General features: G+C 48.5%; 9 protein-coding genes and 1 long non-coding RNA gene across 38 annotated transcripts; 6 read left to right on the plus strand and 4 right to left on the minus strand.

Annotated features, from left to right (window-relative positions):
- Nucleotides 1-434: 434 nt before the first annotated feature.
- On the plus strand, nucleotides 435-53,229 carry ATXN2 (ataxin 2). Of its 14 annotated transcripts, none has more exons than XM_075109939.1 (25): nucleotides 435-697; nucleotides 7,450-7,486; nucleotides 9,155-9,214; nucleotides 9,944-10,015; nucleotides 10,254-10,404; nucleotides 18,840-18,964; nucleotides 20,322-20,413; nucleotides 23,158-23,355; nucleotides 23,865-24,043; nucleotides 25,536-25,745; nucleotides 27,849-28,031; nucleotides 29,557-29,745; nucleotides 30,462-30,569; nucleotides 31,386-31,456; nucleotides 32,170-32,477; nucleotides 32,954-33,017; nucleotides 33,133-33,285; nucleotides 33,943-34,009; nucleotides 36,001-36,185; nucleotides 36,800-36,932; nucleotides 41,225-41,278; nucleotides 46,790-46,935; nucleotides 47,829-48,056; nucleotides 51,538-51,706; nucleotides 52,586-53,229. In XM_075109939.1, the coding sequence occupies exons 1-25, from the start codon at nucleotides 573-575 to the stop codon at nucleotides 52,612-52,614; spliced, it is 3,336 nt and encodes a 1,111-aa protein (XP_074966040.1). In that variant the 5' UTR covers nucleotides 435-572; the 3' UTR covers nucleotides 52,615-53,229. The 14 variants fall into 14 exon arrangements, with proteins under 14 accessions (XP_074966040.1, XP_074966042.1, XP_074966046.1 ...); XM_075109941.1 differs by having other exon boundaries at nucleotides 33,943-34,003; XM_075109945.1 differs by lacking the exon at nucleotides 41,225-41,278.
- A 5,379-nt stretch (nucleotides 53,230-58,608) lies between these two features.
- SH2B3 (SH2B adaptor protein 3) lies at nucleotides 58,609-83,574 on the minus strand. Of its 7 annotated transcripts, XM_075109959.1 has the most exons (9): nucleotides 81,345-81,488; nucleotides 75,448-75,522; nucleotides 73,682-74,467; nucleotides 60,983-61,084; nucleotides 60,631-60,722; nucleotides 60,428-60,513; nucleotides 60,011-60,225; nucleotides 59,501-59,672; nucleotides 58,609-59,148 (listed from the first exon to the last, which is right to left on the minus strand). In XM_075109959.1, exons 3-9 carry the CDS (start codon nucleotides 74,438-74,440, stop codon nucleotides 58,853-58,855), a joined length of 1,722 nt encoding a protein of 573 aa, XP_074966060.1. In that variant the 5' UTR covers nucleotides 74,441-74,467; nucleotides 75,448-75,522; nucleotides 81,345-81,488; the 3' UTR covers nucleotides 58,609-58,852. The 7 variants fall into 7 exon arrangements, with proteins under 7 accessions (XP_074966060.1, XP_074966058.1, XP_074966056.1 ...); XM_075109957.1 differs by lacking the exons at nucleotides 75,448-75,522; nucleotides 81,345-81,488 and adding an exon at nucleotides 83,204-83,574; XM_075109955.1 differs by lacking the exon at nucleotides 75,448-75,522 and having other exon boundaries at nucleotides 81,345-81,728.
- On the plus strand, nucleotides 75,741-77,709 carry LOC142064686 (uncharacterized). The gene is made up of 2 exons (XR_012663184.1): nucleotides 75,741-76,587; nucleotides 77,059-77,709. It is a non-coding gene; the product is annotated as an uncharacterized LOC142064686 (long non-coding RNA).
- A 2,958-nt stretch (nucleotides 83,575-86,532) lies between the features above and the next one.
- On the plus strand, nucleotides 86,533-89,608 carry PHETA1 (PH domain containing endocytic trafficking adaptor 1). 3 transcript variants are annotated; one of them, XM_075109917.1, is made up of 3 exons: nucleotides 86,533-86,634; nucleotides 86,955-87,148; nucleotides 87,643-89,608. In XM_075109917.1, exon 3 carries the CDS (start codon nucleotides 87,685-87,687, stop codon nucleotides 88,462-88,464), a length of 780 nt encoding a protein of 259 aa, XP_074966018.1. In that variant the 5' UTR covers nucleotides 86,533-86,634; nucleotides 86,955-87,148; nucleotides 87,643-87,684; the 3' UTR covers nucleotides 88,465-89,608. The 3 variants fall into 3 exon arrangements, with proteins under 3 accessions (XP_074966018.1, XP_074966017.1, XP_074966016.1); XM_075109916.1 differs by having other exon boundaries at nucleotides 87,674-89,608; XM_075109915.1 differs by having other exon boundaries at nucleotides 86,572-87,148; nucleotides 87,674-89,608.
- Nucleotides 89,609-91,097: 1,489 nt separating this feature from the next.
- On the minus strand, nucleotides 91,098-159,632 carry CUX2 (cut like homeobox 2). Of its 7 annotated transcripts, none has more exons than XM_075109913.1 (20): nucleotides 158,680-159,631; nucleotides 109,325-109,403; nucleotides 104,498-104,635; nucleotides 104,179-104,305; nucleotides 103,242-103,318; nucleotides 103,093-103,159; nucleotides 102,792-102,840; nucleotides 101,918-102,022; nucleotides 101,127-101,321; nucleotides 100,959-101,017; nucleotides 100,780-100,828; nucleotides 100,572-100,671; nucleotides 99,692-100,327; nucleotides 98,648-98,749; nucleotides 96,932-97,707; nucleotides 96,318-96,477; nucleotides 95,552-95,821; nucleotides 95,128-95,316; nucleotides 94,747-95,020; nucleotides 91,098-93,725 (listed from the first exon to the last, which is right to left on the minus strand). In XM_075109913.1, the coding sequence occupies exons 1-20, from the start codon at nucleotides 158,743-158,745 to the stop codon at nucleotides 93,059-93,061; spliced, it is 4,185 nt and encodes a 1,394-aa protein (XP_074966014.1). In that variant the 5' UTR covers nucleotides 158,746-159,631; the 3' UTR covers nucleotides 91,098-93,058. The 7 variants fall into 7 exon arrangements, with proteins under 7 accessions (XP_074966014.1, XP_074966015.1, XP_074966013.1 ...); XM_075109914.1 differs by having other exon boundaries at nucleotides 101,127-101,318; nucleotides 158,680-159,630; XM_075109912.1 differs by lacking the exon at nucleotides 158,680-159,631 and adding an exon at nucleotides 157,831-158,321 and having other exon boundaries at nucleotides 96,932-97,710; nucleotides 101,127-101,318; nucleotides 109,029-109,403.
- A 7,424-nt stretch (nucleotides 159,633-167,056) lies between these two features.
- MYL2 (myosin light chain 2) lies at nucleotides 167,057-172,062 on the plus strand. Its single transcript, XM_075109928.1, has 7 exons — nucleotides 167,057-167,185; nucleotides 168,106-168,195; nucleotides 168,892-168,967; nucleotides 170,167-170,271; nucleotides 171,500-171,575; nucleotides 171,658-171,706; nucleotides 171,829-172,062. The coding sequence occupies exons 1-7, from the start codon at nucleotides 167,072-167,074 to the stop codon at nucleotides 171,925-171,927; spliced, it is 609 nt and encodes a 202-aa protein (XP_074966029.1). The 5' UTR covers nucleotides 167,057-167,071; the 3' UTR covers nucleotides 171,928-172,062.
- Nucleotides 172,063-172,739: 677 nt separating this feature from the next.
- CCDC63 (coiled-coil domain containing 63) lies at nucleotides 172,740-199,611 on the minus strand. The gene is given in 14 exon segments (XM_075110746.1): nucleotides 172,740-172,802; nucleotides 172,805-172,861; nucleotides 173,052-173,240; nucleotides 173,621-173,813; nucleotides 174,213-174,287; nucleotides 174,764-174,984; nucleotides 175,474-175,655; nucleotides 176,205-176,386; nucleotides 176,861-176,980; nucleotides 178,096-178,285; nucleotides 178,438-178,601; nucleotides 178,721-178,872; nucleotides 198,342-198,479; nucleotides 199,335-199,611. Coding segments are annotated over 14 exon segments (2,196 nt in total). The 3' UTR covers nucleotides 172,740-172,746.
- PPP1CC (protein phosphatase 1 catalytic subunit gamma) lies at nucleotides 199,577-216,137 on the plus strand. The gene is made up of 7 exons (XM_075110013.1): nucleotides 199,577-199,865; nucleotides 209,283-209,414; nucleotides 210,627-210,857; nucleotides 212,471-212,575; nucleotides 213,583-213,806; nucleotides 214,294-214,428; nucleotides 214,866-216,137. The coding sequence occupies exons 1-7, from the start codon at nucleotides 199,811-199,813 to the stop codon at nucleotides 214,953-214,955; spliced, it is 972 nt and encodes a 323-aa protein (XP_074966114.1). The 5' UTR covers nucleotides 199,577-199,810; the 3' UTR covers nucleotides 214,956-216,137.
- Nucleotides 216,138-221,180: 5,043 nt separating this feature from the next.
- Nucleotides 221,181-227,605, plus strand: HVCN1 (hydrogen voltage gated channel 1). Of its 2 annotated transcripts, none has more exons than XM_075109895.1 (6): nucleotides 221,181-221,273; nucleotides 222,990-223,228; nucleotides 223,780-223,884; nucleotides 224,370-224,601; nucleotides 226,782-226,894; nucleotides 227,238-227,605. In XM_075109895.1, exons 2-6 carry the CDS (start codon nucleotides 223,025-223,027, stop codon nucleotides 227,301-227,303), a joined length of 720 nt encoding a protein of 239 aa, XP_074965996.1. In that variant the 5' UTR covers nucleotides 221,181-221,273; nucleotides 222,990-223,024; the 3' UTR covers nucleotides 227,304-227,605. The 2 variants fall into 2 exon arrangements, with proteins under 2 accessions (XP_074965996.1, XP_074965997.1); XM_075109896.1 differs by having other exon boundaries at nucleotides 221,254-221,327.
- On the minus strand, nucleotides 227,540-243,344 carry TCTN1 (tectonic family member 1). Its single transcript, XM_075109894.1, has 15 exons — nucleotides 243,089-243,344; nucleotides 241,258-241,378; nucleotides 239,155-239,285; nucleotides 238,225-238,391; nucleotides 237,726-237,813; nucleotides 236,771-236,880; nucleotides 233,674-233,694; nucleotides 233,122-233,247; nucleotides 231,979-232,104; nucleotides 231,514-231,596; nucleotides 231,020-231,160; nucleotides 230,593-230,749; nucleotides 229,438-229,563; nucleotides 228,952-229,096; nucleotides 227,540-228,067 (listed from the first exon to the last, which is right to left on the minus strand). The coding sequence occupies exons 1-14, from the start codon at nucleotides 243,261-243,263 to the stop codon at nucleotides 228,953-228,955; spliced, it is 1,716 nt and encodes a 571-aa protein (XP_074965995.1). The 5' UTR covers nucleotides 243,264-243,344; the 3' UTR covers nucleotides 227,540-228,067; nucleotide 228,952.
- Nucleotides 243,345-250,673: the final 7,329 nt, after the last annotated feature.

Raw genomic sequence — 250,673 nt, forward strand, 5'->3', positions numbered from 1 at the left:
TGCAGGCGAGGAGGGAAGGCACGGGCGGGTTGTGAGAGTGGACTGCGCCCGCAGGGGCTTCACGGTAGGGCCGGGCCGGGCCGGGCCGCCCCTCAGCGGGGCCGGGGCTGCGGCGGGAGCTGCCGCCGTCCCGCGCCGCCGCCTCACGTGTCCCCCTCCCCTCCCCGCCTCCCGCCTCCGCCCCTTCACCCGCCGCAGCACCGCCGCGGCGCCCTCCGACTTCCCGTAAAGAGTCCGCGCCCGCCGCCCCGCTCCGGCCCGCACCGACTCGCCGCCACCCGCCGCCACTCTCCCGTCCTCCCGCCGCCGCCGCGGCGGTGCCCGAGAGGCGGCAGGGACAACCGCCGCTCTCCTCCGCCCTGCCGTTCCCTTCACCCGCCGGCCCCCCTCCTCCCTCAACCCCCCCCCGCGGATCCCTCCGCGCCGCGCTCCGCTCCCTCCGCCCCGCTCGCACTGTTTGGGAGCAACCGGCCAAGCCAGCGGCGCCCCGGCCCCGCCAGCGCAGCGAGGCCCCCGTGGAACGGCCCTCGCCCAGCCCCGGCGCGCACCCCCGGCCCTCTCCCCCTCTCGTCATGTCCCTCAAGCAAGCGGCGGCGGCGGCGCAGGCCGCCGGCAACAACCGCAAGCCTCCCGGTGGCGGCGGCGGCGGCCCCGGCCTCCCGTCAGCCGCGGGCGGCGGGAGGCAGAACATGGGCAGGTGGGTGCGCGGCGGCGGCGGCGGCGGGCCCGGCCTTGGCCCCGGCCCCGCGGCGGAGAGCCCGGCGCGGGCGCCGCTCCCCCTCCCGCGCTGCCACCCCCCACTCCCCCCCCCCCCGCCCCCCCCCGGCGTCCATGGGCGGCGGCGGGGCCGGGAGGGGGAGCGGGGCCTGCTGCATGGCGGGGGACGCGGCCCGGCCCGGTGCGGGGGGCTCCGCCCGGCGGGGCGGGAGCCGGCATGGCGGCGGGCGGGGCGGACGCAGGCCCGCCGATTCCGCAGTGCCGCCGGGGCGAGGCCGTGAGGCCAGGCCGCGACCGGTGCCCTTCAGGCGGGCCGGGGACGGCGGGGAGGGCACGGCGGGACCTCCATTTTCCACCATGGGGCGACGGGCGAAGACCCCCGCGGCCTGGCGGGGCCTGCGGCGGGGGCGAGGGGCGCCTCTTCCCCCGGGCCAACGTGACCCGCCTGCTGAGGAGGAGGAGGAGGCGGCGGCGGGGGGGGGGGGGGGGGGGGGCGGTGGGGGCGAGGCGCCGTAGCCGGCGGCCGCACGTGCGCGGGGCGACGGCGGCGGGAAGGTGCCGGCCGCGATGGCGGCGGCCGGGGGGCGGCGGGGCCGGCCCGGGGAGGGGGGCGGGCGGCGTTCCTGCCTTGTGGGAGCCGGCGGAGGCCCGCCCGCGGTGGGGCACCTTCGGCTCACTGGGGTTTAGTCTTACTTATTTGAAAATATATATCTATATATTTTTAATTTAAATTGCAATAAATTCTCGCGGGAAGGGAGTCTGCAGGGGCGCTTCTTGGCCTTGGCGGTGGATGGTGGTTCCAAGCACGACCTCACTTTTTCACAAATTCGGGGTTTTGCAGGAGGCTGACATTCCCCTCGTATCTCCCCCTCCCCACGCACGCTGCGGAGGCCCTGCTGTCTCATACTGCTTCTGGAAGATTGATCTTGCTCCTGCTCGTGGAGCATTAGCTCTGCAAATTCTCACATATTTGAGAGAGGAGGGGGAAAAAAAAAACTTTGTAGTGTTATGATTTTTTCCAGTGCTGTGGGGGTCATAACAAACGATCAGAGCAGGACAGTAACAATTTTGAAGGTCATAGTCACTCAGAGCAGTTTCATTTCAAGTTTTATTCATCTTGCTCTTTAACTTGACTTTTATTCTTACTCAGTTTTATGCATGGGCAATAAAACAGAATTTACAGTGGTCCCATTGTTGGACATCACTGGAAATGGGTTTTTACTTTGTTACCAGTCTGCAACTGGAAGTGGAAAAGCTTAGGTAGGGTTGAAAAGGACAAAATAAACAATAACAGTAGTAGCTCAGCACTTCATTGCGGTGATTTAATAGTTTTTACATACATATGGCTGTTTAGATGGACAGTGATGTTTACTGTGCTTTGCTAAATACTTACCTGCCAACACACAGTGGCACTGTAGAGGTTAACGTGAAGGGCGTCAAAACCTACAGCTTTTTTTTTTTTTCTTTAATTTGGTGTGATGGTGAACACTTGTCTCTGTAGATTAGGGGATGTGAGCTTCAGTTTCTCTCTCAAGTTTTAAGATTAAAGCCACTGGATTTCTACCGGTGAGTGTTGCCTTTATAGTTTTGTTAGGTAAATTCCACTTCAGAAGTCCTTAGGGATTTCCAGTGGGCCTGCCGAACAACTGACATGTTCCCTCAGAGGTGTTGACACTCTCTTTTTTGTTAATCAATTTTTCAAGTTATTTCTGAATGAAGGGTCTGTAAAATAACAGTCTTCAGGCTGGTGGAGCCCCATGGAACACCTTCAGAGCACTTCTGTTGCTGTGCTAAAGAAAAGTCTTGTCTTTTTGGGAGTACAAATTCAAAGATGGTTCATGCTGCAAACGTGTTAATGTAAATGAAGAGTGAAGTGACTTTCCTGTTTGAAAAATCAAATTGTTTTTTAGCTGGCCTGCATCTTGGTTCCAATTTGAAGATTATATAATTCAATAGAATCTTAAATATCTCCAGTGTATGCCAGACGTTCTTCCTAGCAGCTCATTTCCCTGCAGCCGTAGCATTCTCTTGCTTCTTGAGATGCAGAAGAACATTACTTTTCATGGCTAAGTTGCTCTTAAAGGCTTAGGTTTGGGTAGAAGCTCACTGATAGTTAACTGTCCTGGACCTAATTTTCTGCTGTGTGTTTATTACTGTAAGACTTAATTGGGCTGAGCACCTGGTCCCTCCACCTCTGATAGCGAGTGGAGGGTCAGCTTTGCTCGCTACGTTTGTTTCCATGGTTTCATAATGATGGATATATGTCTCATATTAGAACAGGTAAAACCTTGTGTGAACAAATAAGACACTACAATATTTATTTTCATTATATCATTAATTTCTTTTACATAGGGGGAAAATCACAAATTAAGGCAACTTTAAAGGTGTTCAAGAAAAACCAGAAAGATTCATATCTTTTTTATAAAGAGGCACTAAATCAAATGCTATGTTTGTTTAATAGCAACTGCATGTGCAATATGGCAGATGGGAAATTGGGCTGTAGGGGGGATGCCAATAGCATGTTGAACTGTAATTGGAGAAAACATAGACCTCGTACTCAAACCTGCTCCTCTGAGATAGTCAAAATACTAATATCTACTTTTTGTGTTTTAGTTCAGTTTTACCCTTATACAAGCACAGGAAGGTTAGCTGTCCTGTGATTGAAGTTGCATCTGTCCCAGCAATCCTTCAAGCACTGCATCCTTTTTTGTTACCGATTTTCCACCATTGTTGTTTTGTCTGAAGGCAAAACACCTTAGACTTGGGTTTTGTCAGGTTACAATTGTGGCAGGTCTTTTTTCTTCTTATTTGGTAACTTTCTTGCCTAACAGGACTTGGGATCCTTTAAGAATACTCTAAGTTATTGGCTTTTATAAATGGCTTTGCCCATTAAAAAGTTAAAACTGAACTGATCCCATGTTGCGTAGCTTGCTTTTGAGACTTAACGCTTCTTGCCTACTCTTATTTTCCTTTTTCCTTGACAGCCTTTATCAGCCTAGCTAAAGGCTTAAGGAAAGGGCAGAAGAGAGGTGTCCATTCTGTTCAGGCAGAAGTAGCTCGGAATATTGAGTGCTGAAGTGCTCTGATATAATGGAAGTGACTGTGTTGGAGGTTCGATCACATGTGCCATTCAGAGTTTTTCTAGTTTGTTCTAACATCTTTGTGTGTGTTGGTTTTAATGTAACTGTGCTAAACTGCTGAGCAAAATGAATGGATAACCTGCAGGTCACTTTCCTTATCGCTTTTAATGCACTTCAGTATGATGTTATATACATGCTTTTGAGTAAGTTTTAATTGAACAACTGACTCATGGCAATGTATGTGAAGAAGGTGTTTCAGTGACTTAAGTCTGTCAGTAGGTTACAGATGTGCACTGGGTGAAACTTGAGTTAGGTTACTTACATATTCAGACCCTACAGAAGGTGTTGTCTTGTAAGGAGACTGGACTTGACGTTATTAATGTCAGTATTGGGGAAAAACTACAGAAGACAGTGCTGCAGGACTTCCTGTATAATCTTAATTTGATAGCTTCAATTCATTTGTCTTAGACAAATACTGCACTTAAAAGTTTGTACTTCTGATTTCTCCCTTAGAAGAAAGTTTTACAAGTGCTCTGCACTTGTTACAGGATACTCTTTGGAGTATCCTGTAAATTTGTTTTCAAAGCTGTAGTAATGTCAGTCAGTGCTCCAGAAACATCTATTCGCTCTTAAATTCAACAGTGTTTGTAGTTGCACTTCTGCTCTAGACATTAACTGCAGTATGGTTGTGTTTGCTTCTTAGTCTCAAAGGGAAGATGCTGCTGGAGAGAAAACCTGAGATTTCCTTCTACATCCTGGAAAGACTTGTGTCCCTTGCATTAGTTGTCACTTAACTGGAAAAACATAAATGCGTGACCTTGTTTTGCTTATACAAATGCTCTACTTGGCATGTAAACATTAGGGTGGGAGGTGAGAGATGCTGGGGAATAGGGTAGTAAATGCTCATAAAAATAGAAAAAAAAAATTTGCAAGTTGCTGCTGGGGAAAAATGTTTATTATGTGGCATTTGGGATTAAGCCCTTATGGAGACTTGCACTCTTCAGGTGTAACTGCTGGCCTGCAATGACTTGGCTGCTAAGTGTAATTGCTTGGTTGTCGTGCAGCAGCATTTTTCTGACTTTGTGACTTTGCCACCCCAAAAGAAAGGCTTTACAAGTTGGATTGGCCAAGCTGCTGTGCCTTCTCCCAGGCTTACCTTTAACCATGTTTCTGCAATAAAAGGTGGTTTTAGGCAGCCAAATTGCTGCTGACCCTTCTCGTTTCCCCCACCCCCATTTCTTAGTGTTACTCACCTGCTTTAAATTGTGGTAAACTTCTGGCAGAGACAGTCTACGTTCTGCTTTTGTGAAGGTCCTAAGTTTTTTTCATATTATACATCAAAAACGTGTCAAAGGGTAGTTTGAACTTGAGTCTTCACCTGTTGGAATATAAAGCTAAAGTTGATGCCTTTGGTTTCAACTGAATTGCAGTATTGGCAGAAATGGTGAATATTTTTCTTTTTCTACAGGTTTTTTTAACAGTTGTAGTTGGAAAAGGTCAGGTCTGTAAAGAGATGTGTTAGATTGGAATAGTATGTAGAATTTGAGCAATTAGCTTAGCTCTCAGTCTGATGTAGAAGTTGGGACCTCTTGCCAAGGTGGATGCACGCAATCAGATTGTTTCTTAAAGAAATGTGGGTAGGAATAATATTTCTGGAAATGCAGTAAGATATGTAAAATCTGGAACGCTCAGGTTTATACTTAAAGGGAATACTCCAAACTTTCCGAGCAGTCTAGCAACCCAGTTATTTAAGTTCTAAGAATACTTGTCACTAAAAATGAGAGTGCTTTCTATGTATTTCAGAGACACCAAACTCCTTCACTTATGACCATTTCTGTAGCTGATGTAGGAAGGAGTATCTTCTAAAATCTTTGAGACCAACAGAAGGAACTGGTGAAATTGTTTGGCTTTGGCCATGTTCTTCAAAAGACCATGTTGTTGACACTTGGTTGTAATAAAAGGAAAAATCAGAACTGTGCTGTACCTCTCTTTTATTTGGGTGTTTCACATCTGGTGAAATTACTTTCAGAAAGAGGAGGATCATTTGTCTGAATATTATGCAAAAATTATGTTCCATGCTCACGAAGAGCTCACTTCAGCACTGTGCTATAGGTTGCCGTTTGACAAATGGCAGACTTAGTAAGTGGTGAGACTTGCTTGTCTCCAGAGCAAGCCTGAAGTTGTGACACTGCCTAATGGAAAGTTAAGACTGATAGGTAATTAAATAAAGGCTATTTGCATTAGGTTTTTTTCATGAGATTAGTACTCTGCAAGTATTCTGAAAATGTCAGCTAGACATCTGAAATCTGCAGTTATTGCCAATCAGCAAATGTCATCAATGTGCGTCAGGCTGTATGAGGCTACATTTCTGTTTCAGAAGCTTCTTCTCTTAAACGAGTCAGGTGATAGTTTAGTGCTTTTTCATTTTTTCCTCATTAAGGCCTTTCATGGTTCTCTGGTGGACTCGCTTATTTCTGCAGAATTTATTGGAGGGCTATTCATGTTCATTGGGAGAAGTCCCTTTGATTTCTTGACTACCTTATGAGCCCTATTTATAAGGGCATGTTGTTTTGAGAGCAGGGTTGTATTCAACCACAGCAGAGTATTTTGAAAAGCAATTGAATGCGGTTGACATTCAGTTGGATTTAGATTTCACTGTTGTTTGGGTATTTTGAAATGTAGACATGATTCTTTGGGACTCTTTAACTGGTTGTGTATCTGTAAGGTGAGTCTATTTAAAAAATTGATTTTTTTTTAATAGAACAGAAGACTTCATTTTGGCTAACGTTACAGTGTGCACTCCTGAAGTAGTTGTGATACAAACCTAAATCACTATGAGAAATATTTGAAACTATGACTTCTTGGTACAAGGAAGTAACTTTGAAATAAGGCACACCAGTGAAGTTGAAGAATTGTTGCTGTTGCAGACTTGCTGGCTGCAGGGAGGTGGAGGACATAGACTTACGTCTCAGTTTGCAAGATCTCAAGAGCATACAGGTTAAGTTAAAGTCTTTTTTAAGTGTCCCAAGTGCTACATGTTGACAGATTTGCATTAAAAGTAGTGAGTGTTTTTGAGGGGATGGACAGACTTCATCAGTTCCACTTGCGGGCTTATGATAGCAGCGATGAGCAAGCTCTGTAGGTAGGGCTGTAGGATCAAGGCTCCTCTGTAGCTTGCAGCACGAGTCAGTTATTCGGGTGGCCCTTAATCAGACGGACAGTGACGATGTACTGAGCCTCTAGTCTTAGAGAAGGGACTCTGTGCTAAGTAGGGGTTGGGCCTGGAAGTGTTTTTGGTTTTGTGTGCCAGTAAATTTTGGAATTCGGTTTAGTTACAGGATTCTGCTTGAGAGATAATGCTTTTGGATTTTTGTAAAGACATAGGCTTAGTATTATCTTCATTTTGCCCTTTAATTTACTGTAGGTAACCATCTTGCCTGCTAACCAATGTTACTTGCTTGTAGGTCAGTAGTTTGGAGGATAATGCTGCGGGCCTTTTATTTCTCAAGTTCTGCTCTAGGGGAATGCTGGTTTTCTCTGATCCCGTTCTCAACACTAAATTAAGATGTTTTTTTGAATTCTTACTTGTTAAGAAGTTAACCGGTTTTGGCAGTTCTTATTAATCATATCCCATGTATGTATTTAATTTCAGAGGTCGCAGCAGTGGCAAAGGACCGCCTCAGCCTACAGTAAGTATATGTTTTTTCCTAATTGTACCACTTCCTAGATATGAGGAAACAACTTCTGTACAGTGAACCCAAGTATCAGCATAAGAATAGCAGATACTGGAATACTCTCTCAATTTTTTCCTTTGGATACCTTGATGAATATTTTAGATTGAGATATGCTTTTCTAAAGACGTAGCATCTTGCATTCATTTAATGTTCCTGGGAGGGTGAAGGGGGGGGAAGGGTCTCTCAAACTTCTGACACACCATTATAAATCATCTGCATTTTCTTGCAATTATAGTTGTAGATATGGGTAACATTTACCTTAAGGCAATGCTTTTGAATTAATTCTTGTCTGAAGATTCTGACACTGGCTTCTTCCTTAAACAGATGACAGTAAGACAGTATTCAGTTAAATAAAAACAACAATTTTGTTTAGCTTTACTCTAAAATAGCTAATCCCATATTATTGGTAACCTGAATGTGTAGCTTTAGCTATTGTCGAGGCTATATATTGTTGAAGTATAGGTGTGGCTTGACGTATGGAGCATAACTTTATCAAGGCTAAAGACATGGATCTCAATTTAAAGAGTGGATCTTTGACCTGCACTGATCAAATGTTTGCTGATTTGTTATTGGCCTGCTATTCAAGGATGACTAATTTTGGGGAATGGTGTAGAAGTAGGAAGGTTTAAAAGGGCTACAGTTTACTTACATAACTGTTTATTGAAGATACCAAGACTCTTCAGTAAAAATAAAGAAGCTTTGAGGAAGAGCGGTGAACAAATGTTGTATGCAAACACTAAATATCATAAAAGTGTTTATGTCCTCTGTGCTGAGTGTTGACCACCTAAGTGTCCTTAAACATGTCTTTTCAGACCAGGAAGCGTGGCTAACATGCAGGAGTAAGTGGATTAAGTAGCTGACAGTTTAAAAGATATGTTGTCAGTTAAAAAGCTCAAAATATGGTGAGGTCCTTGCATGTTTCAGCATCTCTTGTTTCACAAGCATGAAGTCGACAGGGAGCGATAGGAGATGTTGCAACAAAACACAGACATCCTTCATGTATGCTTATGTGAGTGTGTCATCTAGCAACCTGGGTGACACTTGGTCAGCTCTTCTAGTGTAGGATCTCAGGTTCTGATGCTGCAGTGAATTACTTTTGACTAATTTTATGATAGGTTTTGTAGCTCTTTGGTGCTCCATGATTTGATTACTTTAGCTACTGTTAATGCATGTAATCAGGTCTGTTAGATGAAAAGATGTAATTCAGTGGGCCCTGAAAGCACGTTTTTACTGCTAAAGCAGTTGAAGTACCTTTTCCCATTGATGCTCTTAAACCAGAGGGGGATTGTAGCAGGGTTTTTTCAGTTAGGAGTCTGTGCATATCCGCTTCACCTAACCAGCAAAGGAATTTCCTTACTGAGTGACATTAGGGGCACTCAGTAATGTTTATCTTGTTTCAAAGGATGTTCAGGTCTTTAATTGATCAGAGGAAGGGGTAAGGGTCCTCTGGAGATCTCATGTGACCTAAGTTGTATGTGTATTGACTGAGTAAGGTTTTGGACCCATGCTTCTAGGAACAAGGATGTACTGATGAAAGCCTGTGATATTTTTGGTGTGCTGGCTTTTTGAATTGTTACAAGTGTTCCTCCTATATTCATAACAACGTCTTTTTTTATTTTTCAGATTTCTTTTGATGGCATCTATGCAAACATGAGAATGGTTCACATACTTACATCAGTTGTTGTAAGTCTTCATATTTGGAAGGAGGGTAAACAGTTTCTGTAGTGACATAGAACTGTTAACTAGTCCACTAATTGTAGTATAATAGAACAAATATTAAACTTTAACAGTAGGCATCTTTTGCTAAGATGGAACTTTAAAGAATCACAGTAATAGCTATTCTGTGGTTTTTGGCTTGGAAAGGTTCGAATACAGTTTGCAGAGGTATATCAGATCTTTCAGGTGTACTGGCTATATTCTGAATTTTCTGTCTTTAGAGAGGTTATGGATAAATAAAATGAGTCTGTGTGCAGGGAATGGGAGCTTTCCCCCCAGATTTTAAGGGAAGTCCTGACATGCCAAAATTAAGTAAGGCAGACTGTCCCGTGTCTGCCAGAGTCCAGGGTAAGCCTTCATCCTTATTTGTACTCACACGTATGCACAGATTTTGGTTTTGCACAAAACCTTGTTTTCATGCATAACTGGTCAAGAGGCTTGTGAGTACCAGATATGCTTCTGTGAGTATCTTTAAATCCCCTCAGAACAAATTTTGGTACACACCCAGCTGTTTGTATCTGCAGAACACAGCGGTGTATTTATAAACGTGTAAATGTTGAATGAGTAGATTTGACTAAAAACTGAGCTGTATTTTTATACACTGTACTTATGTAATAAATAAATGAGAAAATCAGTCAAATGTGATTTTTTTTTGAGGCTGGTAGAAAGCTGTATTTTCATTTTTTTGCATTCTAGGGATCCAAATGTGAAGTCCAGGTGAAAAATGGTGGTATATATGAAGGAGTTTTTAAAACCTACAGTCCTAAGGTAATCTCCTTATTATTTTGATTTTTCCATATTTTAAAAGATCCTGCTACTGAATAATCAATGATTGTTTAAAATTTGAGTATTTATTATTAATTATTTTGACTATTCGTGTCTAAGTTTACACAAGTAGATTAATTTTTGCAAACTATTGTAAATGTCTGGGTTTTTGTAAGTATGTGATGATATTGAGTAGCTTATTGTGCATTAAGTTAGTATACTCTTTTTATGTCTCTAATAGTGTGATTTAGTGCTTGATGCTGCTCATCGGAAAACTGCAGAATCCAGTTTGGGGCCAAAACGTGAAGACATACTAGAGAGTATCTTGTTCAAGCCTTCAGATTTTGTTATGGTGCATTTTAAGGATATGGATACCAATTATGCAAGAAGAGGTATACTTGTTTTTAAAGTTGTCTGTCTTAAGATCGTAGGTCAAGATTTTTCAAAGTAGATGTTTTAGGATCCAAAAATTAAAGTTCATGTTTAGACTCTTAATGAGTGTGGAACATTCAAATAGCCAATTAAAGCCAGTGGAAAGAGCAGATGCTCAGCACCTCCTGAAATCAGAAATTTATCAAAATTTTTAAAATGGGTTGTAGAACCTTTGTGAGGGCACTCTGAGTGGCTGTTTTTGGTGTCTGGAAAGCAAATCCTTAGTGATGTTACAAAACATTTTACAGATTTTGTGGGAGGCTGGGTTGTTTGGGGTTGGTTTGGGTTTTTTTTGTAAACATGTTTCTAAAGTAGTCTGTTAAATGTTATGAGAATCCATGAATACACAAATTCTTTTTATAAAGATTATTGTTCAGAGTTGGTGTATATATAGCCTATATTTAGTTAAGTAACTTTTGTCTCTAAACATATATTCAAATATTCTAAAAATACTACTGTAAATGGAGCTAAAAATTCTTTACGATTTGTGTTTTTAATTTCTGCTTTACTACTTGTAGTTACGGTTCTCAAAAATGCAGAAGAACCCAGTGAGGTGGCAAGCGAGTGGCCTTGATCTCAAGACATGGCTTGAAACTGTCAGAATTAAACAATTTTACAGCAGTCAGGCAGTCTTCATACTTCTTCTTCTAATGTCTGACCTCTAAGACCCTACTTATTTTCTGGAACCTAAGAGGCTTCTAAGTCAGACAGCTCTAGTTCCTTTGCAGATTTTTTTTTCTTGGGGGGGAGCACCAAATCTCAAGGGTTTTTATGCTAATGTTCCTGACTTGCTGGGCTAAGGAAAAAAAGCAAATACATATCTTCCTGTGCCATGGAGTAAAATTTCATATGTGTACATTTTCAGGTTGATCAACGACTGTCACTGGGAGCTAAGTGGTCATTTTAACATGCATCCTTTATTCCCATGTAGCAGTGACTTAGAGATCCGTAGGGACTGGTGGACGTTTGAGACCTTTCTTTTTTCACCTTGTGTTCGTACATACATATGTTCTTGCCTAGTTTAAAGCTGAAGAATAAAAGGTTTGTTGTTTCAAGGAATTTGCTTTCCCCAGAAGATGATGCATAATGTCAGAGCAAATGTAGCATTGAAATGCAGATAAGTTCCAGGTTCTGGATGGGACTTTGAATTCAAATTAAACGAGAGCTGTTTTATAATGGGTCTGCTATGAACATCACTTTAATGTAAATGCAAACGGGGCTCTCCATTACCCAATCTTTATAGATTTTAAGCAGACGGAATGAAGAATGAAAAACTACTACTGGTAGGAATAATTACTCAATGGAAGTTGTCTAGAAGAAAATTACTCCTTCAGGTTGAACAGTCGCTCAGTTCTCTTTAAGTGGAATGTCTGAATCTAAATCTTTCAACTAGCTGGAGAGGAGAGCTGAAATAAAGCTGTAGAGACTTGGAGCAAGATAAACTGGAAGGCTGCAAAACTCGATAACTTGTAGTGGGTAAATTAATTGCGTTCCATTTTGTCTCAAAAATGTATTATCTTGAAATGACACTTGAAAGTGTAAGTCAGTCTCTGATTACACCTGCAAATTAGAGCAGTGAAGGGCTTTCTACTTTTTGGGAAATTAAATAAGCAAGGATTCAAAAGAATGGAAGTGTATGAACATGCATGCGGGAACTGCTGGCCTTTTATAAGTGGACACAAATCTTCATGGTACCGAGTCAGATGAACCTGTGTGACTCACAGTAAAAACCGAGTCTGAACTCTTAGGTGAGGAGATGGTGTTCCTCGCCGCTTTTGTATTAGAAATAGTTACTGTCTGGTGCCTGGAGAAGTCTGACAGTGTTGCACTTAACCAGGAACAAATATTTTAAAATTGCCTAGCCTTCAATGTTTTTTGGCTTTCACAGACAAGTTAGTAGACAATTTGGACACATTTCGTTGGAAAGGCAGCTTGCTCTCACTACTTAAAAAATGTGGCCAAACAAAAGGGCACTTCACAAGCACTCTGTTGCCATAGGAGAGGCTTACCTTAGAGTAGGGTTTGTTGGGGTGTGTGAATGTAGTTTCTCCTACTGCTCAGGAGGCTACTAGGCTTTTGAGGAGGCATGAAGTAAACTTAATTTCTGCAGAAGATACTGTTTTGGAAATTCTAGTGCATTCTGTTTTCCTGGTTCAGTATAAGTATCTGGAGTTCCATGGATTTTTATTCTGGCATTTGTTTCTGTGCTGAGCTGGAGGAATGTGGACAAATGGTGCTCCTGACTCTGGGTCTTGATCTTCTGCTGTACCCTCAGACTTGAACAACAGAGATATTAGCTGCATTTTCTGCCTGTCTGACCGAGTCAGACAGAAGACACTGGAAGAGCGCTGGAAAAGAGCAGCAGGTGGGGAGAAAGGGAATGGATTCTCCTTTCAGAGGAGCGGAAAATAGAGTTGTCTCTGAAAGAACCATCTGAAATAGTCTGCCAGGCACCTTTCATTGCTATCGTACTTGTGCAGCTTTAGAGCAGTGAGCTGATAATTCATCCTGCAGCTACGTCAGCAGTGTGAGTGCAGGGGAGGTAACGACAGTATGGGCTTGGGGTGGGTGAAACCACCCTGTTTGGAATCAGCAGCCTTAGATTTGCTTGTGCCAAGCATGACATTACACCTTTAGACACACCAGTGGAGAAAGTGTGGCGCCTGCCCAGATTGTAGAAATCGGGAAGGTTGGGAGAAGAAATAGTAGGTCTGCATGGATGGGAATGTTCTAACGGTTTATGTTTAAAGAAATAAATTTACCCCTACTTCCTGGGCCCTTATTTACAATTCTGTCAGTCTGCATAGACCTTCGTGCTCCTGTAGGTTCCTGTTAGGCTTCAAAATGAATGGAAAGGAGTCACCTGAGGGTCTCTTACTGTGGAATTAGGGCTTTCTGTAGTACAGGCAGGCTGATGAATTAAACATGCATTGGAAAACTCAGGTGAAATCGTATTATATCCATCACCCCCCTTTCAAACTATTCTGTCTGCATTTAAAGAGGGACGGGCGCTGTCTTCTGCATGTGGCAGCAGAAATCAACTGCTAAAAATCCGCTTTAATGTGCAGGTTGAAATCCTTGGCTGTGCGTTAGCATGTAACGTCTTTCTGCTTCACCTTCTGAGGCAAAGGTGAAGTGGCTAGATCTCATAGTTGCTGGATTACTTGGGCTGTGTCGTGGAAATAGGAGGATATATTTCTCCTGTGTTCTACAGAACAGGCTCCTAGCAGTGTTTCCTGTAGTCCTAAACACTGATCAGTCAACAGTGCTGGTTTGCATATGATTCAAATTTGAGTACGGCCTCAGAGTTGCCTTCTTGGCTTCTTTTTAAAGACAAGACAATTCAACATCATAACTACTGTTAAAGTAAAAGGCTTCTACAGTGTTTTTATTGTTCTTTTGGCACTGTTACTGCACTCTGAGAAAAAGACTAGAAATCCAATGAAAACAGGCAGAAGAGAATTCGCTATTTAAGTTTTTCCTTGAATTAGCACTGGAAGTGGCATCCTTCCAGAGAATGTGTTGCAAGGGGAATAGCAGTAGGCATATTATGAACAAAGGAAGGAAGTGTTGGCTCTGCAAAGCTGGTGGTAACTGGTTTTAATGTTTCAAATCAGTAGTAAGTAGTTACAAAACAAATGAGAGTTTAGTGTTGAAACCTTTAAGATGAAACCTCAGTTTACTTTGGGCCATGCTAAACTTGATCAAAGCTTGCAGCGTGCAGCATGAACACCTTTGGCACATAATGCCGATTGGTTTAATAGCATTTGAACTGCAGAGTTGCACTTAATTGCATATTTGGGCCCTTTACCATTAGTAGCTCAAAACATGTTTGTGAAAACAAGCATGTTAAACACTGAAATTAATTAAACCTGGACTCTTAATTGCTCTATTCTGGCAATTTTTTCTTTAACTCATTTAATAGCACAGACTTGAAGAATTTGTCCAAGCTGAGTTTTTCTCAGAATGTGTGTGTTTAATTTGCCTTTACTTGGTGTGAATTTCTGTCACATAAAATTGTCCTTGGGTTTGGTTTTTTTTTTTCCAGTTAGAAGGCTTTAAAACAAGAAGCGAGGTCCTTGATACCAAATTTCTTTGCTTGGGAGATGTCCCATTAAGCAAGTACAGAGGCAGTGGGGGCTAATTGAGTGTTACAGCTCAAGCTCTTTGACCAGTTTTCATTTGATCTTTAACTTGGATTTTACCATGTAGAAAAGGAATTGATTAAAAATTTGACCATGTCAAGGTGTCATGTGAATTGCTCATTCAACAGCTCAGAGATATGAAGCACCAGATAAGGGAGAGGCTGAGCCTGCCCAGTCGTTATCTTGTCTGTTATTACTCTGCCAGTCAGCGCTTCTAGCAGCAGTTCATGTTTTAGCTTCTACTTTGCTGATAATCTTAAAGGCAGTATTTTTGTTTTTGAAACAATTATTTGTAGAATGTATCTTATGTATGTTCTCCATTTTGTTGTTCATTAATTTTGGTAAAGTCTTGTTTGACTTGCCGCATTTTTAATCTTGGTGTCCCCTGTGCCTGCCTACCTGTTTGTTCCAGGAAAATAGTGATCTGTGCCTTGAGGTACCGTTCTGATACATTTAAACTTTGGCTAGATGCTCATGAGACCATACTGTCTGGCTAGAAGTCTACCTTTGTAGCTTGGATTTATCCTAACTGGACTTTCTTTGAGTTGTAGAGGTTAAACTGATGTTGCAGTCTCACTTGTGACTTTCATTCTGAAGTGAGAGAGAAATGAAGAGCGGTATGCCCCATGATATACTGGATTCTACTGGGTAGCGTTGACTGTACACATCTTACTCAGATCTGTAGCATTTGTTAGATACTGCAGTTTTTGTTTTGACTTACGGGTTCCCCCCCCCCCCCAAGTTCATCTGTGTCATTACAATTTTAGTCTGGAGAAGAGGAGGCTGAGGGGAGACCTTATCACTCTCTACATTTACCTGAAAAGAGGTTGTAGTGAGGTGGGGGTTGGTCTCTTCTCCCAAGTAATAAGTGATAGGACAAGAGGAAATGGCCTCAAGCTGCACCAGGGGAGGTTTAGTTTGGATATTAGGAAAAATTTCTTTACTGAAAAAGTGGTCAGGCATTGGCACAGGCTGCCCAGAGAGGTGGTGGAGTCACCATCCCTGGGGGTGTTCACAGAATGTGTAGATGTGGCACTTCAGGACATGGTTAAGAGGCCTGGGGGTGTGGGGTTGGTGGTTGGACTTGATGATCTTAGAGGTCTTTTCCAACCTTAATGATTCTATGGTTCTAATTTTTAATGACACTCTGCTGAATGTTTATGTTCCTTTTTAAATAAGAAAATTGGTGGGTTGACTAGATGAGTCTTGTTAACCTAGTATTTTATTCACAGTATTCAAAATGGCATAGTTGTGTGTGGAGTTTCTCTGAAGTAATTTAACAGAAATTAAGGAAACACCCTTCTGAAATACAGATTACCTTCATCAGGTGCTGACATCAGTCCTTGTAACTCATATTTATATAATCTCATTGGAGAAGAGTTCCCTCTACTCCCAGTGAAGTAATGTAGAAGCAAATTTCACAGCTTCCTAAGTGACATAAGCAGCCTCCAACTTGCATTTGGTGTCAAATGCCCAATCTGAGAGGATCAAACCTGAAATGTTGAATTAATGGTATTTGGCACAGAAGCAGCACTGGTCTCTCTGGGTTATGGCAGTTAGCTATGGGTTATTGATAAGGTAAATGTAGAGTTTCCAGATACGAGTGCCTTACTTTTGCCTCCCTCTTAAATGTGCTCTTTGGTTACTACTTAGGTGTGGACTGAGGTGGTACCTTGTTACTATGTAGCTTCAGATGACATGTAAACATATCTTCTGTTATGGTATATTTGAAAAGCTGTTTGTGTGAAGGGAAACATGTTTTCTTTCAAGTTGGTATACCTTAGAAATCTGTAGGCTATTTTGAGGGGCTTTTTTTGTGAAGCAAAATGGGGAAATACATGGGGCTGTTAACAGGTGGGAACATTGCTGAGGTTTTACTACGGAAATGATCTTTGCAAGGTGGGAGAGGTATAATCAGTTTGAATATGTCCGTAAGAGGGACTGAAAGAGTTTAGCTTTGCCTGAATTCAGCCATATAATGTGAAAAAATCCACGTGTATTTATATCTGATGTCTTCCAATTTTTTCTCTCTCCATATCTGTTGTAGTTCCTTCAGAAACAGGTAACTTTTTTGGCAGTCACTCTATGTCTCTGCATCTTGCCTTTCATAATGCTTTTGTTACCATAATATATAACGGAAACTTAATATCTTTGCTCGCACATTTATGGCACTATAAAACATGCATGCGTGACCTCACAGAATCATTTAGAGTATCTTGCAGTTAGCTGATGACTTCTATTCTCACCCTTGATTTTTACCTATTCTGAACAGTGGAAAGTGCAATGATTGAAATTTTGCATCAGCGCATAGGTAGCACAATGATACAATGACTCCGTTTCAGAATGGTTTACAAGTAGTGCTAGAATGTGCCTGCTAAAGGCATTGCAAAGCTAAACATAATCTCACGTGAAAGTGTTAACCTCTGGCTGCGTAGGTACTGTCGCAGCTTTGGTTGGCACACTATGATGTCTCGCAAGGTGATTGATGCAGGTTTTTGCAATTTCACATGAGCCCTAACGGTGTGCCTGGTTAGGTGTCTTTCTTTCATTTGGCTTTCTTTTCTTATTTTACTGATTCTCTTGTATTTAAAATGAATGTTTAGCTAATAAACTTCTCTTATTTTTCATACATCCTCTATAACATTTTGTTTCATATATGCTTATTAACAATGCTTAATTGCTTATCCATAGTTCCTTTGGTCTTTGTGTATGAGTTGAGCAAGCATTTCATGAGATAGTGTGGAAGGTTATTAGACAGACTAAGCACAGTTAACTTTTATGACAGATCATACCAATATATGTACAGAACTTTACTGTGAAATTGAGTAAAACAGAATTAATAAGCTATGGCAGCAGTCTCTCTTTTTTTAAAAAAAATCTTCAGTGATTGTTTAAAAACTGTAACATCAATGGCCAACTTCATATGTTGGAAATTCTTTTCATGTTGGCTTTAAAGTTCATTTTTCTTAGTAAGATTTCAGATCTTGCCAAAAGTTAATTTAAGACATGTTCTTCCATATCTGGCACTGCCTGGTGGCTTGATCTCATCTTTTCTAAAAGCCTGAAATGTTTGCTCCTTATTTTATCAGTAGAATGCTAATAGGAAATTTTAGATTGAAGGCTTATTTATTTTAGATTTATTTATTTATTAATAAGCCCATAACAAGCTTATTTTTTTAAAGTTCCTTCTGTTTAAGTAATTTAAGAATGTGCAGGCAGCTCTGAGATTTAGTTGCTTACAAATATAAAAGCTTGGCTTCCTTGATGAATGGCTCTGTACTTTTTTGTTTTTCTACAGCACTTTAATATTCTAGTATTATTCCTTCATAAGTCTGGTTTGAATGAAACATGAACAAGTGAAAATAAAAGCTCATTATATCTACCATTTTATATATGTTTTTATAATTTATATAAACAGTAGCAGACCCTTACTGAGTAGGGCACCTAATGGTATATTTATTTTCATATGTCGTTGAGAACGAGAGCTAGAGGGTTTCTGAATCCTGCTGTGTGATTCGGGTAAGCTGTTCCTTGAAAAAGCTTTTTGAAAAAGTAGGAAACAGGACGTCTCCGTTCATGTCACAGTGAACGGGTGCACCAAGCTAACGGATAATTGAGTTACACTCCAAGGGAGTAAAATTGTCTGCGTGCATGCTGGTGTGTTGAGGAGTTGAGGAAATAGCAGAAACTCAAATATTTGAAGGGAAACTTGTATTCTGCCCATTTATTTAGGCAATGGGTTTGGGTTGCATTCCTGCTTTTTTGGCATTTGCATAATATGTTAGTGGGCAGTTGTGCGGGATGTTTGGGAAAGCATATTATACAAGTGGTGGGTTTTCTAGAGGAATGGAGATCCTCAGGTAGTCTTTTTTCTGTTTGGTTTGTTGTTTTTTCGTTCTTTTGTGGATTTTTTTTTTTTAGCAAAAATATATATGTAGTTTGTGTTAAATATTTTGAAATAACTGAAATTACTGCTATTCTTTGATGCCTTGTCTCATGCTTTAAATTGTAAAGACCCCTGTAAAGAGATCTATTAGAAGTTAGTCTGTACTTCCAGAGTTATTCTAAGTATGAAATAGGCACCTTTTTAATGTAGTTCTATCGAATGCAGCAACTACAAGAGAAGGTGAATGATGTTTAATGTGCCTGTGTTTCAGCTGTATTTGGTTGTTCCTCAGATGAACTAGTGTGTACATCTTCTGTACTTAATCAAATTGATTTCACCCTCATCCCTCCCCACTCTGTTGTAGATGCTTTTACTGATTCAGCCATCAGTGCTAAAGTAAATGGTGAACACAAGGAAAAGGATCTTGAACCGTGGGATGGAGGAGAGACCACCGCTACTGAGGAGCTTGAGGCATTAGAGACAGATGTTGTAAGTAATGCTTTTTTATCATCTATGATAGTATGCAGAAAATAAGCTGTTTCTATGGACATGCCTTGCAACAATTCCCTAATTTTAATCTAGTAGCGAACTTCAGGCTAAAATTGCTGGCCTACATTGTGTGGCTGTACGTTCAGTCTTTGCTAGCAGCTGCCACAGTACTTTTTTACAATTTGAATAAGAATGGCTGGATTTCAAATGCCACTTTTGGCAAATATTGACAAATGGCAGCTGCTGTGGTAAGGGATGTGTTTGACTCATGGACTGACTGAAAGAGGAGCTTTTATTAGAGGCTCCAAATTCAGCAATACACTGAAGTGATTTATGTTTATTCAGAGCATTCCTGTCTGACTATCATTGCATTTGGAAATTATGGCGAAATTGTGCTTAGCTAACTGTCTCTGAGCTAAGATGAAGGAAATTGATGGAAGTCTGACCCATGACTTAATAAGCACAGATACAATCTCAGTAGATCATGAGTCGTTAGATGAAGAGTATGGTCTCAAATGTCATTTCTTTATGTATCATAGCAGTCAGCTTTTACTCAACCATGCATTCTTTTTAGTAAGGTGTTCAGACTGCAATATGTTAAAGAAAGAAGATGATATTACTAATTAGAGGAGAATCCAGTCATGTTACTGTGGAGCATATTAACTTTGTCTGGGTAGAACAGTTATCCTGTCAATTTTAGTGTACATATTGTACAGCTGAGATTTATTAGAATACTTAATGCTGTCAGTGCTTTTATAAAACACTCAAAACATTTATCATTGTGCTTGAGTGCTGCAATAGCAATTTTACTAAAATGGGGAAGTTGTGCTGATCAACAGAGGTCTTTTTCCTGTGGTGTGTGTGTCTCAGATAATCGCATTAGTAGTGCGTTTGAAAAGTTTGAGCACTTGCCACAGCAAGGGACACTTCTAATGCTGAGAAGTATCAACTGGCATTTTTTGGAGAAGGCATTCATGGGTATATTTCTCATTGGCCAGTAATCTTCTAGTACAGAGTGGGCATGGTATTTAAAAAAAAAAATACAAAAAACCCCCCAAACCCAACCAAAAAAAACCAAAACAAAAACCAACAAAACAGCAACAAAACCCCAAAACCTCATGAAAACAATACAAATATACACAACAAACAAAAAACCTGGCTTTTGAAGGTAAAATCTGTGCATATGATGAACAAAGTTCCCTGAAATACATTGTGGCTTTAATAACTTTGTTATCTGGACAGTGAATTCATAGGCCCAGGAAAAAGGGCAAAAGTTTTAACTTCTGCCGTCAGCCCTTAATTTTACGGGAATGTGTTTCCAGTGTCACTTTGAAAAATGAGCATCATTTTCTTCTAGTCTAATGGATGGGATCCCAATGACATGTTTCGTTACAATGAAGAAAATTATGGTGTAGTATCAACTTATGACAGCAGTTTATCATCTTATACGTAAGTTCCAAAATATTTTGTTATTAGATTTGTATTTGATGTTCTCCCTGGTTTGTCAAACTTTATTCTGAAGATGATTTTACGTAATTTCTAAAGTTATAGACTCGAATAACTGGAAAAGCAACGAATGAATAGTGATTAAGAAATCTTGCTAGCATCCTGTGAAGTTGGATGTAGTAATCATTATATATTCCCTTAAATGGGCACAGTTCATTCCCATTGCAACATTTTCTGAATTTAGGCATGCAATAATGCTTATTTCTTAAAAAAATTTATGAATAGGATGGAAAATACCAAATTGTGAAACCGTCTTTACATAGCTGCTATGTCTATAGTTTGTGTTTAACCTAGCAGAGCAGCTTGGCTGAATCCTGATTTTATTGAGACAATTGATCTGGTAGATACTGGGATGTTGAAATATTGCTGATAACTAAGGGGGGTTGCGTGCTGTCGATGACTTGTTTAGCAGACTTGTCCAGGTCTAAACTAAAGTTTTGATTACAACAGAAAAACAACTTGAATATAGAAGTAGTATAAAGCCTGCTCTGGCTACTTCGGCAGTGTGGATATGTTCCCAATAGTGTGCAACTATAATGTTAACTGCAGCTGCAAAACAAATCAATTGCAGATGTTCAACAGCCATTGTGAAATGTCTTTAATGTTTTCCCACTCTTCTAACCCCCAAAGTGTGAACTTATTTTTGAATGTTGAGGAATTGCAGTGATTTTGTGTAGAATTGGAGCACTTGTCTACAGATCTCTGGTTCAACAACTTTAGTTTTACCGTTCTGTTAAAATAGACTTGTAACATGGTGATAATCAGTGTCTTAATCGGCTTACATTTGAATCCTGGGGAAGCTATTCTTTTGTATACTTCACTGCTCTAAGTACTTTTTGTACTTTTGAACTTTAGTCTTCCATCTTTCTGCTTTATGGATATTAATGGAAACAGATTAAAAACATGAAGGTGGCTCTAAATTGCCAGAGACAAATTCCATTGTTTCCTAGTCAAGCAGCTTGCTTTGCATATCAGTCTGCTAAACTGTGAGACCCTTTTCCTGATTCTCCAAGTATGCGATGAGCAGCAGTGTAGCTAAATGCTTATATGTGCAACTGAAGGATTGTAAAGGATTTATTGTTTGATTGTTTTCTCTTCCTAGACCTAAGCATTAGCAGGTATAGTCTGTCAAACTGCATAAAGGTACAAGTTTGTGTTCTAGCAAATGTACTGCATTAGTATGTTGATCAGCTGCTGTACATGCTTCTCTCATCACTGGCCTTCTGAACAATGTCATCTTGCCCATCCCCTTTGTTCCATCTTCAATGGCCTTTTCCTTGTTAGAAAATGTAAAATCATTCTTTTGCTTGTTTAGGTTGCCATCAATGCTACTGCATACACACCTTCATCTTTTTTTTCAGTCACTTTAAATAAGTGAGGATGTATTGGGTGTTCTCCTTTCTTGTGTATATACTTAATACAGGGTAGGCGAGGCCCCTGACTTCAGGTTTGTATGAATTGTGTTCATGCGTATCTTACTTGAGCCAAAGCTTTACGCTGAAGGGTAAGGTTTAATTTAATATTCTTGCAGTTACCATTGATAAGGCCAGTAGATGCCTTGACTGGCCAAAAATACATGTGTGTGGGAAAAACTTGTGATGTAGTAGCTGAGTGCTGGCTTGGAATTTGGCAAAGCCACTTGTTTTCCTAGTTCTGACACCAACACTTGAGTAATCTTGCCTATATTATTTCATACTTGGCTTGTATGTCTACCTACTTTCTTTGTTCTTCTTTTGTATATTACTCAAAATATGTGCATATAGTGATTATATAAGGCCCACATAGCATGGTCCAAGCCTCAACTGTGTTCTGTATTTTTATGTAGTTTATTTTAAAGTGAGGTTGGATGAAACAGCTTTTGGAACTCAGAATCAGGGACAAAACACAAAGTTGTTTTATAAAACCTGATACTTGAACAAAAATTAGAACAGGTAAAAACTAAAACCAAGGGTGGGCAGAAGGAAGTGCCAGGTATGATGTCCATCTCTAGTTAACTCTTTCAGTATTTCATTGCTCATGTATTTAATTCTTACTTGGTGGCTTTCAAAGGAATATACGTATGCTTTTTGCAATAAGCTATTACCCAAAATAGATATATGGAATTAGTGGTTTTGAGGTCCTAGGGCATGGCAAATGGGTCATGGGTTTCTGGTCCCATGCTTTAATGTATTGCATTCATCTTTTCTGCAGTTATTCGTAACAGGAAGAGCTGAAATTCTATGGCTGGAATTATCAAAGGATTAAGCATGCAACTCTAATTTCAGTAGGATTGGGGACTCTTGTGTCTGTTGGGAATGCATAAATAGCTAAAGAAATTCAGATTTGGTCTCTTATGGTAGGTTCCTATCTAAACAACAGACTAAGTAAGGCTTTTTGTTACTAATGCACTCAACCGTGTTAAAAGTTGGAGCCTTTGCATAGCTTTAGGGACTGGGGATTTTGGAAGTCGTGTGGAAAAGCTCTGCCCCCTGACATCAGCTCACTAGGTAGGTAAATGATGCTGAATTTGCACGTAATATCAAACCAGCTCAGGAATATTGACATACTAAAAAAGACAGCAAGTCTGCTGGCTTAAAAGCAAGTTTTTTTACTCTGACTTGGTTAGATTTAACACTGTGTAATTTTTGTAGCTTCTTTGTGCTTTTGAATGCATTTCAGAGGTTCTTTTCCTTTCCATTGTCTTTTAGGGTGCCATTAGAAAGAGATAATTCAGAAGAGTTTTTAAAACGGGAAGCCAGAGCAACTCAATTAGCAGAGGAAATTGAATCAAGTGCCCAATACAAAGCTCGGGTTGCCTTGGAAAATGATGAAAGAACAGAAGAAGAAAAATATACTGCTGTTCAGAGAAATGCTAATGAACGAGAAGGACATGGTGTGAACACTAGGTACTTGCATACACTATGAATAGTATTTTTATTTAGATGCTATACATATTTTGGTACAGTAGCAAGTTATTAATTGAAACTGTGCTTTTTCAGCAGGGCTGATTAGGTTAGGAGCCTTGTTTAAACAATCGTGCTGTTTTTGGCAGTCATGCTAAATGGTACACCTCTGCCTGGCCCTGTATTATCTCTGTACTGAAACAGACTTCCCCCCTCTGATATGTCACTGTGGTGAATTCATATGAAATTACAGGAAAGGGCAGCGGTTTCAGTATGTCATGGAGAATTTCAGACATTAGTACTAAATCGTTCAGTGTCTGGGCTTGTAGGAAGTGGACTGTGTTGTTAGTATCAAAAACAAATTCATGAGGTGAATGTTAGGTCAACATCTGATAGAATTTTCCTTTAGCTTGATCTGAGAAAGACAGAAATACCAGCAGAGCACTTGGTGAGGTACTTCTCACTGTCTTTCAGTTCTGTCTCAACACTGATAGAAGTTTGCTGTGTTTCAGAGAAAATAAATACATTCCACCTGGACAGAGGAATAGAGATGTCCTGTCCTGGGGAAGTGGAAGACAAAACTCACCAAGGATGGGCCAGTCTGGATCAGGCCCACCAATTTCAAGGTCTGGATCCCATACTTCAGAATTCAGTCCTAACTCTGGAGCAGATCAGAGAGTGGTTAACGGAGGCAAGTATCTGAAGTCTAAATGAATGTGCCTTATAAAATTGCAGTCAATTACCTAATTATGATGAAACTGCATATGGTGTGCTCTTAGGATATGTTAGCATTCATCATTTAACACAGAGGTGGTGATTTTGATTTGAGTTTAACTTATAATGGTACATGCATTTGACTGCACCATATGTAGCTCTGCAGAGCAGAAATGTCACTTCTTTTCCTTCTCAAACACCTTTGTCTTACTTGATGGTGCAGTATGCGGTTTTAAAGATTAAAAATTGTTTTATGTATTTCTGCTGCTAAGCTCTGTGTGGAGGAGTAGCAATGCTGACACCTAGTGAAAGGGAGGTGGCAGCCAAGGAAGCATCACTCTTCCTTTCTGGTGCGTGGATCAATTCTGTTTCCCATTAAAAAGAATAAAGCAACTCACTTTACGATGATATGGGGGAAGAAAATCATTGTTGGGGTGGTAAGAGAAGTGTCAGGGGAAAAGGAATCAAAAACCTTCTCTCCAAATGGCTATTTGAGTATTTTCTGCTATGCACATGGGTAATATTTATAAACAGACATCACTAGGCACTGTATAGCAGGAATCGGTGTTTCATAAACCAAACACCATTTTTTGAGATGGATTTCAGCAGTAGCCTACCCTTGAGGCATTAGTTTTATAAGTTAAAAATGCTATTACATGAGGTTGCTGTGAATAAATGAAAGATGGATAATACTCAAGTGCCTCTTTCTGGAGAGGAAGTCTAAGAAACATCTAAAGGTAAGTGAGACTTCCTTTTCAAATACAGAGTCAGCTGTATGAGGGATGTACACCTGAGTCTTACCCAAACAATGCTAACCTTGAAATTTGTTCATAGTATTTGTGGTTTCTGTCACCCTATTACTCTGCTGAATGAATATCATACACCTAAAATATCCAGAATGGCTGGATTAAATTTCTTTGTTTTGGAAACAATGAACCCTGTATCCTAGATTAAAATAGTACATTAATACTTCAGATAACTGATAAAGGCATAAATGTCAGGATTCAGACACTGAACACCGCTGTTTTTTGTAAAGATACAGTTCCTAGAATTGATATTGCTCATCATTTGGTTTGAAAGTAGCAGTTTGTATAGCCAATAATATATGTGAACCGCTGTTTGAGAACCTCTGGTAGCTATTTAAGGACCTCATCAAGAGTGATGCATACTGCAGAACATATATATGATAGGCTAACAGATCAAACTTTACTGTCTATTCCTTAGTAGTATTTGTAGATCCTAATTAACCCTTTGGGGAGTTTGTGACATTCAGATGTTGAATTTGACCAGAAGTGAAAGAAATAACTTTGCAGAGACTATTTTATTGGTTGCAGAAATAAACTAATCTATCCCCAAAGGGTTAAACATGAGAAATCATTTTGTCATATTTTACTTTTTTTCTGTTGACCTTTTTCCCCATAATTTTTCTTTAGTTTTTATACTTTCCTTCATATCATTTGTTCTGTCAGGTGTTCCCTGGCCATCGCCTTGCCCATCTCCTTCCTCTCGCCCACCTTCTCGCTACCAGTCAGGTCCCAACTCTCTTCCACCTCGGGCAGCCACCCCTACACGGCCGCCCTCCAGGCCCCCCTCGCGGCCCTCCAGGCCCCCGTCTCACCCCTCTGCTCATGGTTCTCCAGCTCCTGTCTCTACTATGCCTAAACGCATGTCTTCAGAAGGTACAATACCACAATTTGTTCATGTTTTTGTTTGTCTTTGTTTAACTCCTTTGTGAGTTTAATTACAAAATTGTTTTTCCTCTTCATTACTTAACCTATAATTTGTGTTTAACTTTAGTTTATCAGACTATTTCTATTAACCTTTTTATTTGAAGAACTTTACAAAAACAAAATAAAGCTGTGAAATTTCCCAAGTTGGTATGAAATAAACTCAGCTTTGTAAACGCTGCTCAGTGTCTTAACTTAACCATCAGCAACATGCAGGACCTGGTAACTTTAGAAGGCAATTTTAGGAATATAAATTTATATAACATATCAAATACTTTAATACAGTTGTTCCATAAAAAGCTGTTTCAAATTTAATTTCAAATGTAACTAAATCATTGAATTACCTTTTGTAAAAAAAGCCCCAATAATAATAATAAAAATGCTGTATTCAGAGAAGTGCACTGTGGAATGGGATAGGATAAGCTGCTTCAAAGGCGAATCTGTAGAAAACTCTAGATCTGTTTGCATTGAGGCAGAACAATAAGTCAGCTCCCTAGCAGTCAGTAATACGCAGAGAAAGGCTAACCCATGAGTCTTTGGTAATTGTATGCAGAAATATCTGAACTAAATTTTTTTTGTCCTCCTGAGTAAAGAACACATTTTAAAATTTTTATTTTATTTAAGTGCACTTTAAAACTAGCTGGCATAGCACAGTCTAGCAAGCCTGGAAAAATGCAAACTGGTTATACTAAACTCACTGGAAACTTGCAGTCTCTGCTCTAGCTGGCTCCACTGGAGCCATGGGAGAGAGAACAGTCATCCCGCTGACTGAATCAGTAACTCTGTTCTGCAGCTTGCCTGATAAATGCTCAAGATGGTCCGTAACCAGAAAGTGGATGGTAGTAGGCATGTCTGTACGGCATGCTGCTGTCAATTTATCAATGTGAGCTTTTTAATGTAGTAAGATACTGAGACTCCACGTGCAAATTCAGTTATTTTTTAGCACTTGCGATTGATTTGTCAGGCATGCAGTGAACTGCTGCTTACTGAAATATTTAATTCCTGCTACTAGAAGAGGATTGCTGGAAAGTGTGCATTCTTTAAAATACTTGCCTGTGTATGATTTGGATTGAAGTGTACTTTAGATTCATGGTTAAAATAGAGGCTGACGTTTAAAGATTTATGTAACCATAAGAGATACTTGATAATTTAGAACCTTAGCTGAAACCAGAAAGCCATTTATCTGAAATTTTCTTTTTTATTGACCTACATTAAAAATGAAGTGTAATCAGCCAGATTGTTTTCTGTCCATACACAGTTTTTCCTTTTAAAGAATCATATGAACATTTGAATCTGATCTTGTAAAGAAAGTGTTTGTTAGGATGTGGAAACTATATTGCTGCTTAGAGTTGAGCATACCTATTCTGTGGCAGCTGTGTAAGCTGTTCAGAATTACTGTGTTCACTTATGACTTTAGCTTCTGGTGTTAAACATGCATGACTTGAACCTTGGGATAACAATAACTTGTTTAGTTGCAATTTTGCTGACTTGTAAATGAATTGTGACCTGCTGCAGGCAGTTTAGCCTCAGTGCAGAATGCCCTGCTGAAATTCCCCAAGAGCATTGGTCAGCCAGTGGTGACTACTCTGTAAATAAATGTTTGGTATCACTGACCACCTGACAAAAGTGATAGAAAATTTTTCCTTTTCTGGAAAATGCTTGATAAGCTGGGGCTGTGCTTATCCAGAGGGAGCTGGGCCACTAACCTTTTTGGCTTGTCTCACAGTAAGCAATACTGCATACATGGATTCAAATGTTTTAAATCCAGGACTTGCATACCCGTTTAAATTCTGATAAAACTTTTAAATACCAATGAATGTGAGCTGTCATAGCAAGGTGATGAGTGTGTTGGTAGTCTGGCTGGACCAATGGCTTGGCCTTTTTAGTCTAGTGGGTCCCCGGTTCTAGTCAATGCAGTGCAGATTGCTTGACTGTGTTACTCCATTATTGAGAATTATTAGATTAAGAAAAGTTTTTAAAACAGCTAGTATGTTTGGGTACTCCTGGTGATGGACATTAAGTACTTATTGTGTGGGGTTGTCTTCTTTTTCTCAGGGCCTCCACGGATGTCTCCTAAGGCACAACGGCACCCTCGAGGTCACAGAGTCTCTACTGGTAGGGGTACAATTTCAAGTGGCTTAGAATTTGTATCTCATAATGCACCAGGGGAAGCATCTACTACTGCAGTGGCACGAGGCAGCCCTTCAGGTGGGACGTGGTCATCAGTTGTCAGTGGGGGTAGGTAAAGCTTGGCTTATTGCAGATGGCTTGCCAGGGGTACTTTAGAGTGTGAATGCTGAGCAGAATACTGCATTTCTAGACAATTCAGACTCTGAATAAACACTGGTCTGTTAACTTAGCTTGCGTAGATGAAGTGGGAGAAGGATTTTGCCAGATAGCTTAGTATAATAGTTGGTGAGTCGGTCCTTTAAGTGCAGTATTGTTTTTACTGCAGAGAGGTTAAGTCAGATGGTGTATGAGGAGAAAGGAAGGGAAAATGTGGGAATTAGTTGTTGAAAGAAGTAATTTTTAGGAAAGTTATTGGGGGAAAAAAAAGTTACATACGTTGCATTGAATCACTGAATTTAGTTAATGACAGTGTACCTGGGCTGTGGTTTACAGATGAAGGAGGTGTTTGGATAGAAGGTGGTTGGTGTTAAAAGAGAGGATGAAATTACATTAAGTTGGATATATTTTTCCTTTAAAAATTATGCAGGTTTTAAGTGGTCATTTTGTGTTTGTCTAAGTACTGTGGTAGCAGATAAAGTCAGTGTATCTTCTTTTTTGAACCAGTTAACATCTTTTTTTTAATATTAGACTTCAAATATAAAGCTCAGTCTTGGGACACAGGCCCTAGTCTTGAGCTTTTATAGTTGAGGCCGTGTTCTAGTGAGTTGTCAGCAGCTGGGTGCTTTCTTGAATTGAAGGGCAAGTGAGCGACAGTTTGGAGTCTGATACTTTTTAGCAGCTCTAGAATTCTAGAGGAGCGTAGTGGGAATGTATTTCTCAGAAAGAAGGTATGAATTAGACCCCCATAGACCTGTTGCCTTGTGGAAAAGATTTAAACTCTTCTGTTCTGTCTGATTCATCTTCCCTCCCCACTTTATATATTATTAACATGTGAGTAGGACTGTTAAACGACTTATCTCTCTTTCTCCTCGCTCACTTGAAGTTAATATGTGACATAAAGCAACTAACTGACCACAGTGGGATGAGCAGGAAGCAGGAGGTACAACTTACCATTTAAAGAATATACAAGTTTCCTTTCTGCTTTAACACAGGGGCAAAAATATACATCAAATAATCTTCTTTCAATAGGATATGTTGGTTTTTTTTCCAGCTGGCAAACCTCCAAGAGAGGACACTGTAAAATGGATGTATTTTCAGCCCTTTTAAAAATGTTTTACATCTGTTTGTATGGAGACCTGACCACCTTTTCTGTTCTGCCTGAAACTGTTAATGTGAGCTGTTGTAGTTGTACCAGTGGGGGGCTGGGGAGCATATTGAAGTTTCATGATGGGACTACAAGGAAGTGATACATATTAGGGGACAGTCTGCAGAAAAATCACATCACTTATCTGAAATGCTGCGTTATAAAGAGCTAGATGTACCTGAAAGGTAAACAGGTTTTCAGTTACTATATAATGTTCCACTAAGTATTTTAAAGCATGTTTTTAGTATTTTTAGTAATTTTAAAAATAAGCAAACTGCTGAGCAGATGAGGAAACTTATGCTATAACTGTTTTTTCCTGTTTGTTTCTAGTTCCGAGATTATCCCCTAAAACACACAGGCCTAGGTCTCCAAGGCAGAGCAGCACTCCCACGGGACCAGCTCTGCCTTCTCCTCAGCCTGGTACTATTCCCACTGAATCTGTTGCCATGCCTGTTCCAGCTGCCTCTCCTACACCTGCCAGCCCTGCATCCAACAGAGCAGTTACCCCTTCCAGTGAAGGTCAGTTACCCCAGCTAGCCTGCAGATGCTCCCTTTCCCTAATCCCTGACAATGAACATGCCTATACAAGAGCAAGGCTGCCTTCTAAATGATGGGAAAACTTCTGGTGCATTTAATTTCACTGTGTAGTGAGTTCCCCTTTTCTCATGATGCTAACCCTAAACTAAGTTTGGGGAGAGGCTTTTTGATAAGTCTCTGTGCTTAATTTCTTCTGCCCTTTAAGGAGTATGGGCTTATAGGTGTTGGACTTAAGTGAGGATTTTTTTCAAACTGAGTGCCTGGCTAATTTCTAATTTAAAGAATTGTAGGCCACTGGTTTCAAAGGATATTTTGAGCATAGTGAAAGGAAGGGGGCGCGGGAAACCCACATTATACAGCACAGTCAAATGTCTAAGAACTCTTAAATCTTTGTGTCGTTCTGTATGAAGAGCTTGGACTACTGAAAATAATTTACTCTAAGTTTTATAGCTTTTTCAGCTTAGTTAAGGTTCTGTGTATGATGAGAGGGATATGTTTGACTGGGACTCTTTCATTTGCCTTAAAGACAATTGGGTGGGGATGGGGGGGAGGATAATCCTCCAGGCCCTAGCTAGGTAGCAGAAAATGTGTACCTTAGCTTACAGAAGAAAAACCCTGATCTCTCACCTGTTTCTATCTTGCTGTCTCTGGTCAGTTCGAGTTGTGTATGAGAATAACTTTGGCAATTTCTTTTCTAGCTAAAGATACTAGGCTTCAGGACCAGAGGCAAAATTCTGCAACTGGAAACAAGGAGAATATAAAGCCAAGTGAGACTTCTCCTAGTTTCCCTAAACCTGAAAACAAAGGTTTGTATCAAAAGCTTTCATATGAACTTGAGTAATGTAGGGATTCCAAGCACTACACCTGCTATATTGACTGCTTTAGTTAGCATTTTAAGGAAGACTTGGAGGCATTCTGGCTTGGGTGTTCTACAGCAAAAATTTGGTCATGCAGCTGTGAAGTGGCAGGCCTACAATTTTAAATGTTGTTCTTGACTCCATTTCATCATCAAAAAGTTTAGAGATGCTCATGTGGACAGTGTGGTTTCTTTTCACTTGTGTTTTTTCTTCTTCTCTTCCCCCCCCCCGCTGTTTTTTATTTGTAACTGTACTTCTTCCTTTTACAACTTTAGTTTGGCTTTCTTTGCAGCATTGTTTGTTTATTTGGTTCTCAAAAAAATGTGTTCATGTTCTTGAACTGGGAATCATAGAATTATTTATATTGGAAAAGACCTTTAGGATCGAGTCCAGCCATAAACCTAACCTTGATCAGTGTTTCACCTTTACTTGCTATGTCTTGAAATGCTGGTGTGTTACGTTTTGAGGGTTTTGTTGCATACTTCATGTTCAGCTAAGTTCTGCAGTCTCTGCACCTCAGGGCTTCTATCTGGGTGTGATGCGTTAGAACTGTAGGTATGTCAGTTATGTAATGGTGTGGTTTCACAGAGTATTTTTGTGTGCTCGTACATGTAGTTCATGGCATTATACCAAATAACGGATTAAATGATATCACTATTTCATTTTTAGATATGCAAACATTACCTTTTTTGCAAACTTTGTAATATATAAACTGTAAAACTTGTAATAGAAATGCTTGGCCAATGTTGGTCTTCTGTTTGGCAGGTGTATCTCCAATTGTTTCAGAACACAGAAAACAGATTGATGATTTAAAGAAATTTAAGAATGACTTTAGGGTAAGTCTCCCTGTATGTTAACATAATGGTATCATAGTTCTTCTGTGCATCCAGCTTATTTTAATGAATTGAATAAACGGCATGTGTTAACAGGAAAACAGGTCCTTACTACTCATGCTTAATTTATAAAAATCTCTATAAGAATTAATGCTAGATATTATAAAATCAATGCTGACTCTTGCTAGTACAATTGCCTAATACACGTAAATGTGCATATTGACAATAGACTGAAAATAGCACTTGAAACCTGTTTGATCATTAGGTACAAATAATTATGACATTTACACTCCATATGGAAGAGTTGTTTGAAAATTAAATAAAGGATTTTGCTGAGGAAAATTGAAGATTAATTTATATTACTTATTTCCTGGCTATAATGGTTTATTAAATCCGGTTAGCTTTTCAAGTGTTGCTGTTAAATCACACAGAGGGATGAGTCCAGAGGGTTGTCTTAAGCTTTCCTGTCACTTCCTAATCAACATATAGGTCAGTTTAGTCGCTGAATAGCTTCTTTCACAGTGTAGGCTTAAAACATTGTCAATGTTCATAGATTTCTTTTCTAGTAGAAATGGAAACGTATGTTTTAAAAAGTGATTTCCAGAGGATTGAGGCCTATAGGACTGTATTCTATTCTATGTATGTGATAGCATTAGATTGTCTGTCCCCAGTTCTGTATATCAATTTACTGAATATATTCCTTGGGTTTTTTTCAGTTACAGTCGAGTTCCTCTTCAGATGCAGTGGATCAGCTGCTAAACAAAACCCGAGAAGGTGAAAAATCAAGAGATGTAGTTAAAGAAAAGACAGAATCAACCCCTAAAGAACCTATCATAGAAACTGGCAGTAATACTAACTCTAATGGTGGCAGTAGCAAACCCAATAGTCCAAGTGTTTCTCCTTCGATAAGTAATAGTTCTGAGCAAAAGCGAGGGCCTGAGGTAACTTCACAAGGTGTACAGACATCTGGGCCTGGAAGTAAACAAGATAAAGAGGATAAAGAGGAGAAGAAAGATACTTCTGAGTGAGTAATTATGCTTTTTAGAATAAGCACATCTGTTATTAGCATTTAGCCATTTGTAGAAAAAGCTGTTATAAATCTGTAATATCTTGATGTTTATATGGCTGATATAAGTTCTCTCTGTTATACAGAGAAAACAACAGGTGAAATGACTGTACTGGAAGTCATGAGTCAGTGGCAGAACTGCATATAGAGCTCTGGTCCTGCTGATGCCTAATCCATATCTAAATGCTTATTTATATGTTTTCCTGGCTCATGTGAGTTCTATCAACAGCAGGAAAACTTTCTTATGAACAAGTATAGTAAGAGTACTGTCAGTAAGACTGGCTTTTTGCATGCTGTGTGTTGAGTTCTCAAAAATCTGACTCACTGATGGAAATTAGGTGTTTCATTTGTTTAAATTTTCAATTGTTAGGCAGTACTGTGGATATGCTTGTAAAAGAATAATGCTAAACAATTTTTTTGTTCTTTATGTTTAGGCAAGTTAGAAAATCAACACTTAATCCTAATGCAAAAGAGTTCAACCCTCGATCTTTTGCTCAAGTAAGTTATTTGATACTGTTTAAGATTGCCTTTGAGTAGATCTTCATAAGCAAACCTTTTACTTGGAGGATAATCAAGCTAATCTTGCGTATGTATTGCTGAATTCTGTTTGTAGCCGAAACCGTCTACTACACCAACCTCCCCTCGTCCACAAGCTCAGCCTAGCCCCTCCATGGTGGGTCATCAGCAGCCAACCCCAGTGTACACTCAGCCTGTTTGTTTTGCACCAAATATGATGTACCCGGTTCCAGTGAGTCCAGGCGTGCAGGTAAAGTATAGCGTATGCTGCAAACTTGTTAACACTTCTCGGATGATTGTCAGCAAGTTGAAGAGACCTAAGTTAAAACAGTGAAATGGTTCAGCCTGTATTACCCTTGTAAATATTGTTACAGTTACATTGTTAAGTTTTAGATATGTAAATACTGACTTTTTCCGGTGGTCCCTCAACCTAGATGTTCTAATAGTCCCAAACACTTGTAAATTCCAGCAGCTCTTACTCACATTTATTGTTAATCTGTGCAGACTTAGGCCCCCAGTCCTTCACACATAGTCTTACTCTTTTTAAGTTTTAAGTAATTGTTCTTTCATCCTTAGCTTCCAGCTGTGTCCCACTAGTTTCTGGTCATTGTAGGGATTACTGAGATTTCAGATCTAACTCTGTTATAAAGCTGTGTGATTTAGTATGTTGCTTGAAGTAGCAGCAGTAGCATTACTTGACTGGTTGTTGGAAACCGTATGGCCTTAGCTGTTTGTACATGCAGACTTTGATCACAGTGATCCAAGAAAATATCATAGGTTAGGCAGAGTTCACTAAACCATGTAACATAACGGAGTAAAACACATCAAAGCTGAATGGGGCCCCGACCCAGACACACATTCACTTTTTAAAGGCATATCATAGCTTTAACTCCTCCTTCTGTTTCAGCCTTTGTATCCTATTCCCATGACGCCCATGCCAGTGAACCAAGCCAAGACATATAGAGCAGGTAAAGGTGAGAATAATACTGCCTGTTTGGTTCTTAGTCTGCATGCAGCATGAATAAATTCCGAACGTTTGTGTATTTTCTAATCCATGTTAATTTGTTTACGACTGATATTTTTAAATGCTGTTTTTCATAGAGGGAAGTAAGTGGAAATACTACATTTCTAGATAAACTAATTCAGCCAAAACATGTTAAGTTTGAGTAATGAGGAGTTGCTTGGTTTGGAATTTTATTTGCCAAACAGGAAAGCATCTCCATTCCTTGGAATGTTAGTGTAAGCTGACCGTCCCCTATATTTCATAAATATTATGGGTTTGTTTAAAGAGAACTTTAGGTACTGGTTTTCTGTACTGGTTTACAGCAAAGCCGTGAATGGTGCTTTAACAGAGGATTTTTGTCAACAAGCAAAATCGCTATTTCTTCAGAAAGAGTATGCCACGCTGCTCTTCTGGAAAGAACTTACTGCTGGTTCCAGTTTGTTCTTTTGCATTCCTTCTGCAACAGTAACTGAACAGCTGGACTAACAATGCCATGTTTTTAACAAGTGACACCTGTGGCTATGGAGACAAGACCACGTGTGGTGAGATGCACTCTCTTCTGTGCAGTGCAGCGAAGGAGCAGAAAAATGATGGTCTTGTTTTTATAGTCATGTTTCAGAAAATGCTCTAATTCTACACAGTGCATGCTTTCTTGCAATTTTATACAGTGGTTCATGATGATAGGTTCCAGTGCTGTAGCTCCAGTCACTGGAGGAGGAAATTGTTTAAAAGAGCAGTTCTGCTGTTCAGAAATAAACAAGTAGGCTTTATGAATGTAGAGAAGACAAAAACCTGCAATGTATTTCTATTTTAAAACACACTAACTTTCTGTGGCCTTACCCATGAAATCTTTTCATTGCTAACACTGTTTTAATCAGAAATATATTGCTGTGTACTCGCTGTGTGAAGCTGCTCTCCTCTTCTGAATTCCCTTTAAGTTTCATTATTTTCTGCAGATCGATTCTGTGTGCAGTGTAGTCCTGAAGGAGCTGCATGGGTTAAAGTTCAGTGCCTTTAAGCTGTTCAAGTTGCATCCTTTATTTACTTTATTGTTGATTTGCAGTGTAAATACAATCATCACTGAGTGAATTTACTGACATCTTCAACATTTCCCTCCTTTACTCTCTCTAAGGGGTCTGTCTACATTGCACACTGCAGTGGAGTTTACAGGTGCTTGAGTTAGCATAGTTATTGGTTGCAGTCTCACTGCAGCAAGCTGGAGCTCACCTTGAACTCTCATGCCCTGTTGCTTAGTAGGCCAAATTAGTGCCTTGCTGCTGTGGTTCAGTTGGTTGTCTTACCAGGATAGCTCAGGTAGTCTCACACTACAGTGCTCTGCTCTCTTACTCTTTCTTCCCTCTAATTATTCCTACTCCTCTTCTTATAGGTTGACTTGTCCCCTTCAGTGTTGACTGTGACCTAAAAGTTGCTTTCTGTTATCCTGAGGGGTAGCCCAGAGCTTAAAAGTTGTGCATACCTCAGATTGCTGCTTCGTGGAGACCTTTATTCTTTCTCCTCAGCCATAAGCACAAGTAATTTTAACAGACTCAGCTTTCCAGTTGATGGAACAGTTGCTGAGTAGTTCCCACAGAAGGTGAATTAAGCCTTTTGAAGGGGACAGGATCAAATTTGATTAATGTAGGTATCCTCATACAACCTTTTTCTCCCATTACTGATTCTTGTCAGTGTTTCTCTCCCTCCACCTTTCTTCCTTCCTTCACAAAAAAGCAGGCCTGGATTTGTGGCCTTGTACATGGCTCAAAGGCAGTGATGAAAATCAAATGTTTCATGGAAGAACTCATTTTCATGCTCTTCCTTTTTGATAGAGCTCTTAACGTGTGGTTAAAGGTGAGGGGTGAGGATATTCGACTTGGTCACAGTGACATTGTTATGTAAAACCTTTCAGGAAGACCGTCATTCTTTGTCCTGTGTTTCTAATATGAGGCACTCTTTGCTTTGTAGTACCAAATATGCCACAGCAACGGCAAGACCAACATCATCAGAGCACCATGATGCATCCTGCCTCAGCAGCAGGCCCTCCAATTGTAGCTACGCCACCTGCTTATTCCACACAATATGTTGCATATAGTCCCCAACAGTTTCCTAATCAGCCTCTTGTGCAGCATGTGCCACACTACCAATCTCAGGTAAGAGTCCTTTTAGCATTAGTGATAAGTCAAAACAGAAATAATTAAGTGTTTCAGTCCTAAATACCCTATTGTCCCCAGTCGTGAGAAGTCACTCTGAACAGTTTGTGTTCTGGAGCGTACTGTGATTGCTGGTGTAATGTGCTTCAAAGCCTGTAACAAATTTTAAGGTCACTTTAGAAGCTGACATTTATTAGTGATACTGCCTTTTTAGCTCTTCGAACAAATCTTTTCAGGTCATGGCCGCGACACCTCCTAGTTACGTGTTCTAAAAATAAACTATTTGGTATTCGTCTTACTACAAAGGCATTTAAATATATGTATGTAATTGGACAAAAATATAATTACATACGTAAGCTCACTACATTATTAGCATGGCAAAAATTAGATATGTCAATGGTTTTTGTCAGTGTCTAGCCCGCTGCAGAAAATGTCCTTAAATTTTTAGAAATAATTAGGATAATTGTGTTAGTATGAAATCTTTAGTTTGCTCTGCATTTTAGTAAGGCCAAGGTATTGCTGTTCTAAATACATAATTACTGTTTAGATGACACTAGTTTCTTGGTAATGGTCTTCCAATTAACTGTGTGTTTTCTTATTTCTGTTAAATGCAGCATCCTCATGTTTATAGCCCTGTAATACAGGGCAACGCTAGAATGATGGCACCACCAACACACGCACAGCCTGGTTTAGTATCTTCTTCTGCAACACAGTATGGTGCGCATGAACAGACGCATGCTATGTATGGTAGGAAACGTTTTGTGTTATATGTAACTTTTTAAATTCTTACGTTGTGCAGGGATGTGTTTAATCTCAAGCTTCAAATATGGGTATTGTTCAGATTATACCAGTAGATGTGGTTTATATTTCATAAGATGATGAGCAGAGCATTGAAAACTGAGCCACCTGGTTAAAATGAAAACTCAAGTATGCTGATTTCAGTAGGATGCCAGTGACCAAGATGAAATTTCAACCTGGGAGCTGCTAAAGAATATCTGCTGAAAGAAGTTTGTTCAAGTTCTCTTGATGCTCTTGACACAACATCCCTTGATTGTTTCTTGATTATAATTAGGACTTGTTTCGTTGCAAGGCTATGATCTCAGTTTCAAAACTTGACATTAGTTCTGACAACTAGTGAAATGCTGTCTTTATGATACTACTAGCATTTTTAACAGTATGAACACTGCTGTTTAAGCAAAATAAAACATGTGTTGCTTACCTTTCTCTTTTGGTAAGTCAAGAATAAGTATATGAAACAGCTCGTGTATTGCTCTGACTTTGACAATTAGTCTCCAGCATTATCAGATGGGCGTATTTCACTTAACAGTGAAGGCTGAAAATGTGGGTTACCTTGTTACAAAGTAAAATGTGAAAGAACTTCTAAAGCGTTATAAATGTATGATAAATCAATGCCCAATTCAGAGGAAGAAACTCACTGCAAAACATGCTATTGAAAGAGGTAGAATCAAGGTTGCTAGAAGGCTTGGAAATTGTCATAAAATGTCAAAACAGCAGATGGTCTCTTGAAAACGTGGCATTTCAATACTTGTTATAGCATCTGAGGAAGACTTTTATTGGGTCACTTATACTATTGACTTAGATTCTAATAAAAGATTTTCTGTACCTTTAGACATCTTTGTATGTTTTCCGGTGCTTAGTTTTACACTGCTACTTTATGGAAGTCCATGATGTGTCATGAAAACTTAAAAGTCTAAGAACCTGAAGTTCAGTGTGAAATTAATTATGATTTTAAAAAGTCTGTGTCTTACCCCTCTGAAAACATCCTTTCAGATCTCTGCAGTGGCATGGGGGCATAGCTAAGAAACAAAAATAATAGAAACCTTTTTTGACACTTGGAGGAAGAACATTTCAGCTTATTTGTGCTGAAGCTGAAATGGAAGTTACTTGTAGAGATTAAGTCCTTCTTGCACAGGCCCTTGCTAATTGTATTACTTTGATCTTTTCAACTCTTGTGCTTGAGGTATCCACGTAAACAGATCTTCTGTTTGCTTTTTCATTAGATTAAATAGAATTCTGATAAAGTGAATGATGAAAGGCTTTCAGACCTTTATTGGTGAAAACTCTCCTCTCAAATCCTAATTAAAATAAAACCAAACATGAGATAATCTGAGATTTGATTCAGAATGGTTGCATTTGACTTCCTGGCAATTTCCTATTGTGCACCATCATAATCTTCTGTAACCGGTGGGTGCTACAGCATTGAAGTACAAGCCTGTTCCCTTGATTGGCTTTGATCAGATGTCTGTATATTTTTTTCACTGATATTCTAACTTAAAACTGTTAGACCTCATTTTGTGTTGGTTTTACAGTGTCTGTTGTAGGTATGTAACTACCTACCAGTACAGACAGCTGAGTTGGGTTAAACTTGAGAATTCTTTGGTATTTCCTGCCATGTAATTAAATACTACTCTTCCAAGAGCCACCTAATTTGACAGAAATTGTATGGCCTCCTGTGTTCTCTCAAGTAGCTACCTGGTGACTCTTCCAAATGTTCTCCTGCTTTCCCAGTAAATGATCAAGTGCTTGAAATTCTTGTTACTGAAATCGTTCAACCCAGCTGGATCATGAACTCTGTATGAGACACCTTTTTTTAAAGAGTATGTTTTTGCCATGTGCAGACCTGTTTATTGCCTAGTGAGCATGAATTGGCTCAAATGTACCCTTAACCTACAAAGCTTACAGTTAGCTACATATGACATGACTTCTGATGTAGTGCAGCACTGTCTTAATTCAGATTTTTGCAAGTCTTCCACGTGCTGAGTACTTGAAGACCTTGCCTAGATGGATTGTGTTTCCTCAAAACATGCCCATCTGTAATGTATTCGCTGCAGCTTCCATTTATCGATATGGGAACACTTGGGAAAAATGTAGAAATGCCTGAAGTGATAAATATAAGCTTTTTATGGAGTACATTGCTGAAGAGCAACATGCTGGAATCATTCACATCTGATTGAGTGACTATAAGAAAGTATCTGTAACTTAGGTTCTGTGTTTTGGGGAATCTTAAATTTACCCATGGTATCTTTGAACTAAATATACCGATGCACTTTGATTCCGGTCCTCTCTTAAAACTAATTTGAAAGTACAGAATAACAACTTCCTGAGAAACAACAACTACTGCTGCTTTTGATTTCTGGAGCACTTGCTCAAACAAGTTCTCAGGCTTCCTTTTGGCTGTTCAAAATTGCTATCTGATTTTTTTTAAAAAAATAATTTTCCCTCCCCATGGTGTCAGGATTCAGTGGGCTATACTGCCCTTTTATGCTTCAAGGTCCTAGTGCTTTCTTTGAAACAATTCTTGCAAACTTCACCAAACTTTGCTCCCCGCCGTGTATTTGGTAGAGAGAAGATGTCTGCAAGGACAACTGCACTGAGACATGGGGGTTGGGGGGCACTGCTTATGAAGTATTCTTAAGGTGTGAAATGTTCTCTGGTGAGATCTGAAACTCCATCCTCACTAATGGTTTGGGAGAAGTTGAAAGTCTGTGGCAAGTAGTAGTAACTGGCTGCCAGCGAAGAGAGATGCCTGTTGATCCATTAAGTGAACTACCCTCAGTGCCAAAAGTTTGGGTTTTGTTTTCCTTCCTGTCTCATGAAGAGATAGCTGAGTCCAAAATACAAACAGTGACCTACATCTGTTGATAGGAGCTCTTCAATTTTAAAGGAAGTATTTTTGTCTAATGCTGTTTAATGGGATATTTCTGCACTTCTGAGATTTCCTTGCCAGTCATTACAGTGTCCTGCTTCTGTTTCACAACCTGCTGTTGACAAGAGCTCAAGAGAAGCAGAGCAGCTGAGCTGTGTGGTCACCAGTAGACCCATCTAAACATATGACGGAGGAGTGTTTAAATCATTGGGTTTTTCCCCTCAAAACACAATTGGGAAGGACAATGTTCAAGCAGCTGTCTGTCTTCCCATCTACCAGCCAGACAATAAAAATGTCAATTACACACTTCAGCTTGTAACTTCTGGAGACGTGAGCCACTTTGATGTCCCTATCAAGAAAAGTTTGAAATGCAGGCTCTGCTGCAGCAGAGCAGTACATGCACCTTTAACTGCCGCATGCACATACCTGAACGTGGAGTTGTTGCTCTTACCCTGCTGAACCTCACATTGGTTTCAGAACACACCATCTGTCTCGGAAGTGTTGGCTCTGTGTGATCTCGCTGATGCCGATATTGGGCTGGTAGAGTTTACTGGCCACGGTTTGCGGTTTGGTCTATGTTGCACAAAGGCCTAAACTTGTGCTGTTAGTAGAAAATTTGGTTACCTAAGTAGAAGGTGGATATATTCATTCCTGTGACAATGAACTTTTGTTAGTTTTACCATGTAGCTGAATTGCCTGTGTTTTCAGATAACTGGAGTCCTCTGAAAAACTTTACTTTTGTGTTTAAAAACAAACTTGTGTAAAACCAGGCCTTGGTTTTATACACATGCATTTCCTGTTTTTTGTGCTCTCATTCCTGTCCCCGTTCTCCCTTCCCTTTTCCCCTTCTGCATATGTTTTACTGGTCTGGTGTTGTCTCTAACTTTATCTGGTTTCTGTCTCAGCAGTAGAGTAAATTCTATTACCCTGATAGTACAATGGTGGATATAATATAAACTTCAGAGGATTCTCCAGGGACTAAGAGTGAACCAGTCACCAAAGGTGTCTTGGAACTGTTAAGAATGACAGTAATATAGCTGAAAAGCAAGGGGCCAATTTCTGTTTTAATGTAATTATATTTTAACCTGCTTATTACAGTGAACTGTAATAGACCATTAATTGACATCAAGTTTATTTTTGTGTTAATTAAGAACTGAAGACCTCAGTGTCAGGAAGGCTTGCCTGAGACGTGTCGTTTCATCTCCACTCATTTGTAAAACTAAATATCCAGCTCTAATAGCACCTAAGTAAATAAAAATATCTGCATGGGTCTACAATCTTTAAAAAAAAGAAAAATATGCTGACCTTTCCAGAAGACGGGAAGTATGCACGTGGCAAGAGGCTAATTTACCTTTCTATTTCCCAAATTCAGCATGTCCCAAAATACCATACAGCAAGGAGACAGGCCCTTCTTTCTACTTTGCCAGTGAGTTGGGTTTTTTGTACTAATTTTGATTGTACAGAAAAGCACTTTCTAAAGAACAGATGTTAAAGGAATGGGACGTGTTGAGGGAACAAGTTTCCTTGCACCAAACCAGTATGTGGAAAATGCAGGAAGGTTCCTTTCCGTGATGGGGGAATGAAGCTGTTGAACAGATCTATATGACCACAGGAAGCTGATTTGTCAGTCTTTTAAAATATATTTTGCATGCCGAATAATCGCTGACTTTACCACCCAGTGTTTTCATCTGCAACCAGAAGTCAGCGCTGCATGTGGATAGCCTCTGCTTTAAAACCTAGGTGAATTGCCTCACTCCCTTGTCTTTCATGACCCAAATGGGATTTTAGAACTTGGCAAATTAATCTGCTTCCTAAAAGGAGAAGTATCTTGTGCCTCATCTCTTTAAAAAGCTGTGGCTCAAGTTCTGAGCCCTTGGGAGGAAATTACTTGAGTTGCAGCTGAGGTGAAGGAAGCTTTCTGTAGAGTTACCTCAGGGTCACTGAAGGAGTGCAGTTGTCATTATAAAGGGAGTGACTAGATGAGGGCTCCTTGCTGGTGTATAGCACTGGATGCTCCCTCCTTGGGAGACAGAAGTTATCAGTTAGGTTACGTGGCTGTGGTGCTCCAGTGTGGTGTTGCCCGAGCTGGTGACCCACATCAGCGTAGGCAATGGAAGAGGGGCTGATGTCCTCCATACTCTTAGGACACAACAGCTAATAAAGACTTCAGTTACGTGTGTGTACAGGGAAGGGTGGTTAACTAAAAAATACTGCCTTGTAAGTTGGTCCTCATAGCGCTTAGAGGAAGCTGGTTTTGGGGGGAAGTGGGGTGGCTGCAGGATGAACTGTACTTGTCACCCAAGACATGGGAAAGGACGACTGCAGTTTCAGGGTATTTTCGAACATGCTCTTGTCCTGCAGTGAGACTTGTTGCTCTGTGTGTCTGCAAGTCCATGCAGCCTATGCCAGGCACTCTTCTGGGTTTTTTTTTGTTTTGTTTTTGAGTTAGCTCATGCAAGAGGGACGTGAGAAATACCAGTTGTTCTCCAAAAATCTCTTCTGAAACAGACTTCCTGTGTTTCTTGTACAGAAATGGTTCAGCGTGAACTAGTGTTGTAGGATGCTGACCTGTCCTGTTTTCATGTGTCTTGGTTTGGTGCACTGAAATAACTTTAATAAGCTCGTTCCTTTTGTGGATAATCTTTTAAGTGAAGTCCACTCTACCTGTGTAAAATGACTTCTTTAAATGTTTGTGTTATGAAAGAATCATTTGCTATTTCTTTGCTTCCTACCATTCAGGTCTTTTAAATGTAGTTATCCTCACCATCTTACTGGGTCTGGCAATAGTTTTGAAGTTTGTTCACTGGTCAGTTCTTGAAAATAGGCTCTTCAGTGCATCTTTGGATGACGACCAACGATGACCACCATTGGCAGCATTGAAATTCCTGCCAGGGAAATATGAAATTACATTACATGGTTTTTGCACATACCCTTGTAGCTGGGTGTTCTGCTTGATTTCTGCTGCTCTGACCTCTTTTGATTTCAGCTCCTTCTGTGGGTTTGGTGGCTGACTACTACTTATTTACCTCGCAGAAAAACAGATTGTGCATTTGTAGAGTTGAATTCAGTAATTCAATCCATCTGATATTTTGCTCACTTCATGACTGAATCACTTACCTTCACTATATGTCCCTGCAAGGTTAGCGCAGTTAGATATATGTTAAGAAACAACTTGATGAAAAGGACGCTGAAGTGAAGCAGGTTAGCCCAGGGAGTATTTCTTGGAGATGAACGTAAGGCATAAAGGATGAGAAAAACAGTGTACTGCTGAAATGAGCTGAGGTTACTTGCAGCAAGGAGATATGCAGAGCTGTTCTGTCCTTTCGTAGAGCTTTCTCAGCATTTTCTTGGATACTAGCTGGCCATTTGGAAAATCTCCAAAGTACTGACAGTGGGGGAAGATGTTGGATAATTGGTGATTTCTGCCCCCCAACACTTTGGTCTTATCTTGTTTGCTATTTGATACATGTAGAGCGCTGTTTTGATGAACAGGCAAAAATTCTTGAAAAAAGTCACGGTGAAAGTGCTTTAGTTTAGTTATGGCTAAGCAGGTGAATTTCTCGTGACTGTTTTGCAAGACTTCTCTCACAGGCTTGCTGATCTCATAGATTTCATTGGTTTGTCAGGAACTATTAATTGCACTAGCTAAACATGGAAAACCTTTCACATTTCTAGAGCTGAAGTTTGAACTCTGGGTCTGAACTAACAAAGATCTATGCCTGTATTTCAGACTTGCTGCCACTCATCCTGAACTGGTCTTGATTTGTATGCAGTATCTGTACAGGACTTATCTACGTGTCCACATAACATTTCTTTGAAAGACACTTTTAATATTACTATTAAAGCATACTTTGCAGCAGTATCTGAACTAGTTTTAACCAACCTTGCAGAGCGTATTAGAATAATTTATTAAAGACAAAAGGGGGAGAGGAGAAGCTAGGCAAATAAAAATTCTTCAATATAAAAAAATCTGGTACTTCAAATGCAAAGCTATGGGATAAAAGACATTAGAATGTTATGGAAGAGCTGCTACTATGACAAAAACTTGATCCTCCTCCTGCTTCTGTATCTGTTCTTTGGGGTACTATTCCTTGGTTTAACTGGTTTCTTAAGAGAGTTGTTCTTCATCGTGAAGTCTTATTGTGTAATGTATGTGCTTCAGAATAGCTTAGTTTATTTTTCTCTCGGCTATAAAGAAGTGAAAGATGAATTCCACAAATGGTTTAAGGGAGTACCGCATTATTTTAGGGGCTCTTAACAAGTAATGTGGCAGGATGTGGGAAGCCTTGAATATCTTACAACTTGGAATTAATTTTCATATACATTTTAAAACCTCTTGAATGGAGCTGAAGTTAATTTGTAGTTAGGTATGCCAGGTCTGTGGCTGAGGCAGTGGGATGAGAGCTGAGGAAGATTTCTGGTAGCATGCCCTTTGGCAAACAAGTCAATCCCTCTATACATTTATTTCTGTTACTTTGACAGAGATAATAACTTCTGGCTTTCTTCAGAGTATTGTATAATAATGAGGTTGAGAAATTTTCCTACTGTAGAAAAGTGTAAACTTCATACTGCAGAACTGACTGGTGTTTCCTTTGATAATTTTCATGTAGTCCTTGTGTGAAGGAGCAGTGGTTGAAAGTGAGATAGAAGCGTGGTTGAGATGCTGCTGCAAAATAAATTTTAGTAGTGATATATGAAAAAAAAAAAAGGACTTGCATTTGAAAGCATAACAAAATGCTATGGCAGAAGATACCTGTAGTTTTGCCAGTGTGCATAGAAAATACCGAGGTGTTTTCAAAACGCCTTTTAAACAGAAATGCTTATAGTGTACACAAGTACGCTTGGACACTTGTTCTTAAGCCCACTTACATGCTTATGCATAAGTACGTTAGGATCAACTCAGACTGCAAGAATTTAGGGTTACAAATGTGTATGAAGTTCATCTGCATTAATAGCCTGAAACTGTAGTGCACATCACTGCTGGACCATTTGCTCAGTGAAGATTTAGTAGAGCTTTCAAGACAGCAGGGCAGGATTAAGTTAAATATGGTAGGCAGTTACTTTATAAAAGAGACACCTTCATAGTGGCCTGTACAGGGAAGAAAAAGCTCACTTAGGCAAAAAAGATACTGTCTATGTGTTTTTCTAGTGAGTTCGCATATTTTAGAACTAGTATTTGTAAGCTTTATAGCAAACCAAACTGGAGGAAAACAAGTACTTGGAGAGGGTAGTGGTGTGTCAGGGCTGGTTAATGGAGCACAGTGGGGTTGCTGTCCCTTTGAGACTTGCTTTTGCTGAATAATATTGTGCTTTTAGATGCAGCTACGTTTTTCTACACCCATCTTGTCTTTCATCCTTTATATATACTTGGGTGGTTATGTATATTCATGAACCTAGAGCCCAGCACCGTGAAACTCTTCAGAAGCTGCAGCAAACGGTTACTTGCAAAAGTGAGATAGCACACCTTACTAGCTGTGGATCCACAGGGCAGGTGGTTGCAGCATAATGGTGGCACTCCAAGTTTCTACCTGTGCCCTGCTTTTCAGATTTGTTTACTAGGGCAAGAAAACACCACCAGAAAACACATCGCTTCTAAAGGTATGCTGGAGACAGGCACTTCACTGGCCATCAAGTTCTCATGTAATTCAAGCCCCATTAAAAAAAAGCTGTAACCTGATAGGTAGTAAGCAGTGATTGGCTTGTCATAATGACAAAAAGATACCAGAACAAAGAAATAACAGTTGCAGGGAGCAGATTCAGGAGCAGGTTGATAGATTGCTTTGTTTGTCTTTCAGCTCTATTGTCAGAAAAACTAGCCTCGGTCTTGACAGGCTGTAATCTTGGAGAGAGTAGTGCGCATTGTCACGTGTGGAAGCGTAGTTACAAACTGTGGACTGGTGGTTGTACAAGATCTAAAAGCAGTAGAGGGGAATAGGCAAAGCAGCTTTGTTTTCTTAGGGTCTTGCTTTCTGGGTGCATCCTTTTGTGTTTAAAGGAAGACTTGCTATCATTACACTTTTCATATTTGCATAGATTCTCGCAGAAGTAAAAAGAAAAGAAACCAAACAATTTAGTGTGGCCTGTTTTAAAGCAGAACAGGGCAGGATTTCTCAAGGACGGACTTGATATTAGTTTGCTGTTGGAAACTGGTGCGGCTGTGGCAACAGATGTGGTTTTGCTGATGTGAAAGTTTTATGTTGTTAAGTTTTTTCCATTTTTGGAATTCCGTACCTTATTTGCTACTGTTTGAAGGAATTAAGAATTTCGTGGCAATGTTGAGAAGCTCACAGAATGGTGGCAATCCAGAAAAGACTCCCTTGAGGGGAGAGGAAAGATACTCATTTTAGTACAAGATACTGGCTTCAGCAAAAAATTGATGCTCAAGCAGCCTCAGTTTTCTCAGCTGTTATGTGTATACTGTGTGTCCCTATAGCTCTTAAAGCATACATGCAATGTATGTACTTTACACTGACTGTACTGTGAGCAATTTCCAGAAGAGTAGCATGGTGAGGTTAGCCAGGTATAAGGCCAAAGAATTTTTTGGATGGTGGAAATAAAAATGGCTTGTAACACCTTTGAAAAGTATATTTCAGGAAAAACTAAATTGTATGAAAATGATAAATTTGATATTTTAAACTGGTCTGTTTGACAAAAGAAAAGATGAAATACTGCTTTTTTCTATGTAGTATCTGTTACATTGTCAAACTAGGGAAGATGAACTGTCTAATTATGGTTATTTATAGACTTCCCTGCAAAACCAAACTACACAAAAGCAAGGTAAGATACTCAGCTATTTGCAAGATAAATATTTTTTAGAAGGGGGAGGGAATATATTTACAGTATGTTTGAGATATAGCAAAATCTTCAAGTGCAGATGGTGACTTGATGAGATGCATGTTCTCTATCTGTTGTTAAGTATTCTCCTTTTTCATCCTAGTTTCCACTGGCTCACTTGCTCAGCAGTATGCCCACCCTAATGCTACCCTGCATCCGCATCCTCCGCATCCTCAGCCTTCTGCCACACCAACTGGCCAGCAGCAAAGCCAACATGCTGGAAGCCACCCTGCTCCTAGCCCCGTGCAGGTAACAGAACTCAAGGGAGTTGAATTGTAGTTAACACGCTCTACTGGAAGGTATTACATCAGTCTGATGCTTGACACAGATATATTGATCTCTTTGAGAGGAAAAACAGTAAGATGGAGGAGTTGCCAAAACAAACTGCATGTGGCAGATCTCATACAGGAGTTGTCTAGATTCCCCTCTGCTTTCTGGAAGGAAGGAAGGAAGTAGAGCTATATAACTTAATTTTTGTCCGCTTGCAGTGGCTAGGACTCAAAGGTGGTAGGCTCATGACACAGTTTGTTAGATAAGCTAGCAGAGAAACTTGTGGAAGTCCCTTTTCCTTAGTAAGGACCAGTATCAGAGTCCAACCATTCATTTCTCCCTCTTCGCAGGGGATTAAATATAGCTTGTTTCCGTGTTACAATTAAGGAAGAGTCGTCATTTTGTCAGAGCTTTAATATGAATGGAGTTACAACTGGAAGCAGCAGATTTCCGAGATGCTGAGAAGTGTTTGATTGTATTTTGTCAAAGACAAGCAGATGAAAACAAACTAGGCCTCATGGTAGCGCTGCATGCCTTAGTTACCTACTGGTAATAACCTTAGGCTGTTAAGTGCAACTGTGAAGTTTATCCAGCCCCGTGGGTGCAGGATCTCCCTGTTTTTGCCCATCAGTCTAGGTTCCATTTTCCGGGCCTCTGCTCACATGACTTAATAGTGCCAGGAGAAAATGAGCTTGGTGGAATTGAATTGAGTTTCCTCATGACCATAGGTGTGGTGATCCTTAGATTTGCCACTTAAAATTGATTCACTATCAAGAGCAGTTTTCCAAACTTCTCTTACACTAGTTTACAGAATAAATGTGTCTCACTTCTAGACCATAACCTGAATGATCTTCTTTTTTTTTTTTTTTCAGCATCATCAGCACCAGGCTGCTCAGGCACTCCACCTGGCAAACCCACAGCAGCAGTCGGCAATTTACCACGCAGGCCTAGCTCCAACCCCACCTTCCATGACGCCAGGCTCCAATACGCAGTCTCCACAAAATAGTTTTCCTACAGCACAACAAACAGTCTTCACCATTCATCCCTCCCATGTTCAACCTGCATATACCAATCCGCCACACATGGCCCATGTCCCCCAGGTAAACACAGTTTAACAACCTTCAAGACTAAATGTCTTAATGCCACAAAGTTAGGACAGTCGGGCCTGCTGAAGTGATTTCCATTCTGTCACCTCTCAGCACAGACTACCTGTTGTGTTATTTAGGTTTCTTGTCTATACATTGCCTTTATTTAGAATTTTACAAGATATTTGGACCTCAGCTGCCAACACCCAGTGCATCTACAACTATAGTTTAATGAAGACATCTTAAGGTGGCACTGCTACTGAAAGAAATTGAGCTCTCTTCCCAGTTTCCGGCCCCAATCCTTGTCCTGCCCCACCATTCCACTCACAGAACTGTTTGGCCATGCAGCAAACCAGACTGGGGACATGATTTCAGCTGAAGTGTGCCTCCCCTCCCCCATTTTAGGCTATTTCTCAGTCAAATCAGTTCACTACTCAGGTTCACTGCATGATCACAGGAAGAGCTGGCATACAGAAAGGTTGGAGGTGAGAGCTGAGTGGAGGAAGGCTGAATTACTGCTTTTGGTGGCAGTTTTAGGCTCTGCATTGTAGTCAAATTTATACAAGTACATCCAATAAAGGATTTATTACACAGGATTACTAGGGAGTAGTAAGGCACTGCAATGAGACATATGTGAGATTCAGTTCAGATGACTGCAAGAGAATCCTTGCTGAAAGAAAACTGCGTGTGTGTGTGTGTGTGTGTGTGTATATGTGTCTGTGTGTCGTTCTAAATGAACTACATATGCAGGAGATCCCTGATGGTTGTTGGGCAACTTAACAAAAGTCCTTACTTCAGGATCAGAAACCCACTTCTCTTAACTGCTCTCTTGTGGTCAACTCACTGAAAAAAAAAGGATTTTGGGAAGGGAAGCACATGATTGATTGATCAAGAACTCTGCATAAAGCAGCATTACAAAGATTTTCTGGTGTTTACTAAATCTCATGGATTTAGTGTGCTTTGTCAAGGAACGGACAATTAATCAGTAATTTGCCTGCACAATTTCTTCTGCAGACCAAGCACTTGGTGCCTGGCTTATGCCTTCTCATACAGGTTACCAGTAGTTTGGGATATCATGACTAACTGTAATTAGGGAGGTTAGTCTAATAGGTGTCCAGTCCCTTGCAGAATTCTGATAAAATCTTTTGCTTTGGTCCCTGGGACAGCCAGTTAAGCCAATGAATTAATAGTTATTTAGTAATTGTTTTACTGATACTGAGTTTTTAGCTTTTTAATTCCGTTAGGCTTTTAATTTCTCTGCTTTTCTACTGTGGGAGGATAAGGAGAGGATGTCCAAACTTGACTTCTGCTGTGGCATCTTGCCCTGTCCTCCCAGGCTCTGGTTTCTGCCAGAAACAAGTTACTTGCTCCGCTCTGGTGTGATGGCACTGGTGTGAATGCCTAGGCTGTAGAGCTTCTCAAGATGCCTTGCCTGCAACCCTTTGGAAGGGTCTTGCTGCAAGCTCCTGGGTTAGCGGCATGTTCAGTGCTGTGCCTTGAAACATGTTTGTTTCAAGGTCAGCTTAAAGGTAAAACTGTACATGAATTGTGCTGTACACGTCATGGCCAGGCCCATGCCTGCGCTGTGGGTTGTGGCCATTGCCTTCCTTTCTGTGTGCCAAGCACTTAATAAGCAAACCTTGCTAAAGCAAATCGGATGTGATTTTTAGTCAGAACTGACTGCTCAGTCAGGATTTTTTAGCAATCACAGGCAAAGCCTGCCTTACCTTCATTTTTGACTTACGCAGTCTCTTCTGCTGTAATTTTTTTAGGATGAAAACTGCAGTCTAAAATCCGTGATGTTTATATCAAACTAAATGACTTTTCAAAATGAAGTAGTCCCCTCAAAAATCTCTTAATGAAGGAATAACTAAGGTTCTGTAAGAAATCTTAAATGCATGTAATTATTCCATTGTGGGGAAACTAATCACTGGATTTAATAGTTTCTTAGCAGCCTCATTTCCAACTTCTGAACACAATTCTGAAATATCACATAGTAGGAGTTTCAGTTAGGCTAACACAGGGGATCAGCTGAATTTCCCTTTAGGTAATCAGATGAATCTTGAGCTGTTAAATATCTCACTTGAGAAACAGTACTTTAAAATTCATTATGGAGTGCTGTCAGCTGCCAATCTGCAAAGCATTTGGGCCACAGCAGAAAATTTCTATCCAACACGTATTAAATGTATTAAACATGTATTAAATACAGCTGCTATATGAATAGCTGCTTTATAATGATGGCTGCTATTATAGCATGTTTGTCAAAGTAAAAGTGGTGCTGATCCTGAAAGGTATTTCTGTTTCACAGCCTTATCTTCTAAGCCTTTTTTAGAGCAAGAGTGAGATCTGAATTGCAGTTCCTGCCTTTAAAGGCTTCTTGAGTGCTACAAATACAGTACAAGTCTGATAAAGAGTTTGAGGAATGTCTGTGATCAGTCGAGTAACTCTTTTGTCTTTAAGAAATAAAATTGTAGCCACTACCTGCTATCTGTCTTTACTGGCATGCGAAACTTATGAGGATGCAATTATTGCACCATAGTGCTCTGTTAATGGGTTATGGTAGAAGGACAAAGCAAACCTTAGATACAAATGCTTCCCTCCCTCCCCCACCCCCCACCCCAAGAGGAACTCACCGAGAGCTCTAAGAGGTCCTTAGTGTTTTGTGCTTTTAAGAAATTAGTGTTTACTAGATTTTTGAACCAAAAAATTGATGACCTCTAGAGTCATGAACTGCTCTGAACTAAAGAAGCCAACTGACAAGTTACTGAACTTGTTTGCCAGAAGGTGATCAGCCATCATAAAGATTAATCTCCTTTTTCCGCTGAGACTTAACTATGATTGCTTAGATTACACAAGGACTTTAACTGTGATGAGCTTCTGGAGACAGAACAAAGCTGACCTAACAGAATAAAGGGATGAAATCACTCATCTTAGAATGACTGCTTAGATGAACGATAATGTGGGCACAGGTCACTGGAGAGTGTGGTTTCTAGGGCAGGGAGCCATGAAAGAATGTGGAGTTGTGTAATGAGCAGCTGAGGAAGGGATGCCAGGCTCCCAGTGCATGTGAAGTTCGTATCTGTACCCGGTGCATTCCCTGCATAGGAAGTGCTTTGATCTAAGTTACTGACAGTAATGTTTTGAAGATTTGTTGCTGAGGGTTGTTTTTTTGTGGTTGGTTTTTTTTTGTTTGGTTTTTTTTGGTTTTTGTTTTTTTTAAAATATCCCACTGTTTAATGCTGGCAGTTTTTTCCCAGTGCTCACTGTCCAAATGGCTAAAATTGAGAATGTGACTCAGCCAGCAGTAAGGATTTGAGCCTTTTTTTTTGAAGTTGTTATTTTTGTGTTAAGATCTCTGACTTAATCCCTATAGCTAATCTAGTTAAAATGGAGTAAATCTCTGGATTTACTGGTACAGCTGGAGAAAATTTGATAGTCATGTGGCCAGGAGAGATGCCTCCTTGTGACCATTATACTAAAGAGCTCTTTGTTTCAGGCTCATGTACAGTCAGGAATGGTTCCTTCTCACCCAACTGCCCATGCTCCAATGATGCTAATGACGACACAGCCACCTGGTGGTCCCCAAGCCGCCATCGCTCAAAGTGCACTACAGCCCATTCCAGTCTCGACAACAACACATTTCCCCTATATGACGCACCCTTCAGGTGAGGAGTGTGTGCCCGGGAGACCTGCACCTTAACTGAGCCAGGTCATAGTAGTGAGGAGAATTGTTATGAACCAGATTTGGGGAAAAGAAAAACAAACAAAAAAAACCCTTAAGATGTCCTTGTAGAGCGGCAGGCTGCTGAAGGCAGACTGTTTCTGCATTTAGCATACATACTTGCCAGCCCAAATGCAAGCCTAGATAAGCGTACGAGATCTAGCTAATGTAGTAAAGGATTTGCTTCTCTCTAGCTGAAGTAGAGAAATGGATAACTATGCAGACACTGGCACTGTGGGACTGTGTTCTTCCAGGTTTTGCCGTGGTTTTGCCGTGGGGGATGGACTGTCTGTGTAGCCTGTTTATAATGATCTGGGGCTTTATTAAATTTAAAGTGATCGGTCTTGAGGATAGTGAAAATGTTGCTTGGGGGCAGGGCTGTTAGACTTCTAATGACTGAAGTAAAGTGACAACTGAATTCTAACCTTTAATTCAGAGTAACGTTCTGCAGCTTTACTTTTTGGGAAAAGTAGGTGCTGTATGACTTCTTTCCGCTTTAAATTTAACCTTACCAAGGTTTCTTTATTGTTACTTGTTGCCGAATAGCCTCTAAACTTTTGTAGTGAACTAGATACCTGATTTTGTTTCTTGGGGAATGTGTGAGCAGAACAGGCTGCTTTCTGAGAGTTTAGGTAGGGGAAAAAAAATCCAAGGGACATCTTTATATGCAGGGTTTTGTTTTGTTCATTAAAAAGAAAAAAAAAAAAAGAAAAGAAAGAAAAAAAAAAAAGTTCAGTTCAGTAGTTGTCCTGTGACCACTTTACTAGCAAACTGTTGTGTGGCTTGCCAATTTATTATTTACATTTGAACTTTTTTTTTACAGTACAAGCCCACCACCAACAGCAGTTGTAAGGCTCATCTGGAATAACTGAAAGGCTGGATACCTTTTGTAGGCCAAATACCCTCCTTCTACTGCTTCTGCCAACTGGAAGCACAGAAAACTAGAATTTCATTTTATTTTGTTTAAAAAAAAAAAAATCGATTTCTTGTAACATCCACTAGGAATGCTAACAGTTCATCATGCAGTGGGAGAGATTCGGACTGAGTAGAGGCATTTAGGAACTTGTGGGCTATTCCATAATTCCATGCACTGTATCTGAGTCCTGCAAGTGCCCCAACTCTGCTTGCTGAAAACTGGAAGTTATTTATTTTTTAATGACCCTTCAAAGTTATGAACTCATCAGCTAGCAAAAGAAGTAACAAGAGTGATTCTTGCTGCTATTATCACTAAAAATCAAGACTTGGAGATCCCTTTTACTTCTAACTAAACTTGAAACAGGTTCAGTAAAAACAAAAAATTCTAATCGTCAAACTGATGAATTATTATTTATAAATCACGTTTGATGAGATAATCACTATCGTGAGACAGTGATGTAACTTTTAAGTTAAGAAAACTTTTACTTTGTAGATAATATAAAATAAAAACTTAAAAAAAAATTAAAAAATAAAAAAAGTTTTAAAAACTGACCTACTTAGTGTTTGTGTCTTGTTTTAACAGTATCTTATTTTAATGTGTTCTCCAGCTTCTGATCCAAATTGAAGTGAATGTTATATTTAGCATCAGGTGAGCTTTGCTGTGTGTTTCTGTCATGTGCTGCTGCCGTATTGTGTGTGTGTGTGTGTGTGTCCCTGCCATGAAGCCAAATCAGTCGTGTTTGACTTGCAGGGCCATTGCAAAAATAAGTCAAAAGTTTCAAGGTCAGAAGGTCAGTACCGGTTTTAAACAGTTTGTGTTCAGGTCTGTTCCCTAATGCCGCAGCTGTACACTGTTCCGGCTGGTGTCACAGAAGGTGTCAGAACCGGGCCTTGAGGCTTAACGTGGTAAAACTGTACAAGACGTGCTGCTGGAGGAGGAAAGGAAGACATCGGGGTAAGCTTTCCGTAGCAAAATGACTGGTAAAAAGATGGGGAAGAGGACAGGGGAAAGCAGTGACTACCACCTCCTTCAGTAGCAGACTAGTTATCGTGGCTTAAAAGTGCTGTGACCTTCCTAACCGTCCTGCGTGGTGCAGGCGTCCTACAACGGCTAACCAAAAGCTGGTTAAACTGGATTATACTACAGCCATGCTTCAGAAGCAGGACAAGTAGGTTGTTGTGTATGTACAACCTTTCAGGGACAGCAGTTATGTTCCACTGTGGCTTGTTGGAAAACATACAGGGGAATGCAAATACTGCTGCAGCGTCTCTTAATCTTTCCAGGTCAGAAGTGCAGTAAGATGTAATGAGTTTGTGTCCAGGTGAGCAGCAGGGGGCATGAGATGGTCACAGACAGTGAGGGTGACTTGGGGCAGGGCTCCCTGAATGAGTCTTCTGAGAAGGACCAGCTTGTCCCGTAGGCTGTCGGCTTTCCTTTCATTTCGAAGGGAGGGTTTCTGTCTTCTAGCAGCCATTAATTTAGTATCTGTTAAAATAGTAGCCAGGCACCTAGAGAGAATCAGACTAAAGACTACAAGTGAGAAACAAGTTCTAAAAACAGTTTATTAAGAGCAGATTTTTTATATTATAGTAAAATTGCATTATTCAAGAATAAGTTATGTGTACAGTACATACAGAAACAATATATAGAAAAACCTACTATACAAGAACTCTTCTGTGCAGGTGAAAAGTAGAATTTTCAGATCAATATGCTTTTCATCCAACAAACTGTTGGCTTTAATCATCCTGCTAAAGGCTGAGTTAGAGAATGCACAGTCACCTCCCCCACCTCTGGTAGTTGCTGGTGAAGGTTGGGTCTGTTCGCATTGAACAAGCTTAAATTTAGAATTTGGAATACTCAAACCTGTTAGTCAAGATTTTAAGGCTTTATATCCTGTTAGAGTAAAACTGCATTGTTTGGATGACAGCAGTGCTCTGTGGTCCGGAGGCTAATGAGAAGTTTTGGCCTTGTCCCGGACCTGGACCTCTTCCTAGGAGCTTTGCCCCAAAATAGTTTCAATGCAAAAACCATCGGCAAGGCCATGGGAGTGTCAGTGTTTGGTAATCTGCTCTGGATTGCTGGTGCCGTTCTTCAGGGCTGGGATGCAGGAGGGAGGGATGAATGAAGAGATTAATGATTCATGTCATGAACTTCAGAACCTGTCACCCGTAAGGACACACAAAAGCCAGCGAGGGTCTCTTGGCAAACAGCAAGTGGCTTCCAAAATGTCAGATGGAGATGAGGGGGTAAATTCTGGCTGGACCCAAGCCTTAGGTTCTGCACTAAGCCAGGTCCCTGCTGTCCTAGAGAGTGAAGGCACTGCTTGTTTTGCATCTCTATTGCCCTAAACAGCTGTCCTGAGTAGCTGGCTGAACTGGGGCTTCCCTCCCTAACAGCCCTCTCCTCGGGGGGCTGCGCGAGTCGCCACTGGGCAAAGGCACTGAGAGTCGCTGCCAGTTGGGTCGTGGCTTTGTTAGACTGGGTCCAAACTCATGCTGCACGTGCCCACCTCCAGGGCCAAGGCGTAAGCCAAGCCTCGGCAGTCGCATCTGACTATTTCAGCTTCAGGAAACGCACCTTTTTCTCCATGGGAGCCCAGGAGGCAGCTGTACCTGCAGCATGCAGCCATGTGGGGGCTCTTCCCGTGGCTTCCCCTCCTCCCAGAGCTCAGTGCTGCTACTTCATAAAGGCTGATAAAAGCCCACATGGGCTGGGAAACTAAACCTGCTAAGTCCTAGGCTCTTCTCCCAAGTTTAGAAGAACATAAAAATTCATTCAGGTTGCTTATATTCCATATAATAGAATGGCGTAATGCTCTTTGCCCACTGCTATAATGAAGAGGAGTACCTTACAGGCTGGATTAATGTGTGCTGGCATGAGTAGAGGTAGGGCTGCATGTCAGGCTCTGACCTGTATCACAAGCCAGATGCTTTCTAGGAGAAATGGGATTTCAAACCCAGCCCTCCAGGAGCTGGGCAAGTAGCCCCCCAAAACCCCTCAGGTCACGGTGCAGCTGGGGTCAGGCCCACAGCGGGGCTGAGCTGTGGCAGAGCAGAGGACTAAGGTGAGAGATGGTAGAGCTGCGTGGCTCGACAGCCCTTGGCTACCTTGTTGGTGAGGTCTGAGATGGAAATAACTCTATTAAATAATCAGAGCGGCTTTCCCACTGCTCAGTAGTGGGGTGAACAGGAGTTTGCATCCACCAGAGTTTGTTTGCACAGGGGAAGTGGCTGACAGGGCGATAATGAACTCAACATATATTTTGCTAATCAAGCACAGCAATTTCCATTTAAACTACAGAGAAACCTCTTGCAATTAAACTGCAGGTTAAAAATACCACATGCATGTGCATGTTTAGTTGTTGGCGCTTGAACAATAAGTCTAGGCGTGCCAAAACAACCCATCCCAGCAGCATCAGCATCTGATTTATCTGGCAGGGGCTGAGCTGGCTGTGAATAGCAATCCCTTTTCCCAGCTCGTTCTTTCTTGCAGATGCTCTGAGCATAGGGTGATTTGGGTGAGACCACATCTTTTGGGGAGAGACCCCTTTGAATGTGGCTGCCTGGAGCTCAGCAGGACTAAAATCAGCTCTTTGAACCTTAGCAAGATTTAGCATATGCAAGTGTTTTCCAAGATGTGCATGTTCTGGGAACCATGCACCAAGCAAGCAAAGAGCCAGCAACTTGTGCCATGCTTCTTCCCCTTCCCTTCTTCATCCCTCTAAATGCAAGACCACGGGGAGTTATTTATTAGCAAGGAAGGGAGCTGACTTGCCTAGCACAAACCACCAGCCCTGGCTATATGCTCCTGCTGTTCGGTGCAGCCTTTGTGCTGGTCCAGGGAGGACAACGGGATGCAGATACAGCTGAGAAGCTCCAGCTGAGGACAGGGCTGCCTTTGTTTCTCCAGCAGCCTCGCTGGGTTTGGCAGCGCTTGGAGTGCAATTTGCTCTTAATGCTCCGGTTTCAAGAGTGAGTGCGCGACGGTGTGTGCTGAGCACAGAAACGCTGATCCTTGCCGAAATACAGGATTGCTCCCCATGCGTCCATTTTCAAGTCATTTTAAACAGAGGAAGGGGGAAGAAAAAGACCTTTCCTGCTCTGAATGTACAAAGACAACCCAGGAGAGGGCTGGGACAAGAGATGGAGAGGCACAAAATGCAAATCCTAAGTGGTTTCTCAGGTCAATGGTATCCGCTTTCTCCCAGCCCTCATTTGCCTTCACGGCCAGTCCCTGGCCCATGTTTGGCCCTGGCTATTTCAGCCCTGGCTGGTCCTGGCCCCTGCCCGCTCTACATCTGCCCTTTCTGGCCCAGCACAGCACAGCACAGCAGCACCATGATCTTGCCTTTCAACTCCTGACCTTGAGCAGAGCTTGGCTTCTTGGGCTTGGACTGCCAACTGGGCTCACCATGCACTGGCTTAACGGCAAAGTCCAGAGGCTGGATTTTTGCTAACTTCATCCCACCAGGCTTTTTGTTTGCTTGCTTTTAAATTCATTCCTAAATATGAAAGCTCCTGAGGGCTCCCACCTCAAGGAAAAAAAAAATAGGCTTTCCTGTGAGGCAATTTCAAGACAAGTTTTGCATCCGAAATCCCAGGGAGCGCCGCGTGGTCTGTGCTGAGAAATCTGGAAGTTGAATGCTGCGAACATCCCCTCTCGTGTGTCGCAACTGCTCCAGCCCCTTCCTTATTCTTAAAATAACGGCAGCTTCTAAGAAGTAGTTCCTCTCTCGGTGCGGCTGTGCTGGCTGCCCCAGGTAAAGCAGCACCCATGACTGCAGAACCTGAAAACAGCAGCAGAAGTTGGGGCATGGCCGCATTCCTGGCTCTGGCACTGCTCTCCTTGTGCACGTGCCTTTGCTGCCTGGGATGGGGACATCAAACCCTGGGAATCTGCTGGATGCACAGTCGTTCCCACGGGAGTTACATCTTGCTCGGTGTGCATGCAACCAGTGCTCCTAGGGCAAGATGCACGCAGGTGAACGAGCTGAAGTACCTGCGGTGTGTGTAATCACAGCTGTCAAGATGCTGACCATCTGGGCTCCTCCACCTGAGGCACATCAGGGGTTGCAGCCCCTCTGCGGGCTCGGGCTGACTGGGAGCGGCTTTTCCTCCAGGCAGGGAGGTGTACGCCGATGGCACCGCCTCGCCCGCGAGAGGCCATTGCATAGCTTTAAATACTGCCAAACTCCTGGTTACCCAGCGTTTGGGTGGGGGGAAGGCAAGTGAGAGTGGGGTGGACAGCTGCCTGCTCTGGTGACGTAGAAAAATGTTTGGGGAAAAAACTCACTTTAGATTTGTGCCTAAAATGTTTCCATCACTGGGATAAAAACGCCTCCATCACCAGGATAAAACACTTCCATCGCTGGGATAAAACACCTTCATCACCGGGAGGAGCGGTTTGCTGTCAGTCTCCATGTTAGTTCTCAGCTAGTGACATTATTAATGAGGGAGCAGTTAGTGTTCACGTCTTAATTAGCAAGGCTAATGGCATAAGTATGCCTCTGGCTGGTGCAGAGAGTGAGTGCAACTGTGCTAGATTTAAAAAAAAAGGAGCAAGAAGAGCCAGTTTTTTCCTTATCTAAAAATAAAGCCCAAACTCTGATCACAATCACCATCTTCACCTGACGTGGGAGCTCAGCTCTGGCAGGTCGGGCCCCGCTGGTGGGTTTAGCAGTGGCAGCTCGTGCTGGGGCAGGAAGACAGGGCTCATCTTCACCTGCGCACAGCCCAGAGCAGCAACTGGTCTATGAATTTATAATCTTTTTTTTTTTTTTTTCCTTTTTTTTTTTTTCCTTTCTGCAATTATATGGTGTAATGCAAGACCCCGGTTCCTTCACTGGGTGCTGTCATATCAGGGACAGGAGGGAGACTGAGCTCGACGGCGCGATGCTCAGCATGCAAGGATGCAGGCAAGAGCAGCATGTGTAAACAGTAATGAGAAAGCTTTGATAATAACAACAAAAATAAAAATAAAAGGCCCTTTAACAGGCCGAAGACAGGGAGCACACCCATACTGGAGTGAAAAATTACCCCCTTCCTTGCAAAAATATAATAATCATCCCTAACCAGAAGGAAGAAACTAGGTACATTCTTTCTCTTGATGGAAAACCCAGAAAGTCTCTAGGATTTCTCCACCCGAAAGTGCGTCCTGGTGCCGGCACGGCGTCCGTCAGAGCGGTGTGTACTGGTTGTCGATGGCACGGATGTGGCCCCGACCTGGTGCCTCCGCCTCATAGTCCGAATCGCGGTGCCGGGGGCCAGGGGCCATGGCCCCTCCGCTCGGGCGCAGGCTCTGCGCCAGCTCTGCTGGCGGTGGCAGCAGGTGGAAGATCTGCTCCAGCGGGGGACCCGGGGGGATCTCGTCAGGGTCACGGGGGCAGGAGGAGCTGGCGGAGGTGAGGCTGAATTCGGGGCTCCAGCTGGGAACAGGCAGGGGGAGAGGGACCGTGCTGCCAGAGCCGGGAGCTGCAGAGGGGAGAGACAGCTGGTGGGTGGGATGCTCCTGCCCCGTTGCCCCCACAGCGGGTATTGGGGTTGGGGTGCAGGGTGCATCCCACACCCGCCCCAGCCTCAGAGGGGAGTGGCCGGTGGTTTGGGGCAGCTTCTCCTTTCTCAAAAGAGGAAGCCGGGAGTTCGGGAGTCACCTTTTGTGCCGCTGCCCGGATGCTTCCACTTCCTCACCTCCACGTGCAGCCAAAGGGCTCAGTTCTGCCAAGCCCCAGGGCATCCACATTGATCCCGGGGACCCTCCCACCAGGACAGGACCCCCCATCCCTGCACCCCATGGGAACATCCCCATCCCTCCATGACCATGTACCTTGTGACTGGGGCAGGACAACAACGTAGCTGGACAGACGGACGTCACAGGCTGTCCCGCACTCTAGCGGGATGGGGTAGCGATGGAAGTGGTGCAGCATCTCCACAATGGAGGAGAAGCGGAGGTGTTGGACACGGCACTGGCCCCACTCCGTCAGCGCCAGCCGCAGGTGCTGTGGGGAGGAGCATGGACCTGTTACCCTTCCACTGGCTCCCTTGCTGGAGGACATGATGAGGGGACATGGGGATATTTGGGGTGGGGGTGGGGACAAACAGCATTTGCATGGTGTGCTGCATCCTCAGCCCGTGGTGCCCTGCTCACTGCAGAGTTTTGCCCTCCAGGAGCAGGGGTGGAGCCGCCGTCCCGCTACAAGCATTGGGGCAAGGACCCGGCAAGGAGGGCATCGCCCTGGGGTGGGATGCAATGGTACAGGGACCACGGGGGCACTGCCTGAGGGGTTCCTGTGATATTCCACCCCCCACCCTGCCCCAGCCCCTCTCCCACCCATACCTTTGCTCTGCCCTGGAAGTTGAAGGTGAGCACGTACTCGCCGCGGCGTGTCTCGCTCTGCCGCACCAGGAAGACGCCATGTCCCTCCAGCCCCCGCAGCTGCACCAGCTGAGCTGCCTTCACGCGGGAGATGGGCCCGTGGAACCAGGGGCAGGAGGAGAGGAACTGCTCCGTCTTCGGCCCCGACACCTCCCCTGGGACCCCTGGTGTTGCCCCTGCCAGGGCACAGGGATGAGTGCCCCAGGGAGTTGGGGACCCCCCACCCATTGCCCTTGTCCCCCTCCCCTCTGACTCTGGCCCCCTGCCATGCCATTTGGGAATGCCCGATCAGCCTGGCTGGCCGTGGCAGGATGCAGGGACCCCCCCTGGCAAGGAATGTCCTGTCCCTGGGGTCCCCTGGGTGTCCCTGCTGCTCACCTTGGCTGTCGGTGCTGGTGGTAGGGCTGGCAGACGTGGGGTCAGGGTGCCGGCATGCCAGGAGCTCAGGGTCCCCCACATCAGACCTGCCAGGGATGGGAGAAGCCAGGCTGAGCACTGGCAGTGGGGGGCCGGCACAGTGCTGGGGGACACGGAGTGTCTGTCACCGTCCCCAGGCTCAGGGACACCCGCTGGGCGCTTACCCCCTGTGCGCACACTCCCGGATCTCAGCTGTCCAGGAGCTGAGCTGCTGCTCATCCCCTGCCTCAAACACGACATCGGTGGCATTGGTGACCTGGGGGACATTGGAGAGGGACATGGGGGCTTCAGAGAGAGAGATGTGCACCCCCCACCACCCATCTGCACTCAGGGACCGACCCTGACCCCAGCCAGGGCACAGCATCCCCCAGCCCGAATGCCACATCCCCCCGTGCATCCCCTCCCTAGCTGTGAAGGGGAACTGAAATTTGGCATGGGAGCTTTTGGCAGCCATGTGAGCCCCGGAGGGTGGAAAGGCCTCAGAACTGGCTGTGGAACCCCTTGGCCAGGCCCTACCTTGAGGACGAAGGTGTGGAGGTTATCAGGCATCTCAAGGCGTGTGCACCTTCGCACCTCCTGGATGGCAGAGCAGGTGGCATGCAGTTTTGGCTTGGAGCCCTGCAGAGGGAAGCACGGCAGCTAAGCTGAGCCATGACCAAACACCTGACCCCTAAGCTGAGCCCCGACCCCAAAACACCACCCCATGTCCTACTGCCCTGCCAGGACAAGGGTCGAGCCTGCTGGGAGCCACCCAAGGCATGGCAGCCAGCAAGAAAATACCCTGCTCTGCAGGGAAATACCCCACCAGCAAGGAAATACCCCATGTGGCAAGGAAATACCCTGCACAGCACTGCCCGGCTGCTGTTGGGGCACCCCAGGGTGGGCCAAGCAGCACCCAGAGTGGGGAACACATCTTGGTGGCCCCCCAGGGACCTGGCAGCAGAGGGATGGGTGGAGGAGAGGCGGGAGAAGGGGGTTCCCAGCATGGCAGTGTGTGCTGGGGAGACTGTGTGCACTGAAGAGGAAATTGGGGTGCAGGCAGGGTGTACCCTGGTTATGGGGGGGTGGGGGGGTGTCAGTGGTGCGCTCAGCAGTGGCGTGCTGAGAGATCCCCATGGCCGCCTGGCTGTTTTGGCGCTGACACAGGCATATGACAAAACGCTGAGCAAACACTTCCAGAAAGGGTAATAATACCCCTCCCAGCAGCTTTCGGTTCCTCTGCTGCCCAGCACACCCCGTGCACTGGCAAGCGAGCCACTGACCGCTGCGAGGCTGCGGCACATGGCACCCGCCCGGCCACCGCCAGGACCGGGCTGCAGCCGGGGTGCTGGGGACCATTCTGTGTGCAAAATACCCCACAGTCAACCCCTCCCCACTGCTGCTGGGTGATGGAGCCAACCCCTCCATGCTCACCCCTGTGGCCGGAGCAAAGCGCACAACTCTGAAAGCGAGCTGCCCTGTGCAACCTGGCAAAGCCCAGCCAGCGCCGGTGTGTGCCAGGCACATTTGTCCCCCTGGGCCAGGTTTGCTGCCAGCACAGCATGACAAAATTTTGGCTGGCTGTGATTCACGCGGTGGCTTCAGCATCCCACGGGCTGAGTTGCTGCACCCTGCGCTGGCCCTGGTGCTCCCCTCAGATCCACGGCCACTGTCCCTGCGTGTGATGCCAGGCTGCAAGCGTTTTGTCAACCAAAGCGCCTGAATTTTGCTCTGAGCTTGCAATGCTCATGGCAAAGCCACCCCCTCCCTGTCCCTAAGCAGCTACACAAACCCAGGAGGGTCCCCACTAGGTGCTGGGGGTCACAGCACGCTCCACACTGTGCTGGTCACCCAACCAAACCATGTTTAGTTGCTTTTATTTTTTTTCCATGGTCCCCCTGCCACTCTCAACAGAGGACTTAGTGTACTGTGGGGCCGGAAATGCAGCATGAGAGGGATCAGCTCTTATCAACACTGAGCTGCGCTGAAAAGAAAGTTCTTAGAAATCATTTGCTGAACTGCATCGTGCAACAGGGTTGGCGCTACTGCGGCAGCTCGCGGCACCCTGGCCCCACCGGCTACAGTGATTGCAGTTGCAGTTGCAATCACTGTCGCCGGCGGGGCCGGGGGTGCCACGAGCTGCCACAGCGGCGCCAGTGCTTTATCCTAAAGGCGTTTTATTTTTCTGCTGTCCTTGGAAGATAACTGAGTCCTGTGCAAAGTCCTGCCAGGACAAAACAAAGGGGTTGAGCATCCTGGCTGCTTTACCACACGTGAGTTGTGACGCCTGGCACGTCCCTGAGCTCGCCGGCACAGCGGGCGTTATCGGCACGCATCCCCACTGCAGCATTGGAGTTGGCCTCTTGCTTTCCTAGGAAGCGGGTAATTCCAGGAAAAGGGAGTTCAACGAAGCCCCCCACATCCCTCCCCGGGGACAGTGCAGATGGGGAGCACGAAGGGAGAAGGAAATGATGCAGCAGAGAGATACGGTGCCTGAAAACCAGTCTGGCTTCGGAGAAGTGCCTACCGCAAGGACGGTGCCCCCACCCCCTGAACCGCCGCACCTGACCACAAGATGCCCTGCTCGATGGCAGCTCGTACTGAGAAAGGGATTTCTTGGTAACCAAAACTGCACACTCAACATGCCGCGTGTTCTCCCGGCACCCACAGGCTACTTCTTGGCAAGAGATGTGCCCCGACAGAACCGTGGGGCTGGGTACACCCTGCTGCTGGCTGGGCTTGGGGTGCTCTGAATGCTCAGGATGCTCAGGATAGGACGGGATGCGCGAGATGTTGCCACAGGTCAGCCCCCAGCCCAACCAGCATCAGCTCCCACCCCAGAGGCTTCACCCCACCCCTCCCCAAAGGATCGTGTGCACGTGGAGGAAACCCCAGCACAAAGTGGAGCACCTCCCAGAAATCACCTGGGCACATGCTGCCCCATAAAGCTGCAATCCCAAGCCCCCAGAACACAGCCCCCACCATGCCGTCACTGTAGTAGCCCTGGTCCTGACAACTGGCATGCAAAATCAGCTGTCCTGGGGTGCTACACAGATGATCTCTGGCTCACAGGGCTGACAGCCGCAGGATCCAGCCCAGCTCCCCCAAGCTCCTTCTCCCTGACAGGGCCACTGATGGGGACAACGGACACCCCACTGTACCCCCGTCCCATGTCCCCACACCCCCAGCCCCCGGGGGGTCCCCGTGGGGTGTCACAGGAAGCACTGGCACGGCACAGGGAGCACCAGCATGCCATGGGGAGCGCTGGCACGGCATCCGCGGCCACCGGGCACCTGGGGAGGGCAGGGCCGCCGGGAGAAAGTGGGGTTTGCCAGCATCTGGCAAACATAGGAAAGAGACCGACACCAGCTTGGCGCTGTGGTCGCGCCGGGAGTGCGAGCTGAAGGTCAGGCCAAGGTCACAGCTGCACTCGGGCGTTGCAGGCACGGAGCAGAGCTGCTGTGTTTCCGCCTTGCAAACCCCCGGTAACAGCTCTCACCACAGCACCTTCACAGCACCTTACTACCAGTGTTTACGTGAGGCCAGCGTGCGGGCGGCCGCAGTGCCAGCGGGCTGCCTGTGCTGACGAGCGCCACCGGCTCCTTTCACGGTGATCCTCCCTCCAGCAGCCTTCACAGCACACCTTTCCGCCTGCTATTCTGGCTTTCACGTGTGAGCAGTGGTGAGGAAACCACTGCCCAGGAGGGCTGGCTTGGCACGGTGGGTACCCCTGCACATCTACAACAAGGATTTTTTTGGATCTGTATTTTTTTTTTTGGAAGCAAAACTCCTCCCAGCCCACCCACATGTGCCAGGAAAGCTCTCACTGTGATGCTCTGAGCTGCTGCTGTAAGGAGCACGACCTGCATGGATGCACAGGGGACACGGCACATGCTGGGAGTGCTTCTTCCACTTGGTTGAAGAAGGCAGCCAGCTTTCCAAGAAAGAGAGCAAAATCACACTGCCATGCTGCCTGCACCCGGGAGAGCTGGTGGTGCCTCTAGGTTTGGCTGGCAATGGCACCGCCCACGGACCAGCAGGGTTCTGGTACTCAGACGCACCTGGGCTCAGCCCATTTCTGCCAGGTCCCCAAAACGCTGGCACTACCCACAATGCTGGTTTGCACGGGAGGAAGCTGGAGTCACCCACCCTTCCCAGCAGATTCGGCCACTGTCCAGTCCCCTGCTGGCAAAGGTGACAGTGGCACAGGGATGACAGTGGTGGCTCAGCAACGACGGCGGTGGCATAGCGATGACGGCAGTGGCACAGTGATGATGGCAGTGGCACGGCAATGATGGCAGCGGCACAGCCATGGTGGCCGGGCCAGCCGACCAAGACTGCGGAGCAGCAAGCAAATCCTTCGAGAGCGGCGGGCACTGCTGCCAGCCCCTCCACGCGCTGGGGATTTCCCTGCGCTGGGTCTTTCGCTTCCACTCTGAGTCACGTAGTGGGAGGCGGGGAAGCGCCGCGAGCCCTTGTGCAAGGTTCCCCCACAGATATGGGTGAGATTTGTCGCTTCTCATAAATCACAGAACCCGCCATGTACCCCTTATACATGGGACAAACCTCAGAGGAGCTGAGCCCTGCCAGGTTGCCAGTGGACAGACAGATGGATGACAGGCAAGACCACTGAGATCTGCAGCAGCGCAAGCGATGGGTTATGCCAGTGTAAAACCACATCCCCCACCCACAGCCCTGGGGAGTTTTTGTGAAGTTTCCCAGGAGCACGGAGATCCCGGCGGGTGCCGGGTGAACTGGAGGGGAAACACGTCCCACTGCCCTGGTGCAGGGCAGCAGGGTAGCAACGGGGGGGTCCTGTGGGGCGGGGAGGGGGTGGGCACCAAGGGTCGCGCTGGAGGGTGCAAGGTGTCTGCTGCACCAGCAATTATCCTCGGGGGTTTGCACCATGGGTAATCCCAGTGCTCGTTCTCGGCGACTTTGTGTCACAGATAATCCCAGTGTTTGTCCTTGGGCTTTTTCGCCATGGTTAAGTCCAACACTCATCCTCGAGGACTTTGCATGATACATAATCCCAGTGCGTGCCCCTGTGTGTTTGCCCCACAGCTAATCCTGGCATTCAACCTCAGGAATTTGCACCATGGCTAATCCCAGTGCTCAGCCTCACAGGTTTGCAGCACAGCTGATCCCAGCATCTGTCCTCCAGAAGCTAATCCCAGCACTCTGGGGGGGTCGGTAGCACAGCTAGCCCCAATGTTCTTCTTTGGGCATTTGCCCCATGGCTGATCCCAAGGGGACAGGTCCACCCCGTGTAGTCCCATGCCAGTGTTGGGGATGGGGGCTGGGATCCCACTGACTGGGGCCATTTCCCTGCACACCCCCGGCCTTTCATGTGCCTCCTGTACCCCATGTCCACTGCAGGGCCCCCCCAGCTCAGCTCACCCCCTCAAAGCTCACAGGGGAGGAGCCTAGGGTGGCACACCCTGGCCTCTCTGCCTGCATGCAGAGGCTGTTCACTCTGAAACCTACTGACAGCAGCAGTGAGCACCATCATGGAGCCCTCTGTTCTGGACTTGGGGCACTGGGCATAGGAGGTTTCCTGCCTCTGTTAAGCAGAGAAACATGAGAGGTAATCCCCACTGCAGGCTGCTCTGTGAGCTCAAGCCTTCCAGACCCCGGCCATCACCCCTCCAGACCATGGCCATCAACTCCCCAAAAACTCCTATCTGCCCACCCGAAACCCTGGCCAGTACCTCAACCCACTAACACCACAGGGACAAAAGCGTTTCCAAGACACCCCACCTCTGAGCATCCCCAAAGCTCACGGCAGGGGACAAAGCCATCCCTGAGGGAACTGGGCTCAGCGGTGACAAGAGGCACTGTTGTGCCGCCCTGAAGCGCTGGCTCGAGGGCAGCCAGGGCACAAAGCACCTTCTGTTCCCATCCTGAGCGGCTGCTGTGCACTGGCGAATGGTGACGCAAGAAAACACAGCCTGGACCCCCGCCGACCTACTGAGCCCCTACTTCTTATTAAATTAAACCCAAGGCACTGTGAAACACAACCCAAGAGCTGCCGGGTAAATCCATACCCGTGGGGATGGATTTGAGGGGTCTGGCTAGAAACCCCCACCCTGTCCTCGGGGCTGACTGCCCCTTTTGTGCATTGATAAACCTCAGTGGCTGCCAGATCCATGCAAATGAGTCAATGCTCACTCCCCAAACCCTGCAAATCACCCCAAAAACAGAGAGCCTGGCAGCTCACATTAACAGCGGGGGTTCGGGAAGATGGAGGCTATAAACAGGATCTGTAAACAGGCAGAGCTCGCCAGCCCCCTTTTTTTTTTTATTTTAAGCCAAACTAGCTTCCAGCGTGGGCTGCTTTAATGATTTCCTGGAATAAATAACAAGCGTGGAAAGTAAACAAGGTGTCTGCATGCAAGCAGGAGCCAGCTGCAGCTGGGGACTGAGTCACCCCAAAGCCTGGCCCCTGAGGGCTGGGGGATGTGGGGTGTCCAGCACAGACCCCATAAGGCCCCCACAGTCCCCAGAATGTCCCAGGATTTTGCATCAACCCAGGGTTTTGCATCGTCCATGATGATGCAAGAGTTTCAAGAGCCCAAGCAGGAGCATTTGGTTGCCCCAGATGGGTATTTTAGTCCTAAAGCAGGACCTGCTCCTTGCCCGGTGCTGTGCCATGCCTGGCTGAAGGAACTCAATCTTGCCCCAAATGCTTTGTTTTTAGCATAATCTCAAGACAACATTGAACATCGTGATACTATCATGGGCACTGATGGGAGCTGGGACTGGCTGCCTGGTGGGGGGGAGTGGGGACCAACCCAGCCGAGCCCCCACTGCCGGGATGAATCTTTCCAGACCCCACACTGCCTGTGCAGGCTCTCATAAATATTTACCTTTGAAAGAAGCAGCACTCAGCCTTGAAACAACCACATCCTGGGCCATAAAAAAAAAAAAGAGAGAAAAAAAGAAAAGAGAGACAACCACCCAAAAAACACCACCGGGCATCTCACACTGGTTGCCAGGGCTGAGTGGGACGCAGCACCCTCCTGCGCCCACCAGCACCCCGCAGCCCCTCACACCTGCAGCTGCGGGAGCCTCGGGGGGTGGGGGGCGAAGCAGTGCAGTCCTTGAGCACTTTCCCAGTCCCTTTTCCTGTGATTCATTTAGTATCTCCATTTTTTGCTCACTTCTCAGCTTGCATGTGGTGCTTTTCTGCCCAAGCAGCTCTGCAGCATCTGTATGAGGGAGACAGCCCCAACCATGAGCAGCCATGTGCTGGCAGGCAGCGAAGCATCGCTGCCATGGGCTGAGGCGTCACAGTGATGGGGCAAACCCCGGCTCCACGCACCCACCACCACCCCCGCCCAGCAACAGTAGGATGGATTTTAAAGGATGGGGTTAAAAAGAAGGAAAAGCCTCCGAGCCCCTCTCCTGCAAACCCCAGTAACCCCAACGCCCGGGGAAGCGGCTGGCTGGGGCTCCATCCTGCACCCTTCCACTAGCAACCCAATCAAGCGCCGGCGAGCTCCATCCCAGCAACACAGTTTCCAAAATAAGAAACTCTGCTCTTCAGCAATTAACGCCGGGGCTGTGGTTACACTGCTAAAAGTGTTTTTTTCCGTGCATGACCAAGGATGGAAAAAGTTGTGGTTAATAAATGACAAATAACCTTTTGTCTCATTGCCCTCCCTCCGCGCACCCTCACCCTGTGATACCAAAAAAAAAAGGGGGTGGGGGGAAGATATAGAAAAATTCACCACCAAAATCTCAAAAAGTCGAAAGGATGCCCAGCCCTGTGCGCCTTCGAAGAACAGCGAGCGGTGCGGCGCTGAAAGTGAAGCAATGAGGGGATGCACCGCCCGCCCTGCTTGGCGGTGAAAGTCTGCGGGCGGGTTTCAGTGCAGCTCCAGGTGCCTTTGGGTGCAGTTTCACCTCTCCCAAGGGAACTACAGTACACCCAAACCCCTCTGGCTCTTACCCCGCAGCAGGTTTCTCCACTTTTGCCCTGGGGATGCCAGGAAAGGGATGCAGTCCCTGGGGATCCTAGGAGAGGGAAGCCAGGAGAGGGATGTGGTCCATAGGGATGCTGGGAGAAAGATGCAACCCCAGGAGATGCCAGGAGAGGGGTGCCACTCTCTGGCCACATGCTGTCCAGCCACTAAGGGATGATGCTACAGGGTCCCCTCTTGGCTGGAGGATCAAGGCAGCAACCCCCACCAGCCTGGGATCATTTAACATTTTTTATTGCAACAAAGAAAGAAAAAAAAAGCAGCATGAGCCAGCTTGCCCCTGGGCAAACCATGGGGATGAGGGCATGAGCACACATGGTCTAGCCCACTTCAGCTCAGGTGACACCAGACAGGATCCAGGTTGACACAAAACGTGCCTTTCCATGGGCCAGGGTGATGATGGGACATTGAGATGCTTCCCATCATGGGCAAACCCCTTCTTGCAGCGCACCCGTTACCCGCAGCCAGTGGGTGCCCCGCTCACAATGGCCCTGGGAGGAAAAGTCCATTTTGCTTCATTTTGTGCAGGAATAGAGGAATGGACATGCTCATGGGGCTGCAGTGGCAACAAGGGCATGGTTTGGATTTGAAGCAAAGCACTGTGCTGCAAAAGAGGGGTTTTGCTCAAGTCTCTGCCTGGGATAGGGATGCAAATGCAGCTGCTGCTGGGGTCAAGGCTTCCCAAAATATGGCCTCTCCAACTCTGAGGGCAGGCACCAGCAGCAGTTCCCCCTCCACTACTGCCTCTCCATATATCCTCAGCTGAGTCACTTAAGGCCACGTTTGAGCAGCCCCAATTGCTCATGGAGGTACAAAGCAGCTCCAGAAGGAATCAGGATGGGGACCACAACGCCAGTATGTCTCCTACCCCATGCTTGGCCGGCTGCTGTGCAGAGCCCCAGGCACCAAAAATCAGAGCCCAGGGGCGCAGGACCTGCTTGCTCAGGAGGTGGCAGTTCTCAGAAACCAGCTTCAGGTGAAAGGAAGGGGAAAAAGAAAGAAAAAAAGGAAGTCAAAGCACTCTCACGCTGAGCAGAGATAAAAATACTGCTCCTCCTGTGGCCATGGCTGAAGATGTACGAGCCGTGACACAGGCACTGCGGGTTTTGAGCGGAAGGAGTCTTCCCAGCTTGTCTCGGCATGCCATCAATTTACGGGATGCACTGGATTTCATTAAAACACTATAAAGAAACCAGCACAAATGCAAATCCCATTTCCCTTCCTCTTCCTGTAAAAACATCTGGTCAACAGAAATGGCTCAGGACATTTCCGTTGCAAATCACAGTTTTCATGGGGTTCAGGATTTGGCCACATAAAAGGCACTTGGGGCTCAGCTGATGAACAGGGCACCCTCAAAATCCCACAGGGCTGCCCTAAAACATGCAAACCTGTTTTGCCAGCTTTGGTTTAAATTTATGAAGAGGGACAGGCCTCAGAGCTACCTGATCCTACACGTTATATGAGAATATATGTCGTGGTAGAGGAGAAAGCCCTTAGTGCCTACATGGAAGGACTGGCAAGCATTGCCCTCATACTAGCCATCAGAGAATCCACCTGGGCTGCATGCCTAGGACCATACAGGATTTCACTGGTTTTCCTGTGCACATGTATATATACATCCATATGTACAAGATTATGGATATCCTGATATCCCCCTGCTCCAGGCACTCTGCAAATCAGGATGGCCCTGCTGGTGCTGGGTCTGGCCCCAGCAGCCTCATGCCACAGAGCATCATCACCTCGCCCTGGCACCCATCGGTGGCACAGCATCCTCACTGCCCTCCTCTCCCCAGCACACTGGCACCCTCCCGCATGTCCCCAGGGTGGGGGTCTAGGTGCCCCCTGCCTTGCACTTGGTGCCCTGAGCCCACCAGTGCCCTGCAGCCTAGTGTGACCCGCTCCCGGGAGAGCTCCAGATCCAATCGTCTCCAAATCCCTCCTTTGCAACCTCACTTTTCCAGCACTCGAGGGAGGAAGGAGTAGTACCAAAACCAACCCAGCAGCAGCTGCAAGTATGGGAAGTCCCATCTCATCCAGCGGAAGCTCCTGCGAGACCGGCACATCCCTGAGGGACGGGATGCCCACACCGGGCAGCGCCGCAGGGACCGCTGGTGGCTCCGGCACAGCTCGCCAAGACTCACCCCTTCGCCCAGCCCAGCCCAGCGCGGGCTGCAGCCACCCAAGCAGTAAATGGGATTAGGCCACTTCAAAGCGCTGTGATCCCTTTGATGCCAGGCACGTTACGGGATTAGGCCGAGAGGCCCTGTTGGAGCACACCGGGGGGAAAAGTAGGGGGTAAAATAAAATAAAAGCTGCCAAAAGCAGACTGGGGGAGCAACAGCCAAGCTGCGGTGAGGCGCACATGGGCAGACCCCCCTTTCCCCACGCATCCTGCCTTTCCAAGGTCACTGCAAAGTGCTCAGTATCTGGGGGCTCGTCTTGATGCTGTAAAGCTGGGAAGCTGGGCTGAATTTCCATTTACATCATATTATTTAAAGGGTAGAAAGGGAGAAGAGAAGGGCACTTTTGGGGGCATCTCAAGGGTGACCAAGCCTAACAGTCCAGAGACCAGCCAGGATGAAAGCACCAAAAGACTGTTTTTACAGTCTTATTTAAAACCATTAAAACAGCTTATTTAAAACCATTAATCCTCCATGATGATCAGCAGCATCTTCAAATCAGTAACAGATGCACGACATGGTCTAAAGGCAGCGGCAAAATCCTGTGAGCATCCCAGGGCCAGAGGATGGAGGGGAGGGGGCTCCCTGAAGCCTTTCCTAGGGAGTTATTGGTTATTATTTAGTTACTTTAAAGGAAAATTTTAAGGGAAACCTCCAACAAGCTATTCCGCTCCCACTACTCTGTGGTTTGGCCCCTTGCTGGGTTTGGGGAGTGGGACCCACCAGCACCATGGGGGGCTTTCCACCACCCCCAGAATTCAACTGCAGTTACTGGGAGAGGGGCCGGATTGATTTTGCTGTGAAGCAGACAGGATCTGGCCTTGGCCCAAGTAATTAGAGAGGAAGGACCCGCCCTGAGAATATTTGTACAGGAAGCAATTTACCCCGGAGACTCGCAAAATCCAGCTAGGAACATCCCCCCTTCCATGGACCTGGCTGAGAAACCCCCCTGCTCGGGGCCCCTGGGGACCACAGGGTCCTGGGACTCACCAGGAAATCTCAGTAGGACAGAGATTCCCTGCAAACTGCAAGGAATAATGCTGCAGAGTGATGGGTGAACTTGCTAAATGTCTTGTTTTAAATGCTTTCCGCCCATGGGTCAAAGCTGGTCAGGGGCTGCAGGGAGAGGAAGAATGTGCTGTGCACTGGGCTTGCTTCCCAAGGAGAGGGAGAGTGAAAAAAAAAAGGAATGAGGGAAAAAGCAGCGTTTGCAAGCACCAGGGCCTGAGGGCAGCCAGGATACAGCAGGGGCCTGACCAGGAGCTCATCCTGCCGGACAAGGGTGCTGCTCCCGTGTGCAAGTGCCAGGGGAGCGATGGCTCTGTTCCCTGCATTGCACCCAAAAGCCTTTGGGGGAAAAAGCTAGGCAGAAACCGCAGCTCAGCTCTCCCCTATGGCTGTGCCAGGTCACCATGCATTTTACCTGGTGTGAAGGTGGCCAAATCCATTGCAGCCATAACATGCACAGGGGAAAAAAATTGTGCAGGGGTTTGGTGCCCGGGTGGCGGGGGCATGGGTCAGTGCCCGTGGAGGGGTGTGCTCAGCCCCAACAGCCAAAGCCCCCCACACCAGGAGCACAGCCACCCCTGGGAGGGCATCCCCTTGCTGCACTTTTATTTTTGGCTCTTGCAAAGCCTTGAGGGCAGGTCCGGGCAACAGCCACCGAGGATGAGGAGGAGCAAAGCTGGCAGCAAATTTGGCAGCAGTGCCTGAAATAGCACCAGCCCAACGCTTCCTCCCCACCAGCCAGGCTGTTCCCTGCGGCAGGGTCAGATGTGCCCAGTGCTGCTTGGATGAGCTGGGGTCCGGACCATGCCAGCACTCAGCAGTGCTGCCCAGCTGCTGGGAGCACCCTGCAAGAGCCCCAGAGTGATGCTGTTTGGAGCCAGACCTCCCCATGCCCTGGGATGGGGACACACACTCCCACAGGGACAAACAACTGCAACCCCTGACCTGACAGAAAAAAACTGGCTTTTACTTTCAGATTTCACAATTTTGGTGTTCTTTTTTTTTTTTCTTAAATATTTAATATTGGAGTCATTTGAGAGAAATAGCAGGAATTCAGCTGGCTGTTCCCTGGCCCAGCTGCCACGGTGAGCAGCAAACACAGCCCAAAGGCAGGGACAAGGCTCTGGCTCTACCCAAGGCTTCCTGCTTCCAAAGCACAAGTTAGTCAAAGTTAAATGAGCACAAAAAAAAAAAAAAAAAGAGAAAACACAGCCCATCATGCCTGCTTAAGACCTGCCATGTGGAGGAACTGTCTTTTTAAAGATTAAACACCACGGCTCTCCCTGCATTGCTCCCCGTTCACTCACATCCTGCATCATCTCCGCTCCAGCCAGCGTCTAAGCACCACAGGAGCTCCCTGGGGTAGCAGAGATCTGAATTTCTAGCCACAAAAGTACTTACAAAAATAAAAGTAAAGTCCCTTACAGGTCCCATGGGGAGCAGGGGAAGGCACAGATCCTGATTTCTATTTTCCCCTTCCTTTACCAGCTTGCCCAGGCAAGTAAATGCCCTGGCTGCTGAAGCCACAGCACAGTGGGGACAGGGTGAATTTGGGGCTCGCCAGACCTGGTGACCTTGCTGGGACGAGTCCATGGGGTTGGGGATGACTGGGATGGAGGCCACCAGCCAATATCCTCAGCTTGCAAGGCAGGCGCCCTGCTTCTACCTGGAAAACCCAGGTTTGGGGTCCTAGCCAGCAGAAATGCAATTGCATCTCAACCAATTGCAATAATTAGCACACACGTTGCCCTCAGCACATGGTCACAGCATCTTTCACCCCACAAATGTGAGCCCACAGTGGTGGCTCAGCTCTCCTTCTCAGTGGTCCTAAACCGGGTGCAGCCTTGTGTGGCTGCAGCGGCAGGAGAGCAGTGGCAGAGCAAACCGGCCTGGGTCCTGGACTTGTGCCCAGACACCACCCGTGCTGAGAAACCTTTATGATCAGGGAAATACCATGGTCCCACTTGTCCCCACAGGACATGCTGGCACCCTGGCATTGTCCCCAACCTGAGGGAATTACAGCACCACCCAGCCAAAATGGGCAAGAGCTGGCAGGTCCTTACCTTGGGCGGGTCGAAGAGCTCCAGCACATACTCCTCGCCATCAGATGTCCCTGCACGCCGCAGCACCAGGCGGCAGCGCTGCCAGCGTGTCCCACTATCCAGGGAGGTCTCGTCCAGCAGCCCGTACTTGAGCAGCCCCTCCTTGCGCACCTCGGGGGGCTGCTCCCGCAACAGCCCCCACGGCAGGATGCGCTTGCCCAGTCCTGGCTTGAGAGCCACCTCTGCCACCGCCTCCCCGTCCCCATCCCCGGGGAGGGTGTCCGAGGAACGGCGTCGGAAGAGGCTGCGCCAGCTCCTGCGCAGCTGGCTGAGTGAGAAGGGCCGCCGCGCTGGTCCCACCAGCTCCTCCGAGCTCCAGGACTTGCGCAGCCCCGTCGGGGTGGCCTCAGGAGCTTGGCCAGGCTGCTCAGGGCGGGTGACTGGCTCCACCTCAGCTTTGGCAGCCACGGTGCCCAGGGAGGCATCTGTGTGCCGCCGGTGTGCCTCCCGGTAATCCCGCGCTGGGCCAGCGGGCAGGATGTGGAGCTGGTTCATGGCAAAGCCCTCCTTCACCTCATGGCAGAAGTACTGTTGGAAGAGGTCGGTGAACTGCACCGAGAAGTTCTCAGCAGCCAGGAGGTCATGGTGCGGGTGCTCGGTGGCAAAGCGCAGGTAGTGCCGCGCCAGCTCCTTGGCGGTGCTGATGGCGTGCAGCTCGCAGAACTCATGCCAGCCCCGGGGATGTGCTGGCGTGCTGGCTGGCAGAGCGTGCCCATTCATTGCCGTGGCTCCAGCGAGGCGGCCGCGCTGCAAGACAGAGCACATCAGTCGCGTCAGGGTGGCCCCGACACCCCAACAGCTTCCCCCGCCTGACCCCGGCCGGCATGGCTGCATGCTGCTCCAGATGGACGAGTGGCCCAGAGCACACCATCGTTAGCTTGGCCCCTGGTCAAAGCTGCTTCATTCACTTGGACAGAGCACAGGGACAGGCGCTGCAGCCAGCCTGGGGGAAGCCAGCTCCCTGGTGAGTGGCACAGCCCTGCGAACAACCAGGAGGGCTCACCACCCTCCACCTGGCACAGGCGGTGGCCATGCAAGATGCCGAGCATCCAGCCCCGCCACAGCGCCTTGCATTCCCATCCCCATCTGGCAGGGCCGTGCCTCAGTTTCCCCACCTGCAAGGTGGGGTGCAGGCAGGTCCCGGAGCAGGGCGTCTGCGTGGCTTCCTGCCAGCACAGCTGCCTGCAGCTGCCCGCCGCCCCGCAGGGACACCCGGCCGGGCCACATCCGCTCTCCTGCTGCCAAGGCTTCACAACGCCGATGGGTTTCCCTCCAGGGACCTATTTCAATGGAGCTGATAAAACTGGAGTCAGGGCGGGATGAGAGGAAACAACATGAAAAGCTGCAGAAATCCAGGGATGGAGCTGCCTCGCCTGCCAGATCTACTTGGCCCCACCGGCCCGTGGAGACACAGCTGTGCCACCAGCACAGCCAGGGATGAGCATGTGTCCCCAGGGGGATGCTCCGCTGCCTAAGGAACTGAGGGGCTGTCAGGCTCCGGCAAACCACACCATATCTCTGCCCTGAGCAGATTTTGCTGCAAGGCCAATCTGACAGCACCCACGGCTGGCGTGCAGTCACCCTGGCGTGCCCAGCTGAGCCCAGCAGTGGCGTTCCCTACGGCTGGCCTGGCTGCAAGACACTGCTTACCGCCGAACCTCGTGCTCACCCACGGCACTTATCGGGGCCATGCACTCCGCTCAGGCAGGAAACATCGGCCAACCCACCCGGATCCTGCCGCGCCGGCACAGGCACCGCTGTCTCCCCGAAACTCCGGCCACCCAGCGGCAGTGCCCTGGCTTCTGGGAGGGGAGGAAAAATGATTGCATTTGTCGGAGGGAGGAAAAATTTTTTTAAAAAAAAAACCAAAAAACAAATGAGGGGCTGGGAGGAAGCGAGCGGGGCGATGTGGAGTGCGGCGGATCTTGTTTGCAGCCGGGGAGGCGATAACGCCGGGAAGCGGACCTCTATCTCTGCCCACCCGCCGCCCTTCCTAGTACGTCCTACAAAGTTTCTAGGCGAGGGGAGATGTTATCTGTCCCCCACCAGCCCCACCGGGGCCCAGCTTCTCAGAAGAGCTGCCCAAGGCTGAGGGCCGGCTGGTGTTGCAGCAGTGCCGGGCGTGCGCCCGCCCGCAGCCCAGCCGAAACCCCCAGCGGGGCCCCCGCGCACGGCCGTCTATCAGTGCCGCCAGCCTGCCGATGACTCAGCATCCTCCGGCTGTGCTCCCGCTTCCTCCCGGCGCCCGGGAATTGCCGCCACGGTCACCAGCACCTCCAGCACGCTCAGCAGGATGCTCCCCCAAAATGCAGAGGGAAGTGGGGCACCCGTGCGGATGGCTCCTCAGGTGGGTGGGAGATTCCTAGGACAAGGAATTTGCCTTCCAAGTTCTCAGGCTTGCTCCGTGCTGGCTTCGGGAGAGGTTTGCAGCGCGGGAAAAGCTGGGCTTTGCCTGTGCCACGCGACGGAAAGCGGCCGAAGGCTGTGTCCAGCAGCAACATGCTTTTCCCAACCGGCGCAACGATGGGAAATACGACCCCGGTGCTTCATCCTGCCAGCACCAGCACAAACCGTGACACCATCCTCCCTGCTCCTGCCTCGCGCGCTTCCCATGTGGAAATGGCTATCCCGGATGAATCCATGCTGGAGCTACTGCAGCAGCATCCTGCTCCTCCACCTGGCCCTGGGTTTCAGCAGGGACATGGCACAGGGATGTGAGTGCCCACTGCCAGGTGGGCTTCCCCCTGCTCCAGCCCATCGTGCTCCATGATGCTGGAACTGGGCAGCCAGTGGCTTTAAGGCAGACTTTACATCCACGTCCCTTATACTTCATACATTCCTACGAGGGGCTCCCGGCCATCCTGCAGGTCAGCACCAAGCTGAAGGACTTGTCACAATGGCTAATTGCTTTCATTTGAGCTGAATGGAGAATCCAGCTCACCCTCAGGCATACCACGGGCTGGTTGGGATGGGGGGCTAATGTCCCCCCCCACTGCTGGAAGAGCTGTATGCCACCCAGCCCGCCCCATCACAGGGTTGTTTTGGGGTGCTGGGCCAGGAGCTCAAGGAAGAGCGGGACGGGATGGATCAGCCGCAGGCTGGCTTTGATGTGGGCTGGGGTGGCGAGCCCCGGCTTGCGCAGGATCCAGCCCTGCAGCCAAGCCACCCCCGGGAGATTTCATCAAACTCTTGCCCAACCTGGCAAGTGTTGCTGCAGCAGCGGGTGCTGGCACCAGCCAGGACGGTAACCCGAGGCCATAGCTTGGATCTGACATCAGGTTATTTGTTCCTTCGTGGTAGCAAAAATCCTAGTAAATGCATTTGTTGTTTAATTACAGCCAGAGGAGCTGGCAGCACCAAGCGGCGCCAGGGCAATGCCAGGAGCCAGTGCTGCCGCTCTGCCACCCGATCCCGGAGGACGAGAGGTTAGGAGGCAGTCGGCCAGCCTTGCCATGGAGGGGCTGCAGGATCCGGCCCACCATGTTCCCACCGCAAAACAGCCACACCGGAGCCTGCACCTGCGCAGGGAGGGCACCCTCCAGCACCCAGCACTGCAAATCCAGCCTCAAAAGCAAATCTTATGGAGCAGAGACCGTGTGGCCGTGCCCAGTGCCGAGCAAGGTGTGCTCATACATGCATGCGTACACAGGCGTCCCCGAAGCATGTGCAGCGCAGCCAGCGCGCCACGATCTGAAAATGAAACCGGCCCCGACTCTACCGCTACTCTCCATGCCAGGAAAATGCACGCCAGCAACATAAATAGGAAATCTGATTTATGTGCCGGCTCTCCCAGAAACAACTGTTCCCCAACCAGAGAAAAAGCGGACGGCAGCATTTTCGGCTCCCTTTTATAAGCACAACACTATTCAAAATTCACCCTGAGGACTATTTTCAGGAGGGAGCAAAGCGAGGGGCTGGGAGACGCCCTCACCAGACCCACAGCTCCCGGCATCCCGAGTGGCAGAAATACAAAGTTCCCACAATCCCAAGAGCGGGAACATTGTTCCTTCCCAGGATGTCCTCCATGAAAAGAGCTATTCTGAGCCGGCAGCAGCCTTTCTTGGCACAGCCCCGCAGCCCACTTGCGAGGCAGCTATAAAAGGCTGGGTTACAATGAACAGCACTTTTCAATGGGAGAGCATCCGGTGCAGGGGGCTCAGGGGGATGAGGGTCCCTGGGGAGGGTTGGGGGGATGCGGGCCACCAGGGGGGACAGCCCACTAGGGGTGGGCTCGTAACAGCTGGGTGGTGTGGAATATCCGCTGGGATGGTGCTGATGCAGCCCCACAGCCCCTCTCTGCATCCCGATCCCCCAGGGACTGGGGCAGCGGGCACCAGGGGACCGGCTGAATGCAACCCTGGGTTGAGAGCGCAAAGGGGGACAAGCAGGGCGGGGCGGCCATTTGGGGATGGGCAGTGAGATGCAGCTGCTCAGCGAGGTGGGAGGGTCTGGTGCAGAGGGAGAGGTAGGAAAGGGTCTGGCTGCAGCCTCCTGATGTGGGATAACGCAGGGAATGGAGGAGAGAACTGTGATTTCACCCTCCTCCAGGCTGGGTCACAACACGACATGCTCATGGCACATCCCCTGCCCTGGGCGAACTCGCTGCAGAGCAAGCACAGCGATGGAAAGCAGCCCTGACTCCACGCTCATGGAAAGCCCCATGAAGTTTTATTGCTGCCCTCAGCAGAGCCTCTTCTCCCTTCCAACAGCCCGCTTTTACCAGCGGGGTAAATATTGCTGATTTACCCCTGACCAGAAGAGAAAGCCCAAGGCCGTGTGCGCAGGACAGCACAGCCCTGGGGGGGTGGGGGGGCAGTGGCTCCATGGAATACAAGGAGGGCGATAGGGTCCCTATCACCCCCCCAAACCAGCTCCCACATACTTACAGCATCACTATAAAACAGCAGAGGCCACTTCTGCACCAGACCAGCACAACCCGCAGTAGAAACTTTCCAGTCCTGTCCTGCTCTTCCCCCTGGGAGCAGTCCCCTGCAGTGGTGTGGATTCTCTGGGGTCTTATAGAGTGTGATGGCACAGCACTGTACCTCTGAGTGCCATCACTCCCTGCGACCTGCCAGCTGTTTCCACAAATGCTGGAGGACCCCAGGGGGTCTCAGGACCTTCCCTCCCTCTCATTCAGCTGAACCAAACTGACAAACTCAAAAGTGACAGAGGAGCAGGTCAGAGAGGCCCTACCACACACTTGCATAGGCTGTGTTTTCTTAGGAAATCAGGTCAAAAGCTGGGAGACTGGGGGACACACACGCTCATTTTGGTCTCCTATCTCCACTTTCTCGCAGAACATCATACACACCCCTTATCTGACCCACCACCACTACACAGCTTGTTATATTAAAGGCCAGAGCTAGCATTAATCTGTGGCTCTGCGTGGGTTGAGCAGCGCTGCAGACCTCTGGGGATGTAGCCAATGTTACAGCACTTTAAATCCAGGGGAAATCCACCCGTTTGGCTTCTCCTGATCACTCCACTAGGACACATGGGATGGAGACAGCCCATCCTGAACCTGCCTTGGGCCAAATGCAAGCTCCAGGCTCACTTGCCCCACAGGAGCTGACAGGGACAAGCCGCTGCAGCCAGCCCAGCTCCCCCAAAGACCCTCTGCCTGCTCCGATTCACCCGAGTGCCTATCACCATGGTGTCTGGCACCCTGCAACCCAGTTTACATCATCATGCTCTCCTACACCCACTGCCTGTGCGGAAAAGCCCAGCAGTGGGGTGGCCTCTTTCAACAGGACTTGTTTTGTTGCATGAAATGAATCGCTGCGGTGTAGGCGTGGGAGAAGCCGGGTGCAGGGAGCGCTCCTGGGGGAGCAGCCAGCTGGGGGTCCCCCGCTTCACCCACAGGGATGAGGAAGCAGCTAGTAGCTCAGCTCCCCGCCAATCTGGCTCTCCCTCACCCCCACAGCAGTCACCTCAGGGCTGGATTTGGCTCTCACTGAGCCATGGCAGCGCTGGCAGTACCACAAACCCCACGAGCGCCAAGCTCTTGCACTTTTGCTTCATCTCGCCCACTGGGATTTCTCCCAATGTCACTATCAGGGTCAGTCCCAGCAGCCCCATGGATATGCAGGTGTGTGGGGAGGACATAGACCCCTCAAAAGCCACCAGTACTTGCACCTAAATCTCTCGTGCAATACACAGTACTGGCAGACCCACTGCCCTGTGGGCTCTGGTGAAACCAAAACGGATTTTTTTAGAGGCAATAAATACATAAAAGCAAATGAGAAAATAAAAGCAGCACTGGGGGCGGCGGGAATGCACAGGGACAAGGCTCTCCTGCACCAAAAGCAAGTAAAAAAGAAATCTGAGGCGTTGATCTAGTCCCAAACAAGTCAAAGCGAAACCTGACAGTAATTTCACGGGCCTTTAAACTCCAATCCCATAACCTGCCAGCAAAGCCCGACGGCAGACGGGGACATGCGAGAGCAGGCAGTGCCAGGTCTCTGCGCAGGCCACCTCTTCCTCCGCCTGGTTTTCCTACCTAAATGCAGCAACGCGAAAAGTCCCTGGGCCGCCAGCCCACAACTCCAGCAACTCTTGAATCAGTTTGCAACAACAATATCAAAATCGCTGCTCGACAACTCATCCCTGTTTCCTTGACAGTAAATCCCAGCCCAGGCAGCAATGACTGTTGGAGCCAGCGGGTCCGGGCTCTCTGCGGGTGACCCTGCTGGGGCTTGGCACAAGCAGGACGGGGCACGCCTGCAGGGCACGGGGAGGCCGCTGGGACACTGCCCGCCGGTGCATCAGCCTTGTGTTCCGAGCCCCTGTGCCTGCCAAGCCAGGCAGTGCCTGCAAGCCAACAAAGTCTACAGGGAGCAGAAAGCCAGAGGAGCTGCTTGGCAGGCTCTGGCTGGCACCTCTGCTTGGTGCTTGCAGTGGGCACGGGGGCAGAGGAGAAGGGGGCAGCAGGGCAGGCAGGCGGGGCACGGCCCCCACAGGCAGGGCAGCACCCCACAATGGTGGCTGGGGCAAGTGGGCATCACCGCAGGGGGTCCTGCGTCTTCCAAGAGGGGCCACCCACGTGCCAGGGGCTGCAGCAGTCTGGGAACAGGGAGAGGAGAGGGGCAGGGCTGGCTCCGTGCCTGCCACACCCCTGGATCAGGGGTCCCCAGGATGGGGGTGCCGGGAAAAGGGGGACCTTGAGGTGGACAGGGAGCCCAGAAGAGGTGGTTCTCTGGGGTAAAGGGGTGTTGGAAAGATGGGGTTCCCCAGTATTGGGAGCACCCACAGGGGAACAGGGCTCCTGGGACAGGGAGCGGCCACGGGGGAAAATGGGAGCTGGGAGGACGGGGGTCCCCGCGGGTGACGGTGGCTCCCGGACAGAGGGAACCAGAAGAGGCCCGGGATAAGAGTGTCCCGCAGAAAAGGGGTGCGGGGGGGTGGGGAGAGGTCGGAGGGCTCGGGGGTGGGGAGAGGTCCGAGGGCTCGGGGGTGGCAGGGGAGGGGGATCATTCACCCGGAGAAGCGGCCGCGGCGCTACCTCCCCCCGCCCGGCCGGACCCCGCCGCTGCCGCCGCCACTTTCGCTTTGCAGCTGCCGCTTCCCGGGGACGCCCGGCACGGCCCGGCCCGGCCCGGCCCCGCTGCCCGCCCGCGGTTACCTGCAGGAGAAGGCGTCCGGCTGCCGCTCGCCCATGGTGGAGCGCGGCGGAGCGCCCGGGGACGGGACCGGACGGGACGGGACGGAGGGGGCGGGACGGGACGGGGCGCACGGCACGGCACGGCACGGCACGGCACGGCACGGCTTAGGCAGGAAACCGGGGCAGGCGGCTCCACATTTCCGCCGAGCCGAGCCGAGCCGAGCCGAGCCGCGGGGCGCGGGGCGCGGACCCCGGCACGTTATGTAAAGCGGAGCGGCGCGGCGGAGGGCGGAGGCTGCGCGGGGGCGGAGCGGGGGGGGCCGCGCCGTCTGTCTGTCCGTTCGGCCGGCTGTCCGTCCGCCCGGACCGCGCCGGCAACTCCGCGGGTGCGCACCGCTCCGCGCCGCCCCTCCCCGCCGGTGCCTTTATCTTATCTCATCCGCGCCCGCGGAGGCAGCGGCATAAACAGCCCGGCTGCGCTCGTGGGGGTTGGTTTTTGGTTTATTTATTAGGTTTTTATGACTTTAATTTTTTTTTTTCTGTGGGGATTAGGGGGTGTCCGGGCACCGCAGCTGCTCCCGGCCCCAGCCTGGCTCCTGCTCCTCGGGGGTCAGGAGGGAGCCCGAGCGCAGAGTTGTGTGGGCGCTCGGGAGGGGTGTGTGCAGGAAAACACCCCGCTTTCCTGTTCCTGCCCGGCCGTGTCCTCCCACGTCTCTGTGGACTGGGACCCAAGGGACCTCTGCGGTGGCAGCAGTGGGCGACACGCTGTCTCAAACCCCGTTTCTCATCATATTCCTCTGCCTTTCGGTCGAGGAGATTACCTTACTGTGAAAGGCACCACGGGGCACTGCCCACACCTGGCGGGAATGGGTCAGGCCACAGGGCCCGCAGTTGGCCCGCACCGTGGGCGAGGGCTTCAGCCGTGATGAGCAGGGCAGTTGCCGTGTCCCTCCAGTGCCGAGCAGCGTGGGGGGCTGGGGTGGGACCACATGTGCCAGGCTTGGCTGTACTGGTGCCATCCATCCCAGGGGAACAGGGGTGGCATGGCAGATCTGTGCCCACCCACCCTGTGAGCCATGGGAAATAGGAGGACAATAAACTTTTCACTGCACCTTTTTCCAGGAAAGGGTTGGTTTGTAGCCTGTACTGTCACGTCCGGCCCAGCGACATCTCCCACCCGTGTCACCAGCAGTCCCGAGAGCTCCTGTGGGGCCTCGTCCTCCCCAAGCAGCAGCAGTGCCAGGGATGGAGGGACTCTCCTTGCTCTGCAGACCACCACGCAGGTGCAGCTCATAGTGGGCATGCAAGAGCCATGGCAGAGCAGCCCTGCCCAGGGGCTGGCACTAGCCCAGCATGCCAAGCTGGGGAAACCCAGGGAAGTGGCACCTGGGATTTTACAGGCACCACGCAATCAATTTGTGGGTGTTGGGAAGGAGGAAGCAGCAGGATTTTGCCCTTGGAGAGCAGGATAAGGCATGCCAAGCCATCTGTGAGTGGGCTTCTGTGTGCCACCACCAGTGGGCTCCATCCTCGGTGATGGCTTAAAACACACCCCAGTCACTCACCCCATCTATTCCCGATCCTTACCCTTCCAACGGGAAAAAGAATGAAATGGGAGCCCCCGGCTGGCGCTGTGCCCCAAGGCTGGCCACCCCCAGACAACGGCCCTGGGCTGCTGCCTATGTGGACACAGCCCTGCTGCCCCCCTCCAGACCCACTGACCCACCCCAGACCAGAGCAAGGCTTTCTTACAGGACTATAACCCCACGCTCCCCTTGGACATCACCTGCTTCAGGGGACTAGGCAACTCTGCAACCAACCGACCCTCCCCAAACCCCACAAGAAAGTGGCCGGGAGCAGCTGATGGGATAAAATCTTACCTTAAAAGCTGCTTTTTAATTCCTCCTGCCGTTGCTTCATGCATAATTGCACCTTCTGGCTTTTTTTCTGAGTGTGGACAAGCAGTCGGCGGAACCCCGTGCCTGCCTTCCTTCCCACGGGCGGCTGTCCCAGCTCACAGCTATTGCACACTTTTCTTTATGAGCTTCATATATTTCAAAAGCGCCCTCTCAGCGCCCTCAGCCCCCGTGGCCTGAGATTTCTCTTTTGTTATGCTTCCTGTATGGATTTTCTACAGTCCCTAACTGCTAATTCACTACCACCGACTTCTGCTTTTTCTGTTTGTTTAAGCAGAGCTGCGCAGATGCCCCTCTACACGCACACGCACATGCACACACATGCCGCTGCTTCCCTTCCGCTCTGCACTGGCTCAGCTTTTAACCATTGCTGCTTTCTTTTCTTCTGTAGGAGTCTTAACCAGCTTCCAACTGTCCTTCCCACCTCCCTTTTTAATTCCCAGCCTCTGGCCTGCTTTGTTTTCAGGATGCGTGGGGTAGTTTGGAAGTGGCACATCAGCATTTCCTGGGGGTAGGATGTGATGTGCTGCTGGGGACCTCTGCCATCCCACAGTGAGATGAGGGTCCCCCCTCTCTGCCCGGAGGGAGTCTGGGGGTGACATCTGGAAAGACTTGGCTATGGGGGTCTGCGCTGAGCTGGCAGTGCCCCCCAAAAATCTCAGCCTGGCTTTCATGCACCCCTTCAGAGGGCAGAGTGGGCGATGGGCAGGGTGGGCGATGGGCAGGGTGGGCGACGGGCAGGGTGGTGATGGGCAGCGTAGTGATGGAGGGGGCTCCCCACGGGCTGCTGTCCCCCGCAGCCCCGCCGAGCCCGCAGCGCCCCGCAGCCGTCGCCGGGCTCCAGCCGCCCTCTCCCGGGCAGCCGCCGCACTGCACGCCGCCTCCCGCCCGTCCCAGCCCGGCTCCACCGCGCTGCCCTGCCCGCCTGCCCCGGCGGTGCTGGGGGGTGCCCGACCCCCGGGCTGCCCCGCTGAAGACCTGCGTGGGAGGGTGAATCTCGCGTGGGTCCGGAACGGGACAGGAGTGCCCGCACCCCAAATGCACCGTGGAGGGTCACGCCAGCCCCACGCTGGGGATTCTGCGGCAGTCACAACTTGGTCGCCTTGAACCCCAGGGCACAGCTTCTGGGTCCATTTGGGGTCCCTGGGGACCATTCGCGTCTGGTAACGATGGAGAGCTGCTCCCCTTCTCCATGTGCTGGCTGGGGACACACACAGCACTGGGCATCCAGCAGCCCCTTGGTACCCCACAGCACCCCCTGATTTCCAGGAGCGGCCCCCACTGAGCCAGCACTGGTGGTGACTCAGAGCTCCCCGGCTCACCTCACTGAGCTGTCGAGCACCCGCCACTGCATAACCACGCCACAGAGTCACCAGTCATGGGAGCAGCAGGAAGCAGAGACCAAGGGCAGCCCATGTCCCAAACAGTGCCTGGCAGCCTCTCGCTCCCTTTCAGACCCTTATCTTCTCCCTTTTCCCTACTGTCAGTCAAGCTCAGTATGGGAATTAATTTTCCCATCTTCCCCAGCAAGATCTAGCTGGGAAAACTGAGGCATGGGCTCCTCGCTGGCAGGGACAACAGGGAAAATATCATGGGGCTGCCCAGAACGGGAAGTGGTGGAGCCTGTGCAGCAACACGCGACCATCCCAAGGGAGCCCCAACGGGAAGCAAAAACCCATGGGGGAATTTTGCTGGTGGTTTTTGAGGAATTGGGGCGATTCTCCAAAGCAGATTCTGAAGAGCTCCCCAGGAAGCGGTTGCAGCGGAGGAACACCCTCTGCTAGAGAAGCCAATGGGGCTGCAAGAAGCAGCTGGGGTTTTGGAGTCCCAACAAAGGAAGGCAGAGCCAGGAGCACGACTGCCTTTTTTCAGTTACCACAGCTGGTCTAATAAAGATATTGCTTCTCCCCACCGTCCTTCACCCTCCTAATCTTGCCGTGTGAAAAGGCACCTCTCAGCAAGGCAGGGAGATAAGTGGTGCAGAGAAGCCCAAGACTTCCTACCAGTGGCCTTGAACAGAGCCGCTCTGCTCAGGAGGGAAGATTAAGCCCAGATGGTTTTAGTGCTGGTTTAAATCCCTTTTTATAGTCTGAAAGAGAAAGCCTGCAGGTGATATGGAAAACCCTCTGTGAACTGAAAACCACTGCCACAAGCAGAAGATTGCAGAGCCCCAAGCAGCCATGTAGGGTGATGGGGGCACCTATGGGCAGGGGAGAGGGATGAGGACCAGGACTTCCAGGCAACAGTAGTCATGCCGTGGGTGTCACCGATGGCAGGATTTCTTAGTTGAGGGGCTGCAAAATGAGCACCAATGCCTCATTTGCTAAAATAAACACATTGCCATGCAGCCCAGCAGGGAACAAAGAAACTGGACAAAAGGGACAGTGATAAGGAAGCAAATCCTTGACACTGGTATTTACTGGGACATGGTGAGGCTAGCAGGACTGCCAAGGTGGCCCTCTGGCTGGTGACACTTTCAGCATGGAAGGCCAACCAGGAGCAGAAGTTGGCCTGGAGGCTTCTCCCAGGCAAAAGTTTTATGGTTGCCCTGGGATGTGGGTAGCAGCAGCGGGAAGTGCAGCCCCAGCCCTGGGCAGTGCTCGGTACTGCTGGACCTGCTCGCCCCTGGCCCAGATGGGGCAAGAGCTGGCCACCCATCAGAGCGTGCATCACCAGCCCGAGTGCCACGCATCATCCACCGTCAGGACGGAGTGAGGGGGCTGCGATCTCTGCCCACATGGTTGCACAATGCCCAGCAGCTCCAGCGCCTAGCTAGTGGCTTGTCACCCCCTGCTTTCTAGCTCCTTTTACCACTTGTCACCTTCCCCCCCCCCCCACCCCGGATGCCCATCCAGACTACTCAGCTCCTTCCTCAGCTCCTTCTTTTTTCATCCACCCCATCCATCAGCCTCTGCCTGTTCTCTGCCAGACACTCCTGGGCACCTACTCTCTGCCCCAAAACCCAACTCAGTGTGGTACGGACACTTTCAGCACGAAGCTCCCAGGTTTCCTGCCCATGAGTACATCCACACCTATACCTGCACGTACACCCATGGGTACACCCACGAATGTACACAGATCCCCCTGCACCCCCAGATCTGTGCTCCCATCTCTCCCCGGCGCTGCCCAGAGCTCAGTCCCGGTGCCCCGAGGTTTGAACCGCCGAGGGCTTTGGGCCGAGCCAGGACCTCCGTGCACCCAGGCCGAGCTCCGGAGCACCGGGGCCGAGCTCCGGAGCAGATTCGCAGCCGGGCGAAGGGCCGCCCCCGCCGCCCGCCGGGCCGCCCCGAGCGGCGGTGAGGGGCGGTGGCAGAGGAGGAGCCGGGCGGGAGCAGCGCTCCGCCCGCCGTGGCAGGGCCGAGCCGAGCCGGGGCGGCGGGGAGCCGAGGACAAAGGTGGCTGTGCGGGATCGGGAGCGGGGCCGGGAGCGGGGCCGGGGCGGGCCGGAGCCGCAGCGGAGCGGAGCGGGGCTCAGCGAGCGGGAGCCGCCCGGAGCGGGGCCGCCCGGTGCCGGGGGAGGGCGGCTCCCCCGCTCCCAAACGTCCCCAAGACTTTGGGGACCCCAAAGAGGTCCCCGAGCTGCCTGGGGGAAAGTGGTCCCCGCTGAGCCCGGCGCTGGGCGCCCCCAGAGCCCCCATCGTACCTCCTTGAACCCTGCGATGCGGCTTAATAGGAAAATAATAATCCTGGCGCACGTCCGCCTTATGCTGCGCAGGCTGGGGTGACGTGCGAAACCCACAGGCGTTTTGGTGCTGGAGCCAGCAGCCGGAGCAGGGACACCAGCGTGACAGCCCCCACGGCCCCCTTACACCATCGACCCCGGATCCAGCGCTCCCACGGCCGCCACGGCCACCCGCACGTCACTGATGCTGGCGGCTGCTGGAGACCAGAACTAGAGGCAGAGTCCAGGTAGGCAGAAAAGCTGGCATGGTGAGGCCACCGGTGTTTAGGGGACAAGGGGAGACATGGCCTTGGCTGGGTGACACAGTCTATGACCACAGCTCACTAGAGCGGCAGCTGGATCTGCACACAGGCCATAAACCCTCCCTGCGTGCTGTGGGGAGGAGCGCTGCAACGCAGGGCAAACACACAGTGGTAAGGTCACCTGTGCTGGGTGACGTGGGGCACCGGGACGAGCCTTGTGCAGGGCTGCTTTGTGGGAAAATGTTCAGCTGGGGGGAAACCCTGTCTCCAGGGAGCCCCGGGCAGCCCCGGCCCACCTGGCACGTGCCAGATGCAGCACCTTGGCTGGGAATGGGTTATCCCCGCTGCGATCACGGGGCTGTTTATTCACCGGGCTGTTTATTCACTGGCTCCATTTCCTGGGCCCTCGGTGCTGTTGGAAACAAGAGGCCAATGGCTCATTACCGTGCAATTAAGGCACACCCCTCCTCCCTGTGCAGGCAGGCAGCTGAGAACCCTCTGTCCCTGCAGGGTGCGGAGCCATGAAGCTGAACGAACGGAGCCTGGCCTTTTATGCCACCTGTGACTCCCCCGCCGACAATGCCGGCTTCCTCTACAAGCGTGGTGAGCGGCACACAGCATACCATCGCCGCTGGTTTGTGCTGAAGGGCAACATGCTCTTCTACTTCGAGGAGCGGGAGAGCCGGGAGCCGGTGGGCGTCATTGTGCTGGAGGGTTGCACCGTGGAGCTCTGCGAGTCAGCTGAGGAATTCGCCTTCGCCATCCGCTTTGGCGGCACCAAGTCGCGCACCTATGTGCTGGCAGCAGAGAGCCAGGCCGCCATGGAGTCATGGGTGAAGTCGCTCTCACGAGCCAGCTTTGACTACATGCGCCTGGTGGTGCGGGAGCTGGAGAAGCAGCTGGAAGAGATGCGCTGGGGGCCGGCCAGTGGATGCAGAGGCTGCCAGCAGTCACCTGGCTCCTGGAAGCCAAAGGCCTCGGGGCCAGAGCGGTGCCCAGAGCGGCTGCCAGCTCTGCCCACCATCCTGCCAAAGGAGAACGGCTGTGCAGTGTGGAACAATGCACAAGGAGTGGACCGGCCGCCCAACACCTCTGGCTGCGGTGGGCATGACAGTGAGGGGAACCTGCGCCCACCACCAGTGCCACCACGCAGGCGGGCATCAAGCAGCGAGGCAGGGAGTGCCAGGGTGGCCGTGGCGGAGAGCCCATCCACCTTCTGCCAGCTCCATGAGCGGTATGGCCAGGAGGTGGCCCAGCTGCGGCAGGACTGGCTGGAGAGGCGGCGTGGGCCCCGGCTCTGAGAGATGGCTGAGCTGGGGAGACCTGCCAGGACCTGTGACAGGGAGAAAGTGACCATCCTTGGTCCCCTCCTCACCCCAGGATGTGCAGCCCTGTCTGTGGCAGTGATGAACACCTGCTGATGGTGCCACCAAGGGCCCAGAGCCGAGGGACACTAGTGCTGCTCCATGAAGATGAAATGCCAGCCCGGCACCAATGGCAGCTGGGCTCAGCATGCTGCTGGCCAGGCATGAAACCCCTGCGCTCTTGGGGCTGCCAGGCTCTCAGGCATCTTGTGCCAGACAGTGGGTGCTCCCCGCAGGGGTGCACCCCTCTGGCCATGCCTGGGGGTGGGTGCAGGGTGATCCACTCAGTGCTACGAACCACTTGCTGGCTGATGCCTCCTGGGACTTGACCACTGCACTGGGTCTGGTGGGACCTCTTGATGTTCTTGCAGTGGGGTCATGCACTAACAGTGCTTTTGGAGGAGGATTTTGATGGGATATCACCTGCCTGAGCCTCTGTGTGGGTGTTTCACAGCCAGGGAGCCTGCTACCACCTTCCCCTCCCTGCCCAGCACAAACTATTGGCTGAGGTTGGCTGAGCTCCACCGGATCCCTCTGCTCCAGCAGGATGTGGTTTGAAAATGAAAATATCAGCGAGCGCAGTCCTTCCTTAATGGCAGCAGCACCTCATGCCCCAGCTACCCTGGGAGCTGGTGACACTCGGCTCCGGGTGTTTTGCACAGGGCGATTGCTGTTTTCGGTCCGGCTGGTGAACCCATGGTGGGGGCAGACCTGAGAGGAACACAGCAGCTGCAGGGACTGCCTTGCTAGGCAGATATTTCAGGGCAGGGCACCATCCCTGGGCTGGCTCACTAAGGGGAAGCATCGCTCGCAGCGGTGAATGGGAATGTATGTGTCAGCAGCAGAGGGTATCAAATGATTCATGTGCCAAAACAGAGCAAAGCATGTCTTGTGCCAGTGTTTTATTTCCCTGACGGTTTATATCGACGCTAAAGCTGCTGGCCTGGAGGTGGGGTGACCTGCCTCAGGTGTGGGAGGAGCAGTTGGGGTGCCCTGGGTTTGGCTGGGTGGCTCTGGCTCCCTTTGTCCCTGTGGGACAGGCACAAGATTTTGCTACAGTAAAAGTTGTTTCAGAAATTCCCTCCTGACCCTGGTTCTTGCTTGCACCTTTAAGCCCCTGGGGAGGGAGGCCCAGGTGGGAATTAATCCTCCATTTTAATCCCCCTCCTGTCCGTCCCCACTGTGTCTGTGGGGCTGCACAGGGACTGTGTTGCCCAAGTAGGAAACAGCCAACACTAGGGTCTCGCAGTGCCCTGGAGCCCTACATCTGCCCACAGGAAAGGGAAGGGATGGGATGGGATGAGATGATGCCACCCTGGGGACATCAGGACATACAGTGCCAGGGTGGACCCCTGGCAGGGACAGCACAGTTCTATCCTGCATGACAGCTTGAACACCAGGCACAGGTGACCAACACAGGGGATTGGGCATTGGAAAAGAGCTGGAGGACTGATTGGGAGCACAACCCTCTGCAGTTTCACTGGTGGTAATGGCACTGTGTGCCCCAGTGTGAGTTGCTGGATGTTACAACCATCCCTCCAAACCCTAGGTTACAGGCAGCACTGTGTGATGCCACCCAGGTTTGGGTGCCCCTGGTCAGGTGGCCCTGCACCCTCAGTGGGATGTCCCCAGCCAGCTGCCAAGGCATCCTGGCCAGGGGCAAAATATCTGTCCCCTTGCAGGGGCTTATATCGGTGCTACACAGGGACCAGGGACCCTGACCTTGTGGTAGTGGCCAATGCGTCCCTGTGTCCCTGCCTGTGACATCCCACCTGCGTGAACATCTCCAGCTTCTTGCTAACCGAGGGTCTTGCAGTGGTTGGTAGGGGATGTCTCTTGGGGAAACTGAAGCACAAAGCCAGCCAGAGTCACTTGCCCGCTGAGAGCACTGCAGAGCATGGAGCCCTGCTCCTGGCCCAGCACAGCACCCCACTACTTGTTTCGGCATTTGGAGCAGTGCCGCCAAGGGCAGCCAGGGCGCAGCTATACCCGCAGCATCCAGATGATCAACACGGCCCCATCAGTCGGCTGCAGAAGATGATTCTGGTTTCCATGGCAGCCAGCCCAGCTTCTCCAGACGTTCAGATATTCATTAAAAATAAATCCTTCCCAACATGTTAGCCAACAAACAAGCTTAAACAGCTATGCAACATATGGATTTATTAATTCATCAAACGCAAACACCCCCGCCTTGTGTTGGAAGCTGCAAACTTGCCCAGCGATGGCCAGCTCTGAAGAAGAGCCATGCTGGGGTGCAGTGGCATTGGGCAATGCCAAGCCGAGCCTCACGCCAGAGAATGCTGAGTTACCCCAGGGGCAGGAGCAAACCTGCACCAGGGATGAGCACAGGACTTTCATGGGACAGGATTGCACCCGGAGCTGGACTAACCCCATTTAACACCCACTTTTTTCCCCAAATCACCAGGAGGTATTTATGGCCAGAGAGCTCTCCCCATGAACCCAAGGCAAGGCTGTGACTTCCAAGGGAGCCAAAATCAACCCAGGTGCCAGGTGAACATGAGAGTTCCCATCCTGGTCGCCTCCAGACAAAACACACCCCAAGGCCAGAGTCGTATCCAACTTCTGTATTTAGTGGCTCTTTACAGAACTTGTTCCTTCCAAAATTGTTAAACAAAGTTCATCGATCTCATAGAAACTTTTGAAGTACAGTACATGAGCCTAACAAAAACGTGACCGGTATGTCCCGCTAGCTTTAATACAACAGGATTGCTGTGTTAAAGACTATCCTAAGTGCTTCCTTGAATCCCGTTCCACTAAAGCTCCTGCTAGCACACGACACAGAAGAGCAGTCAATGGTTGCGCCTCGACCTTCTGCAGCACGGTGGCAGGGAAAAGAGCGGCCGTGGGCAAGCTGGGGCTCGCTGGGTCAGGGCAGGTGGGCAAGGAGAGCTGTGCCTTCGCAGAGCCGCTTTTAGCATTGGTCATCGACTACCACCCAAGTATAAAAATACCTTCTATTCTGATAAAAATGTATACAGTGGAAAATTAGTCGATGCATAGCCTCAGAGCCTGGCAGGGGAGCCCTCTCAACAGTGGTGGACTTGGTGGGTGATGGCTGATGCCGTGCAGGCAGGGGACAGGGCAGAGCAGCCCAGCACAGGCCACCCCATGTTGTTTAAAGGCATGTCATTAGCAGAGGCCAGCTGGTGGTGGTGGTGGGATCAGGGAGGTGGCGGGGAGCATGCCGGGATGGTGCCACTGCTGAGCTCCTGTGCCTTTACACAGGGTCAGCCCTGGAAAGTCAAAGCTCGATGGTGCTTTGCCCAATTCAGTCTGAGCTTGTCCAATTCAGGCAGGATCCTGGCATGACACCCCAGGACTTATCCTGGCTTCACCAGCAGCCATCGCCTGGGGACACAGCCATGGCAAGGGGATACTCCTCCTGCCCGGGCACTCTCCCTAAACAAAAGTGCTTCAGCTGCAAGAGCTGGCTGTGCTGCTGGGAGCAACCCCAAGCATTGTTTGGCCCCCTGGGAGCAGGTGGCTGATGATTTTTGGGTGCTTGTCCCCAAGCACTAGTGCCCCAGGAGCTAAGCTCAGAGGCGCCATCTCTTTTTCTTTCCCAAATGGACAATGGCAGAGCACGGGGAACCAGGATCCCATGAGTGTCCATCCCCAGCGAGCCAGAGCTGTCCCCAAGCATCACACCCAGGTACCTCTTCTCATCTTGCTCCCAAATTCGTAAGCACAGGTTGCTTGCTTTGTTTTTGTATTATTTTTTCTTTTCCTCTGGGACCTGGAAGGAGCTGCACTTCGCCAGCTGGAAGGGGCTGCCACCGGTTGCTGGCTGGAGGAAGCGCAAGGGACGGCATTCAGACCATGCTACATCTTGTTCCAGAAGGCTATTGCAGACATTTCTACAACATACACAACCGCACGGGACATTCTGTGTTACAAAAGTTTCAAAAAACATAAACCACCAGAACTAAATACATACTCGATGGCATCAAGGTTTTTGCTTTAGAGTCTTCAGGGACTATGACGCAGTCTCTGGCTGGGGCAGAAGCGATGCAGTGTCTTACAGACAGAGATGGAATCTGCTCGGCAAAAGTTTCTTACATTTGGTCAGTCTCATAGTGCTTCTTGATGGCTTTGCTCAATAAGTCTTTTCTGTGGGGCATTTTTGTCTGATTTTTTTTTAATCTCATCCAGTGGCAAACTACAAGACTTCAGTGTACATTTAATGACACGACTGCTACATCATCTTGATTTTATATCTATCTTTAATATCAAAGCAGCTTAAGCTGTTAATAAATTCCAAAGTATCCTTTTATTAAAATATCTAAAAGAGGTCTATAAATATTTTTTGTTTTTTTCTTTTCTTTTCTAAAATTGTTCCCAGTTTTTCACATTTAAAACAAAGCAGGGGGGTGGCTTTGTAGCAGGGGCCCCCCCTTTCCATGGGTGCTCCCCTCCGTCGCACCGGCTGCCTCTTGCCTCTCAGTGCACGCTGCATTTAACAAAATATATATATATGGGTGTGTATATATATTTAGGGCGTCGGGGGGACTCAGAACTCCCACTCGAGGGCCTCCTCGCGGTTGGCGGCCCGCTCCAGGCGGTGGATGATGTTGTTGAGGTTGGCCATCTTCTCGTGGCGCCGCTGGACGCTGGTGCTGAGCCGCAGGCCGGGGGCTGGTGGGAGCGCTGGTGAAACCGGCCCGGCGGAGGATGGCCCCGGTGAGGCTGAGCCGGCGAGGCCGGGCGAGGAGGCTGCTGAGGGCGATGTTGGGGAGACCTCCAAACTGCAACGGGACGACCCCGCAGAGGACTGGGAGCTGTCAGGGTGCAGCAGTGGTGGTGGTGCGGGTCCCCCGGTGGCACTGGCACGGCCCCCCCGCCGCGGGAGGCTGCTGGCACTGGGGGCAGCGGCATGGGGGGCTGCTCCCCGCTCCTCTTGGGGAGGTCCGGTCCCCTCGGCTGCCCCGGCCGGGCTGCGTGAGTCCCGCCGGCGGCCCCAGCTGCCCGCCTCCCCTTGCTCTTCCTTCACCTTCATGGGCACAGCAGCGCAGGGGTGCTCACCCCCCCCAAACACAGGTTTACGCTCCTCGGCATCCGAATCAGGGCTGTGGGGGGCCCGGCGCCCAGGGATGGCCGCCCCGCCACTCTGGTCTGGGTCCGGGTCTGTGTCATTGTCCTGCGTGCCCTCCACCAGCATCTCCCGGCGCATCCGTGACCTGCCGGGACACAACCAGAGGGTTGGCGACCACCACTCATAGTCCCATGTTGTGGGCACTGCACATCTTGAAAAAGCACCTCCAGCCAGAAAAATGCAACAACATTGCTTGAGGTGTAAAACCCCACATTTTTGGCCTTTAAAACTTTTTTTTTTTTAAATCACTGCCAGGGAATGGATTTTGCAACACTTTGAGCTGTTTTCAGCCAAACTGACCCAGTTTTGCAAGTGTTTTCCACTACTTTTTTTTCGTTGTTTAATACATAACAGTTTTCGAAGGTTTATTTTAGGGTGGTTGTGTTTACTGAGAGCAAGAGGGGCTTTTCTGGAACCACCTGAGGGGAAAGGTCACAGGTTCAGTCAATGTTTCACCAAAAAGCCCAATTCTCAAGCTCCCGTACTTCCCATCCGGTGGTTTAATGTGAGAAACCTCAGCTGGCCCCCATAAATATTGACAATCTGTTTTGTGCTACCTGGGGGGAGCTGGAGGCTCCACAGACTCAACAAAAGCACTTATATGTCTTTTTATACTGGTTTATATAGAGCCGGGGGTACAACCCATCACCTGGGCTGCCCACATGGAAAGCAGACGGCTCTTGGTGTGGGTCTGGGAAGGATTCAGGAGCCACGTGTCCACCTGCAATAATGCCCAAGAATGAAGTCCATGCTGGTTGCCAGGGCTGGGCTGCTGTGCGGATGGATCCTGTGCTCCAGGAGCCTCCATAAGGCTTTCAGACGGAGGTCCTGCTCAGTGGTGAGTGGTGTCCTGCACCAGTAAGCAGGCAGATGTGAGCATGGTAACCTCTTTAGATGCTCAACATGACTCGGTCAAGATCCTCTTGACCAGCCACCAGCCAGGGCACACACAGCTGCAAACCTGCACCTGGGGGCCTACAGTGACCATGCATGGGTCTGCACCTCCCCGTCTAGGCAAGAGGGACTGGGAGGGCTGGAAGACGAGCAGAAATGCCACCTTGGTGACACAGCACCATCAGATGTCTGAAGACTGGGAGCACCTATACCTGTAGTTGTGGAACCAGTTGATGACGGTGTTGGTCTTGAGGTTAAGCTGGAAGGAGAGCAGCTCGATGGTTTGCTGGGAGGGGTAGGGCTCCAGCTGGTAGGCCTTCTTCAGGGCTTCCTTCTCCTCTGGGGCCAGCACCACCCGTGGCTTCTTGATCTGGAGGAGGCTGAGGTCCTGCGGCTGCAGACTGGGGCTGGTGCACTCAGAGCGGGTACTGGGGGACTCGCTGTCTGAGCCGGCGCTCATCAGCCCATACCGACGTTTCAGGTAGGCTGTGGGAGAGGAGACCCAGCTGCGCACTGCTCGTCCCCCGGCCCGGGGAGCCCCCGCCTTGGCCAGCACCCTGGACCTGGGGGAGCTGCATCGCCCTGGCCCTCACCTTTCTTTTCCAGCTTCTTCATGTCGCGCAGCTTCTCCACGTTGTGGGGGTCGTTGAGCCAGAGCTGCATGCGGACGAAGGGCTCCCTCCCCTTCAGGCTCAGCTTGTGCCACGGCTTGGGCCTGGAGAGGAGATCGGACACCGAGCCCTGCGTCAGGCCCAGGATGCTCTCCCCGAACAGCCGCTGGCCTGGCGGAGGAGAAGCAGAAGTGATTAGAGTGGGGCAGAGCAGCAGGGCAGGCACTACAGTTCCCCACAGAGCAGGTGCACCCTGTTTCCCAGCCAGCATCCTCCCCGGCACTCCAGAATCCCCCGAGTACCCACAGCGAACCAGAGTGGGTCTGCAGCTATGGGAATTGGGGCGATGTATCCATGCAGCCTCACCAGCAGCTCCTGAAAACCCGGGCGGGAAGAGGGTCCGCACCTAAATTGTTGTCCGTCAAGACCTCCTTGACCTTCTTGGTGATGGAGTAGGTGTCCAGCTCGGGGGACATGGCGACGATCTCCTGTATGCCCACAGGTCCCTGATTGTTGGGGTACATCTTCCCACCCAGTGCAGGCGTTGACCGGCTCTCAGGCTGCTGGTTTTCTTTGCTGCTCTCCAAGGCCAGGGTGAGGGGCTCCTGGCAGCCCTTCTCATGCTCAGTGGGGCTGGGGGGTGGTGAGGGGGACGGCTGGGGCTCCACCAGGCTGGCTGTGCGACACCGGGGGAGAGGGGTCAGCGGGGATGGTGGGAGTGAGGTTATTTTGGGGGTGCCCACGGCTCTGCTCTTTGGACAGGAGGGATGCCAGCTGAGTTTCTCTGGCAGCTATGGCAAAGCAGGAGCCGGTGGAATAGTTAGAAAGAAAACACCACTAATATATAAAAAAAGTTACTTCTTCATGCCAGGCACAAAGCCAAGGGTTTTTGTTGTGGTTTTCCTTTTTTTTTTTAAACTACATGACTTTCAAAACCCATTTCTGACAAAAACCAGCCCTAAATTGTCTAAGCGACTAATTAAGGGGGTTCAAATGAGTTAGATGCATCAGAGGAGAGGGAGATGAAAGGGGCTTCCCAGGATCGGGGTGTGGGTAGCGGTGCTGGGGGTAGCTCTCCCCAGTGCTGGGACAGGGTTATGATGTGTGGGGCAGATGCAGAAGTGCCAGGGACACTGATGGCACATGGGGCCCACAGGGACGATGGCACTTACCCTGAGAGGGGGCTGGCTGCTGGCTGATGCCTTGGCCCAGCTGGTCGGTCAGCCAGAGCTGCATGCGGATGAAGGGCTCCCGACCTTTCTGCGTCAGCTTACTCCATGGCTTGGGCCGTGACAGCATGTCACTCACGCTGCCCTGGGACAGGCCCAGCACCTAGGGACCACGCAGGAGTCACACGCTGGGACCAGGACATGCTCCCCCCCATGCCAGGTTGCTGCCTGCCCTCTGTCCCCACATCGAGGGAGGGGGAGCAGGCTGCTGCTTGCTGCCGCCTGCTGCTGCGCTTATGGCCCCACAGCACGTCCCGACCATGCTGGGACCATGGTGGGTCCCCCCAGGATACCCAGTGGGCTGGGAGGACAGTCCCTGCAGGGCTCTGGATAGGGGACAGGGCGTTCCTGGTGGGAACTGCAACCAACCAGTTGGTGGTGATCACTAGGAGACCATTTGGGGTTGGGTCAGACCCTGAGGACTCAGCATCCTCCAAGGGGAAACCCACTGGGAAAAGCAGGGACTGTGGAAGGAGTTGGTGGAGGCCACCGATGAGCCCCAGGCTCTGGGTCGTGAAGCAGATGGGACACTGGACCCCCCTTCTCCAGGCTGATACCTTCTCTCCGAAGATCCTCTGGCAGATGCCGTTCTTGGCCAACTTTTCCTTGACCTGCCGGGTCAGCTCCAGTGTGTCCACCTCCCTGTACATGTACATCTCATACTGCTCTGGCGTCAGTGGTGGAACAGTAGGTTTCAGGGTCCGTGGCACATAGGCAGGATAGTAGGAGAGACGACTGCCAGCTGCTGGCTCCGTGCCGGCTCCCTCCGTCTTCATCTCTGTCAGCCGGTGGGGGTCATCATCTGCAGGTGGCAGCTCATCCTCATTGGCACCGCCCTCGCCAGGCTCACCTCGCTGCCAGCCCCGGCCGTTGGCCATGCTGGAGTAGCTTGAGGAGGATGAGGAGAGCGAAGGCGAGACGGAGGTGTAGGGTCGGCTGAGCAGGCTCCGCTCTGATGCCCAGTGCTGGTCGAAGTAGGAGCCAGCATCACCGATCTCCGACTTCACCTTCCGGATGATGCTCTGGACGAAGGCGGCAGGTGAGAGGACAGCCAGGGGTGTCTGTGGGGGGCCGGGGCTGGCCCCGCTCCCCTCCTCCTGCTTGACAAAGGTCGGGACAATGTTCTGGTTGACAGCAGCCAGCGTGGAGCGCTCGGTGGGTGGTGTGTCCGCAGGGCACCCGCTGCCCCCCGACTCCATCTCCAGCAGTGCCTGCTGCTGTGCCTGCATCTCCCGGCGCGCCTGCTCCAGGATGCTCTTGATGGCATCCTCCGAGCTGCTGCCGCTCGACCCATTGGCCAGCGCCTGTGATGCTGATGGCGTTTTGGGTTCACCTGCTAAGAAAAGGGGTGAGGGGAGCTCCGAGGTGCAGCACGCATTGTTTTACCACATGGACAAAATGCAAAATGTGGGAAAAAAGGGATTATAGCCCTATCTGCTTCGGAGCACTCTCCATCAGGCACATGCCCTGCATGAGTGCAGATCAGAAGGACCAGCAGCACCCACAAAGCAAAAGCTGTGACATCCCCAGCTCTAAACAAGCTTCTTTTGTGATGATTGCAAAATAAATTCTATTACCAATGATGGCAACAGACAAACATGTTTGTTTTCCCTGTCTGTTTTTCCACCATTTCTGTCTAATTTAATTCTCTGGGATTCTGCTTTCTCAGCAGACTACCTGTTTTAATGTATTTCATTTCTTGTAATTGACTGCGAGCGCAGCTGCTTTAATGATTCCTTGTGCCAGATGGATCGTGCATCCTCATTTAATCATCTGTTTCAGGGTGGGGGGGAGGAAAGGGTAGATCCAAAGTTTCTGAAAATCTAGGTAGAAATATCACTGCACGGAGAGTCTTCCATCCCTAATGGTATTTATCAGCATTTCTTACCACCATGTCCCAAATCTCTATGGATGTCAGCAGGAGACATGCCAAATAAAGCCCATTTTGGCCCTGCCAGGGCTGGTCTATCCCGGGTGCCAGCTCCTGGCCAGCTGCAGGGTTAGCCCAGGGCCAACCTGCCCAGGACTGTGCCACGACTGCTGGGCTTGGCAGGGGCTGGCTAACATTTCCTAGGGGAGGAAGAGACCCCTGTGCCAGACGCTGTCAGTTTTGTGGGTGTTTCAGTGTGCCATGGGACCTGCAGCCACGCAGCCATGTGCCATGGGTGCAGCCATGCAGCACCCAGCCGCTGGCAGCCCTCTGGGTGCTGCTCCCACGGGGGCAGAGGGGGAGCTGTAGGTTGCCCCCAGGCCACCCACACACTGGCACCTACCCCCCTTCTGTGACTCGATCTCCTTCTTCGCCTGCTCCAGGATGCTTTTGATGGCATCGTCAGAGCCGGTCTCTGGCGTTCTGATCCGCGGCGTAATACTACCTGATCAAAGAGGCAGGATAACAGCTTTGTCACCGGCGCTGGTTTTACAAGCTCCGCTTGTATGTCAGGAAGTATTTACTGCTCCTCATGTTCAGTTATTTTTAGGGATGCTGGTTTTAAGACAAGTGTCACTCCCAATTAGTCACTAGTCGACGCACAGGGAGCCCCAGTAGCCCCAGCTGCCAGGTCTCGCCTCCAGCGTGGCACCTTGCTCACCCCATCCAAGCGCACACCCTCCCTGCTGGTGACGCAGGGTGCCGAGCAGACAGAGACACGGGGACTACCACAGGCACTGCGCCCTCCCGCAGGGGAAGGGTTAATGCTGAATTGGATCCAGGGGATAAATCAGACCCCTCTGGGTTGAAACACCAGCAGATGCACGGACCAACATTGCCCCATCTCTGTTCCTCTGTAGGGACATGAGTGACCAGCCACCACTACTGCCACCACTGAGACGGGGCCAGGAGCCGCTGTCCCTGGAGCTGTGCGTGCAGGCAGCGGGGTGTTATCATTTTGACACTGTGCCAAGGTCCCACAGCACTAAGACTTCATTATTTTAACAAAATATTCCCGAGCACATTGATTCATATGCCATGAAACAACCTAATGAATAATTAAATGGCATTTGTCAGAATACATGACTAAAGCACGTCCGGGGATGCAGCTTCCACGGCAGGTTGTTGTTGATCGCTACCATTTGCTGGCACTCCATCCCACCCCACAGCGAGCAGGGGGACCACCAGGGACAATCCCTGAATGCCACCGGTGACTCTGTGTGGCATCACTGCTTGTCTGGCTAGCATATCACAGGTTGGCGGGCATCCCTGACATGGCACAGGGCACCCCAGGGTGCTGCCAGGGTGCGTCGGGAGGGGATCCCATGGCACCGCTTGTAGCATCCTGGGGCAGGACCCATTGGCTGGGGCCAACCCAACCACTCACCTCTCTGGCGCACCTGGATAGTCCTCAGGGCCAGCACGTTCTGCTCATCGGAGAGGAACTGCTTCATCTTGATGAATGGCTCCTTTCCCTTTACTGTCAGCTTGCGCCAGGGCTTGGGCCGGGCCAGGATCTCGCTGACGGAGCCCTGCGACAGCCCCAGCACGTAATGCCCGAAGACCCTCTGCCCGATGTTGTGCTTCAGCAGCTGCTCCTTCACCTGGAAGGCGATTTCGGCCGTGTCCAGCTGCTCCTCCTCAGCAGAGCTGCTGGCGCTGCTCTCGGACGGCTCGCTGGGCGGGCTGGTGGCACTGGCAGCCGGCACAGTGCCGGGGGGCATGGCACTGCTTTTGGCCCCGAAGAAGGTGGAGGGGAAGGGCGGCCCCCCGCTGGCACTCTCACTCTTGTAGGCAGGTGGTGGGAGGTGGGGGGTCTTGGGGTCCCCTGAAAGCCGGTCACCCCCTGGGAAGGGGGACAATGAGAAAGTCCGGGGGCCATCGGGGGCCAGGCCAGGGCCAGGCAGAGGCGGGACGGGAGTGGGGGAGGCGGGTTCGTCTGCCGGGGCATGCTGGGGGGATGGGTACGGCTGCTCCATGCCCAGCGAATCCTTTCCCGACTCGTCTTCGGAGTGATCCTCCTCTAGAGATGAACAAGAAAGAGGGAAACGCACTAGAGTCCCCCCTGGCCAGCATCCCTGGCATGGCCTTGCAGTGAAGCATCTCCTCTCTGTTTCTCTGGGTGGCATCCCTCCCCTTGTCCATCCCCCAGCCTGCTACTGTCTCTGGGCTCCTGCCCACAGCTGGGGAACGATCCAGCCTGGCCACCCTCATTCCCAGGGGTGCCCCTGGTGGGACCAGGGATGCTGTGGACCTGGGGACCCTACCAGTGCTGGCCAGAAGGCTGGGCTTCTCCAGCAGGTACTTCTGGGAGGGGTAGAAAGTCTCCTTCCCCAGCAGCAGGGCCTCCTCTGCCTTCGATATGCTCTGCAAGAAGCCAAGCCGAGATGGGAAAGGGTGGCGGAGCCACCAGTGGCAGGGCTGGCACACGTGTCCCAGCCCTGCCAGCATGTCAGCACACGCCATGGCACTTGCCTGGGGAAGGCTGCAGCTGGCGGAGGCCACCTTCATCGCCTTCAGGATGCTGGGAGGGAGACAAGGGGGGGTGACTTGGTGGGCACAGCATTTTGCTGCCGTCAAGCCGCCGAGCATTATGGCTGATGGAAGTGTCCCCTGGCCGGTCAGGGGACAGGCAGGCACTGGTCAAGCCATACCTCAGCTCCGTTTTGATCTCCTCGTAGTCCGCCTGTGCCTGCAGCTTTTCCTCCAGCTTCTGCGGAGCAGAAGGGGGAGTCCTCGCAGCCAGCTCCTGGCACGCACCCGGCATGGCCAGACCCATGCCCCCCCCAGCCCCAGCAAGCCCCCAGCCCCCATGGGCGCACCTCGATGGCTTCGTTCTTGGCAGCCAGCTGGCCCTCCAGCTCAGCGATCTGGTTGGCAGAGGACTCCTCCAGCTCCTGCAGCGAGCTCTGGAGGTGTTGGATATCCTTTAGGAGCCGCAGGATCTCCCGGTCTTTGGCAGCCAGAGCCACCTCCAGCCTCGACCCTGAGCACATGGAATAGTTCACTTTGTCCTGCTGGGAGAGGGGACACTGTCAGCTCCTGGCTGCCTAAGGTGGAGACAAGGGCCACCCTCCCCATCAGACACGTCCCCAGGGGGGGCAGGCGAGCGGAGGACTCAGCCCTGAGGGACAGGGACCCAGGGTGATGCAGCTGTGGGCAGTGACAGACCTGCCTTCTGCCCTTACAGGTCTCCCAGCTATGTCTGCTCAGTACTATGGGGGTGCACATCCCCCCTCCCCACAGGAGGCTTGACCTGCAGTTAGGGCACAGCCAACGGTACCACCCCATGGTGGAAAAATGCCTCAGTCATGGGCATTTCAGGCTTCCTCCCAAACATGGTGGGCGCTCCCAAATGCAAAAGGGTGCTCCTGAATGCAACGGGATGCTCCTGAGCACAACAGGATGCCCCTGAACATGCCAAGGTGCTCCTGGCTGCTATGGGGTACGCCTAGCTATGATGGGGTGATCCCAAGTCCAGTGGGATGCTCCTGGCTGTGACAGATGCTCCAGGCCGTGAAGGGGTGCTGCCAGCTGCAATGAGGTGCTGCTGGCCCTGATGGGGTCCTCCTGGCCGTGATGGGGTGCTGCCAGCCCTGAGGGGTGCCCTCACCCCGGCAGCGCCTGGCGGGGAGCAGCAGGCCAGGCGGAGGGAGCTGTTTACGGCCGCCAGCTGCTCCCTCAAGCTCTCCACCTCCCTCTGCGCCGCTTCCGCTCGCTGCAAGAGAGCAGAAAGTACATCAAGCTGGGAACCTGCAGCCCATCCCATGCCACACAGGGCAGAGCACGGCTCCAGGATCTGCACCAGCACGTGCCTCTCCGGAGCATCCTGCTCCCACCACTGTCACCATAAGACCCTGTACTTCAGCTCCCCACACCCTAACACAGTTCCCAGTCCCCATCCCTGGGCACCAGCAGCCCACCTCCAGGACACTGCCTTTTTCTACCCAAAAGGCTGTATTTACATACAAATTGGTCTTTAAGCCTCTCTAATTATCCACAGACATTTATTTGTACCTACATTTTCAGAATTAAATAAAACTAATGAATAGGAATAGATAAGACCAGAAGCAATTACACCAGAAACCAACACCAGGCTGGTGTGGGTTGTGCCCTGAAACACCCAAGAGAGGCTGGAGGTGACAAAAGCTGGCTCCAGCAGCTGAAGCAGGGCCCAGTGGGAACTCAAACACACAAGTGCCCCCCAACACAGGAGAGGCAGTCCCACTGGGCTGGTTTGGAGGAGCTGCTGGGAGAAGGAAACCAGGGCCCCCTTTATAGGGCTTCCCAGTCCTGAAGCCTGGCCACCCCACACCATTTTCGGGGACAGACATCCAGGCCACATGGATGCTTGGATGCTGTTGTGGGTGCAGCATCTGGGCTCTGTGGGGTCAAGCCCATCAGCCCTGGAGGGCTGCAGCTGAGTGTGGCATGGGGGGAGTGGATTACACACCCTGCGCTGGCTGAAAAGTCACCTCCTGGCTCACCTGGTTGGCTTTTTCAAGGTTCGTCATGATCATGGCTACTTCATCTGCCCTGTGATGAGAAAGCAAGAGGTGTCAGCTGGCAGGAGGCAAGGGACACAGCCCTCCATGGCCAGTGAGGGCTCCTGCCTTAGGTTTAGGGAGCCTTCATGACTTGGGATGCTGCTGCAGTCACTTGAAGTATCTTAACACCTCAAGTCATCTAGCAGCACCACAGGGATGTCCTGACACTGCCACGCTGCTGCAGGCAGTTTGGCTCAGCCTCGGGCATGCCAACAGCCTCTGGGCATGACCAGCGACTTACTTGGATGCAGCTTCTTCGTCATATTTACACCGCAACTCCAGCAGCTCTGTCTGGGTGGCCTTCAGCGCTGCGAAGGGGAAGAGGAGGGTGAGCCATGTGCTGGGCACTTGGCCCCCCACAGCTGGCAAGCCCTGCTCCGGCCCCCCTACCTGCATGGAGCACTTTGATCTTCTCCTCTGCCTCCCCCAGCCGAGTCGCCAAAGTGACCTGTGCTTCCTGCAGCCCCCTGTGAGAGATGGGCATCAGTGATGTGCCAGCAGCACTGCAGCCATGCCAACCCCACAGCCCTCTGAGGGTGCAGGGAGACCCCCCTCGCTGAGTCCTCGTTGCTTGGTGGCACTGGGGGAAAGACCCACCAGTGGATGATGGCACATGTTTAAGCCATGTTACCCCCTGAAATTAAGGGGTTTATTGCCCTGGGTGTAAAAAATTCACTTTGGGCTGAAAATAGTCCTGAACCCTGTGGCTGAAACCCCTCCAACAGTGGGGGGATGGCAGCCCACCCCTGCCTGTAGTTAATTGGAGGGAGGGAAGCAATCAGGGAAAAGTTATTCTGCATTATTTATAGCCTGCACTTGCCAGGAACTTACTCGCAGAGATCTGCAATTTAGGGTTTAAAGATTCCTCATTTGTTTCCCGGTGCAGCGTGTTAAGGAATAACAATGAAGGCACCGGGAAAGCCGGGAGCCTCCAAATTAAAAGGCCATTTAATGAGGTTCATCTGCTGACCTGGATTTAACCCATTTGTCCGAGCAAAGCCACATGCCAGGGAGATGGCGTGAGGGGCTGGCAGGAGGGACCTGCCCCGGCTCTGCCTGTGCCCACTGCTGCCCAAAAACCACCTGGGAAAGGGGACAGACAGACAGATGGACGCTCAGAGCACCCAAGACTGTCATGTTTCCAGGCTGGATGCATCTGCTCTCAACCTGGACAGCAAAGGAGATGGAAAGGGAAGGAGAAGAGGGGATGACAGACAGAAACCCCTGTGCAGGAATGGGAACAGAGCCATGTGTCCCCCAGCACCCCAAAATGACCCCGGCTGCGGGGTGTGAAGCCCCATCCACCCCATCCCTGGTACTCACGTACTTTTGCTTTTCTGCCTCATTTCTCTGCAGCAAGGTTTCTCCGCACAGTGCTTTGCCGTCGATACTGGAGAGCAGGGGCTCAGCCGCTGCCGCAAGCCTGGCCGCCGGCAATGTCTCCTCTCTGCGCTCTGCAGGGGGACATGTTTCACACAGCCGCATGGGGGACAGCAGCGGTGGCCGCCGGGGACCATGGGCCAGGGGACTGGTCCTGGCCCCGAGAGCCCCTGCACGCCAGGAATGCTTGGAGGTGCATGGGGGGACCTGGCTGGGGGCCGCTGTTGCCACCCTTGTCCGACAAGGTGGCCGGCGCTGGGGGGTACCTTTGGTGCTGATAAGCTCTGGGTGCTTCTTCCAGGGGTGTCTGAGGTCCTTCAGGGGGCCGGTTTCAGGCTCGAGGCGCTGGAGCTGCTGCAGCCGGTCCTCCAGGCTCCGGGCAGCCTCCAGCACAGGAGCAGGGTCTGTAGGACATGGTATGTGGTGGTGAGCTCTCCCACCTCCTGGGGACCCGCTGCCCACCCTCCTCACCACCCACCCCAGGGCAGCCACACTCTACAACCCACTTAAAACCAGAGTGAGTGTCCTCCCGGCCCCGGGGCACCCCTCGATTGCACACTGAGGGACTGGCAGGGCTGAACGGGGTCATCACCTCCCCGAGCGAGCCGGTGGCACCAGCAGCACCAGTGGCCCCAGTGCCACCAGCGCCAGCCCGTTTGGGTGCAGACAATGGCGGTTTGTGCCGAGGTAAGCAGGTGCATTCAGAGCTGTCCGTCTTCCCTCTGTCAGCATTACACCATCATTAGCTAGTGTCTGCTCAGCAGGGTGTGCCATTATGTCTCCCAGGGCTGATGTAATTATACATTGACATAATTAACCCAGCAAGCCCATTAAGCAGGCCAGCTAAAAATTCATCTATAATTATTTGTTGTGTGCATGCTAATGAGTCCATATGCACTGCCATTGTACAACATGAACAAATTAATTTACAAGTCTGGATTTTTTAATAAGTTCAAGAAAATGCCTCCTATTGAGCCAGGTTAATATAGGTTTGAGTTTTTTTGGTGGTTTTTTTTAGAAAAGGAGAAGAAAGAAAATAGATTTGAATTCTCCAGGGTCAAAAAGTTAGACAAACAGGGAAGTGGGACGGAGCCAGGCATGCTACTGTATGGCATGGATGTGTGGCACGCATCCAAGGGTAAAAAATAATAACGGTGATGGAAAAAAAATCAAACAACTGGCTGCCTCTGCTCCGAATGGAACACGGAGCAGGTCTTCTGTTCAGCAAGTCCCTGGCTGAGACAGCAGCAGTGCAGGATGATGGGGGTCCAGTGCCACCGTGGCCATGCCGTGGGATTTGGGCTGGTCCGGGGCTGCACCAGCACAGCCCAACCACAGCACCAGGAGTCTTTGGGGTGAACCTGCCCAAAAGACACAGGATTTGGCCTGTGATCTTCACCGCATCGATGCTCCTTGCAAGTGAGCAAAGCCAAGGCACGTGCCCCCAACATGGGGGTTAGGGCTCGCCCTGACTCGCTGCCGCCCTCTCATTCGGCAGCATCATGGCAGTGGGGTGCAGGGCCTCACCACAACACCCGCCACGTGGCTTGCCCACAGGACCATCAACTGCCAGACCCTGCACACTAATGCCGAAAGCTCCCGGAGCGCCCTTCTCCCCAAGGAACGTTCCCCCTTCTTTCTCCTGTATGTCCCACAGAACCCTCAGACACACTGGGATAAAAGGTTTGTGCCCAGAGCTGGGCCGCACGGACCCAGCTGGAGGCCGGTGCTGAGCTGTGCCAGCACGCTGCCAGCTTTCGCACTGAATCAGGGGCTCAGATCTGGCTGGGACCCTCCCAGGCTGCTCACGGTGTTTGGCCAGCACTGGAATTGCAGCTCGGCATCCTTCAGGCTGGTTCCCAATCCAGTGACGTGGGACAGTGCCATCAAAGGGGGTCATGGTGACGCGGCACAGCCCTGAACCGGACTGGATGCTCTCACAGCCATTAATAACACCCATAAGTATGCAAGCTGAGATAATGATACGGCTAATTAAACCCCACGCTCCAGGGCCCCAGCTCACAGGCTGCGGGGGCCAGGGGTCCCCTCCACGCTCCCCCAGCCCCAGGCGCTCTGTGCCAGCCCGCGAGCCACCTCCGTGGGGATTAACACTGGGGCAGACCCTGTCCGATCTGCACTGGCAACTCCTCTCGCCTCTGTGATGAGAAATAATATGGGATGAACTGGCCCGAGCAATAAAGCTCTGGGGATTTTCCTCGCATCAGTGTTTTCCTTGCCGCAAGCTGCAGCCCCATCACTGAAATACAGCTGGCAGGATCCCCCAGCATGCTGCTCCCTGTTTGGAGCTGATATCCTGGGACGATGTGGTTAGGAGTGGAGCTTTTAGAAGGGAAAAGAGCAAGCAGTGCTTCAGCTGCGCTCCGTACATCAGCCGGGGCAGCACTGATACAAAACACACGGCTGGATTAATTGCATTGTGCTAATACCATGCTATCCATTCACCAGGAAAGCATGGTCCTCGGCTGCGGGGCCAGCTCTGCCACCTCATGTGAAGTGTCCAGATGCAGCAAAGGGCTGCCAGGACTGGGCACCAAGCTCACGCCATGCTTGCGCTGCCAGCGAACAAACCCTCTTGCTGCAGGGCTGGAAAGAGGATGTGCTTGAAACCAAGCATAGTCTGCTCACACCAAGGCACCACGGACGTCACATGCCGTCACACTCTGAGCCATATGGGAGGGCTTGCGACACTGCCCACAGCACAGAGGATGGTCCCCCCTGCGTGGGTCACAGCCCCCATCGGGCAGGTTGGAGACAGCGCTGACGCCACAGCTGAGCGGTCATATAGCTGTGAGCCCCACCACGGCAGTGACTCACCAGCGGCACAGCCGGGTGACGGGTGACGCCAGGGGTACGTGCCAAAACAGGACCATAGGGCGATGCATGCTCCAGTGCTGCGTCCACCCGTGGCAGCTCCCGCACACCCGGGGTTGCAGTGTGGCATCGCCCACCGACGGCGCAGCTGGCTCGTGCTGACCCATGTGCCAGCAAGTCCCTGCCGCAAAGCAGAACCTGCAATCCAGGCGTGCTCACCTATTGCTCTATATGCGCACCCGCTATATATACACACATATATATATGTATATACATATAACAAGTGCTGCCACTAGCTGGCGTTATTGGCTGTCCTTTAGTGCCACCAGCAGTGCTGCAGCAGGGATGGGGGCAGTGGGCAGGGGTCCCTCCTGGTGTCCCCAGCCCCGGCATGGGAGAGCTGGGCTGGGGGCCTTTCCCCAGGCTGAAGTGGGTCTGGGCCACCAGCAGACCCACTCCTGGACACCCCCACCACAGCACCACACAGCCACCGGAGCAGCTCGAGGCACTGTGTGATGGTGGGATGGGGTGCAAGGAGTCTTGGGTGCTCAGCACCTTCTAGGCGTGCACAGCTCCAGGGAGCATCTGTGTCTCTGGGGACCAGCAGCTCATCCCTGTGCTAGGGCCTGGCCACTTGACCTGGCCTTTGGTGGAGGTCTCTGGGCTGTGGGCTGAAGGGTGACATCTGCCTCACACTGCTGTCCAGCTCCAAGAAGAGCACAGGGCACACACAGTGCATGGATGGTGCATCCGTGGTGCATCTGCCGTGCATGCATGGTGCTGTCACCTTTCCCACCAGGGCGGCACCTCCTCCACCACCCCATCTCAACCTGCTTAAACACATCCACCGGCGCCTTACAAATCCTTCCACGAGTCAAAGTCAGCCTTAAATCAAATCATCCCCAACAACAATGACATTAATTATGCTTTTAACACATTTTACTGCTTCCCCCCTTCCCTTCATACCACATCTGTGTGAACAATATCCAAAAGATTTACGGTTTTCTCCCGTAATTACAGACACACAGCCAGCTCACTTATCAAAATACTTGCTGAGCAATCAGGCTCCGTTACAGTCTCTGCCAGAGATTTGTGTTGACAGCAGCCATTCAAAGCAAAAAATGTCGAATCAGGACTTATGTGGCGCTTGTAAAGTATTCCACAAAGAGTTCGCCTGTCGAGAGACACACGGACATGTAACAGACGGGGACAAAACGACGGGTGGGAGGATTTGGGGAGCTGGAGGGGAGAACGGAGCAAGAGATGGATGGCTGCGGGAGAGCAGAGAGAGGAAAGGAGGAGGGGGGTGCAAAGATCACAGGGGAGCAGTTTTGGGGTGTGCGTGTGTGTGCATCTGTCTGCACGTGTGTACATGTGCACGCACGTGTGTGCATGCGTGTGTAAGCAGGAGGAGCACAGCGGGTGAGCATGGGGAGGTGGGGAGGGAAGATAACTGGGTTCTGGAAACTGAGCTGACATTTGGTTCTTGTAGCACAGGAGAAAATTTAATGAGGACAAAAATATGTCTCCCTAATTCCCCTAAGAAATCATTAAAACATTTTGTTATTCCTAAATGTCTGGAAAATGAATTAGTGGCCCTGCAGGAGCCCTTCTGCGCATCTTCAGCCATTTGCAGCTCTCTATCCTTGTGCTAGAGGATGCTCTGTGCCACCATGCCCGGCACAACCAGCACCCCCGGCTCAGAGCGTGGCAGAGCCCACGGCAGGGAGTGGGGAGCAGTGGGCAGGGGGGTCCCGGCCCCTCACCCGGCCCTAGGACCGACTCTGCCAACACAAGCCTCAGGGCTGCCCTGTGCCTCAGTCTCCCCTCCCAAGACTCCAAATGGCACCCTGGACGGGTGGTACACCCTGGCACAGCGGTGAAATGGGGAAAGCCGTCCCCAAGCCGCGGCTGGTGCCAGGGGTCGTGCTGCGAGCTGGAGCTCAGTCATTTCGGTTAACTTACCGTCAAAAAGACAACTGGGGATAGCCGCAGTGTTATTACAAGGGCTGAGCAAATGTATTCCTTTCCTAATGTCAAGATGCATTTGGCTCAGGGGCTGAAACACAGCGATGGCAAAAGCTGTTTCCACTCCTCTCTTCGGCTGGTATTTCCAGAGCACCATGCGCGAGCGGAGGTCGGCGATGCCAGCCACGCCGGGGACGGGGCCGGCAGCGCTGCCGCGGTCCTCGCTGGCTCCTCTCGGCACTGGCGCCGGCACGCAACTCGTTAGGCAGCCAGGTTGCCACCGCGTTGCTTACCTGGAGCTTCGATTAATTGCTTGTAAACGCTCAGGAAAGCCGTCTCAGCCTCCTTATTTCTCTTACTAAGTGCAATCACCTGCAGGGAGAGGGAAAAAGGGTGTGAGAGACGAGCTCAGAGGAGGGAATCATCTCTGCCAGACCACCTGGACCGGTGCCACCCATGACTGGCACATGGGTTTCCCCCAACACAGCTCTGTGCCCGCCCTGCGCAGCCGCTCGCTGCCTTTGGCTAAACTCCTTGCGCCGCTGCCATGTCACATCGCCCTAAATCATTGATGTGCTCTGAGTAAATGAAAATTATAATTTAATGTCGGCGCTTAAATAAGAAATAAAGAAGCCTGCCTGTTGTTGTGCTTGCTGGGCTGGATCCGGCACACAGCCTTCCCCAGCACGGCTCAGCTGGGGCGATGCTGTGGGCAGGAGCAACGCTCGCACCACCCCTGTGCTCCAGGTCTGGGACATCATGTCCCCCTCGGCTGCCGGGGTGCTGGTGACACTTGTGCCGGCTGGGCGGCAGGGAGACAGCACGCTGCATTGCTAATAACCGAACAACATATTAATCTGCTGCGTACTCCCATCCAACATTTATGAGCATGAATCATTTACTCCCCTTAATTTTTCAAGGCACAATGACACCTCAGGGTGGGGGCTGCTGCCCACCGGGCTCTGGCATGTTTTGTTTGTTAAGGGTCCCCTTGCTACCCCTGCACATCCAGCCCCACCTGCAGCGGATGGGATGGGGTGCTGGTGGGATGCATGGACATCTGTGTCCCTGCTGCCCCAGGCACAGGAGCCGGGGATGGAGGGGACCCATTCCCAGCCAGAAAATGCCCAGTTTAATCCAAACTGGGCACCTGTGCCAACTGGTGATGGAGGAAGAGATGCCCACCTGGCATTCAGTGCTGGCAGACACGCTATTACCACCAGCACACTCATCAATTCAACTACTCTTAAGCCACCTATAGGCTAATTATCAAACAAAGCCCAAACTTTGTGCCTCAGCCCCATGGCAGCTCCCATGCCGGAGCATCTTTTCCCTCCCCCTGCCTCCTCCGTGCCGTGGAGCTCCCGGCTCACCCTGCCAGCCCGGATTGCGATTGCTTGTCATTCAAACCCAAAGCAAACCGCTCATTTGTAATCCAGCAGCCACCTGAGCAAACTGCCTTCTCCTTCCATGCTTGCAGGCACTGGAGCACAAAGATCATTTTTCTATTGTTAAAATTGTATAAGCCAGGCTTTTTATAGCGTCTCGTACACAAACCTACTTTCTCGGCGCTGCATTTCCAGCAGAGTAGGAATTTGGGGGCTTTTCTTCAGTGTTCTGCAGAAATGCCTGGCTTCGGGGTGCTTTAAAATAATAATAATAAAGTGGGGAAGAGAGGGGGGAGGCAGCAAGCAGACGGTGAGCGGCACCGCCTGCGTATTGCAGCAGGACAGCATCGCACCTGCTGAATTTGCCGGCGGCACGCGGTGTTGGGTGGTGTGGGGAGCCCTGCCGGGGGTCTGTAAGGATGCAGAGACACAGCGGGGCTGGGCTGCTCCGTGGCATCAGCCCTGTATGCTTCCCCACTTGCCGCACCCTTCGGACTTTGTACAGGAGAGGAGCAGGAGCGAGCACAGCCCATCAGCATGGCTTTGCGCAGGGTGATGGGGACACCTGGACCTGCTCAGGCTGCTCTGAGGACCTTCAACTCCCCTGAGATGGCATCAACCAACGGGTGAAGAGCAAAGAGCCACTCCAAATGTGTTCTCCATCACCCATGCCTGCCCCCCCGCCACATCCCCAACTTGTGCCAGCAGGGAGGAGCCAGCCCGGACCTCCAAATCGCGCCTTTTCCACTGAATTTTATTCCTGCAGTCACGTCATAGAGACAAAGTGTTTTTTTCCAGGGGAACCTTTGAAGCCTGTCCCTCTCCTTGGCAATCCCGATGGAGATCCGAGCATTCTCCACTGGGAACTTTGTAGCTCCAAGGTGGGCAGGAGCCTGCAGCATCCCCATACTGTGGTCCCACGGACCTTGCCTCTCCACAGCCACCTGCCACAGGCTCACTGGGGATGGATCCAGGTTTCCTCCTGGTTCATGCAAGGGGTCGACCTGCCACTCAGCCCACCTTCCCAGGGAGCACCCACGGATGTGGTGTGATGCCTTTCCACCCATTAACCACCATCAGCATCTCAACTGGAGCTGCAAGACGTGCAGTTTGCTGGTGAGGAGGCACTTGGGGGCATTTCATCATACAAGGCATTTGGGGGCCATTTCACCAGCCCCGTCCCCCTGTGCTGAGATCTAGCTCGGGGCCGGCACATTTCAGCCCATGTCAGTGCCGGGGCATCACCGACGCAGCCGATCGGCAGGATGGCGAGCCAGGCGTCCGCTCTGCTTTTTCAGAGTCCCACTAAACTTCAAGGAAATGTCAGTGAAAGATATTTAAAATTTTCAGCGACCTTTTCCAGATGGGGATAATTCACCAAAATGCCAGGGGTGATTCCTGCCAGAGCAGCTCCACATGCTGCATGAGCACAGCTCATGCCACTGAAACCACTGCTACTCCTAACATAGAGCTGAATAAACACCCAGAAAAAGCCCACATCAGCCCTAAAATCAAGGTTTTGTTGAAAAAAATCCCCAAATGTTTGCTCCCTTGGAGCAGAAGCTGGGCCAAACCCTGTGTCTCCATCTAAGAGGGCGATGTCAACTGTGTCCTGCTAAGAAGAGGAGAAAATTGCTAAAAATGGGGGCGCTGACACATCCCTGCAAGCAGCCCAGCTCAATGGGGTCTGGACGGCATCATCCCTGCACCCCTCATCACCATGCTGCCCATCAGCGATGGCAAACCCACCACCAACTGCTTGTCCTCTGCCCTCAAAGCCCTCAGCAGCCAGCAGCGAGCTCTGCCTCTGCATTATATATCGACGTACTATTAATTTCTATTTTTCTGCCCCCCATCTCCCTCCACAGCAACCATGGGCTCAAGGTGAGGCAGGCAACAGCGCGGGATCGCCACCGCATGATGAATTACATTTACGCGCCGGGTCCTTTTCATGGCTGGTGACTTTCCAGCAAAGCAATTATCACTGTAGAATGCGTAATAGCCTAATTAATTACTATTGTCAGGCTGGCCTCTGTGCCATGATTATACCTTCCGAAGCCAACTTTTTAAACATTTGGAAGCAGAAATATTATTATAATTGACTGACAAAATGGTAAAACTCCCCCGGCGCAGCCGGTCCTCCTCCTGGTACGGCGGCAAGGACCGACTGTCTGAGCATCTCCTCTCCAAAGGCGCAGGATTTGCATTGCACCAGCGGTGAGTTTATTCTTATATCCATGAGATCAAGTGCAGGATAAGTAGTGGGTTATTTCCATCTAAATACTGGTGGCAGTAAACCGCAAATGAGCTCTTTTTGAGCAGAGAGGAACAGCTGTTGGGGGAGAAAGCGGCAGCAGAGACCCCAAATGTTGAAGAAAACTGATGAAAAAATACATTCAAGCCTATTTTCCTCACTTTTTTTGCTGATGTGTAAAAAAGTCAGGAAGAGCGGGAGAGCTGAGGAGGGGTGAGGGGGGAGAGACTGGGAAGGAGCTGTGGTCCCAGGGGAGAGCTCCAGGTGATGGGGGCTGGACCCCAGCACGGCACCAGACATGTGCAGGGGAGCCCCCGCCTTGTGCTGGGGCCCTTTGCTGCCTTCCTGGTGCCCTGCATCTGACTGGCTTCTTAAACCCATCGCACGAGTGCACAAATCCATTGCACACCCACAGACCCATTGTGCGTGTACACAGACCGATTGCACATGGGCAAGCCCGTTGCACACAAGCACAGATCCATCGGCACGCACACAAAACCCGCTGCAGAGACCCACAAACCCATCGCACGCACGCACCGCCCCGTCGCACACCCACAAGCCTACCACGCAAACCCACTGTGCGCACATACAAACCCATCACACGCTCACACAGACCCCCGTACACATGCACAGACCCACTGCGCAGCCACAAACCCATCGCACACCTACCCTCGGACCCACTGCACACGCACAAACCCGCTGCACGTGCAGAAAACCATCGCACATGCACAAACCCCTCATACACCCACACAAACCCATCACACAGCCACCCAAAACCATCGCACGTGGACACAAACCAACTGCACACAGGCGCAGACCCACCGCACACCACAAACCTATCGCACCCCCACGTAAACCTAACACCCACCCCCACAAACCCATCGCGCACGCCCCCCACCCTTTCCCACTCCTTCCACCGCCGCACCCCCCAGCCCATTGCTCCAAAGGCAGAAGCAGCTCACAACGTTTTCACAAGGCCAAAAAGCAATTCATGTCAAAAAGATCAATAATATAAAAATAAAGCCTGAGAATTCTAGTTAAAGGGAACGTCATAGAAATATGTTGTTCACGTTCATGATTCGGAGATTAAAAAAAAAAAAGAATCAATATAAGTTCTTCAGATGATGTTATTTCTAATGAGAAATATACCAAGACTGCTGCAAATAACTGCTTAACGGAGGAAAAAAATGCATTAATAATTTACTTTATAAAGCATAGGATCCCAAACGCAAGAAAATTGCTGCTGGTTCTTAATTTTGTTGTAATACTTCCTGACAAGTTCAATGGTGCTTTGGCAAAGTTCCTGAGAGCAGAGTCAGAGGACGTTCAGCTCATGAGGTTACTTTTTTTCCCCCTCTTTTTCCACAGCATCCTGGCCCAGCCGGCTCTGGGAGAAGGTGCCCACACTCTTCCCTCTCTCTGCACCGCAGGATCTCTCGGGCTGAGCCCCCGATTGGCGCCAGCCCTGCCAGCCCCTGCCTGCTGCCAGGCAGGAGCATCCTCCTGACGCCCGTCCCCAGGTGAGCTACAGCCTCCAGTCTTGATGCAGCAAGCGGGGATATATTTCAAGCTTATTTTAGCATCTTCACCAACATAATTTAATAGACTTTTTTTTTTCACTGGCTGGTTTAGTTGGGGTATTTTTCTTAATTTTTTCCTTTTTTTTTTTTTTTTTTTGTTAATTTATTTTTCTAGTGCATTTGTTGACAGTTGGCAACTCCAAACCATCTGCTACTTATGCACACGCCAAAACGAAAGGCTTCAGCATGGAACCCAATGCGGCTCGAAAGAGCAGGCTGAATTCTGATGGTCGGTGTGAGAAGGGGCCACCCGAGCACGTTAATTCCCAGCGGGGCCAGATTTCTTGCAAGCCCACAAAATTATTTTCCTGCAAAATTATGCAAAACTCCCCAGGTGGCTGGCGGCAGCGGTCCAGGCTGGCAGAGGAGATGGGCAGGGATGCACAGGGCTCTGCATCCCTGGTGCGGATGAAGCGGGGCAATGATGGGGTTCCCACCAGCCCACAGGTTTGGGATGGAGCTGGGACGGAGCTGGGCTGGAGCCGGGCCGGCCCCAGCAGAGAGGCGCACCCCGAGCATCACAAAGTTTCACCTCCCATTTAGCAGAACAAAACTTTTAATTTAGATGTTTTCATCTATCTATCAGAGTAAAAAAAAAATAAGTTTAAAATAATGACTGTAATAAATGAAGGTAATTAATTGTAGTTTGTTCCTTTACTGTCTAGTCAGCTTAATTTTACCTTTTCATCTAATAATGAGAAAATAATTTTTGTGCTCTGAGGGTTAATGATATGTAACTGCAAGAGCTGCTAATTGCATGTTGCAAACTATTCATCAAAATCCCCATCTGCGCTACTTGATTATGTTTGCTAAATTATTGCTTTGAATTATCTTTCATAAAGCAACTTTTGTAATTAGCAGGGCTTTCGCTTTGCTCTTTTCTCTGTCGCAAGGATATTCAAACTTTGTCCGTCTCAAGCTGTTGCCATTAAACTGCCGTCACGGGCAGCTTTTGGTGAGAGAAAGAAACTGCCCTTCAGCTTAATCGGGGGGAAAAAATAAAAGCTAGGTTTATTCTCTGTGGGTACATTTTATTCTCCTGGCCCCACTCCTCCTTCCTCAAAAAAAAAAAATTATATAGGAAGAATATTGGAGCCTAAATGTACATGGGATGGATTTGGGAATGGCACAGAGAAATGGCCCGAAAAGTCCATCTGCCCCCACCCAGATTAATATTTCAAAATTTTTTTTTTTTTCCTTCCCATTTACAAGAAGGAGCGGAGAGGGAAGGCTCGCCATTCATCACTGCGCCTTTATGGGCTCCTTCCCATGATGCAGATGATGTAGCGCTCTGTTCTCCCTGGTTAATATTCATGGGGAGTGCTGAAAAGTGTGCTTTGCAGGGAAAAAATATATTAAAGAAGTATTTTTAAAAATCTGAAAAAGAGGGGGAAGGAGAGGGGAGGGAGGCATGGGTGAAAGAAAAAATATTTTAAAAGAGTAATAAAAAGAGAAGGAAAAGAGAGAAGGAGAAGAGTCCCGAGGGCCCCCGCAAGCCTCTCCCCAGGAGAAGCAGCAGCATGCTGGTGTCCATCCCGTGCTGCCTGGCACAGATGCAACCCAGAAGCCCGACCTCACAGGATTGGAATCCACCTTTTGGCATAAAATCCCCCAAAACCTCCCGTGGAAAAAAAAACCCTGGGAGGGAAGAAGGCAGGAGAGACAGGCAAGCAGCTGCTGTCGAGCTGGGAATCGCATCCTGATCTCCCTTACACCCCCGTAAATCCAGAGCTACTTGGGCAGAGGGACTGGCTGGGGCTCCCCGAAGGACATAGCTCATACTCTCGTAGCGGATCTAATGAAGACTATTGGAAAAAATGCAGTATTTAAAAGACTGAAAATGTATTCCTATTGTTATCACTCTCTTTTATGTGTTTATGCATAGTGCATCGGAATGAATCAATACTGGATTGCCCTATAAATAAATGAGCATATCAGTAAACCCAGTAATAAAATGAAGTGATGAAAAATATGGAAATCAGTCGCATTTGTGTAAATCCACTTATTGTTTACTTTAATATTTTCTTATGCAGTTCCATAGCTCCAAAGAGACAGATTTAAAATCAGGTAATGCTCAGCAGATGACAGATCCTAATGTGTCGCTGCTGGCAAGCTCAGAGTACCGGCAGCTCTCCAGGGGTTTCCATCGAAGCACATTAGAGGAGCAGAGAAAGCAGCCCCCGAAGAGAGAGCATTAAAAAGCTGGGGAGAAGAAGAGGTATCCTGAAGTGCAATGCATCTCTTCCTGGAATCAGGGACCAAAGCCAAGGCAACCACGGAGGCTCTGGGGATGTGGTACGGGCAGGGGAGCACCTAGGTCAGGCTGGAGGATGAAGAAGTGAGATGCCTTCAGCAGCAACGTGGTGGGTTGGGACCATGTTGTCCCACCCTGGTGCTCAGCTCCTCCTCAGATTGCCTGTTGCCACCTCATCAGGTGCATCCCAGCCACACCATGCCATCTCCTGGCCATGTCATAGCACCTCCTGGCCATGCCACGGCACCTCCCAGCAGCGATGGCTCCTTCCCCTGCCTGGAAGCTCTCCAGGTAGGGTCACCATCCCTGGTGTCCTGCAGGGGACTTCAGGAAGCTTGCTGGCAGCAGGGCCCTGCCTGCACCCCTGCCCATGTGTGGCACAAGGACCACCAGTACCGGCTGGGGAGGCAAAGCAGATGGATTTTATCAGCTGCAGAAACCCTCAGGGGTTCAGGACAGTGACCTCGCGCCTTGGCCACACCAAGCTGGGTCCAGTCTGTCCCTCCCAGGGGTTTCCCCTTCCCTTTTCAACCTCCCAAGAGCCGACAGTGTGGGAAGGGGCTGGGATCATGCCTGGGACCATGACAGACAAGGGCAGGTCCTGCCGGCTCCCCTGCCCACCTCTCCTTCAAGCATCCCCCTATAATACTGCCAGTTTTTCCTCCCACCCACCCAGGCAGGCAGAAAACACTCCTCCCCAAACGGCCTCTGAGGAAAACTATTTTAGAGTTGCTCTTTTTTTTTTTGCCCTTCTCATATTTTTAAATTTTTTTTAAAAAAAAACAACACATCTCCCCCCATCTGGGCTGTGAGCTGGGTGCCAGCATCTTGGCGTCGAATGCTCAATGCTTGCTTTTTATAAATGCCTCGAAACCCAAAGTTTCCTCCCGCGCTGCCAGGAGGCATCCAGACGGATGCTGTGTCCCCCTGCAAAGCCCCTGTCCCCACCCCGGGACCCACCTCTGCCCATCCAAAGGAGCCACCTGAGGCAGCGAGAGCAAAAATCCCCCATACTCCAAGGTTAGGAGCTATAATTTGTCTTTGTGGCTAATTAGCTTCCCTTCTTGTTAGTCACTTACATCTACAATTCTCAAAAATCTAGTTGTCGGGAGGGAAATCCGCCGTCCTGCCGAGTTAATTCTCTAACAGCAAATCTCCTGTACCTCAGGTACATTTTTCTTAAATTCCCGGCTGAGTTCAATTAAATGTTTATGAGACTGTGCGCTTTCCCCCTGCCGCGCTGCCAGTGCCGAAGCAACAGAATTAAGCTCCTTCTGGAACAAAACAAAAACAAAAGGAGGGTAAAAAAATACACAGAGGAAAAAAAATAAAATACAGGTGGTTTAGGAGCATTGGGGTTTACGACTGCAGGAATATAATTCCCTCGGACTGATTTTGCTCTGTGTCGCACAGCCACGGCGCGTTGGTGATATCGACAAGGAGGTTTATATGAATAATTGAAGAAATTCTGTATTCCCCGCAAAAGAAAAGGCAAGCCGAGAGGGTTGTTGAGATAATCAGGAGCTCGCTAATCAATATTCTCAGCCCCAGCCTCCTCCTCGCTTCTCCAAAAGGAGCAGTGCCATAAGCTCATCAGTAACTGTAAAAAAAACATCGCACTCCGAGTGTCAAAATAGTCAAGCACAGCATATTGTATTGCCAGATTTCCCTCCCGGTCCACCCTGGTGCCAGATTACATCCATCAGCAGGGAGGGAAGCCGTCCAACGATGACTTACTTACTCTTAAGTGTTCATAAATAAGGTTTTTAAGATATAGATGGCTCTTTAATTTTGGTGGAATGTGGGGGGAAAAAAAAAAAGATGGGGTTGATGTCATGTGAAGCGACCTCTCAGGTGCTCCCAGGTAAATTCCGCAGCCTGGCTGTGCTGGGGGATGTCCCAGTCCCTATCTGACTTGTATCACAGTAAAAACAGCCAGAAAAAATTTATGCCAGCACCATAAACCACGGCAAAGCCTTTGTCTGCTGGGGAGATATGGCGAGAGACCATATCCCTGCCATGAAAACCTCATTAGACAGACTCTAATTACTGCCCTGCAGTCGGCAGAAGAGACAGAAACCGTAAAACCTGAAGGGTGGGGGGGAGGCTTTTAATTGCTTTTTGATAAATTGGGGGCTGAGATGCTGGTGGCAGAGGCCTGGAGGTGCCTGCGTGGGGCTCGGCTGCACCCTGAGCTCTGGCTGCTGGCGATGCACATCCTGCCCGACACACCCATCCAAGCATCCCTGCCCGGCTCCCAAAATGGGCACTTCTGGGGCAAATTGGGTTTGCAGCAAAAGCAGCCACCACCGCCAGGATCAGCAGCTGGTCCCGGCTGCAGGACCTGCAGTTTGCTCCATCCTCACATCCCACCAGAACCTCAGGACCATCATCACCGTGCTTGGCACGGAGCCAGCTTTGCCCCCCACCACTGCGGGGACTTAAGCCATGACTGCCCAAACTGCATAGGGTTGAGCTCTTCCTCCCCTTCCCATAAGCATCACCAAAAACCCGCCTGACCATGCCAAGGTGTGACAGGAGGAGACATGGTGCGGGGTAGCCACCACCCACCCCGCTGGATGGGCCATGGGGCAGGCGGGGTGACCCCAGCCATCAGTCATCCCCTACGCCTTATGTAAATCCGCGGTGCTAAAAATGTATGGAGCCAATTTCCAGGGGTCTCTGCTGGGTGTAAAATTCAGACAATGAAGCTCCTGGTCTCAAATGAATTTGTGTGAGATTGCAAGCTTACTGCCTTTTATTGGACAATATAAATATTTCACTGTTATATAAAAAAATATTGGTGAGAAAGCAGATAAACCTGAGTCCTGTGTGTATACAGAGAAGCAGGGAGCAAAAAACGGCTGTCAGCAACTTTTTAATGGCCTTTGGTGCGGTACAGGAGCACAGGTTGCAAAGGGGGTTTGGAGCAGCAAGACTAGGGGACCCCGGGGACCACCATCCCAGACGCACAGGGGCTATGCTGGGAGTAGGAGCGGTGCCATCGGTGCAGCCCAGACACACGGATGACAGCACGGTCCAAGGGGTTGTGTCTTGATCCGGGTGCGATGGAGAGCAACACGTGGGACGCAGAAGCAGGCATGGAAACCTTGGAGGCTCGGCACCGTTCCCAAGAAGCAGATGTTGCTCCTGTGCTCACCACAGAGGGTGCCCAGGAGGGTTGGGTCGGGAATGGTCTCACCATACAGGTCAATCCCAAATGCATTTTCCTAACAGTTTTCCCCACCTCGTCCTTCTGGGATTTTATCTGTCCTCATCTGCAGACCCCCATACCAGCACAGGGCATCCTTATTTCATGCTCACCAATATATCAACCCTTCCCCGCAACAATAAAACCAGGAGAAAAGAAAAAATAAAAAGCCTATAGGAATCAATACCTCTTTCTCTCTCTCTCTACCTATATTTTATTAAAAACTTTAGCATCAATATTAATGTTTAAATCCTCACCAAGCTGAGTTTAATTACCTGTAAACTGCATCCACAGATACATGGACTTTGCTCCTCACTGCAGTAAATACAACCGAGGAGGAGCAGCGCCAACATCTCTGAGCGTCACCTTCCCATCCCCGCAGAAGCAGCAGCCGTATCCAGCCCCCCCATCCCTCAGCAGCATCGCTGGGCATGCAGGGGGGTGGATGGCAAGTGATGGAGATGGAGCCACAGCGTGACCCGACCAGGGACGGAACTAAAAGGAGAAGGCAGAGATGAGAGAAGGAGAAAATTGGGATCCCGGGAAGAAAATGATGCGTAAATATAAAATATCTGGGGCTCTTGCTGCCAAAAGGAATCTCCTTTGAGCCACAATGTGAATCATAACATTCAGGAGGAGGCAACGAGGGAGAAGTATTTGAATGGAGTCCATTAGTGGCTGAGAACGATGAATAACTCGCAGGCAGCAGGAACCGCTCCTGAGCCGCCGGCGAGGTCACAGACGGCTGGCATGATGGGCCAGGAGCTGCTGGAGAAACCAACTGGGGCTGGGACCGGACCTCACTTAACCCACACAGCAGCCACCTCCTCCCTTTGCCGTCTGTGCCAGGAAGGAGAAATACACATTTGTCGTGCTTTCCCAGCTGCTTCAGACATGCCACGCTTGCACACATGTGGCCGCATCCTTTAACTGCCAGCACAGGTGAGTACAAAGCAAGCGGACACAGTGGCCAGGAGGGCGCAGGGATCAGTCCCACTGCTGCCACCAGTCACCCCAGGGCCACCAGTGGTCTGCGTTCCTGCAGCACCTATGCTGAGCTGTGAGGTCTCAGCATCTAAAATGGAATCAGGGTTTATAGTGTGTTATCAAAAGACCTGTAATGGGATCTTGCAGAGGGCAGAGATTTGAGACGCGCATCAGATTTCCATTCTGGGGAGACAGAAAAAAAGCTGTGTTTTTTGAAAAAACATATATCAAGGGATGCTATCTAATGTGTTGTATTGGTGGCTGCTCGCAGGCAGCTCCACTGCCCCAGTGTTTTCCCATCCTGCTCCTTACCGGAGCCCAAAGAGGGGCTAATGGAGGGTGCCAGCCTGGTCCTGCCCCTGCCCCCACCCCCCCATCCCTGCAAATCCCCCCACCACACTTCTCCTGCATCCCGCAGCCTCAGCTCATCCCGGCCAGTGTCATTAAGGCCCTTTCCTTATTACATCTATTACAGCGACTTCCCAAGGCCAGGGCTGGGATGGTGACGGTAGCATTCGAGGACTACACTTCCAGAATAATATTCATTACCATATTCATTCAGTGTTTATCTCGCAGATGTACGGATCCGTTACAATGGAGAAAAAAGAGAACTCAGAATTTGTTCTCAAAAGATATTCAAATTAGTTAATCAAGAGTCCTTTTATTACGTGTCTCATGTACCAGCAGCAACTATCCATCGAGATAAATGATCAGCTGCTAATAACTGATTACACTGCAGCAAGTGTTTTCTTATCCCTATTACCACCATGTTTAAAGACATTTTATAAATTTCTAATTATTGTAAATTGTTTCTTCTTTTGAAAACATCTTCCCATAGTCATCAGCTGTCAGTTTGCCCTGAAAATCTCTCTCTGAAATGAGCTTATAGCAAGATGCTCAGGAAGCAGAGAAAACCCTTCCTTTCTCCTGGCTGGTGGGATGCAGACCGGCCACCTCCATCCCGGGGTGGTGGGGGTCTGGGATGCTCCTCCAAACCTTTTATAAATGGACCAGACTTGAAAGAAAAATAAAAGCATCCGTAAGTTGGATCAATCCCTGATGGTGCTGCCGTCACACACCACATGATGACAAGGTGCTGCACGGTGGAGTGGGCCGCCCCCCAGATGGATTTGCTCCCCGGCTAACCACGAAGAAATAGATAAGCCAGCAGTAAATAATACAGCTCTTGACAAGTGCAAGGCACCCAATCCTACAGACACTGGCATCCGAGGGCAGATCTGGGTTTGGGAGAGCCCTAAATAAGATCCCGCTTGCTTTCTGTGTATTTTACAGATGAAAGCTGAAATAGTTGAGAGGGTTTGAAGCCATCCAGGACTTTAAATCCAGTGGCCGGCCTCGAGCCATGGCTCCAGCCGATTTCTGGGCTCCATTCATTATTGCAATCAATCAGCTTAAAGAAAAACGCCAAACCACAAAAACAACAATAAACCACCCTCTAAACTCTCTTAGACACTTTAATGGAAACGGTATCTCCTTCCATCTTCCCCAGCCATGACCGCAGGGCTGGAGCAGCAATCCATGCACCATGGGCCAGGCTGCAGCCAGGAGGGTCTGTACCACGCCAGGGACCGCAATGGCATGGGCAGAGCATGCACGTGCTCCTGGAAGGGATCCAAGATCCAAGCGGGGGGCGACGAGCCCCCCCGCCATGGCGCCAATCCGCCACCACCAGTGTCATCACCTCGGGTGATGGTGGCTCTGCTGGTGGTATTTGCTGCCCAGGGATAGAGACGGACGGGGCAGGAGCGTGTCATGGGCCGTGCACCACAGCGTAGCCGGACCCTGGAGGGATGTGCTGGGGTCCGGCTGAGTGCCCCCAGGCACCAACTCCATGACAGAGCCGACTGAGCCAAAGCTGCCGGCAGCAGCTGTACCGTGGAGGCACAGCATAGGAGGAAGAGGAGGAGGAGGAAGGCTGCCTGGGATAGCCTCCTTGCAGAGGATCAGGGTGTCCGGCCAAGCACATTTGCTGGGCAGAGCAGGGCCTGTGGCTGCCAGGAAAGGGAGGAGCAGCCGGCAGGACGCGGAGCCTGGCGCGGAGCAGCTGAGGTCCTTCCTGGCTCCAGAGGGACTCAGACCAGGGGAGGAGACGCCGCAGGCACCAGCCATGCCATTATACGCTTTATTGATGCTGTTCTGAAGAAAGCTAATCAATATATTAGATTTCCCAAAGAAAGAAAACACCAGCTGCCAGCAGCACATAACTCCTCTGCTGCGGTGCATTTTTCCATCAAGCCCCGGAGCCGCGCGTGTCTGCGCAAGATGAGGTCACGTTCAAGAGGAGACCTCCCGCTCCCCTGGCGGCCAGGTCAGGGCCAGGGCCATGGCCACTGCTTCACCAAACAGCAAAGTCCACATCCCCCTGCCTGGTTTGAAATAAAGACATGAAATTCCCCAAATATCTTGTACTGGCATCACTGTGGGATGCAGAGAGACAGCCCAGCACCCAGCTGGACAAACCCAGACAGGTCCAATGGGGTTCCTGAGGGACCCCCCCCAATCACAATGCCTTTGCATCCCTGCATACACCCACAGTCTCCAGCAGGGATTTGGGTTTCAAGGAGAGTTCCCAAGGAGGTTTCCTCATTGGGAAAAGCCACCTCAGAAAATGCCCTTTGCCAGCCGCATTCCCTCAGCAGAGCCATTCCTGCAGCACCAACCGGTCCCACGCGTGGCTGCTCAGCCATGCGCCGACACTGGAGAGAAATGGAAAGCATCAAACCAATGGATACGCTCGGCAATACAGGGATCCCGGCACATGGAAGCACGGCAAACGAAACCACGTCACCCGGTGTGCCATGCTTCCCGCTGCCCCACGCCCCGTCACTGCTGCAGGGTATTAATTACTTAAATCATTAAAGCTGATGCTGTGGCAGCTCCAAAAACTATTTAAAAGGGACAGGATAAATCCACGTTGGACCTAACTCTCGGCACTGGCAGGAAAGCAGACTGACGTCACAGGGAATTGATTAGTGTTTTAATAGAATTAGATCATTGGGAGGGTTGCAGACCTGTTTCAGAAACCCAAATGTTATGCAGATTCGTATTCAAAACCCTAAACCAGGGCACATTTAGCCAAGGCAGAGTAAATGTCCCACATTTCCCCAGGATTATCTGAACCATATCAGATATAATCCAATGATCTGTAAAGTGATTATTCCCAACTGAATGTAAGAGATCTCTTCTGGTAATGCAATATTTCATCCAGCTGCAGACATTAGGAGGAGGCAAACAAAGGAGGAGATTTAATAAGTGGAAATAAAACTATAGGCAGAGATAGTTTTAAATTTTTTTTTTGTATTGCATCTAATTGCAATCAACAACAGACATCTGACACAGTGACAGCATCAGCAAAATTGCTGCTGAGAGCACAGAATCTTTGTCTAAAAATAATCAGACATTCAGCGCGCCACTGTTTGTTATAATGGTAATCGATGCTGGAGGCTTTGAATTCCATCAATTTATAGATCTGCTCTGTTCTGCCTGGTGATTGTGTTCTGCACACATCCACTCCCGCTTGGCGCAGGCAGCGCCAGGGCACTGTGTGATTAAGATAAGCTCAGATTCCTTTCATACATTCCTTATCAGCTCTAATTCTCCACCAGGCAGAGATGTTCACAGCAGTTAAAGATTAGTTCAGCTTCTCAGACGCCAAATTTGAGGGTATTGATCAATAAATCAAATCACAGCAATCAATTGCCCGATCCGAAGAGTCTAGCCGATGCATTATTACTGGCGCCTCCGAAGCTGAGGCTTTTTCATGGGTTTCATCAAAACGCGGCTTCCCTGGCTCCCCGCCAGCTCCCGGGCTGCCTAATAGACTCCGCAGCAGAGGAGCTCCAGCCCAGCAGAAGAGCAATAAATTTCTCATCAAACAGCCGATAGAGAAACAAGATGAACATCTGTTTTGCTGCAATGAAACTCCTGTGTTCTTCAGAAGCTGCAAACCAGGTCTGACAGACCACCCCAAAGGCAGCTTCGCCTTCAACAAAGCAGCAAAGCAGAATATTTGCCGGTTATTTCAATCAGGTAATTTAAGAAGACTTTGCATTCTCCTCTCTGCAGCTGCCGGAGCTTTACAGACAGGATTCCTGCTCAGTCGATAATAAAAGCCATCCTGGGACCCTGTACTATGAAGGCAATTTTATGATACCCATTATGTGGCAATGTAACTTCATTAAAAGCTGTTTATTCCCTCTAAGCATTTTAAGCACTTTCCCTCACCCATAAAGAAGAGCCTCTTGGTGCACTGGAAAGGTTATTTGTGCCCGAAGCTGCTTTTGGCTATTTCTTGCCGGGGATAAGGGTCGTGCTGGCAGTGGGATCCCCAGCAAAAGGGCTTCTCCTCCTGGCCAGCAGTGAGACAGGAGTTGCTGAGAGGCAGCCATATATTATTTTTATTATACACTCAAGATGAGCTATGTTTACTGGAGCTCTGTTTAGATGACATTTATTTTGCCAGCTTCTTTTATAAATTAATATGGACAAGTGCCCTGAAAATTCACCTCCACTACAAAGATGGTCTGGCTCCTCTGCACACTCATCTGCTCCTCCACTTGGGACAATTTGCGGTGTCTCAGCCCTGACAGCTTCACCTTCCAACCTGGCATTATAATTCAGCATACAGAGATAGAGCTGCAATCATGGCCAAGCAGGAGCCAGACCCCATCCTGCAGCCAACTGCATCCCCGTGGCATGCAAGAGTTGCCTTGCTCCAAAGGAGAGGCAAAATTAAATCCTTAAAAACAAAAAACTGACCACTAAATCTGAAGTTTAATGCTCCTTATTCCTGCTAGTAACTTCCCACATCAGAAAAAAAACCCCAAACCAAACAAAAAAAAAACACCCGATAGTTCGGTCTCACCCCAGTGCTCAGCAAAGTATTGCTTTAAAAAGTTCCTTTTTTGTAAGCGCAGCTGATGGACCAGGGTGGGTTGGGGACATTTATCCCACACAAAGTCACTGGCATGGGTCACCCTGCTGCCAAAACAAATCCTGGATGGGGCTAAAGAGTTAACCCACGGCAGAGATGATGTTTGTCTCCACATAGGATTTAATAGTCCCTTCATCTCTCCAGGTTGATAGAGCAGGTAGGTCGTCATTGGAGACGTTGAACCGGCATCATTAAATGGCTGCTTGTGCTCTGCTGGTATTCAGGAGTCAGTGAAACCACCCGGCGGCCACCTCCCCATCTAACGATGTGTCCTCAATTAACCAGTGGCCTGGGAGAAATTACCCATAAAGCAGGGCAAGCAGGCCCACGTTCATAAATTCCACATAAATAATGTGAATTAAAAAAGAGAAAAGGTGGGGAATAAGAAAGAGATACACAATGGCTTGCAGAAAAGAGTCGGATCCCCAATCTTTTCCTCCTGGCAAATTTTTTCCTCCAACTACCGAGGTTTTTCCCACTGCACAGAGGCTGTGATGTCTTTAGGGAACCGACCTAAAGGTCCATTTACTGCTGGACTACGACACAACGCTCTCGCATCCTCCTGAGTTAATACTCCCCAAAAAACAGCCCTGGGAACACGCTCAAAGGACACAGCTACATCTTTAGCAATTAATAATCAGGACAACCATTGGAATGAATATCCATATTTCAAGGAAGAGGAGATTCCTTCCTTATTACCTTCAAAAAACCTGGACCTTTCTCGAAAGAAGGGGGCAGAGACTCACATGGCTTGTGGGAAGAAAGAGGGGTACAGCATGCTCCTGCACTCATCACTGAGCGCTGAACTCAACTGCAACAGTTCAATATTCTCCCATAAATGCACACATAAACATACACAAAATACTGTTAATGGCTTGGTATTTCTTTAAACAGAGTCGCCAAGGAAAAACAGAATTACTAGAATACATTTTAATTGATTTACAACAGCACTTAGTAACAGTGATAAAAGAAAAACTTGTTTTATTGGACCTCCTGCTAATTAGCTCGACTGACTCCAGGTTAGAAAAGCGTGTCCCTTGCAACCCAGCACAACCCCGACCAGCACCTGACACAAAACAGCTTTTATGCATGGAAAATCCTTTATAATAATCAGAGAAAAAACGTTGCTAAATCGTTATTGCCAGGAGACAGTGGAGGAACGGGCTCCGAGGATGGAGCCACCGAATGGGATAAACCAACCTCTTCAGTGGATTCAAGCATCCCCTTTCCATCCATAAACACTCCTTTATTGCGACTTTGATATATCCTTCCCTTAACGACTTTTAAGGGCAGCAGATAAAGTCGAAAGAAGCACACAAGCAACCAGCAAATGTTTAATATTCAATAAATGTGTCAATTTTACATACGGAGGCAAATGGGGCTTTATTGAAGAATTGGTAAACTTCCTCAGAGGAAAGTAAGTGCGTTTTAGACTTCAAGGAGTCCCCGATGAATAGAAATGGAATGTGATTTGTGATAAAACTCAGCTGCTCTATAAAAGACGTTAAATAAATGTTGCTGTTTCACTAGGGATATACAGAATTGATTGCATTATAGACTGATTCGAAGATGCACGCTCCCCGCAAGCTATCTGCTTGCTTCTGCATGCTGTGCAGCCCATTCCCATCGCCTCTATGTTGGCCTCTTAATACCTGCACAGAATATTCTGGAAATGCTTTAAAACCACCCTTCCCCATGGCTTTGCCCACAATGACATCCCAAGCACTGGCTGCAGCGCTGCGAGGCTGGACCTGCCCTGACCTAGGAGAAACACCGGACCCGCCGGCACAGGGCAAGTGCCACCGCGGATCTGCCCCGGGCAGCTTGGTTCCTCCCAAAACAAAATATTCCCCTATTATTTGTATCGATGCAGTTGATAGCGCAGAATCTGGAATTACCATTAAATGCAAAAACAACAGGGGACGAGAAGCAATTAAAAACGTTTTCACCACCAAGACCAAGCCAAGTCCCTGTCTGCCCCGAGCATCCTCCGCCGGCGCCGGGTGACCTGACCCATTGGAGCGATGAGCGACACCCGCGAAGGGCAAGGCAAACAAACCAATCTCCGACAGACAAATGAGAGGCCAATGGTACCACCGCGGCGAGCGCAAACTGTGATATAATTGTGCTGCTGCTACATCATCTTTAATCAATAACATCCAGGGCTGCCACCGCGCACAGCCCAAACCCCAGCCTCCGCCAAGAAACAGCATGTTGTTAAAAAGCCCAATAGCTTTTTCCCCGCTAATAGGTGGCTTGTTCCCTCAACCCTGCTGATTTTTTAAATAAACCTAAATTCCAATAATTGTTTAATGTTTATTTTTATTTAGCTCTGGTTCACCTACCCTGGCTCTCAATGTCAGAAATTGATATTTTGCTCCAGTGGCTGGAGGAAAAAGAAAAATTAAGGAACTGTTGGTTATGTCTCATCATAGTTAGACTGTGCCACAACCACAGATCAGGGCAGCCTCCAGCCCACCTGAGGAATGGCTCTACCCCGCCAAAATTCAGATTTGCTCCAGCTTTCCGGGTACCAGCTTGTCCCAGGACCCTTGGGAAGGGCTGCTGGCACACAAAGGCTTATCCACAAGCATGGGATTTTCTCCCACCCCGCCCAGCTAAAGCCTGGGTTTAAGTCCAAAAGAGATGCTCTCACTTTCTGGGTGGATTCATCCCTTTAAAACCCTCCAGTGCCACATGTCACTGCCGCTACCTTCCCTTCTCCTGCTGAGTGGGGTTGAAGGTGGTTCTGGAAAAGTACAGGAAAGCAACAACCAATTCTTTTAGGAGATCCATCACGTCAGATTAGCAACTTAGTTTCTTATTAGCTATTTTCCATCCTATCATATTAATATTTGTTTTCACTAATATAATGCAGGAGTCTTATCATATTAGCAACTTTCACATCACATTAGTGAAAACAAATACTAATACAATACAATACAATACTAATATGACATGATCTGATGTGAAATTGCTAATACAATAAGACTCTCCTACCGTATTAGTACAGAAACATCATGTGTCCCAGTTACAGCTCTCTCTGAATTGGGTAAATACCCAGCATTTCCAAAACCAGTCACATTCATTGTGTCCAAAGGTGCATGCGTGGACACGGGGGACATGCCAGGTCCGGCACTGAGGACCCAACTCTGTTCCCTCAGTGACGATGACCTGTAGTGGATGCATTAAATTGCAATGAAAATTCCTTATGCAGAAGTAAATTAGTGAAATTTAGGTACCCCCCGCCACCATGCAACTGGCTAACTGGGCTGAGGTCCCCCGGCCGTGGCACTGGTTGGAGAGCCAAGCCAGCTGCTGCAACCCAGGGACACCCCACAGCTCCGGGAAACATCATGGCCTGAAAATTTGTACAAGCAATAATAATTTGAAAGAGGAATTGAATTAAACCAAATAGCCAGTTGTGTAGTTTCAGTGTTAGCAGCTGCCTCTCACCAAGCCCCCAGCACTCCCCGGCACAAACCCGTGACAGTGCCGGTGGGAGCAGCTGCGGAGATGGGGACCGTCCCAAGGAGCAGGAGACTCCGCAACCAGTTTGAGGCAGCAAGATGCCAAGGGGCAAACGTTCCCAAGCAGAAATGCCACAAGGAGGAGGAGGAAATACAGAGCTTTTGCTGAGGAGGAAGGCTAGACCATGGGAAGTCCCAGCCAGTGTCCTGGTCCCTGAGACAGTGATGCTCCCCTGGCCCTCGGGGAGTTCAAGCTCAGCACCAGTCCAGGAATGAGATATGATGCATGCATTAGAAAAAGCAAACATCTTAAAATACCAGCTCTGTCAGGCAGCCTCCTCCAGCTGGGGCAGACGGCCCCAGAAAGGAGGCTCACCCTCTCATGCCAGCTTTATTTCCCCCTCGCCTCCAGCACCTGGTACCATTTTCCTGCTCCTCTGCTTCAGTTCTCCTGCAGGTTGCACCTAACATGTCCCGAGCCCTGGCCACGAGATTCAGGCTCAAAAGCAAAGCGGGTTTCTTGCCCCAGCTCCTCAACAGAGCCGTCTCCAGAGCTGCCTCCCAGCTTGGCATCGGCACACGCCCAGGGATGCTCCGCACCGCCCCAGCCAACTGTGCCACCAACCACTGCAGAAAATAGCTCCAGCACAGAGGCAGGCAGCGTATCTCCTTCGAGCAATGCCCAGCTTCGGCACGCTCAGCAATTTTCTATTCTCTCAGCAATTTTCTGTTCTACTGAATTAGTAGTTTGTATTGAATTAGTATTCATTTTCCCTAATATGATATATAAGCATAATCATGTTAGTGACTTTGATATCGCATTAGGCTCTACTGCCAGCATGCATCCCAGCCCCAGCAGCACCGGGTGGGGAGCACAGCAGCTGAGGAGGAGCCTCCAGCGGGAATACTCCAAATGTGGGGCCAGATCCTGTGCTCGCCAACCTCTCCCAGAACTCCCCCAGCCCTGCGCTGCTGAGCTGAGATCCCTGCCAGGGCAGCATTTCCCCAGTCACAATGGTGAGATGTGAACCAAAATAAAGGGTGCCGCATCCTGAATGAATAAGCTGTTCATATCAAATAGAAGACTACCAAAGGTGAAAGCTGCAGCCACATGGCAGCAGCCTAACAGCACCCACCCCTTGGGGATGTGCAGGCTGGGTGTCATGGGTGGCACCAGGGACCCATTCCCAGCCCTCTGTTCCTCTCCCCCAGAGCCATGGAGATCTGTGAATTAAAAGCCGAGCAGACAGCAGGATGCAGCCGGGTCAATTGGGGTTACAGTGGGGCTGGGGGATGCATGCTCTGCTGCGGCAGAGAGCCAGCATCCTCCCATGGGAAAACCCCAGCCATGCACCGAGTCTGCCTCAGTTTCCCCACCAGAATGCTGGAGGGCTCTGCAGAGCACCCACAGACCCCAGCACAGGTACATGCCCCAGTCTTTAACTAGCTGACAAAGCTGCAACAAGCACAAGCAGTGAGAGGGAGACAGGGAGGGGGACAGGGAAGATCCCTTCCCCACAGGGTGCAGAGGGATCAGGGAGCTGGGGCCAGCACACAGGGCTGCCAGCACGCACAGACCGGCAGCTCTGGAGCCAACCCCGCACAGCTCAGCACGTTTGGCAGCGGGACAGGAATGGCCTTTATGTCAGGATGAGTGGCTCCCGAGCTGCATCACCAGCGCACATCTCCCCGCTGCTGGTGTAGAGCGGCCGAGTAACGGTTAGTGATCTGCCGCATCCCTAATTAGCCCTTTTATGGACTCAAATAAATTGTCTTCGCATTAACATGAAAGCGTGCTTCTTTTAATCCACTGCCCACGAAGCTCTAATAGCATCATGCCTGCGCCTCCGACCAAGATGCCATCGCCTACCGCAGGTGTGAGCAGCGCCGGGAGGACTGAAACAGCACCAGGGCTGGAGCAGAGCTGCCCCTCACACATCAGTCAAGATCAGAGCAGTCACGTTGTAAGATCAGCACAGTTTTTATACACTTATTTATTTTTATTTATATATATGAAAATCCCCTAGCTGCTGATGCCAATGCAGACATCCCAGGAGAGCCGGCAGCTCTCAGCACCAAGCACCAAACCCAGAGCCCAGCAGTTACCCCATGAGAAGAGCTCCTGGCCACATACAGATGTGTACACACACGTGCGAACACACACATAGATGTATATGTTCAAACCCTAAGAAAATCCTGAGTCTTCACTGTCAGTGCTGTATATCACTTTGAGATATATACCATATTAGCCAAAAGAACTGAATTATATTGCATTCATGATGCAATTAAACACTTCACTAGGAATCAATGTAAAACTGATGAGGCCTGAAAGTAGTGCATATGGCTTAGAACATTATAAAACATTACCTTCACTCAAATCCTTTTCAGTAGCAATTTAAATCTTCTTACAGTTACTGCTGCCAATGGTAAACCATCTACTGATTCATAACAGTGCATGGGAACGAATGAATTTTTTTAAAAATTTATTCAACTACTAAATTACCCATGAAACCGGAATAGCTGACAGGAGTAATCTGAATTATTATTAGCTCTGCAAGTATTCTGCATTAGCCAATTTAAAACCACGGCTCACAGGCAGAAACCAGTTAGTACAGGCAGGGTGTTAAATGACTGCCATAGTTCTTCATTTTACTGCTGCTTACGTTTAAAGGTCAAGAGATAAAAATTACATATGACTGCAAACACAGAAAGAGTGTTTATCTTTTTTTTTCCTATGAATCAGGTCAACCAGAAATTTTAAAAACATTTGGAGATACATTCATATAAACCGCGATGCTTCTGACCTACCCCAGGATTTAGGAGGGGGTAGTGGAGGCCGCACTGAGGGGGATTTTTTCTTCCTCCTCAACCCTAGCTTTTCAGTCCAGAAAAAAACGGGAAAAGACAGGGATGAGATGGTCCTGTCCTCCAAAACATGGGCATGACATCATCACCTGGTGCCCAGCCCAGCTGTGGCCACAGGGAGGACGCACTAGATCACCCCACGGTCACAGGGGGTCCCACCGGCAAGGAATGGTAGCAGCTGGAGGGGATCTCCGACCCCTCTCCATCACCTCTGCCATGGAGACAGCACTGGGACTCACTTTTAGGAGGATAAGGAATTCAGCCCCAGCTGAAATCCCTGCTGGACTCCTAATCCACAGGCTGGCTAGTCAGAAAGCAAAATTACCTGGGGATTCGGGCACTGGCTGCTCCTGGTGTTGTCAGCTGGTGGCGTAGGGGAGACCCTGGTGACTCCCAAAACAAGAGAAGCGTGTGACACGCAGGGCAGGCACCCACTGCACCACAAATCCCACTGTTTACAAAGCCCTGTCAAGGTGAGAGCAGCCCCCTCGGACGCCAAATGTGCTGCAGCCCTCGTTTACCTCTTGCAAGGCAATTAAAGTGTGTGCAAGGCAGGGGGAGGGACAGGCTCAGCCCCTGGCATGGACATCCTTGGGGTCCCCAGCTCCCCGTTTGGGGGGTGAGGAAGATGTCCAGCCCGCACAAAGGCAGATCCAGCACCACAGCGATGGGCAAAGCAATGCCAAGAGCCGCCCCAGCTGCACACACATCCCATGAGGATCTCGCTGCTCACTTTGCCAGTTTTGCATGGATGAAGAGGGCAGGACAGGGCAGGTTTCCAGGCAGAAGCCCCCAGTGCCGGCGGGGAGCGGAGGCGGTGTCTCTTTAACTGACCATAACACTGCATCATCCTTTCTCTTCCTATTTCCAGTTTTATTAGCAAAGCAGCACAATGTTTATACTAGTGGGTATTACATTTGCCAGAACAATTACGGTATGACAAATGGCACATCAATGTAATCCATCAACTCAGCCGAGACAGGAATCCTTTATCCCGGGCTGCCATTAATTCCCAGACAGGTCTCTGGGGTCCCATGCGTCAGTAACCATGACAACCCAGGGGACGCCAGGCAGCGATGGCATCTCACCGGGAGAGACAGGCACCCGGCAGGGCACTGGGATTTCACCTTTGGTGCCAGCATGTCAGCCTTGGGATAGAACATGGGGGGCGTTCGCATGGTGAGACCCCTCCATGCAAAATCTGGACCATGCAGGAGCCCCAGGTCAGTGTGGCGACACCAGGAGAAGCCGTAGGGGATGGTGGCACTGGTGGAGGGTGGCATGGGAGGATGGTGGCACGGGAGGATGGTGGAACAGCCCAGCTAATGGCAGACAGCTCCCATGTGCATTCTCCAGTGCCTAATATGATACCTGGGCTCACACCACCTTTCTCCATGGAGGACAATCGTTTAAGGTGTTTTTTCTCTGGCAGCCAAGCAGCCCATTTTCATGAAAGTTTTCAGAATATCTCTTAAAGCACTTACATCCCCAATAATTGGGTTAAAATTAACCTAAGGAATCCAACATCACTGAGGGGGATGGACACTGAGGACAAGCCTCAGCCATGCAGGAAGCCAGGAATGGAGGGACAGGGGTCCCTGCCCGATGGCACGTGCTGTGGGCTGGAGGGGTTGAAAGGCCACGGAGCTTGCTGGCTGGATGCACAACCAGCCCGTGGTGCTCTGACAGCTGGGGAGCTGGCAGCGCGTCCTGCTCTGCACAAGTGCCAGTCAGGAGGGATGGCTGGGGGGGCTCCAGCCCGACCTGCTGCGTGGGGTCATGTCCTGGTCAGCTCTGAAGACCTCCAAGGATGGAGGTCCCAGCATCCCTCTGGTCCAAGGCTGCACCTCTCTCATGTGGATGAGTTTTTTCCTTCCACCTGCATCCTCCAGGATGGAGGCCCTTGCCCAGCACAGCGACCTCAGAGCACACATCTGCAGGGCAAGGGCTTGTATGTTTAGAGAAATGCACACTTGGCATGAGCTAATGGATTTAGGGTCTGAACAGCCAACACAGACCCCTCCTCTGCTTCCCACTGACCTCCTCTCTGGTCCTCCTCTCTGGGAGGACCCTGGAACTTCCATGAGTTTCCACAGCCCATGATGGGTTTGAAGCTGTGAGCAGCATCTGCAGCACGAGCCAGGATCACGTCTGCTCCCTTAGCACCAAGTCTGGAAGCAAAAACACATCTCAGGTCCCACCAGGGTGAAACTCCAGCTGCACCGAAGTTGGTTACAAGATGAGATACGGCTGCACTGACCCACAGCCCTGACCCACCTGCCCTGCCGGTGATGCCTGGACAGGCACAGCTGCTGGCGGGCTCCCCAAACCCCACCCTGGGAGCCGCCCCAGATGCTCCCTTCCCACCCATGAACACAGAGCTTGGCTGTTTCTTTCCGAAAAGTTAGACATATTCCACTAGGCAAGAATTCCCTAGGGGACGGCATGTCCCCCGGGTAACAGAAGGAGCCAACCACTGCTGCTCAGAAGCCAAAACCAAGAAAATCAACCCCTCCCTGTAGCCATGCACTCCAAAGTGCCGGGGGGTTTCTCCTCCTCTGCCAAATTGATCTGGCCCAGGCCCAAAGCTGTACACAGACAGCCTCAACTACCTCCCCTGTTTTATTAAGCCATTACCAGAATAATCTTATCCCCATTTATAATGTTCGATACATGGTCTGAAGACTTATCTAATCCAGTAATTAGATGCAATGCTTAGATGGATGAAATTGGAACGGTATTTTACACAGTTACACTGTATTTTCCAAGGGTCTGCCCTGACTTCAACCCCCTGAGCAGTCAGCTGTTGCCTGCTTTCTGCACCCAGAAAGGGCTCGGCTCACTTTTTGGAAAGGGGATGGATTTCTAGGGTAAAGCTGCCATCTCAAATCCCCTTTGCCTCTGTTGGGGTTCCCTCTCACCCCAGCACAGGGACAGGCAGAGCACAAATATCCAGGAATATCCCTGGAGCATTCCCACCCAGCATAGACCCCATCCATCCCCAGCCAGCACTGAGCCAGGAGGAAAATTAAGGTTTTTCCTCATCTTTCCTTAGGTAACAGCACCGGCCGCTGCGGCTGCCACAATAAAACCATTTTCTCTCCAGCCTCTCCCACATGCAGGGCCAGGAGACAGCTTTATCCCCTTGAATCCTGTAAATCATCTCAAAGCCATCCTCACAATTTATAGGTAGGACATTAAACATTATAGCCACTGACGGCATCAAATTACACTTGAAAAATTGAGTTCTGCCAGAAAATGAATTTAAAAACTAAATTAAATTAAAACCTAACTAAATTAAAATTAGGTTTCTAAACTAAAATGACTTTTTAATATTTTCAGGAGGAAAAAAAAAAAACCCTTCTGTCAACTAATAAAATTTGCCAGTGTCTTTTATAGCTGACAAGTCCTGTCTGAGAGCAATTCTGGTTATGCTGCATAATAAATAACTGGAATAGAAAAAAAGGCAGCAGAGGATGGGACGATCAGCTGTACTGTCTCGGCTCCTTCGATGGGGCCTGGGAAAGAACAGAAATACCCCCAATGCAATTAAAAAATAATCATAATTAACACAATCTGGAGCAAACAGCCATACGGGGCAAATCTGTCTGCGACTGCTCTGCTGTAATGATGCCAATGCAGCCCCAGTGCGCTGGTGGGACATTTGGGGACCGTCACAGCCCATCGGTCATGCATCATCCCATGAGGATGCTCGGCCAGAGGTGTTGGAGGGATGTTTGCTAATGCAGGACCCAAGGGACTGGGGAAGAGATATATCTAAATGCCCTCATTCCTAGCACGTCAGATCTGCAGGGACTCATCACACCCTACAAATTTTGGTCAGTCTCACAACCACCAGCTGAAGGGACGTGGATGAAGACTGTGGACCACTGTGACCCAGACATCAGCTGAAACATCATCGACAAAGTACCATAAGATACCACCTACTCAGTTTGTCTCATGCTCGAGGCTCCAAACCATCAGCTGAAGCTTCCTAAAGTCTCTCCCCAGTCATTAATGGCGCTAATTAATTCATCCCACTTTTTAAATAGCATTCAATGTATGAGCCTGCCTGCTCGCATCTTGATCTCCTGTTGTCAGGGCTTTGATAGAAGAGATACATAAACAGCCTGGGTGACCATATGTCTATCGATTATTAGTGCAGGCAGATTTAACACGAACACCGTAACAGGACACATCCAAACGAGCTCTAGGAGACGAGAGAGATCAAGCAAGCAGGTCTACATAGCCCCATCTGATAATTCCCAGTATCCAGGCAGAGTGTGCAGGTATTTGGCCCTGCAAAGGCATCTAGAGGAGTAATGCCGGGCGGATTCTAGAATAGAATAGAATATTTTCAGTTGGGAGGGACCTACAATGATCACCTGGTCCAAATGCCTAACCACTTCAGGGCTGATCAAAAGTTAAAGCAAATTACTAAGGGCACTGTCCAAATACCTCTTAAACACTGCCAAGCTTGGGGCATCGACCACCTCTCTAGGAAGCCTGTTCCAAGATCCCAAACCAGTGTAGTCCTCACAAACACCCATACACGATGCTGAGCCAGGGAACGGAGGCTCAACCAGCAACAGCAGCACCGCATTCCTTTTTAAATGCTCTTTTTTATCTCTCAATATTATTTATTGCTCTGCTAAATTGGCAGTTCCCTTGGTGGGGAACTTTCCCCCCCGCCTTGCTGCTGCTTCACAAGATGCCAGACTTGGGGGCTAGCCTGCTAGACGCCAACCCAACGGTCCTCTTTCAACAACATTAATTATCTCGAGCTTTCCATAACAAAAAAAAAAAAAAACCTTGACCCCACTGGCTGCCAATAGTGGAGAAGCTCGCGGACGAAAAGGCTTTTATCTTCGCATCTCAGAGAAGAGCCTCATGTTTGATCAGTCGGGTTTTTTTTTTTTCTTCCCTCTTTGTACATTTTGAACTTTATGGACTGATTAATTCCTCCTATTGCGGTAAACTGCTGTGTGCCCTTCTCAAGTGTTGACTTGATTTTCTTTCTATTAAGAAAATAAATATCTTCACGAGAAATTAAAAAAGCTTAGCATATCTTTGCTCTGTAAGCAAGTTGGAAAGAACCTCAAGTCTGGAATAGTGGGATGGAGGAGGGGAAAGAAGTGAGTTGAAAAGATTTCTTTATTTTAAATTAAAGTTCAGGATTAAAGGCATCAGGCTTTCAAGAGTTATTGTGAAAGCCTTTTTAAAAGTCCCAAGTGGATAGTCCATAATCTTCTTTTAAATGGCTAAATTTAGAAACCCTCCTGCCCTCCAAACTCCAGCCCTCCATGTCTGGCATACAGCACCAGCGAGGGCTTGGGAGTTGGGTTTTTTTAATATGATCACTGTTTCACAAATACCGAACAAGATTTAGACTATTTCTGTAAGTCCTGGGTCCACAAAGCCCGGCTTTCCTGGGCTCGGTATCAATAGGATAACAAATAAGTGCCCATCCCCGCTGCGCATCAGCATGAAGGATGAAAGTCAGGAGAATAAGATTGGAGCCACTGAGTTCAAAAGTTAATTTCTCCTGCTAGGCAGGGAAGGCAGAGGCAGGCACCATCCCCAATATCGACAGGCCAGATCAAAGATCCCATTTATTGTAATTTATTCCCTACTATTTCATTTCGCCAAATTATCTTAACCCTTACCTCTTATCACAGATCAATGGGCTGGCTGGCAGAAACTCTGAGCTGGTCACAAAAAATACAGTTTACATTTTACTCTCTACCTTGCAGTTTAAGCTCCTTAATCGTATCTAACAAATAAAGGATTTGACCGAGTTCACAGCTATTTTGGATGATAAATGCTTCCAGATTTATGGTAGTTATTCATGCAAGGACTACATTGCATGTAAATCAAAACCATGAAGAACAATTTGCTAAAAATATAAATATCATGTTTAGGCTTTAACAATATTAGCAAAGTGGCATTCTTCATGGCTGTATGTAAAATAACTGCACCTGTTTGAGTGCCCAAGCTGAGATCAGAATAGTGCTTGATGCTAATCCACACTAAAAATAAGAAATAACCACAACGCCTGCTCTTCCAAAACAGCTCCTGAACCCTGAGGCTCTGGGGGACTTTGCTCTCCGTCCACATGGATGCTTAGTTACAGAAACTATAAATAATTTGCAAATAAATGCAAAAGCTGCTGCAAACCCACTTGCAAGGAGACACTAGCCTTCTATAGAAACCTCCCCAGGTCCTGCCTGTCCACCTCCCATTGCAAACTGGAGCTGGGTGCCTGTGGCTTTTCCACCTTGAGATGTACACCCAGCCTGACCATCACCAGCAGTCTCTTCCTTTGGCCAATTACAGGGCAGGTAGCAGAGACCTGGCGTTTATTTTTGTTGTAGTTTTTGGTTTTTCCACTCTGGCCAGTGCCAGGCATCCCATCCTACAGCTGGCAGTGATGTGGGCTGTGCCACCTACACCCAGGCAGGATGGATGCAGGGAGAAGGATCCTTCCCCCCCGGGCCCAAGGGCAGTGCTGGAGAGAGACATCTCTCCCTGTAACTACATAACTCAGAATAAAAAGCCGAAGCTCGAACACAGTGCAATTAATGCAGGAAGCATCGATTTCTGTACGGCACCAAGCTGGCTCATTAATTCCAGGTGCTCCTACAAGCCAATTCTAGCACTGGCCTCCCTGCAACAGGAGACAAACGGGAGAATATCGAAGGCTGAAATTCCTTCATACACTGACCTTTTATCACCATGGAGCTTCAAAAAAACCACGCACCCTCCACTGCTCCCCAAAACCCACACCTTGGCTGACACTGCAAAGCCACACGAGCTACCATCCTGGGAAATGCTGACACAGGGCCATGATTTCAAGGGCAATGCTGCCTGCAGCCTCCTGCCTGCCTCTGCTGGGGACTGAGGCGACGCTCAGGTGCAAGGGATGCCTTTTCAGATGCAAGGGACAAGCCACCCCCACGTGCCTTGGCTCAGCCCCTGCCACTGCATCCTTGCAAAACCCCCTTAAGCCCTCAGTCTGCCCAGCGACACCCTCTTCCCCCCAGCATGGATGCAGGCAACAGGGTGGGGGGGATCCCCTGAGCTTTTGAGGAAGCCGCTGGAAGCCACTTAACCTCCTGCAAACCATCAGAAGCTGACACTGCTGCCCCAGTGCCACCCAGCCAGGAAAGCATCTTCCCACACTGGGAGCCTGCTGCCTCTAACGGCCCCCAAGGGGGACCTGGATGCAGTAACATGGGCCAGACAACTAAAGATTAACCCAGAGAGGGGTAAAGCTGCCTCTTTACCCCAGCACCAGGATCCGTGTGGCTGGAGGAGCAGATGAGGCTGTAACCCATCTGGGAGCTGCAGGTATGGGGACAGGAGACAGGGGACCAGCCATGCTGGCCACTCCTGGCACCCAAACCGCTCCCCCGGCACCATGTGGGACCACGTCCCTACACAGGGGTCGGATGCAGCACACAGCAGAGAACGCAGCAGCATCGTCCCCGCTGTAATGAATGCCAAATCTGGTTTGCACTTGATAGAGCCTGACAAGAGCAACAATCACAGATTAGTAAGGAAACTTCTTGCTTTTCAACAAAGGTTAATAAATAGTGACAGCATTAAGTCTCTTCTGATTAACTATGCTGAAAGATATTATTGCCGTTTGCAACACGGAATCATTATTGGATTAAGCACAGTGTATAAAAATGAAATGTGAGTTTTAATCTCAAATGCAGGCTCTCCGTGCTCCGACGCCGATCGGGCAACTCGCAAAAGCTTCCTTGTATTAAATTCCATAACTCCGTCTGTGGAGAGATACCATCTAAACCACATCATCTCTCTAGTTTTTCGGGGATTTTTTTTTTTTTCCCTTTCTTCAACTATAACAAAGACACTGCAACTTGGCTTGAGAAACGTCTGACAAACGAGCCACATGTTCTGGCTAAAATTAAGCCCCAAATCCCCTGTCATTTCTGAATACAGCATCTCCCAGGGAGGATTTTGCTGTGCTCCGGCCCCGGCATGGAGAGGGCAAGGACGAGGGCAAGGAGCAAGAATTGCTGTGCTAATTAAGGAGGCACTAAATTAAGTGCTTCTGCTCATGTGTGACCACCTCCATGCTTCCTTGCCCCGTGGTTCTGCGCAGAGACAACTAAGGGGGGCAATGCCCAAGGGCTGAGCAGGGCAGGGGAACAAACCCAGCGCTGGGGCCACCAGCGCCAGGCATCACAGCAGGATATAGCATACGGGATGGTTCAGTTGGAAGTGACCTACAACAATTATCTAGTTCAAGATGTTCAGAGGGAAAAGATTTCTAAGGAAACGGTTAAAAGCGGAACTCCTGAAGTGAGAAGACTGAATGCAGTATCTGGTCTGATGCTGCTTGTGTCCGTACAGCGGAGAGTGAAGAGAAAACCTTCATGTAAACCTCAGGATTTGCTGTAACCTAATCATTTCCATATGTCACATAAATTCTCTTCAGCTGCTCATAGGGCATTTGTGCACAAACCCGATACTCAAAATAGAAAAAAAGGTGCTGCTGCGTTTAATTGGACATACTCAGGCCAAATCCAGGCACAGCACAGCCTAACGCCGACATAGTTACACCAGGGAGGAATGTTACCCATTTCTACTTGAAATTGTCTATTGAAGAAGAAAATCTCATGATCAAGCAGAATTTTGTTAGCTTGGGGGTATGTTCAGGATTCCTCCCTCCAACCCTCCCACCAGGACTGGATATATCTCCAGACTTGGCTGGGAGAAAATCAGGGGGGAGATTAAAAAGAAAGCTAATAGTAGAAGTGGTTCTTTTTCACTGAAAATGCCACTTTTATGAAAAACAAGATGCATTTGCTCCAAAAAAGGCATTTCTGAAGAGTGTTCTTGCTTGAAATACTGGGGGGGGGGGGGGGGGGGGGGGAAATCTGAATTCCCCAAAAGAGGAGATTTCTGTTGTTTTATTCTAGGAGGATTCTCTCACATTTATCATTCATACTGTTGGTATTTCGCCTACTTTATTTCACTCTACAGCACTAGGGCTAGTTTATAACATGACATAATAGCTTAACTGTTCTATATTTTTTTTTTTCTTATTTTTACTTTTAAAACCATTAAGAGCAGCTGGTAGTTAGCACTGATTGAAACCCCTTATCTTCTTTTCTGGATGAAAGGGTGGGGTCTGTTTGTTGTAATGAAACCAGTTTGCACCTAGATCAAAGTCTCCACTGTTTGCATCGTCAGGGAAGTGTTTGACACTCATGTCAAAGTGTCAAACTATTTCATTACCACGCAAAGCAGAGACACTTTGACTAGAGGAGATAAGATGTTTCCATCAATCAGCATCCAGAAACAGCTTCCCCACGATGATTAAAAAAATAAAATAATAAGGTGATTTCAGCCGCAGAGGCAGCTTCTGATGTGGAGCATGAGAAATGTGGATGTATAATGAGGCGATGTAGTAATAAATAATGGCACAAAAGCAAAGCCCAACAGCAATGCATGAGCATCCCACGATGGTGCTTCTGGGGGTCACCAGCCAAAGGGAAATTCCACTTGATAAATGGGAAAACAGAGAGAATAAAGAACCGCTGCCTGAGGGGAGGGGGATGCTGCTGTGGCTCATCCTGCTGTCAGTCCCAGCGCCCCAGCTTTGGGCAGGAGTTTGGGGGATATCCCTGGCCTTGTAGGTGGGAAAAGATGAGTCAAGCCTGAGAAATGCCAGAAAACCTAAAAACAACCATCTGTCTGGCCACAGAAAATAAGACGTGTAGGTGGGAAAGCCCACACCTTCATCACCTCGCAGCCCAAGTGCAGCGGAGACAAGGATGCGCAAGGGATGGGATGAACCAGAGGAACGTTACAATGCCCTCGAATAAATCACCAGCCTGATGAACCACAGCCAAGGCTAACTTCTGCGGGGTACCACCAAAAATGCCCCAACCAGGCAGCCCCAAGGAGCAGGCACGGCTCAGGGACTTCCACAAAGGCAAGGAGCCACCTATGAAACCAGGACCTGATCAGCAAAGCCCCAAGAGGGAGCTGGGACACCTTGGATACAGCAAAGGAGATGGCAGCAAGTTGTATCATGTCTAAAGAGACTCATCACATGCACGGAGTGCTTTTGCATTTGGAAGGGACGAAATTAGTTGCAAAATTTAGTTAGAAAGGAGGATCTTAGTTGCCATCAGCTTCATCTCCTCCTACCACATAGCAGCAGTTGGTGGTCAAAACTTTGCACTGCTTTGGTAAAACACCCCTGAGGTGTGCTGCTCCCTATTTCGGCCCATTCCTCCCAAATCCACCTCTTGCAGCAACACATGGTCAGGGTCTACATGGTAACACTAGACTGAGGGACACTTGTGCTTGATGCCAGGTGACAACACGGTGTCCCTGCGTGGCACCATCAAAAGCACTTTTTGGCACTGCCAAAAGCAGGGATCACACCCCTAAGCGGCCACAGTATCTTCTCAATGGTGGGTGCAATGAATACGTTTGTTCAAGGAAAAATAGAGTTGGAAGCAGCAGCCAGCTGTGGCGATTAGAGAAAATCCTGCTTAGACCTGGCCGTGCTGGAGGAGCCGTATGGGAACACTTCATCCCTATGTAAATACCGCCACCGTAATGCTGGCAGAGCTGCCGTCTCCAAGACTGGCTGGAAGCTATCAGCTGAGCAAATTCTGCCTGTTTAATTTTATATTGCCTTCAGGCACATCCACGTCTCTGATTTTCCCCCCAGATACCCTCTTTGGAGTAAGGAGACTTATTCCTTGGGCTCACCCTCCCATAGGATCCACATGGATTTACAGAAGCAGGAGAAGAGCAGCTGCAACCCGCGCTGAGGACGCTTCCTGAGTTAATTCAGGTTGGAGGAGAGCTCCTGGCCGGAGCGAGCCATTTGGGGAGCAGATGCAGATCCTCTCTGCTAACCTCTTTGCAAACTCCTCTTGCAAAATTGGTTTTTAGCAAAGCCACTTATCACCTTAACCATCTATCGATTCCCTGACTCCTGGCCAGAGCTCCCAGGATCCAATACAGCATGGGCAGGAAAAGCAGAAAAACACAACTGCAAATGAAGGCACTAAAGCACGTGACTGAGATCACCCTGGCGAAAGCAAAGGCCCCCAACCGCAAGCAAAGGCGGTGGTTGGAGGCTCACCAGGGACTTCAGCACCCTCGTCTTGGGGCAAATGCTGCCAGATAGAAAACTTCTGCTATTTTTGTGCCACAGAAGAAAGATGCAGGTGAGCCAGCTCCATCCCACCAGGACCAAATCTTGCCCTCTGACGCAGTTGCATTGCCAAGCTGGGACCTGTGCATGACTCCAGCGCAATGCCGGGACTGCTGGCTCCCACATAACAATTGCAAAAGAGAACGAATAAATAAATCCCACCCCCGCCCCGCAAGCACCCTTCTCTGGAGATCACACATCGCCTAAATCCAAGCTCCGCAGCCAGGACTGCCTGGGAGCTGCCGACGCCAGGACACGGGCTGCGAGCAGGAGCTCGCCAGCTGCAAGCAGGAGCTCGCGGCCGCACACGCTTCCCGGCAGTATCGATCTCCCAGCAGTAACAGCCGGTATAATTTTGCTTAGCTTCAAATACCTGACGATCATGAATTCTTTGGCCACAAGGTTATAAAGCATTCTCTAAAACATGAGGAAAAGATTAAGCCTGCTTATAGTTAATAATATACTGTATACAGCTATCAAGCTGGCTGTTTGCTATTGAGAGCCTACTATTAGACACTTATTTAAAAGGCCTTTCAAGGCTTCCCAAGAAAGTGCAGTTATGCATTTTTTTTTCTGGCAAGAACTACTATAGATAAACATCAATTCGCTCCTGCAGATCACAGTCGCAGTAAATAAATTTTTCAGGAAGCTAAGTTCCATACAAAGCCTCCTCAAAGCTCCCATTTCACACAACATCAATGTTTGGCCTCTGAGAAATAAAAAGCTCTAAGGTTGCTTTATCCAGAGCTAAATTATCAATTGTAGCTGCTTAAGAAAAAAATAAAAATAGGGCATTTCAATGAGAAATCAGTGTGGGAGGTAAACAACACAGTTGCTAGATGGTGGTGCTGGTTAAAGACAAAATGAGGAAGACGGGGATTTTGCTGGTGATTGATCTGGACCCCCTACAATGGTGTCTGCAGCCACAAATGCATCGCTGCAGCTTCACATTGACAATGTAAGGTGGGAGCAACCAGCTTCGGGCAAGCTCAGCATCCAGCGCTTGCGCTATTTTCTTTTATAGCTTTTTAAAGTAGCAGACTGGGATTATCCATTATAAAGTATTTGCCACCAAAAAACCCCACGCTGGTTATAACTGTAAAAGCTTCAGCTCCTCAGATCGCTCACAAGCTGCTCGCAGAGGCAGGGTGCAGGGAGAGGCATCCAGCACCCGGCTGAGCCCACGGCAACCACAGCGTGCCAGGTTTTGCCAACTCAGACCACAGGAAAGAATTATGACCAATCGGGGCCCAAAAGCGCTTTTTGAAGTAGCTCGCCGGGATTCAGCCGCGGGATGGGAAGGGAGGGGCAGAAAAAGCATCTCGGCTCACCTCTACCTAATGATGCCCTTGCCGTTTTGAGTGGCAGAGCCGGCGCTGCCGCCGAGCAGCATCCCATGGGGCTGCTGCCTGCACAATAACGCGGTCCTTGGGGGGCACATCCAAACCCAGGCTCCAGGACTTGCTGGCGCTGTCGGAGCCAAGACTGCGCTAAGACTCAGGATGCTCCATCTGCTCTTTAAATAAAGAGATGCTGGGCTCTGTTACCATTTAATTATTTGCCTAAAAAAAAGACCAAATCAAAAACCCTTCCAGGCCCAGGTTATGCATCCTGGTAGGAAGGGGGAGGTCTTCAATAAGAGAGCAGGGGATGGGTAAGGAGGACTGCTGCCAAAAGGCAATCCACATGTCCCCATAGCAAGACATAACGAACCCAAATACCCTGTGGTGACCAAAGTTACTGGAGCTTCATACCATGCTAAACAGCTTAAAAATCAAGGAAAAAGGACAGGACTATGTGCTGGTCTCAGTAACTCCAGATCAAACCAGCTCAGCTTTCAAGCAACACACGGGGTTGTACCCACCAGCCTCAGGACTGTTGTGAGTACAAATTCATACACCCAAAATGAACCCTGAGCTGCAAAGGAGCAACACCCTCGCATGCCCTTCAGTCGCAAATGAAGCAGCAAAGCACCATCTCCAACCCCACCAGTGCAGTTTGCTGCCACCAGGAGCACGGGTGCACAGGACCCGACACCCAGCACAGGACCAGCTCCCACCATGCTACACCTGTGGGGGCAGCAGAACCAGCCCCGGTGCAGTTTTGGGTCAATCCTGTCTGGAGCAGTGACGCTAAAACCCAGGGACTCATCAGCGATTCATTTATTCAGTTGCTAAACACAAGGGCAATTCTAAGAGTTAATAAGTTACCAGAGGAGCCGCTGCCTTTCTCAAGCACAAAAACTGGTCCATTGCCCAACACCAGATGCTAAAGACTGATCACCTCCGTCGATGCTTTCTAAGGACCTGTTATTAAATTAAAAACAGGTCAGTTACCCTTCTACTCTTTGCAAAAATGTTTTTCTTTCAACTCACCTCAGAAAATAACCAGCAGATGCTCAGAAGAGCACACTTTCCATCACTAAAATAAACTTAATTTGAAGTCGTGAACTTGAGACACCTATTGCTCTCCTGAAAATAAAACCGCCAGGGATGATATAATATGCATATTTAACCTTCTGATGTTGCTAATGTTTTTAGCAGAAACTGATATGCCGCCCATGCCTGCCGACAGGCGCGAAAGCCCATAAGCTATTGCTGTGGCTATTAGCAAACACCTATTAGCTGCAGCATTATTTCCAGATTATAGAAATGAGCCCTTGGGCTTCTGGTACTGTAATAACACCGGGCACTGCAAAGCCCTGAAGGAGACGCTGCAGCGTGGCTGGTTGTGGCCAAAGGCCAGCAAACACAGGGGACGTGGGTGCTCACGCGGGCTGGAATCGGTTACAGCACGCAGCAGGGCCAGGGAGCTCATCCCTACGCACACATCCCGCTGCTGGCATGCCCATTGCTGGCCAGAGGCTTCAGCACACTTTTCCTGGTGCATAAATCATTACCTCATCAAATCAACAACAAAAAAAAAAGATGTAGAAAAATTCATATATACATCCAATTTTAAATGAGAGCCAACTCTTTCAAGAAAAAAATGGAGGAAAAAAACCTGCCAGGAGCAAGCCTCCATACAGCCATGATCTTAATTGATCCATGGCAAGAGGGAAAATATTTATTTAAGTTAAGGAGACTGCCAGAAGGCACAAGTTTTAAAAGTAAAATCCCAAAGCACCCAGGGCAAAACCATGCAAATTACCATCACAACCGAGTTCGTATCTATATCAATATCTGCCAGCAACGGATCGTCCCCAGCCAGCCACCAGTGCCCATGCAGCAACCGCAGTCATCTGTACTCTAGTGACACTCTTCCCAAAGTTATATTTACGAGACTTTTACCTTTTCTTTTATTAAAGAATAGAGTTTCATTTTCAGGGAGTCCCGTTATTGCGGTTGTTATCGCTTGCTTCAAGCCAAAATTTTGACCCAGTGGATTCCACTTTGGAAAAAAAAAGACGTATTTTATGCGTGTCTTTACAAAAAGAAATGCATGCAGTTATCAAGATGCAGTGCAATATATCAGGTTTGGGATGCTTTTTGTGCCCCAAGTGACAAAAAAAAAAAATTTTTTTACAAAAAGCACCTGCTCAGCTCTCCACTCAGTATTTAACTTTTAATGGGAATCCAGCTCTTTTAGTATTAATGATGAAATCAAAGTTAATCCCTCAGAAACTTTGCTTGCACCCAGGAATTTGGCCAGGACCTTTTTGCATCCCACTAGGGTTTGTCCCTTGCTCTCCCAGCAACCACAAGCTCATCTTGAAGGTGCTTCTTAGTGGCCCTTGAGGGGGGGAACTCCCCACAGAGATGCTCAGGAAGGGGTGAGCCAAGTACCCCAAAGTGCTTTTACATATCAGATTTGGATATTGGTAAGTAAATGTTTTTCCATCGATAGCAACAGATAGCTAAATCAAAGCTTCAGCATGCCCTCGGAGCTCTTAAACAGCACCATGGATTTCCTACCGAATCAGTAGATGAATCAAATACCTGGTGCAAAGCTGCAGATAATCCCGACGATTTATTTTGGAGGAGCCAGGGTGGGGGAAGGCGGGGGCAGGCTCCAGCCCTGGCAAGGATTTGCGTATTAGTAAAAACAAACAATCCTGTAAATAACGAGACCCTCGTCCTGTCTCCGCCACGCTACTCTTATTGAGTGAGTCAGATGTTCTGCTGATTAAAAATTGATCCATTTCAAAATCTAATCAACAGAATAGGATTCTTTCATATGTTATCAAGGCAGCTGCTGACAACAAAAACCAAACCTGTTATTAACCCATGAACCCCGATGACCTGAACCTGGCTGGGCTCTGCAACTGTAAATTATTCAGTAGTCCAAGAGCAATACTCATAAGCCTGATGAATTTACACCCCGACCGGAGCCAGTGGGGGTTAAAGCCAATATCACAGACCCAGGGGTCCCCAGAGACACGGTTCACGACACACTGCCACTCTGTGTCATGCCTGGGAATACATTACCAGCATCTGCTCGGTTTCGCCTTGCAAATGTCTAGTCCTTTTTTTTCTTTTTTTTTTGGGGGTGGGGGATTTGTTTTGTTTTATAAATGGCTTTCTGGATTCAGCATGGCACTGGAGGCACAGCCCCATGCCAGCAGTGCAGCAGAGCCCAGGCAGCCCTGTGGACATAGCTGGTCTCTGCTCAAGCCCCAGGTTGCCACCATTAAGCAAAATTCATAGAGCAAATGGTTTGCATCCCTGCTTTAGCTGCAGCCCAGCACTGCCAGATCAGCCATGGAGGAACAGGGAAACTGGGGGAGCAATTAGGATTTTTAAAAAATTTTAGTAATTATTTTGAAGCCGTGCTTGCATTCCTCACCCACGCTGGTCAACACGATGATGGGAACATCGCCATGGGTTGATGCTGAGGTTGGGTATGACCCTGCAGGGTACCTCTTGGATATTGCTTTATGGGCTGGTGACGTTTCTCCACAGTCACACCGTGCCAAGGGGGTACCTGACTGGTGCAGGCCAGGCTCAGGTCTGTCAGGCCCCAGCGCTGAGCCTGGGCGCCTGCGTACCACTGACTTGCGGCTCCCCAAAAACCCCTGTTCACCCAAAAGCACCCAGGACATGGACGAGTCCCAGCCTCACCCCGGGCTCCAACCCTGCACTGCTGCCAGCACTTGGAGCAAGCCAGGATCACCAGCAGCTGAGCCACAGCAGCATCACTTGGCTCCCCAAGCCTCAAATCAATGTCTTTCTGCAAGTTTTGGGGTGGGGAGGGAGGGGTGGGGAAGTAGCAGTTTTAAGTGCAGGTTTTGATGCTTTTCAGGGCAAAGACCCCTGCCCAACACTGCTGAACATTTTCTTTTCAACTCCATGCTACTTGGGTGCTGCCCCAGCCGCAGACAGCACTTCTCCAGTGGTTGATCCACCTGGCATAAGCAGCTTGAACCAGAATGGGGAAAAATTGGCGCCACATAAACCAAGCTCAAAGATAACAACAGCTTTTCTCTTAAATTGTAATGTTTAATGACTCTGACTTCTCCTTAAAGCCCAGATAACCCCTGGGGACCCCCTTCAGACAAGCCACTATTGATCCTGGCTGGGCTGCCATCTCCCAGTGAGCAGCATTCCCCTGGGATGCTCCACGCAACAGATGGGAGGCAAAACCCCTCCCACCCCCCCAACAAAAAAACCCACTGGGTGCCAGCACTGCTCCAGAGCTTTCCAGTTATTTAATACTGATCCCATCACCATCCTTCTACCCCACAAGCTCAGGAGGACCCAGGGAACCCCAATGGACAAGGTACAATGAGAAACACCAGATATTGACTGGTTTTTTTCCTATATTAAGTCCAACAGTACTTTAAAAAGAACCCATAGAGCCGTTGGCAGCAGCAGCAACTGCCAGGATGCCCCTCAGCCACCCTGAAAGCGAAGCCCAGGCTTTTCCCGGCAGGGATTTTGGAGAGCTGCGCTCTCCCCACACACCAAAGTAGCTGAAGTCACAGCCCATCCCCAGAGCCCCAGTGTCGGTGCACAGGCATCACCTCCATCAATTTTGGATTCAAATCTCCGTTGAGGACATTGGGGCTAAGGGTTTGAGGGCAGGGCACAGCCCCCTCTTACACAGGAGTGAGAGAAATAAAAAAAAGCAGCAGCAACTGAGCAATGGGTACCATCCCCACCAGTAAAAAAAACCAAGCAGAACATTTTTGTGTTGTTTTTCCCCCTTTTTAAGGCTCCCTCATTAAAAGCTTCTTGCTGGACATCCCTAGGCTCCACAGTTGGAGCAGGTTGATTGCCCACATAATTCCTGGACTGGGGCTCTATGACCCACCCCCTGCCCACCCTGGGTACCTGGATTGAACCCCCAGCAGGCTGCGCCCTGCATCTCTCCTCGTGCGCACTCCTGCCCACCCAGCTCCAGGGCTGCATGGATGCCCCCAGCGAGACCTCCCCATGCACTTTAGCTTCCTCACAGGGATACCGCCCAGGGGGATACCAGAGTGATTGAGACATGGAGAACACAGCAGGGTCTTGCCTCTTGGTAATTAAGATATTCTATATAATTTCATTTATTACAAGGTAGGTATTGGGGAACAGGTGTTGAAAGGGAAACTGAGCATAGGATCTGGCCCGGGAGCAGCCCCATCCTGGAACAGGCAGCGATCCATTCCCATGATCTGCAGGGATGCAAGTAAACAACCACTGGTTTGTCTCGCCACCACCATCATCGCCACTCCAGGGGCTGCAGCAGCTCCCTCGGCACTGTCGGGGCACACAGGCTCACCCAGCACCAGCCATCTACCCCTCTGCTCCCTCCTTGCTATCTAATAATCACACTTGTGTGAAGCTGTTGCCGTACATAAGGAAAAGAGAAAACATCCTTGGAGAGCCTAACAATCAGACAATTTTTAAGATCATGGAGCATTAAACCATTCCCAATAGGGTTTACTAATCAAACAGCCAAATCCTTCATAACCAACCAATCCCTACAGAGCAATTAAATCCTTCCCCTTTAAAACACTTGGCACGCCGTCTGGGGAGAAAAAGAAAAATTTGCAAAATTCATTTGATAAATTAACCAGGGAAAAGAAAGAAGTGAATCAAGCTTTGTTCTTTTCATTTTTTTTAATTATGGAATTCACAATGCCTGAATAATGTTTAATAAGAACTATGAAAATTCCTAACAGTATTACAACACAACACAAAAGAATTAACCTGGTTACCGTGAAAAATTGCATATTTAATTAAGAACAGAGAGTTCAAAACTATCCAGAGATTTCAAAAGTACCGTTGCCTAAGGGGCTAAATTACACGCTCGCAGTGCTGCTAACAGGGCTGGAGCGCGCAATCATTACCCAAGTGTCCCCATTAAGTGACAATGGGCAGATGACATCAAATTCATTTCAAAAGCAACAGGAATTGAAGCATTCGCTTGGGTAGTGGAAGGGAAAGCGACTATCCTGCTGGTATAAACCAGACCCCTTGTTGATAAAGGCAATAATTAAAGAATAATGTTAATTAGCTGCTTTTATTTGAAAGAAAAGTGCATTGACAGGAGACACTACCTCTGCGGCGTGCGCCAAGTGGAGAACGGAGCAGGCAAAGCTGCTGGCCCTGGATAGCTGCCGCCATCCTGGATGCTGGAACAGGTACTGGAGCTGTGCCCTGGGCTGGGTCCCGCTGGCCCGAGCCAGCCCTCAGCTCTGCCAGGGCTGGGGCTGGGGGCGTTAGGAGGTGGTTGGGATCAGCAGAGTGCAGCCCATCACCAGAGGAAGGAGCCAGAGGAAAGGAACCAGAGCGGCGCGGCCAGGGCATCCCACTCCAGTGCGATGAATGTGCCATGAGCAAATGCTCACATGGGAGAGACCCCACGGAGGAGCCTCCGCTGGCAACTCGGGTGCTGAAGTCAGGCCCCAAAGGTGGTGCCAAGGGGACCTCATAGGACCCAGCACAATTCTCTGCCCCAGCAGGGAGGCTGGTAAGCCGCTGTCCTTGGGGGTACAGGGAGCTGCAGTGTGGGGGTCCCCAAGAGCCTTTCTCCTGGAGGGCACTGTCCTCCCCATCACCCTGTCCCAGCCGCCACACACTGCCACATCACATATGGGCATGACGGTGGGGATTTTAGCAAGGCTGCTCCCTCAAACTGTGTTGCCGCAGGGGGAGAGCGCACCGCTCACCCCTCCACCGAGAAGCCAGGGGGACGAGAGGGGTAATAATTATCCAGCTCCCACAGATGAAGCAATGTTTGCAAACCGCTCCGAGAGCCGCAGACGAAGGCAGCTCTCCCCGTCGGCATGATTAATAAAGAATAAATGTCCTCTGCAGCCAGGCTAAAGCAATAACACACCGTCTCCGGCGCCGATGAGCGGCTGTGCTTACACCGCACATTACAAGACCCACTGCCAGCATCAGGTAATACTTTATTATGTTATCCCGAAGGAAGAAAACAAAGGATGCCCAAGGTCCTGACTTCGGTGTAAAACTGCAGAAGCGTTACCAAAGGCAACGGTAGCATGCTCAGAGCGGCTGACGCACAGCACAGCTCCCACCAGAGGAATATTTACACGGGGTTCAAATTGGTTATTTACTTTTTTAGAAATCTGTGTTGCAGAAGAACTAGCTAGCACGCACACGCCAAGCAATTAATATTAAAACAGCCACGCGTTAGCGGCGAGTCGCTTAAACTGCAGCTAAATCAATACTCTGGGGTCCTGTTGCAGCTTTGGGGAAATCATTAAGTGCTACACCAAAGTAGTCAAAAAAATAATTACACAGCAAGGCCGTATAAAAAAAAAAAAAGCACTGAAACCATTTTGGAAGGAGTGGTTGGCATGTTCAGCTGCATGAAATCGCAAAGCTCAACTTAAAAGAAAAAACACCAATGGTAGTGACACTGCAAAGCAGCTCTTTGGCAGACACAGCCAAAATAAATCATATTAAATACACAGATGAAGTTGAAGCAGCCCGTCATCACACACTGTCCTTCTGACAGGGTTCCTGCCTGCAAGCCCAGGGTGAGCAGTTATTGCCCCCCTTGTCCGGGGCTCCCCCGCCACCCCAAACCCAAGCCGGGATGCGGCAGTGCTGGCCTGGGAAGGGGCGGATGCTGCTGCGCCCTGCTCATTAACAAGCACTGCGGTAAATAACAAGCACTTCAGCTTTCCAGGCTATCTAAGCCTTTTGGTTAGATTTTACTGATGACCCCCTGTGGCTGGCATCTTGCTGGCTTCAAGAGCTAGTTCCTCATTGCGCTGATACATGCTGGACCTCTTTGCAAAGATGCCCGCTGAGATCCTGTGCGTGGGCAACTGAAACTGCGCATGGGCAACCAAAACTGTGGATGGGGTTGCGTACAAGGGCCCTTTTCTCTGCAGGAGACGATGGACAAATGCACAGCCACATACCCAGGGCATGGGCACAACCACCACAATGCTGCCAGGCCCCTTTTTGGGACAATTTGCTCCGAAATGCTGGTTTGGAAGAATACTCCATCCCTTGTACCTCAAGGAAACTGAGGCACAAAACCATTGCCTAAGGAAGTAAGCGGGTGCTGGGACAGAGTCTGACTCAGCACCAGAGGCATTTCACTCCATCCCAAATTGCAGAGATTTCTCAGCCTGCGATGGGGAAGGGAACACAATCCCGTTATTTGACAGTGGGCTGGGAACAGGAATCCTGAGCTTTAACTCTCCATCAGAAAAACCCAATGCTCAAACTCAGCCCCATCCTCCCCACCTGCTGAGATACAAGATGCTGGGGCAAGATGTCCACAAACCCTACCCCCGCCCCCCCCACCCCACCCTGAGCTCCTCATCTCACTGCTAAAGCCAAGCCAGGAGAGAGGGATCTTAGCAAGGCAGAGCTCCCAAGCAAGCCAGACCCAGCACAGGGCCGAATCCTCCTTCCCAGCTTTTGCTGCCTCGGCAAGACACACCAAAAGTTGCAGGAAAATGCGCACCACAAAAAAAAAGGTAATTAAAGGAAACTCAGTCATAGATCCTAATGCAACATGCACAAGAAAGTGTTACGAAGGGGAAAACTTTTTAATAAAGTCTGCAAGTATATATCCCTCCTTTATCAACCTCAAGATTTATTGACCCAAGAAGCCATATTGACTGAATAAATCTTGATAATGACCCCAGCAGAAGTCAATACCTGCTTATTATCTCCCAAGTTGGGGAATTACATCTTTTGTTAATAGGAGCAGGATGGTACAAAATGTTCTGAGAAACTTCACGCTGCCTTTTTGGGGGGAATGGATGCCTCTAAAGTGCCTTTTCCAATCTGAGAGGGAATCTGCTACGCCATTAATACAGGGAGTGAGCAGCAGTGTGGTTTTTATCTTGAGGTCTGGCAACGAGGAGCACGCATTGTCACTTTTGAACCCTGAATTAATTTCATTTCAAGGCAGGCTGTTGTAGGAGCAGGATGCTGCAGCTCTCCATCACCCTCCATCCCTGCAAACAATGGCCCTGCATTTTCAATTTGCCATGTTGTGTTGGCAGATCCCAGGATAATTCCCTGAAATTCAAGACGTGGGAATTCCCACAGCCGGGGATGTACGGCACTGTGATTGCACCAGCACCCAAGGGAGGAGGGCAGCCGTGTCACTGTCATCCCACAGGACACACAGCCACCCCTGGGAAGCCAAATACACTGCTTTTCTCCAATCATCAAAAATAGGAGGGAAAAATCAGGGAGCAGACGGGCCACTCCAGCCCCCAAATCCATAGAAAAGCGAAGCCTTCTGCATTTAAAGATGGTGCTTCTTTTGCCAACAGTTAACTTTCTGTTCAGCAGAGGAAACAGTAGCTATGGGACTGGCACGCACAACAGTTATGCCTGCATTTTTATTTGAAGTCTCTGCAGACAGCAAGAAAAATTAACTGAAGGGAGCAGCTCCTGTGCCAACATATGGAGGGAGATGAATAGCGAGTTCTGCATGCTCCGCTGAGGTTATCTAGTTAAGCAAGTACCTCCTAAAGGACTCACAGGCTGGGAGTGTACCATTTGCTTAATCTGGTCATAAATAATAATTCGGATCACCAAACATTTTAACATTCAGCTCCACCTGCAACAAAAAAGCCCTGCCAAACTCGCTGCCTGTGAGGCAGCGGCAGATGACGATGCAGCCTGGGGACCCCAATGAAATGGCTCCCCTCTTGCCATCAAGCCATACAGGGCATCAATGCAAGATGCTCCTCCACGGCCCATGCTGGCCCAAGTTGGGAACAGCAGGCAGGTGCCTCCACCCCATGAACCCCCCTCCATGGTGTCCCCCATTTTGGTGGGCACAGCAACCCCAAGCATTCTGCTCTCTGTCCCCATGCCCATCTCCATGCTGGATAACCCACCAGGGGGTGGCAGGGCTGATATCCTTCCCCCTGATCCCACAAAATCAAATTATATTTCCATCCCTGTCCCCTATTCACGTCTTGGTCACAATCCCCATTTCCCCCACACACACCCCCAAGACCACAGAGACAATCCACTAAACTGGATCAGGAGGCCAGCGCGTACATCTCTAATGGGCTGCAGCACGCACACAATTAATTAATGGATTTATTAATTAGGGAAGAAGTCACTCTTCGGGCTGGAATTGGGGTCACCAGTTTCTAAAGTGAGAGCTGCGGAGCTAAAGATAAACTCTCATTTTCTGCAGCTCTCTTCTTGTCTGGCAGCATCTCAATTATTCAGCCACGGGGGGGGGAACCCACCACGTTCTGCTTCAGGAACTTCACGGTCCAACTTTCTGCTGATGCACAAAACAAACCCAACACCTGGTGAGACCAGGAACATGGCCTGTCTCATTCTTCCCTTCACATATAAATGGGAAATATTAGAAATATCAATTATTTGCTTCTAATGAAGAATCTGGGGGAGAAGAATGGGATGCAGGATGGATGCTGCACCTCAGCTTGTCTGAAGGAGGGAGCTGCAGTGGAGGTGTGGAGGAAGGGGACACCACAAAGTGGTCAGTAATGGTGACATCCAGAGACACACAAGTCCCCCAGTCGCCAAGGTTTTAACGGGCCACGATGGAGCATCAGCTACGCTTTGGTAGTCAGTTCAGCTGAACCTCCTTGGTGGCACATGGAAGGGACAAGCATTTATAGCTGCCATAGCCCTAGATCTGTAAGGAAATAGGGCACCTGGTGAAGGAAAGAAACGTCACTTGTGTCCCTGCCAAGAGACAGTCCACAAAGCGCAGCTGCAATAGAAGACAGCGGAGAACCCACATGAAGAGCACTATAATGAACATCCTGGTCATTGGAAACCTCTCAAGAGGAGCACACAACTATCAGACAACAGATAAGCCAATCACGAGACAGACATCTGCAGAGAACCAGGCTTCATCAGTGCCACTGCTCCTAAATTCATACTGTTTACCCGGGACGATGTAAACAGCCCGCACTCCCCCACACCACAACGCACAGCGGGCAGCTGGAGCCACTGGAAAGCACAAACCATGTTCACGAGCCCACAGTGCTCCCCAGCCAGCCTGAGCATGGGCTGCACTTCCTTAAACCCTGAGATTATAACTTGGAAAGACAAATTCCTTCCGAGATGGGGGTACCTAGAGCCCCCTTGGGCTCCCCCCCTTTGGCACAGCAACCATAGGCTCCATCCCACCCTCCACCTCTGCAAAGCAGGGGTGGGAACAACAGTGCTGGGTGCTAGAGGGAACTGGAAGGTACCACCACTCTCTCCATAAGAGTCCTAAAAAACACATGGGACCTGGGGAATTTGCAGAGGTGAGGTTCCCCCTGTTCACAGCCCCAAAAGCACCTTGGCCTCCCCCACGAGGTTATCCTGCCCACAGGCTACTCCACAAGAGTGCAGTTAAGTTCATTAGTCCAAGCTCCAGGAATTAAGCTTCAGCCAAGAGGACTGATAGCTTATTTACTGCTGTCGTCTATATAAAGAAGAATTTTGACACATTGTTAAATGATAGCACATTTAGATAAGTCAAGCTGTCATATCATTTAATGGATGCCTAAACTCCCTCTGTAGCTGATATGCAAAATTTATGCACTTCAGAATATCATAAGGTTATAATATTTTAATCACATCCACAGTTTTTTTTTTTCTCCCCTAAACTTTGAGCAGCAAAAACATTCCATCAACCACACGGCGCTCTGAGGCTCCCGGCACACCGCCATCCGGCAGAGCCGCCGCCAAAGTTTCTGCCCAACTCCGCTCCGGCATGCGGAGAGCATTTGCATTACGGGGAAATAAGATGAAGAGCATTTTATTTGATGAACCAAACACTGGAGCTGTATAGCCAGAGCTCATCTGCATAATGAGATGTGAAGACATTTAGAAAAGATGGCTATAATCGGTCTCTCTCCCCTCACTCGCGGCTGTATTTATTATCCCAAATCAGCAGCTCAACTCTTCCCATTTTTTGCCGTTTTAACACAGAACGGGTTAGATTAAAACAGCATCCGGCACACAGAGCGTGTAATCCATACAACGCTTACCAGAACATAATAAACTGAGAACAAATTAAAACACAAAAAACCCATAAAGGTATGAGTCCTGCTATGAGATTTATACACAAGAAAGCTGTAAAAAAATACTGCATTAGTAATGTACACAATAAACCAATCTCATAACCCAGTGAAATATGTCTGGTATTATCTTTGATAGAATTTTATCTCTTCTCATTTCCGAGACTATTTGCTGTAAAAAGGCTCAACGCTGTTTCGATCAAAGTGCTGCCGAGTAGCACATTATCTACATGTTTTACATATGCCCACCATTCATCAGGGTTGCTCAAACTCTGCCGTTCCTGGCCAGCCCCAGGCCAGCAGAGCTGCTCAGACACATGCATTAAAAAAGAAGAAAAAAAAAAAAAAGAAAAAAAGGAAAAAGCTCTTGGAAGAATAATAAATGGATTGTTTCCCTTCTTTCTTTTTGTTTATTTTTTTTTAAGTAGAGGGCATTAGGCCAAGCTGGCACAAGGTCACCTTTCCCACCGTGATCCTGGCAAGGCAGCAGAATTGCTGCCTGGACAGAAGTCAGTCCCCACTGCTCCCTCTCCAGCTCCATACCCAGCCACGGCCACCCAGTCAAGCAGAACAGCAGGGAAGGAGAGCTGCCCACCTCCCAGCCCACCTCTCCCTCCGGCAAAGTTCCCCCCCAACAAACCCATGGAAGAAGTAGCTGCCAATATTTTTCTTTAAATAAAGGTCTGCGTGCACCCAGGAAAAGTCATTAGCATGATGTACCGAGGAATGCTTTTGTATCCGAAGCGCTTAGACCCGTAATCCCTTTCCGACCACAACGCCATAAATGAGCAGTCATGGCAAGCCGACCGGCCGCGGTACCTGCATTACTTTTAGGGTTGCGTATCACAGATGTAGCACATAATCTGCTTAAAAGCCAAAATGTATTAAATGCTGGAACTGTTGATACAGTACCGAAGCCCCATAAATCGCATTTCAATTTGTTTACTCCCCTATGAAGCATGCTGCATTTTAAACTCCATAATATCCTAAAGGGATAAACCCCTTTAATATCCATGTAAATGAGCGTTTCGGCTTTTGTAGTAGATCCAGGTTGGGTTTCATCCCATTATGTTGGGAGAGCTATTGTTTTAATTATCCGCCTCCCCGCTACATAGGTGCCTATTTAAGGTCACAAACTGTCAGCATCCCCTGACAAACCTTCCCTCGTACACATTAACAAAGGACTTACCGTTAATTTGACAGACCGAGGGCACTACGGCGGGATACGGCATCCGTGACCTGCCCAGAGCCACAAAGGATCTCTCTCCCGCCGCATCCATCACAAGTCCCGAGCGGCGGCACCCAGCCCTCGCCCGAGCCGGCTCGCAGGACCCCAGCCGGCCGCCTTCCCTGACATTCAGGGCTGACCGAGCCCCGGCACCGCAAACCCCCGGCCCTGAATAACAATGGGAGCGCGGCGGGGCTCCGGGCAGCCCCGCTCCGCCATCCCCGGGGCTACCGCGCATCCATCAGCTCCATACAGCGCCTCTGCCCGCCCAGCGCCCGGCTCCCGGCTCCCGAGACGAGCGGGGGATGCGGTGACAGAGCCGCTACCGGGGGCGGGGGGGGACACCGCACACGCGACACCGGGGACACTTTGCAGCCCGCGGGCACCTGCGGCTCCGCTCCGCGGGCGGGAACCGCAAGAAACTTGGCGGAGCGGCACGGGGGGCCGCGCTCCCCGCAACTTCATCCCGCGCAACTTCCCTCCTCTCCCTCCCTCCCTCCCTCCCTCCCCCGCCGCCGGGGCGGAGCGGCGGCCGCCCCCCGGCCCCGCTGTCACCTCGGGGGCGGCGGGGCGGGGGCCGGGGCGGCGCGGCTCCATTGCCGCTAGCGCTGCTCCATGCTCCCGGGCGGCGCCGAACAAAGAGCGGCGGCGGCGGGGATCAATTTCTGATACCTATCGATGGGGAAGGGCGGGCGGAGGGAGGGAGGGAGGGAGCGGGGGTGGGGGAGAGAGGGAGGGCTGGGGGCGGCCGCCCGGATCCCCCCCCCTCCTCCGCCCGCCGCCAGCCCCGCGGCCGCCGCCGCCACCAACCTGGAGCCGGCGGCGGACATCAAACCTCGTCCGGTATCGAAACATCGATCCCACGTCGGCGGCCATCTTGGGGGAGACCGGCGGCGCGGAGGGGCGCGGAGCGGCGCGGAGGGGGAGACCGCCCGCCTCCACCGCCGGGGGCGGCCCCGCCGCCGCCTCGCCCCGCCCGCGCTCCGCGCGGAGGGGAGGGGAGGGGGCGGCCCCCGTCCCCCCCGCCGCCGGGTCCACCCGCGGGCATCGGCCCCACGCGGGTCGTGGGACCCCCCCCTCGCAGGCCGCCGCCGGGGAAGGGGCGCTGAGCCGCGGCACAACTGATTTTTTTCTTTTTTTTTTTTAAATCAATGTTTTAAGAACACCAGCCGTGTCGGGAAGGTGGAAAATGGGCACCTGGAAGCTGCCGGTTAAACTTTTTCAGGTTTTTTTCTTTTTTCCTGACACATCCAGCACCTTTGACTCTGGTGGGACTCACCACAGCAAACATGCTCACAGCACACCACAGCCAGAGAAATCCCCAAATTCAGACTGGTTTAGGACCCTATTTTTAAATTACTTAATGCGTTTGGTCACTGAAGAATTCATACAACTTGGAGGTATGGGGCACAGCTGGAAGCGCTTGGGCAGTAACAAAGCCTGTGCAGAAATACCCCCCTTTGCTTTCCTACCAAAAAAAAAAAAAAGCTTTACGACTTCTGCCTCAAATTATCCCATATTCTATCGTACCAACCACACCAACATTCAAAGGTCTTCGAGCATTAATTTCCTTTCCCCGGGGAAAGCGACAACCTCCCAGCAGAGCCATGCCACGTTTGCACATGAGGGACCCCAACACTGCTGGCCATGACTTGCTTTGGAGCATAGAAAGGCTGATCTGCCCTTCCAGGTACATTTTGCAGGTGGTTATTTGCAGACCAAGCAAGTGTAGCATTTTAATATTCCTGCTAAGGAACAGGTAACTCCCCCAGCTGTCCTGCAGACACGTGCACACCTCTGTACATGGAAGAGCCTGGGGCTCCTGCAGGGCTGTGACACAAACCCACATCCCAGCTCCCCTCCCCAAGGCACAGCGTGGGGTGAGAGGGCATTACTGAAGCATTGCCCTGGGCTCACAAGCCATGGGTGCTGCTTTGCCTCTGAAACTGCAGAGAGGACAAGGGCGACAGGCAGCAGTCACCTCATTCACCATCACGCTGGTCCCCCCCGTCTTACCTGTCACCATTTGCCGCTGCAGAGATCCCTGTGCTCAGACAGGCTGGGGGGAGATGGTCAGCTGTCCCAGCAGCCTCTGCTGCCCATCTGCACGGATACCAGCAAGCCCAGGACAAGTGCTCCTGCAGCTGTCACTCGTAGTCCTTCACTGTCCCAGCCCCAAAGCTCTCAGCTCCTCTCACTGCAGCAGACCTTGCAGCATTGGAGCCTGGCTCTGCACGTGGGTGAGGGAGGAAGCAGCCCCTTGGCCATCCTGCAGCTTGGCCCCACCTGGCAGCCCAGGTACTGTCCTGATGCCTTTACATGCATTTTGCAGGACTCTTGAGATTCCACTAAAAAGCAACAGTCTGAGTTCAGAAGACACCAAAGAAAAGGAATTTCCTTCAAACTGCACCCTGCTCTGCAGGCGCTTCTGACTGTCACAGGGATAGGTTTTCTGCTCCTCTTCTTGCTCTCTGAAGTTCACCTGAGCCAGGCAAACTGTCCAAAAGGATAAGGCGGACACCCAAAGTGGTCTTGGCACCACACTGTAGCATAACAGCTAGGAAATTATCTCATCCTTCTCATCTCTTCCACTCAGGGAAACTCTTGCTGCTCACAATCCCACAATTGCAAAATGCCTCAGGCAGAAGAACAACTGAACAGAAAAATCAAAGTTCAAAGAAAGGATTTGCAAAAGCCAAGGCAGTTTGTCCTAGAGAGAGCCTGGATGCTCCTGCGGGCCCTGCTCCAGCCTCTTCCCCACCTCTAGAGCCAGCTGGAGAAAGGGACTCCTGCAGCAGACCCACCTCATAGGGCTGTAACAAAAGCATCTGCCTGGAACTGGTGAACCCTAGATGGAATTGCAAACATTGACCTGAAATCCCAACCCTATTATCATCAACAGCAAATGCTGTGGATAGTCTGAGACCTCAACCATCAGATGCTACTGCACTGCACCTACTCAGATACACCCAAGTTTACTGTGGGAACCAAAGCACTATAAGTAGATCCTCTCTTTACCCCACAACCTCCAAAATCAAAGAGCTCAAACCACTGGGAGGCACTGAAATTTGTAGTGAGATTGGGGCTGCTGGAGGTACCAGACAGGTGCTTCTCCTTGGGCTTAATGAGGCTGTAATTATCCAGGGGTGAGAGCACAGGCTGTGCAAGGGGGGATCTCCCCATGGGAATTCATTTCCATCCCCCTCTCAGGGCCGTGCACAGGTGGATGTTTGTTTACAGGATGGGTCAATAAACCCAGGTGGGGTGAGAGTTGGTTCCTGTTGTTGAATACCAAGGTGTCCTTTCTGTGCCAGCAGTGGGGATGGCTCAGTCTGTTCATGATCAAGATGTTCCAGGCATGTGCTGTTGGACACCATCAGAGATGGGTACCAGCAAGGGGGCCTTCTTCCTGCACCCACAAAGCTGATGTCACACCCATAAATCACTGCCCTGCTCTGCCACTGAGGGAACAGAAGAGCCTGCTCATAAATCAGAAATAAAACTAACTTGGCATCTTTGGTGAGCAAATTAAATTGTGGGCTTTGGAGGAATGTTTCTGTTTGGCCAAATCATTAATAAATCAATAGGAGCTGTAAGGAAGAGGAAAGGGGCTGCACCCAGTGCCACACAGAAGGATGGAGAGCTGCAGGGTGACACGCTCTGTCCCTGCTCTTCCTGCATCCCCTTGGGCACTGTCCCACTGGCCCTGGGGAGAGCAAGGGGAGCCCAGCCCTGCCACCTCCCCACCCGCGGCTCACCCGCCCCGGGGAGCGCTGCAAGGTGCAGGTTAATAAATCAGTTTGTCTCCAGAACGGTTTGCTTTGTGCACCTGACAATAGCTCTTTGTAAATGGCAGCCCCTTGCCTCCTCTTCTGAAAGGCTTTTAATTAAAATATGGAAGGGGCTTTTCTGTGTACTTAAAAAAAAATATTGTTAGATTTCAGCACACTCCCATTTCAGGCGTTAATTTATTCTCGCCTTCCTGCCATTTGTGATCCACACGATAAGTCCTTTGTGCGGTGATCCGGCCCCATTAGGCGGCTGAGGCGCGATGTTGGCAGCGAGAGCTCGCTCGCTCGGCTACCTCGTCCCAGGGACGGGCAGGGGGATGCCCGGAGCAGCACCGAGGGACAGCAGTGCCATCGGGGTGAGCGGGGACGAGCCAGGCCTTGGGGCTGGCCAGGAGTTTGGGCCCAGCTTCAGCGCTGGGCGCAGAGCAGAAGGACCCTGGTGGAGACCCCGAGAGCCGCTCCGGAGCTCTGTCCCCACCCGCGCAGGGGAAGGCAGCGCAGCCCTGCCGGCTGTCACCAAGCGGAGCTGGGTCCTGGCGTCCGGGAAACCCTGGCAGGGGTCCCGCCGCCTCCGCCGTGCCCCCCGCTGCAGGGTCTCTGCCTCCTCCGGCGGGAGAGGCCAGGGCCATCCCAGCGACCCCTGGCTCTGCCTGGTCTTCCGCCGGCCCCGGGAAGCGGGAGCCACCCCCGCGGCGGGGTACGGGGCCGTTCCAGCCTTCTTCCCATATTCTCACAAATGATTTAAAGTGTTTGACGGGGTGGAAGCCCATTCCCGCAGGTGATGGAGCTTCACGGCCATCGCCCCTCTCCCTCCTGGCCCTCTCCCCCCCGCCCCCCACCGCCCCTCTCCCCGCGGCCCGCCGGGGACCGGGCAGCGCCCGCACCGCGCCCGCTACAACGGCGCCACCTGGCGGCCGCCGCGGTAACTGCAGCGCGTCCCCCCGGGCCGGGGCGGGGGCGCCCGGCGGGACACGGGGGAGGCACTGGGGGGGGGGCTGGGGGCGGCACGGGTGGTCACCGCAGGGGAACACCCCGAGGGGGACACTAAGGGACATAGGGGTGTACGTGGGGAGCACGGGAGTGAAGGCTGAGACACCGGTGGGGGGGCGGGGGCACAGCACCCCTCCATCTGCCTTCGGTGCCCGCCGCGGCTCCCGCAGGGCATGCACTGAGCTGTGCCCGGTCTCAGCCCGCGGTGCCCCCTGGGTGTCCCAGGACGCGTGGGGAGGTTACCCAGGCCCTCCACTGGCCACATTTCTGCCAAGGCTACTCATTTCCAAGCACATTCCCCCTACAATTAGCACATGCTTTTTAATTAATTTTCCTCTTTTATTGTTTCGCCCAAATTATCTCAACTATGGCGCCATTTGGCGTGCGCACAGCAGATAATGCTGCTATTTATGGCTTTCCCCTGTCAATGCCGCCGCTCGGGAGGCCAGGACGGCTGCCTTCTCCTGGGGCCACATCCTGTGCGCAGTGCAGGACACATCCCTGGGACAGGCCAGCAGCTCAGGAATGGGGATATCGTCCATTCTCATCCCCATCACCTGCCCCATCCTCAGGCCAGCCAGCTGCCAGCTCTGCTGCGCGGGCAGTAGCTCTTCCCCAGACCCATGAGCTGGGGAAATCCTCCTGGCTATTATTGCACTAATATATCCTTCTGAGTGAAAATGGAGCTGAATCAGGCAAAGCTGATAAATTAAGTCTGTCTGGAATAAGCTGTTAAACATTGAAACCTTCTGATCACCAAGGGGAGATGGCTAAAACACTTTGAAAGCTCCTGAAGATGCTGCCAGCAGAAAGGGGAGGTGAGGGGAGAGTGATGAGCAAGGACAAGCCCAAGGAAAGGGAAGGGTGCCCCCAGACCCCCATGCATCGGGAACCAAGGTGCAGGCATGTGGCCAGGGGCCCAGAGGCCACCCATGGCAGAGGAGATGGGCTTCAGCCACCAGCCAACACCAGAACACGCAGGCTGCCCCCACAGCCCCCCTCAGCAGGAGCACCAGGGACAGGGTGGCCATCACTGCCAGCTTCAAACTGCAGCTCTGAGCTGCACAGCAATCCATCTTTCTACCTTTAATAAGCTTTCTCCCTTTAAAAATAATCATTACCAATAAACAAATATACCAGCCAGTGTATATAAGCTTCATATTAAGTAGCTACATGTATTTGTTATACTTGATATAGCCTTGTTAACTGGAAATTCCTAGGTTTGGAATATGTATTGATTTCAGCAAACATATATTATTTTACTGTAAGTACCAACAGCCATTGTAGTTAATATACAACAGTTTAATTTAAAATGCATTAGTTTAATAAAAATGCATAAAATAGAAGAGAATTACATTAGCTTCAATAAAAAATTCAATTTCATAAATATTATCCAGTGTTAAAATGCATTGATTTCCCAGGAAAATGTATTGGTCAAAGGTAATTTACATTGGTTTGAATGGGAATGTACCGGCATGTATACATATGTATTAGTTTAGTCAAATGTATCTGATTGCAGAAAAAAATATTGGTTGGAGCAAAAGATATTCATAAGGAAACCGCAACGGCGTGGCAAGTGGCTGCATGGGCTGGCTCTGGAGCATTCCTGGTACGCCAATGCAGCCATGCTCAGGCAGCCCTGGGGCCAGGACACTCCCAAATTGGCTCCGTCCATGTCCAGACCTGGGGCTACCTGTGGGCACGATGCTGCCGGGCTCCCTGGGACGAAGGAAGCCTGTTATCGGCCGCGGGCAGGACTTGGCTCGGGCGCAGGCACGCGTCTCGCTCAGGCAGAGCACGTGCCTTGAAAAGAGCAGGGGTTAATCAAATCCTTTTGACTCCATTTTTTATCGAGCTCAAGAGGGGCTGTCCTATTAATTAGAAAGGCTTTTTCATGTAAAACACAGGCTCTTTTGCAGATAAGAAGGGACGATGCTTGATTTTGCCATGGCACAGATACGTGTGTTATTCCCTGACATCCATTCACAGACTGCAGCCACTTCCCAACAGCTCTTTTGTTCGCTACAGAGCTCTATAGGCATATATGTACATACATATATATTTAAAGCACTCATTCTTTCTTGGATGCCAGTAAGTCCCCCAATATCCACATCAGGAGAAGGAAAACATGTGCATGGTGCTGCCTCCATCCCCAGGCTGGACCACGATCCTCACCAAGGGGGCAGGATCCGGCCTGAGCAGCACAGAGGATCACATCTGACAGTGAGAAGCGAGCAGCGGAGCAGATGCACCGTCTTACAAATTACGGCAGAAACACAGGCAGCCATCTGCACCCCATCCCCAGCCAGGATTTCTGTGCTGTGCTCAGCACAGCCAGCCACTGGAAGCCCCCAGCCATCATCTCACCCCTCAACCACAATGTGGGCAACACCAGGCAGAGACCGAGGTCTGATCTCTTCCAGGCTGTGCAGGTAGAAAAGGTGCTTTCCACCCCCCCAAAAAAAAAAATATTCTGGGAAATCTCCACAGCTCCAGGGCTGCCTCCCATGCCACCAGCCGTGCCCCAGCATGGACACAGAGCCAGGGACAGGCTGCACCCAGGCAGTGCTGGTGGCTCCACGGCCGACCAGTCCCATTAAACTGCTACACATCACTTCCCTGATGCTTATGGATTTTTCCTTAATGCCACAAATTAAGGTAATTGGGCTCGGCTGGCTGATGAATCCAGCTGAACTTGGCAGGAGGAGGGAGTGTCCACACTGACATTGATCCCACTCATCCCCAGCTGTGCCACACAGCTGGTCCTTACCCCAGCTCTGCCCCTTGGCTCTCTTGCCTGCCTTTTTGCTCAGACAGACCCCAAAACCCATCCTGAAATCCCTTCCCTCAGCTGAAGCTTCACCCAGACAAGGCAGTCATTCCTGGATCAGGACTCTTCTCCTCTCAGGGCACTTTTCCCTACACATTTCCCTGCTGTCTACTTAAATCCTCCCCATAATGCCATCCTCGCTGGCTTGGCAGTGGCAGTCAGGCATCAAGGTGCAACTGAGCAGCAAGTGCCAGGGATTAAACACAATGTTTGTGTCCTCTGGGGAAAGGAGGGCAGCATCTGGGCAGAGCCCAGAGCTCCAGAGATCCCATTTCACACTGCCTTTTGTTCCCAACCCTCTCGCAGCTCTCCCCACTCACCCACCAGCCTCCTCAGCACACGGAGGGGATGATGCCAGGCAGCAGTGCAGGCACCAAGGCCGCAGCCCTCTGCACCCCAGCCCCCTGCACCCCAGCCCCCTGCACCCCAGCCCCCTGGTCAGGGCCATGCCAGGCACAGCAGAGCCTGGGGGGCTGTGGCGGTAGCTGACAGGCATCTTTGGGCTGCCAGCACCATTCCCACCCCAGCACGCCAGGGCAAAGCAAGAGGGAGGGGGGGGTAAAATTAACAGACCAAAAATACTGAAGACAAAAGAGCACCACCAAACGGCCTGGGCCCGATGGCCAGTAGTTCTGTTCCGCAAGGACAGCAGACCCCAGCAGAGGTTTTGCAGGATTGTTGCCTGCCTGCCCACAGGTTCAGTGGCTCCTGCTGCAGAAGTGCAGCCTCTGGTCAGTGCGGCCATGTCATGCCCGGGCTGGTGAGCTGTGGCAGCTGGGTGATGTGAGCGCCAGTGCTCCTGGGTGCTGCAGAATGTGGCCCCACACTGGCTTCCAGAGCCTGGGATGGGGAGAGTTAATTGTGTGGGTCTCACTGGGACCAGGACGAAGCAAGTGTTTGGCTTAACTGGGCGACAGGTGCCTTGGTGGGGGGTGACACATGAGAGAGGAGCCCTGCATGCCTGCCCGGCTTTGTGGGAGCTCAGCATCCGCCTCCGGCCTCATCCCGGCACGCTTAGATGGGGCACTGCATCTGAGCTGGCACTGCAGCAGGGACAGTCCCCTTTGGCCAGAGGCTGGGTGGCCAGACAGCTGCTTCTGCTCTTTGAGCATCACAAGCGATGGGAACCCATTGCACCCAGGACAGCGGGACTCCCCCACCTCCAGCAGCGAAGCAGCGCCCAGCTTTGCCGTGCCAATGCTGCGATGGGGCATCAAGGCTCACAAAGATGCCTGGGAGGACCAAGGTGAAACAACCACAACCCAAGGCTCAGGGGACTACAGCCGGGGGTCCCCCCAGGTCAAGTCCTCCCTGCATGTCCCAATGGAAGGGAAAAGCCTGGCCCCAGCCCGAGTGACAAACACAGGTGGGATTGCCCCTGTGCAGTCCCTGCTGCGGGTCAGCATCTCCAGTGTGGGAGCTGTGGGGCCGCCTGGCACTTCATTAACCTTGAAACCCTCTCTGGCTCACATGTCATGTCAGCCAGTGACAACGACAGGCTGCTATTCCAGATTAGAGAGAGAGGGACAGAAAAAGTCAGAGACAAGAGGATTGGGGGTGGCTAACTTACCTATTACAGCCAAAAGTGGGCATGGGGTTATTTTTAACCCAGAGTGGGATGTATTTATTGTTTCAGCCCAGGGGAAGCGAGGGACTGCCTCCGAGACGCCTCTTGCAGCAACATCAGCAGCTGTACAAAGCCATGGTGAGTACCGAGAGCCTGAAGCTCCAGCGGGAAGAAGAAAACTCCGTTAGCTTTTTCACCAGGATAGATGGCTTTAATGAGCAGGGAGTGATGGAGGTGACAGGGAACTGATGTCCAAGGGCCCCTCCTGCCCTGGAAAGGGGGTGAGCAAGCCAGGGAGCTTCTGGCTCCATTGGCAGCATCCACAGGGAACTGAGAGGTGACCCCCACACTAGCAGAGCTTTCCAACTGGGGCAGACCTCTCTGGCATCCAAATGCCATCCTTCTGCTTTCCCTTCCTCCACGCAGCCAGGGGAAGGGCAGTTGTGTCCCCCAAAACCCTCCTGAAACAAGGCACAATGGGCAGGGTGGGATGGTGAGCAGCTCTGTCCTCTGCTCCTGTTTATAAGACATATCAAGTCATTTCTGGTTATTTCAAGCCTCTGTGCAGGAGGAGAGAGATTTTTTAATAAGCAAACATTTTAATGAGTGCTTTGTTCTTAGCAAGAGGCACAGCAGGGCAAGGAATCACCTAACAACTATAGCCCTTGCATGCAACCTCAGCAGCATGCTCCCAAACCTAGGTTTCCACCCAGGGAGATCTCACCCCAGTGCCGATCCTTTTACCTCCATAGCCTTTAGTGGGGAAGAGATTTTGCAACTCATCTTTCCTCAGAACTATTTGGATAAATTCATCAGGAAAGCAAAGATGGAGCTGTAACTTCAGCAGGAATCTTAATGCCCCGCAGTATCTCGGGGGGTCACATGTGACCAGAGCTGCTGAGCACTGCATGGGGAAACCACCAAGCACCCAAGTGCAGTGGCAGCACCAGCCCAGTGCTTCCATGAAGGACTCGTGACTAAGGATAGGGTAGTTTCATGCTTTTATTCCATACCATAAAAAGCCAGTGAGTTAGTGATACATACCTGAACCCCTGCAGGCACCCAAGAAAGCCAAGAAGAGGATTGAAGGTGCTAATTCCAATGTCTTCTCCATGTTTGAGCAGGCCCAGATCCAGGAATTCAAAGAGGTAGGTGGGTTTGGTAGAAATGACTGAAGGTCCTTGATGCAATGTGACCTTCAGCTTTTTCCTAAGTGCTTTCAGATTAGAGACAGCTGGTTTGTAACAAAAGGCAGCATGTCTGGTTTTGAGTGGTTTTATTTTAAAAGTGTGAATAACAACCTGGTGACTTTGTTAAATACAACATCGCCTCAAAGCTTCCTAAGAGCCCATGCCCTGCAGAGGAGACAGCAGCATCCAGAAGAGCAGGATCACAACCTCCCAGCCAGCTCCCACCTGCTGTGTCAGGAGCTCTTCCTGACTTACCCCCTGCACAGCTGTCCCATGATCCAGTGTAGATCCCAGTTACAGGGATAACTGGTCCCTGTTGGGGGAGCTGATGGCTCAGGCTGTCCTCCCCAGTTGGTCTCAGCCCAGGGTGAGAGGGCTTTGGCTAAGGAGAGGGTCTGTATGGCATTACAGTTTGGGCTGCCATAGGAAGCCAACACCCCACATCGCCCAAGGGTGCAAGGGCCAGGATTGCTGCTGGATTAAAATGATGGTTATTGCTCCCTCGCTGGGTGAGGACCCCTAGAGCCCCATCCTGTGCAGGGCTTGAAGTGCTCTGTTCCCATGAAACTCCATGGGAGGAGGAGAAGAGTACTAAAGCCTTTGCAAAGGCCAACATCTCTCCCTGTGCAACCTGCCCTCCTCCTGTGTTTCCAGGCATTCACCATCATGGATCAAAACCGGGATGGCTTCATTGACAAGGCAGATCTGAGAGACACGTTTGCTGCACTCGGTGAGCCCCCTTTTAGAACTCTCCCCTCCAGCTTTGATGACATTAGACATATTAAGTGAGAAACCAACTGTCAGCCCCCACTTAACCAAGCCCCACTGGTTAACTGTATCTCCTGTTTTGCCGAAAACCTCTTGATCTGAAACCACTTCTGTTAGCCAGTGAGATCCCACATGGGGTGACTTAGAGCAGCTCCCACAGCAGCGGGTGTTTAATCCCATAGGAACTGGAGAAGAGCCAGCTCCTGAATTATACACAGCCAAATGCTCCCTGCCTTCCTGCATGCTAAAAAGCACCTGGCTGTGCCCATCCCACAGCATCCCTGGGTGTATGGGCATTAGGGGGATTTATGGAATTTGTGGGAAGCTTTGGAGTTGTGAGATTGGCTCTCTCATCACAGAGGCCAGCACAAACCAGGGGTGGGTCCAGGGAGTCCCAAAGACAACTCAACCTCAGGTAAAATGATGTAGGCTTTCAAACCTGTTCACATCTGACACCAGGGGCCAGAGGCAACCACAGTGCTGATGGTTTTGACCTAAAACGTCTTCCAAGGAGGGCTGAAGCAGGCTGATGCATGGGGCAGTGTGGCAAGGGAAGGAAGCAGCACAGCTCAGTCCTTTGCAGCCCTCTCTTCTGTGATCCTGGAACCTGAAAATCCAGAGCTGGAGATGTCCAGCCCACCCATCCTCTGCCAGTACATGAATTTCCCTTCCTCACTTCTGCCACTGCCGCTTCTTTTGGAAGTGGCTCCTGAGGGCTGTACGGTTCCCTTGGATGGGGGAAAAACATCCAGGGCAAGGCTCCTGTGGTGTGTCCTTTAGCCCCCAGCACGTAGAGCAGAGCCCAGAGGTCTGCATATATTTGCAGCCGAACAGGGACATGCATGTCTCTTCTCCCAGGTCACCAGCGATAGAACGAGATGAAATGGTTTCAAGCTGCATCAGGGGAGGTTTCGATTGGATATTAGGAAAAAATTCTTTACTGAGAGAGTGGTCAGACATTGGAACAGGGCGCCCAGAGTGGTGGTAGAGTTGCCATCCCTGGCGGTATTTAAAAGACATGTAGATGTGGCACTTCAGGGCACGGTTTAGGAGACACGGTACTGTTGGGTTGATGGTTGGACTTGATGATCCTAGAGGTCTTTTCCAACCTTAATGATTCTATGATTCTATGATAATTCACTCAGCAATGTTTTCTCCTAGGGCGCCTGAATGTGAAAAACGAGGAGATTGATGAGATGATAAAGGAGGCGCCCGGCCCAATCAACTTCACCGTGTTCCTCACCATGTTCGGGGAGAAACTCAAGGGTGAGAGGGCATCCAGGGACCTGGGGCGGGGGGCTTGGTGGGCACCCACATTACCACTGATATCTTGTCACACTTGGGGAAGCCACCCAACTCCCAGGGCCTCCATCACCCTTCCAGGTGAGACCCGTCAGAGGCTCCTCGGAGGCCTCAGATGGGAGCTGCTAAAGGAAAGGCAGGTGGCACCGGCTGCCATACTGCATCTTGCAGAGCCTGGGAAGTGGGTCAGAGCAAAGACGCCTCCCACACCACAGTCAAGAGGTGACACCTGGGGACAACCAGGGGTTACCAGTGAAATGATGTCCCTCACCCATCCCTCCTGCATCCCTTAGTGCCACCTTCTCCCAGTGGAGGCATAGGAACCCAGCCAAAGACAGAGGCTTTGGTAGGACCATCACTGGCAACAACTCCTCTCCCCAAGACCTCCAGTCCTCATCTTCCAAATCCTGGACTTGGCTGTTCTCCCTGCCTCCGCGTCCTGAGACACCACAGATAGGACAAACTCAGCGTCATGTACCCTGAGGAACTCTCCCCAGGGAGGACCCTGTGCCCCAAAACTCATGCTGACTTGCAACACCAACAGTCCCAAAGGCAGGGCTGGGGCTGCCTGTCCAGAGACCTGGATGTCATCCTATGTCTCTCCAACCTGTTGGGGGCTATGAGCAGGTCTTTGTGCCTCAGTTTCCCCAGCCATTAAAAAAACCCAACGGGTTGTGATGCTGCTGTCCCCATAGAAAGAGGGGACAGGAGATCTTGCAGCACCTCTGAGCCTGCTGACACCAATGGTGGTACCAATGCCCACCCTGGCAAGGGCATTGGCTACAGTGTGACTTTGACCCAGCAGCCCTGTCAGGCTGCACCATCCGGTATCACTTAGGCAACCCAAGGCATGCAGCCTCCCCACAGAGCTCCAGGAAGCTATGCGGCCCCAAGGGCCTGTGCCTGGAGCTCTATAAATACACCCAAAAGATTAGATAGACACCAGATGCCAGGGTGGTGACAACAGAGCTTGCTTTGTCGGCACACCACAACCCTATGCCTACTCCTCTATGAGCCACCACCAGCGCTCGAGACGCCAGCTGGTGTGTGAGGGCTATGGGGTCAGCATTCCTGCAGGGACCCCACTTCCCAGCCTGCCCCCCATCTTCCCCCTGAAGGCTGGGGGAAGCAGGAGGCTGAAGCTGGCTTCCTCCTCTGCTGCCTCCAATAGCCGTGGCCATGTCACCCACAGGTGCTGACCCGGAGGAGACGATCCTGAATGCATTCAAGGTGTTTGATCCAGAGGGAAAAGGCCTGAAATCTGCCTAGTGAGTGCAGGGGTGCCCAGGGGGGAGGACAGGCGTCCCCACTGAGGCCCCTCCAGTGCTCACTGCGCTCTCTTGTTTGCAGCATCAAAGAAATGCTCATGACACAGGGTGAGAGGTTTTCCCAGGAAGAGGTATGAGCTCCTTCTCACCCTCTGCCAGCCTCCCATGCCCTCCATCCCTACAGAACCCCAGCCTTCCTCCCAGCCACAAACCCCTTCTGTGCCACCTTTTTACCGTGGCTTTTTCCCGGCAGGTCGATCAGATGTTCGCAGCCTTCCCTCCAGACATATCTGGCAACCTGGATTACAAAAACCTTGTCCATGTCATCACACATGGTGAAGAGAAGGACTAGCCCACTCTCAGCACTGGGGCTGGCACTGCAAGATTGTCTCTCTTTAGGCTGGATGGGGAGGTCCCTTTACCTCTGCCCCTGGGGAACACATGAAAGGCATCCACATTAAACTGCTTTTTGGTGAGAGAAAATCCAGCTGCTGGTGTGAGTGGTGCTTGGGTTTGCGTGGTACATCTGTGTGGTGCATCTGTGCCCAGCCAGAGCCCCCAAACATGTCCCAGATCCCTCTGCCCCCAGCCTCCTGGCAGTACTGTACATCACCGTCATGTGCCTTCAGGTCCCTCTGCTCTGCCATTTCCCAGCCTGGCCCAGCTCCCAGCCCCAAACAGCCCATTTCACATTGGGCTGTGGCTAGCAGCCATCTGGTCCCACCATCCCAGGACCAGCATGGGCTCGGCTTTATTTTAGGCAGCAGAGAGCTGCCTGCTTCTCCCAGCCTAGCAGGGAACACTCAGCAAGAATACCCATCCCCCCTGCATCCCCCCAGGCCCTCCCCAGGCCCCTTGGACAGGCACAGTGCAAGACCAGGACCATGGTCCCCATCTCTCTAGCCATCACACAGTGCTTGGCTGTGGGAAGTGTGTTGGGCTGTGCAACACGGACAGCACCCCGCCGGAGAGCAGCTGCTCCCACCCCCGGCAGCGGCTGCTGTCAGCAGTGGGCGAAGCCGTGATGAAATATCACCCGGCAAGCTTTTGAGGCCTGCAGAAGGCATTCGGCTCCTTCCAGAGGAGAAGGGAGATGGAACGACATCCAGGGCACAGAAGCAGAGGGGGAGCTCAAGAGTGAAACTTTATTTAATTCATCCTTGCTGGGCTCTCACACCTCGATGCTGTTCCTCCCCTTCTTGCCCGTGCTGGCGGCGTTGCCCTCTCCTTCTCGTGGCTCTGTAGAATCAGCTGGCGCATCTGGCCATGGTCCAGTGGCACCTCCACTGCCCAAGAAAACGGACACCCCATCATACACGGCATCACAGAGGCCTTATATACCCAGTGGGGCAGGACAGCCTGCTTGGGATTGGCTGGGGAGGATAGCTGACAGCAGGGGATTGGGTGGGCAGCCAGGGGGCATTGTGGATTGGCTGGCTGCGTGGCCATGGCCCCTCCCTCCCACCTCACACTCACAGGTGTCAGCGGTGCTGTCCAGGGTGGGGGTCGGTGGGCAGAGCTGGGTCCGGTCCATCACCCGGAGGAGCTCGGTGCCGCCCAGCAGCGGGTTGGCGAAGGGCTGGGCTGGGTGCGAGCCGTCAGCTGATGTGTAGCGCAGGATGGACTCCATCAGCAGGAGTTCGTTGGTCTTCTTCTCCACGAGACCTGGGTGGGAGAGAGCGCCATCCCGCAGGGGCCCCGCACAGGGCTCCTGCCCAGATCCATCCCCAACTGTTTGTTGAGCAGGGGATCCATGGATTTCCCCAAGACAGTGCCATCAGGCAGCCTGTCTCCCCAGGGACAAGGACCCAAGGCTGGGTCCCACACCCAGAGCCAAGATGAGGGCTTGGGGGTACACTGGGATGTTTATACAGCCAGGTTAGCTCCTGAATTTGCTGGGAATTTGGCACCCCAAATGCACATTAGGGACACCCATGCATGGCGGGGCAGGGGGAGAAAAAGAGCTCTAAAACATAGTGCAAGGGGGTGGTGGACATACAAGGCCCAGGCCGGGTGGCAGCAGAAGACAGGTAGCCCCAACCCACCGAAAAACTGCATCAGGTTCAGATCTGTGATCTGCTTGTTTTCTCCAAGCTGCTTCATTATCATCACAGTATCACAGTTGATTTCTTTCAACAGGGCTTCCATGCCAGATTTGAGCTGGCCCAGGACTTTGTTGCTCTCTTTGCATCTGTCTTCATACAAGTTGGCTTCCTCAGTGGTTTTCATTAGTTTTTCCTATTAGCAAAGGTTTTGCTAGGTGTCATACCAGCCCCCTCCTCACCCCACACAAAGCAGTGCTGGCCACTTCCAGTCTGGATGCTGGAGACATCCCAGAAGGGTCTGTGGGATGCTCCCATCCCTGCAGGGGAAAGGCCCTATGAAAGGGATCCCAAGCTTCCCATGCCGCAGCCAAGGCCCTGGGCGCTGGAGGACTGGGGCTGGCAGGAGCCCTGCAGTCACCCTCTCACCATTCACTGGGAGACAGGGCTGCCAAAGCCGATGCTGGGCCCTTTCATGCCTGTGCCTCTGCAGCCGTTGGCCAGAGCAGCATTGACTGGACAAGACTCCTTAGGACACACGCCAAGACAGTCAGGGGTCTCCTGCCCTTGCAGAGGGAAATCGGGGCTGCTGTACCTCCAGCTCCTGCAGGACATGAAGGCGGCTGCTCTCTGCATACTCCTGGTCCGTCATGAGGGCTGAAATTTCATTCTGTGCAAACACAAGCACATGGAAGGGGTACTGGCTGAATGCCCACCAGAGATGCCTAACAGAGGCTGGGGACCGTTCTTCCACCCTGGGAGCAGGGACACGCCACTTGACCACTCTAGGAACCATTGTCCCCAGGCCAGGAGGGCAGGTGATGACCCCACAATAGGCAGCACTTCTCACTGAAGCCTGCCACACACATGGCTGAGGCAGCTCTTGGCCCTCCTGGATAGTGCAATATTTTTGCTGGGTACACGGTGGCAGCATTGAGACACTTTTAGCTCCGAGAACACAGCATTCTGTTTATTGGAGTTATATTTTTGGCTATCCCTTTTCACTCCCCTAATCCCACCTCTGTGGTAGGCTGTGAGCTGGGCTCTGGTGTGGGCAGTGATTCTGGACGCATGGGAAAGGAAAAACCCACCCCAGCCCAAAAGCACCAGCTGAGAAAGAGGAGACACGAAGAGCCTGGAACAGACCTGGAGGTCCTTGATCCTCTGCTGCATGCTCTCCATCTCATTGTTCAGCTCAGTGACGTAGCTGAAGCAGGCGAAGTTCTTCTCCTCTTTTTCAATGAAGTCATTCAGCAGCCGGTCGATGTCCCCATCCTCCGCCAGCTCCAGCAGGCGCTTGTAAGCCACTTCCTGGCTCTCAAAGCTCTCCCCTTGGCGCTGCTTCGCCCGCTGGGCTGCCTTCAAGGCTGTGGGAGAGACAGAGTGTGTGCCCCTGCAGGCTGCCCTTTGCAGAGCCTTCGCTTGCAGGTGCTGTGGGGTTTGGTGTGGTGCTCAGTGCAGGGAGAAGCAGTGCCAGAGGGGCAGAGGGTGTCTTTATTTCACCCAGAAACTAATCAGGGAGCTCATGGTCCTCATGGGAATGGGGCAAACACAGTGGGATCCCTCCCCAGGAGGATAAAAGGAGCCATGGTTGCACATAGGGACAGCTCCCTGCCTCCCCAACCCTCCCTCTGCCTCAAGGGCACCCCAACACATGGTGCTGGGTGGTCTCACTTGGTTATGACTGTTCATCCTTTTTGCTTGTAGGGTGAAGGTTGGGTAAAGGAGCCTGTGGGCAGAGGATAGGTCCTGCCTTTGGGGTGCAATGCTATAAACTGCTCTAAGCAGCCTCCTTGCCAACCCTATGGACTCCTGGTTTGTGATCTCATTTGCACATATTTTCTCTCATCTGATACCTTTTTTCTTTTTGGCCTGTTCCTCCAATTCAGAGCGATCTGTAAATTTGGCAAGCATGAAGGTTTTCAGTTTGGTCTCCTGGTCAAGGACACGCTCCCGCTCCTGCAGCTCAACATTGTACTGGACAGTGTCTTTGCTGTGCCTTTCATTCATGGCTGAAATCCTTGCCAAAGCCTCCATCCTGCACACAGAGCGCAGTAGGTTACACCATGTGTAGGTATAAAGATCTGTATTCCTGGCTATTCCCATGCACCTCTCGGTCTGACCCAGGAAAGCCCCCGTGATGCTGTGCATGTTGCCCAGCTCTCACCCAGGTGCAGCTGTGTTAGCCCAAGGCCAGCAGCAAGCTAACGTGCCTCTTGGTGGGGTTTTGTACTCAGACACAGCACCCGACTGTGGCAACCAGGCTCACTTTGACCAGAGCTGGCTGGACTCTGCTCCAGGTCTGCTGCAATCCCAAATGCAGGCTCAGGTGGGACTCTGAGGAAAGAGACTGCTCCATGGGGCAATTCACCCCATCCCAAGGAACATCTGGGCTAGTTGGAGTAAATCACCCTGGATGTATCAGTCTCCCTACACTGACCAGGCACCTAACCCTCAGCAGCCAGCTCTAGGCAAAAGTGGTGTATCCTCTCTCTGAAGTTGCAGTCGGTCTCTTTTTACATCAATACTCATCACTGGCATTGCTCGTCGGTGCTGTTTGCCACCGAGGGTTCACAAGGCCACATACCGCTGCTCATAGGCTTGTGCGGATTGCTCAATGGCAGTATTCATCCTTCTCCTCTGCTGATCCAGCTTCTTATGGAGTTTCAAGTAGAAGTTGTCCAAAGTGGCTTTCTGGATTCGCAGGTTTTCAATCTCTTCTCGGAGCTTGTTATTTCTGGTCAGGATGGTATCAAAATGGATAGTGACCTGGGGAGAGGGAAGCAAAAGGTTTGAAGCTGATGCAGGACTGGGGGGCTCAGGTCTCTGCTGAAGGACCTTGACCAGGGTTGGGACAAACACAGCCCAAGAGATTTTAAATTGTCCCTGCACTATCCTCCTCCCCGAGACAGGGAGGAGGCAACAGTAGGCCAGGCCGGTCACAACAGAGACATGGAGCTGGCATTGTCCAAGGCAAGGTGGCTTCAGGCAGCCCGGTTTTATCACTAAACAGGTGCAGACCTTCAGGCTTCTTGGCATGGCACAAGTGCTGCATTTGGGTCACCAAGCTTGAAGGAGCCTTTGAGATATTCTGGGAGCAATCAGGCCAGCCGAACAAGCCAGGTCCTTTATGTGGCTTGTGTCAACCAAATACATTTGCACCATTAGCCTTTGTCCTGACCAAAAAGTGTTTTGCACACAGGTCCCAGTGTGGCCCCACAGGTCTGCAAAAAGTTTGCTTACATTGTTTAGACGCATCTCCAGTCTCTCAATCTGCTTCTGCAGCCGTTTGCTACAGTTCGCTTGCTTCACATTCACTGCTACCTGGTTTTGCCTCATAATCTTTTTTTCCAGCTCTAGTATCTGCAAACACAGAGAAAAAGAAATTATAATCTCCACCCCTATGTTCTGGACTCTTGTCAGGACACTTAGCCAAAGAAAATACCCTCTGTCGACCTGAACTACAGCAACCATGTCATTAATGAGCTCACAGTTATAGAAGCAGCTTTAATCCCAAAGGATCCCATCCTGTACATGCAGAAGCATAAACTGTAACTAGAAATGGCCTTATTTTCATGTCATGAAGGAAATGCAGCTGCCTCTGGAGGGAAATTCAGCAGGTGTTGAACAAGGCACAGCAGCACTCCGTGTAGAGTGGGAGAGGCAGTGAGGATGGTTTTTTGGAAGTGGTATTGTGCTGGCCAGACAGGGGTCTGTGCAGGCCTCCCTGGGAATGAGTGGAGGAAAACTTTTGCCAGAAGTAGGGAGCTGCCAGAGGAAATCAATCCATGAGAAGAATGAAGTAGTTGGAGAACAATGAAGTAGGGGGCAGGTGGGAGAGGTATGACTCAGCCAAGAGATCCCTGATTGAAAGCTAACTCTGTTGTGGAAAGCTCTGCAGCACCTCTAGCAATGGTAAACTACCTGAGCCTGTTCCCTGACTTCTCTCATGGGCAGCTGGTTCAGAGCAGAAAGCTGCAGAGACCTGTCATTGCTGTAGCACTGGGTTTCCCTTGGGCTCCCACTCCACCATTGAGCAAACCCAACCAGGCTGTCCTCAGGAGAAGTGACGGGACATCCATCAGATGCTGCTGCTCTTTTCTTTGCCATGTCTCAAACAGCACAATTAAATATTCCATTTTTGCCTCTTTTTCAGGAGTAAAAAAAAGTCAAGGGAAAAAAAGAGGGATGTTGCATGACCCCAGGCAGGTGTGTGCCATCAAAGAGGAGCTGCAGGGACCTGTGGGTCAACAAGGCTGAGAGTCAGACCTTACTCTTCTAGCCAGTGCTGCTGACTTGAACGGGAGCCTGGCCCTATCCATTTGTTATTGTCATGTGCCTTTTGCCAGGAGGCAGCATTATATTCCAAGGCCTGAATTAAATACATTTTACATTGAGGAGTTTCAGCCATAGGGCTCACTCCGTGACTCTGCTCTGCTCTACCACGCTCAGCCAGGGAACGGTCCAGATGCTCTTACCTGGTTGTCCATGTCAGCTAACAGGGCTTTTCTGTCTCTAATCAGAGAATCATACTGATGTTTGGTCTGCAAAAGGCATTGGAGCTCTGTACAACTTCTGTCATCCAGCATTGCATTTCTCAGGGACGTGATCTGTCTCAGCATTAATGACACGTCTTCATGTTTTTGTGTCAGCAACTTTATTTCTTTTCTGTAAAAATGGAACGACAAATGACATTTAGCACATCCCACCTGCAATGCTGGAGCAGGTCCTTACCCCACTGCATCTCAGCATGAGGGTCTCCAGATCTCAGCATGGAGGAACTTTCCAAGCACAACACAGCCAAGCAAAGCTGCACTCACTCCTGAGCCTGCGTTTGCTGCCTCATGTTGGCACCGTAGGATTTCCTCTTCTCCACTGCTATCCAAAACTGTTTCTGCAGTCTCCTGATCTCAGCCTCAGCCAGCTTTTCATTCTCCTTCTCAGGGAAGTCCAAAAGCTTCTGCCTCAAAGAGGGCCCTCCCCGCTGCCACAGAGAGGGAGAGCTTGGTCACTTGAGCAAACACAAAGAGCAGTGGTAGACAGTGTAGCTGGACACAGGGGAGCAGGTTAATGTCATTGCCGCCTCCACCTGTTTGTCACCACCTTCAGCTCTTCACTGCCACCAAAGATATTCATTACTGCCTGAAACTCTGAGCCACTCAAACCAACTCTGTGAGTGCTTCTGATCCACTTCAGAGCAAAGTCTACCGGGTGCTTTGCTCTTGGGTAACCCACCTCCAAGATACCACCACTCCCTGGGGCAAGGAGGTATTAACAGCAACAAAAACTGGTCCCTGTTGACCACTGCAGTTGAGCCATGGCCAGCAGTTCAACTCCAGGACAGGGTGCAGACCTCCAGCAGCAGGGAGGGCAGGTGGCAGCAGGTTGTCACCTCTTTTATCACCTGGTGTGATGGCAAGGACCACATGAGTCAGAACCAAACCCACCCAAGCTGGGGATGCATACGAACCTAGCTGACTTTGTCCAGGAGTAGAGCAGGAGTGTTTACATCCCTGGCTGTGGGAAGGTGACTTTTAGCTGAGAAACTGCCTAACAGGTAGCGCTGAAGATGTGGCAGTTAGATACACCACTATCTGTGTCCTCAGCTGACACATATTCCCCAACCCTGCCTCCCCCACCATCCACATCTCAGGCCATGGCCCCATCCCCGGCACAGGAAGGCAGGCAGAATCAGCTCCACTGCAACCCAACACCTTGCTGGCAAAAAGAAAGCTTGGCTCCCCACTGCCTGTCTGGCTCACCGCGCTGTGGCATTAATTTCGGCAGGTGAGATCCCCACGGCAGATCCTCCATAAAGCCTGTGGAAAAATTCAGCTTTGGACTGTGCTTCAGTTTTTACCTTTGAGCCCCTCATTTCTTCCAGCTAGCTCCGCCGGTTGCTCTGTGGGCACCTCGGGAAGGGGATGAGGGAGCGATGAAGGGCCAGGCCTGCTTTCCAAGGGGAGAAATGAAACCTGGGTAAGGGGGTGGTTGTGTCCCCCTGCCCATCCCTCAGCACCTGCTTGCATGTTTGGCACATGAGGAAACCATCACAGATGGCTGCACGATGAATAAAAAGAGAGCATTTTTAGTGATGTCATCGTGAAACACGCTCCTCTTATCGAGTTTATAAGTAGGGGAAGAACAGATGGTTTGAGCTATTCCACACTGTTTGGTACCTGGGTTTCCATAGAAATCCCAGCGAGGCCAGGCCCCCCCGTGCCAGCAGGCAGAGCCCCCAGGGAGCGCAAGCAAGGGATATCGCCTTGATTCAGCCCCCGTCCCACTGCAGCCAGGGAGGGCACTAGGGCTGACCCCACAGCCCTCACCCCCAAAGCTGGTCCCCCCCAGCCCCGCTGAAGCCCCCCGGACTCCCTGGTTCCCCCTGACGCTGCTCACCCCGCTGCAGGTGCTGCAGTTCCTCTCCAGCCAGGGGATGGGACCGTTGTGGCAGTCGGGTATTCCGGAGAAACAACCCCTTTTCCAGTGGGAAGCGCAGGAGAGATGAGAGCCCACAGGGAGCCAGTCGTGTCCTGCGCCCTGCACTGCCCCAGGCTTTGTGGAACAGGTTGCCATGACAGTGTCATCACACCCGAGTGTGGACGGGTTCTCCATGGGGACCGTCGCCAAGGAGGGTGGAGCTAGGGGGTGGCCAGGGCACTCCCGCCCGTCCCTTGGGAGTGCTGGGAGCCCATGCTACATGGACCAAGGGGATTTCCATGCCCCAAAACCAGCCCTGAAGCATGTGCTCTGATGCCTCCCTGGCTGCATGTCCACAGCAAGCAGAAACCCTCATTTTCCTGCTCTTGCTTCCCTCTGCAGTGTTTGAATCATCCCATAGCCTGGGACTTCGAAGCCTTTCACTCTGACCGGAAAGCAGTACCAGAGCTTCACTGTCCCAGCAGCACTTCGGAATCACAGAGCTACCATTCCCTCCCCTTCCTGGCCAGCCCAACAGCCAGCCCCCTGGGCTTCCTACCTGGTTTCTATCTGTTTTGCTCATGGAGAGGCAGCAATCACCACATCACTGCCATTGCCCTTGGCATCCAGACACCCTCAAGGTGCCCACTGTTGGGAGAGCAGCAATGGTTGGCATTGCCAGCTGGGGGAAGGTCCCTGGGGACAGAGACTGTTTACGTGGCCAATATAGGGGACAAATTGGGGATTCACACTTGCTTCTCTCCTTTCCATGCAGGGAAGCACACCGGAGCTGTGGGCTGAGTCACAAGAGCCATGATAATCCCTCTCCTGTAAGCTGGAGCGCGTGGCTGGCTCCTTCCCAGGGACTCAGCAAACCCTGAGATCCCTGGAGGGTAGAAGCATGAGACAGTACTGGAGGCTGCAGCAGGGCTGTGTTTTGTAGCCCTGGTGTTGCTTGCTCAGCTCTGGGTTGAAGGGGAATAGGGAAGCACCGAAGGTGAGCAAAGGGCATCTGCATCCCATGTTGCAGGGCTACAACAAGTTCAAGGTGACGAGCAAAATCCTCAACCAGTGCATTGCTCTTGAGGCTGCACCTCCCCATTATCCTGGAGACTTTGATGAGCTAACAAGCCAGCCATCGTGTTCCAGGCTAATTCACAGCCAGATAGGCTCTGAGGATGCATTTAATTAGAAATTATTTTCATGGCAGAAAGCAGAATGTGGCGTTAGATACGAAAAGTTGCAACCAAGGGGAGAGTGACGCTGGGAAGGCACTGGAGCCTGAGTGTCCCACCAGGGCCAGGTGAAGCTCCTGGAGCTTATCATGCTATTCCTGCATGATCAACAGCTCTGTGGGATAATAATGACAGCCTCTCAGGAATGAGGTTGTCACTCTATCTCGGTGGCCCTGGCTGTGTCATACTGCAGATCCCTTCTCTTTGAGTTGCTTCTCTTCACCCTCAGCAGAAATAGGGCCAAACCTCCAGTTCAGCATAAAGGTAGAGCTGCAGGGGTGGACAGTATTTTTCCAGAAACAATGCCTCTGGGTGCCTCAAAATTCTGTTTTCCCTTGGCTTGGACTAGTCCAGCCTCAAAATACAGCCCATATTGTCTGTCCTTTTTGTGTTCCTTCTCCATGGACCAATTCTCAATTGTTTAGCAACAAACAAGTCAGTAAATTAAACTATTGAGGAGGAATCTGATTTGGTAGAGTCTATGTCTGTCACACTCACTGCAGAAGCATTTATTTTACTAAAGGAGACTGTTTTCACCCAAACAATGCTTGACTGTCAGACTTGCTCTGAGTGAGGATGACTTCATTGTCTGGATGGACTTTTAAGCTGTGGCTAAGCAGAATGGTAATCAGAGCAGGATGAGATCGTCTGTAACATCTGAATCCAACAAACCTCCATCTTCTGGGGGAAACAGAAGAAAAGCGACTTTCTATGCAGTTTTCACCTTAACCCATCTTCCCTGATTTAATAGGTACATTTAGCACTGATTGACATGGAGAAAATATTCCTTCAGCTGCAGATTTGGGGTCTAATTAAAAGTACTTGTACTATTTTAAGGGCCAAATTCTGATCTGTGCAAGCAGCATAAATCATTCCTGATTTTAGCAATTATTTCCCCGTTTCATCAGGTCCAGTTAAATGGTGGCTGCAGGGGCCGGTCAGAGCTGGGCTGGCTCTGATCTGAGCTCACCTGGGAGCGTCCAATTGATGTCCAAGAAAATCTTTGGGTAAGATAAAGAATCAGGCCCATATTTTCATGCAAATGTAATACATTCATGTTACTTAATACCTATTTATAACAAATCCAGAACTTAATTCTACTTAACCCGTCTTTGGTGTTTGACACATGAAATCTGTGAGTCAGAGGACTATATATGGAACTGTCAAAACTTTCCTCTTTTCCCCCTCTAAAAGCCTGGATTAAATCATAATCAAACTCCTGTCAGCTTCAGCAACAGCACTGGGAGGAGCGGGAAGACACTGACAACTGTTAAGGCAGCTGGAAATGGGGAAAGATCATCTCAGCCAGCAGTGCAATGGCAAAACCTTACAGAAGAGGTCCTGAATTCAGACACACACTTGGTCCATCTTTGCTGAAATGTCATCCCATGGACCTGGAGAGATACCTTGGCCTCATGGTGTCACCTTACCAAGACTTCGCTTGGGAATGGCCTCCCATGAGCACATTCTCTATCCAGATTTTTATTTATTTCCTCTGAAGAATAGTAATCTTCATATGTGCATGAACCATACCAGCCTTCAATGGGTAATACCAGTTTTGGACCTAAGGCATTGCAAACACATGGAGAGTTGTAGACCTGCAGCCTTTTGCAATTGGCCTGAGTTTTGCTCCATGCGTTTCTTACAGAAAAAGTTTCTTTCAAAATACACACCGTCTAGTCTTCAAACACTGAGCCGTTCTCTCCCTGCATATCACTTCTTCTTGCCTGCCCTTCCTCAGCATGCACCCTTCTGGGAGAGAAGGTTCTTATGCCCAGCATCTGAAACAACACTGCAAACTTCTGATGCTATTTTCCTTATTTAACACTTAAAATCTCAATAAAATGAAAGCCAAATATGCCAGGCACTCTACAAGCATGCAGCAGGACATCCTTCTCACACTGAAAATTTATCGTGTAGAAATAACAAGTGCATATCCATCATTAGAGACAACAAAATAGCACAAAAGTAGCTGGTTTTCACCTCTGGGTATGTTTTCCTGACAGCTTGTGAGTGCAGCAACACGGCCTCTAGGTAGCAGGATGGGATAGGGATGTCTCTGTATGGGCACATGGCTTCGAGTTTTAAGAGTTATTGGTATTAAGTAAGGGGAGAGGAGGCTGTTCACTGCCTCCTCGATTACAGTGAAGAGGAATTACAGCTGCAATTCCTGTTCACTCAAAGAGGAAATTGTCATCATAATTTCCTGCAGATGGGTTTCTTCTGAATTGCTGACACCAAGTGAAATGTTATTCCCAGCAGCGAACTGACTCCTTCATGGCATTACTTGGTATTTTTTAAAGGGTCATTTTAGGAGCAAGTTCCCCAGACCTTGAGTTTGGGACAGCAAAACTCTTTTGCACTGCAGGCCTAGCCCCTCCAGTGGAGCCTAATAACATGGATTTGCTTCATCCCTCTGTGTTAACTTACAGGCGTCTTTGACTGCAGCGTGTACAATGTGCTGAATTACTGCTCAAAGGCTGCCACCGCAGGTGAGAGAACAGAGAAGCAAAATATATGAGGACACACTGCCATCTGAAAGCAAGAAAATTTCACTGGCCTGAGGTCAAACCTGGCTTGTAGCAAGCACTCATACGCTGTGGGAATTTTTTAGCTAAAGCAAGAGAAGAGAACAGAGGACACAAGGACAGACCCATTGCAGAAGCTGCTGTCACATGGGGTCTTGCCTGACCAGGAATGAGGTTTTCTGTGTGGATTTTTTTTTTTTTGCCTGTGATTTAGGCAAAGCTGCACAAAGTAACGCTTTTAGCAGGGCTGCTGATCCCTCAGCAGTTTTGGAGGGACACAGCCACTTCACAGCATAAAACCCAAGCAGGAGGCAGTCTTGCTCAGGAGAGGGATATCAATGCAATAGCTCTGAAGGTCCAATGGGGAGCTTGGCTATGGCTAAGCCAAGCTAATAAATTCCTACAGTGACTTCCCAGATCCCATTCTCCCCCAGGGAAGTCTGTTGGCAGATCTAGGTGCCATGCTGGAAAACTCTGTGCCAGATCTAGTTGGCGAGCACTAGGAAGAGGTGTGGGAGAGTGATTTGTGGCTGAGAAAGCTGCACATCACGGGGGAGTCCCTTCCCTGTGTCCCCCAGTGGCTCCCCATCAGCTCTGGGCAGAGCTGGGCAGCACTGGAGAGTGCAGCAGGTACAGCCTGTTTTAGAACAGCTATTTCTAATTAATCATTCCTGATTACCATCCCATGCAATGCTCTTGATCAGGACTAAGAATACCTTATTAGTTGAATACACTGTGAAAGTGGCTTAAAGCAACTAAGGATTTGCCTGTATAAGATCGCTCAAGGAAACTATTTTGAATTAACATTTAAAGGCAATTAATTAAACTGCTGTACGGGTGTTCTGCATCATCTGCATTCAGTTTATATTCCTTTACTTTTCTTTTCCAAATCAAATGAAGGCCACTTGATGCTCTGGTTGGGCAGAGGAGGAAAATATCCGGGGGGGGCCCACAAGCCCCAAGGAAAGCCAGACAACTGACATAAATCTGCCTGGAGGAGTTGGACCCCAGGTCCAGCCATGTGTGGTGTCAATATGGACAGTCTCCACAATTTTGGCTTTATGGGAGAGGTCTGGTCTCTCTAGGGTGTCCCCTTCCAACAGCAATTTCAGCGTCAGGCAAGAAACTGGGTGCACCAACTGCTCTGCTTCAGGGTCAGTGACCTTAATGCCCAAATAAGTAGGTGACAGTATGAGACAGTGAAGCGCATGGCCAGCCGCAGGCAAATGACCCAAGGTGGATCAGCAGGATTTCCCTGCCTGAGCATCAGCCTCGCGGCTGCATTGCCAGAGCAGAAAGCCATGGACACAGCAGCGAGCAGGTCCATGGGACGAGGGCTCCTTCAGCACAAAGCTTCCTGTACAAGAGTCAGCGCAGCAAAGCCAATTGCAGCCTTTTTACTTGATTTAAGACATGTCTCCTAGTAATTACCCTGTCTTGGCCCTGTAATTTTTCTGAAGCAGAATTTCAGACCAGCTTCATGCCGAGAATAACCGCTTTCCAGCCTACCGCCGGCACCACAGCCCTTCTCTGGAGAAGGAACAGATTGTTCTGAACAGTCTGGTCCATTTGCCATTTCTATGAGCTGGCTGGATTTGATGTTTATTGCCACTCACTCAGCAACTGATCTTTTGCAAGACAGCAGCTATCACTTGCCTTCCCTCCCATCAGCCGTTGCTTCACACCCCTCACCACAGATCCAAGGCTTTATGAGGGACATCAGCTGATTTTTGTAACAAGCGATTGTTACTCAAGAGTTGATTTAAATTAAAGCTTTAAAAAAGAAAATCCCAAGGGTTTGGGCTGCATATTTCTCTTAGTATAAATCTGAAGATACTCCCAAGGAAATGCAGAGGTGACACTAATCAAAGTCAGGTTGTAATGAGTCTTTCTGGGTGTTTTGCTCAGTGTGTTAGCACACATTTCTGGGGCTAATTCAAAAGGAAGCTGTACAGCTTGGAGATGGTTTCTAACCCTGCTGCTGATGGCGATTTGCCATGGGTTGGGCTTGCAGGAGTGGTCATTCCCACTGGCCATGAGCATCCTGTCCCACCAGCTGTGAACAGTCCCTGTCTTTCACAGCGGTACCTCCCCAGGCAGGTGGAAGCAGGGTGCCATGGCCAGGGAGTGCTGGGCTGGCCGGGGCAGAGGGATGCAGGGATGCAGCCATCCCCTGCCTGCTTTCTGCTCAGAGGGAGGAGAGGAGCAGGAGGCGGCAGAGCTGTGCCAGTTGCTTGGCAACTCCCCTGCAAATCTCCCTCCTGTCAGAAAACATTTTTCCCAGCGATTCAGGTGGGTTTCACAGTGCAGGATCAGGCCTGGCTGATCATGTGGTTTTAAGAAGCCACACACCCTACCTCGAGGGGCTGTGCATCTGCTTTGGCCAGGTCATGGCCATGCACAGGCTGCAAAACACGGCTCCTGATGGGCTCTGCACAGCAGGGAGTGCTGCAAGGGGGGTGACAGGGCTTCCCGGGGCTCCTACATCCCCGTTTCAGCCTCTGCTCAGGGACCATGATGCTCTGCATTACCCACATCCTAGCAAAAGACAGGGGATGCAGTGGTCTACCCCTCTCCCATCTGCAGGCAACCCATGAATGGGGCATGGGCCACCTCCAGGGGCAAAATGAGCAGTCAGTGTGAGCCCAGGCGAACTGTTCCCTGGTCCCACTGGCCACAGCAGGCCCTCCGTTAGCTACCCCTTGCTCTCTTTAGGCTGAGAGAGAAGCTGAACTAGGCTGATCCTGGTTCAATCTTTGCATCCCTTCATTACTGCAGGTACAAGGCTGTGGCAGCACCATCCCCTGCTCATCCCAGCCAGGCTTTCCTCTGATGTCCCATGCTTCAGCGATCTTTCAGTCTGTACCCAGCTTCCCTGAACCCCCAAACTGAGTGGTCAAGCCTGACCTGAAAATCCACCTAGCTCTTCTGTGACTGTCCAGCATCTGCAGTCTTCACTCTGCGTGCAGAGAGGAAGGAGAAGGAAGACAGGCCCGGATGGTTCCCAGCATTTTGTGGAGAACAGGGACAGCAGGGAGCATCCTCCAAGCAGAGCAGGATGCTGAGGGCCATGCTGGGCTTGGTGGTGGAAATACAGCTGAAAAGAAAAAGGGCAGGAGCCAAGGGAGTGCAAAACAGCCCCAAATCACTACCAAGCAGGATGGGTCCTGACACATACAGCATATCTCTGCATTTCTACTTTGCTCCACTCCTTGCATTTCCCAAGGGAGATGCTCCTGGCTTTGTCACCTGTGAGCAGCAGGAGCTGGTGATGATGACTGATGGCAGCAGGTCCTGCAGGATCCCAGCGTCACCAATACCACCCTGGAGGGGAAGGATGAGCCATCCAAAAATCCCATTAACTCCCCCTGCACTTCAGCAAGATCCAGTTTGTGTGGGAGCTGATTCTTCTGCTCAGAGCTAATGGAGGGAATTTCCTCAAGCAAAACAAAATGGTCTCAGCCCAAAAAGGCTTTTCTCTTCTAGATTTTTTGGTTAGGAACAGTGGCTGGAATTTTCCTCTCAGCTCTGCTGACACAATCCCTTCTCCTTCAGTGTGGGAGGGGAATTTGGCCCGCTGAAACTATACACCAAGTTTAGATCAGGATAATAATATACTGTTCGGGTTTCTATAGATTCTCAGGTCACTTTGCAAACATTAATTAATCTTGACAACGCAGCTGCAAGGAAATGGAGGTTTTATTGTTCCTGATTTAGAGAGAGGGAAACTGAGACCCAGGGAGTAAGTGTTTTTTGCAAGGTTGAAGAGAAAACAAGCGATGGAGGCTGGGAACGAACCCAGGGTCCCGAAAGCCTTTCCGTTTCTCGCAGCGCTGCAAAGTACTCCTTCCCACACAAACCCGTTCTGGAGCATCATTTTACACCAGCCCAAAATGTAACTCTCTTTTATATTTAGCTCCCAGGTTCTGTAAAGGGATGTTATATAACAGGCCTCAAGTGTGGCATTTTATAATTTACCAGCTCAACTTGTGCTGCTTCTAGAAATCCGCCTGTGCAGCGTATTCCCTGGCTCAGCACAGAGCCCTCTCCCATCTCCTTCTGAGCTGGCAAAATGTCCCACTGGGCACTCATCTGCAGTTTTAAAACCCTGCGGCGTGCCATCCCCCTCAGGCCCAGGCTGCCATGCTGTCTCTTAAGCAATTAGCACTGTCATCAGCTCCATTTTCATTGTCGAACTTTTTGTTCCTGCAACAGGAGGAAAGGAGGTAGCTGGAAATGCAGCTCTCAGAGGGCAGGCAACAGCCCTTATTGGTAGGAAATCCTCTTTTGGGTTGCAAAATGGTCCAAAGGGCTCTGAAATTCCCAGGGGAAGGTGGGGAGGGAGGGCATCCAGGCACCCCTGCCCAGCTGGGCTTTGCAGGGAGTCCCACCCATCCCGCTGGCAAAAATTGGTGTTCCCAAAGCTGCGGGTGAGTGAGGTAATGCAGCTGGCAGTCAGCATTGTGCAGGGATGGCCCTGATGCCATACAGTCCCTGCTGTTCCCACCCCAGGCATGACAGGAGGGCTGGGGACCCCCCACGCATCAGAAATGGGGGTTTATGCCCTGGCATGCACCCCCAGAGAGAAGAAACCCAACACTAAAGCTCCAGTGGCTGCACAGCATCTTTGATGCTCAGTGCTCCCGACAGCCTGTCTGGTCCTCTCCAGATCTGCCGCCCCAGCCCAACATGAAAGCCCAATGCTTTGGGAAGGCCTCGCATTGCCACACACCCCTGCACATGTCCTCTTTCTCTGAGTGATGGTGAATTAAGCATGAACCCACTGGACCGGGAAGAGCACGTTGCCTAATGGCAAAAGCTCAGCCTGCTCCCTCCACCTGCAGCAAACTGCTGCTGCTGGGCTTGTGAGAGAGATTTTCCAGCAGCTCCTCTGCTCTGTCAGCGAGCATCCTCCCCAGATACAGCTGGTCCTGCCGGGGACCTGACTCTGCCCCAGCACAGAGCAAAGCAGGCAAATACCAGACCACAACTGCATTGCTCCCTTCTGGCACTGCAGCAAAAGCCCGGTATGCCAGCAGCCTGCAGACCACTGCCCTCATCCATGTGCTGAAGCTTCTCCATGTCCTGAATGTCTAGTGCTGAAGAGCTTGGAAATCTGGGGTGTAAGGGCAAGGAGGAAAATGCCAGGGTACCAGCTTTTAGGACCCAGCCCTGATCAGTGCTGGCATCCAGCTGGGGAGGCTGCAGAGATTCATCACAGTTTAAGCACCGTTGCAAGGTTGACACCTCCAAGGTGAGGACAGGCAGGACAAACCTGACTGGCAGCGTTTCTGGCTTAAATCCCTGCCTGCAGGCAAATGTGAGAAGCCACATTAAGGAATATTTGCTGAAGTGGTGGTAGAGGAGGGCACCCTGGCTCACCCACGCAGTGCTGCAGCCCTCCAGCTCCTCTGGTGCCATGACCCTGCTGCTTCTGGGGCCCAGGAGCAGCTGGCAGGAACCCTGGGCAGACAGATGGACAGACAACCCTTCTGTGCTCATCTCCAGGCCAGGACAGCGGGGCTGATCCCTCACCTCTTTCAGCTGAGCTGAGCAATCACATGGAGTGGCCTTAAATCCTGCTATGTGCCTTTTCCCATACATTATTTCTGTAATTATATATATATATAAACTGGAGCTCCCTGGAAGTCTTGCCATAAGCTCGGGTGCTTGGTGCCGATGAGCAGCGAGAGCTCATGCTGCTGCTCGCTCCCTTCTCCTTCTGAAAGCCAAGCACTTAACTCCCAGATTATTGTAACCTTCAACATCTGCAATAAACACAGAAAGGACTTGGCATGTGACTCAGAGAGGGACGAGGAAATGACCAGAAACTTCAAATCCTGAGCTGAAAATACTGTTTTACTAAAAATACACATCCAGCCTGTTTCAATGCATGAGACTGCCTCCGCCCTGGGAGGTGAGTTACAGTCACATCTCTGAATATCATCATCAAACAATTGAAACAGAAGAGTTTATCAAGCAGCTGATGGCACAACATTTAAAGGCTGTGCTTGGGAGAACCTGGGAGCAGCAAGCAGAATCTTTGAAGGACTGTTTCATGCTCCCACTACAACCCAGGGAAGCTGGGGACACCCTGCAACCTGAAAGGCATTTCCAGAGCAGGACCAGTAAAAGCATGGGGATGTGTGGTCACCCAACATGCGTGTATATGACAATTTCCATATTATCAGTGCACAACAGAAAACACCAAACAGAAATGAGGTCATCGGCACGGCCGAGCTACCGGCAAACGAGGATTCAGTGTGTTGTCATCATCCTGGCTGCTTATACCCCTGGGATTTCCAATCCCTCCTTGCACCCTGGTTTTAAGGCCTGGGGAATTCAGCAGTACTGCCACAGTTTCACCAAGTGACTTATACCTCTCTACCTTTGGACCTTATTTCCTCACCACTTCTCACTTTCTCATGCAAATATTATGCCTGGGCTGAGGTGCTGTGGCTCCTGGGAGCGTTTCTGCATCGCCTGCTGCCACTGGAAGGAGCGAATCTGGATGAGATAGGGCAGGTCACTTCACTAGCTGGAGCTGGGAAGAGACTGCAATGTACACCCTTGATAATAAGTAAATGTTTAATAAAAATAAGTGCAACCTTGATTAAAAAAAATAATTAAATAAATTCATTAAAATGCATCTGCAGCTGAGGAATGTAACACCGCAGCAAAGATCTGCTGGCTTGTACCACCTCCTCCTCTGCAGTGGGGACCGAAGCACCCAGCCACAGCACAGGCGACACCAGGCAGCATGGCTCACGAGGCAGGAGGACACCCGGGTCTAGAAAACATCATTTGAGCAACAAAAATTTAAAAGTGTGCAGGAAGAAAGAAAACTGAGGCAACAGTGGCTGCTTGCCTTGTTTTCACCTATTGCCCCACGGTTGTTAAAATAGAGAGAGCTGGTGTTAGCCTGGGTTGAAAGAGCAGTGAAGACAAAGCAAATAAAGGCTGGGAGAAGCAGCACATGCTCTACCATGACCATCCCCATGGGTCCTCTCCGGCGGTCATGGCTGTGAAAGCATCTCATCTCACCGGCTCCGCAGCAACTGGGACACACATCTCCTGGGGTCTCTGAGCCACCCCAGGGCTTCTGCGCAGACCCCAATGGTGAGCAGATCTCAGGGGTCAGCCCACAGCTCGCATCCCCCCTGGGCTTATCCTCTGCAGCTGCCCCGGTATTGCCAGCCCCGGCACGTGCCACAGCTTTCCTTCCTCAGCTGGGAAAGGGCAGTGACCTTGCTGCTGCTTACGCCTCATGTGTGCCAAATTGCAGCTATAAAAGGGAGAAAAGTTCAGCTGAAAAATACTGCTCACCTTTTTACAGAAGAATATGAGATCTGTTACATAGCATCCGAAAGCCTTCCAAAAAGCCAGGTGGGACTTTTTCTACACGTATCTAAATAAACCCACTTCTTTCAACAAAACAAAACAAAAAAAAGAGCTCTGGCAACTATCCCATGCCAGGGAAGACATTTAATTGAAGCCATACAAAAGGCAGTCGGTCACACCAGCAACTGCACTTCTATCGCCTCCAGAAAGCTTGACGCATGGATTCAAAACCAAGGATGAATGTCAGCTGTCAGGTCCCCAGGGCTCTCCAGTGACCTACATGCTATCAAGAAAAAAATATCCAACACTTGTTTGAGGTTGTGTTGGAAGAAGTGGCAAAGGTAGGATGGCTCAGCAGAGTGGGATCACTGAGGCAGCAGCTGGGGTGAAGCATCCCCAATGCAGGCACTGCCCACAGTGAATCCCCTCTCCTGGGAAGCTTGTGGTGTAAATCCATTGGTCCATGGAGTTATCCAGGAGCAGCTCTTGCTGGTCCTTTCCTCACCTTGTGTTAGAAAAGTTAAATTCACAGCAAGTTTAGCACGCAAGGAACTCTCTGCAAGGAAGTCAAACTGTGTCGGAAAAGGAGTGAAAGTCGAGCCCAAGGGCTGAAGGCCACCAAGGCTTTTGCCTTCAGTGGAGACTGCAGAGAAGCAGGCTGTGAAGATGCATGGGGCTTCTGTGACCCCCAGTGCGTCTCTCCATCTCCAGAGATGTTCCTGCTTCACCTCTGGATGCTTCTGTTTCAGGCTGAACTACCTGGGAAGAGGCAGTTGTGTTGGGAAGTGTGTCCCATGAGGAGGTAAAAAGGAGAAGGTCTGATGGTTCACATTGTCACCAGATAAACCTTGAGGTGTGCACAAATTTTCACAGACTACTTTCTTTCTAAAATACTGCCTCTTGGCCTCAAAATCCACTTTTCTTCCTCATGCACAATGGAAGGGGACCTGTCCCCATGGCAGGTTTGGGCAAGTTGCATGAGTTGAATCAATGAGATTGTCAGGACGTGCCATGAGAAGGTTCAGTCTGATCCTCATCAGGTCTGTAGAACCTCACGTGGGGCGTCTCTTCCCTGATCCAGCTTTGACGTGATGGCTACTGTCACCAGGCACATCCTGGCTTATGCTGGCTCGGCAGCCATGGGCCGAGCTGGGGTGGCTCCCAGCAGCTGACCATGAGTCCTGCCTGATGTCTGTCTGGGTGGAAACACAAGACCCATCCCTCTGCTGCAGCCAGATCCAACCCAACAGTGCGGAGTGCTTGGGCTAAACAACTGGTACAGTCCTCTCTGCTTTACAATGCTCCTTCCTTTTTCACATGTGCCCTGATTGTCCAAGGCAATATACACTCAGGCTTCACTCTCTGTCCATAGTTTGCCTTTGTACTTCTCTCCCTTTCCCACAAAGCACATTAATCTCTGCAAGCCCCCCTTTATAATAAGCCCAAACCCATCAAACTCAGCGGTGAGCATCCCCTGGAAGGGAATGGAAGGGCAGGAGGGGAGTTTGGTAACAAGATGTAACAATAGATTTGAACCCTAAATGCATCCTTGAATAACCAAAGCTGTTCTGGCTGCAGGGTGAACACTTCCTCTAATTTTTTTTTCTTTTTAAATGAAAGAAACAAGCAGCCCAATACCACAGCCCTTAGGTCTGAGGCAGAGGTTTAACGTCAGCCCCCACATCCAGCTGGCTGAGCTGAAGCTGATGCGATGCTGAAGTCTCACCTGATCCCCATCTTGCATTGGGCTGAATCTCACCCTCTGTGGAAACACACGTGGGGTGTTCTTACTGCAAACAAGCCATCAATTTTTAAAAGTCAAAAAATCACATGAAGTAAAACATGGAGGAAAAGAAGGGGAAAATAGTGTTCCTGGACAGCAGAGACTGCAACAAAAGTGGCAAGTTTCCAAGGCTCCCTTTTCTCCGCAGATTAATGTTTCCAACTCTCCTGTTTCACCTGCTGCCTGACAGCATACGTGTGTATGGAAACATTTACGTAAAAGCCCAATTTATTGGCTAAAAACCACTATTGTGTATGCTATCATTTGCAGCCCTTAGATTTATCACCACATCCAAACCGAAACACTTGTGATTTATCACCAAAGACACCTGGCTGGAGACTGGCATGGGCGAGAGCCTGGCTCCATCGCTTCGGGTCTGTCCGTGCTGCAGCCCAGAGACGGGATTGCAGCTACCTGCGTCACATTTGCTTTAAGCAAGCTCACAGTGGCACCCAAAGCACCATGGGTGCCGTGGTGAGTCCTGCCCCCTTTCCATCTTGTGCGCCCCGCCGCGCTTTGCAAGCTCTCCAGCATGCTGGAGATCTACAAGGTCTCTCTCTCTGCTGATGGGCTGAGCCCCCACGTCATCTCCAAGGGGTGCCATGGGCTTTGCCCAGCTGAAGCTGCCCACAACGTGGAGGAGAGACTGCCCCAGGAGAAAGAGGGTTTCCTCAAGATGCTTAAGGCATCCTCTGGATGTGGGTGCAAGTCTGTTGAGCCAAGAACACAGCTCAGTGCGACTCAGGCTGAGGATTTCAGATGAGCTAAACCTGTCTTGTACCACTCCCTCAACCGGATAATTACCATTAATTATACAGGCTTGAACTTGGGCCACGCTCTCTCGGGGACCTGTGACATGCTGCTCTCGTAAGCGGCTGCGTGCCCAGGAGAACCAGCGCAGGACCTCACCTGCTGTCACGCGGCTGCTGAAGGCGGCTCTGGCAAAGGTAGCACTCGTGGAGTGGCACGGCTGGAGACCTTGTCCTCCACGTTACACCGGGTCCCAAGGGATGCAGATGGCAGAGGAAGCCCCAGGGCAAAGCAGCAGCTCACAATGGCGTGCCTGAGCTGTCTGGACAAACCAGAAGGGAACCCAGGGGTGCAAGGTGACTCCAGCCATGGATTCCTCCAAATTCTTTCCTACTGATTTTGGCGCAACGTTATGTAAGAGCAGCCCAGCTCCTGAAAATCTGCCAGGCTCGTGAGCAGTGAGCAGCAAGAAGGAAGTGAGAATAGAAACAAATAAATAAGCACACGTGGTAGCTACCTCCAAAGTGGACCATGTTTTCAAACAGTGCATGTAAGCAGAAACTCCAGGTGTCCAAGAGCCGTCAGTGGGATTGTTCTGGATTTTCAGGAGTGTAAGGGAAAATAAAACCTCAACCAGCAAAGCCACTGCCCTCCAAACACTTGTCACCTGTCCCAGGCCTGGGAAGGCTTTGGTGCACTAGCCTTCAGGAAGCCTGCAGGCACTTGCAAGTGGGATTTCCTACGTATTTCATCTGCATTTCAAAATCCCCAGTGGAGTCAGGGATCCTCAGGGTCCGTGGAAGTTCTCTTTCTCACTCCCACATCTCGTGTTCAGTCATGTGTACCACTGGGGTCAACAGAGGCACTGCAGCCGTTTGACCAAGAGCAAATCAACAGACCTTCATCTTATTCCCACTTTCCCACTCCCCTGGCAGCCCTCCTGGTCCTCCTTTTTCATCAGTTTTAATTAGAGAAGCAGCTCATCCATGGAGCAGAGTTATGCTGGGGTAAAATCAAAGGAAGCAAAGAAAACAGCTGTGTCCCAGCCCAGCCACTTGCAGGTCCCAAGCTGTTAATGTACATTTTTGGCCAATGCAATGAGGAACATCCACAAAGTGCTTTCTTCAAGCCACGTGAAGCTGAAGCTACACAAAATGTCCCACTTAATCTTTCTGAGAAGCAGTTGCTGCACCCCATCTTGCAAGGTCTGCTCCACACCATGGGACAATTCACATCCCTCTGTAATCACACCCAGGCAGAACAAGATGAGCTGTGCAGTGCGCCACTCTGGTCCCCACTGCCCCTACCCTTGCACAGCAAAGAGAAAAGGCAAATTGTGCTTACGCCACCATAAACTAGCTGAAGAAGAGCTGAAAAGCCATTTGCTGGATGTATAGCACTGGCTGCCGTGTATGTTTTTCCCTTTCCCCCTCTGTGAACGGATCAGCTGAGCCCCAGGGAAACCCGCAAAATCTTTCTAGCCGGTTATGAAACTCAGGCTTTGGCGGAGCGTAGAGATTCCTGACTGAAGAGGGGAAGATGGGGGCTCCACTCCTTGCCAAAGCAGCGTCAACTGATCTGCTACGGCTGTTCTCCACTTAAAGTAGGACAAAGCCTCCTTTAGCGCTGTTTCTCCTCTTTTTCTAAGCGACGGGGCAGACGACCGCCGCACTTGCCCAGTGATGCTCAACCACAGACAGGACACAACAAAACGGCTCTTGTGCCTGGTCTAGCCTTAAAAGTTGGATTCATATAAGAAATTTCACCAAGAGAGTGGAATGTGCTGTGTTTTCTTAATCCAAATAGCTATAGCAGGAAAAATTCTATTGTGGTCACTGCTATATTAGAAAAAAAAGCAATTTCTGACATTTTTATATGAGAAGGATTTTATTGGTAGTATTTTTGCCAGTATAAACCTTCCAAAACTCACCAATAGAACATTTTTCCATTGGAAAATACCTTTCATCAGAAACCCATGAAGTATATCAACTTTAAGAAAAAAACAAAAAACAAAAAAAAAAACTAGGAGGGGAAGAATGGCAAATCTCATTTCCCCCATGTCAACATAGCCTGTCTCAAAATTTTCAGAGCAAACTCTTTTAACATTTTTTATCAAAAATGTGATTAACAAACTCGAGATGGACTTGTCATTGCTGTTGACAGCTCCTGTTAGCAGGAGGCTTCAGATGGAAACCAGTTGTTGAGACTGCAAAACGGTAGGCTCAGTGGAAATCAAGGCCTGGCTCTGGTGTACAAGTGCAAGAAGAGCAAAGTCTCCAACAGGTATCCTGCTGCTGGGTGTCTGCAATGGGGCTTCATTCGGCTTCTGCACATGGTTTGAGTCCTTGGCAAGCCCCAAGGCAAAGCCAGAGGCTCCGGCGCAGCAGCCAGCCCTGAGCTCCTCGCCAGGTCCCACATGGTGCAGCTGCCTGCCTGCAGTTTGCAGGTTTTGTTGCTGGAGGGAGATCATTGCACTGTATGTTTTGTAAATAAAATATGACACTAAGAAAACACCTGCCTGTGCGTCATCAACTCACTTCCAAACAGGACATGGACCCCTACATCTTCAGATCATCCTCACAGCATGTTCCAGCTGCTCTTCTTTTGCCTGACAAATTGGCACCATCTACCCTCAAAACTCTGCAGCATCTGAAATTTGGAGGTCAGCAAAATATTTTAGACATCAGAGGCAAGAAGCATGCATAAAAGGTTTATCCTGATTGTAACACAAGGAAATCTGGATGCAAACAGTAGGAGCTATGAAAACATTTAAATTGTGGCTGTGTATCGTGTTAGGAAAAATAACATTTGACCTACAAGTCACCTGTTCTTGTTTTTGCAGTGTTTGAACAGTCCATGTAGATCTTTGTTTGAAATGTACACAAACACATTGAATTTCACGAATATAGCAAATATGTAATCTAAGGCAAGGGGAAGCGTGGGTAACTCACATTTCTTAGGATCCACCTACATACAGGGATAAAATAAGGAGCTTTTCATTATTATCTGCATATATATACATGTACGTGTGTGTATATATAGTGAATATACATATTATATTATACATACATACACACTGTATATGTATGTGTGTGCATATCTTATGTGCATATATATATACACACAGAACAATAATGAAATGCTCCTTATTTTGTTCCTGTATGTAGGTGGGTATTATATATAGAATATATATATATTTAAATGTAGCCAGATTATGAGAAACGATACAATAAACAGAAGTGGCATGCGCATGAGACAGTGAGGACAAATCAGTGGGGAAAGACATTTTATATGGAGGCTTCCAAGGAATGTTACCAAAGCAGTGATTTATTTGTGGAATTTTGAGGGGGGGAAGAAAGAAAAGACACAAAGGTCTCAGAGCGGCGAGCAAGATAAACTGTACATCATCATGTATTTAGCAAACTAGAACACAAATTGTAGACAAATACGAAGAAGGGGGGACTATATGAAACATAAGCTTCAAAAATTATGGAATGCTTCAAGCCTGTGCGCAGTTTAAGGACAAAGGGATTTCCCTGATTGTTCCCCCTCTAGAAATAAATCATTGTTGTGAGCAACACCGGAGAACAAAATAGTTTCAGGATATTTATAACACCTTGGCTGGGTCCCTTTTCTAATCAGAGAAGCTGGTGTGGGATGAGGCTTGTTATTTCCAGCAGAGAAAAGTTAGCTTATTAAAAAGATAATTTTGCGGTGACATTTTAATATCTCTGGCTCATCACAGAGTTTACTGCTGTTAAGTAAGGGTCCTTATCCTTTATGCTCACATAGCAAAAATGTAAATGCGAAAGACCTTGTACAAAAATACAGCCCCCTCTGAGCGGGACACCAAGCACTGGTGGCTGCTGTTGAGATGCAGAGCTGTAGCAATGAGAGCTGGTTATCAAGGTGATGATGGGCCCTTGACAGATTCGCCTTTATCTGTCACTTCTCTCCCTTCCCCTTGGCTACGCCTCCTTTAACAAGAATTGACAGTGCTTTGGACCTTGCCTGATGTGGTTCAGTGAGTGAGATATATTCTTTTTCCTCACTGACCTCTTTTGAAGGGCCAGATCCTTTCTTCCAGAAGTATGGTGTTTCCAGTGAATCCCCAAGTACATCTCCTGGGGAGCATTCTGGAAGGTGCTGACCTATCCCCCTCCACCCCATTTCCCACAGCATTAACAGGAGTGAAAGGGACTCAGCACCCCACCTAAGGTGCTCAGATCCTCGCAGGGCTCATCCCTAGAGAGGGGGTAACAGCTGAAGGATGAGATAAGATGGAGATATTTCCAGCAAGGAAAGCAAGGCCAGGAAGGTTCCTCTGGAAACATAGGACTGATTTCCCTTTTTAAATAATTCAGCAAAGTCCAAGAGAACAACTTGCCTTGCAGAATTAGAAAGGATTTGAAAGAGAAAGCAAGCATTCGGTGCCAAAGAGCCAGGGGGGGCCATTCCCGGGAAGGTGCAGCACAAAAATTGATGTAAATCTGTAAATGCTGTCACGCTGAAGTAAATCTGAAGTAACTCTATTGTCTTCAACGGGGTTACTTTGGGCTTACACCAGCGTGACTAAGATTAGCATATCAGCTTGGGCGTGCTCATTACGATAAGCGTTTGCTCAGGGAAGTCGAGGGTTGAAGCCGTGTTTTGCAACGAGCACGCACCTGCATTTCGGGTAGGCTCTGTCTGCGTCCTCTTATCTCCTTCCTCCCGCCAGATATAAGGTGTGCTGAGACTGCAAGTCCTTTGCTTTATCACCCTTACGAAGCCGAACTCTGCTCTGGCCCCTCCACAGTAATAAGCTGTTATGAATATTGTATAACTGTCATCAGGAGGAATCCGGCATGCATAGTGGGAGCAATTCACACAGGGAAGGGAGGGGAGAAGGAAAGAGGTTGACACAGCCATCCCTGCAAAGTAGGAGTAAATAAAGCAATTAAACAATATTCAATCAGAGGTGCAAACTGAACAGTGGGAAAGGCTCTCACAGACCATCTCCCTTGCAAACGCAATCCAATTTATGAGCAGAACCTCATTTAGTTGCTTATAGCTAAGCCGCAGCTACATATAGAGTAAAATAATAGCAGAAGCATGAAATAAAATAGCAAGATGCTGTTGAAAGAGTAGGCTAATTTCTCCATCCATAAGGATTTTGAAGTGCTGTACCTTTGTTACTTAAAGTATTTGCAGGGGCAGAGCCACACATCCGAAGTTGCTCAGGAGCTGAAGGGCTTGCTCAGGCTGCACAAGCTCCCGGGTATGAGCAGAGACAGGAGCTTACAGCGCAGCAGTGGTGGGCACCAAGTGGCAGTCGGTCTCATGCAGGGCACCCTACGGGCCAGGGGCCGCACATCATCCAGACAGGATGTGGAGAGAGCGCGAAGGGGCCACTGCCGCCGCCTTCACCCGCTCCTCCCGCCACCAGCACAGCCCAGTGCCAGCTGGAGGCTGCAGACCACGGCGCCCTGTGAGGGAGACAGCAGCTGCAAGGTGTGGTTTTGGTGTTGTTTACCTTGGTTTAGGGCTGGGGCTGGGGAGGCGGCCATCACACAGAGGGAGAGCGCACCCCTCATGCCCACCGCCTCACGCCAAGTTGCTGCCACACGGGTTGAGGCAACGTGAATGCCACGAGGAGGCCCCAGTGACCGAAGCCTGACCCCAGCCACGGCCTCCCGCCGTCAGCAGACGCCAAACGGCCTGCTGGTCCAGCTCACGGCCAAGGCTCCAACAGACGGATGCTGGAACCCGTAGCAGCCCCAACCCCGGGAGGCGGCAGCGCCGCACTATTTCACCTCCCGTGAGCGGAAGGATTCCACGAGCGCGGGACATGAGCATGCGACTGTTCCCGCCCGGCCTATAAAGGGTTTCCGGTGAACCGCCTCGCGCTCGTAGTATTCGTGCGCTGGCCGAGCTTGCTGAGGAGACGGCGGCCATTTTGTTCAGTTCTGGGTCTCTGCTGAGACCGGCGGTCGAGGGGGGGGCGGGGGGGGAAGAGAGAGAGGGAAGAAGGAGAGCGGGGAGGAGAGGAGGAAGGGGAAAAACGAGCCAGAACGAGGAGAGAAATCGGGCCGGCCAAGCAGCGAGCGGAGGGAGGGGAGCCGCGGGGAGGGGTCCGCCCGGCCGCTGAGAGGCGATGGCGGATATAGACAAGCTCAACATCGACAGCATCATCCAACGGCTGCTGGAGGGTGAGGGTCGGGGAAGGCACGGGGAGGGTGGCCGTGGGGTGGGTGGCGGTCGGGCCGGTGCCCGGGAGCCCGCCCGTGCGGCGCCACCGTGGTCCCCCCTCAGGCACCCCCGCGGGCGATGCACCGCGTCCTGCCCGCCCGGTGGGGTCGGGGGGATCAAAATGGAGGGGCGCCGAGGCGCTTTGTCTTCCCGGGTCTCGCCTCCGCCGCCGCCCCGAGCGGCTAAGCCCTTCAGCCCCAACTTTTCTCTCAGCCCTTGTGTTCCCGAGCTGTTCCTGCCCTCTGATCCCCTCTGCGCTCCCGGTGCAGTGTTGGGACCAGCGGGCTGCCTCCCTTCTCCTCCCCTGCAGCTCTAAGGAGATGCTTCATTTAGTATTATTTTCGTAGGAAAGTGTTTAAAAAAACCTGGGTTTTTCTCTTGCCTTCCACACGTGGTCTGTGCTTGGCTGGGTAGTCGTGGGGCTCTAGAAATAAGACCTAGTGTGTTTAAAGAGTCTGTTGAGGCAGCTTTTCAGAAAGTGGGGAGGAGACTTGCATGGGTTTCAGGATATCGTAGTTTTAGCTTTGATTAGCTTCTTGTTTTAATGCTACCATAGGACTTTGGCTCTCAATTCGTAACATATGGTGGGTTTTTAGGTGTGAATAGAGGGTTCGGTTTTAGTGTTTCAGACAGTCTGTGGAAGGGCTTATTGTCTTGTACTGTTAGTGCTTTGGGTTGAAAAGAGTTGCATGGGAGTTTCTAAATCAAAGGAAAACGTAGAAGTTGCAGGGGGTGTCTTCAGCATCATCCCTTCGGTTGCAGGGGTCAGGACCGGACTAGAAGTGACTGATCTTTCTTAGGGCAAAAAGCTGAGAAGTAGCCAATGACAAATTTTCTTCCAGGTATCAAGGAAAATCACAATCATTCAGAGAAGGAAGCTAGCCTGTTCCAGCCTCATTTCATATGTCGGGGCAGGCATCTCATCTGGACTTACACTTGAGGAGCTTGGTCAGGGCTTTAACTTTTTTCCATTTGGCACAAAGTCACTTGAGATGTTGCTGAGACAAATGGTGAAGAAATGTCTTTCAGCAATATTACACCCTTCAGTCTTGTAGGATTTTGCTTGTGTAATGACTTGGATAGCAGAAGGTCAGGCAGAGGAACAATAGTGCTACTCGTGAAATTATTGGGAGTTAAAAATTCTGTAGATGGGATTATTGAACTGGAATAAGTAAAAGTAAATAGGGCTTTTGCTCTGATCCGTTTTGGGTTTTTCCTGTTACCAATTTAAGCTGACCTGGTTTGAATTACCTAAAGGCTTCCCTTAATAAATTTAGACCAGGATTTTCCTGAAACTTTAGTAGTATAATTTGTAGATGTCAGGTTCTGTATGTCATATGTTTGGTGACGTATTAATACATGCTTGATTTTACTGCAAGTATTAGTTATAATTCTTACTTGACTTCCCCTAGTGTAACTAGGGCAATTTTCTCAAAGTGTAAGTTCTTAACATCAAAATGTGGAATAAGATAATCCTAGAAAGAGACCTGAACGATTTTGAATGATTTTGCTTGTTTAAAGTTTCAAAAAGTTGTAATTCATAGCATGTCAATATGTTACATTCTTACCCAGCTTATATCAGTATTATACAAGTGAAGGAGATGAGAGTTTGTAAATCGGGATTCAGAAGGTTTACTGACAAGATCTTTTAAGAGGCGGTTCATGAAACTAAAGTCGTTACCTGAGGTTGCATCAGCTGCCAGAACTGAAATTAAATTTTTTTCCTTTATTGACATTTCAGCTGGGACTTTGGATTCCTTGAGGCAGTGAATGTCTTTCAATATTTAAAATAATTAAAATGTTAGTAACCTATGCTAGTGATTTTTTTTTGTTGTTGCTTATTAAATGTCTATTATAAACATCTTTTCCAGACAGAGTAGTGATTGACCTTTGTGGTAGTGTGTCATTTTTATACTTTTTTCCCAGAAAGGGTAAGATGATACTACATTTTAGCAAACGCTGCATTTTTGATAGAGTGCTAAATTTTGTGAATTGCTGTGCAAATGCCATTCTCCTTGGTTGTTTAAAATTTTCTTGACTCATCCTTTTGCTGAAATTATTAAGGTCTGGTGAGGTAGATGACAGGACTGAACTTCTAAAGTGGAGGTCTGCATGGTATTAAATGGAGGGGAAAAAGTATCTAAAGTATGTGTAAGGATTCTCATACTATTTAGATTTGGAGCAAACAAATTGTTTTTCAGTGCGGTTCTGGTAGAACAACTGCATAATGTTAGTTATACAAAGTCTGGTGTGTCTGCACCAGAACTCTGTTTCACAGGATACCCTTTTCAGACAAGGTTGTGCATGGATTAAAATCATACTCAAACATGAAAACACTGCAAAATCTGTTTTAATAAACAGTTTGCAAAGTGAGTTGCACAAATTCTTGTGCAAGCTTTAATTTTTAGAGCAATTTGGTATTTTATTACAGTTGTCTTTAAACTGTATACTTACATATTTTTATAATGGTTAACTTTAGGTGATTTTGCTAATAAAATGCAAAGGCTATGAATAGGGGGCATTATCCCTTTCTTTTTAAAGGTAACAAACCCAAGTATTTAGGAGATTCTTGATGAAATATTTAAATTCAATTATAAAATACAGTTAAGTAGGTATTTCTGTTTTATAAGATGCCTTAGTGTTGCAGTGTTGGAAGAGAGCTATGCCAGTAGTGGATCTAGTCTAATGGTTGAGGTAAAGTAAAGAAGTTAAAGGGTGAATAATAAATTACTCTAGCTCTGTTGTTAGTATAAGATAATAATGTATTTGCGAGGGGCTTTTACTTGCTTTCTATCCTGACTTCTCTGATCAAATGACATTATTCTTACTTTTTCCCTAATAGTTTATATTCTCCCACCCACATAAGGCTAGTTAGCTGAAATTATTAGTTTTTTCTTTAAAAGGCCTAGAAGTATATATTTAGCTTCTCATTCTAAGGTAAATATTTAAGTCTTTCTTGCTCCCAGTGTTTAGAGTACAGAGCTATTTGGCATTGAAATGTCACAAAAACCATTTTTCAGTAACACTGTTCTTAACCTTGGAAAGCTGTTCAATGAAAACATTTAACATACTGATCTTTTGCTGTGGTTGAATTTATATTTGTTACCCTCTTTACTAATGAGGGTTGCGTTCTTCTAGGAACAGTTTAATGAGTACAGGTTGTCTAATTCTGTCACTTCTAGTAACTGTACTAACAACAATTTTCACAAGGATAAGGCTTCTCAAGTATGGTAAATGATAGTAGCCTGCACTGGGCATTGAAATGTTTCCTAAGTGTTCTTGATAGTAGATAAAGGCTTGAATATGGAGCTAGCTGATGTTACTGAGGAATAAGGGGCAAACATGAGAGCAAATTACTCTTCTTCTAGGGGGAGTATTGTAGGCAGTAACTTCATGGTTCTGAGCTTGTGGCTGCCAGTAGACAAGATGATGCTAGGAAAGCTCTCTGTAAGATGAAAAATCAGTGGCATCTGTGTGGTCATGGAAAGGGTTCCAGGAAATGGCAGAATTCCTGCTCAACTCCAGGTGAAGAATGAGTGACAAACCCCAAGATTCCCTGAATATGAGCATCGCTTCCCTTCTGTGTCATGTCAGATGGTGTCCTGTAACTTAAGCCCCTTACCTGTTTCCTTTATCATTGGCAGCTTTTCACAGATAAGTAAGAAAATGGAGCTCATAGTAATATATCTAGAAAACAAGATAGAAATGTACTAGTCTGACCATAGTGATGATAAGTAACAGGGTAAAATAGCGTAATTTCAACATATGTAAGTGGAACCCAAGTTCAAGTATGTTTCTGAAAAATCTTTTCTGTGCTGCAGCCTCTGCAAATTCTATTAAGGGAAAAACTAGGTAATGAATGGAAGCTACTTTGGATAGAGCCATCCGAGGCTAGAATGGTGGTATCCATTCTGGAAGCTGAAATCCTGGTTAGTGCACTAAAATTGGCAAAAAGACTCTAAATCCTCAAACTTTCCTGTTTATACACCCACAGATTTCTATTCCCAGTAAAGCCTGTTGTATAGCTGTCAAGGAGATATTCTTTCTAATTTGCTTTAAATGGGGAAAGAGGATCATCCAGTTATTAAACATAGTTGAGCCAAAGAGTATGGATAAACTTGTGCTGGCAACAGAGAAGGCTATTTCTTACAAATACAGTTCTCCAATTTTTTTTTCACCTTTCTGCTAAATACAACATTGATTGGGTCTGAAGGGCTGCTCGCTGTTTAGCTTCATATACTGAGGTCTCTGATTCTCACAGACATTAATCTGAAATGTGGTCAGATTTCACTTGTTGATGAGGTGGGATACTGTGATAAAGTTTCTGATAGACAAGCAGTACTTCTCGACCTGAAACTATAATTTTCCAAAGTTTGTGTGGCTTAATGCTAATTGTTTCATCCTGTGTTGCAGCAGTTTCTAATAACGGGAAATAGGAGCTCTGCATTTGGAAGATGAGGAATAGATTCCTACAAGCCCTGTGGATTCAAATAAGTTAGTTAAATTCTGTGTTTGTTGCCTAGTCACTGAAGTGGAGGAATTTGTCATATCTGAGTATTTGTGGTCGGTGTGAGTACCTGTTGCTACGTAGCTCTCTCTAGTGTGGAAGATGAAAATTTTGCAGTCATGCAGAATCTTCTGTTTGATAATGCTGCTGTGAACTTTTGCCATAGTAAAAAGTAGACTAGGGCCTTTTTTTTTTTTTTAGAAGCTTGGGCACTGAGGAGTTGCTTTTCAGTTTCAGTTTTGAATTTGAAATGATCTGATCAAAGTTGGTAGTGCCTGCAGTAAAGTAAAACCTTTTTTACGTCAACCACTTTCAAGTTATTTATTCCCTTTGTGCCTGTGGTGCAAAACTGAATATGAAACTGTCATCAGGAACTGCTAAAAACAAGATTAAAAACAACCTGCAGTATTTTTGGAAATGTCTCTAGGATTGCAGACATTTTAATGTAAAATACTGTAAAACTGAGAGACTTGTTTAATAAGCCAAAAAATGAACTGACCACCCGATAGACTATTTTCTTGAAAACATTTTCTGTACAAGAACTTGTTTCTAGTGCTTTAGTTGACAGCATTTCAACTGCTTCTTTTAATGTAATACGGAAGGAAAATGAGGTGTTTGGACAACTTGAAATTTCTAATATCTTTGAGTATTCTGTTGGTTTGGGATACTTTCTGAAGTATCTAACCCTTTCATATTAACATTGAATGAGGTAATATACTCAGTTTTATAATACCATTTGCCTTCTTTAAAGGATTGTGTGCACCAGACAGAACACTGGAAAACGCTGGCGATGGGATGTGGTGTAGAAGTCTGCTGTACTCTACATGCATGTGGTCATCTGACTGTTGTACATTCTAGATCCCACAGTTCTTGACCCATTCATCCTTCACAAAGAAAAGTATAAAAGTTACCGTGGAGGTTAAGTGGTGTTTTAACTCCTGGCAGCTGCAGCTATGCTTTGTACTAGCTCTGTTTGCTTACACCAAAATTACAGGGGTGCTGTTAAGTTCCTGCTCTTTTTCCATTTACTTCCTTTTCCCCCTCTGCTGGGCAGCTGTTGTACTGCACTCACCTCTGTTTATACTACATCTTTATTTTAGAGTTGGTATCTGTTGTTGATTTCCAGCAGTTTTCCTTCTTGTCTTGGAAAGCAATGTTAATTTTAATAGTTGGAACCTGTGTTCAAGTCAGTACCTCTGCAGACATTATCCAGGCTCCAGGGAGGGGTCTTTTCTGTAGTGTTTTCCATCCAGTAGAGAGCTTATTTTTCTAAAACGTCTCATACGTACACAGTGGAGAGGATTTTACTTGTTAGAAGATAGCCAGGACTGTCTTTCCGTCTGGAACAGACATTGAAATTCAAACTTTCAAAAAATGATTTTTAAGAGCAGGAGCATCTCTGCCTAAAAGAGGATGGGAATATATTACTGTCTGGAAATAGTGCAGCAGTATGTTGAGACAAGACATAAATAAAATATTATTTGAAATGGGCTGACTTTTCCCCTCAACTGATTAACCTTTGGCTGTCAGTTGCAGACTGTCATTTCTGAGAGGTTATTTTATGTGTTGAAAGAACAAATGTGCATGTACGGTACTATTGAGCTGTTCTTTTGACTTTATGACCAAGCTGCCAATTAGTATCCACTGTCTAATCTCTACAAGCTGCACTGGTTTGGTCCAAAGCAGAGAAAAGAAACTGTAAACACAACATTTTTCATAGTATATTATTTTTATCCTTTCTTAGTGGGGCTAAGTAACCTGAAGGCTCAGTCAGAGAAACCTTTTAAGAAGTCATTCAGACTGAACATCCTGTGTTTCCTTGCCAGCTCTTCCATTGTGGATGAGAAAATCCTTGCACTAAGTATACAGATTTCTCAAACCAACGTGCACTACTGCATATTTGATTCTTCTGAATCCAAAAATACAGGGGTGTTTAGCTTTTCAGGATATATAGGTCAAAGTTAGAAGAAAGGAACACAGTCATTTCTTCTGTGCCGATTCGGTGTTGGATGAAAGTGGTCAGAATGTCATTGTTAGGCAGCATGCTACAGAACTGAATCAAATTGTCTTATTAGTCTTTCATCCTTTTGGTATTGTGCTGGTGAGTTTGTGAACTCAACAAAGCATCATTTTATCTTGTCATGGCTTTCTACAAGCAGATGGCTAAAACTGCATGAAGATTATACTGGTTCAGTGAAAATGTACTGGAGAAACATGAGAAACTTGTATCTGAAACAGTTTTCAGATTTTCATTTAATCTTCAGCAAAAAGGAATGCATATGCTTTATTCATGAGCTTTAGTGACTCAGTGCATTACATAGTCTGTATAATAGTTTATACTTTTTAATTTATGGATGTGAGATACAGGGTTTGGTGTTTAGCAGTTTCTGACAAGACCAAATCATGGGAAGTTAGATTTTTGGCTTCTCAGAAAACTAAATACAAGTATACTGCATTATCTCAAAGGCGAATTGTAAAATTGAAGAGTAGGGGAAAATTTAGCATTTATCATTCAGCCAGCTGATCACTTTGTTCTATACATTTCTGTCCTTCATTGCTTCTGGATATTTTGCGTTTTGAGTAAAGTACTCATTGCTCAGGAGTGTTTGGGAAATTACTGATGGCTGAAAAAAATTACTGTGTGGATGAAAAGCCTCATGCGTGATAAATTGCTGTGACAAAGATCTTACTTTCATTTATATGCTTCATTACTTCAAATATTTTAATGGAAGACATGAAGTTTAGTGGTAATTCCAGTGTTGCTGTGTAATGTCAATGTTGAGTGATAATGCATAGGCAGGGAATAATAAAGGAGCATGTATTGCTTCAAAGAGAACATTATTAAAGCCATGACTTTTGACCTACAATTAACGTCACTGGCAGTATACATTGTAATTTGAACTAAAGTTTAATTTTGAAGCTTGTTTGAGGAGGAGTTGTGTTTTAGCGTATCGTCAATGATTCTGTAGGGCAGCCTGTGCCACTATGACTAGGGTCTCTGGGAGTCAGTGTGCAGAGTAGAATTATTGTTTTGGAAGTAATCCTGTAAGTGCTGCTAGAGATTGTGTCCAGTGACGCTTGATTTTATGGATGGATATTACACAATCATTATTTTATTCTTGGTCTAGATGAGATGCATGCCAACTGAACAGTTTCTACTCTTGATCAGAGGCTTGCACAAAAGTAGGAAACTTCTGTGCTAACGAGAAATTGTAATCCCTTTGGAACACAACCAGTTTTGTTCCTATTCTTCCTAAACACACCCCTGACCACCCCCCCACACCCCACCCCCCCCGAGCCTTTCCTACTGCAGTTCTCAACTTGATTTCATATAGTGTGAGGCCCACACTGACACTACGGATATTTGAGTCATCTGTAGCTTCCAGTTTCTCACTCTGAGGTTAAAGAATATCAAGGGAATTAGACTGAAATGGTGTCTAAAAGGTTATTTCGGAATTCAGGAAGATAATATCGCACAGGTTCTTGTATTTGAAAGGGTCTGGGGCTTGTTGCTTGCTTTTTTTGCAACTAAAGACCAAGCCTTTTTGGAAGAACATAGCTTTTTCAGTTTCAATGCCATATGAGTGGTACACAGTAAGTCGCCTAACTAGGCAACATTGCCAGTGTAGTGATTTTGTTTCTGGAGTTGTTAAGAGTGTTTCCAGGCATCTGAAGCTAAAGTTCTGAGGTCATTCAGCTTTGTGGCTAAACCAATAGGTTAAATTGTAGAAGATGACTGCTCTTATTCCATAACCTTACTGGAATTTGCTATAGGTTGTTGGGGTTTTTTGGTTGGTTGTTTTTTTGCTTCAGCCTTATCAGTGCTCCATGCTGTCACTGCTTTTGACACCAAATAAAAATATAATAAGCTTCACCAGCAATGGCATAATCACAATTTTTTATTTAGTCCTATGCTAACCCTGATAAATGCTGTTGCATGCAATTTAGCCATAGTTACAGCATTGCTGCTATAGAAATGTCCTTTGTATTTCTGAGCATTGGAAATGGGGTGGGGGGGGTGGTGTGTGTGAGACACATAAATGGAGGGAAAGCTGTGCTGGTGGCTGTAGAAACTTGTTCGGGCCAAGCTGGTGGTGTTCTTGTCCTGATTAGGAAAGAAAGCTTTGGATATTAAGAGAACCAACTATTGTGAATTGTTGCAGTGGGGGAGACTGAAGAGTAATGGAGGGTGGGTGAAGGATTGTGGGGTGTGGAGGAAATGGTCTGAGGCTGGGAGATAGATCTCCTACTAGCTTGTCTTTTACTGTGCTCAAAGGCATAAGGAGAGCTGTCCTCATGATCCAAAACTGTTTTCCTTAAGTGTAGTTCTGACCTTCCAATCATATGCTTGTTCTTCTTCCATGTTTGCTAACTGCAGTGTAGAATGGGGCAGTTCAGTATTTATTGGTACTGTGGTCTTGTTTAGATACTATCTTGGGCAAGGTTATATGAGAGTTTAGGGGAGCTTGCACATCTGAGCTACGATGTTGATTAAACAGGATACTTCCTTTTCTCAAGTTCAGACAGCTTTCCAGAGAAAAGTGTATAACTGCTTCATTTTTAAAAAAATATATATAGTCACATTGTCCAAGATGGGTTTTATAACTAAACAGAACTGAGCTGATGCTATTTAAAATGTGACATTTAATGGGGGAAGTGTTGAGCCATGAATTCTGTTAAATGAAAGTAACATACAATTGAAACAGAACACACTACCCTTTCTCTGGTAACACTCAGTGCAGTTTCACCTCAGCAGACTGATATGACCCTGTTATCTCATTCTGTATTACAGTGACATTTAGTCAGGCTCTTAAAATAGCACTAGGGATATTGTTGATTTTGATAACTGACTTCTGACTCCTTCCAACAGTGCGAGGATCAAAACCAGGCAAAAATGTCCAACTTCAAGAGAATGAAATTAGAGGACTGTGCTTGAAATCCAGAGAGATCTTTCTGAGTCAGCCTATTCTACTAGAACTTGAAGCTCCACTGAAAATATGTGGTGAGTACTGTGATTTTGATTTGATGCCGGGGGGGGGTTGTCAGGTAGATGCAGACCTTAAGCAGAGAACAAATGTCAGATGTTACTTTCGCTTATTAATAGTGGAACTAATAAATTATTACAGCAAAAGGGAAAATAAAACCTGCTGGATACTTAGGGCAGAGGAGTGGGGAGGGGAGGGGGTAGCAAACATGGGAATTGGAGTGGGGACCAAAATAATCTGGACCCAAAAAGTAACTGGTCCAGTTTCACCAGGTCTCTCGGGGAAGGGACTTACAGGAAGTTTTGGAAAGGAGTTTTTGTATCAATGAAATACTGCTTGGCCCAGGCATTACTGAACAAGGGGAAACAAAAGAAACCACAGTAATTTATTGTAGCTGCTATTCAGAGTTGAATGGTGGTTTGACAATATTTTAAAATCCTGCTGGAAACTTAAATTTCTGTACTGTTTCTTGGAATACCTTCTAGTTTGGTTTCACCACACCTGTAGACAGTGGTGCTCATTTTGCACACACGTGTCTAGTTATGCTAAAAGAATGAAGAATGTCAAAATAAAAACCTCAATAAATGCACTTTAAAAAGCTTCCAGCAAACAGTATTTTATGCTACTGTAACACTGCAGATTTACTTCAAATTGAAGTAGCTTGTTCAATATTTATAACATTGGTAATCTAAAACCATGATTTAAACCAAAGGCAGAAATACCAATTTCATTTTTGATACAACTTCACTGCTAGAATTTTAATTACTGAATGTTTCAAGAAAACGCCAGAGATGGTACAAAGGAAAGCAAATTCCCCAAGTGGTCAGTTTTCCATCAATATTACTAATGCTGTATGGAAATACCAAGAATGAGGTAAAGGTTCCTGATCTCGCAGCTGCTAGTCAAGTAAAGGGTTTAACTGATGTCAGATTGCCATTTGAACACGCAGTTGTTTTCTTGGAATCTTGATTTTTGCTTTGCATGTATGTGAATATTTTTAAGTAGCTACATATTTGATCTTTATGCAGTTAACCATTGCATTACATAGTTGTGAAGCTTCAGAATGTGATGATTTTGTATACATTAAGCTAAAGTAATTTTTAAGTGTGTTGTAGAGAGTATCTAAGCGTTTTTATTTCTGAAGCGTCGTTAATTTGTTCTTTCTGTAGAATCAATCTAAGAATGTAGCGACGGGTCACTTAAGTATTATTTCTGAATACTCTTTACAGGTGACATCCATGGACAGTACTATGACTTGCTTCGACTCTTTGAATATGGAGGTTTTCCACCAGAAAGCAACTACCTGTTCCTTGGTGATTATGTTGACAGAGGAAAACAATCTTTAGAAACAATTTGTCTTCTATTGGCCTACAAAATTAAATACCCAGAGAATTTTTTCCTCCTCAGAGGGAACCACGAATGTGCCAGCATCAACAGAATTTATGGGTTTTATGATGAATGTAAGTAATACAGATGTGCGCACCCTTGGCTTGGGAAAGCAGGGTAGGAGGTGCTGTGTTGCAGTGTCAGATGATTCTTTCCTAACTTGCTAATTTTGTGTGCTTCGGGGGGCTTGGCCTATTTTAGTAAGGGAAATGTGTCCTTTCCCTGATCCTGTTGGAATGCAATCCTCACAGTACAAAGCAGCATGTAAGTGGGTAATTTTATTTATTGGCCACTATGTTAACTAACAGTTCTCACTGGTACACGCTGTTAAAGCTCGTAAGCTGAGGTCATCTAATGAGAGAGGAGAGAGTTTTACTTGATGTGCTTTACAAAATTTCACCTCTGTTTCTTTTATCTAAGGGATGATGATGGAGTATACTTGTGTTATAACTTAACTGAGAATGGGCTGGTCTTTACTGTGGTTATGCTACAGTGCTTGCAATATATTTCATATTAAGACCTGTGACTTTGTAATGTTTACAAAAACAACAAAAAAGCTTAGCCCGTCTCTGGCTGCAGTCCTGCTGTATCATGTGTTGTTGCTTTGGCCAAAACCAGTATTTCCTTTCATAAATGGGGCAAAGCGTGTGTGAAGCCTTCAGTGCAGTGCATGCCTTGGATTGAGCACCAGATACTTGCTCTTTCAGTAGGTGGCTTCAGCTGCAGAAGTTGTTACTTGAACCAGTGCGTCAGCCTTTCAATGAAGAAATGTGCTTGTGTGTGTTTGGCATCATGAGCACTCCTTTGAACAAACACGGTGTTGCTATGCAGTCACTGTACCAGCTCTGTCACCATGGAGCGCATTAAGGTCTGTTGTGACGGAGACTATGTGTAGACCTTACCCTACCATAACAAGTAATTTTGCTGCGAAGTGGAAGTGTATGTTCATGTTTCAAAGGATGCAACAACAAATCCAGATAATGTAGAGGAGATTAAACTGTTAAATTAATTGTGCACCAAAGCATTCTCACAGCTTGTGTTGCAGGACATACTTGGCTTGTACCTTACAAGATGTACTCTCCATGTCTTGTTCTCCCCCAGTGAGGAAACAAAGATGTGTGGTATTTCAGAGTTGACTCCTCAGAGATTAATCACAGGCTTAGTCATATATCACAAATATGTTCAGGGTTCACGTCTGTTGGGAGGGTCCCCTGGAAAGTAAAACTGTAGCAGTTTCATTTTTCAGTCCTGTTTCTTTGCCTGGAGAGGCTCTACGTGGTAAAGCACTAGCAGGAGTTTAAAGAAAATCTGCTTTCCAAGTATTGCTGTCTTCGCCTGAAGAAAATGGCAAGATTTTCTGAAATTGATCAAATTCTCCAAGGGATAATTTTCCAAAGCGAAGCTGGAACTGGAGAGTGGCTGTCAGGAGCAGAACATCGTTCTGTTGAACAGCCTTGTGCTATCCTCAGAGCCAATCCAGAGTGCTCTGCCATACTGAGAGAGACCTTTGCAACTTTCTTAGAAGCAATAAAGTGTGTCAGTGGGTATCGGAAAAGATAAATTGTGTATAGGCTTTAACGCTAACTCTTTGCAAGCCTTTGTAGACTCAAGGCAGCCACGTTAGGCTGGTTGTAGGTGCATTAGAAAAGTGTATTGAATGGAGTTTTTTCTCCAAAATGTCTTCTAGGTAAGAGAAGATACAATATTAAGCTGTGGAAAACCTTTACAGACTGTTTTAACTGTTTACCAATTGCAGCTATTGTGGATGAGAAAATATTCTGCTGTCATGGGGGTAAGCTACAGCTCTTTAGCTGATGTTTGAGAAACTGCAATGCTCTAGTATCAGTCATGGCGATTTAGTCTTTGCATTGGTGACGCTTCAGAACTTCAGGGATTTTTCTCTGTCTTGGTTCATATATGAAGAAGGATTGAGCTCGATTAGCGTCAGTTTTGTGAATCACTGAGCTGGTAGTTTTGTAACATCAGACACAATGACCTGCTTTTCCTTTTAGAGGAAAAGGCATATTTAATAGCCTCTCCTTTCGCGTAAAGAATCCTGGAAGGTTTTTTGTTAGACTTACGTGACTAGGAATTTATGTTCATTCTGAAAACACATGTTTTCATAGAATCGTAGAATGGTTTGGGTTGGAAGGCACCGTTAAAGATTGCTGAGTAGAATCCCCCCTGCCATGGGCAGGGACATCTTTCACTAGATTAGGTTGCTCAAAGCCCTGTCCAACTTGAGTTTGGAGTTTCATTTGTAGAAATTGGCTCTGTTATGCTACGTGATACCTGCTTCATGCAGCTTTTCAAAGTAATAAAATACATACTGCACCTTAAATGTTTTATCACTTGCAAGTAATTACAGTTTCCCAGGGAGACATATCAGTGGAAAATGGTATGAGGTCTGTTCGATACTGAATTTCATGCTACTAGGCCTGATCGTTAAAGTAAACATAGCCAGTGATTTCTGGTGTTAATGCCTCTTTTACTTAACAGTTCTTTTAACAGACACTTGCAAAATATGACAGTGAGATTATTGTAATCCTGTAAAATGTGGAAATGGCTTTGCTTATCTTGCTTCCAGTAAATCTCCTAGAAAGTGACTTGTCTTCTGTTACAAAAGCTTTAAAACAAATGCTGGATTAAAAAAATGTCAGTTAACATTGCCACTGAACTACGTAAAATTGCAGTGGTGAATCAGTTTGAATATGAATTATTTTTGTCTTGAATTAATACCTCAGTCTTGCAGAGCAAAGTTGGACTAAAATGTGAGCTGCGTGTGTCAACTCTGAACAGGTTTGTCACCAGACCTTCAGTCAATGGAACAGATAAGACGAATTATGCGCCCCACTGATGTACCAGATCAAGGTCTACTTTGTGATCTCTTGTGGTCTGACCCTGACAAGGATGTCTTAGGATGGGGTGAAAACGACAGAGGAGTGTCCTTCACATTTGGTGCTGAAGTGGTTGCTAAGTTTCTCCATAAACATGATCTGGATCTCATATGTAGAGCTCATCAGGTATTTCAATTTTGTACATTTAACCGTAGAATAATCTAGGTTCAGAGGGACCTGAGGTGGTCATCTGCTCCGACCCCACACACCTGCCCTCAACATGGGACAAACCAGTGTAAGCCCGAGTTGCTGAGGATCTTGTACAGCCAAGTTCTAAATGTCTGCAAGGATCGAGGTTCCACTACCACTGAACGAGTTGTCCCAATGTTTAATAACCCTTGTAATGAGCACTTTTTTCTTAATACATATAAACTGTGGCTCTGATTCCTGGTCAAGATTCTCCTGAACCTAGCAGAATCCTGTTTTTCTCATTGCTGACGGACTTGGTTTGGTGAACTGGATCCTGCTATGGCCTTCCTGTTTTGGTGTAAAAGTTTGGAACTCGTGCTCCTTACATGTAGCCAGTTTTTCAGCTGCTGGCACTGTTAAAGCTGCTTTGCATCTCAGCAGGAAGGACTTGTCCAGTCTAATATTTCTGCTTTTCTCTCTAAAGGTTGTTGAAGACGGATATGAGTTTTTTGCCAAAAGGCAATTGGTAACTCTCTTTTCTGCCCCAAATTACTGTGGAGAATTTGATAATGCGGGTGCCATGATGAGTGTGGATGAAACTTTAATGTGCTCTTTTCAGGTATGGTAGCTGAACATTTTACCTCCTAGTTAGCGTGGTTGCACTTCAAATTTGCTCTGTTTTGAGTTGATGTGCCACTGTTACAAAATCATAATACTTGTTTCAAATAGATCTTTACAGATATCACATGTAGACAGGGCTGTGTTTGCCCTCATCTCTTCAAAAATGTGATAAGCCCTTGCTGCTGTGCGTAGATGAACTGTTTTACCCTGGAATTAAATCATCCAAGCAAAGCTATCGGCCATTAGCCTGATCCTGTTGGCATGGGCTCTCCAAGCAGCTGCTCTAAGCCCTGTCCTAGCTCTGAGCAGGAAGCAAATTTATTTCTTGGCACATTTATGACAGGTCCAGATGGCCTCTCTAATGCCTTTACTAGCGAATTAATTGATTTTAAGAAAGCTAAAACTTTTTCCTAAATGACTTCACTATCTTTTCAGATTTTGAAACCTGCAGAGAAAAAGAAGCCCAATTCCAGCCGACCTGTAACGCCTCCTAGGGGTATGATCACAAAACAAGCAAAGAAATAGTCACTTTGGCGCTGCCTTGTTGGGACTTGTATTATAGTATATAACCTCCATTTTTAAAACTGTAATGTGTACTGTTCAGCTTGCTCAAAATAGGTAATGTGTTTGTGGTTTTTCCTTTTGATTTGATGACTAGCATTTGCTGGTTGTAACAGCGAATGAAAGACTTTTCTCCTTCCCAGGAAAAGAGTTTTAAACTTCCCTTTCGTTGGTGTTACAGCTGTACACTCCACAGCATCTTATCCTGCCGTTATGGGTAATTGTACAACTGACTTTCTGAATCTGTACAATGAGTAGTGTAAATGCTTGTTTTCTTCTTTAGGATCTAAAGAGGGCACTAGTGTGCTGTGAGAGTAGAAATTCGTTACTGTCAGAAACTGCATACTGTTTATACAAACCACTGTGAACTTTTTTTTACGTTAAAATTCGTTTTAAAGGGATTGCTTTTCTTTTAATGTCTCGTCATGTACACGTTTTATTGTCAACATTAGAAATAACCCCAACCTTGCCAGCATCACTGGTATGATGTATATTTAATTCAGACACACATCCCTCTCCGTATGCTTCAAATGACAATTAAAGCCATTATTTTAAGTGTTTGTGTCTCTTTCCTGAAGCCAAAGTTCGCTTAGAAAACTGTTCGTACACGACCCACCGCGCAGACTTGGCAGGGGTTTCCATTCACGCCTTCCCCTTGGAGACAAAACAAGCCCTGACTTGAAACAGCAAGCAGAAATGCTCTGCTGTTCGTTCTGTTCACGGTAAACGCGTTTTTGTACATTTTTGTGTGTTTGATCAAGTGGACCGTTCTGCGGCAGCATCAGGCCTGTGGCAGCCCGCGTCAGAAGGCTGGAGGTTTCAGAAATGGTTCTAGATCGGGCAGCCAAGTGGTCTTGCGCATCTTAGCCTAAAGACTTTGTTCTACAAAGAAGCCTAGAAAACAGCTTGACAAGCCAACCTGAGGTGTTGATCTTGATCACCGGTTTATATAAATCTCTCACAGAATCTTTTTTAAAAACTTGATCTTTTTTTAACAGATAACAGTGTACAATACCATGTAGTGAAAATCACTTATTAAATGAAGAAATTGTTAAATCTTCTCAGTGTCAGTTTATCACAACATTATACACTACTGCTATCCGAGGACCTGACTCTAGATAAATAAATTGTTCTGGAAACCCACAAGTTCTTGGTTTGGATTTGTCTAAGCTGCAAGCACTAGAGGTATGTTTTAAACAGGAGTGGTGGATCTAGACCTGGTTCTGGAGTTTTCAGGCACATATTGCCCTTAAATACAGGCACCCCCTTGCCGGGAGGGTGTGGGCGCAGGCATGGAGCTCCCGGAGTGCTGCCTGCGTCGCCGTGGATCTGCAGAACGGTCCCTCGGGCCAGCCAGAACGCTGCAGTCGAGCAGCTGAAGGCGCTGGTGTCTGAGTTTGCGTCTTCCACAGCCCTGTGGGCGAGGCATCCCAGCTGCAGCTCCCAGAGGCACATGAGCGTGGGGGACTTGTTCATCTCGGCCCACACTTCTCACTCTTTGGGTGGGGTTTGCCTTGAGCACACGTACTGCCTTGTTTGGCAGGTCACACCTGAGGAAGAGACCCATTTTCTCTGGTTCTTAAAGAACTGTAAATTGTTGGCAAAGGGAAGTTCAGTAAACTGCCACCGCTGCCTGTGCTGCTAGTGAGGCGCGGTGCAGGGGAGGGGTGAGGTGTGATGCCCGCTCTGGGCTCTGCTGCCCTTGATGGGCAGATGTTGGTCTGTGTTCCTTCAGCCGCCACCTCTTCTCGTGTGCCTTTTGGGAAATGCTGCAAGATTTGTAAAAGTCAAATGAGGAGGCTTGGTACATGTTGCCAGCCTGCTCCAAAAGGGCTGCGGTGATGAACTGCTGGTCGCGAGGGACTTTCTGTCACTGAAATACCCGGCTTGGATAAACCACCAGCGCTGTTCTGGCATCCCGCTTGGCGATGAGTTTCCCTTTGCTTCCGGAGCGAGCTGGGCTTTTTTGACAAGAATGCACTTCCTGGGCAGTCCCCAGCCATTGATTTTATTTTTAATGTATTTAACTGCCAAATCAAAGAGCCTTTTTCATACTCTGAAGACTTCCCCCCCCCCCCCCCCCCCCCCAGCTATTTAATCAAACCACCTCTTGGTAACTTTTGATGAACTCATTAGATTTGGTGTCAGAGATTGCCTGTTAAAGGCTTTCTCACAAACTTACTTTCACCCTCTAAATCACGTTTGTGGTTTTCTTTATAGCTCTATAATTTTTCTCCATCCTTGTAAAATAGTCACCTGCATGTCTTGCATTGATCTGGTGAATAATGGTGCACATGTGGAACCAGTTTTTATTTGACTTATATCTGAAGGAATGCATTAACCTGTCTCTGCAGCCATTAGCTCACCCTGCGTGTCACCCTGTCACACCTTTTTCTTCTGTGACTTGTTTTTTCTCTCCTCAAATGCAGTTTTAGTGACACACATGCCTATTCTGGGCTGCGTTTTCTGCTTGGGTGCATTCCCCTGGGGTGGTTCATGCACCTCGGGCTCCCCAGCTGCTCGGGGTGAAGGAAGTCCCACAGCACCGTGGTGGAGGCGGAAAGGTTCCTGTTCCACAGCAGAGGCGGGAAGGAAAGACGACCTGCTGATCTCGCTACGGGTTGTGATCAAAAGTTTGGAGGCACATTCTATGCCTGTTGATTGGGGTTGGGTTTTTTGATCAGTGGAGGGAGAGAAGGAGCACCAGATGCCGACTTCCTATTGTGTTTCCATAATGACAGCAGTAGGAACATCTAGTTTACGCACGGAATGGACGGAACAACACATGAGTCTCCTGGGGCCCTTCTCCCCGCCGCCCCTTCCTGCTGGCCAAAAGCTTTGTAGGCGCTGCAAAGGGCAGACCGTAGCAGGGAGGGGAACCAGGCCTTGCTGAAGATCTCCATGAAAGGTAGGAGGAAAGTTGTGATAAACCCATGTTCTCTTCAATCCTCATCTTGTGCCTTTTGCAGTACACCACACTCTAACTTAAACCATGGAATGTCCTGAGCTGGAAGGGACCCGCAAGGACCATCGAGCCCAACTCCTGTCCCTGCACAGGACACCCCAAATTTACACCATGTCTCTGAGGGCCTTGTCCAAGTGCTTCTTGAATATCACCAGGCTGGTGCCGTGATGCCTCCCTGGGGAGCCTGTGCCAGGGCTCCACCACCCTCTGGGGGAAGAACCTTTTCCTAATACCCAACCTAACCCTCCCCTGGCACATCTCCCTGCCATTCCCTCAGGTCCTGTCATGGGTCACCAGAGAGAAGAGACCAGCCCTGCCCCTCCTCCTCCCCTTGTGAGGAAGCTGCAGACCGCAATGAGGGCTGCCCTCAGCCTTCTCTTCTCCAGGCTGAACAAACCAAGTGACTTCAGCTGCTCCTCATGTGGTTTCTCCTCTAAACCCTTCACCAACTTTGTGGCCCTCCTCTGGACACTCTCTAGTAGCTTTATATCCTTAATGTACTGTGGTGCCCAAACTACACACAGCACTCGAGGTGAGGCTGCACCAGCGCAGAGCGGGAAATGTGTTACTCTGGAGAAGAGCAGTAAGATCTGAGGTACTACCTATCAATTTGGTGTTACTCTAGGTAGTGGTGTGTTTCTCTTTAGCTTCTCTGAAATGAGTCCTCTTTGCCACCTAGCTGTCAAAAGGCTATTTTTCAGCACAGGTCGTCTTTGACTGTTCCTGGTTTGCTTTAGGATGTGTCAGTGCTATTGTGGCTTCAGTCCTCAGTTGTTAAGTGAAGCTGTGGTACTTCAAAACCAACAACAAAACATTAATTTTGCTTGCAGCATTAAGACCTAATCCCCAACAGTGCTCAGGTCTCCATGGGAGGATACAGGAGTTTTGGGCACAGGGTTCCCTGTTGTGTGCAATGTACTTTAGACCCAAGTTTAATCTCTGAACAATATTAGTTATTGAATAAGAACTGGATCTGGGAAAGAACATTTGGGGGTGCGGCAGCATCAGGCCCATGTGGATCACAAGGCATCGGGACCTCACAGCCAAAGCCCCTGGGCTGCGGCAGGGTCATGGAGGGGGCAAGGGGCCGATGTGGGGTGCTCGAGGTGGGCTGAGCTGCCTGTGCGCTGCCCCAGAGGCCCCCAAGGTGCCACGTAATGCAGTTTTTATTTAAAGTTGTGGCTTGCAATGTATGACACAAAGCGTGCTCTCCGTGGGGATTTTAGGCAGCTGTTGAGTTCCTGAGGTCAAGCTCTTTCCAAGCAGTCAGGGTTTCTACCCTTCCCACTTCTGTTTAAAAAAGGGGCTTGAGCCTCAGGGTTTTCAATGCTAGAAAGCATCTTTCTGTTCTCTTGTTTTCACAGGCACTTGCGTTTAAGTTAAAAAAAACTCTTTTTCTTTGTAAGACGCAGCCCAATCCCTTCTTTGTTCCACTGACGGCCATCTGTCCCTGTTACCCGTTGACTGCAGGTGTTGGGCACTGACACCCAGCAGCATCAGTCCCTCCTACGCTGGAATTTAACTGCCGGGGGCTGAGGCTGGTTCTGATGCCCTGCCCTGGGGCCACAGCAGCCACTGGCAGTCCCAGGGGTGGCAGCAGTGCTGAGGGTGGCCCTGGGCTCTGGGCTCTGCCCTGCTGCTTTGGGTAGACCGTGGGCTTCACCCTATGCAGCTCAGGCCCACGGTTCTGACCCCCATCATCCCAGAGCAGAAAGCTCAGGCTGAGATTAACAGACTTGGCTTCTGAAAAAGTGTGCTATTGCCATAAAAAGAAGTGTAGAAATCAGGAGTTTAATCCACCAGCAGGCTAGGAAGAAGTTTAAGGCGAGGCCCTGGGGCAAGGCAGCTGAGCTCCCCCTGCTCCAGTCCTGTAATGCTGGATTCACCCTTAAATCGTGCCCTGGGCATTAGCCTGATCCTCACCGAGAGCTGGCAGCTCTGCTGACAGCATCCCCTCCTGCTGGAAAGCTGAGGCAGACCATGGACATGGTTAACAAGCAGCCCATCAGAGCTCTACATGCACTTACTGATTATTGGGATTTTATTTAACTTCTGAGAATGAGGTTTCACATTTGCAGTCAGCCTGGTAGCTCTGCTCAGCAGCTGTGCTCAGGGACCAGGTGAGCCCATGCTGGTCCATGATGTGAAGAGGACTCAGCTCATTGGGGGGGCGGAACTTGGCTGCTTTCTCCTTAAAACCTGCACTCCTTACTGAAAAGGGGGGTGGGTCTGTTAAGCTCTCAGGAGGAGAGCTGCCATCTGTAGTTCCAGTCCTGACCTGGTGCCTTCCACCATTAGCTGGTTGTGTTGGTGTTTACTGGAGTCAGCTGAGACTAAAATGCCTCAATTAGCTGGAAAGTTCCAGCATAAAGCTCCTCCCTGCTGCTCCAGAGCTGTGCCTTTGCTGTCCCACCCTGGGGTGTGCAGCTGATCTCTGCAAGTAGGTGGTTTGGGGTGATGGTTGAGGGATGGGGGTGCCAGAGCTGTGGGAGGGCATTACCTGCACTGCTTCCCCATTGCCCTGGGGAGGAGGATGGGGATGGGCCTGTGCACTTTGGGTTGAGGTGCTAGAAAATGGTCAGGTTCTGGGAAAAGTTTTAGGCACTCTCCATGAGGAAACCCTTTCCAAGAAACAAATGTCTTTAGGCCTCAAAAGTGTAAAAATGGAGAGACACCTCTTCATTGGGGAAGAATTGGAAATATTTCAGGTTTGCCCTAGCAGAGGTGCAATAGAGATCCTTCCTGCAGCGGGGTCTGCTCAGGGCACTTCCAAAGCTAGCTCATGTTTGAAAGACAGAGGGGAACTCTATATAAGAGGCCTTCTGATGAAGTATGAACCTGGAAATGGAGGCAGATTAATCCAGGCCTAATTTCTAGGGTTTATGCTCCTGTAACCCTTTTGATCCCTGGACCTCCACCTCCTTTGTGGGACTGTGTCCCTGCTCAGCAGCCCAGCTCTGATCTCGGCAGAGGCTCACGATTTTGTCTCGTGCCTATCCTGGACGTCCCCTCAGTTTGATTAAGAAAAAAAGTTTAAAAACAACAAGTTTAAGCGCCATCCGGCGTGTCCTGTTCCGGCAGCTCCAGCTCGGGGATGTATCGCAGCGAGCCTCGGGGGTGGAAGACAGCTGCAAAACGGAGAAATGTCGGGGCGGGGGGGGGGGTGGGGCCGGGAGCCTTTCGGGGCGCGGTGGGAGGGAGGTGGCGGGGCGGCCCCGGCCGGGGGAGGCGGGGCCGGGCCGGGCCGGGGGAGGCCCCGCAAGGCCCCGCAGCGCCGGGACAGGCGCAGGGCGGCGGGAGCAGCCGGGACGCGCACGGTACCGGGGTCGGGGGGGCGCGGGGAGGCCGGGGCGCTCCCGGGGCTTGGCCCGGTGGGTACCTTGCCCGGGGCGGGGGGTTTGCAGCGGGGACCCCCCCCCCCCCCCCCGCGGGACAGCCACGTCCTTCCCCTCGGGGGTCCCGCCGGGACCCGGGGCTCCGTCCCCGCTCGGGGAGCCCGCATGGTCGCTCCGGGTCGGTGTAGCGGACGGGGGGTGGGGGTTGGGGACCCCCATCCACAGCCCGCGTCCTCGTTGCTCCATCCGCTGCCGACCGCTCCAGGCCCCGAGGCCCGGGCGAGCCCAGAGGCCGTCCAGCAACCGGCCGGGAGCTCCACACCTGGGGCAGCTCCCCGCGGGGCTGCGGTGGGCTCCGCTCAGCACCCGGCAGCTGGGAACGAAGGCGCCACCACTGCGATGGCAGCGAGGGGCCACCTCTGTCCCCGGCAGCGGGTGACAAAGTGGCCTGAGCCCATATGCCCTCTGACAGCTGCCGCTACTGTGAGCGGATCCCACTGGGACCCCCCTGAGACCCCCGCTTGGAGGGAGAGCAGCCCGGGGGCACTGGCAAACCCACGGCAGCTCCAGTGGGCCAAGAGCAGCTTGTGCTGAGCTCCCCAGCCGGCTTTGGCCAAGGCCGGATGCATGGAGATGCCTGCCAGGCTTGGGGAGGTGGTTGTCTGCCAGCAGCAGAAGTGGTTTTCATCAGGGTTTGTGGGCCAGGCAGGCTCACCCGGTTGCCCAAAGAGGAAGGGCGAGCTGGCGGGGCTGTGATAGGGGAACAGGAGAGCAGGTGTGGATGGAGCCTCTTCTGCAGCCGTTCTCAGCACCAAGCTGCACCTGGGATTGTCTGCGGGCTTGGGGTCGGTCCTGCCCTTTGCTGGGTGCCCACAGGCATGAGCTGAAGCCGGGATGCCTGGGGCTGGGAGCAGCTCTGGAGGATACTGGGAGATGAGATGGGGGAGGACAGCATTGCCTTCCAGCCAGGCTGAAACATGGGGATCACTTGCTTATTTTGCCTGCAAAGGCTGAAATAATAGTGGCCCCTGATGTTAATGAAGGGAAATTATGGCTGTTCTTCAGCTTGGTGGTGTGGCTGGAGGGTGAGGAGGCTCCAGTTGACCTGGGGGCAGCTGGGCTGCATCCACAGCCACCTGAAGGGACGAGGGCAGCTCTGGGAGAGCAGCCAAGGGTTCGTCTTGGATCCGATGCTAACAGCAGCCTGCCCCAGCGTGTAGGGCATGAGAGAGCGAACGAAGGGACGGAAATAGCTTGCTTCCAGCTTCTGACCAATAACCTCCATTGATCAGAGTCTAATAGAAACACAATGGCTCTTTCCGAGAGAGTGGCCTCCTCTTGCATCATGAGATGCGAGATAAGGGCTGGCATTCTTTTTTTTCTCCTGTAATTGATGTTTTGTTTTGAGATGTTTGGAGATACCTTTCGAGGAAGCTCCTCATTGTAGATCAGCATGAGGGGATGCAAACAGCACCAGGGAGGGTGGCGGGGGGCTCCACGCACCCGTGGGAGGTGAGCAAAACAAGCGGCGCCTCCGTTAAGCAATTTCCTGTCAGCAGGGTCGGTCCACGCTGCCTGCCCGGCCACGTCTGAATGAAGTGTCACGCTCTTGTCACACTCGCTGTGGTGAAACAAGGGAGATTTAACATCCTTGATCAGCCCCGAGTGGGGAGGTGACACTCTGCTCTTGTCCCTCAGACGTTGGCAAGGTGATGCTAGCTTGATCCAGAGCCATGTCCAGGTACCTGAAGCACTTCACGGTGGTGGGCGACGACCCTGTGCAGTGGAGCAGCAACTATCAGAAATGGGAGGACGAGGAGGAGGAAGAGGTGGCTGGGGAGAGGCAGCCAGATATGGAGATCAAGCAGGAGCCTACCAGGAGCCACGTTTCCTTCCAGGCCATGATGAAAAAGCTCTTCAGCTCCCACAGGTTTCAGGTGAGGCAGAACAAACCCAGGCCAAAGGGAGATTTGGCTAAAGGCACCTGTGACAGCGGAGCTGATGTGGAATAGAGCTCAAGGCGGGCTGGTAGCAGCACCGAGCTTGTGGGCAGTTGCTGTGCCTGCAAGAATGTCTGCTGCCTCCGAGCTGTGCTGTCCTGTTGGAAACAAGCTGCTCTGCAGCAGGCACAGATGTTTCCTGAGTGGTGACAAGCCTCGGTGCACGCTTGTCACGGCGCAGGTGGAGGCATGTGCTCTCCCCTGGCTCAAGCTCCCCAAGACACCCCATGCCAAGCAGTGGAAAATGGCTGGATTTGGTGGGGAGCCAAGTAGTTTTGTACAGGTGAGACTTTGCATGAATAACCCACTGACCAGGGGCTGTGGGAGTGGGACCACTGGGCGGGAGCAACAGAAAGCTCCTTGAAATACAATTGGCCAAACAGGGGACGTAGGGCACTGGGGCGTGTTTAGCTGAAGGCTGCATCAGCTCTTCGTGCTGATCTGTCTCTGCCGGGAGAGGGTTCACATCAGTTCTTTTCCGCTGACAGATCCTGGTTGTCTGCTTGGTCATCCTGGATGCCTTGTTGGTCCTTGGGGAATTGCTTATGGACTTGAAAATCATCCATCCAGACAAATACAATATAACCCCGAAGGTAAAATGCAAGGAAAGATCAATATGAACCACAATGTCGCTCTCTTTGGTGTTCAAAGCCCGCTAGATAGGAAGTCTGGGCAGGCAGGGCCTGGACCTTCAGCCTTGCCGAGCTGACGGTTGCAGGCACAAGGACAGAGGTCTCACAGGGACTCGTGTGACAGCCCTGCAGTGTGTGGGGCCAACCTGGCTCAGCTCACACAAGTCCATGCAGCAGCTTCATGTTTCATTGGGCTGTGGCAGAGCTGAATCCCTCTCCTCACCCTTTTCCCGGTTGTCTTCACACCTCCTGGTCTGGCTTATCCAAAGCCACTGGCTGCCCAGCTCTGCTCACTCCGGTTGTCCTTCAGAGCAGAAGAAAAGTCCCCAGCCCTCCTCCTCATAGTCAGATCAGTTGTGCCCTTGAGCAGTGGGTTTTCCAGCCTGCCCCACTCATGTGCCTGCAGGAGGGGTTCCTGGCCCTAAACTTGTGCTGTCTTTTCCCAGGTTTTCCATTACCTCTCCCTTTCCATTTTAACCCTCTTCCTGGTTGAGGTGGGATTTAAAGTCTTTGTCTACCGCTGGGAGTTCTTCCACCACAAGTTTGAAGTGCTGGATGGGATTGTCGTCATCGTGTCGTTTATCCTCGATGTAGTCCTCATCTTCCGGGAGCACGAGTTTGAAGCTGTCGGGCTCCTGATACTCCTGCGGCTGTGGCGGGTGGCCAGGATTATCAATGGTAGGTGTGCGTGGCCTGTCAGCTTTCCCTTGTGCATGGTCTGGATTTGGTGACCTTACCTGAATTATCTGGGCTCATGTCTTTGTTCCCCTCTCAAAGCCCTCTGCAAGACCCTGGGGTCGTGCTCTCCCAGTGAACTCAGTTTCACCCATGTGGTTTTTGTTGCTGGAGTGTGGCCTTAATTAGGCTGTAATTTCTTTGAAGCAGCAACAATCTGCTGCTTGTGTTGATCTGATGCCTTGATGATGGGGTCATGGCAGCTGGCCCGGGCTAGTGGAGATGGCCAGCTCTAGCATGGCAGCATCAGGCACGTTCCCCTAAAAACAACCCATAATCTGTTCTTGCGTCCCTCCCTCCTGGAGGAGGGTGGCTCACATCTTAAGTTTGTGTTGTAGGGTCCTTTTGGCAATGTTTCAATGTTTTAACAAGTGAGTAGTGTAAAACCCTACCTTCCTGAATCTACTTCTATAGCAGAGCGGGTTTTATTGCTCTGATGTTCTGCTGTGACTCTGTCATCCCCTCCAGAGATGCTGCAGGGAACGTCCTGATCTCACTCTGGATCTTTCTTGCTTGGATTCAAAGGGTTGAATATAAAAAGAGGAGTAGAAGATGTCCCCAAATCGGACTTTACCGACTCTGCTGTTGTAATTGTAAATTGTTGCAAACAGATGTAAATTCAGACACTTCTGAAACAAGTGTAGCTGGAAGCATTTTCTTCCTTCTCAGGAAAGGAATTTTGGGATTCAGAAAAATGTGGCAATGCGATTGTCCTTAATTCCTGCATCAAACCTCAGCCCAAGTGCTGTCCTGTGCCTACAAGCACACTTTTGGTGAATGGTCTGTACTTGATGCAGCTCTAAGTCTTGTTAGTTGGAATAAAAGCAGAGGATGGCTGAGGTGGTCTGTCGCCTGCAGACCCCAGCTGCCCTTATGATGGGGAGAACATGCCCCTTCAGTGGCAGTGGCTGGGAAAAGGGAAGATGTGAGAGCAGCTTGTGGGGTGTCTTTTTTTTTTTTTTTTTAGTTCAGAGTGAAAGTCAGAGAGAAACCGGATTTGCGTGCAGCTGTGTGAGCCACAGGAACCTCAGTGTCTCTTAACACACCATTTTACAGCAGAAAACCAGTATTGCATTTACAAGTAAATTTCCTTGTCCTTGGATGCTCTGGTTCTCCCCTTCCCCCACCCCCAAGTGTTGCCCACCCACTTGGAGCAACAGAGGGGATGAACAGAACCTGCCCCAAGCTTCTGCTGTTGTGAATCTAAGCCTAGGCACGGTTCGCTGCCTTCAGTCACTGTTGATTGAAAGGGCCCGGGTTACAGGCAGGTGGGGACTGTTTGATGTTATCAATGCAAATAATCAGCACCACCGCTTTGTCTTCAGAGAAGTGAGCCCCCCAACCCTAAGCCTGCTGCCTGTAGCACTAGAAACACAGGCACGCATCAGTGCCTGCCTTCGTGCACGTTGTTGTCAACAGCCAGAGGAGAGTTCTGTCGGGGAGGAAGAACGTGATGTTCTTAATGCTCTTACCAAGCTATTTCCCCCCCTCCCCAATGGAAGAGGGTGGGAAGAAAAAGCCTTCGCTGTGGGGGCTGAGTTCACATGTAATAACCTAACAGTATTTCAGCAGAGAAGTGACACCTCTGCTGTAATGAAAAACTGCGTGCCCTCACTGCAGCTGCACAAGGTGAAGCCAAAACCTTAAGGACCTGATGATGTGCCATGTCCTGTTACACCAGGCAGGAGTGATCGGCCCCGGGGGTGGATGAGCCTTGTGCCCCAGGCTGTGCTGTGCGCAGCTGTTAGAGCAAGCCTCCCAACTACATGAAACGGGCTAAAAACGCAGCCCCTTGTTACAGCAAAGCTGCCAGCTACATCCCCTGGGCTCTGCCAAGGGAGCAAATTCAAATTCAGGATTTGAATGACAGTTTGACTGATTAATTCAGCTCAGAGGCCAGACTGCCTCTTCCCAGCAGATTACTGGTATCTGAATCCCTGGGGTGGCTAATTTAAAACCCTCCTCATTAAGAAAAGCACTTGGGAAGGGTGGTTTGAAGATGACAGAACCAGAGCTTGAGAGGAACACATTTAACTCCTTGAGTACAGACCCTGTGTACTGTTACCCTCCTGCTAGTCGCTGTTTTACATTGTGAAATGAATCCACTGTGAATTGTTTCACAGGAATAATTTTATCGGTAAAGACCCGCTCTGAACAACAAGTGACCAAGCTAAAGCAAGCAAACCTGAAACTTGCAACAAAGATTGAACAACTGGAACACAGCTGCATAGAGAAGGTAAGAGAACACTTCTAATTTAAACAAGGTTACCCGCTGGCTGCTTCCCCCAGGACAAGCTGGCTTGGGATCCTTTTGCAAGGTTGCCACTGTCAGCTTGGTTTCTTCATCAGAAAGCTGTGGGGTAAGCTGGGCTGAAGAACCACAGCCTTGCCTGTCCTGCCATGCTTACCTTTGCTGCTTCTGTTGCAAAGGGATGGCTACCTCTGTCCTACTTACTTTAGCCAGGTTGTCCTGTTTTACTGCAGTGAGATACCTTAAAATAGTTTCCCAGGTTCCCACAGATCTTCCCACTGCTGAAATGTAAGAGCTATATTAATGATTTTACTTTTGTCTCCAACAGGAGCAAGAAATTGAGAGGCTTAACAAGATATTAAAACAGCATGGACTCATGAGCGAGCCAAAATAGGAGGCCAGTTTTCCAAGGCGGAGAGGTCTGCCCTGGAGGGTGCAGTGTTGAAATCTACCAGTCTGACCTGAAAGGTTTTCATGTCTCTCTGCTTTCTCTTGTATAGTGTTGTCTATAAACATTTTCTATTTGACCACCCTTTGATTACATCTTGGGTTTGCAAAAATAGTTTTGCTGGAAAATTAATCATGCATACTCCCTGCAAACAGTGATTTCATAAGATGTTTCTTGCACAGTTGTATAGTCAAAACTGCAAAATAATTTAATAAAGACACATCTTTACAAGCTATACATCCACAAAAGTACCACTTATTTTAAATAATTGAATATTTCAGTGATAATACTCTTTGTTTGCAACAGCTTGTAGAAACATGCAGTACAAACGATAAGAATACAGGCTGGAAAGGTCTTTTCTTCTCTATAAGCTGACCGTTCATCATTAGTACATCTCTTCTTTGCCAACCATTCTTTTCATATTGTTGGTAGTTTCCTCATTTCTGCTGCTGCTTGTGACACTTTATTTATATAACAATCATTTCAAAAATACCAACATACCACTCCTTTAATTGACAATCAAATCAGCACCAAAATAGAGGCAAACATGTGCCATCTTACGTCAAACAGTGCCTTGTTCTCAGCAGCAGATTTGAGTTCTGATACTGTGTTCTCTCATCTCTTCTTCCATTTTAAGTGTTCATTTGTGGCCCGCTGGGCTACAAAGTTCTTTCTGCTTCCACAGCTCATAAATCAACATATTAAAAGAACTGGAATATATAAGAACAGATGTAGGTGAGTGGACTGCTGGGAACAGTTAGACTCCAGAAAAGCCATTAGAAAGCATATTCTAAAGGACCAGGCTGGTGTTTGAACACACTGTGAACTTTTTCAGGTACTAGAAGATCCCTGTGGTGAGACTCTTTTATAGTTGAAGCATAAGATCCAATAAGTGGGAATTTTGAAAGGTGTTGACCGTAGCAGGCGTCACCAGTTGGTTTCAGCTAGAGTCAGCTGGAAGGGTCATTGAGCTTTTCTGAAAGCATAACTTAACTGTTCAGATTTTTAAAGGAAGGTAATTAATTAGAGGTTTGGGAAAAATAGCTAGAAATATGTGGCTTATTCATCTATGAAAATAGATAAAGCAAAGGCCTTATCTAATAGCACATGATTACTTTAATTAACAATTTAGCTCTGCTGTTCACAGAATAATGAAGCCTACTTTCCTTTGGAGCCCTGCTGTGTCCCTGTGCTCTCCCCTTCCCCTCCTGCCTCCACGCTGCTAGGCAGGCAGCTTGGACTAGCGCTACTTCAGAGCAACTGATGTGGGGGAAGGCTGGTGGCTGCACATATGCTGACTGGCCAGCTAGAGCCGCTATAAAGTTCATACTGCAACCTTTTTTCCTCTCGGCAGAGGTATAATTGGGAACTTTGCACTTAACATGATTTTTTTTTTCCCTGCCCTAAAGCTTCTGAGAACCCTCACAAGGGCTCACCCTTTCTCTCTTGGCCAATTTTAACCCAATGTGTCTGCAATTCAGAAGAAACTGATGACCCATCATAGTGACTAGATAAACCTCACTTCTTTAGGAAATGGACTAAAAATCAGAAAAACCAGAATATTCCCTTTTTTTTTTTTTAAATTAATACTTACCTTAGACAAATGGAAAGAAAAAATCAAAGGGTAACTTGGCATTAATGGTGGGCCAAGCTTTATAGCCTGGCTCTGCAGGTGAAGAAATATCAGTGAAAACAACAGAACTTGTTATAGGAATAGTCCTTTCCCTTCCTGAGGGAAGCTGCAATGAAAATACAAGTGGTCATTAGCTTCAGTCTTGTCTTTGCATGACTGCTTTGTTTGGACGGGGTTATATTTTCAGTTGAGATTTATAAAAAGGTTTTATTCATATACAGTTCCATGTCCCTCTTCCTGAATGATGTATAGATTTTTATTGATATGTGTTTTGGCAAGCAGCCCACAGTTGTGTTTGAGTTGGAAGAGTAACTGTTGGGTGTAATACGTACTGCTATGAAGTGCTACCTTTGGATAAAGAGATCAACTGGGTCACTGTCACACAGCTGATACCTAAGCAGGATAAGCCATTCTTTTTATCATAAATCCTGTAATTTAATTACGTACCTGCTTCAATGCGGTGGTAGTGATCATTGCCGTAACATTCACTATTCTGGCTTGTGGATTGACAAGGGATCCATATTTAGTCCACTCCACTTCTATTTCAAGTGATACTGGTATTTGACATGAGCTCTGAAAAGTATTATAAATTCTCTCATTGTCTGACTTGTACCAAAGCAACCGCATTAATTATTCATCTTATTAACCTGGCAGAATGCCCCCAGAAAGCTCACTCTGGGAGGTTACCAGAGCAACTATGCCATGCCTGTGCAGGCAGCACTGGTGCTCGCAGCCTTGGCCCAGGGTGTCCCTGCAGTTGCTCCATAGGTGACAAACTGACTCTGTAACTGCACTTCAAGCAGGACTGTTCTACCTGAGTAGGGCAGGACTTTGGCTCTTAGTGGTAGTGCTGAGCTGGCTCTTTTTAGTAGGAAGACTTATTTCAGTAATACCACTGGGACAGTAGAAAATCCTTAACGCTTCCACAGCAGAATTTTGAAGCCTATAATCTTCAATATTTGTAGGTATTTCTTCTTGAACTGCCAAGTTTCTGGTTAGAGAAATCATTTACTGTTTAGTTGCAAAAGCATGCAAGAAACCTATGTACAAGTTGTCGATGAGGGGGTGCTGTCATTCAGCGTGTGCCAAGCAGCACTGCCTGCCACCAACAGCAGGGACTGCACTGCATCAGGAGGAAAAGGGCTAGTACAGATGATGTTAAGAATAAATGTAGCATTTGGGTCACTCCAGTATGCTGCTGCTGTGCTTTAAAGGATTCTTGCTATCTTACTCTAATCTGGCATTAGAGCACCAAGGAGAACCACTGGTTCTGTTACTTCACTCTTTCAACCTTACCTCTTGTGCTTCATCCCATCTGAAGAGCAAGACTCTAAACTGTGGCTAGAATTCATTTTGTACCTAACGTGGTGTCCTGATCCATAACTGAGGTGCCTGGACACCACCAGCTTGATTAAAAGTAACCTCCTCTTCTACAGCAAGAGCGAAACTCCTCAATAGTGAATATTCCAAGAGGACTTTCCTCCAGTTTGTTTCTGCATAGTTTTTTCCCCATAGCTCTGAGAAGTCTAAGCTGATGCTGCCGTACAGGTACAGATCTCAGGAGACCAGACAGAAGATTGAAGGTAGTGGTGTAACCTTCACCTGTTCTGAGGTGTGGAGGTGAGTTATTGGCACCCAGTCGAGCACATCCTGGGCTTGAGAATTTCCAAACGAGGCCACATATTCAGGAAAGCTTTGTCCCTTCAGTAAATCTAGGATGGTCTGAGTCAAAGGCTGACATTTCATAGCTGCAGTAATTCTTCCAGGAAAAAAAGATGAGTTAAAGCAAAATCCATTGGTTTGGCACAGTAATAATTTCTCCTTGTTCTCATGCACTGTTCAAGCCTTCTGGCTACAGTTGCTAATGTACACAATCTTTTCAAGAGAAAGACCATTGTTAATTAAATGACATTTTTTAATAATTAAATATTCCTACAGCAGTATAAATGTCCTAGGATCTGAACAGATGCTAACAGAAAGGGTTGTCAGAGGGTTAAAAGTACTAGATAAAAAAAAAAAGCCCTCTTACCGTAACTTACAGCCTGATATCACATTATAACCAAATAATACGGGGGTTCTGGCTCCCTGTGCTGCCAGACAGTCCTGGTTGGATGTACTTTGCAGAATGGTAAGTTGACTGTATTTGTTAGTATTCTGAATGATGCCAGATGTAACACACAGTTAAAGGGAAATTCGATACTTGATGTATAGCATAAAAGAAAGAAAGAATCCTTAATCATATCCTTAAAATAGATCTGAAAATGCTATAACAACTCAAGACTCCTCTTACACTGTTAAGAAGCACTACAGCCTACAATGAAGGTCTAAATCTACCTCACTAAGACGACCCAGGAGACTGCAGTCAGAACTGAGTCATTTGCTCCTCCTAAAACATAGCCAGAAAAGCAAACTTTTACTTTTTTTAAAGAACAGATACATTTTATAGATGTCCATTCTAGAAAGTGTTTGTGAAGATGGACCAAAACAAGTGGTACAAACAAACTTTCATCAGGAAAAGGATATCCTTGTGGCCGGAAGCCCGCTCTTACAGGCAGTCCAACAACATAACCAGGATTACCACTGAGAGGAACTGGCTTTGTATTTACCTGCAATGCAAATATTACAGTATTAGTTCTTATCCTGTACTGAAATGGTTGGAAAACACAAATATTTCACTTATTTTAGGATTATTAACTGCCTTGAACAATGCTAGTAGTAAGACTGCTCTGTAAAATTGTAACAGTTCTATAACATTGGGGCAGACTTTGCTTTCACTGGATACAGTAATAGAGAGTCACAAGATGACTCTTCTAAATGTGAAACAGACTTCAGAGACCTTTATTGCCCAGTTCTGAAATGCTGTCTCATTTGCGTATCCAGGGTAAGTTACATTTTACCTTGCTGCTAACAGTTATTCTGATTCAAGTTTAATAAGTTTTGTAATTAAATGTCTTTAAACAAGTCATCCATAACGTCTCCAGCAGTTACCTGAGTAAAGCTGATTTCAAAGCTCTGCTGTATTGAAAGTGCTTCTTTATTAATTGCCCCCAAAACAAAAGAAGCAGCTGCTTCTATTATTTCTCCTGTGTCTGTGTATGTAATGTGATAACTCATCTGAAAATTAAACGTTTTAGATATTAGTTAGAACAGATACATAAGAGTACAAAACTAGAAAAAAGGAATTTAAAACTCTCTTAAGTATTGTTTTCTTCCTTCCTTGCTTAAGAAACACTCAACTACATGGTAAAGATATACTATATCCTCAGTTGCAGTAAGGATGGGCCTAGAAAACAGGAGCAACTGAAGTACTGTTCAGTAGGTGGCTAGTCATTTTACAATGAGTATGCATTAAAAACAAAGACCTGCCTCTATATCCAAGGTAGTGCATGCTTTTATAGGCACATATACTTTGGCACTGATTAGATACCTTCCCTCCAGATGCTGATCTAGCTTTCTCCTACAAATTAAGACACAGGCGTTGGAAATACTGCCTGTTTATTCTAGTTTGTCACTCATTTCCTGTCTGCAAAGAGAAAGTTTCAAGAGCAGCAAGAAAAAAAGCTGTGGTCTGATCTGACGGACAAAAACATGACATTCACAAAGTAGCCAAGTCAGCAGATTTACGCATAAAGGACATTATTGTTACCAAACCAAGCCACCGAGTAGCAACGGTCAGAAACAGATCTAGGGTTGGAGCCTCTTAAAAACTGACTTCTTGATAAACCTCTTCTAAGCATAAGCCCAATGTTCATCTATTTAAGATTAAAAGATGACAACTTGCACTATGTATTCTTCTGTTTCTGCCACCACTGTGCCTGAAGTCATCTTCTCCTAAGCACAATGTAGATTCTAAATTAACGTTATTGTGTTATGTCTTATACACACAGTAATAATAGAAAAGGAGTTCATCTTGTCTCTGTGTTATGTTGCATATAGTTATTATTTTGTTGCAAAATACTCACTTTTATCCCAAAGTCAGTGTTTCTCCTGTCACATTTGCTTTGGAGCTGTCACAATATCTGGAAACTGTGCAAGGCCTTTCTCACATCTTTGTAATATGTGAATCAGAAATTATTTGGTGCATACATGCTTTCCATCAAATGAGAGGAGGAAAAGAACTGTCATACTTACCCCAAGAACTATATTTATGCACAGTTCGTCCAAAATCGTGGGGAGCCTGAGGACATCACTACTGTTAAGTAAAGTCCGCGTTCCATTCAGAGACTGGGCAACTATGGACCGGACAGTAATATTAACCTGAAAAACAAATTAATGTAATTTCTGAATATTGTGTATATTTTTGGCGCTTTTTTGGTATTATTATATTTGTGACTCTTCCACGTTCTGTTCCACAGAGAAGGGCAGTCAATAATTGCCTGAACAACTGCTATGTTACATGTATTGCTGAAATTCAACAGTTCTATTTTTAAGTAACTAGAGAGAGTTACTTAAGAAGAGGGAGTTTTGTATGAGGGGAATGCACCAGGCTTAAATGTTTGCAGGTAGCATAGTATCTTGGAGTTGCTAAGTATTGTTACTGATAGCAAATGATAGAAAATTTTTGATTTAAAGATTAGCGATAACATCTGTGTTCTGATGACATCAGTGAAAAAACTCCCACTAATTATAACTGAATAAGAATTTTGCCCCCAGCTGTTCCAACTAAGTTAGAAGGATACTTACCATCTGACTTGATTTGGGTACCTAGAGGACAATAAAAGAACAAAATCAAACAATAGGAAACATATGACCTTTTTATGACAAACAAATAGCAAAGGTATGACCAATTAAGTAAAGCAGTTAAGGGTTAGCTGCTTTGCCTATTTAACTAACTCTCTATCATTACAATAACTTTTACCTCGTGGGAGTGATTTGATATATACTACAGTATCCAGGCAGTGTGCAAATAACTGCTATTCTTTGTGGCTAGTAGGCAAAATCTTATAGTCCAAGCCTCTTCCTCCCCTGACAGTAACTGGAAAATTTCTTAGTGACTCCCATCAGTTTTCCCTCAGGCCTAGCTTTGACTACATTCCCAATAAATATACAGTGCATTCAATAAGTAGTAGATGAATCTCATGTTTCCCTTGGACACTCTGTTTGCAACTCAGAACAGAGAAACACTGAAAATGTTTACTTGCATCAGAAAGGTGACCTGAGAAAGGCACCTCAGTTTGGCATAACTGTTACCGTGCATCATATTGTTTCACCTACTGAGGGCGTCAGAGAACATTGTTCCTATTGCAGACCTGTGCAAAAACACTTCTAACTATTCATAGACTGACAGTTTAGGAAGTTTGCCAGGCTGTTCCTACCCAAAGAAATGAAGAGCTTTTGTTGTCCCATTCTGATGGTAATAAGTCCATAGTTTCATGGTCTCTAAACAAAGAAATAAGCAGCGAGTAGCCATTTTGTTATAAAGCACAGGGACATGCACTGTTGCCCCACTGGAAAATTTCCACCAAATTTTCATGGAAAGGCAGAAATGTCGGACCAAGGTCATCAATCAGGTCTGCAGAATACTCACACAGAGCACCATTTTGTCAAAAGTTTTATTTTTGTGACTACCCAATGAGTGTTTGATTCACAGCTTTGGGAAGGGACCAAAAATTATACTCTGACCATGAAGGAAGTTCTGCAGAATTATTACAGGATACAGAGCCTGGTCTGCTCATCTAACATTAGGGCAGATAATTCCTACAAGCTGGAGACCTGAAGGTGATGCAGGTAAAGTCTGTCACGCACTGTCACATACTTATATCAACATTCTGAGGTACAGCTCAGCCATCAGAATCAGCTGTGTGACTAAAAGTGCTTGTAAAGGTTAGAGTCGTCCTTCAGGGAAGCATGCTGGTTCTGACTAGGATAGAGGGAGTGATCGCAGCTCCTAAAATTCTATTTATCTGTGACTAGGGTGATGAATTATGTTTCTGTAGGTCACTGGCAGACAGCACTCCAGCCTCACTGCTGCCTCCCACTGACTCATCTTCCCACCAGCCAGGGAGGCAAGCAGAAGCAGGCAGCAGCGCATTGCTCTGGCAGCCCCACAGTACACACTAACCATAATATGAAGCATCACAACATTATGAGCATCTTTCCTGGTTGAGGGATCCAAGCACCCCAATGCCCCTTGAGTAAGCTGGACAGTCAAGGGCAGGGAGCTGAGATGAACTGTGACAACTGAAGACCTTCATATCACTCAAGGTGCCAAGCCTGGCAGTGAGTACGGGCTCATAACAGTGGGGTTTTCTGAAGGAACTGCTGTACCAGTCCTCCCACCGGGGTCTCCAGCAAGCCTTCCTGGGTTGCTCTGTTTTGCCATTTCTTTTGCCAGCAGCTCCACCTGCTGGCACTGGAAGGGCTCCCTGCTCTGCCCTGTGACCACCCTGTCCTCAACACCAAGTCACTTCTCTACTGTCACAACGCATCTTCAGCTCCCTTTGGGGAGGGGGGTCTCCTACAAACCATGTCTAGCATCTATCCAGCCTTCTCCAGGTCTTGCATCTGATCCTTCCTGAATCTCTGATGCACTTTGGACAGAAGTCTGACCTCTCCTAAGCTGGGCCACTATAACTGGCAAACAGCACGTGGGTAATGTGTTATGTACTGTTCTAGCGAGGAAGCAGAACTCATCTTTTAATTCAAAAACATTCAGCTGCTTGGAGCCTGTCCTGACACATGCTTTTTATTTTCTGGTTCTGCATCCACCAAGAACTCTAATTTTGGGTGCACATGGAAACACTCAAAGCCCTTCTGAGGCAGAGTTTTTTCCACCTCCTCCACAGTAGGATGATCAAAAGCTAACATTTTTGAACAACCCTTTGCTGGTTTCAATGAGGTCCTCAAAGATCGGGAGAATGATCCCACCTGTGAGAATGTGAACTACTTAGTGGGCTTTCCTTTACCATTGATAGCTTTGGAATCTGTGAGGAGACCAGAAGGGCTCTTTAAGCAGTGACTCACTATGGAATACTAATTAATTTAAATAATTACATAAATTAAAAGCATTTTAATGGTGGAGCATATGCTGTTTCTTGATGACCTTCAACTTCTGGAAGGAGCTATCAGATTATGTACTTCCATTTCAATTTTGCATACACGATTTCTTTGTCTTCCTGCATATCTGCAAAGGGGATTTATTTATACATAAGAGATCCCCCTCCAGTTCAAAAAGGAATGAAAAAGCTTTGAAAAATAACCACAGACTGGATTTGGTAGTAGGCTGGATACAAACAAATTTGCTCTCAGTGCGGTAAAAGGTCATGTTCTTGGAGGAGTATAAGGAAGGCGTAGCATGCATGGGCAATACCTCACTATTAAAAACTGAAGCTTGTAAGAAAGGTACATAAGGCAGAGGATTAAACCTTACACAAATCTTTAAGCACAAATGTTTACCAACTTTTTAAAAACCAGACTTCTTAGAATTATGCACTCTGGTAATAGGCTTGTTAGAAAAGCTTAAACATGCACAAAAGCATAAAACTGTTGCCATTGCAGCAAGCACTAGCTCAGTGATACAAGCTTGTCTCTTCAAGACTGTTATTTTTGTTGGCTAAGCAGGGGACAGTAAATGCTTCTGTTACCAAAGCTTAAAGAAAAGACATTTCCAAAGGCTTTCTGTATACAAGCCTGTTGCATAGAGACAATTTTTTCCCAACTCGCAATTTAAAAAATCCAAATAAAACACCAAATCCTTTCGTAAATACAAGTTACTTAATTCTAGAGACACAAAAAGATATGTAATATCAACAGTCAGCTATATGTTTCAAGTCATACTTACTGCCAAAATGCTGGAGTTGATATAGAACAGCATACTAACTGCTTGAATGTTGCCACAGTTTTCCGCACTTACTGACCTAGTGCATTTTGTAGCCTGGTTTACTAAAAATGCTGAAAAGTCACAAAGTAAATGAAAGAGTATTTATGAAAAACTGAAGTATAAGCAAAGGCAAAGGTGAAGGTAATTTCTACTGCAGGTAAGGTTTTTTATGAGCTATAAAGAATGATACTTTCTTAGATTCTCCAGAAATGCTATGGGTCAAAATATTACTTCTTAACAATAGAAGCTTAATAAAAGCTAGAAGATTTATACTTCATTTTTGAGATCTCATAAGATTTTTTTTTTCTCTACAAAAGACTTCAGTTTTCCTATGGTCATCATCATGACTGTTATGATACCATATTTAATAATAACAGTGGGTTTTGGAAAATGCAGGTGTGTGCTTTTGGTTGTGGTTGTAACTTCTTGTCTTTTTTTCTTGCCCCTCCCCCTCTGCAGATTTTCAGGAAACTGTGTGAAAGGTTAAAATATACAGCTCAAGCCTGTAAGTCTGACTTGACTTGCATTCAGGCTGTGAAAGAAACCTCATTGTACCAAAGGGACATCTTACAAAGGTTGCCCCGTTAGGACTTGCTTTGTGTAATACCCTCTTCCCTCGTGGTGTCACCCTTGTACTATTTTATTAAACTAATTCTGCCAAATAGGATGTTTTATTATTGCATTAACAACTCATTAACAAAACTCTCAAGGCTTTACATATCTAACTTTGAACGTTTCATATAGTTCCAATCTATGTCTAAAAAACCCCCATAGAAACAGAAGCTGTTTGAAAAACATTTGTTAATAAATTTTTATCTGCATTTACATTTGTGTGTGTGCCAATTTACTGGCTAAGTTCAAATCAGAGCAGAATACTCTAAAACAAATAAACTGGAATTCAAATGCATTTTCTAACCTGCAGGATTCGCATCAGAGCACCAAGAGGTGACAACAGGACTAGGTAGTCTTAGAAATGTATCCACTGTCTGTATAGGAACACCATACTGCCAAATAAAACAACATATCTAAGTATATAGGTGTGTTTCAGTCCAGGGAAAGTTTTAGAGCATTTGTGTTAACAATAAATCTGAATAAAAGAAGTACTTATTTCCACTATATCTGTCAATGCTGTATACTACTTTGTGCATCAATTCTTAAGCCACTGCTAACAGCTTCATGTTTACAATAGCAAAACAGCTACTTATTTTTCAAAGATCTTGAAAATCTCGTTCACTTTTTAAGTGAGCTAACACAAAATGCTACACTTCTTATTTGTACATTTCTATACTTAAAGATCAAAATAAAGTTTGTCTTTTCCAGGAGAACTGCGTTTTTTTTTTAAAGCAGATGCAAACAACGCTCACTTGTTCTTTTATGGAACGATCTAATGCTAATTGAATCAGATAATTATTTACCTTGTATCTGTAAGTTTCATTCACATCAGAAGGATTTTGAGCATCTGTGTTCATGTTCCAGCTGTCAGGCTCAGCACTGAAAGAAGTACTTCCAAACTGCTGAAGCAACTGATCAAAGTTTTCAGAAGTAGGTATTTCAGGGGAACTGAAGGAGAGTGCTTGTTTATCTGCCAAAACATTTTAAAGAATGAGAGAACTTTCGGGATAAAAGATACGGAAACAGTATTTAGTAACAATTTTTCCTTCCGGACTTGTTAAAGACTCCGTTACAGAAAAATATCAGCATAATTTTTCTTAAAGAAAAGTTTTCTCTTTTCTGTAAGAGAAAAGCTAGGCAGGATCTTAATTTGTAATTTCACCCAGATCCATGAAAGCACAAACTTAAACTTAAGGAAAGAAGGAAGTCCCCTTCTTTCAAAATCACGCTTTCTAACAGTGGAAGTTCCAAAACAAAGACATGCCAATTAGTATCTACAGTTTCCATGCCAAGTATTCAGATGACTACTGCACAGTCATAATTAAATTAAGAGAATATAGTACTGATCACTTCTTACTTCCCTGCAAGTCACTTCAAAGCTGGGCATAAAGGCTTTGTACCACTGGTGACTATTATGTAGTTACAGTAACAGATCGGGAAGGAGTCAGCCTCCCTGTGACACAACTTTAGGTGTCATTTATTGAGGTAAATTCTTTACCAAGAAAAAACCCAGAAAACATTTTTTTTTTCCAACAAAGACGACTAAGAGAGTGCAAGATGTTTTAACTCCATAGTTTCACAAGTGAAAAGATTACAATTTATGGACGGTGAGCGTACAAAATAACCAATTTTCTGACAGGTTTAGTTACTTTTAATTTTAGTCTGTTTCTGGTACCTACAGAGTTTATAAAAACAGCAGCACGATGCTTAATATTAGCAACAACACTACTTACAGTTTGCAGTGTGAATGCAGAAAACACTGGGATTGACTTGATCAATTAATTTAAATATCCTTTCTGGTGGATTTGCTCCAACATCAAGTGAATATATAGCAGCTTTCTGACTACAAAGACGGCTGTCACCTCTGCAAACAATAATAATAAAATCAATGATCCACTAGAAGTTAGTATTGATCATATTTTAAAGTTGTTCTCATGTGTTCAGTTTTTTATACTGAGTTCTTTGTAATAAAAAATAAAGAACTCTCCAAAGTGTCTTATCTAACAGAGATAGCAGTGTGAGCCGGAACATGAAGAAAGGTAAGAGACAGAAAAGGGGGAAGGGAAGTGCCTGACAGTAATAATATTAGAGCTAAAATGACAAGTTGGATGGGATCCAGATGGTGTGAGACACCATAAATGCAGGGTGCACCACAGGCTATACACAGCTCCGAAGCACTTTTATTTTTACAACACAAGTGGGGAGTATGACCTTTAGGGTAACGTGATGGCATATAGACCAGTAAAAAGGTCAGTTTTGTGAATATTGGAATAATACTCCCTTTGGGGTGGAGGAGAGGCAGGAAAAAGTCGTACTTGAGATGCACATAAAAGAAATGGCAGAGTAAGAAACAGAGGGGTGAAATAACCCATACAACCTAGGAAAAGTATTTGTAGATGTGCCGTGGGTTCAGCAGCAGCAGCCCAGAACTGCAGTAGGCTGCACAGTAAATGTGCCAGTTCATACCCTGAAAAGTACTGGTGTGTCCTACTTGCTAGAAATACAAGATGACAAACCTTGTGAAACTGGTATCTTAGGCAGAGTTGAAACAGTCAAGGACAGATACCGAAGAAGTGAAATGGCTTTTAGAAATTACTTCCTGAGCATGGCTTAAAAGCATTAAACTTTTCCGTTTGTTAGTAGGATCACATCACAAATCAAACACCCTTTTTCCCCTGTTTCAGAGACCAGCTAGTCTCTCATTTGTGATCAGTCAAATCCTTTCAGTAACTAACGCAATTATGCAAACGTATATAAATGTAGATGTAAATAGTGAGATCCACAATACTTGCAGTCATCGAAAATCCCATGGATTTTTATGCAAAAATGAACATTTTACACAAAAGAATTCAGGGAAAGAAACACAACTTCATTTCACGCATTTCTAGTTGACAAAGACAGAATAGTCACCTGAGATAATTAAACTGTCACTCAGGGAGGCGTTGATTAGACCTTTCTGATATATATAAGTACCTATAAATGGGTAGCAGTAGTCATTGTGTGCAAGAACAATAAGAAAAGGCAGTCTGGGGTGACTTCTAATTCAAATTTCAAAGCACTGAGAATAAACTACAGTGTTCAGATTGGCATATTTTATGCAGAAGGTGGGTTGAAGAAATGTACTTAGTGTTCTGAGAAGTCACCAAGTGAGTTTTACATTACAATTTTGAAGTGAGCTTTCTTAACTCCTTTTTGAGAGAATGAAATTGGGTAAAGGTGCTTCCAGATAAACTGCAAATAGCAAAGAAACAACTACAGGCATTACTTCATTGATAAAAGGCTACATTTTACTGTTTGTAAAGTGACAGACTGGCAGTAAGGCAGCAGGTTGGGACACTGACTTGTAAAACTAGGATCAGAATGATGCTCATGCTACTTCATTAAGCCCTGAATTGATCAACTTTCTAGCTGATATCATAAACCATAATGGAAGAGGCTGCTGATAAATCGCTGATGACCTACGGAGGTGGCCAGATGGTCTCCATGATATCAGCTTCCTTAACTTCCAGACACTGTTATAGTGATGAAAGTGTAAAGAGGAATTATTCTTCCCCCAACAGAAGGCATCACCACCTAAGCGCCCACAGACAGTAGCACATGAGTTTAGGAAAGAGGGAATAAGTGAATGATAAATTGGGGTGGGAGGCCAGTTTGCTCTTCTATCTGGTTGGGGCCAAAAGTTTACAAGCCTAGTGCTGGAAGGACTGGTAACAGGTAGGCAGGAGTTAGGATGGAGCGGGGTTATGAATTGGTAAAAGGAGAGGATAGAGCCCTTATAAAGGCATGCAGCAAATAAAACAGGATTTTGTATTTCATATAGCTATTTATCCACTTACATGACAATAGGAACTGAGCATGTAGTGAAGAGACTGAAATCTGCTGCACTGCAATCAGGGTCACAGCAGCAATTTACATCACACTGTGCCACCAACAGATCACAAACACACAGCTTGGCAACTGGAGGAGAGATTTAAATTAGAATTAGAACTGGAACTTTACACATAACAGCATGTTCCCCAACACTTTCATTTTTCACCTCGCCTTATTTTTGACAATGGTCAAAAGTCTATATCCAAATTCACGTGCTTTTTTTTTTTTAAAGTAATTTTTAAAAGCCATCTTTTCTGCTACTTAGCAAACCTATGTGGAATGCTAACAAAATCAAGGGCATAATTTTCTGTAGTCAAAAACCAACTTGAGTTAATAAGAATTTTGAAGGTTAGAAAATATACTCAGCTCTGCAGAGAAAAAAAGAAAGAAATACAAACCCTGTATGCTTATCTACTTGTTTCAGCTTATGGCGGGGGGGGGACGGGGAGGGAAGAAACATTTTGATAGTGAGATGTTTACAAGCATTAGCATGTCCCAGGGTCCAGTAATAGATTTTCCTGATGTGCCAGAATAACCATGGTTGACTTCTTTGGAATTGTTTTTTCTCTCTGTCTTTAGATACTGTGAAATATTGTAATAATACAGAAAGCAATTGCTAGCAATACTGTAAACTATCTTGGTAAAATACACTTGGAAGCTTTTTAAAACATTCTTAGGTTTTCAAGTTTATAAATTCAAAGAACAGATATTACTCTACTGAACTGTTTAGGAGAGTTGCTGTTCTACTATAAATCTAAACAAACGTAGCACAGAATGTTGAAAATTAAGACCAACACTCTGTAGGCAAGACATTCAAAGAAAGCTCATTTTTACAGCTCTGCTTCTTTTATTTCAACTTGACTGTTGCCCATTTCTCTACAGCCACTTGGATGCTCTCTGACCATCTGAACAGTATCCAGGTATTTCCTGGAACCTCTGAAGTTCTGGCTGTTCTGTCAGCCGGGTTTAGCAGCGGAATCCTTAGCTCACCTCGTAAACAAGAGAAGTTTAAACATGGATGATTAGATTGCACAGTTATCTCTCTCAGATCAGGGATTTAAGTTTCTTTTCCCTAAGGAGGCACGTGCTGGGACAACGTGTTTAATTTGGCAAATAATCTGGGGAAGCTGAACTGATGGCAACGACACTGGGAAATCAAAAGTTAAATGAAAGTATACCTACCAATTAAAAAACAGTGGGAAACGCTTTCTGACAGCACAAAAAAAATCTGTGATTGGTATTGCCATAGCGCTAGTACATACCCACAGAGCTGGGGATGAATTAGGAATCTAGGGGCAAACTGCGTGCACATCCAGCTCGGTGTGTAAGCGGCAATTTCCAAGCACATCGGGGGCGCGCCTGGGCCTCCCCCGCGAGGCCAAGCTCTGCCCTGCGGGCTCGGCGCAGGGTGCTGGGTGGGCAGGAGAGCTTGCCCTCGCGGGACTCTGCGCGCCGGCATCAGCCTGCCCAGCACCCAAAGGCTGTGCGGGGCTTGCTGAGCCTGCCTGCCTGAGGAGGCTCCGAGCCTTGGCTGGAGTGGGTGCTGCTAGAGAGGTGTGCTCAGAGCAGCCCTGTAGCACAGCCCGGTAAATCCCCGGGCGATCCCGGCGAGAAGGAGGGCAGCTGGCGCGCAGGCTTGTCGCAGCCCCGGGCGGCTACAATGGGAGCCGGAGAGGGGGAGAAGGGCCCAGCAACGACAGAAGGCCCGAGAGAGGCGGTGAGAAGCGCTCCCCTTAACCCAGGAAGGGCCGCCGGTGCCCCGCAGACCCAACCCGCAGCACCCCGCCGAGCACCCACCATCCGTGACCGGAGCCGGCCCGCTGCGGGGCCGCGCCCGGGCAGCAGCGCGGGTCTCCGGTAGCGCTGCAGGGCCCGCCTCACTGACCGCAGGCTCCACGCTCGGCTCCGCTGCCCGGAGCGGCAAGAGGAGGATGAGGAGTAGAAGGGTCCCTAGCCTCAGGGCCGCCGCCATGGCGGCCGTTCCCGGGCCGCCCGTAGCAACGGCGCCGTTACCAGGGAACGCGGAGCATCATGGGAAGGGCGTGTCCCGACCCCTCCCAGGGCATCACGGGGCACGGGGGGGGGGGGTCTGCGGCCGCGGGGCATGATGGGAAGGCGGTGGTGCAGCCCAGGCGCTATGGCGGGAGCGGAGGTGAGGCGAGGCTGTGCCTGGCTTCCATGATCTACCGCCTCCTTCAGCGAGGGGAGACTTGGGGTGAGGCTACACACTAGGCCTTTGGCTGACATGGCTTCCTGTGAGACCTCCTGCTTGCCTCACCACTGCTACTTTGTGGTGGTCTCAGGTGTCCACTCATGCCACCCAGCCCCTTCAGGAACAGCTCAGTGTGGCAGTAATCTGGGTGTCAGCGGGCCCTCAGTACCAAGCCAAGGGCAACAGGAAAAGATTTAAGGTGTAGTAACCTCCAGACACACCATAAGTTACACTTAAGCGTAAGCCATGTACATGGTTTGGGCAAAAATACTGGAAGGACATACACAAAAAACTGAATGTGGGGAATGGCCCCTTGTGAGCTACAAAACCCTACGTTCAGCCTATTTTTGCAACTTTGTTTTTAGTAACCTGCTTTTCGTAAGCTAATTTTTAGTCTCATCAATTTCTCCTTTTCAAAATGCATGGGTCCTTCATGCTCAGTGTCCGTTAATTAATCTCATGAATAATCTTGTAATAGATACATAAATTTTTATACTAATTTAGAAAAAAATGAGCTAGAGAGTGATTAAATGATTAAGGTTATCTTAGAAATGTTAACATCCAGGTTTCAAGTCTAACCAAGAGACAACTTTTTTAAATTAAACTTGCTGAAGTTTGAATTCTGCATTATCTGATCAAAAGCAACTTTACATTTGTTCCTGTATTAAACTGACAAGGACATCATTACACAATATTTCTTATTTTTCTGTTCATTCTTATCATCTTGAAGGGAAGCCAACAAAAGCTTTAAGACCACAAGAGGGCATGTTCTCTTTTACGTTTAATACACTTGACTGCTCTCCATGCCAGTCACAACATCTGAACAGCACAACTTCATGCCGCCATGCAAATTTAGTACATTGGAGGTGTTCCAGCTTCTTCTGTAGAAAATGGAAATAATTCCACAGTGCACACAGCATCTTTGTCACTTCTTTGCACTGTCCTCTGCTGCACAAGAGCCACTTATTCACAAAGGTCTTGATGAGTTATGCAAGACAGACTACTGTCTGCCTCATGCAGTACAAGGCTACCAAGGTCATCTGATATTATCAAAGAGCTGGTAACTTAGGATGGATTTGAAATAGCTCCATATCACGTGCAAAATCCTGGAGTCATCCTTCCCCTTGGAAAGACCTCGTTCATGGTGACATGAAGGTGAGAAACCAGCGTACTCCATTGTAATTCAGGCCCCCATGTGCCTTGCCAGCAGTAATAGTCTCATCTGAGTCTCCATTCTGCATTCCTTTTGTTAAAACAAATGTAACCCAAAGTTACTGTATTTCCCTTCTTGCTTGGGGAAGGAGAACTGATGTGCTTAGTCTCTTTGTTTCTTTGCTGTTTCTGAGCTTATTTTGATTCAATTGGAAACATTCCTGCATTTCCTTTCAATAAGGTCCCCTAAATGATGTTCCTAGTTTTAGGGTTGGTTTTTTTCAGGCTTGAAGAATAACAGTAACTTCAAGTACACTTCAATTTTGAAAAGTGACTGTAAAGATGGCATCATGGGCCTCCTCCTTTTTCCTTCTCACTAAGGCTATGCTGGGACTGGCTGCACCCATAGAAAAGAATATGTGCCTATATTTGAAGGAAATAATGGGAAACTTTAAAAAGTGGTATCTTTCATTGTCCCACAGCAGAGAAACACATTGACTTTGCCAGTTTACTCACTTAGATTTGCATATTCGTAGCTATGTTCAGGACAGATATTGGTACACTACTCTGAAAACTCTAGTGTCTTTGGCCCTGCTTAATAAAGCAGATAGGCACAGGTTGTAGTAGTCAGCCAAGGACCTGTTCACAGCTAGCAGAGTTAGAAGTCTTGCAGCTTCAAGAAGGAGGCCTTGGGCAGGGCACAGTCCCCTACGAAAAGGAGGCATGTTTTCCTGCCTGTTAAAAGGCAAGTGAAGCTCTTTACTTTTGTCACTGTTGAGAGAGCGAAGTTTCTGTGTTCTCTTGCTTGAGGGAAAGTAAAACAGATTTTGGTGTTTTACTTTTAATTGCTGTGGTGCTTGTCCCAGCTGGGAGAGGCAAGCCTGCAGGAAGGAACAGTTTGGGCTTATGGCTGCTCTCTCCTTCGCTGCCATACGTTTGAGATCAGACGTCTCTCTGGGTGAAGCAGACTTAGGGGCTTACAGTCCCTTGAACTTCCTTGACTAATCTCCCATACACTACGTATGGTCAGGCACTTACCAAGGATGGTGACGTTTCTCCTACCTAGAAGTCCTGCAAATTTTGAAGCTTGGAATTTAGTTTGCAGGCTTGGAGGGAGAGTGATGCTTAGTTTATTGTTTATCATCATGGGTTGTAGTCTGTCTTCTGTATCACTTTTTCAACTGCAGTGTCATGAGATAATTAATATTAAAGCACCCCTATGTGTTAGTTTGCACATTTCTGATGCATTTACGATCAGTAAAAAGGGCTGTTGACAATGCACAAGGGAAAATATAATTTAATACATTCTTTTTGCATCCAGAATTACTTTGCGCAGCTGATGGTGCACAGGGGACCAAGCTCCTAGATGTAAACGAAGCCTTGCTGAAATCTGCAAGCTATTCCCAGGCACAGATTGCACCCTGAATGCATGTGGGCAGGAGCTGGATGAATAAGGAGGTATTCTTTCTTACTGCATCTACCACTGAAATAGAATAGAACTGGGCAGCTGCTCAATAGCAAAGTCTAATTTAATTAATTTGTTTTTCTCTTGTCCTTTTTTTTTTTTTTCCAGAAGTAAGTTAGGGCTTTACTCAGACCAACAGTGCACCTAAGCCATCTCCAATACTTGCTGTAAAAGAATAGGACAAACATAGCTGTTGTGTCACTTCAGTTTCCTCTTTATTAATGTTTAAGTGACTAACTCTGAATTCCTTAACTGTAGGATGTGATGGTTCAATAGTCTTGATGCCTCTCCAGCAATATGCGCACACAAACAGAATGCAGTAAGTAAAGTCCCTGCAGAAAGAAGCATAAAGAAAATAGAAAAAAACCCGCCTTTGTCATACAGAGAAGAAAGGCAAGACAAAAGTCAAGTCTAAAACAATTTGAAAAATCTCACTACCACAAAAAACACCCTCATGTTAGAATTCTGAAGCAGGTTCCAAAGAGCAAACTCCACAGTGTGTAGGACAAGATCGGGACATAAATAATGCACATTCTCCATCACAGTTTTTAATTTATCCTATCAACATGAGTTAATTAATAATTAAAAAGGGCACTGTGATCCTCATGTGGGAGGTCCTATAAAATGAAAATTCAAGCCATTTAAGATGTGGTAGATTGCTGTCTATTAAAAAACATGTTAAGGGTTTTACTGTATTGCTATTCTAATAATATTTTAAGCAGCAAGATTTTGATGTGCATTTAAGCATTATAGCATGGCATTTGCAATCCAAACATTGTAGGATTAAGTCCCATGAAGTACAGTAAAACCAGGGGAAATAACTGATTATAAACACAAATAAAACTAACAGAGATGTCTTTTATGAAATGCTAAGACTAAGCGAAAAGCACTTATAGTTCAGTTTCTCTCATCCAAGCTTATTTTAATAATTCAGTTAAATTTTAATTTTTATCTGTATAGCTTTCACCACAGCCCTTCCCTTTTAAAATTACTTGAGATTTAAATAATTTAATTACTTTTACACATACAAAATTATTTCTGTTCCTCAGAACAAAAGACACTAGAGTTTTCAGAATAGTGCACCGATATCTGTCCTGAACATAGCTACGAATATGCAAATCTAAGCAAGTAAACTGGTAAAGTCAACATGTTTCTCCGCAGCGGGTCAGTGACAGAAATTCTGCCCATGGACACATATCCTTTTGATTAAACAGTTTATTTTTGGACATTTAAACTAACTCAGAGTAGAATTAGCTTAATAACCATGGTCTTCATAAATTATGATGGACCAGGTGTTTAAACTTTTTGTTGGCTGAATGTGTGCAGCCCTTTCTGAACACACCATATATAAGGCTTTTAACTGAGTCAGGTTTTAGTGTTAGGAAGGTTTTAGTAATAAAAAATGCTTAACAGACTTACTATCATGAAAGAGCTTCTCTAGGAAGTGGTATAATTCCTGTTACTGTAAACTTTTAAAATGAGGAGAAAATCATAAGAGGAAACAGTATGTGCATTACTTGATCTTAATATGTATTTTCTGCTTGATGCCATTCAAAAAAGTTTTACCCTGACCAAAAGTCAGTCACCATTAAATTACAGTATTTTGTATTTCATACAGAAGCTGGATGACTTGGGTGAGGTTCTAACGGAATTGAGGGAGAAACTAATACACAAAATAAATTAGCTCTCCAGGATTTCAGACAGCTAGGATCTGGGAGGTCCTAGGTCCCCATCCTGAGATGGTGATCTGACTCTGCATCTTCTCTTGACTCTTCCATGTGGAGAAGTCTGGTAGTGTTGTCCTTTTCACATTCATTTTCTGTTTGAGGCTAACTATGCTGTCTTGAACTTCACCTTTTAAAGGCAAACATTGGTTTTGCTCTATGACAGATCACTGTAAAAATTCGAGTGGACAGGCATTTTTAATTAGAGTCAACACAAAGTCAAATCAGGCTGAAATAAACTGCATTCTGGTCTAGCACAACATTAGCCCTTAAATAAATAGTGAGAAGCCTGGGCTGTCTCTGTACAGCAGATGGCATTACAGGTAATATTTATCATACTCCAATCCCAAGGCCAAGATAGTAGGGAGGCAGGATTGACGTCAGCAACAAGTGAATCATTCTTAATACAAGCTGAAAAACTGCTTGTGCCTTCAACAGTTGATTACATTGTACTGCACTTCTGCTTAGTGCTCCCCGTTGCATTTATTAGTCTGTCTGAGCAAGCCTAGCAGGAAGAGTTCATTTTGTTTTGCAGCTTAAATGACCTGATGTAAATGGATCTTGGACTTTGAGGTGGAAGGATTCCACCCAGCTGCAGTAACCAGGGGGATGCCCTTTGCCCCAGTTTTTGTGCCAAATTTGTGCATTTGAGAATTTTAAACAAATATCACTTGGCAGGATATCGACCCTCAGGCTACAAGAATAATTTGAGTGAGACAGCAGGGCATGTACTGGGAGAGATTTACTGGGAGATCTATCAGGACTGATACTGAACAGTGGGGAAAAACAATTCTGTCCTCTTGGTTGTTCTTTGCCTGACAGGAGCCGAGTGATCCTCTGCATGAAAACCAATAGCAGTTTTCCATCTGGGTACAGTGTCATCGTGCAGGAGTGAAGGAGTTCAGCAAAGGTTACTAATTATCATGTAAATGATGTAGTCATCCTTGGCTGTCTGGGCAGACCTGGGTGGGTGACCAGGGATGCAGGATTATGAACGGCTCACTGTATGCCTTGGTTTGGGAGCCCTTCCCGAAACACGGAGTCATCCTCTGCCAAGTTTGTTTGACACTCTTGTGCTCATACTAAGTTTCTCAATCTGCAAGACGTGGCTGATTGGCAAAGTGGTACGGAGAGCGTCCTGTCCAGCTCTGGGAGGCTCATTGTTAGAAGGCATGGAGAACTTGGGTTTAGTTGAAAATGCGGTGGGGATCGCAGGTTGAGAAGCAATGCACACCCAGCCACTGTAGGACAGATCACCTTGCACTAACCGGAGCTGCCTCAGGGCACCCTGGCACTGTAGGCAGTATTGAAATCTGCTGCACTGAAGAAAAAGGGGTAAGGGCAGGCTGGATTTACCCTAGAAGGGACCTGGACAAGGAGGAAGAATGAGAATGGGGGGAGGGAAGGAATGACTCTGTGGGGGAAACTCTGAAAATATGCGCTTCCCTTTCCTGCTAGGGATATGGGAGGGGGTGAGGCAGCAATGTTTGCTGCTGGGGAGAGCTACCTTGCAAGTACTGTTTGTCATCTCACACACCCTGACAGGCCTTGGCAGCAGCACACCCTTGTCTCCAGCATGTTGGCAAATTCAGCTACGTAATAGTTTCCTAATTCACATGGGCTGCGCTGGCCTTCCCTCTGTGTCCCCTGCACTTTCCTTCTCCCTATTCTAAGGGGTAGATTAACCTTTTAATAGGTTTGGATACAATTTCAGCTTTAGGTGGAGAATTTTCATGTATTGCTTAAGCCTTTAGCAGTTTCGAGGGGAGGAATATTGCCTCCGTCAAGATACACAGCAAGTGAAATGCCTACAGTCTTGTAAGGCCATTATAATGATGTGCTTTAATAACATTCCCCGTGGGCTGGGTCCATGGAGTGTGCCACACAGCTTTTCCTTTCACTGGAGTCAGCTTGGGGTTCAGGTTTCACACCTACCTGTGCTTTATATACACCCTATATTGTTGTTATTTACATATCTTGGGTTATATAACACATTAAGAGCCTCTTTACATATGTGTATGAGGCAGCATTAAATGAATTTGTTCACACTGCGCAGAGGTACCTGCTAGGAATTTCCAAAGGGAGAAGCCATTTTGCATGCCCACAAGTGGCACAGAAAACTGAGCTGCAAAAGACAAGGACTTGGGTCTTTTTGAGCCCGGTGCGTCTGTACAGTGTTGATGCCTTGAAATTGTTGATGCCTTTGAAGTTGTCCGGGGGGACACCTGAAAGCCAGCTTGGTGCCTTTGTACCACACTCACCTGCAGTTAAAAAGATTTTAGTGGGTTTTTTTGTGTGGTGACTGCGTACTACAGCCTTCCTGTGAGGGTTTTGCTTGGCATCCTCCATCCCTTACCCAAAACAGGTTAATGCTCTGCACTTTCATGCATTTCCACAGAAACTACAAACATCACGCGCCATAGTGAGCTGGCTCCATTCCTAACTGTGCCCCGCCGGGGAAAACAGGAGTTGTCCTTTAAAAATAAATTTTTGTGTGGTATGACTCACATAACCGTCCTTAATAGCCAGAAAGTACAAACGGCCACCGAATCCCTTCGAGTTATTTGGAGCACGCGAGACATGCAGCCTGATATGGGCGTGGAGGGCAAGTATCTGGGTTAGGCGCAGCCTCGCTCGCCCCGGTGTTGAAAACGTAACTGGAATAATTACAGGTAAAAACGCAGCAAGGCAGGGAACCGCCTGGCCGTCTCGTCGGCTCCCCCGCTCGGGGCTGCGGGGCCGGGGTACTGCCGGGGAAGACCCCGCTCAGCCCCGCCGTGCCGCAGCCGCCAGCGCAGGGGCTGCCGGGAGCCACCCGCTGTTATTGTC

The sequence above is a fragment of the Phalacrocorax aristotelis genome, chromosome 15 (assembly GCF_949628215.1).
Source record: "Phalacrocorax aristotelis chromosome 15, bGulAri2.1, whole genome shotgun sequence".
Classification (NCBI taxonomy): domain Eukaryota; kingdom Metazoa; phylum Chordata; class Aves; order Suliformes; family Phalacrocoracidae; genus Phalacrocorax; species Phalacrocorax aristotelis.

What these genes read in the sequence shown, in the direction of transcription:
- PPP1CC (XM_075110013.1), top strand. Translation starts at nt 199,811, where the DNA reads ATGGCGGATATAGACAAGCTCAACATCGACAGCATCATCCAACGGCTG. An exon ending in AATATTCTGCTGTCATGGGG is followed by an intron (nt 212,576 to 213,582) that starts GTAAGCTACAGC and finishes AACTCTGAACAG; the next exon opens with GTTTGTCACCAGACCTTCAG. An exon ending in TCATATGTAGAGCTCATCAG is followed by an intron (nt 213,807 to 214,293) that starts GTATTTCAATTT and finishes TTCTCTCTAAAG; the next exon opens with GTTGTTGAAGACGGATATGA.
- MYL2 (XM_075109928.1), top strand. Translation starts at nt 167,072, where the DNA reads ATGGGGTTATTTTTAACCCAGAGTGGGATGTATTTATTGTTTCAGCCC. An exon ending in AGATCCAGGAATTCAAAGAG is followed by an intron (nt 168,196 to 168,891) that starts GTAGGTGGGTTT and finishes CTGTGTTTCCAG; the next exon opens with GCATTCACCATCATGGATCA. An exon ending in AAAGGCCTGAAATCTGCCTA is followed by an intron (nt 171,576 to 171,657) that starts GTGAGTGCAGGG and finishes TCTTGTTTGCAG; the next exon opens with CATCAAAGAAATGCTCATGA.
- CUX2 (XM_075109907.1), bottom strand. Translation starts at nt 109,188, where the DNA reads ATGGTGCTCTGGAAATACCAGCCGAAGAGAGGAGTGGAAACAGCTTTT. An exon ending in AATGAGGCAGAAAAGCAAAA is followed by an intron (nt 103,319 to 104,178) that starts GTACGTGAGTAC and finishes CATCTCTCACAG; the next exon opens with GGGGCTGCAGGAAGCACAGG. An exon ending in CAGCCTTCTGGCCAGCACTG is followed by an intron (nt 100,328 to 100,571) that starts GTAGGGTCCCCA and finishes GTTCATCTCTAG; the next exon opens with AGGAGGATCACTCCGAAGAC.
- PHETA1 (XM_075109917.1), top strand. Translation starts at nt 87,685, where the DNA reads ATGAAGCTGAACGAACGGAGCCTGGCCTTTTATGCCACCTGTGACTCC.
- HVCN1 (XM_075109895.1), top strand. Translation starts at nt 223,025, where the DNA reads ATGTCCAGGTACCTGAAGCACTTCACGGTGGTGGGCGACGACCCTGTG. An exon ending in AATACAATATAACCCCGAAG is followed by an intron (nt 223,885 to 224,369) that starts GTAAAATGCAAG and finishes GTCTTTTCCCAG; the next exon opens with GTTTTCCATTACCTCTCCCT. An exon ending in AACACAGCTGCATAGAGAAG is followed by an intron (nt 226,895 to 227,237) that starts GTAAGAGAACAC and finishes TGTCTCCAACAG; the next exon opens with GAGCAAGAAATTGAGAGGCT.
- ATXN2 (XM_075109938.1), top strand. Translation starts at nt 573, where the DNA reads ATGTCCCTCAAGCAAGCGGCGGCGGCGGCGCAGGCCGCCGGCAACAAC. An exon ending in TACCAATTATGCAAGAAGAG is followed by an intron (nt 10,405 to 18,839) that starts GTATACTTGTTT and finishes ACTCTGTTGTAG; the next exon opens with ATGCTTTTACTGATTCAGCC. An exon ending in TCAGAGAGTGGTTAACGGAG is followed by an intron (nt 24,044 to 25,535) that starts GCAAGTATCTGA and finishes TTGTTCTGTCAG; the next exon opens with GTGTTCCCTGGCCATCGCCT.
- TCTN1 (XM_075109894.1), bottom strand. Translation starts at nt 243,263, where the DNA reads ATGGCGGCGGCCCTGAGGCTAGGGACCCTTCTACTCCTCATCCTCCTC. An exon ending in TACCCAAATCAAGTCAGATG is followed by an intron (nt 233,248 to 233,673) that starts GTAAGTATCCTT and finishes TTTGTTTTTCAG; the next exon opens with GTTAATATTACTGTCCGGTC. An exon ending in GCATAAATATAGTTCTTGGG is followed by an intron (nt 232,105 to 233,121) that starts GTAAGTATGACA and finishes TTTAATTTTCAG; the next exon opens with ATGAGTTATCACATTACATA.
- SH2B3 (XM_075109953.1), bottom strand. Translation starts at nt 75,411, where the DNA reads ATGGCCCCGATAAGTGCCGTGGGTGAGCACGAG. An exon ending in GTGCCGTGGGTGAGCACGAG is followed by an intron (nt 74,468 to 75,378) that starts GTTCGGCGGTAA and finishes TCTGTCTTGCAG; the next exon opens with CGCGGCCGCCTCGCTGGAGC. An exon ending in CACCAGCACCGACAGCCAAG is followed by an intron (nt 60,226 to 60,427) that starts GTGAGCAGCAGG and finishes GTGCCCTGGCAG; the next exon opens with GGGCAACACCAGGGGTCCCA.